The following is a 288,358-nucleotide window of genomic DNA, read 5'->3' as shown; positions in this document are numbered from 1 at the left end:
TCCTGATGACCACCTGCAGACACTCAAAATTGTCTATTACCTAGCTGTTTTAGTCATCTGATACTGTATATAACAAACCACCCCAGAATTTGGTGGCTTAAAACACGATAGTCCCTTGTTTGCTCACTATTTGGCAGTTTGGGCAGCTCATGGTGGAAATGGCTCATCTCTGATCTATAGGCATCTCCTGGCGAGCTCACCTGGGGCTGGAGGCATCAACCTCCTGGGAGGATTCACTCACAGGCATAGCCAGTTGATGCTGGTTATCCAACTGAGATCATCAGCTGGTGACTTCGATTCTCTGATTCTCTGTTGCGTGGGCTTCCCCCAGAAGCTTCTTGGTATCCTCATAGCAGGGTGCATTCTAAGAAGAAGGTGATAGAAGCTGCCAGTCCTCTTCAAGGATAAATCTAAAATTGGCACAGGGTCACTTCCATCCTATTCTGTTGGTCAAATCATCACAGATCCAGCCAAAATTCTAGGGGGCGGAGAAGTATACTCTACCACTTAGCGAGGGGCAGTGACAAAGAATTTGGAGCCATCTTTAATTCATCGCACCAGCCCTCTGAACTGTGGAACGGACCTGTAGCTGGTTTGACTCTTCAGAAACTGTGGTGTGCTGGCAGATGTTTAACAATTGACTGGACTGCCCTGGGAACATGGGGGCTGGGTGTCACAATCTCACTGGCTCCCCGACACATGTACAGGTAGTACACCCCCACGGATATAGACGTCAGACAGAGGAGGGAGGCAGGGAGAGGTGGGGCCTCTGCCATGGGAGCAGTGAATATAGACTCCCACACTTTCCTGTCTTAGCCCCCTCCTCCAGCAGAAAAAGAGCAGAGATAATGTATCTCTGACTTTTCTACTTACCCATCTGTAAAGCAATCTCAAAACTCATTGCCTTTATAACTGAAAAGCTTTGTAAAATACTATATGCCAAAATACAGGTTTTGTGATCTCCATTTTTTTTAAAAAAAAATCCTAAAAGATCTCCTCTCCCTCTAAACACACATTGTCATTGTTCTCAATTAAATGGGTAAGAGCTGGAGCAAGAAAAGGAGCCGTGCTCCCTGGCAGAGCCCTGGGGCTGATGAAAGCGTTGACTCAGTGGGTCAGAGGAACATGTCCCTGGAGACAGGCTCTAAGCTTACACTGAGAAATCGGAGTTGAATCAGGTGTCAGAAGACCCATTGAGCCTTGTAAATGGTTAAGGGAAGGCTGTGATCAGCAGCGAGGAGGGCTGCTGAAAGATCAAAGGCACCATAGAGCAAGAGACAACCCAAGTCAGCCGTGAATAATAACTTGTTTTCTTCCTTGAGGAGCAAAGCATGCTAGGGCTAAAGCCAGAATGAACACATTCAGGCTCCATCAAATACTGCAGGAAACGCTTATGTGGATGTGGGGGTGGGACAGGGGTGCGGTAAAAAATTAGTCTATATGGTCCATAAACACTCATTAAGTCTCTGGAGCTATGAGGAATGTGCTTGGAATTAGGCTCTCCATTTTACGGCTGAAAGAACGCATGTTAGATGAAGCAAGTTGTTGAAACACTATTAAGTAGACGGAAAGAAGCAAAAACAAACAAACAAAGAAACAATCAAAAACCCAAATATTTGTTCCCCCCTGCTCTGTCCATCAGAGAACGTAGCCTTTATCTTACATGATGGTTATCTAGTTACTTTCAGCCTGGGGAAAGATCTGAAAAATGGCAAAACGCCTAATCTATAGGCTCTCTTGGGAAAAGAGCAGGTGACCATAAGAGGTTTTCCTATCAATGGAATACCAAGACTGACTTCCAGCTAGGAACCCAGCCAATTTCTTCTTTCCCATTGTGAAGAAATACTATAAATGGACACACTAAGCCCTAAGGAAACTGGTTAGAGGAGAAAGAAAAATCAAAACCCAAGTGTAGAAAGATAGGCTAGTAGGATCAGTTTGCTGGGTTTCCATCCAAATCCACCTAATTATGCATGAGGCTTGGCTGGCAGCTTGACATCAGCTAGGCTGTCCCCAGGCTCTTCAGGCTGAGCCTGCTCTGAGTAGCAGGGCAGCAGATCAACCTTCTAGAAACAACTGGGTTTTCTGTCCTTGTGCCCAAAGGAGACCCTTCCAGAAATCTAAATGTATTCTTCTCTTTAGAATTACTCCTTCAGAAGAATGTCCAAGATGTAGTTACTCTGCTCCTGCTTACGCACAGCTTAATGCTGTCCCTCCTCCCTGCCCTTGGCCTTGTCCCTTTCCTTTTCCCACTGACCCCACCCAGAAAGGGCTGTATTTCATTGTCTGTAGCTAACTCAGTCATGCTCTCTGCACCAAGGATAGTTTGGGGGGGGGGGGGGACTTTAATATTCGGTGGCATCTACAAAAACATCTGAAAGAAATCTAGCAGGCCTCACTTTTGGTGTCCTCTCCAAACAAGCACACGCCAAGAGAGGCTTTCTCAACTATGGTAAATTTTAAAGGCATACAGCTACCCTCGGCTTGTTCTATTTCTTTCGTTTTACCCCCAGCCCCACCCTTGGGCAGCAGAGTGGAAAGGGACCTCGCTGTCCATACCCTCCTCCCCTCTGACCCTCAAGGAGGGAGGGTGGTGTTCCACTGCAGACTGGGAGTCCATGCACAGGCAGATTCCCAGGCTCTGGACAGTGCCCATGGTCTGCCCCTCCTCTTCCTCTGTGTCAGTCAGCCCCTTCTGCTCTGCCAAACCAGCTGTCTGCACCTGGACGTCTCTGTCATTCTGCTCCCTTACTCTGCCTGGCCAGAAGCCAGCTTGGCATGATCCTAGCTGGGGTCTGTGCTCCACTCCGGGCAGCCAGCTGGACCTGGGTGGGGGTGGGGAGGGCTCTCCTGGGGCCACCAGCCCCACCACTGACAGAAGCAGCAGACTATGTTCTGGCTTCACCTAACTTTTGAACCAGCGTAAACTAATCTTCAGGCTTTCCAGCAGATTCAGAGTGTGTGCCCTAACCGAATGAACGGGCCTATTGCAAGGTATTTCTGTTAATGAACAACATAGTTGGGTTTATATGGGTGGGCATATCTATAGATCAAAGCAGATATTGTCATCTAAGTAATGTCCTTACAATGTGATTATAAATGGTAGGGTTTTGTTTTTTTTTTCAATTGCCTTCAATCCATTTAAGGTTCTGAGACTTCCCAAAGTTCATGTAATCTCTCATAAGTCTCCAAAGAGCCACATTTTCAGGGACCAGATTTACAATGTGATACACATTGTAGCAGGACACGCAAGCCCTCCCCTCCTTATGTCGAGCCTTACTTGGTTATAAGCAACAGAAAACCAAATCTACCGACTTAAGCGACAAGAGGGAATTTTATTGGAAGATACTTGTGTAGCTCGTAGTGAAGAATGTGAAGGAAGGAAACAACAAGGGTGTGCTGAGGCCCTGGGTCGCAGGGGGCCACTACCCTCTCCAGATGCATTGTCCTTGTCCCGTGCATTAGTTTTCTGTTGCTACCCTAACAAATTACCACGAGTGTAGTGGCTAATTTCTTAGTTCACAGTTCTATAGGTCAGATGTCTGCCTTGGCTCAACTGGGTTCCCTGCTCAGGGTCTCCCAAGACCAAAATCAAGGTGTTGGCCATGCTGGGCTCTTATCTGGAAGCTCTGGGGAGCTTTTTAGGCTCATTTAGGTGGTTGCTGAATCCATTTCATTGCGATTGTAGGTCTGAGTTCCTCACTTCTTCACCTGCCGTCAGCTGGGGGCCTCCATCGGCTCCTGGAAGCCACTGCAATTTGTCTGCATATGGACCCTTCCAGCTTCAAGTCAACAATGGGGTGTCAAATTCCCCTCCTGCTCAAATTTCTCCAGCTTCTGCTGCTTTTTAAGAGAACAACTGGTTAGATCAGGCTCACCCAGATCATCTCCCTATCTTAAGGTCAATTCTGCCACATAAAATAACAATCATGGGAGCTATATCTTATCATCTCATCATATTACAGTTGGGGGGGAGGGGATTAGAAATTTTGCCAACCACACCGTGACTCAGTTCCGGTAACTTTTAGTCCTTGTCTATCTGTGTCATGTGTCAAGCTCTCAAGAGAGCAGCTCAGATTGGCCAGTTTAGGTTAGGTGTCTGTCTCCATCACCAATCAGCTATGATTGGGGATAGGTTCATACAGAAGAGAGGTCAGCACCTAGATATCAGCGGCTGTTCCGGGACAGGGGAAGATGGTGGGGAGAAGGGCTAAGATCCTGAGAAGAATCCTTCTTGAAGAGGGAAATAAGGCAAGTGACAATAAGAGAAGAGAGCCCTAGGCAGCACAGCTGGAAGAGAAGCCACCCAAATTAGGTAGAGAACCTAAGAGGAACATGAGCAAGATTTCCGTGCTCACGTTTTGTCCTTGTATTTTCCTCCTGGGTTAAAAATCTGTGGTGTTGACCCTGCTGCAAAACAGAACAGTGACTCATTTTATTTAACAAGTACATTTCGGAGAGCTGCTTTTTCCTCTGAGGAGTTGGCGTGTGTATGCCCCCCTATGCTTCCCACTGAGGGAGAGGGTTTAAAACAGTACAGCCACAAAGGAAGTTGGTAGAAAGCAATCCAGAACCAAGCAGACAACCCTTGGATTTTGTAGGGTATTGTCATATCCTTTTTGTTGCTCCCAAGAAAACTAGGATTTGGGGGCACCCTCCTGATTTTAAAGACTTGAAAACTAAAACCCCTAGCCAAAAGTAATGGCTCTCTTTAAGGTGAGTCAACAAGGCACCGATGTATATAGTAGCACTTGAGACTTTTCAAAGAAAGAAGACCTCATTGAACCGTATGCCTTGTTAGACTCATTTGGGGAAAAGACAAATGTGCAGTTGGCTGTATCTGTCAAGTGCCCACTTTGGGCAGAGCTCCCTGGGAGAATCAGAGAGACAGGAAAGAATCGAAGAGACTTTGTGATACAGTGGAGGAAGCAGGACCAAAACTAATTGTGCCTGGAACTGTGTTTTACTTAAAATGAAACAGAGCCTCTCCAGAAGAAGTGGTGCAAACCCTCTCATATTACGAAGTCACAATGAAATTGATTTTTATTCTCTTCAGAAGTTTATATGGTATACTGCACTGTACCATACAGGTCTGGATGGGTTCATATGGTAGCTCCAAGACTTGTGGGAATGATTTTCTGTGCTTCACTTACTTCTCACCACACTGACTTCCTTCCACAAGCCATTCCTCCTACCTAGAAAGTATTCCCTCATTCCTTTCGAGTGTTTTCCTTCCTGTCTTCAAAATGTTTCTGAAATGAAGCATTTTATCCCCATCATCTGCCTTCCTATTTGTTATTATCCTCACTTACCCAGTTACTATCTTAGTACCCATCATAGTTCATGACCATGCGAGTGGGAGAGGGGTGGAGACAGAATCCCAAACAGTGTCCGTTGCCAGGGCAGAGCCTGATGGGGGCTGGAAGTCACGAACTGCAAGATCAAGACCTGAGCTGAGACCCAGTCATTTAGGCATCCTGGCGTTGCTTTTATAATAAGGATTTGGGAGGGGGGGCACCTGGGTGACCCCATTGGTTAAGTTTCTGACTCTTGATCTTGGCTCCAGTCATGATCTCACAGTTCATGAGATTGAGCCCCACTTGGGCTATGTGCTAACAGTGTGAAGCCTGCTTAGGATTCTCCCTCTCCCTCTCTCTCTGTTCCCCCCCACACACACACACTCACACACCCTCTCTCTCTCTCTCTCTCAAAATAAATAAATAAAATTGGCAAAAATAATAATAATGACTTTTTTGTGGTAATTTCCAAAACCTCAGATTGCAAATAATTTGCCAAGTTCTCTGAATGAGCTACTTTTCAACTTGTTTTCTTCTTTTATATCCCACTCCATCATCTACAACAAATCTCATTCCCATAACCCCACACCCACCCACATACCTACTTACCCACATGAATTATTTTTATGTGATTATTATTAATATGACAATAATATGACAAGCATGCAACACTACAAACAGGCACATTTCAATAACATAATGACAAAGAGATTGTTGAACACATTCCCCAATGTTAGGGTAGAATTTTGCAAAATAATTACTAAAAATTCTAAGAGGCATTTACCAACTTTCTCTGTGCCACTGGACTGAGTCCTTCACTTGCATTATGGCACTTTAATGTCAAATACACGATTGAACAAAACAACATTTCCTTCCCCAACACAGCACTCTCAGTAGATTCTATCTTTTCTGAAAAATAGATTCTTTCTCTTCCAAGAACCTCAAGGCATTCCACTGGCATCAAGTAATTCATTTAAATTCTCTCACCATCCCTAAGAGGAAAACACAGGATTGGATATTACTTATCTTTCTGTAGAGTTGAGGAAGCCACAGAGATGTAATTTCCTCAAAGTCACTCAACTACCAGTGACATCTGTCCATGTCTCCATTTATTAAAGCTGAAGGCATTGTGAGAACAATTATTTTATTTAACAGACATATCTTGCGGTTCTACTTTGTATCAGGCTTTTGTGCAGGGAATTAAAGTCTGATTCACGCATGGACATCCATGCTGGGTGCCTAGGCTGTGCCAGGTACCAGGAACAAGACAGATGCAGCCCCAGGCCCCACAACGGAGAGGCCCTAGCTGTTCTCAAGTTTACAGTCAGAGGGTAACCAGGGGAGCACCTGCAAGTGAGGCGTGTGGCCTAAGAAATAGAGGTGAAAGTTGTGTCTGAGGAATTGGAAATACGCGTGAAAACACTGAAGTGACAAACAAAAAGTTGGTAGATACGTATAAGGCAAAGAAACTTAGAGACGGGTGAAAGCTACATGTGGAGGAAAAGCAAGTGAGGAAGCAGCATTCACAGGTAGAGACAAAAACCTGGGAACACTGAGGGCCACCTTGAGAGGAGCTGCTCCTTCAGTGGAAGGACACACAGGTCAAGGCAAACTTGTAGAGGGGGCAAGGAGATAAAAACCTAACTCCGTCCTGCAGATGTGCCTAATCTCCTGCCAGGTCTCCCAGTGGCCAGTCCAGGGATCTGGGGTGTCTGCTGATACAGTCTAATAGGTTTTCCCAGGCTGGGTGGAGGTGGAGGCGAATGGACAGTGAATCTGGAGGGGTGAACAGAAGATACCCAACACTTCCAGTTATGCTGCTAATTTGTGTTCCTTGACCAAGTCCTTTGGCCTCTTTGGACATCAGCTTCCTTACTGTTCACAGGAAGGCCTCATTCTGGTCATCTCTAAGGAATCTCCCAGGGTTGGCACTGTATGGAGAAAATGACTCCTTGGTCTGAATAGGCTTGCATTAAGAATTAGGGAGGGGCACCTGGCTGGCTCAGTCGGTTGGGCGTCCGACTTCGGCTCAGGTCATGATCTCACGGTTCGTGGGTTCAAGCCCCGTGTCGGGCTCTGTGCTGACAGCTCAGAGCCTAGAGCCTGCCTCAGATTCGGTGTCTCCCTCTCTCTGTCCCTTTCCCTCTCACACTCTGTCTCTCTCTGTCTCTGGAGAAATGAATAAACATTAAAAAAAATTTTTTTCTTTAAACAATTAGGGGAGATTGGGACACTTGAGTGGCTCAATTGGTTAAGCATCCAACTCTTGGTTTTGGCTCAGGTCATGATCTCATGGTTGGTGAGATCCAGCCCCTCATCCAGCTCTGCACCGGCAGTGAGGAACCTGCTTGGGATTCTCTCTCCTCTCTCTCCGCCTCTCCTCTCTCTCTCAAAATAAATAAATAAAAATTTTAAAAAAGGATTAGGGAAGATTTCCCTCTACTATCAACCAAGAGTCATTCTTTCCCACCACCTGAGCATATATGGTATTAAACTGACTTAATAGGAACCCTCTTGACTGACAAATGGAAGAATCTACACTAAAATCACAAAAGGTCTGTAAACTACAGCTCTGGGACTGTTCGTCTTGGTGTGTACCTTGGGGGAGTCAGTCTTCCCCTTGTTGCAACAGCCAGGAAGCAGACATAGACACAGAAGGTCATACCTCCCCTGTAAATATAATTGCTATTTTTAACACCAAATAATTGAGGAGCAAGGAGACAGAAGGAGAAGGGAAGATTATCACTATCCGTATTGGAAGTGACTTCTACCAGTTCCTCTAAGGACACTACACAGTAATTACCACTGAGAGGAAGTGTAAGACGCTGGCTGGTTGGCCAGCAGACAGGGGTTGAGTAAAGGGATTAATGTTCAACTCAGGGAAGCTGCTTCCCTATGCAGTCAAGTGGCTCTGATGGGTCTTCTGCTGGCTGGTACAGAGCATGGTTCATTCATTAATTCTGAGTGTGTACTGAGAAATGGCACACACATTAACTGAAGAGGAGAAGAACTTGCCACTATAAGAAGAGAGAAGGATTTCTTCCCCCATCAAAACCAGTAAGATGTCATGGCTCATTTTATCCATGAATTCCAATGTACTTGCCGAGTCGCACACTCTGACTTCTTGATCCGAACAGATGGGAGAGGTGACATGATGAGGAGATTAAGCAGTGGCCATTAGAGCCAGGATGCTGGGGTTCTGTCTCTCACATCAAGTGACCTTAGCAAGTTACTTAACTTTTCTGAAGCTTGGTTCCTCATCAATAAAATGAAGAATTGTGCCTTCTCATGGACTGCTATGAGGATTAAAGTATTTACTAAAGAGCTAATAAAGTTAAGAAAGGTAAGGGGAGGGTCGCCTGGGTGGCGCAGTCGGTTAAGCATCCGACTTCAGCCAGGTCACGATCTCGCAATCCGTGAGTTCGAGCCCCGCGTCAGGCTCTGGGCTGATGGCTCGGAGCCTGGAGCCTGTTTCTGATTCTGTGTCTCCCTCTCTCTCTGCCCCTCCCCCGTTCATGCTCTGTCTCTCTCTGTCCCAAAAATAAAAAAAAATAAAAACCGTTGAAAAAAAAATTTAAAAAAAAAAAAAAAGAAAGGTAAGGGGAGCCTGAGTGGCTCAGTTGGTTAAATGTCTGACTCTTGATTTCAGCTCAGGTCATGATCTCACAGTTCATGGGTTTGAGCCCCATGTCGGGCTTTGCATTGACGGTGTGGAGCCTGCTCGGGATTCTCTCTCTTCCTCTCTGTCTCTCCCCAATTCTCTCTCTCTCTCTAAAAAAGAAATAAATAAACTTAAAAATTTTTTTAAAAGAAAGGTAGAAGAATGACCTAATATGCAGAAAGTACAATATGTGCTTAATAAAACAAATATTTCAATGGGAAGGCAAAGAATAGAATCCAGAGACCATCAAACTTAAATCTTTGGTAGATGACAGAGTTGTCTTAAAAAAAAAAAATGGAAAAGACAAAGGTAATTCCTATTGGGTTTAAGCCAGTTGCCAAGTAAACTTGAGAAGTATTTGCTATCATGTTTTTTTTTTTACAGATGTTAGTAAGTGTTTGGCCTATGGTTTTTATCTATTACAGTTGTCATGCATTAATATTTATATTAATATAAATAGATACACACATATATGGGCCAAAGTTCTCCAAGTACATAAGCTACTCTCTGAAGAGTAGCTTCACTTACTTGTAGTGGAAAGAATAATACATCTGAAAACATGTTAAGATTTTGATCTCAGCCTTTTTTGGGAGACCTTGGATAAACCTAGCTTTAGGGTATATTTCACCATCTAGATAGGAGGTAATATCTCAGAGCATTATGAGGATCAAACGAGTTAATACAAGCAAAGTACTTAGAATAGTCCTTGGGACATGGTGAACCCTCAAAAAAATGTATTTCCAATATCCTTTCCAGTGTTAAGTGATGTCAGGGCACTTGTTTGGTCACAGAGGAAAGGATTAGCTGAGTAATCAGCCCAATGAACATTTCTTCCAAGGCTGAGAAAACAAAGCTGCTATAACTATGAGGCATATACATGCAAGAATTGTTAATGAAGAGCTTGCTAACATATCCCTGGATCTCACCACCATACCTGGGCCCTCACCTAGGTGCTGCTGCTCAGGGCTATGTTGGGCACCCATGTCTCCACTAAATGAAAGCTTCCTGAAGGTCTCCAGAGGGGTCAACCTGATGGCCCCTATGCTCTGTGAGAGTTTGGCTCCACTCAAATCACATGTGGTACTCAGGTTTGCAAATCCAAAAAGAATGAATCAAAACAGAATTAGTCTCTACTGTAGAGGCAGCCACATTATAAAAAGCCTGAAGTGCCAGAATCATTTACTTTATGCTTGCCCATTTGTTGAGCACTTTATCGAAAACAAGTCTTATGTTATTCTTTTTCTCATAAGAGAAACTTGGTCGCTACAATGACTGTTGTCAGTTTTCCTTTAAACAACATTTTGGTTAATCTTGACAATTATCACTCTTGGCCATATACAACTGCTGCATTGCATTTGTGTGTGTGTGCGCGTGTGTGTGTGCGTGCGTGTGCGTGCATATGCATATGTGGGTGCAACACTTTATTTCATTTAAATAAATGCCTTGTTATCAGCTTAGGCAAATAGTTGGTGTATGGTTCTTGTTTTTTAAGTGTGTTTAAAGTTAATCTTTTTTCACTTTTTTTTTTCTGTTACACCAGTCAACCTGATCTTTAATTTTCATGGCTTGGAAGGCTTTGGAGAATAGATAATATCTTTGGTGTCAGTCAAGCTAAGCCAGAAATATACTCATCCCTGATACAGGACACTGAGAGGAAAATCACCTGTCTGAAACTCAGCACTGAGTAAAATGGGGGAAATGGCCCCTAAGAATTCACCCTTCACAATGATTTTAACCTAGAATTTTTAACCCCAATTCATACTACCAAGGTAGTCCAAAAATCCTTAGGCTGAAACTGAAGCAAGAGGCTTTTAAAATAACTGAGGAGGTTTTCGGAAGAGTAAATAGAATTTCTAGAAGTGAAAAACATAATAACCAAAAGTATTAATGATTAGGTCCGATAGCAAATATGACACAGTGAAAGAGAAAATTAGAGAACTGGAAGCTGAAAAAATTCGCTATAATAAAACACACAGAGGAGTTCCTGGGTGGCTCAGTCAGTTAAGCATCCGACGCGTGAGTTTGAGCCCTGCGTCAGGCGAGGCTGCCAATGCAGAGCCTGCTTGGGATCCTCTCCCTCTCTCTACCACTCCCCTGCTCTCTGTCTCTCAAAATAAATAAATAAACTGTTAAAAAAAAAAAAAAAGAAAGAACAAACACACAGATAAAGAAAATAAAGAGAAGAGGTTGAGTATGAGTATGGAAAATACAGGCAAATGCCTAACATACATCTAATAAAAATGAGAATATGAGATAGTAAAAGAAAATACTGGGATGGACAAAGGCAATATTTGAGGAGGTGATGGCTGAAGAGTTTCAGAACTAATAAGAGACAATAAAAGTGGAATGACAGGGGCACCTGAGCGGCTCACTTGGTTGAGCATCTGACTCTTGATTTTGGCTCAGGTCATGATCCCACAGTTTGAGTTCCAGCCCCACATCAGGCTTCTCCCACTGACAGCAAGGAGCCTGCTTGGGATTCTCTCTCCCTCTCTCTCTGCCCCTCCCCCACTCCAGCTTTTTCTCTCTCTCTCTCTCTCAAAAATAAATAAATAAACTTAAAAAAAAAGTGGAATGACAAAAAATAATCCAAAAGAAGACAAAGTGGGGGCGAGAGGGGCGGTGGACCATGGAAAAAGTGAGACACCATAAAGTATAAAATAAGATTAATAATAACTTCAAATAGATCAATAATTACAATACTGGACTAAATATTCCAATAAAAAGGCAAAGGTGTTGAGAACATTTTTTTTTAATTATTTTTTAATGTTTATTTATTTTTGAAAGAGAGAGACAGAGTGTGAGTGGGTGAGGGGCAGAGACAGAGGGAGACACAGAATCTAAAGCAGGCTCCGGGCTCCGAGCTGTCAGCACAGAGCCTGACGCAGGGCTTGAGCTCACGATCTGTGAGATCATGACCAGAGTGAAGTTGGATGCTTACCCAACTAAGCCACCCAGGCGCCCCAAGACCATATTGTTTTTATGCTTTTATAATTCTTTTTTTTAAATATGAAATTTATTGGCAAATTGGTTTCCATACAACACCCAGTGCTCATCCCAACAGGTGCCCTCCTCAATGCCCATCTCCCACTTTCCCCTTCTTCCCACCCCTCATCAACCCTCAGTTTATTCTCAGTTTTTAAGAGTCTCTTATGGTTTGGCTCCCTCCCTCTCTAACTTTTTTTCCCCCTTCCCCTCCACCATGGTCTTCTGTTAAGTTTCTCAGGATCCACATAACAATGAAAACATATGGTATCTGTCTTTCTCTGTGTGACTTATTTCACTTAGCATAATACTCTCCAGTTCCACCCACTTTGCTACAAAAGGCCATATTTCATTCTTTCTCATTGCCACGTAGTATTCCATTGTGTATATAAACCACAATTTCTTTATCCATTCATCCTCAATGGGGGGAAACTGAGAGCTTTCCCCCTGAGATCAGGAACACGACAAGGATGTCCACTCTCACCACTGTTGTTTAACATAGTGTTGGAAGTTCTAGCATCAGCAATCAGACAACAAAAGGAAATCAAAGGCATCAAAATTGGCAAACATGGAGTCAAGCTTTCACTTTTTGCAGATGACATGATATGATACATGGAAAACCCAATAGATTCCACCAAAAGTCTGCTAGATACATGAATTCAGCAAAGTCACAGGATACAAAATTAATGTACAGAAATCAGTTGCATTCTTATACACTAATAATGAAACAACAGAAGGACAAATAAAGAAACTGATCCCATTCATAATTGCACCAAGAATCATAAAATACCTAGGAATAAACCTAACCAAAGATGTAAAATATCTGTATGCTGAAAACTATAGAAAGCTTATGAAGGAAATTGAAGAAGATACAAAGAAATGGAAAGACCATATATTTTTAATTCTACTTACATACTTCTAATCTGAGCTACTTGTAAAATATAAAAATACAAAAAAGTTGAAAGTAAAGAAATGAAAAATATATGTCAGGCAACTATTTGCTATGCTAGTAATCTCACCAAAATACACTTTAAGGCAAAAGCATATTTTCTTACATATGGGAAAAAAGGTTAAATTCACTTGAAAAATATAATTCTAAATATCTGTGCACCTAATATTGTCTCAAAGTATAGAAGTAAAAAGTGATAAAATTACATAGAAAAACAGACACTTTTTTTTTTAATTTTTTTTTAACGTTTATTTATTTTTGAGACAGAGAGAGACAGAGCATGAACAGGGGAGGGGCAGAGAGAGAGGGAGACACAGAATCTGAAACAGGCTGCAGGCTCTGAGCTGTCAGCACAGAGCCCGACGTGGGACTCGAACTCACGGACCGTGAGATCATGACCTGAGCTGAAGTCAGACGCTTAACCGACCAAGCCACCCAGGCGCCCCAAAAACAGACACATTTTACAGTCAAAGTAAGAAAGTCGGTAATCAATAGATCAAGCAAACTAACCAAAATTAGTAAGCATATAGAAGATTTGAACAAACAATTGGGAAGCTCATGTATAGAACATTGAACCCAATAGTTGTCATTCAAGTGCACAGGAGGAGTTACAAAATCGATCACATAATGGGCCATTAAAGAAGTCTCAAGAACTTTCCAAGAACTGAAACCACACAGACCGTATCCTCAGATCATAATTCCCTTCCTCTTGAGTATGGACTAGACCCAGTGACTCATTTCTTACAAACAGGAGAAACAAAAGCAAAAGTGATGGTGTGAGATTTCGCAGACTAGATCACACAAGGCGCAATAGCTTCCCGTGTTCTCTCCCTCCGGTTCACTTTCTCTGGGGGAAGCCAGCTGCCATGTTGTGAGGACACGTGAGGAGCCCCGAGGAGAGGTACACGTGGTAAGGAACTGAGGCCTCCGGCCCACAGCCATGTGAGTGGCCATCTTGGGAACAGAACCTGCAGACCCAGTCAAGCTTTCAGAGACTACAATCCCAAGCAACGCCTTGACTGTATCCTAATGAGATATCCTGAACCAGCACCACTTAGCTAAGCAACTCCTGGATCCCTACCCCATGGAAATTGTATGAGGTAATGTTTGTTGTTTTAAGCTGCTACATTTTGGGGGTAATTTGTTATATAGCAATAGATAACTAATACAATAGCGGTGGAGTGCCTGTTCTACCTACTGGGGGACTCAGAATAATAGCCAGATACACACACAAGTTAGAGAACAAGTCGACACGCAGTAAGGTGCTACAGCATATCCTGCAGCAAACAGGACTGTGCACAGTGAGATGATAATTCTAAAGTACGAAAACTAAGTTGGAGGAGGAAGACATCAACTTTCCAAAAAGAAAGTAGAGGTGAAATTTAGTCTTTTATTCATCCATGCAACAAATAAATTGAACCCCATTTATGTGTGATACGCTGGGCTAGGAACTTGAGCTACAAAAACAAATGTGTTAGTAATGATTCCCGCCCAGAAAAATTCACAATTTAATGGGAGAGAGAGAGTCAAGTAAACAAAAAATTACATCATCCGTGATAAGTGTTCTGATAGTACCCTACAATTTTTGGAGAGTACGGAAAGCCTCCTAGATGAAGCAATATCTAAACAGAAACACGAACATCGGGGTTGCGTTAGCCAACCAGGAGGAGGAGGTGAGGAACAACGCTCTAAGCCACGGAAACAGCACATACAAAGGCAGGAAGGCAGAAAACACAGCGCATGAAGTGTCCAAAATAAAGTTCAGGATGTCGGGAGACTTGGACTGAAATGGTCCAGGGTGGGGAGATAGAAGACTGGAGAAGACAGAGAGGCCCGATCCTGCAGAGCCTAGAAGCACCTTAAAAGACTCTGTGCTACACCAGCAGCAAGGAGGAACCACCAAAAAGTTTTAAACTCCAAAGTTTGGGCTGAGTAAGAGATGACAGCAGCACCCTTGCAATGTCTCTCCGGTTTACCAGGCCTTCAAAGATACCCCATCTCCTAATCCTCACAATCCATCCCCAGGTAGGTATTGTTAACACCTTTGTAGGGAAGGCAAGAAGGCAAGGAAGGCGACCGAAGCTCCAAGAGTTTTTGTGCCTCATGCAAAATCACTGGTTACAGGGGGCAGAGCTGCAGCTTAAAAGCAAAGAAGAAAAAAGGAAGAAAGAAGGGAGTAAAGAAAGGACCGATAGGTAGGGAACCCGTTTGGCAGGACAGCACAAAGGACGGTATTATATTTTAAAAGCCTACTTCAACTATCTATTATTGTAATAGACTTTCTTTCAAAAGCGTGTTGCCTTTCTATAGGGGTGTGAACGTGTGGGAATGCATGCAAGACCCGCTGTAATTACAGAGAGCTAGAAATAACTCTGACAGGCTCCTACTGATTTCTTTATAATAGCATGTGCCCTGCGACGTTTATCAGTGTCCCTGATCTAAATTAATACGATGACAATGCACACACAAGTGATAGGTACAACTCAGACGCCATTTTGTGCCAGTCGTTAAATGTGCCATTCCCCTGGGGGGGGAGACCAGCAATGCTCCCTGGTGGCAAAGACCCCCTACCCTCTGCCCTGCCTGCCTCCAGGCTGCCCCTGAGGGGTGCTCCTGTCTGGTGTGGAAAAGAAACAAAAGCAGAAGCATGCCTGCTGAGCAAAAAGACGTTTTAAAAATCCTAACTGAACAACAACTACAAAAAAAATCCTTAGGTGCATTCCTGAGAGTGGTATTTATCATTTTCTCCGGGCCTTTCGTTTACATAATTTACCTAAGTATAAATTCTCAATTACTTTCCAGAATTCCCACCGAGGGGCTTACAAAACAGCAACGAGAAGTTCATTTGTAACAAAAAACTGTTGTAATGAGTAGCGGACTGTCCTTACGCCAAATCAAATGTCTGGGCGCACCTTTGAGGTTTTCCTTTTTTTTCGGTATACTGCTTTTCATTTGTCTTTAATATTTCAGTGGTAGGAGAGGAAGAAAATTAATGTCTACCATGGGAAATAGCAAAAGGCTGAAAAAGATGAAAGAGAATAGGATAAAGGCAGATACATTTTTCTAAATTTGATGGATCTATTAATATGGAGGCTAAAGGCAAATGCAAATAAAAAATGAGTTCGTTTGTAACGGAGAGCGCTCTTTGATAATATCTGAACCCGTAATCAATCTCAGTCTCAGAATCACAAAAAAAAAATGGCCAGTCCGATTTTATGGGCCTCAAAAGGTCATGCAACAGAAAGTACGTGTGCCCCTTGGAAGGGAAAAAAAAATTGAATGTGGATCTCATGAAGCCTCTAGTTTTTGCCTACCCGTTTACAGGAAATACAGAGGACAGAGGCAGGAGCTGAATGACACCAGAGAGAAGCAATTAGCTAAATCCAAAGCATGGAACATTCTTCAGGACAAATGACTTGTTTGCTGTCACCAGGCCATAGCATGAGAAGAAAAAAAGAGGGTGGAGGTAGATGATAGAGACTTAGAAGAAATGGAAACACCAAATACAATGGGTAGACCTTGTTTTCAACTTGATTCAGATGAATTAACTATAAAAAAGACACCTGTGCGGAAATCGGTAAATTGAATATGGCAGGGGTAATGCAATTAATTCTGTTAGGTGTGGTAACGGCATGGTGCTTATGTCTTTCTTTCTTTTTAATCTCTATTAGTTAGAGACTCTAAAATTCGTACTGGTGAAATAATATGATATGCAGGCTTTAGTTTTAAAATACTGCAGGGGAGCCTGGGTGGAGCAGTTAACCGTGCAACTCTTGATTTGGGCTCAGGTCATGATCTCACGGTTTGTGGGACCAAGCCTGGTGTTAGGCTCTGCACTGACAGAACAGACCCTGCTTGGGACTCTCTCTCTTCCCAACTCTCTGCCCCCCACCTCTCTCAAAATAAACAAATTTAAAAAGATAATAAAATAAAAAGAAATAAAATACTGCAGATCATTTTTTTAAATTTTTTTTTCAACGTTTTTTATTTATTTTTGGGACAGAGAGAGACAGAGCATGAACAGGGGAGGGGCAGAGAGAGAGGGAGACACAGAATCGGAAACAGGCTCCAGGCTCTGAGCCATCAGCCCAGAGCCTGACGCGGGGCTCGAACTCGCGGACTGCGAGATCGTGACCTGGCTGAAGTCGGACGCTTAACCGACTGCGCCACCCAGGCGCCCCCTGCAGATCATTTTTAAAATGAGGCTAGAGGAAACAAGATGGACAAATGTTGGTCTGGTTCAAGCTGGTTTATGGCACGTGAGGCTTCGTTCTATTATTGTCTCTATTTTTGTGTGTGTTTGAAATTTTCCATCGTTAAAATAAGGGGAGGGGCGCCTGGGTGGCTCAGTCGGTTGAATGTCCGACTTCGGCTCAGGTAATGATCTCACGGTCTGTGAGTTCGAGCCCCGCGTCAGGCTCTGTGCTGACAGCTCGGAGCCTGGAGCCTGCTTCGGATTCTGTGTCTCGCTCTCTCTGCCCCTCCCCCGCTCATGCTCTGTCTCTCTCTCTCTGTCAAAAATAAATAACCATTAAAAAAATAAAACAAAATAAGGCGGGGGGGGAAGCAACTCACTTAAAGATCAATTTCTGTGACAGGGCATGGCCGTATGGTGGTTTCATCTCGTTTAGATCACTTATAAACAAAGTGACCTTGGAAATAAAGCCTCTTGGAACCCAACAGGACCTCAGGGATTATTTTTCCCTTGAGTTGCAGATGAGAAAGTTGATGCCAAAGTTAAGTGAATGATGGAGGACATGCGGCCGGTCGTAACCAGGCTGTGGACTACCAGGAGCAAAATCCAGATTCTCAGTCCAGCTTTCTTTCTTCTCTGACATGTGGCAGACCAATTACTTAATCCTCCCGGAGCTCAGTGTCTTCATCCCCAAAATGAAAGGCCACTACTTACTCTAACTAATTCATTCAGAACCACCCTGGGGAGGTGAGAGGGCTTCGCAAAACTCTTCACAACTGCAAGAGGTCGTGACCGTCTTTTCAAATGTACCCAGTATAAAATGGCAAAACTCCAAGCTCACTGAAGAAGGGGCTGCAGGGGGTGGCGGGGTGGCGGAGAGTAATAAAGAACAACAGGACAACAGATAGGTTTCAATCAGGCCAAGAGAAGTCCGGTGTAACCTCCCCACGAATGAAGCAAGATGATTGCCAAGAGAGGCAACAATGGCTCCCAACTAAATCTGCAAAAGAAGACAGATCATCTTGCATGTTTACCTGAGAGCAGCGTTCAGAGGGGGCCTGCCACACGACAAGAGTTGCCCTTGGGGCTACTCCCTTGTTCCTCTCTGGCAAATCCTTTGCCCCGAAAGCCATATGGCTCCCTGCTGGGGGCCCAGGCACAATAGTGTGCCTGCCAACCCGGAGGTGTGACTTCCCTAATTGGCACAGTCTGTTCAAGTGTCTGGCCACCAGCTGACAGACGCCAATGTTGACAGTGGGGAGGGGGAATCTGAGGGTGGGCAAGGGGGAGGGGGAGCATATAATGTCTGAGGCAGAATTCTCCCATTACATTGACTCATCTTTTTCGCTTCCCCCATCTTTAGAGTTGAGGGACATGAGCAACCTAATTGGTTGTTCGGGTGAAAGACACTACAGCAAGAGAAGTCAGATGCCCTCTCAGGAACATCTGCTCTGCAGAGTGTCTACAAAAATAATGGCACCCATGAGAGACAGGCTGAGGCTGGTGAGTCCCAGAGGAAGGGAGGAGGAGGAAACACAAGCAGGGGATTTGCTGCTTGACCAGAGCTACGATTCCATTCCATGCTGGCAAGCGATGGATGATGGCGATGAGCAGACGGAACCATATTTCCGAGGGCAGCAGAGGAAGCCTTTCTTTGTGCCATGATTCCAAACACTTGGAAAAGAGAAGCCTTGCATGGAGTGCAAAGAGCTCTGGTGTGGGAGTCGAACAGCTTGGCTTCTTTCACTCGTTTTGTCATTCCACAAACATTTGTTGGGCACCTGCTCCGTGCCAGGTGCAGATTAGCCTCTGGGATCCAAAGATAATGTGGGAGCTAGGAAATAAAAAGAGTTTATAGGCTATCGGGAGACGCAGAAAAGGACAGATTTTTTTCCAATAGACCTAAACCCTGGTTTCTGTGGCGGCAGCCAAGTCAGACACAGTTGTTTGAATCTAGACTCCTCGCTGGTTTGCCGGGTGACCTTGCTTCAGCCACCTAATCTTCCTGAGCTTTTGTTTTCTTACCTGTAAAACAGGACTAAAGAGGCTTTTACCTTTTATAGGAGGCTCAAGGGAGACCACATCCATGAGAGATTTGTAGATGTGGAAGGTTGCTTTACTAATGGTGTTGTGTCCTTTTCTATGTAAGGAAGGCTTTTGATTTCCAGAAAGGTATGTATCAGTTTGGTCTTATTTTCTGAAGTGTATCAGACGTCACAAAAGAGAAAAGAATCACTTGGCAAAGATTCCCCACATAAAGAGGGAGATCTGGGAAGAAACGATTGTTCGCTTGATGTGTGTCCCGAACCACAGTAATGGCTGCCACATATTTAGCGTTTACTTTATGCCAGGCACTATGTTTGTATGTTTTACACACATACACACATTTCATTTAATCCCTAACGCCGTCCAGTGAGTTAACTTTATTATCATCACTTTATAGGTGATGCAATTAAGATCCAGAGAAGTGAAGCAACTTGCCCGAGATCACACAGCTAATAAGCAGAGGTGCCTTGGGTTCAGACCCAAACCTGCCTGACTCTGGGATCCTTGTGTTTAAAGCCCCAGACGGCACCATCTCCACTGTTGGTGGAAAAGGACAAAGCTAGGACTCCAGCAAGCCGTCAGAACAACGCACAGATCTGAGATAGGGCTAGAGACAATTGTCAAGATCATTTGCTCTTCCCCTGCACCCCAACCCATTCTATATAGGAAAAAAATAGGTCACGACAAGGTGAAGTATCCTCCTGGGAAAGGTCATCCATAATCCCATGATCTTCCCACCGTATGGCATGGCCCTAGAGGTTGGTCACTGATCAGGAAGAGGGATTTATAAGGGGTGGCTTCATAAAGACAAGAGCAGTCAAGGATCAGAAACTGACCACTTTCAGGCCTCTCCTTCCTGATTCATCTCCTCTAATGCCCAACTTCCCATCTGGCTTTTTGGAAAAGCATAGTGCGGACCAGTGGTTCCCAAATCTTAGCTGGCATCAGAACCACGTGGAGGGCCTGTTGAAACCAAGATCGCTGGGTTCCACCCCAAGTTTATGATTCGGGAGCTGACTTGGGAAGGGAGACAGAGGGTGAGAATTTGAATTTTTATAAAGTTTCCAGGTGATGCTGGTCTGGAGACCACGCTTTAAGAACCACTGGTGTGTAGGGCCGCCTGGGTGGCTCAGTCGGTTAAGCGTCTGACTTCGACTCAGGTCATGATCTCACAGTTCATGAGTTTGAGCCCCGCGTCAGGCTCTGTGCTCACAGTTCAGAGCCTGGAGCCTGCTTTGGACTCTGTGTCTCCCTCTCTCTGCAACCCCACCACCCCCACTCACGCTCTGTCTCTCAAAAATAAACATTAAAAAAATTTTTTTAATTTAAAAGAAGAACCACTGGTGTGTGGCACTGGGCTTGAGGATGCATAGGCATTTGATACAGTATGTAGTCAAAATCCATTCGTTGCTCCCTACTATCTGTTCTCCCGTTCCTCTCCAGTGATAGGACCTGGTTATTTAGCTGAGCGCATAGCTGACCAAAATAGATGCAACATTTCCTAAGTCCCTCATAGCTGAGTGGTCACTTGTAGACCTATGTGATCTAGTTACAGGTACTGACTGGTCTATGAGGACCAGTGACGCGTGCAGCTTCCAGATCGTGCACCCTCCTCCCCCATGCTGGCTGGAATTCAGAAATGGAGAGAAGTCACCTTAGATTATACAGAAGGAGTAGGGTCCACTAATGACTTAGTGAAAGAGAGTCATTAGCCATCTTGGACTTCTATATAAAGAAAAATAAACTCTCTTTATTTATACCACTGTTATTTTAGATCTCTGTCACTTGCAGCCAAACTATATTCTAATGGATACAAACATACCAACAAATGTCTTAGAATGCCAGAAAATAAGGTAGATAGGTAGATCACTAGAGTAGCTAAACAGATCATTGGCGATTACCAGATGTCAACAGTCAGAGCCCAACATGTAACAAGACACTTGATCTGGAGAGCTGGTTACACAGATAGATCCCCAATCAACTTCAGTTGGCTTAGCCAAGGTTTAACTTTGCCAGAAGTCATTTAGTTGTTTTTAAAGATTTCATTTCAATTTATAATTATGGAAAGTGTTCCCCATTCATTTTATTGCCCTGCCCTACATTATACCTATAATCTTCCTAACTTGGATTGTTATCTGATACACAATTATGTTTCTAAAAGACTAGAATTTCAGCAGATGATTTAAAATAAAAGTTAAATGGATATAATTTGTGTTTATTTTTGCCTTATTGAAACCAAATACTATAGAAGTGTCTATTTCACAGGGATGATTTGAGCCAAGTAGATGTAGTTTCTCTTTAAATAGCATCTTTGAGGAAAGCATATGCGGATGAGACTATAATTGTCCAAAGAAGGAAGGCAAGGGGAAAGGTCAGGCGTCACCATGCCCAGGTTCTGTTCGTGCAGATTCACTTTCATCCATATGTTCCATTCCCAAACGGTGGCTCCTACATTCGTCTTTGAAAAAAAAAATCAAAAGTCAGAAGGAATAGCAAAAATCAAAGCATTTCAATGCTGGTAAATAACAACAAAAATTTTATCGCTTCTGGAGCACCTCAGAGTTTGCACAACATTTCACAACATATTATCATACCCCCAGGTGACAGAAGTCAGAAATTGTTTTGCTTTTTAAATAAATTGCCAATAGTGATCACCCACAATTACATGAAGTTGCTCATTGATAGTGATACAATAGAAGTTTTAGAACAATAAACTGTTTGAAAGATTGGATGCTAGCTCCCCATCAATAACATATAGCTCACCTTGAATTGTTCCAAATTGGATTGGTTGGTTTGGATTTGGACTGAAAACGTTGGATAAGCTATTTTCTGACCCTTCTGCCTGTTCTTAGAATCTGTAATAGTGTCCAACATATAGACAGATAGATGATTGATAGATAGATAGATAGATAGATAGAGATAGATGAAAGGAAAAGAAAGGAAGGAAGGAAGAAAATTGATATACATAGAAGCAAGTGGGAATTGAAATGAACCGCTTGGAATTCTAGCATCCCACAATGCAATGTACTTTATGAGGGTTACAGAGCTGGTTGACAAGAATCCCACCTTTTCCTTTGTAATTAAGTCTTCAGCAGAGCTAAAAGGTGATTATAAAGATATAAGCTATATATATCTATAAGGTTCTTAGAATCTATAATAGTGTCCAACATATAGATAGATAGATGATAGATAGATAGATAGATAGATAGACAGATAGATAGATATAGATAGATGAAAGGAAAAGAAAGGAAGGAAGGAAGAAAATTGATATACATAGAAGCAAGCGGGAATTGAAATGAACCTCTTGGAATGCTAGCATCCCACAATGCAATGTACTTTATTAGGGTTACAGAGCTGGTTGACAAGAATCCCACCTTTTCCTTTGTAATTAAGTCTTCAGCAGAGCTATAAGGTGATTAAAAGTGACCTTGTACGTGGCTGGCATTCAGTTACATGGAGTAATTACGAAGCAAATGTGTATTTACAAGAGTCATTGACAATACTTACGGTATGACAGAGTATCCATGCTAATTATAATTCATGAGAAGTACATAGGAATATATATTTAAAAGAAGATACTAACTAAGCAGTTTCAAAATAATCTTCAAATTTCAGCAAGGGTGTTCCTTGCAACACCCACTGTGATTTCATCAGATTCTAACTGTAACTTTCAAATTAGACTGTGACCATAGACCTCCCAAAAGTCTGATGTCATTGATGGCAGATAGTTTCACTGATCTGTGAATGTTTACCTAACAAAGTAAAAATAAAGTGTTTTTTACAACCTTGGAAATTACAGTGACTAGACACTCTCCCAGAATGTTTATCATTCTTGTTGAATATCTAAATATGTTTTTATTAAGGTTTAGAGAAAATTAATGAAAGGAAGAGATGTGATGGGGAGTTAAGGGAAAGGAGGGTGGGTTGGGGTCAGCCCCGCTGGGAAGATGACCAAGCCGTCCCATGATACATCTCGTTGTGACCATCAGAGATGAACAGGGGAGGGCTGTAGAGACACCTTTAGGTGTCTTTGTGATTATGTGATTATATTATGATTAAGAAAGTATGTTTCATAAGAAAACACGGCAGAAAGTTATTTCCAGAAGATACCAGTCCATCAGGAGGATTTTTTAAAGTTTATTTATTTTGAGAGAGAGGGAGAGAGAGAGAGACCGTGAGCAGGGAAGGGACAGAGAGCAAGAGGGAAAGAGAGAACATCCCAAGCAGGCTGCGCACTGTCGGCATAGAGCTGGATGGGGAGCTCAAACTCACAAATCATGAGATCATGACCTGAGCTGAAACCAAGAGCCGGAGGCTTAATCGACTGAGCCACCCAGGAGCCCCACAAGGATTTTTTTAAATAAAGACATTAAAGATTGTTTGGCTAGAAGAGACCACTCTTCTCCCATGTTCCTTGGTAGTGAAGCAACATGTACAGCAAAGCTCATCCTGTTCCAAGAAGATGGAAAACAAGAGGGCTAATTACAGGATGTTTGAAAAAATAATACTCAAGCAATTTTTGTATTTGTCAACTTGATTGCAAGCCATAAAAAGTGATTAAAATACTTATTGTGCTGTAATTTCTTTATAATTTGGTATTTTTAGAGTCATGTTTCCCAATGATAGCATCTAAGGGACTCTTAGAATTTAAATGCAAAATTAAAAAGCACTTGTACAACAAAACAAGCACTTACCAGTAGCTAGTTCTTGTCAACACAAGATGAAGCAGGTTTTGCATCTCATCAGGTGATAGGCAGTTAATTACCTCAGAGCAGGGAAGTTTTGGAAATGTGATGCTTTTCTCCAGGCCTAAATTGGTGACCAGTGGCCACAGGAACCCAACATCTGGCGGAGGTCACAAATAATTTAGGAGTGGATCCAAAAAATGCAATCCTGTTGCTCTCAGGCACTTGTAAATGCAGAATGAATGAATGAATGAAGGAATGATCGATCAATCAGGTATGGCTCGGAGATCATTGACCCAGGGAGTGAAAGGATTTTTAAAGTCTTCCTATGTGGTTGGTGGTGCATCTTTCTAAACTCATGTGCAAGTCTGACTTTAACGACTAAATTTCGAAGTGACCCTTTCCAAAGCTGATCCTCAAACACCCCCAACCCAGCTTCCCTTCCTCCAAGTACATCAAGCCCTCTCACTGCCAGCAGCCATGAACTGAATGTTTATGCCACCAGATGGGCTTTTATCCTTCCTTCCACCTGGGTCAGGCAGTTGTTTTGACATAAAAGCCTGAGGGAGAAATTTACAGGCTTGTTCATCTGAGCTGGTGAAAGACTGGTTATTTTGCTGGTTCACCTCCCTGAGAAGACATTATAGTTCAGGACTCCTCTGCCTTCTCCTGGCATCTGGCACCCCTGGGGCCATCAAGGAGAGGACAGATGGAGCCACAGGACTCCGGGGCAGGAGTAACTGTGGCTAGGTGGACAGATGGATGGGGGTAGGGGAAAAGAGCCAGAACTTGAAAAGGGGGAGAGAGGGCTACCCCTGCAGTCTTTGAGACCACCAAGCATGTTCATTATAAGTTAGAATGTATGGCTTAACCATGGGGAGGTCACCATTTGATACACCTTCAGATTCCCTGGGGGTCACCTGTTCCCTCTCTTCCATGATATGGGTTGAATTCTGGGGCTACACTCAGTTGTCAAAAAATGCACACACATTCACCCATCTTTCGGTCAATTTTGTTTTGTAAATCACAATTCAGTGTTAAATGTTGAAGACGCTGTAGTGGGGAGGCCCAAATGTAACGCCAGTAAATGCTTTCCACCTGGGGAGAGCTATACCCTTCACAAAGGAATCCTGTGATTTCGTCATTGCCATTTAATTCTACTGTGAGACTGAGAGGTAGGTATTAGCTGTCCTCCCACTTGCCCTCCTCACCCCCCACACACGCCAGTTAATGGATGAGCAGACTGAGGCCCAGAGAGGTTAAACGACCTTTCTAACCAAGATCACTGAGCGAGCAGACAGCGGCATCCCTGACTGACAAGCCAGGCCTCCCCTTCTTTATCATGCTTAATCATTCCGGGCTGTGCATAAAACACTGATCTGTTTGCTTGTGTGGCTGATTTTTTAAACATTTAATAGGGTGCCCACAGAGATCAAATCTGTGTGGTTTTCCCACTTTTTCAGGGAGAAAAGTGCCAGAAAATCATCTCGGGCCCACTAAGAGCAGCTTCGCCTCTGGGGAGTCAGAGGTAAAGGAGATTCCCTGTAATGACTGAAGGTAGCTTTACTCTGAAAGTCAGGGGCAGAGTGAGTGGCTCAGCTGTCCAGAGAAAGGACATGTAGGACAGCCACCTGCCTGCTGTGGGGGCACTAGAGAGAAGAGAGGCTCTGAACCCTGGCTGCTCGGTCAGTGGACAGAATCTGACGGAGTGGCCTGGGCATGGGAAGGGGCTGGAATAAAGGATACAGCCTCCTCTACGTTCCAGGCCAGATTCTGCTCAGCACTTGCACTCTCCTGATGGCAGAAAACAGGCCCTGCATCCTTGGTTCCCACCCGAGGAAGGGCTGGGCCAGCCTCTGTGCACTCAGACCATCTTCCACAAAGCCAGCCCTCAGTGGGCAGAGAGCTCAGCCAGGCCAGGGCACCGGTCAGCCCTCACCAGCCCTCAGAGAAGAGGCCCAAGTGTCCGTTCCAGCTTCACACTGAGTGGGAAGGTGGTAGGGCTCCCAGTTTAAAACAATATTGCCAGATACTAGATTTTGGTCATGGCTAAGCAAGCTCGGTGCATAAAACACGGACAGTATACCTGCAGAGTTTACCCCTTCAAAAATACAGTGCTTATTCACAGAGGGTTGTGTGACCAGCTGATTTGGGGAAGAGAGGTGTCAAAGGCAAGGTTGTCCTTTGTGAGAACAACTAATAGAATGTGCTCACTGATGACACATCACTGACGACCAACTGAAGCGCCTAGAGTTTTTAAAGATCATGGTGTTCTTTCATTACAGTTAAAACTATGTCTGGAGTGCCTGGGTGGTTCATGCAGTGAAGCGTTGGACTCTTGATTTCAGCTCAGGTCATAATCTCACGGTTCGTGAGATCAAACTCCACGTTGGGTTCCGTGCTGACAGCACAGAGCCTACTTAGGATTTTCTCTCCACCCCTCCTTCCTCTCCCACCCCAAATAAGTAAATAAACTTAAAAAAAATTGTTCCTTTTGTGCCAGGGAAACCTACTAAACTCTCTCTTCCTTCTATTCTCCCTTTCCCCCCATTTTAAGCAGGAAGCTGGGTTTTGTGACTTCTTGCTTTGAGCACCATAGCTTCACGAAAAGCAGAAGCAGCCTGTTGTCCAAGACTGTGCCTTTCTCAAAGCCCAAGTCTACAAAGCACAGAGAACAAGACACATGCAGCCTATACCAAAGAGGGGCAACTCTCTAAGGAATGACTCCCATGAGGCAGAGAGTTAGTCATAGCTCAGGCAGTGGCCTCCCCAGTCCACCAGAGTCCCAGGTCCCTGGCCAGCCCAGAAGCAGCAGAGCCCCCGAGAGAGAAGGATCCTAAGGTCAGCAGGGCCATAACCATGTGGACTGTGCTGAGGCTCGGGGTTTTTTTCTGCTTCTGACCCCTGAACTTTGCACATCCGGGGTCGAGGAGGAGAAGGTCTAAGAATGATGGCAGTTAGATTTCCTGCCGGCCTGGTGGGAGGGAAACTCAGAGTGGGAACTTCACCTGCTTAACAAAACTACACGTCTTCCTCACCTAAATTTGAAGATTGTAACTCATCTCTACCATAGAAGCTACCGATGAAGATAGCAGTCACTCCACCCGCAAGTCACACTGGGATCCATTATGAGGACGAGCCAGCTGTGCTGGTTGTAAAAGATGCAAGAATTTATTTGTGGCCATGAGACGAGGGCACGATTGCTCAGAGGCACAGTTAAAGCAGGTGCTGCGCATCAACGAGTTGCATTCTTAGCTCCTAAATTCCTAGCCACATCCTTGCACTTTGTCAGCAATATGTCAAGCTAACACCTTCAAAAATTGACAACTGATTGGTGTAAAAAGTCTGGATCAATGGACATAAAAATAATTCGAGAAGGCATATCATATATCTTTGCTCTTTCCAACTAAATACACACCCGACTTGGGTTTCTTCATGCTGGTTAAGCAGCGGCAGGTGCTAGACCCTTGAGACAGACATGCCTGGATTGGAAGCCTCACTCTGCCACTGACTAGCTCTGTGGCCTCTCACAAATTGCTTGATCTCTTATAGCCTCAATTTCCTCACCTGTAAAACATGAAGGATGCTACTAAATGCCTTGGGAGGGCCTTGTGAAGAATAGATATGTGTTCAAGATCTATGCCTGGTACATGGTAAGCCCTACGTGCTTGTTAGCTTGTAAATAACTTCTTAAATGTTTTCATTGATGTAGAACCTCAGGTAGTCTTGCATTCAGCAGCATCAAGTTACCAGCAAATCATGAATGGCCTCATTGCTTTTTTATATATTTAAACAGTTTATTAAAAAAATATATTTTTTAATAATAAAATATATTTTATATATATATATATATATTTTTTTTTTAAGTAGGCTCCATGCCTAGTGTGGGGCCTGAACTCATGACTCAGAGATCAAGATGCCCTACCAACTGAGCCAGCCAGGAGCCCCCTAAATATACATATATATATATATATATATACATATATATGTATTTTTTTAGATGCTTTCTATTTTAGGGAGAGAGCATACATGAATGGGGGAGGGGGCAGAGAGAGAGAGAGAGAGAGAGAGAGAGAGAATCTTAAGCAGGCTCCACGCTCAGGTGGGCCCAACACAAGGCTCAATCCCACAACCCTGGGATCATGACCTGAGCCAAAATCAAGAGTCAGACACTCAACCAACTGAGCCACCCAGCCACCCCAATATATATTTTTATGAATAGATTCACTATTACTTGTAATTCACTGTTACTTTTATTTTGAATAAAATTCTTTTGTTTTTATTAACTCATTTGTACAGTAATGCTCTATTTTGGCAAGTATATAGGTTTGCATTATGTTAGTCGAAGATAAGTTCATATAAAGAATACTAGTAAATGATTGTATAAAGTTACATCACTAAGTCCAAAATCATGGAACTGCTGAGATGGACTTTTGGAAACTCAAACAGAATGCTTCCTAAGCCTGCTTTCCTTTCTAACATCCTATTTTTAGTCTACTTTTGCTCTTTTTCCCCCCAGCTTTACTGACGCTTAATTGATAAATAAAAATTGTACATATTTAGGTTGTACGGCATAATTATTGGGGTATAATGTGATGCTCTAATATGCATTTTGAAGTGATTACCACAATCAAGTTAATTAACTTAACCATCATGTCACATGGTTGCCATTTTTTTTCGTGTGTATAGTTAGAACAATGATAATCGACTCTCTTAGCAAATTTCAAGTGTACAATACACCATTATTAACTACAATCACCATGCTGCACATTAGACCCCCAGAACTTATTCATCATACATAACCAAAAGCTTATACCCTTTGATCAACATTTCCCCCGTCCCCAAACCCCTGGCAATTACCATTCTACACTCTGGTTCTGTGAGATCAACTTTTTTAGATTCTACATAGAGTGAGATCATGAGGTATTTGTCTTTCACTGTCTGGCTTGTTTCTCTTAACATAATATCCTAGGTTTCATCCATGTTGTCACAAATGGCAGGATTTCTTTCTTTTTTATAGCTGAATAATATTCCTAGATAGATAGATAGATAGATGATAGATAGACACATACATACATACATACATATATACATATATATTACATTTTCTTTATCCATTCATCCATTGATGGCACTTAGGTTGTTTCCATGTCTTGGCTGTTGTAAATAATGCTGCAATGAATATGGGAGTAGAGATGTCTCTTCAAGATCCTTATTTAATTTCCTTTGGATATATACCCAGAAGTAGAATTGCTGGATCATATGGTAGTTCTATTTTTAATTATTTGAAGAAACTCCATGCTGTTTCCATAATGGCTGCATCAATTTACCTTCCCACCAACAGTGTACCAGGGTTCCCTGTTCTTCACCTCCTCACCAACACATGTTATCTCTTGTCTTTTTTTTAAATGTTTATTTATTTTGAGAGAGAGAGAAAGCTGTGGAGGGCCAGAGAGAGAGAGGCAGAGAGAGAATCCCAAGCAGGTTCCACAGTCAGTGCAGAGCCTGATTCAGGGCTCAACCTCACCATGAGATTATGACCTGAGCCGAAATCAACAGTCTGACACTTAACTGACTGAGCCACCCAGGCGCCCAGTATCTCTTGTCTTTTTCGATACTAGCCATCGTACCAGGTGTGAGGCAATATCTCATCATGGTTTTGAGTTGCATTTCCCTGATAATTAGTGTTTCTGAGTACATTTTCATATACCTGTTGGCCATTTGTGTGCCTTCTTTGGAAAAATGCCTATTCAGGTCTTTTGCCATTTTTCAGTCAGGTTATTCTTGCTATTGGGTTGTAGGAGTTCCTTATATATTTTGGATATTAGCCCCTTATCAGATAGATGGTTTGCAAATATTTTTCCCCGTTGGCAAAAATCATTGCCAAGACCAATGTTAAAGAAATTCTCCTGTATGCTTTCTTCCAGGTGTTTCATGGTTTTAGAATTTACATTTAAGTCTTTAATCCATTTCAAGTTAATTTTTGTATATGATATAAGATAGGGGTCCAGTTTCGTTCTTTTGCATGTGGGTATCCAGTTTGCTCAGCACCATTATTCTTGCCCAAGATTCGATGACATATTGCCCTTTTGAAAGATTTTTGCTAGCATTTAATAGTATCTAATGAGTTGTGGTTGGAAATGGAGGAAAGCTTAAAAGGAAAGAAAGAGATGCTATTTCATGAACCTCTAGAGCTGTACTTCTCAAGCTTTAGCATGTATACAAATTACCTGGGGATCTTAAGGTGCATATTCTGATTCAGTAGGTCTGGGGTGGAGCCCATGGATTTTAATATCCTTCTTTATTTTATTAAGCTTTTCATTTTAAATACAGTATAGTTAAGGATTTCACTTCCTACCAAGCTCCCAGGTGATGCTGATGCTGTTGGTCTGAGGACCACACTCTGAGTAGAACAGGTGCTAGAGGTATATACAGACAGAGGAGCTGTGTGATGTGCCAAGATAACCGTTATACAACTTAAAGAGATATGTCGTGGACTTTAAGATTGGCCATGGTTCTTTTATATTGAAAGTTGAAAGGTTCATTTTGTCAGTAAGACATGGACAAAGAGACATCTTTTCCAAATTTCATGAGGTATTTGCAAAGAATATTTCTGCCTGCCTAGAAGTTCTAGGACACGCAACTGAAAAATTCAGAATTAGCAAGAGAATTCAATCATACAACTGTTGATAGGGAAAAAAAATAGATTTCCTATAAGCCAGTAAGAAGCAGTTAGAAAATTTAACTGTATGTGGGCGTAGGGCAAAGAAGAGAAGTTTCATTCACAATAGCAACCAAAATACAAAGTACCTGGTGCCTGGATAGCTTGGTCACTACAGCATGTGACTCTTGATCTTGGGGTTGTAAGTTCTGGCCCCATTTTGTGTGTAGAGACTACTTAAAAACAAAATCTTAAAAAAAAAAATTGCAAAGTGCCTAAGGCTTTGCTTAGTCCAAAATATGCAAGAACTATAAGAATAAAATAACAAGATTAGAATTTAACCAAGGTGTATGTATCCACATGCAAAAAAGTAAAGTTGGACCATTGCCTTATGCCATATACAAAAATTAACTCAACATAGATCAACAGTGGGGCCCGGCTGGCTCAGTCAGAAGAACATGTGACTCTTGACCTCTGGCTTATGAGTTCGAGCCCCATGTTGGGTGTAGAGATTACTTAAAAATAAAAGCTTAAAAAAAAAATAGATCAACTAAACTTAAGAGCTAAAACTTTAAAACTCTTAAAATAAAGCACGGAGGGAAAGTTTTATGACTTTGAAGTTGGCAATTTCTTGGATATGATGCCAAAAGCAACAGAAAAAAGATAAATCTGACTTCATCAAAATTTTAAAACTTTTGTTTTTCAAAGAACACTATGAAGAGTGAATAGGCCACCCATGGAATGAGGAAATCGTTACAAATCATAGGTTTGTAAGATGTCAATATCTCAATGTATAAAGAACTCTTATAACTCCACAACAAAAAAATAAAACAACCTGATTTTAAAATGGGCAAAGGACTCAAACAGATATTTCTCTAAAGAAGATACACAAGTTGTCAGCAAGTACATGAAAAAAAAAAATACCATCACTAATCATTAGGGAAATACAAATCAAAATTACAATGAAATACCACCTCCCGCTTATTAGGATTGGTGCTATGAAAGCAAAACCAAGCAAACCCCCAAATAACAAGAATTTGCACAGATGTAGAAAACTTGGAGCCCTGGCGCGCTGTTGGTGGGGATGTAAAATGGTGCAATTGCTAATGGAACTCGGTAGGACAATTCCTCAAAAAAATAATAAAATAAAATAAAAAAATAGACTTGCCATATGATCCAACAATCCCACTTCTGGGTATTTGCCCAGCAGACTTGAAAGCAGAGACTCCAAAAGCAAGACTCACTAGAAAGGAGGCTGGAAACACCCCTGTGTTCACGGCATTATTTGAAACAGGCAAAATGTGGAATCAAGACAAGTGTCCATTGGGGGATGGATAGATAAACAAAATGGAGTATTACTCAGCCTGGAAAAGGAAGGGAATTCTGACACAGGCTACAACATGGATTAGCCTTAAGGATGGTAGGCAAAGTAGAACAAGCCAGTCACAGAAAGACAAACCCTGTACATTATGCTTCCACTTATATGAGGTACCCGGAGGCAGAAAATGGAGTGGTGGTTGCCAGGGCCTGGGGGGAAGGGAGGATGGAAGGGAATGAGGGGGTCATTGTTTAATGGGTACAGACTTTCAGTAACGTTTATTTATTATTGAGAGAGAGACAGAATATGAGCAAGGGAGGGGCAGAGAGAGGGTGAGACACAGAATCTGAAGCAGGCTCCAGGCTCTGAGCTGTCAGCACAGAGCCCGATGAGATCATGACCTGAGCCAAAGTCGGACACTTAACCGACTGAGCCACCCATGCGCCCTGCTAATAATATTTTTAAAAGGGATGGGGCGCCTGGGTGGCTCAGTCGGTTAAGCATCTGACTCTTGATTTCGGCTCAGGTCATGATCTCCCCAGTTTGTGATTTGGGACCCCACGTCAGGCTCTGCGCTGTCAGTGTGGAGCCTGCTTGGGATTCTCTCTTTTCCTCTCCCTCTGCCCATCCCCTACTTGTGCTGTCTCTCTCTCTCTCAAAATAAATAAACTTCAAAAAGAAAGGGAGACTAATGAAGGGTGTGTTTAACTAGAAATACAAATATACTACGAAATAAAAGACTGATAAACTGGACTACAAAAAGTTTATAACTTCTGTTGTTAAAAAAATAAACACACATAAAGCAAACTATAAACTGGGGAAAATGTTTGCTCTAAGTATGGCAAAGGGCAAATAAGCTTAACATACTAAAACTTTTATAAATCAACATGAAAGACACAATCGAACTCACAGAAAATGAACAAAGGGGGAAAAGGTAATTCATAAAAGGAAAATGCAATGGCCAATAGAGTCATGAAAAAGCTTCGACTTCACTAATCAAAGTAATGCAAGTTAACACATCTATCAAATTGCACTAATTTTTAAAAATTATAGGGGCGCCTGGGTGGCGCAGTCGGTTAAGCGTCCGACTTCAGCCAGGTCACGATCTCGCAGTCCGTGAGTTTGAGCCCCGCGTCAGGCTCTGGGCTGATGGCTCGGAGCCTGGAGCCTGTTTCTGACTCTGTGTCTCCCTCGCTCTCTGCCCCTCCCCCGTTCATGCTCTGTCTCTCTCTGTCCCAAAAATAAATAAACGTTGAAAAAAAAAATTAAAAAAAAAAATTATAATATCCAGGGGTGCCTGGGTGGCTCAGTTGGTTAAGCATCTGACTTCAGCTCAGGTCATGATCTCATGGTTCATGGGTTTGAGCCCCGTGTCAGGCTCTGTGCTGACACCTCAGAACCTGGAGCCTGCTTTGGATTCTGTGTCTCCATGTCTCTCTGCCCCTCCCCTGCTTGCACTGTGTCTCTCTCTCTCTCTCTCAAAAATAAATAAACATTGAAAAAAATTTTTTTGATAAAAATAAAAACTATAATATCCAGTGTTGGTAAAGTTACAGAGAATGTAGCACTTTTGTACACTGGTGAGTGAGAATTAGAGGAGAGAGAAAATTATTACAAATTTCTTGGGACAATATAGCAATAGAATTTTTCCTACCCTTTAATTAGAAAGTTTATTATTAGATATATATAATGTGCAAAGATTGAGCTAATAATTATCCCTAACAGTGCTACTTAGAATAACAAAAACAGGGGCGCCTGGGTGGCTCAGTCGGTTGAGCGTCTGACTTCGGCTCAGGTCATGACCTCACAGTTTGTGAGTTCGAGCCCCGCATCAGGCTCTGTGCTAACTGCTTGCTCAGAGCCTGGAGCCTGCTTCAGATTCTCTGTCTCCTTCTCTCTCTGCCCCTCCCCTGCTCACGCTTTGTCTCACTCTGTTTCTCAAAAATAAATCAATGTAAAAAAAAATTAAAAAAAAAAAAAAAAGAATAACAAAAACATGAAAACTTCTTAAGCGTCCAAAACCACGGGATTGGTTAAAATGGTACATCATCCATGAAATGGAATAAAACTCATTTTAGAAATGACATTTAGAAGAACATTAAATGAACAGGAAATGTGTACCAATGCAGCAAATGGGACAAGCAGGTTATAAACAGTAGAAGCAACATACATACATTGAAAAATTACTGGCAGTATATACAAAATATTAGCAGCCGTTATGGAAGAAAGTGAACTATAAATTATTTTTCTCCCTTTCATCTATCTGTATTTTCTATCTTTATTGTTTTGTAAGATACTTGGTTTACTTTTGTATCAAAAAATAATCAGCTTAAAAAATAATTTTAAAAACCTCTAGATGAATTTTGAGGAAAAGACTGTAATCATTCCTTGGCCCGTAACAGGAGATGTCCACTTTAGATTTTTTTTTTTTTTTTAATGTCAAAGCACTAAGGAAAGACTGAGTCCAACTCACTTTTTTGAAAATAAAAAAGCGAGTGTAAAGACATTAAATAAACTGACAGAATTTGTTTTGTTACTTTGTTACTTCAGATTCAGTTTGGCTGGGAATAAAAGAGACCCAAATAACAACGGGTCAAATAACAGCCCACAAGATTTTATTCACTCAAGTAACATGTCTAGGGTTCAGCAGCAGCTGGGGCTGAAGTCTGTTCTCAGTATTTCGGGGAGTAGGTTTTTATCTTGTTGCTCCACTAACCTCTGTGGCGAGCAGCCACCTAACAACAACCTAGCTGTTTCAGCTCCAGCCATCACATCTGCCTTCCAGAGAGCTGGAAGTAGAAAGAAAAGAAAACTTACCCTATGTCTTTAAGGACACTTGCAATTGCCCATAAAAGCAAAGGGAGGGGAGCCTGGGTGGCTCAGTTGGTTAAGCATCCTAATTTGGCTCAGGTCATGATCTCACAGGTCATGAGTTCGAGCCCCCTGTCAGGCTCTGTGCTGACAGCTCAGAGCCTGGAGCCTGCTTCAGATTCTGTGTCTCCCTCTCTCGCTCTGTCTCTCTCCCTCTCAAAAAATAAATAAATGTTAAAAAAAATTTTTTTTTTTTTTTAAAGAGCAAAGGGAGCTAGGAAACACACTCTTTACTGCGTGTGACGCTGCTCAGCTAAGAATTTGGAGTTCTGTTAGTAAGGAAGAAGAAGAGGAAAAAAAAAATACGAGGGTTTAGCTCTGTGTCTCTGCCAGTGCCTCACTGCCGGCAGGAATGGGGCAACAGATGGACTGGAGTTTCTCTCTCATGCCCGTTTCCCTGCGGAGGGGAGCGCACCAGAACTCTCACTCTGAGCATGCAGAGTGGGAAAATCACCGCACTTCTGGATATGGAATTTATTTTCAAGTTCGAGTTGCTAGAATTTTAAATTAGAATATATTTAGCCAATATTACAGTAAAACATAAGCAAACATCAAGACAATATTGTGTATATATATATCTGTATGTTGTATACAGATATATATATACTAAAGCATCCCTTTTCCATAAATATCTAGTTTTTACACGCTTCTGTGACCTCTTCTGATACTTTTTTATGTGATTTTTTATGTTTTTATGTGATTATATTCTTTAAGATATATGTGCAGAATTATAATCACTGTGTATTGAATGTGACATGATATTTTTCACTTAATGTTATTTAAAATAACTTCCTCACATGTCCATATTGTCCACATGTCCACCATTTTGATGCCAAGATCTAGAACCAATATGCCAATTACACCTATAATACCAGTTATAGGACATTTCCATTATTTCCAGCTTGCATTGTGTTATTTTGTCGTCGCTACGAAGAGACTAGCTATAAACATCTTAGTGCAGGTAAACACTTCTTTCTTCCGAGTATTTCTTTAGAATATATGTCCACACTCAGGATTATCAGGGCAAGGCCTATGACCAATTTGATGGCTCCTACATGAACCATAGTCTCTCCAGAAAGTTCTCTAATTTTCAAGATGTCTACGCTATTCAGTGAAGCTGTTTGGCTGCAACCCTGGGAGATCGGAAACTTGTACCACATTTGATAGTTTCCAGTTTACTGGAGATGCAACAATATCAATAGATCACTTGAACTTAAGTATCCGTAAATATTTTTTAGCTGAACATTGTCCGTGTTTATTTGCTTATGTTTTTAATCCCCTTGAATCACATGCCCATTCATACTTTTTGCAATCAAACTAGAACAAGAAACTGGTGTTGTAAGTTTGCACCCGTTCTTCTGAATCCTAAATTTGTTTCTATCATTTTTTTTACGATACATGGTTTTTTCCCTTCTGGTGTTTTCCCCTCCCCTTAGGGCAGCTCCAGTGACGGTGAAAGGGTTAAAAAGAATATTTATTAGAAGGCATAATGATGCACATGTTTCTGCTCAACTGGGAATCCATTGTCTGCTGGGGCCCAAGTCGGAGGGATGTTTCCTATTAGGAGTAGCAGGCTCGGAAGTTGCCTCCGCTGCCCACAGAGATGGCAGGACTCGGGATGCAGAGGGGGAACCCAAAACGAAACATGAATAAAGGAAGCAAGCATTTCCAGACATGCTAAGCGCATAGTGGCAGGTATATTACAGCCCTCCCAGGTGGTCTCCTCGCTTTGCACATGATGTGAAGTATTCCTGAAAAGCCATTTGAATTTGAATGTCTGGAAGTCACATGTTAGGGCGTGTGTTATGGATGGGGGAAAGAGAAAAGAAAAATAGTGAATCCCAAACTGTTGATCCCTGAGGCACCGCCTCTCTCAGGGCCGGACTACCCAGTGGATTGAAGAGAGACTATTGAGTCAAGTATCTCCCCTTTGTCTGCACCCCTTTCCAGGCCCTAGCAAAGGGTCATGATGCCCTTCGCCTTTACACTTGAACTCTGGGACACACTGGTTATCTAGGGCAGAGGTGGTATCTCTTTTCTAGCAGGGAGATGGGCAAAACACAAACAAACAAATAAAAGCTAAAATGTTAAAAACAAGCAAATAAATAAGCATGACAATTACCAACTGTGACACATGCAATAAAGGAGTAGGATGATGCAAGCAAGGGTAACTTGGGGTGGTGCTACTTGAGATAAGATAGTCAGAGAGGGTGTCCCTGGGGAGCAGACATTTGAGCTAAGACGTAAGGATGATAGGCGACACAAACAGCAGGGAAGAGCATGTCAGTGAGAGAGAGCAAGCCCTGGGCTACCGAGACAGGAAAGGGCGGGAGGTGGTCAAGGAAGAGAAGAGCAGGTTAGGGAGGAGAACGTAAGGTCAGAGGGAGCCAAGCGGGGGCCATATCTTGGATACTTTTAGAGACCGCAGTGAAGACGGAAATTTTTATTCCATAAGAAGTGAGAAGTCAGACATTATAGAATAAATATATGATTGGGGTGGGGGGCGCCTGGGTGACTCAGTTGGTTAAGTGTCTGTTTCTTAATATCAGCTCAGGTCATGATTTCGTGGTTGTGGGATCGAGCCCTGTGTCCGGCTTCACGCTAAGCGTGGAGCCTGCTTGGGATTCCTCTCTCTCTCTCTCTCTCTCTGCCCTCCCTCTTCATGTGTGCTCTCTCTCTATCAAAAATAAATAAATAACCATTTAAAAAAAGAAATATATGATTGGGCAAAGCAAGATTTCAAATGCTGTGCAAAAACCCTATTTCCTGTTTAGATCTGCCATATACTATATTAGATTCATTGCATTTCATTATATAATTCAAACATGTTTACATAATTTTTAAAAATATATTTTTTTAAATACTTTTTTTAAAAAAGTTTCAGGTTCATCACAAAATTGACAAGAAGGCATAGAGATTTCCAATATACCCCTGTGCCAAAATATGTACAGCCTTCCCCACTATCAACATCCCCACCAGCGGGGTGCATTTGTTACAACTGATGAGCTTGCATTGACTCAATAATCTCCCAGAGTCCATAGTTTACATTAGGGATAATTCTTGCTGATGTACATTCTACGGGTTTGGATGAATGTGCGGTGACATGTATTCATCATTATAGTACCATACAGAGTATTTTTACTGCCCTAAACGTCCTCTGTATTCTGCCTATTCATCCCTCCCCACCCTCCAACACCTGACAACCACTGAACTTTTTACTGTCTCCATAGTTTGGCCATTTCCAGAATGTCATAGAGTTGGAATCATACAGTATGTCAGATTGTCTTCTTTCACTTAGTTATATGCATTTAAGTTTCCTTCATACCTTTTCATGGCTCAATAGCTCATTTCTTTTTAGCTCTGACTAATGTTCCATTGTCTGGATGGGCCACATCTTATTTATAATCTAGTTACCTACGAAAGGACATCTTGGTTGCTTGCTTCCACGTTTTGGCAAATTATGAATAAAACTGCTATAAATATCCATGTTAAGCATATTTTTATGTCATAAGTCCCCTTTGTCACAGGTAATTTATTCGTTCTGTTAACGGACAAAAGACTAAATTTTCTTCACAGTTATAGTGAGTACATTATCTTCTTTTCTTATGGGTGTTTTATGGATATTTTATATTTGGCCCACATTAAACTCACACACACCTTTCTTTGCAGACAAATTCACTGTTGAGGCACCAGCTTATGTTCCCTCTGTGTGTGCCCAGACAGCAATTGTCTTGATCTGATCTCATATTCAGACTAAGGCTTGATAACGTTTGTAGTTATCAGGAATATTACATACTATTCTCTCTTCTGTTTTAGACATTGGGCAGACAGTAAACCAATGGCTCTCCAGAGGATTGCACCTCCCATTACTTTATTTGTTGATTCATTTCTTCCCAGCCATTAACTCAATAGGTATTTCCTTAGTATCCATTATGAGCTAGGTACCATATTATCACTGAGGACATAAAGATGAGTAAGACAATTTCCGCCCTGAAGGGGCTCACATCCTGGTAGGAAAGATAGATTCTAAACAAATAATAATGATGTGCAATATGTCTACCATCACAGTAGCGGCATGTACAAAATGCAAGGGTAACCCAAAGTGGGAGAGTGATTAATTTTGCTTGGGGGTGCTGGCACAAACTTTGGCATGTGACCTGGGTCTTAAAGACTTAAAGATTTCAGGGGCGCCTGGGTGGCGCAGTCGGTTAAGCGTCCGACTTCAGCCAGGTCACGATCTCACGGTCCGTGAGTTCGAGCCCCGCATCGGGCTCTGGGCTGATGGCTCAGAGCCTGGAGCCTGTTTCCGATTCTGTGTCTCCCTCTGTCTCTGCCCCTTCCCCGTTCATGCTCTGTCTCTCTCTGTCCCAAAAATAAATAAACGTTGAAAAAAAAAATTAAAAAAAAAAAAGACTTAAAGATTTCACAGGCAGAGATGAGAAGAAGGCCTTCCGTGGAGGAAATATCACAAAGAGGAGAAGCAGTATGTATTTTTAGACATTTTAATGTTTTTATCAGATGAACACATATGCAGGGTTTAAAACCCTGCATATGTAATTTTCAAGATGGGATTATAATGAGAAGCCCCTCACGCATACCTTCATTCCTACTCGGCCCCCAGGGGTAACCTTCATTTTATCTTTTTTTCTAATAACCTTCTTATTTTAGGATAGTTCTAAATTTGTGGTCATTTGACACAACAGCCATAGAAATCTAATGCAGGGCTTCCCTCACGGGCCATTCCAAATGGACTTCACGTTGGTAGGAAATTATCCTTTCATTGGAGAACCCCGAAACGCTAGTATGTGGCCATCTTTTCTCAGGAACTGCTCAGTTTTTCCAACAAAGAATCTTCAGTCTTGTCTGAAAAACTACCTGCATTTTGAGGAGCAGTCTACGAGGGAAAGGCTTTGAGGAGTCTGACCATTCCGTATGAAGATTTTCAGTTAATTCCTCCATTTATACTCCTATGCCTAACTCCTGCCCATGCTGTACAAATTGTCGCCAAATCCTAAGAGTTTTTTCTCATTCCCTTTCTTCAGAGAATAAACCCACCTCCTGCCTCAGTAGCGAGTATACAGACACTAGCTAGTGTTCTATGCTTGGGCTGTAAACAAGGCCATAGACTTCTTCGTGGAGCTTCAACTTCCCGCACACTCTCGGCTGTACTGGATTCCTCAAAGCCTGAGCTACTACTCCAGGGTTCTACCGAACTAATCTGCTCCCTCCTTGTTGTTGCCCTTGTTCTTGTCCCTTAAAACATGGAATCCTCGGTCCAGCTGTATCAGACGCCTCTCCTCTATCCATTTTTCTGCCTATTAAAGTATGATTGAAATATCTTGTCAACTAATGTCCTTTCTCCTACTTTTGTTGTGCCTGCGAGTTTAAGCCTCTTTTATTCTTTCAAAGATTTTAGCAGGGTTTCTGGAAGGAGACTATAAACTTGCATGTTTATCTTTAACCTGAACAAGGGGAAAACATCTTAATGGTTAAGAGCATAGGTAGACCTGCGTTTAAATTCTGCCTTCATCACATAGTGTCTCTAATTTACTTAACTTTTTGAAACCTCAGTCTCCTCTGTGGAAAATGAGGATAATTCTACTACTGACCTCATTGGGTTGCTATAAGGATCAAATGAAATATTTATGTTTGGCACAGTGCCTGAAGTCAGTGACTCTTTAAATGTTAGTGACTGCCATTACGCAGGTAAGAAAGGATTTTCAAATGATGGAAAGAATAACTTTGGGACATGAGGCTAAAAAAAAAGGTCAAATTGGTATTATGTCAGCTATGGATGACCCAGAGAAGACAGGAGTCAAGGAAGTCAGTTATAAGTCTTTTTGCAATAGTCTAGGAGAGACGTGGTAAGGCCATGAATCAAAAAAGTGACAGTGTTTGTAAACAGGATGAGATTGATTATAGCTAGGTTTAGACAAGTAGTTCTCAATCCTGGATGCACATTATAATCTCATGGGGAATTGTTGGGTTTTTGTTTTTGTTTTTGCTTTTTTTTTTTTTTTTTTTTTTTAATATTGACACCCAGATCCTGCACCCAGGCCACTGAATCAGAGTGTCTGGAGATAGGGTCCATGCATCCATGTTCGTAAAGCCTGCCATGTAATTCCATTGTGCATCCAGGCTTGAAAACCACTAGTTTAGATGATAGAAGTCACAGGACTGGCCCAGTGATTGTCAGAGGGCACAAAAAACATTGAGAACTACCACCAAATTTCTAGTTTGGCTAATGTGTTGGATGGAGCTTCAGTCTTTGGAATATGTTTAGGGGACAATTCATACTGCTGCAAGTAACTTTTTAGCCAACCTCCATTGTATAGAGGACAGAAGTTGGGATGTCTGATTAAGCTAATAATGCAACATATTTCTAATTATTACACTGCCTGTCCCCCACCTGTTCCATCTTTAGGGAGAGCAAAATGTTGGAACACCGCTTCTCCCCATTGCATTCACAGCTGTCAATGGGATAAAGCCAGAGCTTCAGGGGGTCCCAGGGAGGTAGTTACTGTGAGCCCACAGGATGGGTATTAGAGAATGGTTTGCAGATCACTGTCCTTGACAGGAGCCCGAAACCAAGCTTGGCAGTGATAGTCTTATTTATTTAGAACTTACAACCTGTTTACTTTCAAAAGGATTTGAGCTAGCTTATCAGACTAAGCTAAAGCACATGATTAGGAAATCAAAACAGAGACCACCAAAGGTCCTGGAAGAAATAGATGCTTCCATTCATTGAGGTCAGCTGGTCTCTATAGGCCCTGATGTAGGCTATGGGTTCTCCAGCGGGCACTGAGTTTTTCTTAAGTTTAGACTCTCAAAAATGCACACCCTTTTCCAGAAGATGCCTGCTTTTTTCATGAAACAAAAACTTGAAAAGGGTTCACTGCAAGTATCTATCCTTCCCTGAATAGCAAATTTCTGAAAGGCAGAAGGGAAAGAGAGTGGCTAAGTAGATGACCCAGGTACTTAGAGACTCAACAGGTATAAAACTGACCAGGAGTTGGGTCGGGGCTCTCTATCAGCTTTTTTATCTGCAAAAAAAAGACAACACTGAATATTGGAAAGATACATTTTCACTTGAATTCATTCACTTATGATTAAATTACGAGGGAAGGATAGAACTATATATTCATTAGATTTTATAGTGAATCCATCCTTAAAGTGCTCCTTTTGAAATACTAAGTTAACCAGTTGAGCCTCTTTTTTTTTTTTTTTGAAAGAGAGAGAGCACAAGTAAGGGAGGAGCACAGAGAAAGGGAGAGGGAGAGCCCAAACAGGGTCCACACTGTCAGTGCAGAACCCAGTGTGGGGCTTGTAAGGTCATGATCTGAGCCAAAACCAAGAGTCAAACACTTACCCAACTGAGCCACCCTTTATACGTTGAGCCCTTAATACGTGCTGGAAGCCCTTAATACGTGCTGGAAGAGTTAATTCATGGTCAAATCTCCAACAAGGGTCTGTAGTGTTAAATTTCTCTTGTTGGCAAAGTCAGAACCAAACAATTTAGATGTTGGGTATGAAAAGGACAAACTGTATTATACTCTCCGTCAAAACGCAAGGTCAGCCCACATGAACTTGAGAGTGGGTAGTAAGGATTCCTGCAGGCAGAGCCAGTGCTTTAGTCAGGAGTATTGACTCTTCATAACAATCTGCAAAATGGGAAAGAAATTAACATTTACTGGATTCTGGTCCTACTCCACGAGGTGGTATATACACCTCTATCTCCAGGGCCAAAGGGCGCCTGAGGACCCAGCTTACTAGGCTGGTGCCATATATACCTTATTTCACTTAACCCTCACAAGAGGGATGCCAAGCTGACATAGGTTTCCCCATTTTACACTTGAGGAAACATTTTAAGGAATCTGCCCAATTTTTCTTTAAGTTTTTAATTCCAGCTAGTTAACATGCAGTGTTATATTTCAGTTACACAATAGAGTCAACAATTCTCTACCTTACTCAGTGCTCATCACAACAAGTGCACTGCTTCATCTCTGTCACCTATTTAACCTCTCCCCTCCCTCCCCTCTGGTAACTACCAGTTTGTTCTCTATAATTAAGAGTCTCTTGTTTTGTCTCTCTCTCTCTCTCTCCTCGCCCCCCACTTTGTTTTGATTATTCAATTCCACATACGAGTGAAATCGCATGACATCTGTCTTTCTCTGACTTATTTCACTTAGCATTATACTCTCTAGCTCCATTCATATCATTTCAAATGGCAAGATTTCATTCTTTTTGATGGCTGAATAATATTCCAACGTGTGTGTGTGTGTGTGTGTGTGTGTGTGTGTGTGTATCACATCTTCTTTATCCATTCATTAGTCTATGCACACTAGGCTGCTTCTATAATTTGGCTGTTGTAAATAATACTGCAATAAACACAGAGGTACATGTATCCTTTTGAATTAGTGTTGGGTAAATACCCAGTAATGCGATTGGTGGATGGTAGGGTACTTCTATTTTTAACTTTTTAACTTCTATTTTTAACTTCTTTTTTAACTGATTTCCTAATCTGCCCAGTGTAACTCAGATTGGACTCAAACTCAGGTCTGTGTTTTTTCCAAGTCCCTAATTTTCCCATACCCTCTTGAATGTCAGTGTACTTGGTTGAGTGTCTAAAGTTCCAGCTCATACAGAAGAGGAACTGCTATTTTCTGAAGATCTCCTTCTTAACATTGTAAGGGCATGATCAAAAAACTTTGACATGGTAACCAATAACATCTGCTACATGAGGTAACTCTTGTCCATGTTCTTAAAGGTCTTCAAGTCTATAAGTTTCTTCTTATTTTCCCAACAATCCCATGAGTTGGCTCATGGTGGAATTAAACCTGTTTGACCTTACGGAAAAATGGAGACCCCCAGAAGCGAAGTGACTTGCACAAGGGAGTTGATGAACAGGCTGTCACTGTTTTGTTTGGATGAACAAAACTGCCGCACTCCAGAACCTGCTGTGCCTCCACCTCTGCAAAGCTCCTCATTCCTCAGTCCAGCATTAAGGATGTTGCTGTCGCCAATATATTGTGTGTCAGAAGTGTTTTTACCTGTATCTATTTATCAGGTATCAGAATAATAAAGACCGTTACCTAGCAACGGAAAGCAAAAAAAAAAAAAAAAAAAGGATGGGAACTGGTCTCACACTGCTGAGAAAATGTGCAGGGACAGCGGTACAGGAGGCCAGATACAGGATTTAAGCAGCCCTGTTGCCAGAGCCAGACAGCCAGGGTCATGTCCAGCTAATTCTGCTGGTGAGGACCAAATCCCTTTTCCCTGTGGGTGGGTGGGCTAGAGTAAGAGATGGGAGAGTAATGGTCCTGTACTCCAGGAAAGCACTTGACCTCTGGTTTGTGATCTACACAGCCTCTAGGCTGGCAGTTTCCTGCAAACAACTGGTAGAAAGGTCCCTTTTCACACTTGATTCCTATTCCTAGAAAAGGAACTTCTATTTTGGGGATTCCTTTGTATTCAACAAGTATTTGTATTGAACACTGGGGTTAGCATCATCCTAATGTTAGGGGGAATTGCTATTGTAGTTATTATGTAAATGAAATAATGAATGTACAGTGTCTTAATATTGAATTAAATATTAGGGAAACACACTGTGAAAGAGAAAACAAGCCAGGGGCTTACATTGTAATTCAAGAAAATAAGTCAAGAGGGCAAATTTGGGAGCCCAGGAAAGGACCCAGAAGAGCTGTTTGGCACCTTCGTAACTTCTAGTGAAAATGAGCAAAATGAGTTAAAGAATCCTTAACAAGGTCAACTGACATGAAATTCTCCATATGTAAAGATATAAAAAGTATATCTAAAATGGCAAAGGTGGGGCACCTGGGTAGCTCAGTCGGTTAAGCGTTCAACTTCAGCTCAGGTCATGATTTTGCAGTTTGTGAATTTCAGCCCGCCGTGGGGCTCTGTACTGACAGCTCAGAGCCTGGAGCCTCCTTCAGATTCTTTGTCTCCCCATCTCTCTGCCCTTCCCCTGCTCGCACTCTGTCTCTCTCTCTCTCTCTCTCTCTCTCAAAAATAAATAAACATTAAAAAATTTTTTTTAATAAATAAATAAAATGGCAAAGGGGATCAAGATAAATCTGAGAGAAAAGGTATTGTTGAGTTTACATTTACTTTCCAATGCGATGGCATCTTTCTAAAAAATGTGAAACTAAGTAATTTTTTTGAATAGTCTTAATGAATATCAGCAAATCACTGAAGCAGAACTCTTACTTTTTGGGTTGCTCTAAGACATAAATGACACTTTTCTCCATTGCTGCACACCAGATTCATGTGCGATGGCGAAGGCGGAATGACCCAGTAAAACCACAAAGGGGAAGTAGGCGGCTCATCTTTGCAAGGCTTGTTTAGTACAGATTGTATTTAGACACATATTCTTACAATAGTTTTGCCACTCTGAGAACTGGGTGTGTAGATTAGTGCTGAAAATGCATGGCAGCACACCCAGACTCCACATGATGTTTGCAGTGTGGCTCTCATTTCGTGGTCTTAGTATTTCCCTTAACTGTTCATTGCTCACGCCGAGGCAGTTTCTGCCTCCAACTGGGACCAGTGCTTACGGTGCTTTCTTTCCCAGATTCCACCCTTCCAAGGAAGGAAGGAACGCTTCAGACTTTCAGTTGTTGGCCCGATTCCCTTTAGCCTAGTTCAAGCCCCATTCACTAAAACATTGTTTCACTTGAAATTTGGATCTTAAAAATAAGTTTCTCACCCTCCGTGGTACATGTCAGAAAAAAATACAGAATTATAAGCCAAGGGATAGGAGTCCTGTCCTGGTGCTGCAGCTGGTGGCTGTGTCCCCTTTGGCAAGCCTCTATGTCCTTTGTTTTCACCTGTAAAATGGTGGGTCCCAATACATTCTGTAATCAACACCCAGTCCTTCGCTAATAGTTTGGGTGCCTACTGAGTGCTGAACCCTCTGCTGGGTACCAGGGAAATCACACAGATGATGAAGGCATAGCCATGTGGTCACAAAATCTGTACTCCTGACACAGCTGATCACTGGCTGGCATTGAGCTTTCCTGAGACAGTGCTGTTAGAGCGACCTACTATTTTTACCGGAAAAGCCATATTTTAAGAGGAAATTTTAACCTGTTTTCCCCAACCCGAAATAGAAATGGGGCCATAACGTTGGGTCTATTATTATACTCTGCATGTCATATGCAAAGATGCTGGATTGGATTAAGGAAAGGGAGAATCCCAGAATGAATTCCAAGCGTTCTGCTCCCTGAAACGCTCTCTTTGCTAAACATTTGGGGCAGCATTTTTCATAATGTGTTCCATAGCACACTCGTTTTTCAGAATGTTAATGTGTTCTGTGAAAGAAGTTTCCAGCACTACAGACGTTGGAAGAGTACTAGGCAAAAGAGTTAAACAGTTTTTCTGAGAGCCGGTTTCCTTGGTGCCTTTACTGAGTAACGTGACTTTAAAAGAGCAGAGAGAAGAAGCACTAACCGCACCTATCTGACCATAGAATCTGTTTTATCTGTTTTGCAGAGCCTTTCATGGGGCCAGTCCTCTATGGAGCTTAGGGCCTTTTTGAAAGCAGCTGTTTAAAAACACGTGTCTTTCACACAAAAACTCATACATGAACATTCGTAGTGTCTTATTTGTAAGAGTCCAAAAGTGGATACAACCCAACTGTCTGGCAACTGATTAATGGATAAATAAAATGTGGTGTAGCCATACAACAGAATATTGTTTAGTCATAAAAAGGAATGAAATACTGCAATGACATGAATGAACCCTGAAAACATGATAAGTGGAAAGATGGCAGACATGCGAGGCCACGTATTCTCTATATATATGATCCATAGAGACAGAAAGTAGATTAGTGTTTGCTAAGGATTGGAGGTGGGGGGGTGGGGTCTATGAAATGGCAGCTAATGGGTTTGGGGTTTCTTTTTTGTTAAAATTGTCCCCAACTTGGGGCGCCTGGGTGGCGCAGTCGGTTAAGCGTCCGACTTCAGCCAGGTCACGATCTCGCGGTCCGGGAGTTCGAGCCCCGCGTCGGGCTCTGGGCTGATGGCTCAGAGCCTGGAGCCTGTTTCCGATTCTGTGTCTCCCTCTCTCTCTGCCCCTCGCCCGTTCATGCTCTGTCTCTCTCTGTCCCAAAAATAAATAAACGTTGAAAAAAAAAATTTTTTTTAATTGTCCCCAACTGTATTGCAGTGATGGAAATGCAACTCTGAATATACTAAAAACCATTGAAGTAAAACTTCAGATAGGAAAATGTTATAGCATGTGAGTTATATCTCAAGAAAGCCATTCACAAGTACATGTCTGTGCAAAAAAAAAAAAAAAAAAAAAAGAGGAGAAGAAGAAGAAAGACATTAAATGGAAGGGGGTCAGGCCTGTCTTTTTGAATGCCATCGATTCATAGTTATGATTCATTGTCTGAGAAGTTTGCCTGCTGGAGCAAAATAAGCCAACCTGGCCTACAAACCACTTGTACCATTTACTGATGAAGCAACCACGGAAATGTCCTAACCTCTCTAAGTCGTCCCTTATCTCTAAGTAGGACTAATAACAGGACTGTTGTGAAGATGGATAAAATCATGGTTGGACATTCTTTCGAAGAGTATAAACATTTTACTCGTGCTATTATTTTACTGTAAATAGTAAAAGGACCGTTGGGTGCAAAGTCTGTGTGTGATGTTTGTAGGACTCAGTTTCCTCCTCTGAGATCATAAAATACCTCCCTCACTGGGTTGTTACAAGAATGTAATGGGTTAATGTGTGTAACACTTTGAAAATTGAGCCTGAAATTTAGTAAGATTTCCATATTTATAGCTTAGTTTCTTATTTTTCTGGCCAAGCTTACTTCCCAACATAGTTTTCACACGTTGTATTTTTTTATTTCATTCTTCTCTTGCCTTGATGGCTTTGACCACTTCTAATGTATCATTCCTCCCTTTCTTTTTAGTGGCTCTTAGTTATTTATAAATCACCATATCCTTCTTTTCCTGCCATTCTTCTAGGGTGTGCATGCCAACTTATTTTCGTTGCTTCTTAAACATATGCCCTTTAACCCACATTGTTGTTTTCTTGGCCACTTTCCAATGTGTCAGCAACCTCTTTGCTCATGTTGCTGTGTGCAAAGCAGAAATGTCGATGAGTCTAGGACTCGAAAGATCTGCCCTGGACTTCTGGTGGCGTGGTCATTAGCACCTATGCAAAAGTCACTGTCACTAGACCGCAAGCTCAGGGAGCAGGAACTCTGCCTTCTTTACAGTAGGAGCTCAAGAAATATTTGAATGAATCAATGTAATTCCAAAGGGAGCGGGAACACTGAAGTGCAAGCATGAGATTGTTACCATTTGAAGCTGAGGGTCAGTAGAAGAGCCTACAAAAGAAGATGAGAAGAAGCAAGAGGAAAAATAAGAGGACACATGGGAGAGAATGAAGTCATGGATATCCGGGGAGGAAAATGTTTTAAGGAGACCATTCCAACGGGGGCAAAGCATACTGGAGGGTCTGATAAAATGGATCCAAAGCATGTGTATTAGATTTCACATCAAGGAATTGGTGACTTAAGGGAAGCAGGGCTGTTTCAGCGAAGGAGGGATCATCCTTCTGAAGAATCTTAGCTGTGCAGGGGAGGAGAAAGAGTAGTCACTGGGGGTCGGTGGGGGGGGGGCATTTTAGTGAGGAAGTTTCCTTCTTGTTTTAAGATGAAAGTGCCATAATTAAGTCTATTTGATGAGACGGAAAAAGTAGTATAATAAAAAAGGCTGGGGTGCCTGGGTGGCTCAGTTGGTTAAGCGTCCAACTCTTGGTTTTGGCTCAGGTCACGATCTCACAAGTGGTCGTGAGTTCGAGCCCTACGTCGGGCTCCGCACTGATGGTGTGGAGCCTGCATGGGAATTCTCTCTCTCCCTCTTTCTCTGCCCCTCCCCTGCTCCCACTCTCTCTCAAAATAAATAAAAACTTAAAATAAAAAAAGGCTGAGGGCTTTATAAAAGAGAAAAGAGAATGAATAAAATGAGTTTTATGAAAGTATTCCTAATTGGAGTCCTCTAAATGGGAAGTTCCTCATGGGCCCATAAATTGTTGGGTGATTTGCAAAAGGAATAGGTTCACATCTCTTGTAAGAAGTACTTTGGTTGTAGTAATCAATAAATACTTGTGGTATCGCTGTATTGTCTATGATAAATACCCGTGTTTCTAAGTTTCCTATTTTTAATTATAAAGTGAGATCAGGCCCGTTAATTCCATCTATTCTCCCTCCCGCCCTGGTTGCCTCTCTTTCCCCATGCCGAAGCAGTGATTTGTATTCAAGAGCTCCAAATGGAAGAAGATGCATCTATTCCCGGACTTCATTCGTTCCAACCCATGGGCTTTTAAGTTTTCAATTTACATGCTGAAACTGAAACGGAAAAAAAGAAATCCCATCGAAACCACGCCTGCAGTCCTGTGGGAAGAATGCTTCAGGAACCTGGCGGGACAATGGGATTGTGGAGAGCAGGGCCCAAAGTTCCTCCTCTTGGCTGTAGGAAGACTGAACCACCAATCAAAAGCAAATGAAGAAATCTCTGAACACAAAAACAAAGAAGAAATCCAGCCCAATGTAGCTATGTTTGCCACGCTACGTTAAAGTTCAACTTCCCTGGCACTGGGTGGCCACCACCATATGTCTTAAACTTAAAATAAAGTTTTTATTTTCCATCTCTCCATCTGAATGGACAGGCCTGGTATTTTAGTCTTGGGGTTGGGAGAGGGGTACTCTAGAAAACAAAGGATGTCTTTAATTCCTTCTTTCTACCTCTCTTTATCTTCATGGTATATAGTAAAGCAGCTCATTTCAAACGTATCTGCTCAATAGCTGACAAGTTGAATTACTAGTTTTTTTAAATAGAAAGACTCTAAGAAGCTCCAACAGAACAGATGATATTAAGCACACAATGAAAGCCCCTCCAGCCTGTTATTGTCCCATGGCCACCATCATTAGCCGTAGTTATTGGGTATTGTGCCAGGAATTCCCTAACGATGGGTGAGCAAAAATATGATTACATTTCATTTGAAAAGGAGATGATAGTGGTAGTAATCAGCTGGGCCCTACCCTGTCACTTTTCTGGGCTTTTGTTTCCAAATCTGCAAGTAGGCAGGCCTGTTTGTTCTTTCCGACGGCATTAACCGAAGCTGGCACACCAATTGTACATGGCAGTCTTGGTTGGGTAGTGATGAGTCCTCAGTAGGTTTTAGAAGTGCCGTGAGGGAGCCTCAACCCTCTGATCCTCCTCTTTCTCCTCCAAAAGGGAAGAGCAGCTTTGAAAAGTTAAGCTCCTGCTGAGGTCCATCTCTGCCTCCCTCCGGGGGGCTTCTCTCTGGAAGCTCAGTCTTTTTCCCAGCTGGAGCCCCTCCTCCTCGGATGGGGGAAGCATCCTGCGGCTGCCTTGGCTTTAATAAGTATCCAATTAAAGAGAAAGCCAAAATGCTCTTCTCTGAAGATGAGAGACCTGAGAATGAAAACACCATGAACTAGGAAGTAAATGAGGAAGACTCCGAATTTTGGTAATAATAATAATAATAATAATAATATTTTTAATTCTCAGAATGAATTGCTATTTCCACACATATCATTTTTCATGGATCTGCCTGAGAGCTCCCTTCCTTCATACTGAATGGTTATAATACTGCTTAGAAGGTGCAAACCTGTGTGGTTGGCTTGCTTCTAATGACACAAGATAAGATCCCTATCTTTTTTGGCCTCGGACTTTCCAGTCTTCAGTGAACTGAGCAAGTAGATGAGCAAAGGGGGAAAACAGCCTGGCTCATACTTTTTGGCATCGACCCAATTTTCCAATCTTCAAAATTCTCAGCCCGTTTCCCTCTCTTCATCATTGCATTGTGCTATTTGAAAGACACAGTGGAAATAGCTATGGGAACACAAAGAAAGAAAGAACACACACCATGGAGTTAGCGGAGAGGAAACCCTCTTAATAGATTTCAAAAGAATAAATCCTGGAGCAATCCTGAGTCTTCAAAGATTTACCAGAAGTGTAGGCAGAACTCCAAGACCATGTTGCTGGAAAAAATTACAATATTGGGTATTGTAAGATAGAAGATAAGGAGAAGAGAAATTCCAAATAATTTAATAAGTAAATTCATGTATGGCTTCTTGTTAACAAGGTCCAATCAAGAACTGTAAGATCCAACCTCATTACCCTCTTAGCTGGACTGAATATGATGTAGTATTTGCTAAAGCAATCTGTATCATCTTATTTTCAAAATAACCTTGTGTCCTCTGGGCCTTTCAGGTAGCCAAATTCTGTGCAGAGTAAAAGTGATTTGTTTTAAATCAATGATTTCCTATCGATATATCACCTGGTCTGTCAAGTTCTTTTTTTTTTTTAATTTTAATTTTTTAAAGTAAATTCTACCCCCCAACATGGGGCTTGAACTCACAACCACGAGATCAAGAGTCATATGCTCTACCAATTGAGTCAGCCAGGTGCCCCTATCAAGTTCTGACTATGTTTTCCCAGGAATACTGAAATCTACAACTTGACTGGACCACAGCGGTGTCCTTAGTAATTATCCTCTGTCTTATGAACTCACAAGAAATACATTCTTAGCAAAGTAAGCTCTAGAAATTGAACTATAATAAGAATCTACCTAAAGATGCCTCAAGAGAAATAAGTTGCATTCAGAAGTATACATTTTCTTCATTCCAGTGTGGACTCTGACAACATATAAGGGCTTTTAATACGTAATCTGGATTTATTGGCTTTTTCTTTAAAGGTTGCAAAGATAAGAGCATTTTACGAATGTATGTAACCAATATACAAGTTTCAATAAACTTCAAGTTATATTAAAAGTTTAAGAGCTTGGCTGCAAACCAACAGCACTCATCAAGTATTCAGGTTTTACTGGCTTTTTGATGTTTGGAACTTTGGGAGCAATACAGCAGACAAAACAATAATTTTTTTTTTAACTAATTAGTGAATAGATTTGTCTAAAATGGAGACTCCACCATCCTATCTGTAGGGTCCTTGTCAGAAATGCTATGGAAAATAAGCAGGATGACAGAGCATAGACAGCTGCACTGGGGAACACCCTGGGATCGGAGCAGAGAGGCATCGGGGACAGGGGGAAGGTACAATGGTTCACGTGTCATGAGATGGGGGCTCTGGCAGACTATAGTTGTTTACCCAACAGGTCCCCCACTTTGTTCAGATATAAGGAAGAGAGGCTTTGATATCAAGAAACATAGTTTTGGGGGCTCCTGGGTGGTTCAGTCGGTTGGGCGGCCTACTTCGGTTCAGGTCAAGATCTTGCAGTCTGTGAGTTCGAGTCCTGAGTCAAGCTCTGTGCTGACAGTTCAGAGCCTGGAGCCTGCTTCAGATTCAGTGTCCCCTCTCTCTCTCTGCCCCTCCCCTACTCATGCTCTGTCTCTCTCTGTCTCTCAAAAATAAATGTTAAAAAATAAATAAATAAAAATAAAGAACATAGTTCTGGCCTCTGTTCTGGGGAGAAATGAACATGTGATCCCATTCTTTCCAGTGATGTATACGGGGAAGTCTGCTGGGGGTTCTGCTCTGGGTACAAAGCAACAGGTATAAAAGAAGGTTTTTCTGCCTGGCTGTTCCCAGGCCAACCCCATGCACCCACCCTCTGCCATTTCTGGTCTTTGTTGTAAAGCTTTGGCTGTGGCAGCCATATTGCAACCAAGAGAGGACGAGGAGTCCTCAGATGAAAAGCCAACATGCTATGGATGGTAAAACAGAAGAATAGAAAGAGCCTGGGGTTTTTTTTTAAACTTTTTTTTTTTAACATTTATTTATTTTTGAGACAGAGAGAGACAGAGCATGAGCAGGGCATGAGAGAGAGTGGGAGACACAGAATCCGAAACAGGCTCCAGGCTCTGAGCTGTCAGCCTAGAGCCCGACGCGGGGCTCGAACTCACGGACCGCAAGATCATGACCTGAGCCTAAGTCGGACACCCAACCGACTGAGCCACCCAGGTGCCCCGAACCTGGGGTTTTAATGACCCCACTGAGATGATGAACCAATGCCACCAGCTGGCGATCTCTAGACTTCTTGATATGTGAACAATAAATCCATTTGTTTTAGCCACTGTTCCTCAATTTTTATGTTATTTGCCGCTGAAAGCATTCCTAGTTACTAAGGAAATTATAGCCTCGGTTCTAAAACCAAACCATAGCATGACATTGAACAACAAAAAAGACCTTGTTAAAAAAATAAAATACAGTGAAGGACCGCTCAAATCCTGTTTCCTTATTTATAAAATGTGGAATAAGAACCAAAATAATACTGTGATCTTTTCAAGATAAATAAGACAGTCTACATTTTTGAAATAATTAAAAACACATATTTTGAGCTCTTGCCTAATATATTTTGAAGGCTTTCCTGGCCCCATGCTAAGGGTTTAGTCTGCATTATCTCATTTAGCCTTCCAACAATCCTTTACAATGAGTGCTCTTAACCCTTCTTCAAATATGAGAAAACTGCAGCTGGGAGAAGCTAAGTGACATGTCCAGGGTCACACAAGCTACTAAGTGGCACAACCAAGATGCACATGAGGTCTCTTTTCTGCATCTGAATGTACTCACCACCTAGAGCAAATACACCAATGCTATGAGTGAGGCCTAAAGCTTTATGGGCACTTAGGTGATGTTTGTTGTTTTACATTTCAAGAGATAAGACTTGACCTACGGTATAAACAAAGCCATGTCATAGTTACCCCAACCCACTATCTTCATATGGAGATGGGCTGAGACTATCCACGGGAGGATCAAGATTCTCCCAAGGAAATGATTTTGAATTTATTCTGATACATACACAATTAATTGAGGCACTGAGCTGTGTGCCATAAAGGGTGTAAGTAACAATTTGGGTTTGGAAGAACTTTGAATGCAGGAATAATCAAAGCCTACGTGCATCACGCAGAGACCTCTCAGGAAAGCACCCAAACATTGAATGTCTGTCATTATTGGTCTTTCCTGGTACACAGCCGAAATAAACTGCATAATCCATTCTACATAACGGAATGAATGGACTATTGACTACACGGGTAGTAACTGTATCAGTGACAAGCGAGGAGACCCTGACCAAAAAGACGACTTTGGTTTTGAAATTATGATCAATTATGCCCACTTTTTTCTTTTTCTGGCAGAAATTAGTCCACAGGTCCCATTGTCTATTAAGGTATGTCATAATTCATGATATTAACGCCTCATCCTCTACACATGGAAAAACCCTCACGTATTCTCCGAAGTTACTTTATTACTAAAGGAATACATATTTTTTGTTGCAAATCTGAAAAATTACACATAAGAAAACAAAATGAATGCAATGACAACAACAACAAAAAACCCATAAGTTCCACTGCAAGATGTCACATTTTCCCCAGAGTGCTGCTTCCAACACGTGCCAGCTGCACAGCCTGGGGCAGGTTTCTTTAACCATCTTGGCTTTGGTTTCTTTTCCTATAAAGTGGGATAATAGGGCCACCTGGGTGGCTCAGTTAAGCGACTAACTCCTGATTTTGGCTCAAGTCATGCTCTCGCAGTCTGTGGGTTCGAGCCCCACATCGGGCTCTGCTCTGACAGGAGCCTGCTTGGAATTCTGTCTCTCTCTCTCTTTCTGCCCACACCCCCACCACCACCCCCCCCCCCCCGCTCATGCTCTCTCTCTCTCTCAAAATAAATAAAACTTTAAAAAAATGTTTTTAAGTGGGATAATAATAATACCTATTCCTTAGGTTTTTTATTGACCATTAAATGAATTACCTTATGTAAAGCATTAATAATAGGTAACACTGGTACATACTAAGCACTAAAGGAGAGCCATCGTAAGTTTTATAACATATTCTATCATCTCTTTCATGTTATGTCATAGTCTTCTACAAAATAATTTTTAGTGACTGCAAGGAATTGAATTGTAACTATATATTATAACTTAACCACTCTCTTATTGGTGAACATTTCAGTTGTTTCCAATATGCCACTATTTTACGCGACTCATGCGGTGACAAAAATGTCTACAGCCAAATTTGTGCACACATCCCTGATGATTTCCTTCAGATGTATTCTTAGGAATGAAATTGCTGAGTCAAAATGCTAACGCAAAGCTAAGTGTCCAGAGATGTTACATGGATTTATAATTCCTCGAGTAGTACGTGCCCCCCACCCCCACCCCAACTTAGAGAACATCCAGTATTTTGCCAATTTGGCATTTTAACAATTATATGATTTTTCTGCTTAATTTCTTTTCGTGGGTTACTACTGAAGTGAACTGCTTTTTCATTGTTCGTGGACACTTGTGTTTTGTCCTTAGGACTTGCCTGTCCTAAGTGCCTTAGGACTTGTTCAGCCCTTCTGCGGGGCCAAATTTCTTACAGAGGTCTGTATACACCAGGTCTCCACCTCCCCTCTGTTCACTGACCTCTCAGCCCACTCCCCACCCATCGCTAATGACCTCCATTTCACCTAATTTGGGGATCATTTTTTCTGATCTCATTTCTTTAAACCTTTTGGTAGTATTTGACCCCATGAACCATGTTCTCAAAAGACTCTCCTCTCTTGACTTCTGAGATACCACATCGGTCTGTCTCTCTAGCTGTTCTTCCTCATTCTCCTCTGTCTGACCCCTCATGGCCTAGTCCTGGGCTCTGTCTATGTGATCTCATCACTTTCCATTTAATTACCACGTATACTCATCACATCTCCAACCCAAACTTCCCTCCTGAGTTTCAGACTCAGACATTCAACTGATGGTGTCCCAGGAATCTCAAAGTTAACATGTTCAAAAGAAACGTTGATACCCTCTTCTCTTCCCTCAGTCTTCCCTGACTTAAAAATGTCACTACCGTTTTCAGAGCTACTCAGGTTAGAAACCACGGTCATTCTTGGTTGCCTTCTCATGCTCCACTGGGCCTTCCCTCCCCTATTTTAAGCAAGTCCTATTGTTTCTCGTTCCAAAATAGATCCTGACCCTTCTTCTCCTCTCCCTCCTCCATAAACCCCAATCCCAGCCAACATCATCTAGCCTCATCTCCACCATTACAATGACTTCCCAACTTGTCACGCTGTATATTCTCTTGCATCCCCCTGATCTGTTGTTCATAAATGGACATTTTTTTTTAAGTGGAAAATTTGATCATGTTATTCCTGCTTGAAGCCCTTCATTGGGGTCCCATAAATTTTCGAATACATTCCAAACTAGTTATCACACTCCAAAAGACTCTGCATGATGTTTGTCTCCCTCTTCCATTTCATTCCTCACCATTCTCCCTGCCCTTTCCCTTACCACATTGGCCTCCTCTCCATTCCCCCAGGGCCTTTGGCACATGCTGTTCCCGCATACTGAAATGCTCTTTCCACTTCCTCTCCTCTTCACCCAGAAGTCTCCTGCTCATCCTAAAGGTCTTGGTTTGTAGGTGACTCCTTGTAGAGGCCTCACCTGGGCACTTTCTAAGTACGTCCACTCTGCCTTCCCTGTTCTCTTCATAGCACAGTGTCTCCCATAGAACAGGCTCTCAAGAAACACTTGTTGAACAATGGACGAGTGGGTACTTTGCCCAGTTGAATTTTTATTAGTGTTTTAATATTTTCGTGTTAAGTCTCAAGAACTGCAAGTACTTTTTATGTATTAAGTACAGTAATGCTTTCTCTTTTATCTTTTGCTCTGATGTTGGTGATGTTTTAGGTCAATAGATGCTTTTTCCGTTTATGTACGCAATTCCATCACTTCTGTCCTCTGAAATGCTATCTCAGGTGTCAAGCATAGGCTGGACTTGCTCATTCTATTTACCCTCATTTGTTCTATCCGGTACTTTATTGTTTTGACTTCTTTACATTTTAACCTTAAATCCACGTGGAGTTCATTCTGCTGTATAATGTGATGTAGGGTTTAACTTATACCAATAATATTCATTCACTATTTCTTTCATTTATGAATGATTTGAAATCCCACATGCTAATGCTAATTACATGCTAATAAACATTTGAGTGTGTTCCTACAGTCTTTAGAATATTCCCTTTGTCTGTCTATCTATCCCTGCACCCGTACCACTCTTTCATTATCTGGTAAGGTCAATACGCTCCCATTACTTAAAAGATTTTCAAGGGTGATATTGACTACATGAAAGTTTTCAAACATTTTAAACCATTCGTACTCAGTTTTTCTTTCCAGAGAAATTAAAAAAAAAAAAAAAGACCCACTAGAATTTTCGTTGGAATTATACTCAACTTATAGTTTAATTTGGAGGACACTGAAATCCTAACATTGTTAAGTCTTTCCTCCCAAGAATATGGTCCATCTCTCCATTTAAATTTTACAATTTATGATTCTTAGGAAAAGTGTGTGGTTTTATATATAGGTCCTATTCCTTTTCAGGTTACATGTGGTAGACACTGCCAATGCCCTGCCTACCAAATAACTTCGGCATTCCTGTCTATGTGCCAAGCAAGGGCTGCTTCCTGGGCATCCCTGGAATGAGGGATCTTTTCTATAAGGGGTCTTTTCTGGGACTAAGAGTACACTAGGCCCATTGGCAGGGCCAGCTGGAAATCTGGAGTTTATGTCCCTAGACATATGCTCACATTGTCTTCCACAGGGACCCAGTGTAGTAATGCTCTATTTACCCCCAGAAAATGGCTTGATGATGCATCTTCTATTGACTTTCTTCCCTCCTCCCTCTCTTTCTCATTCCCAGACTGGGTTCCCAGGATGACTCTTCAATAAACAACTCTAACTCTCATCCTTGTCTCGGGGTCAGCTTCTAGGGAAACCCAAACCAAGACGTAACCCCTAATTATTGTTGGTTGCTACTGTAAATGGGACTTTCAAAAAGTATACTTTTTAACTAACAATATAAGAAAGGTATTGATTGTTTTGTCTATGGCAGAAATATATGTACGTATACTTATATATTCAAACATTAATTTTACCATGAAAAAATGAGTACTGTTAAATTTCTTTACATATATACTCAAATGTGCTGCAAATTACTGTAGATATTATATATCTATACAGATATAGTATGTAGAGTTGCATATACAACCTCCATGTATATAGTATTTCAGGGGCAATTTGGAGAATTTAAAGGGTGATTTCGGCTATGCCTAATTTTTACCTCACTGTTTTTAGAGCCTCATGATCTTTGTGAACTGGCTTCCTTACTGAATTCATTTCTTAGTTTTAATAGCATTTCAATTGATTCTCTTAGCCTTTCCAGGTAGACAATCACATCAACAGGAAATAATAAGAATTTTGTCTCCTTTTCATTATTTATACCTTTGGTTTCTTCATCTTGTTTTATTGCATTTACTGGAATTTTCAGAACAATGTTAAGTATTAGTGGTGAAAGGAATGTCCTTGTCTAATTTCAGATTTGAATAGAAATAGAATGTTTCTCTTCATATTGAGACAGTATGTGCGAGAAAGTGGTGAATGCATACAGCTCATCCAAAGGCAATTAAATAAGTGACAAATAAAACTGAATTAAAATAAATGATATGTTGAATCCAGGGTGGAATGAATACCTTTCAGTTTATACCAGCATGAATATTTTCTAATTTTTCAATAGACCATTTCTAATAAACTTGATTCTCTTAATTAAAAAAGAGTATAATTTCTATAAGCTCGTCTATCAGTTAAGTCTGTTTGAGATCTTCTCTGGCTGCTTTATGTTTCAGTGACTTTTGATTCCATGGATCATATGAAGAGGGCTTGATTCCTCAGATTGGTCTGGGGCCTCCAAAGTTCAAGACAGTTGACCTCAATTTATAGTAAGCTAGAACAATTAAGCCTCTAAAATGAAACAGGGATCCTGGGATTCCATACCCACACTTGCCAAATACACACTCCATGGAACTATTTCTGCCCTTATTATTGGTTCTGACAGACTCAGGTGTTTTCACATAAACACAAATTACAAAAATTTAAGATAATTTTAAAATTTGGAAGTCGTACCAGCTATGGTCTTCTAAGTTTCCTTTTGGGGTTGCTTCACTAACTTGGTCAGCATTTTGTTTTGTTTGTTTTGAGCCTGGCCCTCTTTATCAAGCTGGACAGCAGGAGGGCAAGAGATGGTTTTGCCAGGGCAGATGTGAGATGGCACCAATTTTAAGTTAGCATCCATATCTGTTGATGGTGTATGAAGGGCCAAACTTCTTCCTTGAGGAATCCTAGATGCAATTTTTTATTCCTCAAAACTTTTCAAGTTCTATTCTTCATGGATATATTTTGATAACTCCACAGTTCACTTTATTCTTTTCCCAACTCCTATTTTCCCCAGGTCAGCGATGGCAGGTTCTGGGTCAGCTATGCTAAAGTGGAAGGTGAAAGGGAAATAAACACTTTCTACAAGTTCTTAAAAAAATTTAGTCTGTTTTAAGGCACAAAGAGTTGCAAGTACCATAATTGATGTGACTAGTCACCTATTGACACTTAAGACATGTTTCCAATCTATTGTGATACAAAAATGCAGAACTTATTGTCCTTATACATACACTATTGTGTACATATGTAAATACGTCTGGCTACATTGAACATAAGGAGATATGGATTGGACGGACACTGATCTAAGAAGCCTCTTCTTAGTGGATCTAAGTAGTTGACCAATCAAGTTAAAGGAAGAGAAACCAAAATGCTGAAGGGAGATCAGCAGCAGGACTTCGTAGATCATCCCCCCGGAGCACTGCTCAGTATTACCATCTCCCAGTGTGGCAAGATACTCACCAAAGCCATTTCCTCTTTTTCCTGCTGCCATCACTAGATTACATTTCCCGTCTCCTTTGTCTATCGGTGTAGCCTTGTGACTATTTCTAGCCAATAGAATGTGAGCAGAAATGCTATAAACCACTTTTATGTTGACTTCTAAAATTGGCCATGCAATTCTCTTTTCCCTTGTTCCCCAGTGACATCCTGGTTGAAGGGTGCCTCTGTCCCTGAATCACTTTGTGAAAAGTTGCTCAACAGAAACCCAATTAGACCATGACCTTAGAGAGAAGCAAATCTTTGTTATGTAAAGCCACGGAGATTTGGGGATGTTTGTTAAGGGCAGTTGGCTTTTCCTACTAATACACTCACATCTGTATATCTCTGATCCAATTTTCAAATACGCAGTAAATAATAGTTGGCTCTTTATGGGACAATGGGAAAAGTGCCTACTCCTGATGGCAATGGCTAGCCTGTGCTATTGAGGGTCAGTTCATAGAGACATGGTCTCTAGAAGCCCACCTCTGGGTTTTGGTAGCTATTCCCCAAAAGTGGAATTCACTGTGAGCTGGGAAGCCACTCACTACAAGAATGTCTTTTACATGAAGGATGATAATAAATGGGAAGAGACTAGAGCCGACTGAGCCTCTTATGCTGCCAGGGTAAAAATTCTACCAATGTCCCCATTCCTCAGAAGTTCCACATCCCTATAAGACCTGTCATAAATCCTTCATTCCCAGAGACAATGAACTCTCCCATTTGAATGTAGAATAAATGAAAGTTAAAGATCATTCATGTGAGACATTATGTTCAAGAAGATATTGTGTACCTTGCCAAAGAAATTTAAGTGTGGGACCTAGCCTGTCACCCTCTCACCAGAAAACAGAATCATGACTGAAGAGGAAGAAATTTTTGTTAAATGAGCAATGACACTCAATCATGGCAATCCGAGGTTCACAGAGATATGGGTGAACAGTTGCAGGGTGGCATTTGTCATTTTTTAAATTCTGGCCCAATGTCTCGCTTCCCTTCCTATTTTGGGGAGAGCCCTATTATCTGAGTTGGTTGGGGGCAAGGTCTTACCATTTTCCACAGAAGCTAGAGAAAGCCAGATACCCCTTCCCCTCTGCCTCCCGCTCTCCAACCACCCTGAAAGCTACAGTATGGCCCGCCTGTAAGATGCTACCACCCAAGAATTTGAGGCTTGAGTAAGTGAAATGAGAATGAAGAGAGAGTGTAGAATCTACTTCCAATAGTGGTAGAAGGTCCTTGGTGGTGTGATGGCCCCAACAGAACATCCTAACCAGGCCTCAGATGTGCCCCTGGGTGGTGGTTCCTGATTCCTGCCTATTTGCTGAGTCTACTTTTCGAGTTCTCTCACTGATTCTCTGAGCTATACAACATCCTTCTAATAAACTACTTTTCTGCTGAAACTAGACATAGTTCATACTGCTCGCAACCAAGAACCTTGACTGATAACAATGATTTTCTTCTTTCTGTTCATTTTTTTTCCTTTGACAGCCTGACACATAGAATATTTGAATACTTGAAAGTGGCAAGATGAATGTTATAAAATCTACATCTCATACAGATGTAGATCACTAAAGTAATTAGAAAGCCAAGACATTATCTTTTCTTTAGGACTACATCAGGCTATGACCAGAAAAAAATATCTGAATCATCAAGGATACTTGGAGCTCTACCAGATCAAACTCTCTCTCTCTCTCTCTCTCTCTCACACACACACACACACACACAGCACACAGCACATGTTGGGCCTCACTGCATAGGTCTTGAATGGGGAGCATAGCTCCCCCAAGGTCAGGCCTAATCATCCTATGCCTGCAAACTGGGAAATATGAAAGCTTCTGATCCAGTTATCTGTACCAGTGGCTTAGCCACACAGGATGAGCCTCAAGCACCATCACTGCATAGAGTGGCACCAGGAAATAGAAAAAATTGATTAGTCAAGACTGGTCAGAGTGGGAGGGACAGCTAATCAGGCTGTAAGAGAAAGGGACAGGCCATCTTACAATAAGAGAGCCTCCCTTGTTAGACTCCTGCAAGGTCTCCGGTAGGAGATCTGTTGGAAAATAGATACTATATATGAAATCAGAAGTGTTCTCATTGAGACCTTCAAGATTGACTTAGTCCCATCCTCACACACTAGAACCACATCAGACAATGATCCAGGCTTCCTTTGGGGAGTCAAGCAATGAATCAAAAAACACCATTTTCGATTATCACCATCTTTCCCACCCTCCCTGTGGTTTGGCTGGGATATAGGCTCTCCTCCTTTATCGACCCAATTTTTTCTTTCTAACAGGCCTGGGTTGTCCAGTAATGACCCTGACACAATGAGAGCATGTTGCAGAGGTCAGTGGACTTGGGCCCTAAAACCACATTCGTAATAATTCCTATCTTTTTAAGAGGAAAGGGAGCTAAAGCCACATGCCAAGAAGGCTCTGCTGTGACCCACCAAGGGGAGCAACTATCCAGTTTGGATAACATTTAACATGAGAGAGCTGGAATGAAGTGCTAGCAGAATCCCAGCTACAGCAACTTTGCTGGACCTCTTCCAAAAAGAGGTCTAACACCATCTACTCTTACCCTTTCCTGAGCTCAGGCTGGGGTGTAGCATGGAGGGTCCTTCCCTTTCCATATGAGATTTTCCCGGGACCATCTCCTGCTTTTGGCTATATTCTGAACATCATGGATTTTCAAGTATGTAGCTCTTTCTTCAAGAACTTGATGATATGAGATATCAGAAGCAAGAATTTGACAGTAAACCAGGTGTGCCAGGTACAGAGAGGTTAGCCTTGGGACCAGTTCCTGGTAGTGTCCTGCTCTTAGACACATAAGTAAAGCTTTTTGAGAATCATTCTTACAAGTCCCAAGGAGATCCACCAGAAACCAGTGGCAAGGCTCCTTCAAAAGGGAAGAAAATCAGCAGGGAAAATAAGAGGAAGATAAAAGGGAAAACTAAAGTAGCAAAGACAGGAAAAGGTTTAAGTTTTATTGTTTCTTCTGTTAAATAGTGAATAGATGCCCAATACAAAAAACTTCAGAAAAATTTTTAAAAAAGATAAAAAACAAAGATGATCTATAATTTGATAACTTGGAGAAAATCACTGTTAAAATTTCTGTGTATGAACTTGCATACTTCTCTATGAAAATTTATATGTAGATAAATTTTAAAACAATGGGATATGTATGCATAAAAATATAGAGACATTAATTTATTGTGAAAATCCTTTCACATAAATAAATAAATGGCTTTATCATCATTTTCATGGCTGTGTAGTGTTCTATTATAGACATAGCTTGGTTAACACACCCAATCTCTTACCAGTGGATTTTTCTCAATTGTTCACTATTATAATGTTGTAATTACTCACATCATAGGTATATCCTTGTAAACTTCTTCCATTGTTTCCCAGGAGTAGTCTTGCTGACTGAAAGGTACATACTTTTCAAAATACTTTTCATAAATTGATTAAATTAATTAATTTATTTATTTATTAAACTTTTCTTAAATTGTCATCCAGAGTGCTATGCCAGTCAACATTAGGATGTGGGTATCTACAGGTGTGCCATTTCGAAGGGGCACATGCACCCCAAAGTTTATAGCAGCGCTATCAACAATAGCTAAAGTATGGAAAGAGCCCAAATGTCCGTCGACAGATGAATGGATAAAGAAGATGTGGTATATATATACAATGGATTATTACCTGGGAATCCAAAAGAATGAAATCTTGCCATTTGCAACAATGTGGATGGAACTGGAGGGTATTACACTAAGAGAAATTAATTAGAGAAAGACAAATACCATATATGACTTTACTCTTTTGTGGAATTTAAGATACAAAACAGATGAACATAAGGGAAGCGAAGCAAAAATAAAAACAGGAGAGGAACAAAACATAAGAGACTCTTAAATACAGAGAACAAACTGAGGGTTGCTGGAGGGGAGGTGGGTGGGGGGATGGGCTAAATGGGCAAGGGACATTGAGGAAGACACTTGCTGGGATAAACACTGAGTGTTATATGTAGGGGATGAATCACTGGAATCTACTCCTGAAATCATTATTGCACTATAGGCTAACTAACGGGGAAGTAAATTAAAACATTAAAAATTTTTTTAAAAAGGATGTGGGTGGGGGGTGGGGGAGAGGGGAAGTGGGTGATGGGCATTGAGGAGGGCACTTGTTGGGATGAGCACTGGATGTTATATGGAAACCAATTTGACAATAAATTATATTTAAAAAATAAAATACAATAAAAAATAAATAATAAAATAAAATAAAGGATGTGGGTATCCATTTCCTTAAATCCTTTTATGTCTTTGGCCAACTGGGTAGTTGAAAAAACCATCTTTGGGGCGCCTGGGTGGCGCAGTCGGTTAAGCGTCCGACTTTAGCCAGGTCACGATCTTGCGGTCCGTGAGTTCGAGCCCCGAGTCAGGCTCTGGGCTGATGGCTCAGAGCCTGGAGCCTGTTTCCGATTCTGTGTCTCCCTCTCTCTCTGCCCCTCCCCCGTTCATGCTCTGTCTCTCTCTGTCCCAAAAATAAATAAACGTTGGGAAAAAAAAGAAAAAAGAAAAAACCATCTTTGCACTGCTTTGGTTTCAAGTGAAGTTGAATTTCTTTGCATGTTTACTGGCCATTTTGAGATGCATTTCCTTTGCCCATGTTTTTCAACTGGAGTGTTCATTTTATTTTCTTGTTGATTTGTGAGAATTCTATATTAAGCATTCTTACCCTTGTCATACATGTTGCTACTGAGTTAACATTTAAAAGAAGATGAAAACTAAAATGTAATGAGGCAAGAAAATATGTTGACCAATAAAATAAAAAATAAGGAAATGTTACTTTAAAAACGAGATAATAAGAAATTCTGTTGAGACAAAATAAACCCCAGATAGAAACAGGAAACTGTAAGTAAAGAAATAGAAAAATAAAAATGGAAAAATAAAACATTATATATATATATAGCATAAATTACCATAATTTACATACATAATTTATATAACATAATATACTTAACATATAATATATTTTATATTATATATAATTATAATATATAATATTATATAATAATATAATAATACATCATAATATATTATATATGTAACAATATATAATATATATCATTTTTATATAATATAATAACATAAATTGTCCAGAAGAAAATAAAAATAAATCAGGGGTGCAGAGAACAATAATGACTTATCCCAAGTAGGCCAAGGACAGTGTCATGGACCTTTCTTTAATCAGGGTGTTTGCAGAGACCTGCACAGATCAAAATGGGGAATGGTATCCAAATCCTTCACAGTACTCTTACACTTGTTCAGGCCATTAGCAAATCCTCCAGAGGAAGCCAAATCCATTTAAAGCGACTTTTAAGAAGGGCAACAGATAAAAAGGTAGGCAAGGAAAGAATTATAAAAACAGGATGGAGTCGTGATGGAAGCAGGTTAATCTGTCATTTTAATTGCATTGTCCCTTCTTTTTGTTCACTAATTAGATCAAGAAGCTATTAGAGTTACAGATGCTAAAAAGTGACTCTTTTTGAAGAAAGCTTAAACAAGAAGATGTCTTACCCCACCAACTCCAGGTTTCACGTAAGATAAATTGGATCCAACATGGGATACCAAAGGAGGTCCATGTCTTACGAGTATTTTTTTCTGAGAGTACAGGACAGTTTATCTTTTTTTTTTTTTTTTTTTTTAATTTTTTTTTTTAACGTTTATTTATTTTTGAGATAGAGAGAGACAGAGCATGAACGGGGGAGGGGCAGAGAGAGAGGGAGACACAGAATCGGAAACAGGCTCCAGGCTCCGAGCCATCAGCCCAGAGCCCGACGCGGGGCTCAAACTCACGGACCGCGAGATCGTGACCTGGCTGAAGTCGATTGCTTAACCGACTGCGCCACCCAGGCGCCCCTTTTATTTTTTTTATTTTATTTTTTTTTGACAGTTTATCTTTAAATAGGAGGAAGGTATGCATAAACTTTTTGCATGTCCGTTTAGTCTTCACAAAGCAGTATGAGATCAGTTTATGTATGAGAACGCAAAGTTCCACAAAGGCTAAGTGATTTGCCTCATTAAGTTGCTAACTGTGTAGGGGCACCTGGGTGGCTCAGTTGGTTAAGTGACTGACTTTGGCTCAGATCATGATCTCATAGTTTGTGGGTTGAAGCCCCACGTTGGGTTCTGTGCTGACAGCTTGGAGCCTGGAGCCTGCTTCGGATTCTGTGTCTCCCTCTCTCTCTGCTCCTCCCCTGCTCGTGCTCTGTCTCTGTCTCTCTCTCTCAAAAATAAAAATAAAAATAAAACATAAAAGATTATAAAAAAAGGTGCTAACAGTGTGTGCTATGGAGCTGGAATCAAAAACAACTCTAGGCCACTGCTATCCAATAGAAATATAATATGAGCCATATATGCTATTTAAAATTCTCTAGTAGCTACATGTAAAAATGAAAATAAATAGGGGCACCTGGGTGACTTAGTCAGCTGAGCATCTGACTCCTGATTTTGGCTCAGGACACAATCTCATGGTTAGAGCCCACACTGGGCTCTGCACTAGCACTGTGAGCCTGCCTGGGATCAGCTCTCTCTCCCTCTCTCTGCCCCTCCCCCTCTCGCACTCTCTTAAAATAAATGGCAAACTTTAACAAAAATTACTAAATAAATAAATAGGTGAAATAAAATTTAATAACATTTTCTTTTTTACATTTCTTTTTTTCATGCTAAATATTTGAAATCCAATATGTCTTTTACATTTACAGCATGCATACCTTAATTTGCACTAGCCACATTTCAAGTACTCAAGTACATTTCAAGTACTTAACAGCCATGTGTGGCTAGCAGCTGCCATGTTGGACAGCCTGGTTCTAGACCAGTGGTTCTCAAGATGTGATACCCAGATCAGCAGCAGCAGCACCACCAGGAAACTGTTAGAAGTACAGATTCTCGACCCCTGTTCCAAACCTACTGAATCAGCCCTCTGGCAGTGGGGAACACCAATTCGCATTTTAACAAGTCCCTTCCAATAATTCTGATACATGCTATGGTTTGAGAACCATTGCTCTAGACGATTGCCTCTCCAACCCACTTCAAATCTAGGACAGCCATGGCAGGCTAGTACTAAGGAAGAGAAGCCCCTTCTCTTAAGATCAACAATTCTTGGCTAGATGAAGTTGGTATTCTTGTGTGTGGAAGTCCTCTGGTCCTTGTTGTAGTTCCATTTCTTGGGACTTTGGAATGAATTGCCAGACATATAATTTAAAACATGGTTTAATTTATCATTTTGTTTAAAGGAGGAAAAAACACCCGACACTAACCACCCTATACTATTATCTTGAGTTCAGTTATTAAGTTCTCTTGTCCTCGGTTTCCTCATCCATAAAATGAGAATCCTTTAATAAATGTTGGCAATTTTTTTTAAACACATTTATTTTAGTAATCTCGACACCCAACGTTGGGCTCGAACTTACAACACTGGGATCAAGAGTTGCATGCTCTTCCCACTGAGTCACCCAGGCGCCCCAGGAAACTTTTTTCAAAGTACTGTGTACAAAAAAAAAAGTCAGCAAAAGTGGCTGATATTTTTAAACTATGGTTAAAAAAAAAACTAGTGGGCAGGAAGGTAATATAGATTTTGAGCATAGAAGCAGAAGCTAATTCACTTCTATATCTCAGAACATTAGATTTGCTGAGGGGGGAGGGGAGGGTTCTTGCCAAAATTACCGAGAATGAATCTGAGCATGCCTTAAAGGAGAACTTTCAGTAAACAGGAATTACCTATAAAGAAAATCAGGAAGCCAAAGTGTTTCTTTTTATGAAGTTACATCCTGCCATAGAAAAGCTGGGTAGGAAATAAAGACTGATGCGCTCCCAACTGTATACTAAACCGGTTATTATTTCATTAAGGAAAATCTGAGCAAAAGCTCAGATTCAGTGAAGGAAAAAAAACCATGAGAAGCTTACATGTCATGAGAAACCAAAGACAACCAATGGCTACAATTAAACATGAGTTGGGGAAAAACTATACAAACAAATCTCTACTCTGATTTCAGATTCCTTAGTCCACACTTGCCCTCTCCACCCCTCCCCCTATTTTAGTAATACTTCCTCCAGACTTTTGCTTGAAAATGTGTGTCCACGAAAATAGGAGACTAATAATCTCAATTTCCTCCTTCTCTTTCTCTTTATTGTTAATAATACTTTCAAATTGTGCGTTTCCAGGGTTCTCTTGGTTTTTCCAGGTTTCTGTGATGGTTTTTCCGGGCTGCTCGGCACTCTTAAGTTCGATTAGAGAAAACGTTTTCACCACCTAACACTTTCCCAATTTATCCTCCCACCTTCAAATGAGAAGACACAAGAAAAGGCAAGATAGCCCTTTTTGGAGGCAGGTTCCCATGGTTTGGGGGGAATGGCAGATGCCTTTCTGCAGTGGCAGCCGCAACCTTCCGCAAAGCAGAAACTGCAGCTCACACTCTCCCCTACTTCCCCCGCCCAAACCCACTACCTCGCAAGTCCACACAATCCTTAAAAGCACACACACAAACTCCTCCAACCTCGCATCCCCTCTTACACCCCACACCGCACGCACGCCAGGATGCCTGCTGCCACAGTAACGCTCAACCCACCCGGTGGCCCCACCCCTTTCGGTCCCGCCCCGCCCCAGACACCAATGGTCGCCGCCCGCAGCTCCCGAAGGGTGCGTTGATAGGGCAGCGGGGCCTGCCACTCTCAGCGTGCGTCCCGCCCCCTCTTCACCCGGGGCTGGGGCTGGAGGGGCCGGAGCATCAGCGTGAGTAGCTGCGAGCAGCCGCGGTGGCGGCGGCGCGTTGTTGCAGTTGCGCCATCTGTCAGGAGCGGAGCCGGCGGGGAGGGGGCTGCCGCGGGAGAGGAGGAGGGGTCGTCGTGACCCAAGGCCGCCGAGACCCGCCCGCCGGCCGGCCGCGAAAGCACAAGCGGGCTGCCCTCGGAGCCGCGCGTCCTCCAACGTCCGGGCGCGCGGCGCTTCAGCCAGCGCACCGAGAGCTCTCTGGGCACACACAAAGCCGCCGCCCGCGCCGCACCGCCCGGCGGCCGCCGTCCGCGCCAGGGAGGGATCCGGCCGCCGGGCCGGGGACACCCGGCGCCGCCCCCTCGGCGCTCTCGGAAGGCCCACCGGCTGCCGGGCCCGCCGAGGAACCCCCGGAACCGCCTCGGCCGCGCGGGAGGAGGGCGGGGAGAAGACCATATGAATGGGCTCCGGAGCCTGAGCGCCGCGCAGGTAAGCGGCCGGGGATGCGCCCTGGGAGGCGGTGGGGATGCTGCGGAGACGCGGGCCACCGACGCCCCCGCGCTGCGCCGCCCCCGCCGCGGGGCCCCGCGCTGCAGTCTCCCGGCGGTCGCCGCTGCTGCCTCCGGGGCGCCCCGCGGGGCTGCCGGGGAGTTGGCCCCGCTCGGAGTCTTCCCGCGGCCGCGCGGGAGGACACCTCTGCGGGGTGCGGCCCTGAGGTAGCGCAGGGATGGGGGGCCCGTTTCCTCGCCTGCGAGCGGGCGCAGGGTGAGAATAGGAATTGTCAGGGGGGCGAGGCTGGCCCAGACTCCACCCTCGCCCTCCTTTCGGGGGCCCCCCGCGGGGACTCGGTCTGTGTGTGTTGTTTTAATGTCAGGGATGATGTAATCACTTAATAATTGATGCCCCGTGCTGCTTCCCTCCCCACCCCACCCCACCCCTGCCCCACTCCTCCACCTCTCGGCCTCCTTCTGCGGTCGTCGCTTTCCTCAGCTCATCCTCCTGCCTATTTCTGGCACCTCCCTAGCACTTCCCCCATCCTCCCCTTCACTCTTCCTGTGCCACCACCCGCCCAACCTTCCCCTGTCCCCCTTGCTGGAGCCTTCGCTCTTCTTCCTCTGCCTCCCCACCCCTTCTGCTCCCTCAACCTCCTTTCTCTTCCCTGCCCGCTGAATTTCCTCTCTACTTCCCAGATCGATGACTGTTTTTTGTTTGGTCGCCTCCCCTCTCTTATCTCTGCGGCCACAGGCGGAGGGGACTGGGCCAGAAAGAGGCCACCGAGGTTGGGCCCAGGCGGAGATTTGCTGGGACTCAGTGAGAAGCGGGATAATAAAATCACCCTTCTTGCCCCTCCTCCCCTTAATAAATCACACAGACTCGCCGTGTGTGTGTGTGTGTGTGTGTGTGTGTGTGACACAAAGAGCCCTTTCAGTGTACAGAGAGGAGACGCACAAAGTACCCAAGGATGGGCACGATGATTCTTCTTTCTCTTCACTGGGGCTTCCCTTTCTCTCAGATAAAGCAGTTGATTTTCTCTCTGAGAGTCTTTCCTGCCACATTTACCAAAACATAAAAGGCCCCAGATGCTGCAGGGTGGCAGGTGCTGTCATTTTGCTGTATTCATGGACCCAGTAGCGTTGACTGGCAGCTGCAGTACTTCTTAGATTTAAGGGGGAAATGATTCCAGCAGTCCCAAGAGTTGCTTTCTTATCAAGATAGCCTTCCTCCACCTTGTTTGAACCTCCTCTCCTCTGAGGATAGGTACTAAAAAGCTGGGGTAGGATAAATCGGTGTGGGAGCAGAAGAATTTGGCTTCTGAGTCAGATAATTAAATTAGTATTTGATACGAGTGAGGCAGCTAGATCTGCTTCTTCCCTCAAGTCTAAGAAGTGCTGAAGTCTTGAAATTTTGTCTGCCCATTGGTGTTGTTTTACCCTTATATTTAAACAAGTTTCCGGGGGCATCAAAAACACAGCATTCAAATTGGTATTTGGAAGGCCGTGGGAGACTGTGTCTCTTCCTTGCTTCAGGGGAGTCTTCAGACACCCACATCCTTCCTCTCACCACCCCAATCGACTGCAATACTTTCCACCCTTTGTGCTCTTTCTCCTGAGTCCTGGCCCCTTGGGTACTGTGCTTTCAGATGAAGGGACTCACAGACTTTTGGAGGAAGTGGTTTGTTAACTATCTAACGTTTGGGGGTAGGGGGGCACTTAACTATGAGCCGAGGATGTAGAGAATCTTTTGATTGAACTTTGAACCATCTGTTTGGTGTTCCTCTCAAGGAGGAAATGTTAATGTAAATCTGGAGGCTTAATGTTCCATTTTGTAAGCCAGTGGCTATTACATGCTTAATTGATAATATGAAAACGTAGGTTGAACCCATTGATTCCTAAGAGCATGGCTCCTTGACTCTTGTCTTAAGTTTGTTTTTCAAGAATTTTATTAGGAAAGAGTCATTTTTCAAGAATTTTATTAGCAAAGAGTCATGATTCATTAAACATTTACTTCTGTACTTTCTAAGGACATTCATCATGGAACTTTTTATATTTAAAAAAAGCAATAGGGTTAATGGGTATGCTGTAAAAACAAAGGGTTGTTTGTTTGATGCCAGACCCAGGAAGGAAAGTCCGTGCACAATAAGCTCACACTGTGTTGACCGAGCTAAAGAGACTTAATGATAAGGTTGAATGTGAACAAATGCACACTCTGCTTTCTGTACTTTATGCTTTGTCCTGGGTCTGGACTCTCCAATCCCATCAGATCTGCTTGCATTCTGTTTAACCTTTAGGCTCAGCTCAAAAGTCTTTGATGTTTTCTTTATCCTCCCCACCAAACAAATCACCACGCCTCCAATTTTGTTTTCAGACCTCAGCAGCAGGCATAACGTTTGGCCTGTCTCTGTTTCCATCATTAATTGGTCAGCACATTGAGAGAAGGAACCTGGTCTTATCCTGTTTCAGTAAATGTGAGTTAGGTCTTTGGTATGTGCCAGGCACTTGGATTTATTAAACTAACGTTAGCAGCTGTAACAAATAGGCCTGCAGAAACGTAATGGCTCAAAGGCAATAGACATTTATTATTCCTCATGCAGTAGTCCACTTTTTAAATGCCTTGGCCTGGAAATGACACCTATCACTTCCACTGACATTCTGTACGCAAGGGCTGGTTAGGTGGCCGCATTTAACTGCAGGGGAGCCTGGGAAATGTAGGTTAGCCATGTGACTAAGAAAAAAGAGGAAATGTATTTTGGGCCAGCAGCCTTGCCATATGTTGCCATTCAACAAGGCACAGTCATTGCCCTCAAGGAGTTTGTAGGCTGATGAAAACTAAATTGTATGGAAACCTGGAGCATAAACCCATCATTTCTTTTATTCTTTTGATTTCATAAGTTCAGATCTTTTTATTTTAAACATGTTTCATAAAACTTTGCTTTTTGTTGGTTCAAGTAGTTCCCACTCAGTGATTACTTGTAATACAGTGATCTCATGCCTCCTATGTTGACTTTGGTATGGTTCTTTTACTCTAGTAGAACCTTTCTTGGCCTAGATTTTTTTTATTTGTTGATTTTATAGACTCCCAAAGTGGCTGGGAGGGTCCTTAGAAATCACAGTCCTACCTTCTTAACTGAAAGAGGAAATTAAGCAGAGTGCCGAGGAGAAACTTCTTGCCTGGGGCCATGCTAATGAGAAGGGAGCCCTAGCCAGCCCAGGCTCAGTCTTGCCTGGGTCCCCTTCACCACACAGCTGTCCTGACTTGGTGATTGTGATATCTGCATATTCCACGGAGACTAAGTGAGTTTCCAGACCTCCAGGAGCAGGGCAAACTGCTCGTGTTCTGGATAGTCTCTGTTCTCCACAGGCCTCCAAACCATTGGAGCAATGCTGTCCATACTATTCATCATAGTTAATAATGCATATATTTTTGCTACAAACGGTTCATTATATTCATCTGTTCTGGAAACATTAGCCAAGTGTGTTCCTGTGTGCAAGGCACTGGGAGATAGGGTCATGAAAATGAATGCTTCTGCTGTCCTTTTCTTCAGGGGCTCACAGTCTGCCAGGGGAGATAAAAGTAAATAAATAATAGCTAATTTTTATCGAGCATTATTATCTGTCAAGCGCTGTTGAAGTTCTGGTCTTAGCAATAATGATCTGAAGTGGTTTCACTTCTCTCCCTTTTACAGGTGGGAAATTGAAGCAGGGGAGGTTAAGTAACTAACTGAAGATCATATAGTTATTAGGTGGTACAGTCACAGTTCAGGCCCAATTAGTTTGGTTTCAAATCCCTTGCTCTCAGCCACTAGGCAATATGCAAAATACTATATATGGATATAATAATATTAATTAAAATACGTTACATGCCATAAGAGGAAGATAGCTAAATACTTTGGAAACTGATACTTCTAGTTGTTGTGAAACAACCTTATATTTAAATTTAAAAAGTTAAAGATGGGAAAGCAAAGCATGTTGATACTGGAAATACTTTTACTCTGTGTGATTTCTATTTTAAGCTGTGTCCTTCTGTGGGCCACAGATAGGTGGGTAAATGTGAATGGTCATACATATTTCCTCATTCAGCAACATTCATTCATTGTATCTACCATTTGCCAGACACTGAGCTACATGCTTCAGGGGCAGAGGTGTGATCCTGCTCTAAGGAACTTACCTGGACAAAGGAAGTCTCTGCCTGCTGTGATTCTAGGGGCCCTCACAAGAGGAAGAGAGCACATAGAACGGAGCATGAACTACACAAAGAGGTGGAAAAGTGGGGCAGCCAGGCAGCAAAGGTTGGAGGAGGTGTCTTTGAGGTGAAGAGTAGGAGTCAGCTAGTAGAGTGTTATAGAAAGGCCATTGCCCTGGAAGGCAAATGCACTTTTAGGAAATTGGAAGTAGTTTTTGGAGGGGGTCGGGGGGGTATTGTAGAGAGACAGACAGAGGAAGAAGATAGGATAGAGAAAAATCTGAGTGTTCTTGTAAGTACAGTTGACCCTTGAACAACTTAGGTTTGCACACGGTCCACTTATATGCAGATTTTTTTTTGATAAATATGGTATAGTACTGGAAATGTATTTTCCTGGTGATTTTCTTAACATTTTTTTCTCCAGCTTACTTTATTGTCAGGAATATAGTATATAATACATATAGCATATAAAATATGTGTTAATCAACTGTTTATGTTAGCAGCAGTCTCAACAGTAGGCTTTTTTTTTTTTTTTTTTAATTTTTTTTTAATGTTTTTTATTTCTTTTTGAGACAGAGAGAGACAGAGCATGAGCAGGGGAGGGGCAGAGAGAGAGGGAGACACAGAATCTGAAACAGACTCCAGGCTCTGAGCTGTCAGCACAGAGCCTGATGCGGGGCTCGAACTCACGACTCGCGAGATCATGACCTGAGCCAAAGTCAGATGCTTAACCGACTGAGCCACCCAGGCGCCCCAACAGTAGGCTTTTAATAGTTAAGTTTTGGGGGAGTAAAAAATTATACACAAATTTTCAACTGCATGGGGATTGACACCCCTAACTCCTGCATTGTTCAAGGGCCAGAATGTCAGAATGCCATTTAACAGTTGTAAGTGGAGATGATGCTTTGATCTAATTTGTATTTTATAAAAGATTATCTGGCCACAGTGTAGGCTGTTGCAGAGGCAGTCAAGACCAATGCGGGGAAGGTAGTTATGGAAACTCAGATGAGCAATATATAAAAGTCTGAATGGAAGAAATGGAAGTGGAGATGGAACAACAATAACAAAAAAAAACAGAGTAAGAGAGGGTAAGACAGTATATTGAGGGGCAGGGAAGAAGAGGGGTCCTGGGAAATTAGGTGGAGAGAAACATGCAGATAGGTAATACAGTAAGAGAGGACAGGTATGTCAAATGATGACTTTATCATGGACACTTAGGGCTTTCAGGTTGAGGTATGTCATAGGAGTGAAGAGTAAGACTTAATTATACGTCTATTAGCAGCAAATTAGAAACTACTTGAAATAATGGACATGGGCAGTATACTCAGGGACTTTGTAGACAGGGCTGGGGGAGAGCCCAGGAATGGGGGAGGTTAGAGGAGCCCTGAATGGAAGAGCCAGAGTGTTGAGCAGGCCCAGGGGAGAGAGGTTTCCTTGATCACCAGGAGGCGAGGGTTATGCCCCGGACATTAAGCAAAATTAAGAATGAAAAGTGCAGTTTGATTTAGCACCAAAGATCTCCGAATCCAGCCAGAGCAGCATCAGGAAGATAAGGGGTGGAGGTCTAAGACTCTGCTGCTCCCTAGACCAAGATAGAAACATGTATCAAAACTGCAGAACATAGGACCTTAAGGGACTAGAGACCACAAAGTCCAACACGTCTGTTTTACTTAGGAGGAAAAATGAGACCCAGAGAGGCTAGGTGACTTGTCCAAGGTGGCAGAGTCACCACTTAAGGTCCACTGTCAAGCCATTCAGTCCAGGCGAAGGATGTGGTCAAGAGCATGGACTCAGGTGTGGGCTGGGTTCAGCCCCTTCCAGCTGTGTGAACGGGGCCAAGCTACCTAAACTCCGTGCCTCCCTTTTTTCACCTTTAACCTGGAGATAATAGTTCTTACCTCAAAGCTTTGCTGTGAGGAGTCAGTGAGTTAATAAACGTAAAACCCCACATATGGGAAAAGTGATGAGTTTGCTGCTGTTGTTAAAATGTGTGTGTGTGTGTGTGTGTACACACATACATGTAACAGATATACATACAATACATATATCCCTTAGGGAAGGAAAGGTGAAGATGTACTGTCTGCATAGAAGGAAATTTTGAATATTTTAGGCAGAGATTTGGGTGATGGATTGTCAGGTCTGGATCAAGAATTACTGGAAAGCTTGGAAAGTTTATATAGTATGATTGAAAACAGCATACTTAGCAAGTCTTTGTTAGAAATGCAGAGCCTTTTTTATTCTTGAGAGTAAAAAAAAAAACAAAAGCACTTTGAAGTTAGCCCTATCAAAGACTTTCTTGGTTTTAGTCAGATAACCAGAATTTTAACCTATTAACAATGTAAATCCCTTGAGTTTGACTTCAGAATGTCACCATACCTCCTGAAGACAGAACAAACTAGAGAGTAGGGGGAGAAGACCTGAGTTATGACTTTCATGCACTTGGTTCCTATGAATAAATGGTGATTTGGGTTAGAGAGAGAGTGCTCAGTGTTTCTAGTTGAGCAAATCTAATTTTTAGCCACTAAAACACATGAGTAGCCTAAACCGTATTACCTGGAGGGACTTGGGTGACATGCAGTACAGACAGCCTAGGAATAAGTGGCACTCTGGACTTGATTAGGACACAGTAATCCTAGAAGGATATAAATTGAACTGGATTTATCGTCTAATAAAAACGTGGGAAGGAAAGATAATGCTTACTGACTCATGAAACTTTAACAACGTTTGTAAGGCTCTGAGTTGTCGTAATGTTTGGATGAGAGCATTTCCCCATTCATCTCCGTGCTTCCAGGGTGACCCACGTGAGGCCTCACTGTGGATCAGAAGCCGACTTGGGTCCTTCCTGGGTATTTTTAGGAAGCAGAGGTCATCATATATTCAGCCCTTGTAGACCCCATGACCTCAACAGCACCTTGTTGGTTTGGGCAAATGTGTATTGAACGTCTATTAACTATAAATTTGGGGGAGAAAAAAAATACAGCACGAGAAAGTTTTAGCCCATTGTTCATTTCAATTCATAAGGCTTTTTCTGAGGACTGCTTACTTCTGGCCTTGTGATAATGTAAAAAACCATGTAGCACACCATAGCTACTCACCCCTCCTTAAATACACCATAAAAATAATAATACCTACCGCTTTTATTGCACCCCAGAGGCCTTGTTAAGTGCTTTACATACAGTAATTTACTTAATTATAACAACTCCATGAGGCAGGTGTTATTATCCCCATTGATCAAATGGGAAGACTGAGGCTCAGAAAGGTAAAGTAACTTGCCCATTGTCACACAGCTAATTACTAAAGAAGCCAAGTCTGTCTGGCTCCTAGGCTCATGCCTGCTTTTGCTCCAAAGCTGTGGTTCCTCTTTCCCTGCCTACTTTCAAATGACCTTGCCTTTGCTTTGCGGTTGTTTCTGTGTTAAGTGTTAGAGGATATAAAGACACCTTTTCCCCCCAGTGGAAACCTCACTACTTCATTACTCCTCTCAAGACTCACCTTCTGGGAAGCCCCCTCTTTGGTCCTTTCTGTGGGCCCCCATGGCACTTGATTTCTACCTCATCATCACCATCATCATAGTTGGACTTGTAAAGCAAGATGGAATCAGCTGGGTGGAAGAATGGGTGAATACTGGTCTTTTTCATTGACTTATGAGCTCTTTGGAAGTCAGGGACAATATCATATTCATGGTCAATTGGCCAACACAACACCCAGCACTATTCCATGGTATACTATCATTATTCCTACTTAACAGATGGGAAAACTGAGGTTTAGAGGTTAAGCGATTTAGTCAGGCTCACACAGCTAGTAAGCATTAGAGCTGGAATCTGAACCTGGACAGTCTGGTTCCAGAAATCTATGCTCCTAACACTAATTTTGTTCCATCTTTCAAATGAGATTGTAAGCCATGAGTATGGAGACAGTGGATATCATCTCCTAGCCCAGTACCTCACAGTCCATGCTCTGTAAACAGCAGCTCTCTTATTCTTCCATCCACCCTGGCAGAACAACAAACAATATATTGAACTAGGTCTTAGCTCATAATAATAAGGAGAGAGTTTTAGGGTCATGGTTACATGAATATTCTCTGAGGATCTTACAGAGTGCATATCTCCGGGCCATCTTCTGAGTCAGTAGGTCTGGGGCTGTCAGGATTGAGCACCGAACTCCCTTCTGGATATGAGAATGGCAGTAGGGATGGAACCATCAGGGAGGCAGCTTCTGAAAGACAAGGAATGAAGCAAGCATAGTGAGTCTCATCCACATTGATGGGAGCAGGCCGTGAAGTGGTAGAAAATCATCAGTCAGCCCGAGTCAGCAGCCGCCCAGGGGAGGCTGGGGATCAGAAATCAATCACAGAAAGACCACTTACTTTGTATTTTTAAGATTTCTAAGTACCTGCTTCTTTTGAATGTGCTGGTGGGATTTTATCTGATGAATTTAAACACTTTCATTTTTCTCAGATCTTCCGTCTTTGAGGTTCCCAAAAATAGTAGGCTTTTCATGGAGTTGTATAAGGATTCCATCTGCTTTATACTGAAAAGTAGGGCTTTAATGGAAAATTAAAAATGAGCCAGATCGCCTTTCCCACAACAAAGCCCAGGGCACTTTTCCCAATCCTTTCTTCTTTTAATCCCCAGCAAAAGTTACTGAGTCTGTATTTCTGTGGGATCACCCCCACCCTCCAAATTAAATTCTACCCAAAAGCCAAATAAACACCAACAAGTTTCTTCATTTCCATACGTTGTCATATCTATTTAAAAGCAATAACAGTTTCAAATATTGTCACTTATAAAATTTGACTTTCATTTCAGTTTTCATTTTATTCCAGAATTGTGTGATCTGTGGCCTATAACTAGGCACATGCACACAAGGATACCTGAAAAGTGCTGATTTCTGTTCATGGTTTCTCTTATTTGCTCTCAAAGTTTGGAGGCTTTCACCTTTCATTGTAGAGTTTACTGTCTAACCTACAAATATAGAGCACCTCATTGTTTTCAGTTGTAGGAGCTGAGTTGTCAACGAATGCTAACATTCTGTCATTCTCTATCTTTTATCATCTCCTTTTACTTGAAAATGCCAATTCTGTGGCTGTCCTTTATATATACTGTTGCCCAGTCTATATTCTCTTGATATGTTACGTCCTTCAGGCTCTCCTGTGGTTTGCAAATAATGATTGCAGTTGCTTCACTCCTATACCTTCTAAATTGAGTGAGGGGATGTTGATCCATGTGAAATGGATGTGCCAGCTGATGTAGATACTGGTTCTCTTCCCTTGTCCCTTTACTTACAACCCAGTGAATAGGAGCAAAGACCAAATTCCTTAGGCTGGCATTCAACACCTTCCATGTCCACATTCTTAGTCATACTTGGCTCACCTCATTTACCACTATACTAACACTTGATTAGCCAGATGTCAGTCTAGTATCTCATTAATATGAAAAATGTGTTCTGGCCTTTGTTTTCCCTTCTTGAAATCCCCTAGCCCTTCTTTTCCCTCAGAATTCTACCCATTTTTCAATCCCAGCTTTAGGAAGTTTCCCCTAATCTCCTCATCCTCTTACATTGAATACTTATGACCAGTTGTCTCCTAATAAATGATGCCTTATGTTGTTAGTTAAATTCTCATAGGAGAGATCTAAGGTTCAGAGAGATTTTGTGACTTGCCCAAGGTCATATATCCAGTTACTAATTTAGTTTAGACTATAATCTAGGTCTCCAAGGAATCTGTGTGGGTCCTGTATTCTCAAGAAACTGTTGGCCCTTTGTGTGCAAAAATGTTGTTTGCTGGCCCCCCTATAGCAGGTAGCACGATGTCATTCGTAGTGTAGATATTCAGTGGATGTTTATTTGGAGAGGCCCTGGAGCAGGGCCCCGGAGTATGTAGCTGCTCTCCTGGCCATCTGTGGGGCTTGGATGTTGAGCCTGTGTAGTTTTTGTAGTTTCTGATGGCACCAGGTTGACTCTCTACCAGCCCGCATGGTTTAGGGTCAATGATTGTCCCAGACTGGTTCAGGAACCACTGTTGTATTTTGAGGATGGTGTGTGTTTAAAGATCTTGCCCTCGTAATCTTGAGCTTTTGGTTAAACATTTAGAGTGGTCAGGGAAATAGTTACTTCTTTGTCCTCTGCCATCAGGTTTTCACCAATAAGATTTTCACTAAAAACCATAGGAAGTTACCAGTGGTGCAGTGACATCCAAGACCAGGAGAAATGCAGAATGTTTCAACACTGGGAGGAAGTTGGAAGAAAACAGTAGTGGATGGTGGAAGAGTGCAGAGTGGCCACCAAGGTTGTGCCTGGAAGTCTGAGAGGACTGGGGAAGCCGGTGCCCATCCATATCTGCACCTCTCCAAGTAGCATTTACCTGAGTCCCTCAGCCATGTGACACCCAACCGTGACTGTGGAAGTGCCATCCTCTCCCTGTGTTAATTTGGTTCACTTGGTAGTATCAGCATCTGAAGAATCTCCCTGGCAGGGGAGGAAGGTTCTTTTCTAGACTTAAGGTCCTACGAAGTCATGACTAACACTGTACCCCAACCAGAGCCTCTGTATCTCCATCAAAAGAATGACTGAAAATAAACCTTATGAAATGTTTTCCATGGTTAGGGGTCATTACTCGAGTCATTTCTGTAACAAGATGACAACAGCATAATAGTCAGTGTTTGTCAGCCACTCTGCTGCAGCCAGAAAGAGGGGAGGTACCTGGTGCTTCACTGTTGTTTGAAATGCCATTATGGTCTTTGGAAAGCGGTAGTGAACTTTTTTCCCTTCCTTAACCATACATGGTCCATGATTTGAGCACCTCCTCACCCCCAACCCCCCTCCCATTTCCACAGCCACCTCCTTAAATGCAGGAGATCACATGCCAGTGTCCTAATACACTCTCTCCTTGGCTGGCATGTAATGTCACCACCTCATGCATTTATCCAGTTTGTTCATGTTCAGTCATTTTGGTATATCTCCCTGTCAGAATTGTCCATTTTCAGTAGCATGCTTCTAGAAGGCTGAAAGCACACCTCATTTCATTTGCGTTGTGCTATGTAACACTACACTGAGCTGTGCATTTATTAAATGCTTGTTGATTATGATTCTGAGCTTCCAAGCTGGGAGGTCTTACAAGTGTTTTCAGTACTTCTGGAATGAGATGCATCTTGAATATATTTTCTTCTTGTAGGTAGTACATCAGGTCCTTTGCATTGGTAGGTCCTCAAAATCATGGCTCAGAACCCAGATTTTGGTTGCACAGTGTCTTAGGTTCCCCCTTATGTTCAACTTCTTGGGTGAAAATGCCAGTGATGCCAACTTCTAATCCTGTTTTCAAATTAGGGGCAAGGCATAGGTAGATAATGTGCCATATCACATCCTTCTTTTCATATAGGTGTGGTTGTCCATATAATTCCCACCGTCTTGTAGTCATTATTCAACACATTGTTGATTTCAGACTGTTAAGAGTTACAGGTGGTTCTCCAAGAGACTGAGATTTCCTCAGTGAAGGCCTGTGAGGTGTGGCTGGCAAGGACCTATGAGGACTTCAGAACAATGAGCTGAGCCAGATGCCTCTGTGAGTGCCAGTAGCTCCAGGGAAGTTCTGGTTAGTTTATGCCTGAATGTGATATAAGGAGGACTGGCACTGGAAAACTGCAGCTGTTCTTTGTACCTTGGCCCAAATATGCCAAACGAGGAAGGGTGCAGTGTGTGAAGGTTTAAGAGTCCCCGATCTAGAGTTCCCAAGGCAAACTCCGCTTCCCAGATCTCCTGTCCCAAGCTGTGACAGAGGTTCTGTGTGTAGGGGTTGAAGTACCCTGGCCTCCATCCCCACAACAATGCTCCCATGCACTTGAGATCCAGAACTGCCAGTGTGGGAAGAGCCCTGCTCTATGCTGCCCACCAGGACACTCAGCTGGGCTTTAAGAACCTTCTAGATGAGCTAGAACATGCAGAAATGATCCACTAGTGAGGGTGATGTTGGTGAGATTGGAGGGAGGGGGGGATAACGGATGGAAGAGGATCAACAAAGAGTTGGCAGGGGCAAGATCATGATGGGTATAGGAGGAGCCCTTGTATTAGTCTTTTGTGGCTGCAACAAATTACCCCAAACTAGGTGGCCTAAAACAACAGAAAAATTTCTCTCACCATTCTGGAGTCCAAAGTCTTGAAATTAAGGTGTCACATCCCAGTGACACTTTGTTCTGGAGACTTCCATGCTTCTTTCCTAACTTTTGGTGGCTGCTGGCAGGCCTGGGCATTCCTTGGCTTTTAGACCCATCACTATAGTTTCTGCCACCAATTCACATGAGATTTTCCTTTGAGCATCTTTACATGGCTTTCTCCTCTTTCATAAGGACGCTTGTCACTGGATTTAGGGCCTACCCTAATTCAAGATGGTCTCATCTCAAGATCCTTAACTTCCTCTTTTTTATTATTATTTTTTTAATGTTTGCTTGTTTAGAGAGAAAACGTGAGCAGGGGAAGGGCAGAGAGGGAAGCAGAATCCCAAGCAGGATACACGCTGTCAGCACAAAGCCCAACATGGGGTTCAGTCTCACCAACCATGATATCATGACCTGTGCCAAAATCAAGAGTCGGTCGCTTAACCAACTGAGCCACCCAGGCACCCCATCATGATCCTTAATTTATTAATTATATCTGCAGAGACCCTTTTCCCCATGAGGGGATTTCGGATGGGCATATTTTATAATGGGAAAGGGGCTGCCGTTCAACTCACTATAGCTCTCAACAGGATAAAAATTAGCAGTAACTTGAAGTGAGAAAGAACACATGAGAAGGGTATTTGCAAGTCTGAATTCCCACGAAGGGGCAGGCACAGTATTTTACACGTGTGATTTCTAACTATCACTGAGGCAGATGAAGATACTGACATTTAAAACATTTTTTTTTTAATGTTTATTTATTTTTAAGAGAAAGCATGTGTGCAAGCGTGGGAGGGGCAGGAGAGAGAGAGACAGAGAGAGAGAGGGAGGGAGACACAGAATCCGAAACAGGCTCCAGGCTCTAGGCTCTGAGCTGTCAGCACAGAGCCCAATGCAGGGCTCAAACTCACAAACTGTGAGATCATGACCTGAGCCCAAGTTGGACGCTAAAGCAACTGAGTCACCCAGGCGCCCCTGACATTTTTATGTGAAAAGAAAGAAGTTCAAAGGTGTGGATGTCCTGAAGCTTTTCAGTAAAATTGGAGGCTGAGCCATTATCCAAGGTTGGAAGGTTCAAAGATAGGAGGACAGCTTGGCGAATCTAGAAGAAGTCCAAACAGCCACAAAAATATAGAGTAATATTTTAATAGATGGATAGAAATTATTACAGAGAGGGGTGACTGGCTGGCTCAGTCAGTGGAGCATGTGACTCCTGTTCTCAGGGTTGTGGGTTTGAGCCCCACATTGGGTGTAGAGATTACTTAAAAATAAAATCTTTAAAAAAAACCAAAAATGTATTACAGAGAAATAGCGAGGCCCCATTGGAATTTGTAGGTATTTTTTAATGGCTCGCTTTAGCCCAGTTTTGTGATTTGGCCTTGTAGTACTTGTTACTTTGGAATGGAAAGGAAAATCTGACCGTTTGGTGACCTAGAGTTGAGAATTGATTTGAACCATCAAGTGAGGAGGATATTCTTAGAGACTAAGGAAAATATCGGTTGAATCAGCTGCAAGTAGGATTTAGGCTGGCGAGGGGAGCAAGCTGGAATTGGGATGGTAGATGCAGTAAGGAAGGATCTGTAGTCTTACGGATATGATGCGTGAACACAGCAGGTATGGAAGAGGGGAAACAAAGGCAGGAAGCCCTCGGAAGAGGAAGCCTAGGGGAGTGTAGAGTTCTAAAATGATGCCGAATAAGGGTGGCTCCTTGTTGAATGGATAGCTGCTCAACTGTAGATTAATGATTAAGGACATTAGGTATAAATACTTCAAGAAACTGAAATCCATAGGCCTCTTTTGCTCTTGGTTCAAATATGTGTACAGTTGACCCTTGAACAACACAGAAGTTAGGGATGCTGACTCCTTGGGCTGTCGAAAATCCATGTATAACTTTTGAATTACCAAAAACTTGAATGTTAATTGGCATCTGTTGACTGGAAGCCTTATTGATCATCAAAAGCTGATTAACGTATTTTGTATGTTATATGTATTATATACCATACTCTTACAGTAAAGTGAGAAAATATTAAAACCAACCACAAGAAAAAATACATTTACAGTACTGTACAGTATTTATCCAGAAAAATCCAGGTGTAAGTAGACCTGTGCAGTTCAAACCTATGTTGTTCAAGGGTTGGCTGTAAATGATGTCTTCTAGAAGAATGACATGTCAGTATGTTGCACTTTTAAAAAAAATCCTGGATAATGGAGTGCCTGGTTGGCTCAGTCAGCAGAGCATGCTACTCTTGACCTCAGGGTCATCAGTTTAAGCCGCATGTTGGGTGTAGACTTTACTTCAAAAAAATTTTTTTTTAATTAAAATTTAAAAATCCTGGGTGAATGTTCTGGGCTCCCTGAAACCTTACATTATGACCTTGTTTAGTGGGGGATAATCTTAAACTAGTATTCAATTTACTTTACTTTCCTTCTAATTCTTGTTTCCCTGGGAATCTCCCCCATTGAGGCGAAGGATTCCATTACTTCAGGGGGAGGACAGAATATGGTCTAGGACAAAGAAGACGTTGTTCAGCTTTTGACTTTCAAAACAAGCCCTTGAAGCATGTTTCAGAGACCAGAATTAGCCCAGGCCTTCACTCAAAAGAGGCAGGCTTTGTTAGAAGAAAAATGATTGTGGATTCCAAGGAGGCAGATCTCAGAAGGCCTGGTATATATTGTGTAGTAAGCCATGCAGGAAGGAGGAAATACCTTCCTGGGATGGAGCATGGAGCTTGTAGAGATTAGGAGGAGACTAGAGCTAAATGAATGGGTGGCTGAGATCCCCCACTTCAGGAGAGTGGAGGAGAATCTGCTTGCAGAGAGCACCCATACCTTGCATTTGGTCTGGAACCCTGGAAGGAAACTACCTGTAGTGTACTCTACAGGGGGGCGTGTTTAGGCAGAAGCAAGCCCTCTCAATTCCCCAAAGCCTGCATGTGGCATAGGAGCGATCCCACGGGCCTGTAGGCCCCCTCAGGCACATGTGGAGGTGCAGAGGGAGCTGGGAGGTAGAATGAAGGCAGCACAGAGTGAACTGTGCAGTCTCACTCCTGGAGACTGGTTGGGTTCAATTTACCAGTTACATCAGCAGAATCAGGCCAACACCCAAAGACAAAGGGATGAAACATCCTAGGGACCCCAGTGAGGGCATGGAGGGCAGTGCCTAGACTAGGTCCTCTCCCCATCCTGCTAACCTGGGGTGGGGGCAGAAGGGCAAGGGAAAAGAACACAGCCCTGAGAGGCAGTTTAGAGAAGTTTAATTTGACTAATTGCCCTGAAGCAACTAAGAATTTTAAATCTGAAGAGATTAAGTTATCTTGAAGTGGCAAGATTGTTTTTGTTACTATCATCAGAAATGCAGTGGTCATGATCAATTTGAATTAAACACTGGAGAAATGAAGTAACATTTTTAAAAAGTATTTATTCATTGGGGTGCCTGGGTGGCTCAGTTGAGCGTCTGACTTCGACTCAGGTCATGATCTCCCGGTTGGTGGGTTCAAGCCCCGTGTCAGGCTCTGTGCTGACAGCTCAGAGCCTGGAGCCTGTTTCGGATTCTGTGTCTGCCCCTCCCATGCTCATGCTCTGTCTCTCGATAATAAATAAACGTTAAAAAATTTTTAAATAAAAAAAAAAAAAGTATTTAGGAAGCTCTAGGCCCAACATGGGGTGGGAACTCATGACCCTGAGATCAAGAGTTGCATGCTCCAGTGACTGAGCCAGCCAGGTGTCCTTAAGTAACATTTTTTGTGTGTGTACAGCTGAGTAATAAGTGTAAATTTCACTCCTGCCACATTGCATCTGAGCTGTATTTTATCTTGATGATGATGATGATGGTAACAATGATGGCAGCATATTCACTGGCTTGTATTCTTAGAGTATGCTTTTTCTTTTGAGTAAATCATGTCTTCGCATACGTGTATTAGGTTCACTTTGGGCAAGAAGTGGGAAGATCTGCCCTCTCAAGGAGCAGGCTTGTCTACCAGATATTCCCAAATGTAGTGGGGATTTGGGCTTCCTGTTTTTAGCTTGTGGCAGTTCTTCTGAGTGCCCTGGAAGGGAGGACTTCAGTTGCCAGGGAGACTCATTTCAGTGGAAATTATTAGAATTTCAGGACTTTCTTTAATCAATTTACTGTGATACTGGAGACTAGAAGAGAAGATTTACTGGGTGTGATCCTTCAGTTCCATATTTTAAAGGAATCAGGGTGAATACTAGAGATTGTATTCAATCTCTGATTATCATGGGAGAAACTCTTCACTTTTATTCAGTCCTCATGTACTAAATAAAGCATGAGTATATGGAGGGATTCATTTTCGAGTATAACTCATAAGTAGTTACCAGAACACTAAATGGGGAGGGGGGGGCGGGCGCAGAAACCAGTTAGCTCTTTTTAATTATGTCTCATCCCAACTTGACATTCGTACAAGGATGATGCTACATTTAAGAAGATGTTTTAAAACCTGCTGTTTCTTGAAATGCCTAGTAATTTGAGAAGGGAAATCTTTAGTCTTGCTTTAAAAAGTGTGTATTTGGTGGTGTGTTGAGGATGCTGCTTATATACTTTTCTACTAGAAAATTATGGTGGCACTTTGAGCACATCTTCTCAAAATATACACGCATCTCCTATTTTTCCTCATCTGTCAGTGGGAGCCAAGAGAACTCGAGATGTGGGATCATAACACTGTGGAAAGGAGTCACTAAAATAATCAATACTATAGAATTTTTAAAGGTTGATTTATTAACTGATACCATGTTTGGACCTTTGAAATGGTTCTATTCAAAATCGGAAAAATAAAATTTCTAAAACTTAAAAACATGTCCATGTACATTAGAAGAAAAAAACCTTTTTATACTGAGTAAGCATTAAAAAGAACATATGACCATAATTATTTGGGGTATACATTCACTCTAGTCAGTTTCTAGCTATATGTCTCTAATACCCATGTCACATATTTTTTATGAAGAATGAACTGTTTTAAATGTTCTCATAGGCTTGCCTCTAGTCTTCAAAGTTGTGTCTTATAGTCACTATGTGAAATTGTTACTGTCATCAGTTGGCATTCATGGTATATATACATCAAAATATTTTTTTCGCAGAGAAAATAGTTCTTTCTACCGATGCACATGAGCTCAGAGCAAATTCTGCTAAATGGAGGCTTTCCTCGGGCTAACTTTTTACATGTTGAAATGTGTTAATATGTTAGCCCAAATATTTTCACAGGTCTTTTACCCTCAGGATTTATATCGTTAATAAATATTTTTACAAAACTCATGAAAATAAATTCCTCTGTGGTCCTTTTGAATGTCTTGTCACAATTAGGTGACACAAATTGTAGATCTTCATAATTTCGCTCCATTCTGGTTCCTAACATAAATGTATCCAATTAAAACTAGGAGCACCATCAAAACATCACCTCAAGTTGAGATCCTTCCTTCAACACATCATAATACAATTTCAGAATTAAATCTTGGACACTGTGTTTAGTCCCTCCTTTGCTTTGTCGGGATAAATTTCAACATCTTCCTTTTTGCAAGCCTTGTTTTCAATAACTGCAATTGGCTAAAAGCTTTAAAGAACTGAAGTGTTTTGGCGCTTCATTCACTGCTTTAATGAAAGATTCCCAACTGTTTTGGAACAGAACACACCCAAACTTTACAGGATTCATCTATCATACCATTATGCAACAACTAGGTTGATTTAGAGAATCGTTTCTCAAACATTTTTTTCTTTTTTTTGGTTAAAGTTTATTTATTTTGAGAGAGAGAGAGCGAGTGAGCATGAGCAGGGGAGGAGCAGAGAGAAGAGAGAGAGAATCCCAAGCTCCAACTCACAAGGCTCAGGGAGCTCGAACTTACGAAATGTGAGATCATGACCTGAGCTAAAATCAAGAGTCAGACGCTTAACTGACTTAGCTACCCAGGAGCCCCTCAAACATTTTTTCTAAAACTTGGTTGCTGATGACAGGTGGCAAAGTAAAAGGCACATATTATTGTGCTGAAATGTTAATAATATTCACAAAACACTTTGTCACAAAAATTTGGTAGTTATGTTTTCCTATTATTTGTCAATTTCTACATCTGTAGTTTTTTTTTTTTTTTGCATTTGGTAGGATATAGCCACTTATTTGAATGCAGTTATGAGTTATGCATATGCATACACAATTCCAAGTGACTTTCTGTTCCATAGGTTTCTTGATTTAGTAAGGGCAGTTGTTTTTTAGCATTATAAAATTTATGTGTGTATTTCACTGCAAAAACAAATAATTTCCTCTCTCATGTTAAGCTTTTTTTTTTTAAGTTTTATTTATTCATTTTTGAGAGAAAGAGCATGGGAGGGGCAGAGAGAGAGAATCCCAAGCAGTCTCTGCTGCCAACAGAAAGCCCAATGCAGGGCTTGAATCCATGAACCGTGAGACCATGACCTGAGCTGAAATCAAGAGTCAGATGCTTAACCGACTGAGCCACCCAGGCGCCCCCTCATGTTAAACTTTTTACAGTTTACAGTGGCATTCACAGTAACAGGACACGTTTCACCTGTGACAGAATGAACTTCCACAAGCTTTATTTGATCCCAGGAAATAGATGGAAAAAAAAAAAATCAAACCACTGTTGGCATTGATTTTTTTCTACTTAAACCACTGGTTAATACTACCTAGAACTGGAATCATTTAACTGTTAAATTTCTTTTGCTAATGAAGCCAACACATTAAAAGCTATCACTTTGCTTTTCATATATGTACTTATTTACTCAGAAATAAGCAGAATCAACTTAGAATAGCAAGCATTTGATCTAAAAGAAAAGTCATACTTCCTAGAGTGCTATGTTAGTGAACCTTCTATAGCGGCATGTGTTAGATTGTCATCCTCGGACACAACCTTATTACAAAAGTGATTAACATTTGAAGTAGTTGCTGATCTGTGCTTCTGTAGATTTGTGGCTGTGGTTTATGGAGTGAATGATATCACTATGGCTCCCATGGTGGATAATGAATATTAACCAGCAGTTTGTATGCGTTAACATTCCATCATCAGCTTTCTCGAAAAATAGAAATACAGTACTTAATTTTTCACTAAATTTGCCATTTTTTCCTTTTTGTTTCATTATCGCCAAAAGGCACGTTACGAAGTGAATTAGAATAGCCATCGATAAATGACAAGAACACTGTAATGAAAGCATTTACACCATTCTTGAGAAGGGCCATGTCCTGAATATATTTCATGTACACCTAACCTGTAATCTTCTGTTTCTCACTGACCCTTGTGATGGGTGTCTTGTGCAACTCTAGCTGCAGCATGGCTCACAGCACAACTGATCACTGCATCCAGCGTCTGCCAGGGGCACTGCCCTCTGAGACTGGGAGGAGTTAGCTGCCCTGAGCTGCTCATGTCCAAGTGTTCTTTATTTTATTGGTGAGCATCCTGTCTATTTTCCTTGAGAGGGAGGTGTTTACTTAGGCCAAGATTGGAAAAGGACAGGAAAAGAGATGGATTGTCATTGGTCACCTTTCAGAAAATTCTCTTCACCTTGAGATTATCTCACCCACTGGCAGGCAAGTCTGTCTGTGGCAGAAGCTGGAAATGCAAATCCAATCTTGGTACATTTTGATGCAACTAATAATAATAATAATACTTGGCTTAAAAATGAATCATTTACACAAATGTTTAATCTGACGAGTGCCCAGGACAGTAGATATCATCTAGCATTTTCACAGAGGAGCCAAGGTGCAAAGTCACCCTAATTAGAGATCACATTTCTTCATCTGCTTTGTATTGCCCTCTTTCGTTGGGACGATTCTGATAACGTTACTGCTCTGCGCTCCTCTACTGTTGACTTCCAATCCCACTTCCCACATAGCTGAGTGAGCTTTTAAAAATCTATGTGAGATCATGTTGCTGGGGAACACCACTCAATTATCTTCCTATTTGCAGTTAGAATAAAATCCGGCTCTTCACCAAGGCCCAGGAGGCCTTTTATGCTCCCACCCTTGCCCAGTTGGCTCCACCAGATTTTCAGCTTCCAGGGGACCCATATCTTGCCTGTTTCCTTTGCCAACATGGCACATGAAAGCTGCTCAATGTATTATCTCAGAGAAATAAATATGGTCTACTTTGTGTTGATGAAAAGAAAAAAGAAAGAGTGTCTTGCTAATCTGTGACAATAGGGAAAAGCAAGTGTAAATCTCTATGTCCTAAGTATTATTTCCCTCTCTTAAAACAAAATTGGACAGCAGCAGGTATCACAGGACTAAATCCTTGTCGTTAGCAGAGGTATTATCATGCCTACAAACCTTCTGATTCTACAGTTTCCCAGCCCCACCCCATCGAGAGAAGTGAGCGTGCCTCACAGGGAATCTATTGTTTTCACCAACATTAGATGGGAGATTTTGTTGTAATTACTCTTGGTGTACAAGAGGAGGAAAGGTGCTTCACTGGTTGACTTGGGGGAAACCGGACCATATGATGGTGGTGGAGGAATACCTCGAAGTCACAATTTTGAGATCTTGTGGTGTTCTTACACAACTGCTGTCTATGGGATCGCTTTTTAAAACATGCTACTGTTCAGTTTTTATCATGAATGCCTTTCCAAGGACAGTGAGTGGTTTTACACACTATGACATTGTTTCCATGGCAACTAATGTATTTTAGCAAAGAGAGACTGCTAGAAGTAGGCTAAAAAGGACAAATACAGAAATGGCACAGTGTAAAATGTGGGGCAATGTGTGTTGTAGTAAAGATCTTCCCCCCCTCCCCGACTTCTTGTTTAAGAAAACCAGCGTAACTAGATCTTAACTTCTTCACTCTTAATAATAAAATTTTTACTGCACCCAATACTGTCTAGTATTTTGCTGACATAATTGCTTTAGTTGGTACTTGGGTTTTTTTTTTTTTTGCTGTTTATTCTAACATGATGCTCATTCTGTCACCACATTTGTGATTTCATCCATTTTTAAGATTAAGTTATTTTCACCTTGCATTCTCACGTAGAGACCACCTCGTTGCTGTGCTGCCCTTTAATGCAGTGTTTCTTGAGAGGGTTGTCTACACCACCTGTCTCTACACAGTGTTTGTTTAAAAAAAATCAAAGCCATTCCCCTCAGACTTCCACCCCACTGCTTGATCGAGTTGGTCACACCCTCGTCCTCCAAGGCTATTACAATTACCTCTTTTGTTTGTTTGGAAGCTAACATGTATAATTATACATTTCAAATAATTCTACAAAAAATGAAGCCACATCTATTAACATTACATAAAACCAAGGGATCATGTTACTCTGCTTTGTGCATCTGAATGGGCTTGGATTATTTTGTTACGTGATAATAACCCCCCTCCCCCATGCTCTTAAATAACCCCAAGGGGCGGATAGCGACCAATTTCCTATTTAATATTAAGAGAAACCAAGGGCTGGATCTTATGACTTAAACAGATAGCAAACCAGTCTATGGGCCGGATTATACCCTTGTTTATTATGTTTCATTAGGCCACATGAGGCATTTTAAAAATTAAATGAACATTTTAAAATGGGGCATTTTTGTATAAAAACTGAGATTCCCTGTTTCTTTTGAAAAAAATTGGAAGGTCTGACAAAACCAAGCCTGTGTTCTCTCATGACAGCGGCCTCAGGGCTCTTCAGGTCACCCAAGCCCCACCTCACCTGCTTCATTCATTTGTTTTACCTGCCTGGCCCCATCGGTTATTTAATGTCACCCTTCCTGCACCCCTGCCCCCACCCAGTCACAGAACAAATAAATAACAGAGCTAGAGATAGAACTGGATCCAACCCAGACGCCTGAGTAGCTCAGTTGGTTGAGTGTCCAACTTTGGCTCAGGTCATGATCTTGCAGCTTGTGGGTTCACGCCCCACATCGGGCTCTGTGCTGACAGCTCAGAGCTGGAGCCTGCTTTGGATTCTGTGTCTCCATTTCTCTCTGCTCCTTCCCTGCTCATGTTCCGTCTCTTTCTCTCTCTCTCTCTCTCTCTCTCTCTCTCTCTCTCAAAAATAAACATTAAAAGACTAAAAAAAAAGACAAAACAAAACTGAATCCAACCACTTCCTCCCTGGCTATGGACCAAAATTCTGTGTTTTAGAGAGTAATTCATAGGTCCGTGGTGAGAAGCATCCTTAGGTGATGTAGCCTCCCTTTTGTGCCTTACTACTTGAAATAGATCCTGCAATTAATTTTACTAGGTACATTGTTCATATTGAGGGTACCCTGCCCCCCACTGTTTGCCTGTATGCAAAATAAGTTGTATGTGCTGTCAGTTGTGACATGCAAGTTGGAGGTGCTGTAGTAGCGGTTAACATTTACATAAGCATAGAAATACTGGCCAGAAGGGGAAAGTTCCAACATCATAACAGGGGTTCCAGATTTTCCAGATTTTTCATTGAGCGTATATTACCTTTTCAGTGAAGTAAATCAATGTTTGTATAAAAGAAATAAGAATGAGATTATACGACAAAGTACATCTTCCTAGCATAGGATACCCAAAGGCGATCCCCAGCCACCTTTACTGTCCTCTCCCAGGCTAGACCCTTTCCTTTAAACTCTTCAGGAGTCTTGACCTGTCACCAACATTGTCAAGGCCCTCTGCTCTTAACCATTGTGCACATGGACACCATTGTGTCACTGTGCCTTTACTAGGGTGGGAGGGAGGTAAGATGGGAGGTTAGCTTTTAACTTTGTTAAAAGGTTCTTGTGTGGAGAAGGACGCAGGAGAATGAGGTAGGGCCAGAGTGAATGGCTAAAGGAAAATACATTTTTCCTGGGGAAACCAGGCAATGAGGAATACCCCACAACAAAGGGCCTTGTCTGAGCTGTCTCCTGTCTCCGGGGCCTGCCCCAGCTGTTGGGCACACAGAAGATTGTGGTGACCTTGAGCGTAGATGGTCCCAAACACTGCACTGCGTGTCTGTGTGCAGCTGTGAAGGCCTCAGGAAGCCCACTGAGAGAGTGGGCCTGTTCCCAGGCTGCAGGCAGGGAGCCAGGGGCCGCCCCTTCACCGGGGAACATTGAGGAGCTTCTGTGTACGCTCTGTGTGTGTCTTAGCTTTCTTTGGAACTGTGGCAGAGTCTGGCCCTGCCTGGTCTTTTTTGTGCCTTGGATCCTAAGTTAATAACCAAAGGAGCAGTGCCCCTGTCGACACACTTGATATGGAAGTTGCTGTCAAATGGCCATTTTATCCTCGGTGCCACTGACATCACACCACGTACAGTTCTGAGGTTCTCACTTTAGTTTGACTGAATACAGCAATGATCGTTGGAGCAGAAAGAAGGCATTCAGATGTGAATAGATGTGTCGAGTAGCATGCAGATGTTTTTTGGCAGGTCGATGAATATTTTAAATCTTTTGCAAGTAGTAAGAAGGTTTGAATTGGAAATAGAGAAGATTCTGTGGCAAGAGAAAAGTAGATTTCATTTCTCTCTCAATCTTCCTTTTCTTGAAATAATCAAACAAAACCCAGAACCATGATTTAAGTCTTGGATTTGTCATATCCCTCAAGTCTCCTTCACACAGGAGTTGTGGTTATGACTCTAACATATTGAGCGTCAGTTTCTCAGTCACATTCTTTAAGTGGAAAGGAAACACTGGCTAATATTAAAAATAATAACAGAATCTCCAGATTGGATCTTTGTCACTTATTTATAGCTAAAGACACAGGATGAAATTGAAAGAAAGGTCAGCTTCTGGTTATCTATGTGGCATGTGCGGTATGTGGGCACACCCTGCATTTCTGTCCTCCAGCCCTCCCCCCAACACACACCCCTACCCTACGTGCAGCTTGAGTCAGCTCTATTGGTCAGTTCTTCATCAGTCACTCTGTCACCGGCTCTCTTCACCCTTCACCTCCATCAGCAGAGCTGAAGCCCCTGTTGGGCTGAGCGCTGCTCTGGAGCAGGGAAGACCAGGATGCAGGAACTGTGTAAGGTGCTGTAAGAACACAGAGGAAAGGAAATCTAGTTGTGCACGGAAGTGGGACCAGAGGAAAACAGGAGTGAAAAGGTGATTTTGTCCTGGGCCCTGACAGCTAATTAGGAGAAAACTATACTTACCCAGCAGAGTTGGTGAGATCAGAATGACGGTGCTTAGTCCTGTGCCAGGAAGATGCTGGGGGCTGTATCTATTTTCCTCCCCCTTCCTGGGATAGAGGCGTGTAGAAAATACACTGGTAAGTGCAGGAGTATGCCTCTCACAGGCTGACTTCTTAGCTGGCCTCTGCCTCAGTTTCCCACCTTTCTCCCACCAGCCTACCTCCACACTCGTAAGTCCCTCTCTGCCCTGTAGGACTACTAAGCCTCTTGCCATTCTCTGAACATGTGGCTGACACCCCCTTTGGTTCTGTTTATTCTTGTGCCTGCACTGTCCGGTTGTAAGGTCCCTGTGGTGAGTACCAGGGGGGACGTCCCCTGGGCATTTGGAAATGGGAGAGCAGGGAGTTGGGGGGCTACAGGAATGGCTGCATCAAGAGAACTCAAAGTCAAAGCCTTCTCAGTTTTAGTTTTAGACTTTCCTCTAAAAATGAAGGTCTCTGTGTATTCTCCCAAAGATAGAGGATTTGATCTGATCTAAATAGTTGGGAGTAGTTCATTTTTGGCCAAGGTCTCATGCTTTGGCTTTCATTCCTGCAGGCGGTCACACATTTGCAACATTCATGGATCAGCCTTTTCCGCTTGGGAATCTGGGTCACTTCAGTCATGTTTCTCAAACAAAACATTAGCACTGCTTCAGCAGGAAGAATAAAAGCATGGAAAATGCCCTAATGGCCACAAACCCACGATTGAATACAAAGTCAACTATTGAAAATGTCTGTATAACTATATATGTATATCGGTCTATACGCAGACACACACACACACACACACACAGAGGAGGAGGGCGGTCTCTTTTGCCTTAAGCTTTGAAAATTTAAAACTTGAATATTCCAAAAATTTATATTTAGAATAAAGATAAAATAGAATAATCGGTCAATTTTTAAAGAAAGATTTTTTTGGGGCGCCTGGGTGGCGCAGTCGGTTAAGCGTCCGACTTCAGCCAGGTCACGATCTCGCGGTCCGGGAGTTCGAGCCCCACATCAGGCTCTGGGCTGATGGCTCGGAGCCTGGAGCCTGTTTCCGATTCTGTGTCTCCCTCTCTCCCTGCCCCTCCCCCGTTCATGCTCTGTCTCTCTCTGTCCCAAAAATAAATAAAAACGTTGAAAAAAAAAATTAAAAAAAAAAAAGAATGATTTTTTTATGTAAGACATTTAAATAAAAGGTACTTCTGTTTCACTTAAACATTTGATGACAAAATTTATTCTCAGCTTTGCAGAAGCACACCCTTTAAGACAGACATAACTGGTTTTAAAATCAAATGCCACTCTTCATCCTAGCAAGGTTGTCCTGTGAATTTTACTTTTTGGCAATTTTATTTCACCAAACCATATCCTCTTTGAAACAATGGAGCTGATGCCTAAAAATATCTCAGGCTGTGCTTGCTGGGAGGCTTTGAAGTTAAAGCTGTGACATCCTTCTGGTTTATGGCTGCGGGATGATGCATATATGTATTGTCTTTGTTAATTAACTCCATCTGTTTTGTAAGCCTGAAAAAGAAATTGGATGAAGCTGCATATATGTATGGATGGATAACATTCCTTTTGCAGTAGTTAGCTAGCAGCTCCAAACAGGTTTTCAGTTTTCCTTTTGCTACCTACCAGTTGCTAAAGTGTCATGGAGCTCAGGCTCATTTTTTTTTTTTTAATTTTTTTACGTTTATTTGTTTATTTAGAGACAGAAAGCATGAGAGAGGGAGAGAGCAGGAGAGAGGGAGAGAGAATTCCAAACAGGCTCTGTGCTGTCTGTGCGGAGCCCAACGTGGGGCTTGAACGCGAATCATGAGATCATGACCTGAGCCGAGAGTCGGACGTTTAACTGAGCTGCCCAGGCGCCCCACTAAGGCTCATTCTGGAAGAGCTTGCTGTTGAACGGGGTATCTCATGTGGTTGCACTCGTGCTGTGTGCATGAGAGAGGTTAAGTTTCGTTACTACTTTGGGAAAGGGTAGTGATTCTGCAGGTGTTTCTTTTTCTGTGGTGGATGAAGGAATCTTCCACCTTGCAAACAGAAAAATTCCGTTCTGTAAATCAGAATGACAGCCTTCCTAAACTTCTTTAGGGAAGTGTTCAAGAATGGAAGTCAGACTTCCACTGTATATCTGTTCCCTTTGGTGAAAAGTTCTCCCGATTCTGAATTACTCTTTGCTGGTGATAGGGAGGCTAGTTAACATTTTTAGACAATGGGGATTCCCATTTTTTACAGCTCAGCAGTGTCTGCATCCCTAGTGGGTTAGCCAGGAGAAAGGCACATATTGACTCGTGGCATCTCCTTGCTTAGGACAGGACAGCATGTCAGAAGCAAGGAAGAGATGGGGTGATGTGGGTTGCTAAGGTACGGGCTGTAGTGGCATGCTCATTAGCACATTCTCTCCCCGCAACCTCGTGCTGGTTCTCCTGCATGTCTGCAGTCAGTTCATGATTTGAATACCCATCTGCAGAAGACAATATATGAGTTTCTCATGCTCTTCCCCGTGGTCATTTTTTCTTTCCTTCATTCTGAGTCATCTTTGATTAAACAAAACAAAGATGTTACTGTTAATTATGCATTCTTTGCAAAAATTCTTTTGTGTGTGTCGGGGGGAGGCGTGGTTTTGATGGGGATAGTAATTTATGATGGCAGTCTTTTAAACCATGGACCAGGATGCTAAGAATCATAATGACAAAAAGTGTGAGTCTCTACTAAGAGAGGAAAAATTGTTGCTGCCTTTTTATTCACATTCCTCAAACCTTTTACTTTCTGCCCTAACATATTGTTGTCAACGTAATTCCATTCAACCATTTTGATTCTTTATCATCATACTAAAACTGAAGCTTTGTTCCAACAGCTAAAATTGCAAATAATAAGCAAGGAACCGTAATATTGGCAGGTTACAGGCAGAGTGCATGAGCAAACTGGAAAGGTGCCATCCCGCTCCTGGCACTTTCAAGATTAATGTGAAGTGGGCAGGGGTGCCACAGAATCAGCACTCTACTTTGCCAGGGGTTGGCACAAGGTTCTAAGGTATTCCTGGGGCCTAAGTTCCGTGGACAAGTCGGTGCAGGCTGCTGGGTTGGCACATCTCCCAGAGAGGGGAACTCCAGCTGATGGGAAAGAGGGGCCATCCTAAGAAGGCTGTTTTGACAGTGAGGCCCACCCACAGTCAGACAGGAAGTGGGGCACATGTGGGTTGGGGGCTAAGGGAAGATTTAAGCCAAGAGGTGAGCTGAACAAGATCTTGGAAGACTCTTTTTTTTAATGTTTCCCAACTATGGATGACCTATAGGCACTGGAAAGAAGGTGTGTGTGTGTGTGCGTGCATGCGTGCGTGTGTGTGTGTGTGTGTGTGTGTGTGTGTGTGTGTGTGTGTGTAAGACCTCCATCTGTATCTTTCCTGGCTTCAGAAAGTTAAAATCTCATGTTGGCTTCCTTTGATGGTACAGGGCCAGGTCTTTGCAGTTGCAGGCAGGTGTTTGTGGCAACTGTGACATAGCAACAATTGTGTGAAGGAGAGAAAAGTTGTGGGCAAATTGATTGTCTGCAGCAAATGAAAATTCTATGGTGGTACTTTGTGGGAGGTTTATAGGAAAAGAGCGCTCCGTTCTCTTTTGATGTCTATTTTTTTTTTCTTCTACAGTTTTTTGAAGAAGCAGGATGCTGATCTAGACGTGGAAAAAGTAAGTTGACAAGTTTTGCACTGAGAGCACATGCCTTGTGCATTAGAAAGCGTGTCCCATTGGGACCCTAGACTCAGTGACTCTGAACTGGCGATTGTGACTCTTGAGTCTGTAGGTTTCTAAGAGAGGTTGAGTTGGAGATGGAGCGAGCTGGTATGTGAAATAGAAAGTCTTGCCTCACTTAGGTGAATCTACTATTTTCTCCCTTCTCTTGGTTGTAACACTCAATTTTGATAATTACGGGAACATGTGTTTTAGCTAGAAGATGTACCTCCTTACCCTAGAAATAGGATGGAACAGGTGTCCTGTGGCTGAGAGCCTTCAGGGGCTGCTGAGGGGTGGGTGGCACTCTGTCTTCAGCCTGGTTTGGAAAGGTCCCCTTCAGTCCATCCGGTTTTGGTTTTTCTCCCCTCTAAGATGACTGCTACTTTCCTCTGCCCTAGTTGTACCTTCAAATTACAGTCACTGTGTCACAGGTCATTCTTTCATTCACTTACCATTTTTTTGATGCCCGCTGGGTGTTAGACACCATGCTGGAATCTGTTGAGACAAAAATGAATTCGACAGACAAGTACACAGGCAATTATTGTACAGTGTGATACAACTGTGTGGAAGGGGCTCTGGCTCTGGGAGTGCAGAGTGAGGCCAGGCCATCCAGAAAAGCTCCCTGATGAAGGGCATGTGTGAAGGAGCCACGCACTCTGTTTCTGTAAACACTGGTTGAGTCTTCTCTGCTTGTACTTCTCTCGTCTCCCAGAGGCCTTGGGTTTCCAAGAAAGGCTGGACCTAAACAGGCCTCGCTAGCTACCTGTGGGATCCTTTGCTGCCCTAATCTCCCCTACCCAATCACATTGCCTTGGGTGTAATTTTTCAGCAGGTTTGCGTTACGTTCTTCCATCCCCTGGCCATTCAGGGGCTCTACTTCATCATCTAAGAATGACTTGGGGTTCTTGTTTTAAATTTGTGTGTAAGACAGGTTCTTCTCCCTGAACTAGAGCCATTCTGTATTCAGTCAGTGTACCTTTAAGTTGAGGAAGTATACTGACTGAAACCTTATTCTAGAACAATTATGAGCAACCCCTGACCTCTGACCCGTGTAGCCCCCTACTTTCTACAGAATGGCCTGTGATCAGTGGTGGCCTTTTCAGCTCATACAAACCAACGTGACTCAGGGAAATTGAAAGGCTCTACTCAGGGCTAGATTGGAGGGGAGCCTTCTTGAAATCCTGGTGTGCTTGCATTTTGGCTGTGGGAGCCAGGGGCTGGCAAAGGCACTCCGTAAGTGGGGTGGGGGGTCAGCACTGCGGCCCTCCTGGGCCACAGAGCCTTTGGGTACCAGGAGCCACCTCAGGGTGGTATAGTGCAGACCAGCTATAATAGCCAGAAACCTGGGGGACAGTTTAAGAGATGCCTGGAGCTGTTCCAGGTTTTAGGGCTTGCCCTGCCTTGTGCCACTCAAGCGGAGGTGAATCCCGGAGGGCCAGCGAATGGAGGAGGTGGGTCTGTTAATTCTGTTCTCAGTACATCCCAATGCCAGGCAGACAAGAGGGCTCAGTAAATGGGGTGGGAAGTCCTAAGTGGTATGAATTAGGTTCTCACTTTGGCTCTGCTGTTCACTTGGTCTAAGACCTTAGGCAAATCTTCTCTCCTATGTGAGCCTCATTTTTCTCATTAGTAACATGGTCCCTTTTCCAGGATCAAGTAAAATTCTTCATTTCTTAACTTAAAAACACAAACCACACATACTTGTTTTCTGACTTGGGCTTTGTACCAAAAAGGATAAAGGGCTGTTAGCCACGAGTCTAAAGGATGCTTAATAAGGCCCACCGGGGGTTGGGAGCTCCTTGAAGGCACAGCCTTGTCTGTTGAATGTACCCTCAAGCACAACACTGGCAGCAGTGAGCATCTGATGAAGGAGTGAACAGTGTGATGGACCCTGCCGTGTGAGTTGGGTGTTTGTAAGTACTGCTGGAATTCAGGTTGAGAGAAGCTAAAAGTGAGGTGGGAAATGCTTCTTGGACTGAGTGAATTTGAGCTGCATGCAGAGGACTCTGCCTGTTGTACCCTCTCGGTCATGTAGCTAATGACCTGGAAAACACTTAACCACCCTAGGGGAGTTCACTATTTTAAAAGTTCTAATTCAAAAGTTCCAATTCCAGAATTTTTTCTAATGCTGATAGAAGGCTGCTGAGCACAGATGTATAAACTGTTCTTTTTGCTTGTGTTTATGTATCTGCCAAGAAGAATCTAGAATAGAGTGTACCTCCATTGTATAATTAAGTGATATCTGCTGGCCAACCCAAGAAAGAAAAATTACAGAAGTCATGGTGTGTTTTTTTTTCTAAATGTATTTTTGAGTTTTCTCTTTCAGTTGAACATTTTTGTGAAGATAGAACTATGAATGGAAAATATGCTTTATCTTGATGTGTCAAAGCTCAAAGCTAAATCAACATGAAGTCTGTAATTATTATCATCTATGGTTTATTGAGCATTTACTACATACTGAGTGCTTTCTATGCATCACACTTGACCATTACAGCACTCTTGTGAGGCAGCCATATCGCTTACCATGAGTTGCTTGAGGCACCATGGTAATAGTAAGGGTCCTAATCATATCTGTTTCCAGAGCTTCTTTTTCTCATACCCTACCTTACCTTGGAAGTGATACTATTTGAGACAATATATTTGTGTGACCTCTTTTTAAGAAGTTTTGTGAGTAACGAAAAAGCAGTGTTACCTTCTAGAGGAGTCTTCCATGACACTCTCTCCCATTCTAGATGGGGTTGCCCTGCTACCATGCACTTCTTCATAGCTATTCTTGTATAGTTATTTGTGCAGTAACTGTCTGGTATCTGTGTTCCTATTGAACTGTAAGTTCTGTCAGGTCTGAATCCTTCCATGTGCCAAACCTAATGCCTGGTTTCTAGAATGCCCTCTTAAAAGGTTGACTACAGGCATGAATGAATGACACATAACCAAATTAGGGGGTAATAAGAGTACTTGAAAGCCACTTTGGTAAGTGGCAGAGTAAAAAAATCTGTGTATTCCAGAAATCGCGTTTCTCTTCTCCATCTCTAGGTTTTATCTTGGAAACCATGCTTGTTAATAGCATTATATGGAGATAAGACTTCCTTGGCTTTCTCTTCAAAAGTACAAAGTCTCAAGCAGACAAGTGAATAGATAGTTCTTAAGAATGAAGTCTCCGTGCAAGCAAAGACAGTCAAAAGAGGGAGGAGCATTAAGAGCACAAGGGAAACAGTAATACTGTTTTTGTTTTTGTTTTTGCAGAGAATCTTCTTGAATTATTAAGGGATATACTTCCAAGTTTGATTTACATAAATCACTGATTTAAATATATACAGTTTATCTTCTAAAAGTAAAACCCATACTCAACTGAATTTTAAAGAATGTGTAATCCGGTTATGTCAGAAGGACAAAAATGTACTTTTTAAAAAGAAAAACTGATTAAATTGGCTTATCTTTTTTGGTAATTTAAATCATGATTTAAATGGCTTTGATTAAAATAACATCCACTTTGCTCCTAATGACTTTCAAAGGGCTAAGGAGAGAGGTTTGATTTCCACATTTCCTGCATGGCCTTTGTTCTGCACAATTGAAGGTATTTGGCACTTGCCTTGAGAGAGACCTGTCCTTTCTGTAGTTTCAGTGAGACCAAGAATTCCTGTATTGCTATTTCGCTGTTTGCAGGGTTTAGATAACTGCCTTCAGGCCACAAATATGGCGACAAATACTGCTGTCTGTTTGATAGAGTGGCCTCCCCAAGTAAAAATTGTCATGCAAAAGAAAAGAAAGTAGAATGCTTTAGAACATTTCCTTCTCCCCAGTGAATTCCTTGAAATGTGTTTATCTGTAAATGTAGAATGTACATAGAAGTTGCTCCATTTTTCAATATTTCTTTTGTTTTAATAAGTCCGAAGAGAAGTCATAACAATATCCTAGGTTCTTATTGTGGAGCTAATAGTTTTTGTAAAAAAAAACAAAAACAAAACCCCAAAGTGATTCTAAACAACTGAGGGTTCAAAATTTGAGACTGCATCTGGAACCAAGGTTTAAAGCCATGTGTATGCAATTCCTACATAGCTGGTTGAGAAAAGTGAAAAGATTAATTAATACAAGATTTTTCTTTAGTAAGAGGAATAGGACTTCCAGGAGCCAACAGGTCAGCTGTGCTTGCATGGGCTTGAGAATGCTGGTCGCTGGGAAGGCATGAGGATTTGTCTTCAGGGAGAACGTATGCGTATGGGGGAGGTGTCAGGGTGTAGCGTCTCACTGTGCACGTTTTCGAAAAGGAGGCAGAAAGAGTAAAGAGGAAGAGGGAAGAACAGCCATCAAGAGAACTTCCTGCCCTCTGTAGAAGCCATTGCTTCCTGAATGGAGTGGGAGGGCTCCTTAAGTGGGTGTGGGGACTGGAGAGGGCAACCCAGGTGTACAGATGGGACCCTCCCCCTCTTTGGCCTTCTCTGATCCACACTCTTAGGGTTGCCAGCCCCAGGGCCTATGGGATGCCCAGTTGGCTCCCATAGCCACGCCTTGCCCCAGCCTCCATAAGATTGACCCATTCTCTTGGAGGAGATTGGGCATGGGGAAAGACCAGCCTCTCTATGCCCAAGGAAAGGCTGGGGGTGACCAGGGATCAGGAAAAGGGAATGGCTTGGGTGCGAGGGAGGGGGTTGTTTGGGAGGGAGGAACTTGCACAGAGTTCTCTTTTAGGTTGAAGAGCAAACAGTTTTAGTCGTGCACCAAAAGCAGTTGTTATGCATCACCCATGATAACTGACCAACTTTCTTTTATATAAATCTCTGGCTTGTAAAACTGCCGCTGTAGAAGAAACAACATGCCCTCTGCCAATTTGAATTTCCAAGATCACAAAAGATCCTTCTTGCTAGACATTATGAACTCAGGCAGGCAGTGATGACCATTGGGAGAGCTACAGATAAAAAAATTTATGTTGTGATTCAAGGAAAGAGTTCAAACATTAGGGTTGAATTGTCTAGCCTTGGATGCAGAACACATAATTCATTTGTCCCTTGAACATGAATAAACAGCCGGGGGCTCACCAGTGTCCTAGGCCACGTGTTCTCTTCCTCAGTTGCCCTGTTTTACATGTGAGGGAAATGCAGCTCAACAGAAGTGACGTGATTTGCCCAGACTCACATCGAGAAGTGACAGGATCCACAAGTGGCACTCAGACCTGGAGCACCCTTCTGTTTCCACTCCACAGTGGATGTTCTCTTGTACTGAAGCCCAAAAGAGCAGAAGACAAATGAATCATCACCAGCCTCGTGTAATTTAACTGGTAATTTCATACGCATCTTTCATTTTCTCTTCTCTAAATTTAAAGGACTTTCACCCTTATGTGTGGTTTTAAAAATAGGAACGATGTTTTGATCAAAAAGAAATTAGAAACTTAAAGGGGAACCACCTCTTTAAACCTGACCTGGTCCCACCAGGTGGTGCCTGGGGGGTGACAGCCTGAGAGTGACTTACGGGATGGCAGTCCGAGGGAGGCCTGCAAGACACTCACTCTGTGGCCTGTCCCTAGGCTGGGGTTCATTTTCTTGTCCTCATCTTAGTAGCGTTCATCATCTGCAAGGGGGGAGCCGGACACTGCTGGGAGAAAAGCAGCCCGCATTACAATGGAGAAGCAAGACCGGGCCCCCCCCCAACTCTGTAGGCTTTCTCCTGTAGCCACGAGGGGCTGCATAATCTCTTGCCCTGCAGCCAGGCCTGCTGGGTAGAGGCTGGAATCATTTGGTTGTCTGCCTTTTGCATAGACATACTGTCTGCTGCAGTCTCCTGTGAAGGAGACATTATTAGTAAAATATGTGTAAAGAATGGCTTAGAAGATACCTTTGTCATTGCCCCTAAACACTTTTTTTTTTTTTTTTAATTTTTTTTTCAACGTTTATTTATTTTTGGGACAGAGAGAGACAGAGCATGAACGGGGGAGGGGCAGAGAGAGAGGGAGACACAGAATCGGAAACAGGCTCCAAGCTCTGAGCCATCAGCCCAGAGCCTGATGCGGGGCTCGAACTCCCGGACCGCGAGATCGTGACCTGGCTGAAGTCGGACGCTTAACCGACTGCGCCACCCAGGCGCCCCGCCCCTAAACACTTTTAAAAGCAGAGCTGCACCTGTTTTGAGATAGTATGGAATAGGCCATCAAAAATACATAAAAATTCAAGCTTTGCCCCTAAAGAAGGTTATTACTGCCCACACTGGGCTACAACAAAAGTTCAAGCAGAAAACCTTAGTATTAGTTTGCTGTGGCTGCCGTAGCAGGTGACCCCAAACTTGATGGCTTAAAACCACAGACTTATTCTGTCATGATTTTAGGAGTCAGAGTCCACTATTGGGGTATCAGGGGTGCATCCTCTCCAGACGCTTTGGAGGAACCCCACTGCTTGCCTCTTCCTGCTCCTGGTGTCTACAGGCATTCCCTTGACTTGGGGCCACATCACTCCAGTCTCTGCCTCTGCCTTCAAATTGTTTTCTTCTGTGTGTGTCTGTGTCACATCTCCCATGCATCCCACTTGTAAGGATGCCTGTGATGGCTTTTAGAATTCACTGGATAATCCAGGATAAACTGCTCCTCCCAGGATCCTTAACTTTATCATACTCTATCATGCTGTGTGAGGGGACAGTCACAGATTGCAGGGATTGGGAAGTGAATGTCTTGGGGAGGAGAAGTGGACATTTTTCTGCCTCTGTCTTCTCTTTGACAATTTCTACATTTTTCATTTCCTGAAACATAAAGCTTATTACCACTGGTTTCACACATTATTTCAGTGGGGTTGATTTTCCTAGAAGGGGCCCCTCAGGAGACCTAAGAGCCCATCTGGTCTCCCAGGCCTCAGAACAGGCAAAGCCATGCCTATCTTCTTTCTCAGATTGGGGTTGATGTAAGGATGAAGAATCATGGGCTCTGAGAGCAGGGAGGAGCCTTCAAAATCATAGCCTTCCAGTCTTAGGGGGAGACTGAGGCCCAAGATACAGGGTCACTCAAGTCAGGAGCGGAGATGGGACCAGCACTTACTGCTTCAGTCCACCTCTTCCGCTGCTGACCCCAAGCTGTCTCGCCACATAAGCCCCTCAGCCATCCTTCATGTGGCAGCTCAAAGCACCTGAGAACTCCATCCCTGCAAATCCCCCTTTTCTCGGCCAGCAGCCCTGGTTCTTACAAGTACTCACATTACTTAATATCAGAAATCCCGTTGTTCTCGTTACACCCCCCTGGAGGTATCCCCTTTGTATCATTGTCTCTCTAAGAACATAGCTCTCAGACACGAACAGTACTTCTGAGGTAACTTGCCCAGCATAGGGTAAGGGCTGTACCCCTGACTGTTGGATCTTGTGAGATGCATGTGTTTTCTGCATCATTAGGTGTTACTCTTAGGCGAATCAAGGTCACATCTCCACTCTGTTGCACTTCCGGCTTGCACTGAACGTGGGTTCAACAAAAATCCTTAAGACTTTAAAATACGAATTGCTTCCAACCTCTACCTTTTGCCCCTACCAGATAGAAGAGCCGAGTTTCTATCAGTAGCGGTATGGGATCAGCTTGGGACCCCGAGTAGATTCCAGATAGGGATTCACAGAACAGATACATCCACAGGCTGGGGCATGCTCATGGAGATGTGACCAGCAGCAAACAGGGGGCACTTAGGACGTAGACAGTTAGGTGAGGCATAAAACTGGAGAAGGTCTTCCATCAGTGGCAGTCTAGGTGGACAGATGTCTGGCAGAGGAACTGGCCAGCTGAGCAGGCCAAGGGGTAGATAGGAGCACTGGTGTACAGGGATGAGACTCCAGCCAGGAAGCTGATGAAAAGAGTTGAGTCCAGAAAGACGAGTTAGAGTCCACTGCCAAAACAGGGGAGGGCCCAAGACAGGAGCTTGAGACCAGAGAGTAAAAGGAAGCCCCCGGTCTGAAGTCAAGAGTCACAGGACTGATGTGTATCTGAGGCCTGGAGCTTCACCCACTCAGAGCCTGGGGTCAGGGGCCTATGGCAGAACTTGTGAATAGGGCTGAGTCATCCCAGCTAAGCAGATTAGGGGGTGTAGGGCAGGCGATGACACCTTCCTATATATGCACAAATGATTTTTTACCATTAAAAGTAGGGCTTTATCTCTGTTAATTCTTTGCGTTCTTTTTTGGTTGTTGTTTTGGTCAGTTTTGGCAGTATTCCAGCCTGTTGAAATGTTTTCAAATCTCTGTTCATTCCTCTCATTAATTGTCCCCTCAGCCGTGACTTATTTGTGATCCCCTTAAGCACATCTCGATGAAAACGTTACCAGGGATAAACCTACAAAGCCCCACTGTGCAAGGACCTCCCTCCAAGCCAGTGTTGCTCTTCTGTGATGTTAGCACCCCTGGGTGTGGTTGCTCAGTTACCTCTGAGGCCCTCAAACTGAACTGTCACTTGGCCCAGAGTTTCCCTTCTCACTCAGCTATGCTTTGAATGGCTGACTGTCAGATGCTTTGCTGACATCCAGGTACTCTGTGTCTATAATCTACTCTGACAGTCCTGTGAAAATGCCCTGAGATAGGGCAGTGCCTCAGGAAGGGAGAGTTGGTAGGGTGCTTGGTTATTCACAGCTTTGAGGGCGGAGGTCCCCGCTTGTTCTCACTGATGTCAGTGGGTGTCAGTCCTGAGCCCCGCTTTCCGTAACACGCTTGTGGGTGTTAGCCCGTGGGTGATTCTTGAGGTGAGACCAGAAGCCCGAATTCAGATGTGGAGCCCTAATGTTTGTTTCTAGGGTTAGCCTCTACTAAAGAGGCCTCCTTTGCCGATTATGTGGTCTGCGAAGAGCAGGCCCCGCTGTCGGGTGCATAAGGCTGCTTCTTGGAAGATGTAGGGGTGTTCATTAAGTTGTGAAACATACCACGACTGAGTGTAGTCCGCGTGTAAAGTGAGGGAAGGGAAGTGGGATGCTCTGTGGATCGTTTGTGTTAACAGAAGAAGGGGATGAGACAACAATTCATCTATTTGCATAGTCCTTCCACATTAGACTGCCAAGACCAAGTGAGGTGGTTTCAGGGTCAGTCACGAGGCAGCATGATGTAGTGGAAAGAGTGTGTGGGCCTCAGGGGCCTGAGTAAGTCCTGCTGTGCCACCGAAGAACCGTGTGATGCTGGCTGCACGGGAGGCAGATGGTCGAGGGAAGAGGTGCAACAGTGGTGAGTGTCTGAGGGGGGCCGCGGGGCGCAGGGAGGGTGACACAGGAGGGTCCCAGATGGGAGTGAGCAATGTCTTTTTGTTGTCCCCTCTTTCTTTCGGACAGTACCGGCCAAGGATCGGGTCACTTCCAGGTGTGACATGGGGCAGAGACTTGGGCTAGAAGAATGGGCCAGGGAAGCCCCATTTCTTTCCACGACATTATTTTTTTCTACTGCTCTTCATCAAGACTTAGTGCCACAGTAATTTGAAACAGATGGGACCTGTGTGTGTGTGTGTGTGTGTGTGTGTGTGTGTGTGTGTATGCGTGCGTGCGTGCGTGCGTGTTGGGGAGATGATTTTGTTGATCTTTGGAGGAATGTTCTGAAAAGTAGTCCTACACGGGTGGTATGGGAAGCAGTAGTTTAAAAAACTTTGCCTATTATACAGTTATTAAATAAGGGAGAAAAACATTGTTTCCTTTACCAGAGAGGTGCATCAGGGTGATGCTTATTGCAAAAAAGTAAATTTGATCATTGGGAAAAGTTTGAACAGCCCTCAGGTATTGAACACGAAATAACTTGTGAAACCTACTCACAAAGTTTGGAAGTCCTCACGGTGATCCACAGTGAAGTTTTAGGGATGGGAGAGGCCTCACTGACAAAATGTCAGGAGTGCTGTTTTTCATGTATGACCCATGAATTGGAAGAACAAAAAGACTTTCGACAGTTACCATAATAATTTTCTCATATTTGGTATTAATAAATATTGGCTACTAGCCAATCATGTAACTTTAAAAAAATTTTTTTGAATATTTATTTTTGAGAGAGAGACAGAGCACAAGCAGGGGAGGAGCAGAGAGAGAGAGAAGGAGACACAGAATCCGAAGCAGGTTGCAGGCTCCCAACTGTCAGCACAGAGCCTGATGTGAGGCTCGAACTCATGAACCGTGAGATCAGGACCTGCGCCAAAGTTGGACGCTTAACTGACTGAGCCACCCAGGTGCCCCGTAACTTCTTTCTTCTATTTTTACAGTGGCTTAGAGGAAAATATAGCTAGGCTTCCATGTTTTCTAGGTGGTAAATGAAACAACAAGATGTTATGTAATGTTTTTCGAACGAAAAAGCTTCAGAAACAATTTCAGAGCCAACAGGGTAAGAGGTATCAAGACAGGAAAAAGCACTTGGTTTTTTTTTGTTGTTGTTGTTTTGTTTTTTGGTTTTTGTTTTTTCGGGTTTTTTTTTTTTTAAATAGGCTTTACTTTTTTGAGCAGTTCACAGTAAAATTGAAGGGAAAGCCCAGAGATTTCCCATATACGCCTGCCCCCACACATGCACAGTGTCCCCTACTGTCAACATCCCCACCAGAGTGGTACAGTTGTTATAGTTGATAAACCTACATAGACACATCATTATCACCCCAAGTCCATAGTTTACATTAGGGTTCAATCTTGGTGTTATATGCTCTATGGGCTTGGATAAATGTACAATCATGTGTAGTCACCATTAGACTGAGTATTTTCACTTCCTTAACAATCCTCTGTGCTCTGCCTGTCCATCCTTCCCTTGCCCCTAACTTCTGGCAACCAGTGATCTTTATTTACTGTGTCTGTGGTTGGGCTTTTACAGAATGTCATGTATTTGGAATCCTACACCATGTAGCCTTTTCAGATTGACTTCTTTCACTTAGTTATATGCATTTAAATTCTCTCCAAGTCTTTTCATGGCTTGGTAGCCCATGTCTTTTTAACACTGAATAATATTCTATTGTCTGGATATACCACAGTTTATTTATCCATTCACCTCCTGTAGAACATTTTGGCTGCTTCTAAATTTTGGCAATTATGAATAAAGACACTCTATAAACATCTGTGTAGAGGTTTTTGCATAGACGTAAGTTTTCAGCTCCTTTGGGTAAATACCATAGAGCATGATTAAAATCACTTGCTCTTTTGGGAGCGAGGGGAGGGTAGGTGATGGGTATTGAAGAGGGCATCTTTTGGGATGAGCACTGGGTGTTGTATGGAAACCAATTTGACAATAAATTTCATATATTTAAAAATATATAAAAATTAAAAAATTAAAAAAAATAAAATAAAATCACTTGCTCTTTGAACATTAAAAAAATTTTTTAAAAAACCCTCTCTCTCTGCCCCTCCCCTGCTCATGCTCTGTCTGTCTCTCTCAAAAATATATAAACATTAAAAATTTTTTTAAATCACTTGCTCTTTGTTGGAATATAGAAATTGTTTTATATTTTCTTTTGGGGGCAAAAGCCCAAATCACTGCATGCCATCGGCTTGTTTGTATGTAAATTTAGGCAGCCGGTATTTTACCTGATGCTTTAACCCATAAGTATCCATTGCTGTATCTCTATTCAAATTCGAGTGGCGAATGACAGAGTTTTGTGTTTTCTCTTATATCACTGTATCTCCTGGCTCCATGATTATTGAAAGCTCTCTTTGCCCAAATTGATGGACTTGGGCCAACTCTGATGCTTTTCTCCAAAGGGCCTCTTTTTTGTTTGTTTGTTTCTCTTTTCCCACAATCAGATCTGAGTCAGGTTGTTACCTTTCACTTTGGAATCCCCTTCGCTGGCTTGGAAGTTCAGACCTGTGTTTCAGTTCCAGTGTTTATTGCTGAATTCAGCATCCGCTGTTGAGACATCCACGGAACTCGGCCTCCTGACTGTATCATAGTGTCGTGCCCTTCATGGGCTGAGGGTAGGGTTTGCTTCACGGTATCCAAGCACCTCTTTGCATAAACCAACCTTTCCTGACTTTTCTTGTGATTTTTTTTCATATTCATTCCGCACCTAGCATGTTTTCTGTGATCAAATGAAAATTGTCCCATTAAGGTGAAAATGGAGACTTTTTTTTTATGTTACAGTACAGATGGTATGAAACATTTCTGAAGAAAATCAAGTCTCCTAAACTCAGATCTCTAGGACAGTGGTTAAAATTTAGATATTTTTTCCACAAGTAGTCTACTTAAATAAGGGAGAAAAACCAGTGTTAAAAACAAAAACAACTGTTTGCCAAATTCAATTGCTTTTGAAATAATTTATCAGTTTTGATTTTTGAGTAGGAAATAGGTAAAACTTTTAGCTTAAACATTACTTAAGTAGAATAAATTCAATAAGAATTCTTATTTTGTCTAAATTAAGGCCATGGTACCAAGATCAGGGGCTCCTGAGGAGGTCTTCTAACTGCAGTTAGAGCAGAAAAGTAATCTCAGAGCCCACCCTTAAAAGAGGTAAGAAGATGCAGAACTATTGTTAAGGTTGGGAGCCTGGGTGTCTGAGAGATGGGTGGAATTGAAATTATTTTGGAGGAAGGAAGAAAGGGTGGCTTGGGGAAGTCGGGCCGGTTAGCAGTAATGCAGTGGGGGAAATAAGCTTCCCAGGAACACAGACACCCTGTGGTTGGGTCAGGTGTAGGAGATCGAGGCGAGCACTGCTAGAACTGCCTTGAACTCCTTGCTGTAACAGAACAAAGAGCCATTGCACTCTGAGTGGTGTTTCAGGTCCCCCTGCAGTGCAATTGACACCACCTTCTGAGCGAGGCATTACCTCAGAGCTTACCTGACCATCAGTGGTGGGCCTGGATGAATGCTCATGTGAGTCTGTATAGAGAATAAAGGACACCATGTTGGGTCTTCAGTGGTCATCATGTTTGATTGGAGTTGGACAGAGAAAGCACTCAAGTCTAAGACAAAGGTCTGAGCTGAGGGCTCCACACAGGGTCAGAATGCCAGGAAGGAGGCGCTAAGGAAGGTGGGTCCAGTGCTCAGAGTAACATGGATGATGATGATGATGATGTCTACAAAGGAATATATATATATATATGCATACAAAGATGTGTGTGTGTGTGCGTGTGTCCATCCATTATATGCATACACAGAGAGTGGAGTGGAGGGAAAGAGAGAGTAAGAGAAATACAACACCTGGTACCCATCCTGCAGCATAAGAACTGGAATATCACCAGTATTTTGCAAATCCCTATGTGTTCCTCCCTGGCCATACTCCTCTCTGTGGTACCACTGTTCTGAATTTTGTGTTTGTCATTTCCCGCCTTTTCTGTGTGTGTTTCCCTATGTAATCTATTATTAAGTTTTATTTGTCTTGGGCTGTGTGTGTATGTATGTGTGTGTGTGTGTGGAATTCTTATACCAATTGCTTTTTTTTTTAAATTGTTTTTGGGGTTTTTTTAAATTGTTTTTGGGTTTTTTTTAATATTTATTTTGAGAGAGAGAGAGAAAGAGAGCGTAAGCACGAGAGGAAGAGGGGGAAAGAGAGAGAAAAATCCCAAGCAGGCCCCACGCTCAGCATAGAGCCCACCAGGGGACTTAATCCCACAGCTGTGAGATCACAACCTGAGCTGACATCAAGAGTTGGATGCTTAACTGCTAAGCCACCCAGGCACCCGAGTCGATTATCTTTTTAAAGATTCATCTCTGTTGGTGCATGAAGTGACATACATGAAATTCACTTATCTCCACTTCTATCTGGTCTTGCATTGTATGAACATGCCACATTTTATGACAGTATTCAGTCACTGCTCAATGGACATTTGGTTCATTTCCAATTTTACACTATTTTAAACAGTGCTACTTTGAACATTCTTGTATGTGCATCCTGCTGCAAACAGTTTTTCTAGGATAAGTGCATAAGGGAAGAATTTTGGAGTCTTAGAGTATGCGCACCTTCAACTTTACTGAAAAATACCAAATTGTTTTCCAAAGTGGTGATATTTGTACATTCCATTTGACATTCCCATGAGTTAACAGATTAACTTCTAAGAGAAGGGGAAGTCTAAAGGAAAGATGAAATGCAGGATTAGCTAAACATTGCAGAGGAAAGGGATATCATTAGGGGCTGATGAAGTACAACTTCCCATCTAAGTGTGGGGTAGAGAGAGCTAGGGATATGAAGAAGAAGAAGGTTTAGGTTTTAAATAACCACTGTGGGTACAGTGAAAGGCTGGAAGATTATCTTGCATGGACTGTAGTCAAGTTGTCATTAAGTGGTATATCCCATCTCAGTAGGAATGAATTACCCAGTTCTCTCCATTTGCACTCAGTTTTCCCTGATCAGCAGTAATCTTTAGTGCTATATCTGGGGAGCAGATAGATGCTTCCGGGCATTTAAGTGTGCTGTTTTTAATGTCAAACTGGGTGGCACGGATCCTAATAAAGTTTTCAAAGCAGACGTCCACACAGAGGCACACAAATGTTTTGGATATTACTCTCCCCCAAACATAGGCGATTTTTATGACAGCCATACTTTATACTTTATAAATTCAGTAAATTTACACAGGGTTTGACATTGCTGTTTCTTTTACTTCAGAGGGTTATTTGATGAAAACTCAGAGCTGCTCTGCTGTTACTCACTTAACCTGAGAAAAATGGGTGTATGGCATTTTGAGTAGCAAATTAACTATGAAATATGACACAGCCCTGGGTGAGCATGTTGGTCTCATTTGTAAGTTCTGACCACTCTGACACATACAGGTGATCGGATTTGTTTTCAAAGAATTCATTCTTCCAAATCTAGATTTTAGTGAGGATAACTTCTTTTGTTGGCATTCCTAGGAAACTGAAAGTGGAGCAGAAACCATTCACAGCACATGTTCTCTGGAGCTTCAGAAGTGTGGCTCTTTTTAACTTGTTATTTTTGGGTCACCCTTCATTAATAGCATTCATCAGATTTATTTGACTCTAGGGCTAAGAGCTCAGTGATGGTGGCATTTTCAAAATATTTTAATCACAGGTTTAAAAAAATTTTTTTTTTTAACGTTTATTCATTTTTGAGAGACAAGAGAGAAACAGAGCATGAGTCGGGGAGGGGCAGAAAGAGAGGGAGGCACAGAATCCAAAGCAGGCTCCAGGCTCTGAGCTGTCGGCACAAGATCCCAACACGGGACTTGAGCTCATGAACCACAAGAGCATGACCTGAGCCGAAGTCGGACGCTTAACCAACTGAGCCACCCAGACGCCCCTTTAATCACAGTTTTTATCATCTGTTGATTGGCATTGTCTATCCGAAACGTTCAGTGGTGACCATACATATTTAGGAAGGCAGCATGGTATACTCAAAATAACACCATGCTTTGCCCCCCAAACTGGAAAGAACCTCCATGTTCCACAGTTTGAGGTTTCATTATGTAAACTATGACATGTCTACCCATGGAATATAATATATTAATGAAAATGATTAGAAAATTTGTCAAATAAGTTAGATGGCTACCTTGTTAAGTAGAAAAATGCAGGATACCAAATTGTGGAATATGATGATCATAGTTCTGCAAAGCACAATGCATGTGTGGGAAGTGCCTTCAAAAATTATACCAGAATGCTAACATTGTATTTGGGTTATGGGATCATGGGGATTTTTGTCTCAGTGTTTGTTAATATGTTTATGTTACTTTTATAATAAAATTAATTAAAAGGATGGACTTAAGAGAGATCAATCGGAGGGCACCTGGGTGGCTCAGTCAGTTAAGTATCCGACTCTTGGTTTCAGCTCAGGTCATGATCTCACAGTTCGTGAAGCTCCACATCAGGCTCTGTGCTGATAGCATGGAGCCTGCTTGGGAATCTCTTTCTCTCTGCCCCTCCCCTGCTTGCTTTCACTCTCTCTTCTCTCAAAATAAATAAATGTACTTAAAATAATTTAAAAAGAGAGAGAGATCAATCTGGATTCAAATTGCCACTCTGCCATTAACTGGTTGTTTGACCTTGGGCAATCTACTTAACTAGCTTCCTCAGGAGCTAAAGAGGTTATATCTACCCCCACCCCCTACAGTTTTTGCTAGTCAAATGAGGTAATATTCCCAAGCAGGCCCCAGCCCTGTCCCCAGTGCAAGTAGCTAGTGTGGTGGTTCCTACCCTCTCAGCTTCCCCTTCTCTGGTGAAATAAGCTTTGCCCAGTACACACCCAAGAGCCATGAGTGATGCTCTTTTATTATCTCATTTCTATTTTGTCCAGTTGGGGCCTCATTCTGATGTCAGTAAACACTTTTGACCTCTTGGAACTTCTGTTTTAGCAGTGACAACTGATGGTTATTTTAGAGAAGTGATTGGTGAGTAAGAATGCTTGGCCTTACGTGACAGGAGGGGAAATTTGAAGAACTGGACTTCCTAAAAGTTCTAGAATTTCAGCTGTTCAAAGATATATATTTGATTGACAGAAATAATGCTTGCTAATTTGAGGACATCCTTATTTTTTTCTTTTAATGTTTATTTGTTTTTGAGACAGAGACAGATTATGAGCAGGGCAGGGGCAGAGAGAGAGGGAGACACAGAATCTGAAGGAGGCTCTAGGCTCTGAGCTGTCAGCACAGAGCCCGATGTGGGGCTCAAACTTGTCCCCTACGGGCTCATGACCTGAGCCGAAGTCAGACGCTCAGCTGACTGAGCCACCCAGGCGCTCCGAGGACATCCTTCATAACATCCCTTGGTTAGCAAAGAGGGCTTGCTCACAGGCTGGTGATTTTCCTGACTCTGCCGAGTTCTTCTAAGAGAAAAATACAAAAAATATATAAGAGAAGATTTAGCAGGATCCCCAGGGGCTATCTGTGAGCCCTAAGATGTTATGATGATATGAGATGATCATGTTCAGCAGTTGGTTTAAACAGGGTCAGAGATGCTGTATAAGATCCTAGTTTTTAACTTATTTCAGGGTAAGTTTATTCAGATAGGAAGAGGAAAGCTCAGTTCTTTCTTTCTTTTCTTTTATTTTATTTTATTTTATTTTTAAGTAATCCTTACACCCAAAGTGAGGCGCGAACTTACAACCCCAAGATCAAGAGTCACATGCTCTACCAACTGAGGCAGACAGTTGCCCTGAAAACTCATTTCTTTTTCTTTTCTTTTTTTTTTTTTTTAACTCATTTCTTAATAGTAATAACTAGCTACAGATTAGCCAGGTACTGGAAAATGTCATCTTGCCCTGGTTTAGGGTACACTCTTAGCAAAGGTCCAAAAAAGATGCTCGTATTCACGTGGGCCCAAGTCATGCCATCTACTTGGACCAGTACTCAGATTATCTGAGATCTCCTCTAGACTCTTCGACTTACAGTCTATAGACAGGAATACATTCCTGACCTACTCAAGGCTAGAATCCAGGACTGTGCCCTCCCAATTCATGTCCTGTTTGGAATAGCAGACTCTATGTCTGCCTCCAGCTGGCTTTGTACTAGTCGCTGGACATGCTGAGCCTGACTTTTGTTATAAGAGGAGAGGTTTAATCTGTAAGGACCCTTCTGGCTCAAAAGTCCAAAAATTCATTAATTCCTTTTGGTGTTTCTTTTCTTTCTTCTTCGTCTTTTTTTTTTTTTTTTTAATGTGTCAGCATCTTGAGAGGTACAAGTAATTGAACTATAGGAAATCAACTATAAATTCTTGTTCCTTCAAGTTTGAGGCTCTGAATCTAAGCCCCTGTTTTCTATGGATGGCTTGGTGGGATCAAGATCTTTCTGGTAAGGCCACAGCTTCCCATGGTTCAGTCTTCATGGCTCTACAAAGGTCAAAAATGGCATGAAGCAAACTGGAATACAGTGGCAGGAGTTTCCTTGCCTGTGAAACAAGCCATTGTAGTCCTTTAAGAAGGAGAATAGAGATAGAACAAGAAATGAAAGGCACACAGACTGGATGGGAAGAAGTAAAGTTCTCTTTACTTATAGTGACATGACTGTTTACATAGACAAATCCTAAGGAATGTATAAAACCACTTCTAGAAAGAACAAATAAGTGAACTTAGTAAAGTTATAGGATACAAGGTCAATACACACAAATCAATTATTATTACTATTATTAATATTATTTTCAGAGAAAGCACGAGAGGGGCAGAGAGAGAGAGAAAGAATATCTTAAGCAGGCTCCATGCATAGTGTGGAGGCCAATGCAGGGCTCGATCCCACAGCCCTGAGATCATGACCTGAGCTGAAATCAAGAGTCTGACGTTCATCAACCAACCAAGCCACCCAGGCGCCCCAATCAATTGTATTTCTATATATTAGCAGCTAATAGGTGGAAAATGAAGCCAAAGAAACAATTCTATGTATAATAGTAACAGGAAAACTTAAAACAACTTAGAGATAAATTTAACAAAACTGTCAGTTGGTGCTATCTCTGAGGGTACTTAAGGGTAATGGGTGCTAACAGTCCCTGAAGGTTCCCCAGGGAGTGGATTTTGTTTTTGTAGCTCTTATCATTTCTCAAGGGAAAAAGCTGTATCAACTTGGATAATTGTTGTCTGGCATCATCAAGATGTGGATTGTAATGTCAGTTTGTATTCAGTAAGCCGTACAGCACTCTTAGGGCCATTTCATAATTTATCTGATAGCAAGCATATCTCCTTTGCACTTTGGGTGTAGAGTGGTCCTGAGTGATTAACGGGGCCGGATTAAATCTCAGGCATAAGATGTTCACTCAGAAAGTTGTGATTTTTCTTTTTTCTTTGTTCTTCTCTCTAGGGTGTGATGAGGCATTTAATCCATCAGACAGCAGGAGGATCTATGTAATGAATTTCTACATGCCCCGGTCATTTTAATGTAATCGTCCTTGTTTTAAAAGGCTTCATTAAGTCTATTGTTAGGATTGTAAAACTACCTAAGAGAGACAAGAGGGCTTTTCCCATTTTCAGAATTCAACAGTTTTTAATTGCACTGCTTTAGGTGAATGGTAATTAAATGGGTTGGGAGAATGTGCAATATTTATTTATAGTAACAGGCATGTCATGTATTTATAGTCGTTATTGCACAGTGTACTTGATAACATCCTTTTGGGGGGAAAAGGGGTCATGACTGTTAAAAGTAGTTCTAATAACTGTTTTTTGGCAGGTCTTTGAATCTAGCTGTGAATATTAAAGATCCAGGTACTTTCATATTAAAATACTATAGACACAGTAAGCCTTTTGCAAGGAATGCACTTGCAAAATTCTAAATGTACTTTTAACATTGCCAATTTAAAATATTTAAGTTAAATATATTTGCCAGTGTTAATGGTCTTTAGAGTGTTATAATGTACCTTAATTTTGATAAGATGATAGGAGAGCGACTATTCCTTGGTTCTTTTTTTATTATTATTATTTTGTTTATTTTTTAGTTTTTTGAGAGAGAGAGACAGAGCGTGAGCAGAGGAGGGGCAGAGAGAGAGGGAGACAACAGAATCCAAAGCAGGCTCCAGGCTCCGAGCCGTCAGCACAGAACCTGACGCGGGGATCAAACCCATGAACCCTGAGATCATGACCTGAGCCAAAGTCGGACGCTTAACCAAATGAGCCACTCAGGTGCCCCGTATTCCTTGGTTCTTAAGTTTTGTAATACATACAGTTTTAACACCTTATTCTTAATGTGCTCTGACATGGCAGATTTGTCAAGCAGGTAGGAGAGAAATTTTCCGTATGATATTGAGGATCTTAAGACCATTTAAACCTACTGATTGGGGGTCTTTTAGAGCAGATTAAAGCTAGGGAAATCCTCCATCAAGAAAACTGTGTGCACACATACACACAAACAGAGATACAGTGTGATACTTCGGGAGGTCTGTGGACTTCCTGGGCACCTCTTCATGGACCCAAAGAGATGAGTCCTTGATCTAAAGCAGATTGAATAAATAACCCCTTCTGTTTTGCACATCCCCCATGTCTAGTCTCTCCCCTGCCCATGTCTACAAATTCATTTTCATTGTTACCTTTTCTTCAAAGGACATTTTTATTCAACGTCTTCATTACCAGTTCAGTCTAAATGTGACAGAAGCAGAGAACTCTTTTCCAGCTCACCTGGTAATTTCTTCAGTTATTACAGCTGGTCATCGGCTTCTCCCTCTGCCCTGTCTCCCCAAGAGCTGGAAGAAGCATGCTGTCTTACTCCGCACGGCTAATATATTGATAAACTTTGGTCACACATGTTCTTCCCGCCGAGCCACCACTTTCATTCCTTCTGGCATGTATCAACACTGCCCTTGGGCAAGCCTGTCCTTTAAACTGCCCCGGCCTCCTCTCCCCTGCACTCCCTCCATCCTGCCACTCATTTGGGACTCCATCTTCCCTCACACAGGCACACTTTTACTTGCCCCCTTGGATACCTTTGGGGGTTCTCTGTCATGACACACAGGAAATCAAAACCCACCAGCTCCTTCACTATGGGGGCCTGCTCTCCTACTCCCACATCCCCCCCCTCCCCCTCCCAAAGACTGATGCTTCCCCTGGGCCCCTTGCCTGTCCGTATCCAGCCACTTTTCTCCCACCTTCCCGCACCGCCAACGTTCTGCCCTTCCAAGAGGGTGCCGGGGACAGGTTATCATCTGCTGACCTGCAGTGGTTGGGCATCTCACATTTTCTGGGAATAGTCACTGAACCCGGCAGGAAGGTGGGTCCCCCGGTCTGCCCAGCCTTACTTCTGTGAAAGTCTTTACTTCTGTTCAGTTAGCAACTTTTCCCCACCATCTGCTTAGCTCAGTTGAGTCAGTCCTGCACTAAAGATACTTTGGAAACACCTTTTTAAAAAAAAACACTGGAGCAAGGCACTAGGAGAATAATATGAAAGAAATAAATCCATGGCATCCCCCACATGTGCCGTCTCATCTTCTCGTACTGGTCTGCAGGCCAGCAGCCCCATCTGGCTCACCAGGGAGCACAGACAGTGGCCTGCTCATCTTTGTATCCTAGCATGGAGCGAGGCGAGGGCAGGCTTAAGTGTCTGGTGGAGGAGGCGTGCAGGTGCCGTGGTGACGTCTCTGTCAGCATTTCATAGAATCATAGCTGGAAGTGCCCTCTGAGATGATCTCCCACCACCTCATTTGACAGCTGGGCAAGCTGAGAGTCAGGGAGGTTAAGTGACCTGTCCAAGGTCAGACAGCAATAAAATCAGCTTTTGAACCTATGTTTTCTGACTCCCAGACTCTTTATTTGCTATACTACAAGTGCTCAATCCACCATTCTTCCTTTTTCCCTTCTCTTCCATCTCTATGCTCATAGTGCCTGTTTGGTGCCTGTAGATATTATTCTTAGCTCTTCACGTTGCCATAAGTTGTCTGTTACACTTCAGTAAGCATAAATACTTAGTAGTTATCTCAGGGGGCACCTGGGTGGCTCAGTTGGTTAAGCATCTGACTACAGCTCAGGTCATGATCTCACAGTTGGTGGGTTCAAGCCCTGCGTCGGGCTCTGTGCTGACAGCTCAGAGCCTGGAGCCTGCTTCAGATTTTGTGTCCCCTGCTCTTGTGCGCGCTCTCTCTCTCTCTCAAAGATAAATAATAAACATCAAAATACATTTTTTTAAATAATAAATAATTGTCTTACATTTTGAATAGCACTTTGGTACTTTTCAAGTTCTTTCCCTAGATTTCACCACAAAGCAGTAAGATAGGTTGAGCCAGTATTATTCTCATACATCCGAGGAGATAAAATTAGTGACTTGTTTGAGACCAAGGCCATGTGGCTAATAAGTGACAGGGTTGAACATAGAGTCTGGTGCTCCTCAATCAGAGGATGATAGCAACTTAAAGCTGTGTTGAAAATCTGGCTTCAGGCTCTGGAATCCTGCCTTCCTTGATGTAAATATTAAAAAAAAAAAAAGTAGGATTTCCTATTTTTTAACAGTTTCCAGTTTAGTAGCTCATTTCCTAAAGTCTGTTCTGAAGCACACTGGTCCCATGAGATGCTCAGCAAAAACTGGGTTGCGAGGCCAGATAAGCTGGGCAAAGCTGTCTGCTATATGCCCTTCTTGGGGATTCCCCATGCATAATAGCATTTAAGGTTCTGATCAGTCCTACTGCAAAGATGGCTGTTGAATGTATTTTTTTTTAATTCAGTAAAATACACATGACATGAAATTTACCATCTTGACCATTTTCATCGTACAGTTTAGTAATTTAAGTATATTTACTTTGTTGCTCAACTAGTCTCCAGAACTCTTTTCATCTTAGCAAAGGTGAAACCCTACACCCCTTAAATAACACTCCGTTCTCCCCTCCCCGAATCCCTGGCAAACACTATTCCACTTTCTATCTCTATGAATTTGACTACTCTGGATATCTCCTATAAATGGAATCGTATAGTATTGTCTTCTTATGACTGGCTTATTTCACTTAGCATCATGTTGTCAAGACTCATCCATGATGTAGCATGTGTGAGAATTTCCTTCTTTTTTAAGGCTGAGTAACATTCCATTGTATGTACATCCCGCATTTGTTTCTCCATCCAGCCCAAGTTGGCACTTGAGTTGCTTCCATCCTCTGGCTGCTGGGAATAACGCTGCTATAAACACGGGTGTGCAAATATGTCTTCAGGAATTTACTTTTAGTTCTTTAGGATATATACCCAGAATTGGAACTGCTGGATCGTGTGGTAATTCTGTTTTTAGTTTCTTTGTGCAACCACCATTGTTTAACATATTTTTCTGCCCAGGTTTCACAGATTCATTTGATCGCAGAATTCTTTTTCCGCTTTTACCTTTAGATCATCCCACAGAACACAGGCCTCTCGGAAGACCCTGAGAAGTGCTGAGTCTAGGCCTGTTTCCACAAGCCCAAGGTGCCAGCAAGCATCAGGATGCTGGCCGGGCATTTCAGCCTCAAAGTTCCCAGCCCACGGGCAAGGTCAGCCGTGTGGTCCCAGGGGCTGCCGAAGCAGAGGAAGCTCATAGGACAGACCACAGACTGTAGCAGGTGTTCCTCTGCCTGGACCTGGTGCTGTAAGCTTGGCGCAGGTGAAGAGGCTGCTGTAGCGCTGGTGTCATTTAGGCAGCACTGGCTAGGCAGGTACCTTTGCTCAACAAGGGAGTAAAGAAGAGCCAGCCCCCTGCTTACATGCAGGAAGGGACCTGGGGAGAGCTTTACGGCGAGCAGTGTGGGAATGCAGAATCCCGTGTTGCCCTCATTCCTCAAAGGAATGCCACCTGGTCAAAGCCATTTATAAATGGACTCCCCCACAGGACTTGTTGTGTTGACTCAATCTAATTGGTCCTTAATGTGATTCCTAAATAATTGCGGGGTAGCTATAAGTTCTATAATTGTGTGGGTAGGTAAAAATTCCAACAGAGTTCACCTGCTTTCCACAGATGGAAAGGGGTATGTGGGGCAAAGGCAGTAAAGTGAAGAAAGAAGAAAATTCCCAACCCCCAAAGCTGCTGTGTACCTCAGATGTCCTTGTGGTTGGCCTTTCTCCAGCACAAGCTCAGGAAGCCCTAGCCCTGGGTGACCTGAAGGAGATACTACAGGATCAAACACCCGAAATGCCCAGTGTTGTTTCTCTATACGCTGGTTTAAAATTTGGCATGTACCTAAATGGTTTTAGGGGCACCAGAAAGAGAACAAGCTGGGAGATTACTGTAGCTGTTGTAGCTTTGTCAAGCTGTTTGTGATATTGATAAGGATGGGGACATGGAGAGAATAATATAAAACCACACCGTGGATATGTAGTTCCAAAGACCTTGAACCATCCTGCAGTAAGGCCATAGGGTAGCCAACCTCTTAGCACCATTGTCCAAGAGCAGATAATGATACCTGACCCTGTGGGTTGAGAATTTCATAAGCTGAGATCCTTAGATGAAAGCAGCTACTGATGCACAAATTATTATCATTATATGAGACTTTATGTTCCGTAAATAAATACCGTAGCTTATTCTCTCTGACTCTTTTGCTTTAAACAAGTTCAGATTTGGCCTTGCTCATTGGCCAGCTTCCAGCCAAGCTGCTTCCCCAGGATCACAGTTCCATGTGGAGGTGCTGAGGCCGAGTTGAAGGAGCACTGATGAAAATGTATGACCTGGGGCAATCCACTTCCCCTCACGGGGCCTTAGTTTTCTCATCCTTCGTTTCTCATTGCTGCCGGCCCTCTTCTAAGGCGCCTTCCAGCTCTGTAGATTTGTGATTTCATCAAAGATTAAACAAAAGAATTCAGCTTCAAATTATAAATGTTTATCAAGTGCCTTTTATGAGCTAGGCACTGTTGTAGGTACTTGAGATAAATCGCTGAACAGGGCAGCTTATTCCAGTTGGGGGCAAGGAAATGAGACAATAAGCAGTAAACGTTAATGCGTAGTAAATTATATAGTTGTTGGAAGGTGCTATGCTCTGTCCAAGAACAAAATAGTCTGGTTAAGAGGGATGGAGAATGCAGGCAGGAGTGCAATTTTAAAAATGTAGCAAAGAGGAACTTTTCCATTATGAGAGTTGTTAGAAAGTCAAGTACATCATTAATCGGAAGCTATAAACCTCTCCCTTGGAGATTTTAGGAAAAGAAAACTCTCATTTTTTTAGATTCAGTGATATTCTTGTTTGGATGTAGCAGGATTAACCAGATGATCCTTTTGAAGGCTTTCTTTTTCAGTGATTAGTTGTTTGTGCAGGGACAGCTGCAGAATTTGTGTGTGTGTGTGTGTGTGTGTGTGTGCATATGCACACACATATAGATAATGTGTTTACACACACACACACACACACACACACACACACGTACTTTTGTTCAAGGAGTACAACAAGTCCGAGTTGGGAGGACCCAGCTGTTGGCATATCTCCCAGCAAACTTTTAAAGGTCAACTGCTGGGCCATAATAATATGGCCCTCCCACCCTGCCATTTTACAAGGGAAGAACTGAAACACAGAAATGCTAATGACTCACCAGAATCAGAATGAATCGGGGATGGGTAATAGGACCTGGCTCCAGCCCTCTAACCATCAGTCACCAGCCTCCCAGCGCCTCCCTACATTCCTTTTACAATGAGGCAGGCGGTGGTTGTTTTTACTTCCCCTTCCCTGTTGCTTATGAACCACTTCCACTTCCAAGTCTGGATAATTAAATAATAATAAAACTAATATAGTACTTACTCTAACCCTTATGCATCCAGAGCTACATGATCCCTCCTCAGGATGATGTTAGAGTGCAACAAATACAGTTCAGCGGTGACAATTTCAAACAGCAAATTCTTTACTTGTGTTTGTCAGTGCAATGGTGGGGATATAGCGTCTACAGCAATGCTTCAAATCCCTTGTTCTCCCACCAGATTTCCTCACGCCCTATGGCGCTGACCAACTTACTGACTTTTCCTAACCAGGACCCACTTCCTTTTCCCCCTTCCTTCCTCATTCTGCATCATAAAATACCCCAAAAGAGGCCAGGATCAAGACTTTCCCAGAAGGGTAGTCAAGGGGAGGAACCAGGAAGGCAAAGCCAGGATTCACATTAGCGGCTGGCAGAAGAGAGCCTGAAAGCATGCAGGCTTTCTGTTCTCCTCACACCACTGTTTACTGCTGTGCTAGTCATTCTCCTATATTGCCTCATACAATTTTTTTTTTAAGTTTATTTATTTAGAGAGAGAGTGCAAGCGTGCGGGGGTGGGGCGGGGAGCAGAGAGAGGGGGAGAGAGAGAATCCCAAGCAGGCTCCAAGCTGTCAGGGTGGAGCCTGATGCGGGGCTCAAACTCACGTACCTTGAGATCATGACCTGAGCCGAAACCAAGAGCCAGACACTTAACCTTAACCGACTGAGCCACCCAGGCACCCCTACCTCATACAATTTAATCCTCACAGAAATCCTACGTGGCAGGTATTGATATCTTCATTTTGCTGATGAAAAGCTGAAACCTGAGAAGTCGAATAACTTGCCCGGTATGCTATGTAGAGAATGCTAGGATTTGAGCCCAGTTCTGTCTGATTATAAAAACTGTGCTCTTTGTCTATATGGTGCTGCCTCTAATCTAAATCCCAGAGGCTTCATGCTATTTCAGTTGCAGATTTGTTTGGGTGCGAAGCACAATTATAAAACTAAGTCTTTGGTGTTTGTTTGAGGCAGTTAAATCTGTTTTCAGCAAAGATCTTGAAAGCGTAGTAGCTAAATGGAGAAGTGGATGTTCCCCCAAAGCCTTGTGGAGTGGAATCTTTGTGTTGCTTGAACATAGAATGGTCTGGGCCTCTTTGCTCACAGCCCAGAGCGATCCCAGTAAGTTGCCTGGACCCCTGGTCCTACGCATCAAAGGCCATAGTTTCCTGACTCAGCCTTTTAGCAGGTCTTACAACCTACAGAGTGCTAATGTTGGGCCTGGCAGTCTAAGGAAATGCCTGCAGTGCACAGAGATGGGGAGCTGGAAGGAGCTTTCAAAAATCCAGGAAATTGTAAGCAGTTCCTTTGTCACAAGTATAAAATAAAGATATTTTCCGACAAACACGCTGGTTTAGCCTGTGAATTTGTGAACTTGATACAAATAAGAACCTTAGGGGTCAGGGTACACAAGAATGCATTTTGTGGCCGCCTTATTTGGGCAGGCAGGGGAAAGGGCCCTAAATGGAAGAAGAGACAGGAGACCAGAGAAACAAAATAGCTAAACGTAAACAAATACAAATACAAAATAATGAGAGCAGGTAAGGCAAAATAGAGGAGACGGAGTGAACTAGGAAAGGCACGCTAGAGCAAAACTGTGTATAAGCTGAAGACAAAGGACACTAGACAGAGAAATGTACTGTCAATGGAAAGACAAAGACATGGAGACACGGGCAAGAATGTCACCCAGTGTTAATAGGATGCCAAATGGAGGGGTGGTGGTGGTGGTGAGGCTTTCCCCTAAGTTTCAGTCAAAAGTTAAGCCTAGTATACAGAGGGCTTTCACATGAGTTCTCTTTGCACATGCCTGCGGCTGTATTTGTCGGGTCAGGAGAAAATCATTTGAAAGTAGAGCGCTAATATTTATCATCTTCCAAATTGCCTCTTAATAAACTATGAGAACCAGAGCAAAGTGAGATGAGCTTAAAATAGATTCTATGGCAATGACCCAGCCAATGATGTTATCACAGATGAGTCATTACCAAATAGATTCTTCACATCTTGCAATAGATGCTTTTCAGTTTGCAAAAGTTTGCAATGAAGATTTTTTTCAAAGACCGTCTACTCATGTAAGAGTATCAACTGTTGATACCTTTCTTTTGTGGAGATGCTGTGCCTTTCTAACTATTTTCCCAGTGAAAAATGCTTTTTGACTTCAGAATGTTCTGTATCCATAGTTGGTGACTTTATGTACTCCTTGCTTCCACTTCCTGAGGCGAAGCGATATGATGAACTGATTAAAAATAACATTCTAATGAAATTATTGGGTGTGTTGTTGTAATATAAGTCAGCTGCAAATGGGAAGTTCTTTCCTGAGGAAATTTGATAAACTGAAAGTCAACTTGAGTGTTTATATATTTTCTGGGAGAATTTTGGGTCCTTCCTAATGTTTTCCTTCCAGAAATTACCAGTTAATTTGTGCTTCCCACCCAAACACATATTTTACCACTGGTAATATTTAGCTGAGGGCTGTTATGTTAGCATGATACAAGAGTCTGGATTAAACGTTTACCACTAGAGTATGTGAGTGTATAGACTCTTAAAGGAAAGCAAGGTGAACACTTTTTTGTTCAAATATTGAATGTTTAAAAAATGAGAGGATGGTTTTTATGTATCAGGTCTTTGCTCTGAGCCTGGCAACATGTGAAATGCTCTCTTTAAAAAAAAAAAAAAAAGAGACTAAGAACAGAATTTTTACTTGACGTTTTCTCTTCAATGCCAATCTTGAAAGGGTCAAATGCTGGAGGTGGCCCACAAGTATTTTTTGGTACCGGTTTGGCAACACGGAAGAGATGGGGCAGCTTGCTCCCAGTTCGCATTATTCCTGCGTGTTTCCTGTCCTGTGGCATTTGATTTACAGCTGCTGTTCACCCCCCATCTTCACACCCCATCTTTACCCCGCTGCAGTCTTATTTCCACTACTGTGCCATCAAAACAGCCATATTCCAAGTTAGAGACTCCTCCTCCTTTGTAGCTTGTCCTTTCTGGCGTCCTTGTCCTCCTTCACTTCCGTTACGCAGTCTCATGATTTGGTCGACCAGCCCTCTCTCTCAACACTGTCCTCCAGTGGCTTCTATGACTCTGCCCTTTTCTGGATTTCCTTCTATGGGTAGCTCATCTCAGCTTGCTTTGCTGGCTGCTCCTGTGCTACCTGCTTTAATCATTTATTTCCTTAGCTGTCAAGTATTACAGGAATGTATAGATTGCTTTGAAAATTCATGTGTAAAGTAAAAAGTATGTAAATAGTCTTTTTTTTTTTTTTTTTTCTTTTTTACCATGTTCCTTTCTACTCATCCCAGAGATAACCATGATTAACCTCTGGATGGGTCTTTTTTCCTTACCCTTTCCTTGTAATCTGGTTTGTTTGTTGTCGTTCAACATAAATAGGATCATCTTATACATACTGCTTTTTGATTTGGAGATGACCCCAGTCAGTATAAATAGATCTCTATCATACCCTTTTTATGATTTGCCAAATTTTAATTATGGGTGTTTCCAAGCAAAGCCTACTGAATAATTATAGTAGTTAACATGTGGTTGTCTTTATGATTGTGTATCTGTTTTCCCTAAGACTTTGAGATTGGAGAGACAGTGTCTTTTCATATTCCCTTGTCTATCAAAGCACCTGCCAATAAATATTCAGTGAGTGAATGAACATTGGTATTTTTTGCCCATTCAGTTAGATCATTCTAATTTATATTATATACACTAGTATAGTTTAAGTTCAAATTAAAATATCTTAAGCTCTGTGATAAAAATATTAGTGTATTATAAGGTACAGTTAACCTATTTCTCAGGTCATTTCCCAACAGTAGTATTATTAATTTTGCTTTCCTCACTAAAATCACCCTACTATGCAAAAGAGAATTCTGTACACCACTTGTTATATTTGGAAGAAGTATTGATAACTGGTTGTGTTTGGCTTGTGTATTTTAAGTGTGTATGTTGGCGTCTTTACAAGGCAGATAGTATTTTGTGTGCAATTCATTCTTCATAAAAGAATCATTTATCTTTAAAGAGAACATAAATACATAATGGTTGTATAAACAGAATTGACTTAATACAACATCTCTTCAGTAGGAAAATAGTTGAGGTTTATGAAGTGAGCCTTGTCAGATACAATTTGAGCTCTTTTGCTGATGGTGTTCATTCAGTATCATGCTGCTGTTAATAGCCCTGATTTAAGGAGAAACCAATGAAAACATCTATCATCTGATCACCATGGGATGTCATCCAAGCTTGTGTCATGGTCACATAATGTTCGTGGGTTTGTGGGGTGAAGAAAATAACACTTGGGTGTTTGGAATTTATTCTGAAGCTGTTTTTGTCAGTGGTAGATGAATTTCTTGCTCCTGAGTCGAAATGAGGCTCTTAAATACTCTTAGTAACTCTCTCATCACTGGACCCTCTGGAGGAGACACCAAGGGTGAGTGTATAGGAATACTACTCTGATATTTGTATATTTTAAAAAGTGAGGGAGGTGGGACTAATCTGTCATCAGTAGTGAGCTGTTGGTCACTGACATCCATATTAAGACATGAACCCTACTTGTGCTAATTTGGGAAGTAAGCAAACACAAATTAGAAAATAAAGAAGCAGGAAAATGGAAACGACATAAAGATCTCTGCAATGCACGTGTCTGTTAAACTAATTAAAATTCTGCCCAAGGGGTTACTGGAATGGCTAAAACTCCGTTTAATCTGGGTCAAGGTCTTGGGGAAGGTGGTTCAAGTGCTGCATTTTTAAAGAAAGATTTTTAGGTGAAAGGATATATTCGATTTCCAGGGACTGTCATAAAACCGCAATCACGATCCAGTTGGAGATTTAAAGTGAGTCCAGATTATAGAAGGATTTAAATACGGGAATAAGAGTTTGAACAAGAGTTTCTGTTCAACAGGGAACAGAAATGAAATAAAATGATTATGCCCATACTGATATCTTGTACTTGTAAATCATACTATGGCTTGTAGACTCCTTTTAGGAATGTTATTTTATTAAATCTGTATTAAATCTTGATGAATTGCAAGCCTTTTAGAAGGTTGAATCTCTAGGGTTGGTGGTGGCAGGCTGCCTGAATGTAGGGGATGAGATCAGGGAAACGAGACAACACTGAGAGGATGTCTGCCTCTGACCAAAGCGAGCAAATAGAGCTTGTTTGGGAGAGAAGATGATCAAGCATAGCCAACACTGGCGGGGAGAGCCACTGACAGTGTTAAACTCTTGAGAACAGGGAAGGTTAACTTGCTGCTGAACTTTACAAGAAAGATTTTTATAGCCTGGTGACCTTGAGAGCCAGAATCCTGGGAGTGGGGCTGGGGAAGAATATAGGCACAGAGGGAGCTGATGGACTAAGGGTAAAAGCAGGAGAAAGAAGTAACTGGAAGGGAAAAGTGAGTGTCAAATGATACTTGTAAATCAGGGAGCTGCCACAATGCTACAATCTAGAGAAACAGCAGCATGACAGCATGAAATCATGTTTTGTATTGTTTATTTGCAGTTTGTTGAGTTTTATATCCCTCAGGAAATAGCTGTGGTTCAGATGCTGACAGCTCTGGGTAGACGAGGCCCATGACAGCAGCATCAGAGAAAACTAGTCAGCGGCAACAGCCAGGTGAAAGATCAAGTACCTGTCACCATGATGGAGCCTGGTTCCCAAGGTAGGCCATGGTCTGGGCTCCTTTCTCAGGAGGCTCCAGGCATTGAACAGCACAGGCTCCCCAGGCTGTCCATGCACCTTACAAATGAGTGGTTCTGGCATCCAACAGGCATGATTACAAACTATCACTGCCACTGAACGTGTACTCAGAGCTCATGCCATTAGGCTTTGTCTTCATATACAGTGGTGCCTTTTTAAAAAAGCGGATTTGCAATAATTAAATCCATGGTCCACTTGATCAGATCATGCCAGTCACCCTCATGCGTGAGGTTTCGAATGCTTTTCATGTTGAGTTTCTGCTGTTGCTGTCCCCAGCAGCCACCTGGATTGAGAGTGTACCCGGGAACTGCAAGGAGGAAGCAGTAGATGTATGTCACCTTCCAGCGTTCTGTCTCTGTTCTCTGCACCCTCCATCTTGCTCTTACTCTGGTCATGATTATTTGGGAGGAGATACTACAAGACCAAAATATGTAGCTTATTCTAGACTTGATGAACCCGTGCATTGGCATGGCATGTTTCATCAGCAGATTTCTGTACTTTCAGATAAATGGCATCCAGAGGAGGCAGCTTATCAGTCATCAGCTCATGTGCTCTGTCTGCCATTCTCACAGTTGGCTGGTTCTTCAGGGCACATGTGCGTAGATGCAGTGTTTGTTGGCCCTGACTCCTGCTTTCAGAGGCTGGCCAGAATTGCAGCCGGGCACTGTTGTAACCAGACAGTGCCCCAGTGGAGGAATCACGTTGCTCTTGTTTGAATCCAAAGAGAGACACTTTGTCATTTGTTTATCAGGAATGCTTGTATTTTCTCTTGGACTGAAAAAAAAAAAATTACCAGAAGCCGTTAGTTATTAATACAAACTGCCCACTTTTAAACTCAATCCAGCATTCAAGAAAAGCAGTGTTTCTTTGCCAAATAACTTGGAGGTCTTTGTATGTAGAGCTGACAGATGGAGTCCATTGATGGTGAATACATTTGGATGCACACAGAGCCGCAGAGAGCACCCTTGGGCTATGAGGACAGCCAGAAAGTTAACAAGGGTAGGTTCAGAAGGGTTGTGGACAGAGTAAGTCAAAATAGTGAAATACCGTGCATTGAGATTTTCTCTTCAGTGTAATGGTTACCAGGACATCCACTGCAACTGTTTTAAAACAGATGCGCCTTGTGTTCATTCTGCTTCAGGCATGTTTCAGCAGTAAGTTGCAGAAAAGAGAACTTGTAGCACAGCAATATTCGAGAAATCAAGGGAAAAGTAATTGTCTTAAATTATATCCTCTAAACGTTATCTGTTAGTAGCGTTATCCTCCTCCATAGCTTGAGTGGTTGGGATAAAAATTCAAAGAATAGAGCTGTCCTCAACCACATAGGAAATATGTACATATTTATTAATGTTATTAAAAGATTTATTTAAAAGAAATCCAAATGATACGGAAAGGTATAAAGAAAAAAATGAAACATTCACAAATCCTACCAATAGTGTCATTACAGACATACATACACAGGCGGGCATACATATGCTTTTATCTAAATGGGATATTACTGTATAGGCTAGTCTGTAATCTGTTTTGGTCACTTAACAAAATGCTGTGGACTCCTTTCTATGTTGAATGTAGCTTGACATCAAGGATGTTAATGACAGAATAAAATTCGCTTGTATAGTTGTATCCTACTAATTTATTCATTCACAGATAATTTATTTTTACGCCTCCATGCAGCAGACACTGCTAAATTCTGGGGATAAGCAGCAAACTCCCCTGTCAAAGAGTATTTAGATTATTACTGGTTTTTCTGTTATAAGCAGTACTGCATTGAACAGCCATTACTGCAACATACACCTTTGCTTACTTAACTTTTCTCCTTAGAGTAAGTCCCTACAAGGAGCATTGGCTGGCAGTGGGTTCCCACATTTTGAAGTTTGATCCGTATTTATTGCCTAAACATTCTCTACTAAAGGTTTACAATGGTGTGAATTTTTCAGTACTCTTAATGATAATACTTCTCATTGGTTATTATCTTTGTCAATATCAGAGGTGAAAAATGATGCTGCACTGTTTTACCTTCTATTTCTTTGATTTCTAGTATGCTTGGGATTGGAGTTTTAGCCACCAAGAAATCATGGGCTCCATAAGATGGTCTATGGAGTTCTATGTTCTGAGTCCTAACTTTATGACTCCTAAAAAGGGAAGTCCCTTCTTTTTTTACTTTCTTTCTTCAGGGTCAGGTTAGAATCAGTGAAGAGGTTGTCTATTTTAGATAATAGAATCCTCACTGAAAGGATATTGGATAATATAACTGATCAAAACCCAGTTCATTGGTTTTAGATCATATAAGATTTCATTAATTTCCTTGTATTTTCAAATAGATGCCATACTTTTAAATAGCAACAACAACAAAAAAAATCACAGAGGCTAAATTTAAGGAGTACCTAATAAAAATCTTAAACGTAAATGCCTGGAAGTGTATTGTCTCCGTTTCACCCTTCACTTGGCTATGTAACACTTAAATTTACTTTTAAGTTTGTTTGTTTGTTTGTTTGTTTGTTTGTTTGTTTCCTGGCCACAAATGAAATTCAGTTGTAACAGAATGATGAGACAGGCATGTCTGAATTCCAGTCCACACCCCTCCAGTGTTGGTTTCCTGGGTTTCCACTTTCACATCTGCAGAGATAATAGTAATACCTCGTGAAGATGTGAGGACTCTGTGAGATAACAGAAAGCATCTTGGATACTGCCTGGCCTCTAAAAGTGCTCAATGAATATTACATTTATTATTGTAGGAAATGTTTGCAAAAGTTAGAAACACTCAGAAAAGGATCTAATTCCTATACTGAAATTCCACCAGTCAGAGATGACCAGTGTTTCTGGTTTGGGGGTGTATTTAATTCCAGTATTTTTTTTCTCTAGATACCTGTTTTACAAAAGTGGGACCGTATTAAAATTGTACAGGATTTTGAATTTCAGCAAATGTGTGTACTTAATTTTTTCAACAATGGGAGGGGGTGGTTAGCAAGATTGATTTTTTTTTCTTTCTTGTGCTTTAATTGGGAATTTTTGTGTGTTGCTATTTATTTGTAATAGATTTTTTTTTTATTAGAGTGAAGATTAAGTGTAATTGAAAGACATTTTGGACAATTAAAACTATAAACATTGCAATTCCTCCTAATTCATCATTCAGATTTGTTTCTTGTTTTACAATCAAAAATAATGTGGCAGTTTTCTCTGTTATTTCTGAAGATGTTTAAACAGTTTACAGACTGTAGGAGGCCAAAGCTGTAGCCTGTCTACACTGCTTCCGCTCCCATGAGAACAGTGAAGCAATCTTGCACTGACCTAATGTGGACTGAATCTTTCTCAGCTCTCTGTGTCTCATCCCATGTGACTGAGCTGGATTTCACGAGATAGTTGTTTTACTACAGTGTCAAAATTAAATTTTTGTTACCACATATTTTTAAGGTCTTCACATTCCTTTGAAGCCAGTTCTTCAAAGAAGCCTCGTTGTGAATCTTTTTTAAAACACACACACACACACACACACACACATACATACACAGATGCAAAACTGTGAACTCACCAGTTTATCTGCCTTGCATGTTGAGATTATCCAGGAATTACATTTCATAAATTTTCTGTATGTAGGGAACTCACATACTCTGTACTCATGCTTCTGTGGTCTGCAGTCAAGTCCTGGCTTCAATTTCTGCCCCGTAGGATTTCCATGTGAATTCATTTTAGGTGAAAAATCATCTTAATTTTACTGCTAGTAAATTAAGTAAAAATGCTAGTACAAGTATGGGATTGTTTCAAAGGCTTAAACCAAATAGATGTTTTAAAAATATTTTATTTAGGATTACTCCTTGAAATATTCTTGCCTGTGTGAAATTCATAACTTAGGTATATGTTTTCTTAATTCTACACATAGTATACATTTTGTGTACTGTGTGTATACAAATTTTGCATAAACCTTTTTCTATCTCCAGTTCCTAATTATTTCCAACCTTTCGGCAGAAGAGAAGATAAAATTTACCTGTGTTAAATTCACAGCTCTAGTAATATCTTTATCCTTCCAGGAAATTCCAAAAGCTTGCAGAAAAGATCTTTTCATGCTTCAGGCTTTACTTTGTTCTGGTTTTGGTGAGAATCTGGGACCTTGTCAGTGTAATGCAGCTTTTTCATTCTCCTCCGCATTTTCGTCTTGAGAATCAAAACTTAGCTTATAGGGGCGCCTGGGTGGCTCAGTCGGTTGAGCGTCTGACTTCGGCTCAGGTCATGATCTCACAGTTTGTGAGTTTGAGCCCTGCATCGAGCTTTGTGCTGACAGCTCAGAGCCTGGAGCCTGCTTTGGATTCTGTGTGTGTCTCTTTCTCTGCTCCTCCCCTGCTCATGCTCTGTCTCTCTCTGTCTCGAAAATAAATAAAACATTAAAAAAATTAAAAAAACAACAACTTAGTTTATAAATCCAAAGCCACTTCTAAAACTAACCCAGTGGAACTGAGGGTTGATGGGTGGGAGGGAAGGGAGGGGAGGGTGGGTGATGAGTATTGAGGAGGGCACCTTTTGGGATGAGCACTGGGTGTTGTATGGAAACCAATTTGACAATAAACTTCATATATTGAAAAAATAAAAAAAGTAAAAAATAAAACTAACCCAGTGGTTAGGATTTGTTTTCTCCCCGCCATTTTGACCTGTTTGTAAAGTTGTTTTTTTTTTTTTAATTTTTTTTTTTTTTAACATTTATTTATTTTTGAGACAGAGAGAGACAGAGCATGAACAGGGGAGGGTCAGAGAGACGGAGACACAGAATCTGAAACAGGCTCCAGGCTCTGAGCTGTCAGCACAGAGCCCGACGTGGGGCTCGAACTCACAGCCCTCATGGACCGCGAGATCATGACCTGAGCCGAAGTCGGCCGCTTAACCGACTGAGCCACCCAGGCGCCCCTGTAAAGTTTTTTAATAAGACCAGTGTTGAAATACATCGTTAGCATGGGATTTCCCCCTTTAGTTTTAAAACTCATCCAGAGCAAACATTGTGCTTTCTCTTTACAGAATTACTTTACATCAGAATGTCCCAACTCCCATGTTGGGACATGATGAGAAATTAAGGTTCACTTGTGCTGCTCCCAGAACATCCTGTACTCTCTCCTCCAGCTCAAGTCTTGCTGGGACAGAACTAGAAGGAAGATCCATCTCCCTTGATTTCCTTGGCCCCTCTGTGCTGTCTGCCCAGCAAGGGCGACACAGCTGCTGTTGGGAACATAGAAGTTAGCAGGGTCTCCCCATCCTCAGCCCGCTTTCCAGTTTCAGTAACACCTCTTTGATGACCCTCTGGTTTCCATGCCAATTCTGTTTCCACACAACGAAGATCTGTGTATTAGCTAATATTCATGGAGTCCTTACAGTATGCTAACCTGTTTGACTTGACAATTCTTAGAAATCCTCTCAGATAGGTGCTATTATTATGTCCATTTTACAGATGACAAAACCAAGGCCTAGAGAGGTAAAGTAGCTGGTCTAAGACCACGGCTGCTACACTGTGGTCTGGGACTTTGCCTGAGTGCAGAGCGCTAGCTCTAACCTCTATACTCATTACCTCTTCCTTCCTCCAAGCAAATTCTGATAGAGTCAAAGTTCAGCTCCATAAAAAGTTTTGAGCAATCCTGGGAATTTGTTTTATCAGGATTTGACCTACATTATCTCTGGGGGTTCTGTCAAGAGGAGATATAGTTTGTAAATGAGGCTAACACAGTATGATTATTCTCACAGGGTTGCATTTCATGAACCAGGGTGTTTGTTCATGCTGTATTAGAGAATTTTCCATAAAGTTGTTGTGTTCTCTGGGAACGTATGTAGTATCTGCCTAAAATTGCTGCTGTATTAGGCCTGGGGAATAGGCCATCCAGGTTAAGTGAGGGTGTTCTTTGAACTCTTTGAAATCACTAAACTCTAGATCATCACAAATACAGAGGTGGGAAAATACACCACTGTTAAATTCTGTAAACTGTTTAGTTTTGAAAACACAAATCCAACCGTTTTGAAAATTATTTGCAACACACTAAGTCTATGATTTTAGAACATGATTGTAGATGTCTTACATCTGATTAAAATTATTCCACGGTTTAGAATATAGTGAATGGTCAGTAAATAATTGTTTCCTGAGTGAATTAGTTGCATTATTTATATAATTTTGAAGAAGTAAAAATAATGAGCGATAAGCAATCTCCGTGTGTATCTGAGGAGTGATCATGTATGATGTATATACTTGGTATTTTATAGAGGGCATGACCCGTCTCCATAAAAACATGTTGTATGTGCATAGTATCTTTTATCTAAAGATCCAGTTAATTCTCAGAATACACTCTGAGGAAGATGGTTGACACACTCTTTTATAGATGAAGAATTTGCTGTTAAGACTGGTTAAGTGTGACTAACGACTGATGAACTCCAGTTGTAGGATCCTTGTCTCCAGCCTCATTCTGCGCCCACGACCTACTATTTGACCTTTCAGGGCTGTGTGGCCCCCTACTGTCCAGCACTGCCCCCCACCCATTAAAAAGGGGGAGCATTTTTAATTTAATTACCCACTTTAAAGGAAATGTAATAATTTAGCTGTGTAAGCGCATTTGGTTTCTAAGTATACAACTAAAGAATTTCTAGACATTTGGCCCCAAACACTTTTTTCTCTTCACACAGTTCCACAAAGTGCACACTAAGCAGATGGTGCAGACAAGCACATGGTTTATTTACAGCCAGTACAGTAGACGGAGGCATATGTGCTAAGGCCTCTTACACCCGCTCCATGGGAGCCATTAACACATCCGTTTAGATGGAGGAGTCTCGGGGTTTTGCTCTGGGCACTTCTGTTCGCTCGCTCCCCCCAAGCATCACCATCTGCCCTGCCCCCTCTCGGAGGCCCTGGCACCTGCCCCTCCTGCCCAGCCAGTCACAGGCTGGTTCTTCACGACGCGCTTTGTCAGGTCAGACGTGGCACTTGATAGCAGCCGTGCTGCTCTTCGCTCAAACCTGTGTGTCACTCCAGGCCTGTCCGACTTCCACTCAAGACTGCTCTTGAGCCAAGTTCAGTGCCACGCAGTTCCACGGACATCCTTGAGCACTTTGCGCTCGCCAGGCAGGGGCTTGGGGTGCAGAGGGTCCTCAGACATATTCCCTGAGAGCTGGCACATATGTTTCTTCTTTGTATTCTAATTTCAAAGCTGCCGCTTTCCTCATCACCTGTGATGCCCGGAGAGCCAGCAGCTGTTGGCCTGCAAGACTTCACGCATCAGATGAACCAAACAGTAGCCCCTGCTTTCTGCACCTCTCACCGAGGAATTATGTGCATGCTTTTCTTCCTTCTCAAATGTTCTCCCTAGGTGAATAATTATGAATTGTTTTTAAAGAGCTGTGATGAAGAAAGAAAGAAAAAGAAAGAAAGAAGAAGAAAAAGAAAGGGAAAAAAAAAGCCTTTTGACCAGAATGATCTGTTAGCTTAGCAACCCACAGCGAACTAGTAACAGTTTCTCCATTTTCTAGTTCCTCCTGGCAGAGCAATCGGATTGGCTTGACTTATCTTTTTAAGCCAAGCCATACACCCTGTAGGTTCCTAGCTGGTACATGTGGGTGGGCTTCCTTCAGTTGAATGGCAAGATGTGGATTTTGCCAGTTCCTTTTCACTGTTGCAAAATTATGTCATCACTGAGTGGAGTATTTATAAGCTGGCCTTGAGTGTGCATAAAGCATCAGTATCAGACTTTTTTTTTTTTTTAACTTGGTAGAAATTTGTGGAAAGAAGTGTGTTTGTGTTGTCTGATTGAGACGATCATTGGTGTCTTGCCACAATGTTTGACAATTACTATATGGGGGAGTTATAGCAAAGCAGCAGTTGTGACTGACTTTAAGTAGAACTCACATGCTGTACCACATTTATGTCTGGCATTTGGTTTATGGACTTTATCTTCTTGTCTGAAAACTTCATGTGTAGCCACTGGTGTGTACTATTAGGGAACACCAGTCCAGTAATCACTTGGGATTTACTGAGGCATTTATGAGTCTTCCTTAAGACCAGCTTATGTAAATGTCATCAGAAAGGTTTCTTCCTTTGAGGGCATCAGATTCTCAGTTGATGAGTCTTATTCACATCCCTTTAGTATTTGCGATGGGAGATCCTTTTATTCTTTTCTTTAAAAAAAATTTTTTTTAATGTCTATTTATTTTTGACAGAAAGAGAGCACGAGTGGGGGAGGGGCAGAGAGAGAGGGAGACACAGAATCCGAAGCAGGCTCGAGACTCCGAGCTGTCAGCACAGAGCCCGATGCGGAGCTCGAACCCACGGACCACCAGATCATGACCTGAGCCGAAGTCGGACGCTCAACCGACTGAGCCACCCAGGTGCCCCAAGGAGCTCCTTTTGTTCTATGATATTCAGGAATTTCACTTGTACACTTCTGTCCAATCATGTTGCTGGCTTAGCTATAGTCACATGGTTCACTGCCGAGCTATTGGCAGGACGGATTCCCAGAAAACAGGACAAGAATGGGGCAGACACCCAAAAACATGTATGGTACAGATACGATTTGAGAGCCCTCATTTGTATTGTATTTGCCCTTTGTCCTCAAGTCTCTTTGTGAAACTGGATTCTTTTAGAATAAGGAGCACGGTAGCATCTTTACCCGTACTGTCCAGTATGGGTAGTAATAAGTAGTAATAAGGTACTAAGTATTATGGCATGTTTTAAACCATTTTGTCTGAATCTAAATTTTAGGATTTAAGTAAAATTGAAGTCTATTTATTTCCTATAATTCTAGCAACAGAGTAGTTAGAAACATTTTACAAATGAAATCATACAGCATGAAACAGCATCCCTTTGTCTTACGTGGCTAAAACTAAGATCCCAGAATTAACAAGTCCCGACTACTTACTTGCACATCCAGCGAGGGCAGAAGGACGAGGACTCCATGTCTGCAACACACATCAGCTGGTGCTGGGCAAGGTCTGCTCGCTGTGCCAAATAATGCCAATTATTCTTTGGTAAACACACTTTTATTCACTGAGGAACAGTTGTTTGCCAACGTATCATACAATTATATAGTGAATGGAGAACAATAGATGCTTTGTAGAAATATTTTTAAAACAAGTAAACAGCAGACAGTGCCTAGGGAAAGGGCCCCAGCTCCAGAGTGTCTGCTGATATGTGGTATTTAGCAAAGTGCAAGTGCAAATAGGGGCTTGGTGGGCACACGCAGTCCACACAAGTAGGGGTGCTTGCACCTTACCCCCCGGCTTCCTCATGCTCATGCCAGTGAGAAGAAAAAAGTCACCATACAGTGGTTGATTTAATGTTTCCCGAGATCTTGACTTGAAAGGAATATGAACATAAATGTAAATTTTTCAAGAGGTCAGCATCTGGGCTTCGGGCTGACTTGAAACAAAACAGGGCAGAGGTAAAATGCCTTAAGAGCTTCACAGTTCACGTAGGAAGGGACGATGGCCATGTCTTCCCTGAGCAGCACCACACAGAGTGTGCCGTATTTTCACCAAACATCAAAAAGACTCACGTACCATGACAAATTGCTTTTGTAATTTACTCTGCCTGGACGGCCCTGGAGTCCTGTCAGGGAGTCTTAGGTGAATGAGAAGGTTTTTCTCCTCGCATTGCAAGGGGCGTGCCCCAGGCCCTCCTGTCAGACCTGATGAGAGCAGCGTTCAGCTCTCGTCCTCTCCCTTGGTAATTTATTATGCCGTATTTTCATCCTCCAGTAGTATACTGTGTAAACGTTTAACGTTTAGCACAGGCATCTCTGTTAAGAACAAGATAGGATTCAGATTACAAAGCAATTTTACGAAATTTTTATGGCTCTCTTTGAGCTGCAGCCCTCTGACCAGAACTACTGCTTTCAGTGAAAGAGTTGTTTGTTTACAAGGCAATAAAATTAATCGTTATTGCTATTTGATGGCTGTTAGAACTAAAACCTAGGTCTCTCTGAGTCATGAGGCATACCTAGCACTAGATCAGTGTTTCCCAGGGTCTAGTCATTTGTATACCACCTGTATTACCTCCTCTATATCGGTGTAGCACCTGCATTATTTATATCACATCCCTTAAGTTAATTTTTTATACTAAACCAGCCTTATTTTAAAAGGAAATTTTGTGGGGCGCCTGGGTGGCTCGGTCGGTTAAGCGGCCGACTTCGGCTCAGGTTATGATCTCACAGTCCGTGAGTTCGAGCCCCGCGTCGGGCTCTGTGCTGACAGCTCAGAGCCTGGAGCCTGTTTCAGATTCTGTGTCTCCCCCTTTCTCTGCCCCTCCCCTGTTCATGCTCTGTCTCTCTCTGTCTCAAAAATAAATAAACGTTAAAAAAAAAAAAGGAAACTTTGTGACCTCCAGTAGAAAAGCACTATCATTTCATATGAATAAATGGTCACCATTAAGATAAATAAATGAAAATAAGAGTGCTGCCACAATCTCATACATGCCCTTTCCCATAGAAGACTAGGGCCTAAGGCCATACCTTAGTGGGAAAGAGGGGCCTTGGCAGGTGTGACAGAGCCGTGTAGACGTGTAGCATCCAGCTGAGACTTGGTTGTTGGAGAAGACTTGTAAAGCATTGAAAAAGGAATAAGGTTGTCAGTTTGTAAGTCTGTGATGTGCCTCTGAAGTTACCTGGGGCGTCCCGTGGTGGCCGACGCCTCTGCACCGGGCCGCTAACCCAGAGAACCCCCGAGACTGTTCCTTCACTGCTGCCAGTGAGCCGGGCAAATGCGGGCACAGTGAGACTTACAAGTTGTTTATTGCGTACCCAGTGAAGGTGAGCGTAGAGAATGGTGATCAGACATGATGCCTCCTGAGAGCTTGTTAAGTTCAGTGGAACCAACATGAGTTGGGGAGAAGTTGAAGGATGGGATAAATCGTTTCTCAGCCTATTTGTTTCAGGCCCCCCAACCTCACATTCTGTGTTCAGTTGCCTGCTTACTTGCAGGTAAAACCTAGTTGGAAAATCATATATATTAAAAGGGGGAAAAAAGAGTCACTTTTGTTATAGGCTATGAGTACATGCAAAAGTTCAATGTTTCCACTTCAAAAACTCTGAGATATTTTCCTTTTCTATAATATATTTATTTTCAATGCCTTTTTTTTTTTTTTTTTAGAAAAAGTAGCAATAGGCGCTTCACTAAACCCTATGAACACATCTCCCAGCAGTAGCCCTATTGAGTTCAACATGAAAGACACCAAGGCCTTTACTACAAGACTAAAATGTGAAACATCATGTCTTTTCTGGAGTCGGTGCTCAGTAGATATTTGAGAAGTACATTTGTGAATTGATTTTTGAAATCCTTTCCTGGACAGAGTTGTTCCCGTGTCCTCCAGCTACCTATACCATCAGGTGCTATCATGAGTGGGCCTGGTGGAGGCATCAGAGGCTCAGTGTTTGCTCACGGGACGCTGTCATCTGTGATGGTGGTGAAGGTTTGACACTCCCTGGCACTGTGTCTGTAGGGAGGACCAGGCACTGTCCTCCCTCTGTGCCCCCCAAAAACTGACCTGTGCGGTGCTTCGGTGGGCTCCATTGCCTCTGGTTCCCAGTTGGGTCCAGCAGGGGGAGCACCTGAGCCCAGAGGGCAGGAGTGAGGTCGGGATCCTCATTTTCTGTGGGATTTCTCAGCTAGGCAGTGGCTCTTAAAGGATGGACGCAGCTCCTGTCATGCAGTGCTATCCACCCACATTTCTGTTCCAGGTTTAGGCACTCACCCTCTCCTCTGGCCCCTTCAGGCCTTGGGGTGTGACAGAGCCTGCCCTACCCAATTCCCCTGTGTTATTAGCACAGGGGACTGTACTGTACCTTGTGGCTTTCCTGCACCCCACCCACTTCTGTGTAAATCACCCCTTTATTAAATTTCCTTCAAATTACCATAATTCAAGAGTGTTGCCTGCTTCCTGCTGGAACCTTGGCTGATAAAGTGGGCATATGCAGGTTTCTTTGCAATACAGCCCCAAGCTGACTGGTTCCAAAGGGACTGACCTCTGACCTCAGCTTTAATAGCAATGTGTTGTGTACCAGAATGTTCCCCAAACTTGAAGGCACTTCAAGATCAACTGGGGAGGTTGTGAAAATGCAGGTTCCTGGGCCCCAGCCCTCTACCTCCTGGCTTAGGAATGCTGAAGATGGCTCCAAGGCCCTCATCACTTTTGACGTTTTGCACACTAGACACAGAATATGATAAATATATTACCCCAAACCCAAGTGGCCTTCTGAACAGATAACTGGTTCAAGGGCAATGGACCCCTGCCTTTTGTGTCATGTTTTACTGTTACCTGAAGGTGAGAGAGAGAAACACTTAATGGTTGTAAATATAAATTCTCCTGAAAAATGCAGTTTAATGAGAGGAAAAAAAAAAACAAACTAAATCTGAGAGAGGGGAATAACTGTTCTGTCAACTCCTTGTTAACCACAGTGAACTGATGCATTAGCTGGAATGGCCAGATTCCTCCTGGCTCCGGTGCAGGACTTTGAAAAGACCATTGCCTTTTATCCAGGAGGAAAGCCTAGTATCTGTTTTGCTATGGACCATGGAGTTCCTCACCATCATCTGTTAAGAAAAGAAGCTTATTGACTACCAAAGTGTGACTCAAGATAATGAAATATAATTCCCTAAATACTGGACACTTCTTACAAAAAAAAAAAAAAATTAAAAGTCCTGTATTAAAGTAAATCCTTTCAGTAGAACACTTGTTATTTATAAGCCCATGAAATGCTTAGTCAGTCCTTGTCAGTGACCATATTCTGAAAAAAGTATCAGCATTCACAGTCCCAAAAGAAAAGTGAGATCAGGGCTCAAGACCCTGAATAAAATGGTATCGTGGACAATGGGGAGTGTCCAGAAGACACAGGTTCAAATCCTGCTTGGACCAAGGGGTCCATTCTCCTAGTTAGGCCTAGTTAGGTCATTCTTAATGCCCCCCAGAGTTACTTTGGCCAGCATTCAGGAGCCAGGAGTTACAAGTGCATGCAGTTGGGTTTCATCTCTGAACACAAGGTGCTCAAAAAGGAAATAGACTGGGCAGGCTTTGTGTTTTCTAGTCTTAATCAATGCTGGCACTAGCGAGCCCCCGGACCTGCCCTGGTGACTGAGAGGGTGGCTGCAGGCAGGGGCAGAGTGTGGGGACCATTTCCTAGTAGACAGAACACCCCCATTTCCTATTCCACCCCATTCCACTCTGTCCTTCCATTTGCCCCTCATCCACAGGGTCTTCAGCTGCCATGAGAGCTGCTGTGGGTTCAGAAAAAGGCAAACGGAAAAGGCTAGAAAAAGCAGAAACACTTTAGAGGAACTGCTGTGAGAACCAGCAAGAGGTGGGAACAGCCCCATCATGCTTTTTTTTTTTTTTTCACACAGGCTACTTTTTTTTCACTTCAATCTTTGGATGGCCTACAATTCGATCATTTTAATTTGAGGTTATAAGTGACCTTTAAGAAGGAAAAATTGCTTCAGGGGAGGTTGATGACTCATGAAATGATCAGTGGCATATGTGCACGAATTAATTTGATCCCATTTCCGAGCCTGGGGCATGGCGAGTGTGATTGGAAAGTGGTCAGTAGACAGTTTGGGTACCTCTGGGAGACCCAGGTAGGATATGTGGTGGTGTAAAGCTGATGGCAGGACTAGAAGGCAGTAGTTTAGGAGCGGTGAGAGAGTTAGGGAGAAAAAAACCCTCACCCACATGGAGTCTTTTTCCTAAGACCCAGAAGTCGGGCCAGCAGTGGTTTTGTGTAAGGCTGATTTGGTGGGGCAGCCCGGACCCAATACCACCAACAGCAGCATCTGTCATGTGTGGGGTTGCCAAATTTGGCAAAAAAAAAAAAAAAAAAAAAAAAAAAAAATACAGGATACCTAAGTAAATTTGAATTTCGTATAAGCAATAAATAATGTTTTAAGTATAAGTCTGCCCCAAATTATGCAAAATTCAGATCTAGCTGGATGTCCTGAATTTTATCTGGTGGTACTCAAAGGCCGAGCACCTGACATTCAGCAGTTCCGTGAGAAAGATGCTGTTGGCTTCACCTTACTGATGGGAAAGCCGGGGCTAGGAGGGATGGTGTTTTACAGCCTCTTAGCTGATGGACGGACAAGCCTCCAGAAGCTGGTGTTCGTAACCCCAGGACCATCCATGGAGAACGAATGCACTGTAGCCCCAGACAGTGGGCTCACAAACACACTCTGGGCCCTCTGGTGTTTATCTTGGGGTGGCAGAAAGGGCCCTGGAGGGCGGTGAGGCTGGCAGAGGGCTCTGCTGTCTGAGACGCTCTTCCAAAAGGTGTGGAGAGCTGGGAGGACCGAGACCCCAGGAGATGAACCCCCGGTAGGGTTGGGTCGAGGCCTGGAAGGAACATCAGAGTCTGTCTATCCTTTTTATTTTATAAGGAAGCTGAGAACGAACAAGGTGAAGTGACCACTCAGGTCACAGAAAAGAAAAAAAAAAAATCAGTGAAGCTGGTAGCAGAATCAGGTTTCCTGAGTCCTGAGATCTTTCCACTACATGATGCTGACACGGCAGATTCTTCTCCAGCCCTCCAAGTTTCCACACAAGCGCGACTTTATATGCTGTACCCACTTGGGCCAACCTGGTGGGAAGGACTGCGTTCTGCTTATGAGTCACTGCCCTCATTTTCTTTTCTGCTGGTATGAGAACTGCCTCGGTAGCCCCTTATTACCAAGAGGCTGGGTTATGTTTTATATCCTAGTTAACAGGGACCAAAACATCCAGGTTGTGCCATTCCCTGCATTAGATGCTATTTGGGGCAGGTATGTATGTTTCCAAAATCTGGCTACTCAGTAGAATGAAAGAAAAACCTGAAGTTGTGCTTCCTTCAGGCTTAAAAATACCTATTGGTGGTTTTGCGATGAATCACATTTATTCCTATTTGGACTGAAATGTGATAGGGGAATCGTCAGCAGAGGTCTGCTTATGAGCTCCCCGAGCCCTCCACAGTGCCCAGTTGGGGAGAAAGATACGCTCAGGGTAGAGTGGAGTGGGGAGGGTCTCTTCTGACTTGGGGAAAAGCATCACCCCCACATCCTCCAGGGACTGAGAGTTTTATGGTAACAGGAGACGTAGATGTTCCCCAAAGCCTGACTTTACCCTGTTTTTGTTTTTGTTTTTGCTTTTGTTTCTGAATCCTTAAGCTTGGCCTTCCTGTATTTTCAGGACCACAGTGCCTTTTCCTGGCTTTTGAACACATGGAATGATGGGCCCCTGGGTGGCTCAGTTGGTTAAGTGGCTGACTCATGATTTTGGCTCAGGTCATGATCTCATGGTCCATGAGTTCGAGCCTTGCAGCAGGCTCTGTGCTGATGGTGCAGAGCCTGCTTGGGATTCTCTCTCCCTCTCTCTCTGTCTCTCTCTCTCTCTCTCTCTCTCTCTGCCCTTCCCCTGTTTGTGCTTGCTCTCTGGTGCACGCACGCTCTCTCTCTCTCTGTCTCTCTCTCTCTCTCTCTCTCTCTCTCTCTGTCTCAAAAATAAATCTAAACACGTGGGAATGAAATGTACTTTTTAAGTTTATTTGGTTTACTTTAGCAGCTTTTGATGTAAACTGAGGATATGAGGATAAGAATACTTCAGTGAACCAGTAGCTGTGTCCACACTGTCTTATCCTCTCAGCAAATTAGCACATGGGAAACTATTTAGAGGGGAGAAGGTCATTTTATGGGAAAGAAGATGCTTTCCCTCTTCTCTATTCATGTGGTTTGCTCCATTCCTGACATGGCGGATATTTGCAACGTTTTCTTGGAAAGCAAAATGTCCCACATTAATGTTGCATGGCTTCTTTGGGAAGCTGAAATTCCACATGCTCCTTCACAGATTATTTTTTCAGATAATTCCACAGATTGCACTGTTTGCTGCAGAAGTGAAATTATCCACAGCACATTGTTGTTTTGTTATCTCAGGAGTGATAATGTTCAAGGTGAACCAGCTAGAGCCTTAGGCAGACACACCTGTTATTCAGGTTCTTCCATAGCCATTTACCTCTGTGGCCTCCACCTCCCATACCCACGCCGGCCGAAAACATTGTGAAGTGGGTTACTTTCCTCCCTGATGTCAACAAGAATCGTGCTTGACCATTTGTCGATGGGAGAATGGGAAACTAAAAAGCTGAAGACTGATGAGACTGGCCAGGAGCTGGTCAGCTTTGTAAACTGTGGTCCTCAGTTCAGGGTGGCTTGAGGATAAGAAAGGCTCTTGGACATTTATTAATGTTACTTGTTGACTTCAAAAAATGATCCACAAGGTGAAAGAAACCTCATGTCCAGAGTCAAGGCACAAAAGCAGCATCGTTTGGAAAAGGAATTTTTTTAATGAAGCCCAAATATTTAAAGTGATTGAATGAATACTTTTGAAACAGCCAAATTAATGTGTACCCCTGAAAGTTATCTGATTTAGAAAATCTGAAAAACTGTGAATTAACCCAGAACAGTGCTCAGAGGATGAAACAGGAGTGTGTCCTTGGAACTCCCAGTGGCCTCCGAAGGTCAGTGGGAACTTGCCTTTTTGAGGCAGATGGTGGATCCGGAAAACAGTTCTCAAAGCGGATGGGGCTTTTTTCTGGAGAAAAGTGGGTAAACAGCTAGGCTCCTTAGTTGTCATTTTCCTTACTTAGAGGAACTTCAGCTGGATTCTGGTCATCTTCTCCAAAATTTTACAGTTTCTTAGCCAAGAAAAACATGTGTGGTTGAGAAATCTAGGAGTTTTACCCAGTTTCTTCAAAACCCACTCTGCATTGATTTTGGCAGATAGTCACTGGTTAAGCATTGCATTGGTAAGTTAACCTGGCACGCGGGTAATGTCTGGAAGGCTAACTTGGTATCTGATACTTTGTTCTCTTCACTTGCAATTTTTGTAATGGGTTCATGTTCTTCTAGTATGATCTGGACCACTGGCAGAGACCCCCTCAGTGTTCTGATAACTTGTAGCGTGAATGAGGCCATTCCCAGATACGTCTAAGTGGCTGGTATAAAAGTGCTGTTGGATTTTGGTATTCATTTCCCTAGCCATCAAATTTCTCTCCTTATAAATATTCAGTTAAACGACACATGATAAGCATTTCTGAATTGTTTTCCTGTATTCCATACAGGCAGCTGTTAACAGGAAAAATGGGGAGCTCCCTTGAAAGGCTGTGTAACCCTGCATATAATGCACACAATGTGTGGACCCCTGCCTCGGTTATGGCGGAAGTGGTTTACAATGGAATGCTTAGATGCAAAACCCTTTAAATCCAAAGTGGTCCCAAAACTACCAAGGTGACCGCTGAGCTAAACAAGCAAGGTGCTGCCCTGTTGCTGCCAGAGCCTGGATGTTAACACCAGACTTGCTGGGGCTAAGAGCAGATGCCCCTTGCATCTGTCACTGGTCTTTGATGCTGTGGTGTCTTTATTTGTTGGCAGCGGTGTTCTCAGTATCAGTGAAGCATTAGGATAAAATGTAAGGAGGTGTAAGGTGATTTAAGTATGGAACAGCAAACACTGAAAACACTGAAGACATTCTTGGATTAAAATTTTAATCTGTTCTCTTCCTAAAAGATGGAATTTAGGCATTTGCAATTTATACTTGACTCTGCCTTAGCCCTCATGGCATCCCACCCCATCCTCACAGGGTACCAGTCATCGGCATTTGGTTTCCCATGAGAAGGTGTGAGAAGAGGCCTGCAGGCCTGGGCAAGAGAGGGTTAAATCCGAAGCTAGGTTTCCAGGAATTCAAGGCAGAGAGCTCTGTGTCCCTGCAAACCAACCTATTCATTAGGAATCCTGCTGCATCATCCCTGGAACTTAAATTCCCATTTCCATCTTGGTGGGTATTTTTGGAAGTCAATGAATAGTATTAACTTATGCTCTGGGGGAAAAAAAAAAAAAAAAGAATGATCCCGTGACAGATTTAAGAAGCACGGTTGCAGTCGTTCCCATTTTAGATGACAGTAAATTCCTTCTGTGTCAGGCTCGCTTCTTGTGAGTTTTCTCTTCCTCCATCATGCCCATCATCCCTTGGGTGGGTCGTGTCTGTCCCTACTGCTCCGCTCCCACGCGCTGCGCCCTGGACTTCTGCAGAGCCTCCAGCATGCCTCCAACCAGCCGGAGAGCCTTCTCTCTGCCACCTGCCACCCACTGCCGGTCTTCTCCACCCTGTGGTGAAACCTGGGCCTTATTTTCAGCTCTTCTGGGGTAGTGTGTCATTACTTGGAAGAAAATTAGAAAGCATTTTACATTGCTTATTATAAATCGTTAATTGAAGCCCCACCAAACCCAAGGAATTTATTCTCTCATTGATGTGTGCGTTACTCCCATTAACATTTATAAAACTGTTTAGAATCAAAGAACCAGCAGGAGCCCGTAACAGAGGATCCATTTTGATCCTGCTTTACAAAGTGACTCATACCCACAGGGCATCAACAAGCATTTTAAATATGATCGTTACAACTTCTTTTTAAGAAATAGAGCAATTACTGAACATGTCATCATAGCACGCTCAAGTCCTTTGGAATAAATGACAGTTGCCAGTTGTACAGCCTTGCCCCACCCAGGCTAGACGTTGCAAGCTTTGTCTGACGTAGGCAGTATCTGCGTTGAAGATATAACCTCTGGCTGCCGCTCCTGCGTGCTCCCCTCCGTCGGGGGAACCGCTCGAGCCTTTGGGACTCAGCATAACAACGCTGGACAAGGCGCCAGAGCAGCGGGAAGGGGAGAGAGAAGTAATAGAGGTTTCTTGCTTCATCTGAGCCCTTTGTGCCCTGCCCTACCTGTGTGGTTATCGACAGCTAACATCACTGAAATAAACAGTTGAGAAGTGATAGGATTTGGTCCAGATATTTCTAAAGCTGTTGAAACCCTTCGTTTACCAGTCCTTACTATGGTAGAAGAAACACAAAGAATCGGAAGACGTTGTAGAAACAACTGAAAATAGCCTTAACCTTTCACGTGAAATTCACACACTAGGTGTTAGAACTGTGCTTTCTCTCTCGCTGAATGTATTTGTACAGTGCTTATTTGTTCATCTTAAAAGCCAAAAAGGAGAGCCTTCCAGCGTGCCCCATTTTTAGGTCTGTGTGTTTCACCCTCTGTCTTCTCTGCTCCTTCCCTACCTCTTCTTCTGCCTGTAATAGGGCATTAATTAGATGGACATTCTCAATGTTTGGAAAATGAGTTCAGTTTGGATGGGAGAGGAGAAGTGTATTCATATTTATGTCTGATTCGGGCACCCATTCAGTACCCTTTAGTCTTTCTTAGAAATTTCTGTTAAATTTTATAACACGTAGATGAACACTTGGTTAGCCTAAATGTTGCTCTTTTAAAAGTTAATTTTATTAGGTTTTGAAGTGCTGGCAATAATTGTATTATTTCCCTAAAGACCAGCAGTATCTCACCTAGTTCTGTCCTTGGAATGTCATCAAACCTTCTAAGAACTTTTTGAGTTTCCTCTGCTTTGGTCTGAGGTGGAGAAACAAGTTTTCATTTCTGTAATTGTTAATCTAAGATATTCGGAGGAAGAAAAATACAGAATATCCCTTTAATCACAGAACCTCATTTCTAACCCCCCTTAAAAAAAAAAAAAAAAGAATAAATACACAGTTTCCAAAGGAAGGAAGCAATGCTGGCTATTAACAGGTAGAACCCATCTGGCACTGAATAGAGAGAAACAAGCCCAGAATGCTTTTTATTTATTCTTCACCACAGCACTGGGAACTGGGTCAGGATTATCCTTGTTTTACAAATGAGGCGGCTGGCGCTGGGGAGGCCAGGCCAGCCTTTCTCAAGGCCACAGATCCCGGCCCAGAAGAGGTGGGAGGATTGAGGGCAGGCCTGCACAATTACTGCCCAGCCCTGCCTGCTGCTGGATCTTGCTAGAGTCGGGGTGTGTAGGCTCACTGTCAGCCCGATGGGTCACTTGTTCCCAGAGACTCAACTTGACCTTCCAGTACCTAACAGGGTGCTTAGAGCATGACAGGCACTCAATAAATGCTTGTTGAATGAAAGTATTGTCAAAGCCAAGTAATTCATTGCAATTCATCATCACATCCTTGTGACTACCCTGGCCACTGCCAAATCTGTTTTGAAACCTCTTTGCAGGTGAGTAAAAAATATTTTTTCTTTCTTTCTTTCTTTCTTTTTTTCTTTTTTTTTTTTTTTTCTTTTTTAATAACATTACCAGAATTTGCCATCTGTGCCACCGTGGCCAAAGGCCTCCGGTGGCCAAGACCATCAGCAAGTCAGAGATGTGCAAATGAAGATACTATATGCAAACTTTCTCTTTGACTTAAGCTTATTTCTAATGGTTCTTTTTTCCTGACTTTAAAATTGAACTCACTGTAGAAAATTGGGTGAGCTGTAAAGAAGAAAGTTAAAACATCTCTTAATCACACTGTATTGAGAAAACAATGTTAAGCCGGTATTTTTTTTCCCTCTTTGGTTTCGAGGATGTGCATCATACATACATTTACATGGTTTTGATCCTGATTTTACTTAATATTAAATTGTGATCATTTTCTCATTAAATAACAACTATAGAGTTTTACATTGTACATATAGACATAATTTACTTAAACATTCACCATCCTATGTGAGGAATTAAATTTACTCACATTTGATATTACAAATAACATGTATTGAATGTCCCAGCATCTGAATATTTGCTTACCTCCTTGATTATTTCATAATTTAAAAAACTCAACAAACTTAAAAACATAAAGTTGTTGTGCATGTAAAATCCTAAATAAAATTAAAGACAAACCATAAGAAAAATATTTGCCGCTAATATATCTACATTCTTCACACTCCGTGCTCTGGTTTCCTTTCACTCAGCGTAATTTTCTCTCACATTCTCGTGACCAGGCCTTCAGTCTAATTTCTTAACCATTGTACTGGTATCTCATTTGGTTTAGCTTACGTTCTTCCAGTTCGATATTTAATTCTTTGCTCACATGCTTAATACCACGTGACCGTATCTATCCTGCACTGGGACTACCCACGGACTGTCTGAACGTTGTCATTACATCCGCCTTGAAAGTCCCTGAGTAACCTGTGTACATCTCTCTTGAAAACAACTTAAAGAGGTGCCTGGTTGGCTCAGTTGGTCGAGCATCTGAATTTGGCTCAGGTCATGATCTCACGGCTCGTGAGTTCGAGCCCTGCTCGTGAGTTCGAGCCCCGCATCAGGCTCTGTGCTGACAGCTCGGAGCCTGGAACCTGCTTCCGATTCTGTGTCTCCCTCTCTCTCTCTGCCCCTAACCCCCTCGCATTCTGTCTCTGTCTCTCTCAAGAATAAATAAACATTAAAAAAAAAATAAAAAAAAAGAAAACAACTTAAAAACAAGTAAATAAATTCAAACTGCTGTGCACTATGTCAAGCACTAAAGGGGACATTTTAAAATATGACATAGCCCCTGCCATTGAAACATTTCCAGTCGGCTTGGAGACTCAGCATGCCCACATGATAAGTTAACCTGGTGGACACAAGAGATATTGAATACAATTACCAGAAATTTCTATGTAGTAAACCATACCCACCTTCCTTTGTTTTCTACCATTTCTTCAGTTTCATTGGCCTACACCTTTAACACACCTGAATCTCAACTCCTTGTGACCCTGCACATGGGGTGATTTCAGTCACTGTGCTGTGGTTATATTTTTAAGGTTTTATCCAAATGTTCACCATGATGGCAAGAATTCTGTTTTGTTCATTATTGTATCCCTACCCCTCAGAACAGGGCCTGGCAGGTGATATGTGTTCAGTTGGCATTTATTGGACATATGAACAGAAAGTATGCATCTATTTTCTTCAAGCAGAGATTATCGGCAAACATACATTAGGTTGACAATAAGTATGGTCGGGCCAAAGGAGAGGTTGGGGTGGGCAAGAGTTCTAGCTTAAATGTCAGATCAATGGGAGTTCAAATCCTGGGTCTGCAATTTACCAGCTTTGTAACCTTGGGCAAGTTAATTAATTTTTTCCACACTTCCTTAGCTGAAAAGCGCGGATTAACAGAACCTACTCTGTGGGTGGTTAATAAGGATGAAGTGGGGTCATTTATGTAAAGCATGGCACAGTACCTGGCACATAGGAAGTGTTTGGTAAGTGCCAGCTATGATAATTTACAAATGTTTTCCCCTTCCTTTTGATCCCTTAATGTCATCACACTGCAACCTGTTCTCAGGGACATGGAAGTACAAACTGATTCATGATGAGGAGTAATACATCATAAACTTTGGAGTCAGGCCTGGCTGTGTAAGTCACTTAACTTCCCTGCACTTAAGTTGGTCAGCTGGAGACATACAGCTTAAGCCATGCAGAGGGCCACTGTGAGAATGAAATGAAATAATGTACACAGAGTGCCTGTCATGTGCCCAGTAAGGGCTCTTCCCCCTTTTTTGTCTTGGCTCAGTTAGAGCATCCCTCTGTGATTTTGTACCAAGCGTGTATATGTCTCTCCAGTGTAGTGCTTGTCAATTTATTTTTGACCTAACACTCAGAATATACTACATTTTTACATCACAGCCATATCACATGCATATGTGATTGAAAAAAACTTTTTCTCACCAAATAATACTATGTATGACCCCTATATTGGGTGGCCTAGGCTGCCACACAGACTGAGTGGCTCAAACAACAAAAATGTAGTTTCTCACAGCCTGGAAGTCCAAGATCAAGGTGTTGGCAAGCTTGATTCCCTGTCTCCTTGGCTTGCAGGTGGCCATCTTTGCCCTTTGTCCCTCACATGGGACATCCGCTCTTCTGTGCATGTCTTAATCTCCTCTTATAAGGACACTGGTCATATTGGGTTAGAGCCCACCCTGAGACCTCATTTTACCTTAATTGCCTCTTTAAAGGCCCTGTCTCTAAACACAGTTACATTCTGAGGTGTTGCGGGTTCGAACTTCAACACATGAAATGGCAAGGGGGAAATAATTCAGTCCCTAACAGTGCCCTCGGTATTTTTCTTTTATTTTATCAAAGAAATGCTAGGCACAACCAAACTGAGTAGGTTTTTGCAGCCCATTATACTGATTACCAGACCGCAGGTTGAAAAAGGCCCTGCTCTAGTGGGTTGTGCGGGTTTAGTAGGTTAGTGTGAAATTGGCACCAGCATTAGGACTTGCATTTGACTGATTGCAGAGACAGCTTCAGAAGCTCAGAACAGAGAGTGAGATCAGAGGGCACAGCCTTCCACAAATACATAACAGTTACCTGAGCTTAGGGCTTGGCAAATCTCTGTAAATAGCCAAATGGTAAGTAGTTTGGGCCTTGTGGGCCATATAGTCTTTGTCAGACAACTCTGTTGTATCATGACAGCAGCCAGACACAATAGGTACACTAGTGGGTATGCCTGTGTTCCAACACAACTCCATTTATAAGCACTGAAATTTGAATTTCTTGTAATTTTCACATGTCATGAAATATTCTTTTCATTTTTTCCCTAAGAACTTAAAAATGTAAAAACCATCTTAGTTCATGGGTTGTGTAAAAGTGGGCAGCGGGCCAGATGTGGCCCACAGGATATAGTTTGCCTATCCCTTCCCTGGCTGATAAAGCCAAGTCATTTAGCTAAGAGGCTCTCAAGGAATTTGGCCTGGATGGTTTTCTTCAGTCCATGTAAGTGCTGAAAAATCTCTGTGGTTACTCATGATAAAAGATATATATCTAAAAAGCAAGGGTTTTGTTTGTTTGTTTGTTTGTCTGTTTTTTTTTAACCAGAGGGATCTCTATCTGGGGAGGTGGAAACATTCTTAAAGTGCCCACAAAATCATTGTCAGGCAGCAAAATTAGGAATAGAATAAGCACAGAAAGGCTGCACAAAAACAACAGAGCTTGAATCTAAAAAGGAGTCTCCTTTGTGAAGTTGCTATTGAGGGAAATGTAGTGGCCAGAGAAAGGCCCAGGTTTCTTCAAGATGGTTGGAGGATAACCGCTCCAGGGCCCTGGTCCCCATGCTTTCCTCTCAAGGTGAGAGTGAGTGAGGTTTCCTTCCTTCATAGGAGCCCCACATCCTCCAGAGTCTTCTCGTGAGGTTTCTTTCCCCACTCAACATGTAGGCCATGGTGGGTGTGGCCATCTTTCACTTCCTGTGGGGACTGCCTACAGCCTCAGGATGCCATGTAAGTGCCCAAATAAATCTCCCTACTGGAGGATCCGAGAGAACAAAGCTGTCTGAGAAAGCCAAAAGTCTGACCATATGGTTTTTTTGCTCCAAGGGATTTCTTTCAATGGTAGCTAGAGCAGTTGTACAGAGCGTGTGTCGAATGACGGTGAGCTCTCCTCTCACCAGGCACTGACCAGAAGGGGGAGAGGGCCTAGCAGAAGATGGGGGGTGAGCTGCCCCCAGGACTAGGTGACAGAATTCTCTCTCCAACCGTATAATGCTGCTCTGAGGTAGGTCAAGACTCTACCTGATGACCATGGACATTGCACAATGGGAATCTGAAGAGCCATAGAAATTGGCAAAGGCTGGAGTGGTGTCCGGGGAGTTATTTTCAGTATTTTAGATGGTCAGGGGGAAATTATCCACAACCAGGTTGTGAAGGCAGACACAACTGCTGTGGCTTCCATTGGCAGGAATGAGCTAATCTCACGTGGTGACTCTGGAAGGGAAATAGTGCCACAGAAAGAAAACACCTTTATCCCCAAGACTTTCTCGGTTAGGGATTCTTCAGATGGTAAACCAGAACCAGGACCCAGAAAATTGTTTTTTTAATTGACCTGAAAATATTGGTCTTAATATCTAAATTTTTGCTGTAAGAAATCAGATAAAATTAAAATGATTTGTATTATTTTATTTTGGAAACTGTTTGCTTCATTCAATCCCGACATAGGACAATACAAGAGCTTTGGCATGAGAGTCATCTTAAGCGAATAAAAAACACAATTTAATGAAATGGCATTTTTGAAGCTTTTAGCAGAGCAAATTTTTAAATTATCTCGCTTAAATTAGATTGCTGTGCTGTCTTCTTTCAGTACTTATAAGAGCCCTGTTTTGTTTCTGGTTTCACTGCATTAACCACCAAGATTTTTTTTTAATTGATGTATAACATTCACACAGAAAAGTACAGAAATTAAGTGCACCGATAACTGACTTTTCATGAAGTGAACATTCCTGTGAAAACAGCAGCCAGATGGAGAAAGAGTGTCCCCCAAATACCTAAAGCCCCTTGCACCCCTTCCCAGTCCTTAACCACGCCCACTCCAAACGTAACTGATAGCGTTATTTCTAACAACACTGATTTTGTTTATTTTGAACTTTGTGTAAATAAAATTGTGCTATGTAATCTTGTGTCCCCCTTAACATTGTATTTGGAAGATTTCTCCATGTTGTTACGAGTCTGTTCATTCTCATTGCTGTATAGTATTGTATAACTATACCAAAATTTATTTAACCCTTCTTCTATTATACATGGGCTTTTATGTTGTTTCCAGTGCAGGGCTATTACAAAGAATACTGCTAAGAACACTCTTCTACATGTCAATGGGTGAGCATGTGTAACATTTGTGTAGGATAGATTCCTTGACGGAGAGACCTTGAGTTATAGGATATGAGTGTGTTCAGCTTTCAGATACTGCGAGTTTGCCAGTGTCTTTATCAATATACACTCTCATCAGTATGTATGACAGTTCCATTTATTCCATATCCTCACAAATGTTTTTGTTGTTTTAGACAATGCATTGTGATTTTACTCTTCTTTGATGACCAGAGCAGCTTTTAATCTGTTTAATGGCCATTGGGATGTCCTTTTTTGTGAAATTTCTTCTCAAGTATTTGCCTGTTTCTTTATTAGGTTGTCTGCCTTTTCCTTATGGATTGACAGGAGTTCTTTGCTGGATTTAACATCGCAGTTAACTTCCACTGTGTGCATGCCTTTTGACTCTGATGTCATTTGACAAAGTCATACTTAATTTTAATATAGTCCAAATTATCATATTTTTCCTTTACGGTTAGCATTTTCTTGTGTTCTGTTCTTTAAAAATCTTTACCTCTCGCAAAGTGTGAAGCTATTCTGTTTTCTTCTTAAAGTATTATTTTACCTTTCACATTTGGTTCTACCATCCGTGTGGAGTTCATTTTTGCATGGTATAAAGTAGAGGTTAAGAATAATTCTTTTCAGGGGCACCTGGGCGGCTCAGTCAGTTAAGTGCTTGACTCTTAATTTCGGCACAGGTCTTGATCTCACAGTTTCATGAGTTTGAGCCCCACAGCAGGCACTGCACTGTCAGCAGCTTGAGATTCTACCCCTCTCTCTGCCTTCCGCCACCCTCTCTATCTCAAAGTAAATAAAACTTTTTAAAAAACAGAACTTTTTTCAGAACATCTAGACGGCACAGTCAGTTGAGCATCCAACTCGTGATTTCAGCGCAGGTCATGATCCCGGAGTCACAGGATCGCACCCCACATCAGGCTCCACACTCGGCGCTGGAGCAAACAACAAAAATGATTGTTTCAGAAGTTCCGGAGGCTAGAAGTTAAAAATCAAGGGGTGGCTAGGGCCGTGCTCCCTCTGAAGGCTCTAGCGAAGAATCCATCGTAGCTCCTTGGCACTCCTTGGCTTGCAGCTGCATTGATTTGATCTCTGCCTCCGTTCCCACATGGCCCCGTTCCCCTCATGTCACCCTGTGTCTAAATTTCCTTCTTATAAGGACACCGGTCATATTGGATTTAGGACCCACCCTAATCCACTCTGACCTCATTTCAATGAATTATATCTACAGAGATCCTATTTCCAAGGAAGGTCACCTTCTGAAGCGCTGAGGGGGTTAGGACTTCATTGTATCTTTCTGAGGCACAACCCACAATACCCAGTGAACCCAACACCACTTACTGAACTTCAGCATCATCTTTGTCATAATTTAGATGACTCTTTGTATAGGTCTGTTTTGGGACCTTCTTTTTTCTTCTATTGGCCTATTTATCCTAAACAAATGCCACACTGTCTTAATTACTATTATTTTATAGTGAATTTTGAAACTGATAGAGTAACTTTTCCAGCCTTGTTGTTCTTCTTCAACATTATCTTGGCTTGTGGCTCTTTGCACTTCCATATATGTTTTTGAATCAACTTGTCAATTTCCACCTGGAAAAAAAAAACCTATCTTTTTTTTTTTTTTAATTGAAATGCATTGAAGATTCAGTGGGGGGGGTGGGGTACTGACATCTTAAAAAGAGTGAGACTTCCAGTTCATTTACATGCATAACCCTCTATTATTTAGGTCTTTAAGTTCTCTCAGTGTTTTGTGTTGGATTTATTCCTAGTTATTTGATTTTTTTTTTTTTGGATGGAGATTTGTTTTGAATAAATAAGAAGCAGAGGAAGAGAAGACAAGCCTCTGCTGGGTTTCTACTTTCACTTCACACTATCCAGGAATTTTCCCGAATTTACCAAGCATAGCAGGGCTAAGGTTTAGGTTGAGGTGTCACTGACTCCAAATATGACCTAGGCAAATAAATTAGCTACTGCTTCAAAAATGCAGTTTTTTATGAGAGGTGAAATCCTCATAATGTTGGGTCCTGGGTGTGGGTAAAATAGATCCTTGTAGAGAAAAGGTAGAGGTGTTTCCTTACCCATGTTGCCGCATGGCAAACCTGTGCTCGGGCTAGAAGAGACAGAGACAAGAGGCTGGATGGGAGTTGGGGACTAGATTTGTGATTTTCGGTGTTCTTAGAACATTAGGGTTCCAAGGAAGTGCCAAGTGGGCCAGAAGGATGGCCCAGGTGGTAGCATTTTGAGTCCTTTTACCCTTGAACCAAGACTGTTCTGTTCTACTTTCATCTAATATATTGGCATTTGGTATCAACCTTGAAAATGTGTGCACGTGTATGAATTCAGAAGGTTCTTGTACTAAAAACATAGCACTAAAACTACTGGACTAGATATTCTTCAACATTTCATTCATCCTTAAGATTCTGGGATTATAATATTGTAGCCAGCCTACACTCCAAGGGCTCTACACACATCATTATTAATCTTGATCTTGGCAGTATTGTGATACTGTGTGCATTTCACGGACCTTCCCAGGAGCCACTGCACAGTATCTGTTTGGAAGGTCTCAGGAGTAGTAATCAGGCAGAGCTCAGGGACCTGTCCAGCAGCTGTACCTGCATCATAAGTTGTTCAGACTCTGGACAGCAGATCCCTAGAAACAGCTTCATTTATAAGGGCAAGGCAGAAATAATTCAAGTATACTACAAAACAGTTTCTCTTTTTACCTGACATCTAAGTAATGTGATCACCTGAAAGAAACTCATTGCTCATTCTTTAACTCGTTAAAGAAAAGACATGATTATTATAAATATAAACTTCATTCCATGAGTCTTATAGAATAACAGAATCTTTTTCCTTCTGAAAGTCAACTAATTCGTTATTCCAGTGGCATTTATTTCTTCCCCATCTTCAGCCTAAAAGTTTAAACTTAATAATTCATTATTATTATTATGAATCATATTATTACTATGCTTGCTTGGGGCTGATGGAGATTACAGGGGGCAAAGGGGAGCCCTAAAAGCCCCACCCGAGCCCTCCAGCCACCCCTTTGCTTGACTCAGTCCAACCATTTGTGCTGTTAAGCCCAGAATATATACCTTTCTAGTCTGACTTCAGAGCTGGCCTCTTGGGCAGCTGAGGGTAAACTCATTTGCTGGTTTGGTGGTGCCCTGCTCACAGGGAGCCTCTGATTCCCTGAGCCAGCCTTTTGTAGTTCTGCCTTCCTGCCCTCTTATTCTGTGGTCAGTAATTTCTTTCTGCTGGCCAAGTGCCTTCTGTGCTCATCTCTTTTTCTGTCTGTCCTCCTCCTCTTTTCTTCTGCTCTTTACTCCCCCTCCAGCAAATAATCAAACAAGCAACAACCGAGCCTCAGTTGAGTCTCCCCAACTCATTGGAGTAAAGCCAGAAGAAATAGAGCCCTGCAGGCAAGGGAAGCAGATGGGTCAGTGGTGCCTTCTCAGAGCACCCCTCCTCCTCCCCCAAGGGGAGCGAAGGCCACAGTAGTCATAAAGTGGGTTTGGTTTCCTAGGGAACCCTGTGTTTTCTGGTTCCCGTCCTCCTCCCTTGTGATTGGGCTTTGTGCATTGGCTTGTTTAATGCATTATCCCGCCATTTGGAACGCTTTAATTTTTCAGACAATTGACTTTAGACTCGCAGAGAATATTGTAGCATGGAAGGAGTCAGGACTGTATTTGAAATCTATTGTTATCTTTGTGCACAGGCTGCCCAGCTTGTACCTCATGCTGTGCAGGGCAGCCACAGCCACAGGAGAGCTATGGAGGGGAGGGGAAGTCACTCTCCCTGCCCCCACATTCTTTGCTTTTGACAATAAGACTCAGCAAAGACTCATACAGTTGTTTCTTAGTAAGGGGGCTCCACAAGTGTGTGCTGGCTTATCATCAGCCTCTATTGTCTAGAGGAAGACTTGGAATCCCCATTGGAGAATTTATATAATTGGTCACAGAAGTGAACTAAAAAGGATAAAGCCCTTTGAATGCAACAAAATGACTAGAAGTGCCTCTTCTGTGCAAGGCATTGGGCCAAGCAAGGTGCCAGTGGTTCGAAGATAAATTTAGAGTAGGTTCCTGCCCTCAAGGAGCTGTCTCTTTCCCTTGCAGTAGATGATATGGTAAGTTCTATAGGAGAGGTACAAATAGAGTGAGATTGATTCTAGTGGAGGAAATTGGGCAGGAACTTCAGGGAGGGATTTATATTAGAGTTGGGCCTGAGGGCAGGTTGGTTCTCCATTCTTGCAAGTGGAAGTAAGAACACATAAGAGGGAAGAAACGGCACAGGAAGGCCTGGGGAAGGGGCAGATGCTGGGAACAGCAAGTGCTTTGGTAAGACTGGGGGTGAAGGAGGAAGAAGAAATGGAAGATAAGGTTGAGGTGGGTTTGGAGTAATGGTGGCTTTAAGTACAAAGTTGAAGAGTTTGTGTAAGTCATCCGTGTTTTGTTTTGTTTTGTTTTGTTTTGTTTTGTTTTGTTTTGTTTTGTTTTTGCAGTGCCACCAAGCCCTGAGGTTCTTAGGAGGTGGCTCAGAGGCACTGCAGGGGCAAAGGTCCAGAGCACCTCCCCTCTTCTCCATGTTGTATACTGGAGAATCGTCTTTCTTTTCTTTTTTTTTTTTTTAAATGTTTATTTATTTTTGAGAGGGAGAGAGAGACAGAGTGTGAGCAGGGGAGGGGAAGAGAGAGAGGGAGACACAGAATCTGAAGCAGGCTCTAGGCTCTGAGCTGTCAGCACAGAGCCCGATGCGGGGCTCAAACCCACGAGCTGTGAGATCATGACCTGTGCCAAAGTCGGAGCCTTAACCGACTGAGCCACCCCGGCGCCCTGAGAATCGTCTTTCTTTAAAGAGTATTCCACTTTAAGAAAAACTGAAACCCATTGGTATACGCAAAAGGGAGACACTCATTTATCCAGTCAGTTAACAAATGTTTATTATGTGACTTCTACATACCTAGCCCTGTACTAGGTTCTACTGAAAGATCGCTGAAGATTTCAAACCAGTCAGTAGCATGGTGGCAAGAACCACTGGTTAGCATCCTGAGTTATAATCCTGCCTCTGCCACCTACTATTCATAAGACCTAAGGCAAGTCTCCTGGTTTCACTGGGACCGGTTTCTCACCTGGAAAATACAGCTAATAAGTCATTCCCAGCTGGGGCATTCTGAAACTGACATGATCAGAGCTGTAATTGAGAGCTTTCATGTGTGTCCATAGAGTGGGAAAAGGAGACACCAAAGTCAGGCCAGTTAGGAGGTCATAGCAAGAGCTTCTGTGAATCATCCTAAGACTCTGAGTGAAGACTTTCACTCACTCATTCAACAAACATACAACACTCAACACCAGCCACTATGCTAAACATTGATACACTAGCAGTGACCAAAACGAGGTCCCCACCTTTAAGGTACATTATATTTAGGAGGTAGCATGGGTGATAGATCTAGGGATATAGTTTAAAACACGTGACAAGGGGTAATGGTTGGAACTATGGAAGTATATGAAATACCAGGGAAGAGAAGGCACAAAGCTTTGGGGGAGAAAAAGAGATCTGAGGTGATAGAACATATAGAAAATTCTGTGGAAAACCAACTAATATTCACTCCATGATAGAAAGCACGTTCTTGGGGTTGCCTGGGTGGCTCAGTCAGTTAAGCATCCAACTCTTGATTTCGGCTCAGGTCATGATCTCACAGTCGTGAGTTTGAGCCCGCGTCCGGTTCCGCGCTGACAGTTCTGGAGCCTACTTGGGATTCTCTCTGTCTGCCCCTCCTCTGCTCATGCTCTCTCTTTCTTTCTCGCACAATAAATAAACTTAAAAAAAAAAAAAAAGGAAAGAAAGCACATCTTTCATCAAGCCAACATGACAAACCCATCCCTCAAAATATCCTGTTGGGGCTAAGAAGCTATAACACAGAAGAGATCATGTCCATTTAGACACCCACTTCTCCTTGACCACATCACTCCTGTACATGAAGCAAAGTTACACCAAAGCCGTATATGGTTTTATATAAGAGCAGATCTACTTGGTTTCCTCAGAAAGGTCTTAAATAAGTACCAGTGGTATGTAAAAATGCTAAGAGCAACTGCCTAAGCTCCTGGCCCCTCAAATCTTTTTCTAGACCAGCTGGCTCTTTTTTACTTTCCCCCAAGTTATTGGAGTGGATCCAAAAGCAGATTCTGAGATCCTCCAGCTTTTCCTTATTTACCCTGCCAGTAATTACATGTCACAGGTTGTCTTCCCTACTGGAGTCTGAGGCTGAGCAATTAGTCTCCCATTGTCTTTACAGGAAATGACATCCATGTGGCTTCTGGGGAAAGCAACTGTTGACCACTCTGGCTAAAATAATTTGGAAAGTGTTCAGCACTTCCTCTGGTTGATCATTTAAACTGGCTGATTTAGAAAGCTCTTGGAAATGTGCAAAGTGAACAAAGGTTGTCAGAACCAGAAATACTCCTGGGTCACTTCCCCAAACAAAACAAGTCTCTAAACTGTTGCTGTGGCCTCTCGATGCACCAACTTGTCTGGACTCTTCAGCATGTGGCTGAGCCCAGTGCCTCTGTGTTCTGTTCCTTGTATAATGCTTTATTGGGCACTGAGTGGTCAAGATGCTTTCCAGCTACTGGTCATTGAAAACCCAACTCAAGGAGGCCTGAACAATATGAAATTTACTGGAGTTCCATTGGTTCCACAGACTTCAGGGTTGACCTAATGTAGTCACCCCAACTCTGCTTCTCTGGGGTTTTTTGTCTTTACCTTCCTCTCTGGGCCAACTTTATCATTAGACTGAGCAAGGTAGCTACAGAAGCCCTAGGCATCACATCCCATGGAACATTCAGAAAGGAGGAATTTATCTCAGAATGAGAAGAAGCTCCCAGGAAACCGTTCTTCACATCTTGTTGGCCTGCATTGGGTCGCATGCCTAGTCTTGAACCAGTCATTGGCAAGAGGAATGCGTTCCCCTTAGATCAGTGCATCTGAAACCTTGTGGACACCTGGGGATCTTGTAACATAGATTCTGACTCAGTAGGTTTGGGATGGGACCTCAGAGTTGACATTTCTCAGAAGTTCCCAGGTGATGCCGATGTTGCTGGTTGGCACACTGCAAAGCCTTAGACCCAAAGTCCCCACCCTCCAGCTGGGAGTGTTGTCGCCTGCCCCTGAGGCACCGTGGCTGAAGGAATATGGGGGATTTGTTAGGAAGAAGGGAGAAGGGATGACCCATGCAGATGAGAACCATGTTAGAGATACTTGTTCCCAGTGGTAATGAGATCTTACCTTTAATCAGGAGCCGCACATGGTCTATGATATGTATTAGAAACAAAAAGTACATGCAGTGCAGTGTGTTGTGTGGGAATGCCTGTAAATATCTTACTATTTATTTACGAGGATGTATATGTCATAATTCTTGAAACAAAAGATTAAACAGTCATGCTCCTGTTCGTTATCATTAAGCTGTTTTTATTTAATACCGTATACCTAGTGTGTCTCAAGAAGAACAAATTCAAGTGAGATGGATATAAGCGTCCTTAAGTTTAAAAAGAGTATGCCAAGGCCAGCCTTTGTTTTGAATAGGTATCTCATCTTTTGTAGTTCTCTGGGGGGAGAGAGTATACCCTCACTGTCCTAAGTGTCACTTGATATAATGGCGAGCATGGAAGATGCTGCCAGTGGTGAATTTATTCCAAAGCAAATGGTCACAGTGCCCTTATGAGTGGAGGAAATCATTATACTTTTGTCATTTGAAAAGGAAGAGCTATTCTCTTGTTGTTAAGTTTATTTAAGTTTATTAAGTTCAAGACTACACCCAATGTGGGGCTCAAACACACAACCCCAAGGTCAAGAGTCACATGCTTTTCTGACTGTAGTGAGCTGCAGCTGTTTAGGGACAAAGCTGGTAAGACCAAAGGACTGGTCTCTCCTGAGGCAGATTCATCACAGACCCAGGGGGCTCAGAGTGAAGTACGCAGCCAGGTATGGAGTAGACCTTCCTGAAGCGGTCTCTTTGTTGAGTTGCTATCTTCGGCCTCATATACAAGGACAACGTCACTTAGGGAAGGTGACATTTCACCCCTCCATCTACTGGGACCACGGGCTCATATCCGTGAGACCAGTGAGAAGCCAGAGCAACCTTAACTGGCCTTGTCTTTATAGGTCACCAAGGTATCCATACTTAGGAAATCACTGGATATTTCTTGTCTTTGCAAAATCCCTGAAAGATTGAGAGAATCCCATCTACTCTACACTAGCTGGGGAAAGCTCTAGACTTGGTGCTCCATGAAGGAAGGGATTGTGCTTGTGTCACACAGGAGCCCCCTGTGTGACAGAATGGTGTGATGTCCAGCCTGTTCTTGGAAGATCTGAGCATCCTCTCTAAAGGGAAGTAAAAGAAGAGAACATTTTATTGCCTCATTTCAGTAGTTTATACTTTGAATATGGAGTGTTTAGGTGTCCTGTCTACATATTTAGGAGCTCACAAGCTACCAGAGAGAGGTGACATAATAGTCCTATCAGCTGAGTCCGTGTGGGGCAGGAAGCAAGCCCTTGAGCTCACTCATTCAAACAGTGCTGGCTGTGTGCCTTCCCTCGTGTGTGTGCTATGAGGCAGGGCATTATTTGCCATGCGAGGAATAAAAAAAGAGGGCCTTCCTTTACAGCTTAAAAAGTAGGATACAGAAGTGTATTTCAAGTATCTATATCAAATAAAACATAATTTTTGAAAACAGAAAAGCAGGGTAAGATAACAGCACATTGGGAAAATCAAGTTAGAGCTCACGAAGAGGAGAAGTAGGTAGGCCAGGCCTAAGAGCAGGGGCTCATGACCTGGGGGTCCGTGGATGGAGTTCAGGGGTCTGTGAAATTGGATGGTGGAAAAAAATTTATTTTTACTAACCATTAATCAAAATCTAACATTTCCAGGGCACCTGGGTGGCTAGTTAAGCGTCCAACTTTGGCTCAGGTCGTGGTCTCATAGTTCGTGGATTCGAGCCCCGCGTTGGGCTCTGTGCTGACGGCTCAGAACCTGGAGCCTGCTTCGGATTCTGTGTCTCCCTCTCTCTCTTCCCCTCCCCTGCTCACACTCTGTCTCTCTCTCCCTCTTAAAAATAAATAAACACTAAAAAAAAAGAAATCTAACATTTCCTTCTATTATGAAAGTAGCACTAGCTATTTGTCACCAATAGAAATTATTGGTGTTTTCATATTACTTTATAGTTACAGATATTCTAAAATACCATTTATGCCCAATAGTACTTCAGATTACAGTAATTATTAGACTTTTGCTGGACCTTATTTAAATATAAAAAAATCTGTTTTATATATTTTGATAACTGCATATCAGTATACCTCTTTTGAATCCTGTTCATTGCATGTATTAATTTCAAGCATTTAAAAACATTATTCTGAGGAGCACTGGGTGGCTCAGTCAGTTAAGCATCAGACTCTTGCTTTTAGCTCAGCTCATGATCTGATGGTTTGTGGGTTCAAGCCCCATGTCTGGCTCCACACTAACAGCATGGAGCCTGCTTGGGATTCTCTCTCCCTCTCTCCTCTCCTCTCTCTCTCTCTCCCTCCCTCCCTCCCTCCCTTTCTCTCCCCCTCTCTCTCCCCCTCTCTCCCCTTCTCCCACTCACATGCGCACTCTCTCTCAAAAATAAACTTTAAAAATAAAAATAAATAAAAACGTTATTCTGAGAAACATGTCTCTAGGCTGCAGTGGCACAAAAAGAATAAAGATCCCCTGCCTCAGAAAATGGCTAGGCCCCTTACCAGCATTTGTGGGGCAGAGACACTCACGGAAGAAACCAGCAGACCCACAGGCTCAGGCAGGACTGGCGACTGCATTTTCCGATGGAAGATGTGGAGACAAAGCGGAGGGAAGTTGGAGTCCCAGGCTAATGTAATTTCACAGAGAAATTTGAAGGTCATGGGAAGCGGTGGAAGGTGTTTCCACAAGGCTTTAAGTTCGGTTTAGGAAGGATGCTTTGCAGAGCCGTGAGAGTGGGATTTGAAGGGAAGAAACTGGGGGCCAGGAATTGAGTTTCTGCAAGGTGTGATGCCAACCAGTGTGATGATAAGAGAGAGGGAAGGCGGTGAGTCCTGCACGCCCGAAGGATGAGAAGGGCAGGCCAGGACCACGGTGTCCAGTGGAGGTGAGGAAGGCCGTGTTTGCTTTCAGGCCTGGGTGATTAGGAGAAAGATCATAGCTCCTCGAATGCTCTGAGTGTTTACTGCATGCCAGCTGCTGTTTTAAGCCTTTCTGTGACATTTATGTCACTAAATTTATATCATTTAATCTCCATAACCACCCTGGGAGGTCAATACAATAATCCCTATTTTACGGATAAGAAAATGAAGTCTAGAAAAGAAAGGTGAGGGTCTCTCAGCCAGCAGGGGAGAAGAGAGTATATTATTAAAAGAAACAGGGAAGAGGAATTGGTTTGAGGGAGAAACTTTTTATGACTTCAATTTTAGGTCTTTTTGCATAGTTCTTTAGTCTTCAATTATTTTATTTTATTTTTTACATTTTTTAATTTTTATTTATTTATTTGTTTATTTTGAGAGACACAGCAAGAGTGGGGGAGGGGCAGGGAAGGAAGGAGACGCAGAATCCAAAGCAGGCTCCAGGCTCTGAGCTGTCAGCACAGAGCCTGACGCAGGGCTTGAACTCACAGACGGCAAGACCATGACCTGAGCCGAAGTCGAATGTTTAACTGACTGAGCCATCCAGGCGCCCCTGTCTTCAATTATTTTAAGTAAGGGCTAAAAATTCAAACAAAGTATGAGCACAGTTTCTGGTTTATTTCACTGTCCCGATTTTAATTTATTTGTTATTAGTGGGTGCTGAGTTAATTTGTAAATTGGTTTCATCTTCCTGTGAAAAACAAAAAGGAATCTGGCAGTAAGAGTTTGGTACATTGATGAGTGCCCCAAACAAGGAAAATGTTGTGGTTTCCAGAAGGGTAAATTACTTCTGTTTAGCGATGCATTTTTCCTTTTGTTGTGGTTTGTCTTTCAGGACTGGTCCAGCAGCTGTATTAGAAGACATGTGGTGTGTATGAAGTTTGTGATAGTCGGGGGAAATTTTGGTAAGTGTTGCTGCATTTACTTCTAATATCTTTTGTTGTAAAATGGTGCCCAAAAGGGAAGCCAATGCCTTGTTTTGTGCATCTTTTACATCTGCACTAAATTTAGACAAAATGGGATTTTATCATTAGATGTAACATTCAGTTGGTACTTTCTAACAGTATGACTTTTTTCTTGTTGTTACTGATATGTAATTAAGTAATATTAGAAATATGGAGTTTTCTAAGATTTAATAAGAAGTCTAGATTTAGGAAAGTTTCTGAATACGGGATAAAGAATACCCTTGACAGTTGAGCTTGTAGTCTAGGTAACCTAGACTATATGAGTATAGTCTAACATGGACTATAAGAGTAATAAACTGCAGACTAATAGAATAACAACAGCAACAAAGATTCTCCGCTGCGGAGAGATCCTTATGGCCTATCTGTTGAAACAAGAAATAGTCAGTTAGCTGCTTGGGAAATGGAAAGTCGAAGGGAAGCAAGAACTCAGCACGTCTGGGAGCCAGTCCCAGCATTTCAGTGGCCGGAGAGGCCAAGAACATTAAATTCAGCAACCACCCAGAAGACCTTGCTAGCAGTAGTAAAAAGAACAGTCTTCGAGATCAGGAGACCCGGGTTGAAGTTTAAGTTCTACACTAACTGGCTGTTACATACCCTCCCTGAGCCTCAGTTTCCTCATCTGTAAAATGAGGCTTGTAATGTTACCTCCGTCATAAGGTTGTCATGAGAATAAAATGAGCTAGGTAGTGCTGGGGCATAGTAGGTGTTAAATAAAGCAGTTATTCTTGATAACAGGACAGCGTCGTTTGGAAACTAGACATTTGCCACTGAAGTCAGACCACCAAAAGGTGTACATATCTCCCAGCAGGAGGGCCACTGGGGATGGGTTGGTCACACCACATTTGCTGTCACAAGAGATGTCACAGCTGGTCACCACGGTCCGTCCTCCAGAGTCCACTCTGTAACACCTTGTGGGAACCCCAAGACATTTGCTGTCTTCTCCACCTCTGCCTACCCATTCTTAGATGTGCTTGACTAATTTAACTTACCTTCCTGTTACCTTTGGAGCCAAGTGCAGTTAGAGTTTGGAGTTCGTTTGAGTTCCATTCAGTTTTGGAGTCATTGTTACTACGAACCAAAATAATGAGAAGGAAAAGACGGGTCGGGAATAGATGGTCCCCGTGGTTTGGGTCTTGGGTACCATATTTAGGCATTCATTTCCAAAGCTTTATTTTTATTTATTTACTTTCTTGTCTGTGCTTATTATGTACTCCTCCTGGAGATCCAGTTATCAGACTAAATTTTTGAGCTTTAACTACAAGAATTTGGCATTGGGATGGGACTTTTCCTGTGGTGGGAGAGAATCAACTGTGTCACTGCAGATGGGCTGGTGTTTAAGATTAGGTGTCCCTAAGTGGACCCCTTTGTTTCATAGAATTGGAGAGATGGACACAGCTTCAGGGGTTGTCCAGCCCATTCTCCCTCGAGCCAAAATCAAATCTCTTCTACAGAACCCGTGACAAAGGGCAGTCCAAATTCTCTCAGGGGTAGGGAGCTTGCTACGTGAAGAGTAGCTTGCGCCAATTAAGAAAAAAAGTTAAGGGAAACAGGAAAATTTTAGAGGGTAATGAAATTGTTCTGGATCTTTATCTGTGGCAATATTTTTTGTTTGTTTGTTTGTTTAATTTTTTGAGAGAGAGGGCAAGCAGGGGAGGGGCAGAGAGAGAAGGACAGAGGATCTGAAGCAGGCTCTGTGCTGACAGCAGCGATCCCAATATGGGGCTTAAACTCGCAAACCGCGAGATCGTGACCTGAGCGGACATCAGATGCTCAGCCGACTGAGCCACCCAGGTGCCCCCATCTGTGGTGATATTGATACAACTGTATATTTCCTGCAAATTCATAGAACTCTACAATAAAAGGGTGAATTTTGCTCTATGTTAATTAAACCGTAGTTTTACAATGGGGGAAAAAAAATGAGCAAATACCTGGGTGTTTAGCTCAAATTGTTAAAAAGAAAGAAGGGAAGCAGGGAGGGAAGGAAAGCATTCTAGTCTTTACAGTGAATTATGACATATGCTCCATGAAGCAGGACCTTGGTCTTTTTCCTTCCTCTGGTCTCAGTGCCCAGACAGTGCCTGGCACAATGGCAGGCCTGTGATAAATATTATTGAGCCGCCTCTTAGTGCTCTTAGTCACTTTCTAAGTAGAGACCTGTCTTTCCACTCTGTCACACACCAGCCCTTCTGGTATTTGGAGACACTCTCCATCATTCATCTTCCCCTCTCTGGGCTGAACTTACCGTGTTCCATTCTTGTACTGTTTGTCTCCTGATATTATTTCCCTCTCCCTCCCACCCTGCCTCTCCTTGAGGAAGCATCTGCTTTACCATACCCCTCCTGGATACGTGGCCCAGCGCTGGGAACCCTGCCCCTGAGGTGGTTGGTCCACCAGCGGTACCGTGGGCCATTGCATCTATAGACGATGTGAGGAGACACCAACCCCAGTGTTCTTCTTTTGCAGTCAGTACTGAGTGCCTGGTAATGGAACATGAAGGATTTGTTAACAGTAGTCTTCGAAGAATGGAACTGTTAAAAGTAGGGAGAAGAGCCATCCAAGAGATAGGGTGACGGCAAATCCGTCTTCTTACACGTCTTGACCGAAATGAGGGCAAGCCTCACCACCCTTTGTTTAAGACAGCAGTAGTGTTCTTTATAAATCTTTCAAGGTAGCACTGTATCACATGTCCTGACTCTTCATTATGAGTCATAGGAAGTTTGAAATTCTTAAAATTAAAACTTGTGAGTGCCTTGAAAAATCTAGACTCCCCACCACCCTCCCCTGCCCACCCAGCCATACCTGGGGGAGATATGTAAATATATAAACAGAGAGCAGTGGTTCTCAACCCAGATTAATTTTGTTCTCCCAAAGGACACTAGTCAATGTCTGAAGACATTTTTGGTTGTCGCAGCAGGGGGTGGGGAGTTGTGTGCTATGGGCATCGCGTGGGTGGAGGCCATGGATTCTGCTCCCTACTAACTATCCTGTAGTGCACAGGACAGCAACCCCCTCATGCAGAATGATCGGGCCCAAGGTGTCAAAACTGCTGAGACTGAGAAACCTGATATAGAAGGAATTTTTAAAATTTAATACCCAAAGTACTTATTATTTTGAAGGTATAAAATCTTTGATATTTTGGCATTTAGTTAGAGGTCAATATAGAACCAGAAAACGTAGAGAGGTTTGGTCAGAGAATCATAGGGCTGAAAGGTCTCGTAAGAGACTCTCTCTTACATTGCCCCTGACTCCAAGCAAGATGTGACTTCAGCAAGACAGATGGGCATCTGAAGGCTTATACTGATGACTGTAAACTGAAAATGAGACTCACACAACATGATCCTCACATTCACACAAAAGAGGTTGTCTCATATTTTAATTTCGGCCCCAGCTTCTTCACAAGTGCCTGTCTCTAGATAGCCTTTGAGATGTAATGGTATTTCAATCTGGGCTAGTCCTTCCTTTTAAATCAAGGGCAGCGATTCTGGTGTGATGAAAATGTGCTTAGGGAGGAGAGAGATCTCATTACAGATGATTGAGATTGGGTATTTTGGTACACAGGGCTGTTTATTTGCATCAATTTCCTAGTGACACCACAGTCTGGTTTAAGTGTAAGTTATTGAGAGCTTTTGTAGCCCAAGATGGCTACACTTGCTAAAGCAGGGAGATTAAAGCAACGTATGTCAAGTTGTGATATAGGACGATCCACTTGAAAGGACTTTAATTATAGGGCTTATTTTGGGAGGGTAACTGTGCTTTTTGTGAGGTATATTTTGGGATCTACGAACCCAGCTTCAAGGCTAGTAATATCTTCCCAGAAAGGGTGTGACGTGTGCTGGTGGACATAAATATTTTCTCACCAAAACCTTCAGTATAATATTCTTTCGACTTTACTACTCTGCATTTTTCCTTTTCTGATAATCTTTCCCTTTGCAAAAAAATGCATTCTGGAACGTTGGAGAAGACAAGGGTAAAAGATCTCATTTCAGATGGCCAAGCCCAGAGATTTTGCATTTTCATCAGTCTGCTGTTTTTTTTAAGATGAATAGAATTTGGAGGAATGTACCAAAGCTAAATAGTAAGCAGTGTCAGGTGAGACTAAAACCATGTCAGTGCTAAATATTTTAATGTAAGAAACTATGGAAAAGCTACACATGTGTAGCTTCTTATTTGCCAACACTGCCTCTCCAACTCCCGGGTAATTTTTGGAGGCCACTTCAGTGCCCTTTACCACAGCTAATGAGCTGGAGTCGGTACCCACTTGTACTTTGCTCTTCAAGACTTGTGCCTTGGGGCACCTGGGTGGCTCAGTCAGTTGAGCGCCCAACTCTTGATTCGGGCTTAGGTCAGGATCCCAGGGCCGCCCCATGTCAGGCTCTGTGCTGACCGTGGAGCTTGCTTGAGTTCTCTCTCTTTCTCCCTCTGCCCCTCTCCCCCACTCTTCTCTCACTCTCTTTCTAAAAAAAAAAAAAAAAAAAGTATATTAAAAAAAAGGACTTGTGCCTTTTCCCAACTCTGCCTTTGGTGACCTCCTTCACTTCCCCATTAATACCTGAGGCCTTTGGCCTTCCTTAAAGGAAGGGTCGGAACTTTCTGCCCAGTCAGTGTTTCCTAGTCCTCATTTGAAAGTGAATGATAAAGGAGAGATTAGATCAACAAAATAAAATCAGCTTTTCCTTTACACAATGTGTATGGTAGGTGGGTGGGGAGGAGGAACAGAGGTAGAGGAAGAACAGTTTTTTAGCCCCCCAAAATAACCACATCTGAGGGCAGAGAATCACTTTTACCTAAATTCTAAGTCATGAAGGCAATAAAATGAGAGCCAGAATGCTCCATGGGGGAGAGTTGAAGGCAAAGCCTCCTAACTGTAGAAATCTCTGGAGAGGTGTCCCTGTTTTCCCAGAGGCAGTCTGTGGCCTGCATCTGAATCACCCAGAGAGACTATTTACGAGTACAGGTGCCTGGGCCCACTCTAGATGGACAGAATCTGAACCCCTGTGGCAGGTGCTTTCTTCATATCACTCTCCAAGTGACTGTTGTGCACACTGATAGAAAGCCCTGCCCAGCCTCTAAGATTCCCTCCCATAGGGGCGCCTGGGTGGCGCAGTCGGTTAAGCGTCCGACTTCAGCCAGGTCACGATCTCGCGGCCTGTGAGTTCGAGCCCCGCGTCAGGCTCTGGGCTGATGGCTCAGAGCCTGGAGCCTGTTTCCGATTCTGTGTCTCCCTCTCTCTCTGTCCCTCCCCCATTCATGCTCTGTCTCTCTCTGTCCCAAAAATAAATAAATGTTGAAAAAAAAAAATGAAAAAAAAAAAAAAAAAAGATTCCCTCCCATAAGCATGGCTGAAAGATGCAAAGAACAGATCAGGCATTTTGAAGGTCAGACCAGCGCATGCTGCTCCTTGCTCTGCTGTGCATGGGAGGGTAGAGCACCATATCCTGCTACCTTGTTCTCTTGACCCTGGAAGCTATTTCTTGCTCACTAAGAGAAGTGTCCTCGTTCCAGTTTAGTTTGGGTGCCATCCTAAGGCAGATTCTTTGAAGCTACTATGAGACCGCCATCCTTCTTGTCTGCTCCAGCGGCGCATAAATCCGCCAACAGCCCTCCCTCTAAAACTTACACTGCAGTGTGGGGTTGGTCTGCGGCAATGCTTAAAACCAGAATCTCCCACTCAAGGAGGGGAGACATTCTCAGAATGAGTAGCTGTTGCATATTCTAGTACGTGACTGGACAGCTCACCCTGTGCAATAGATCCCATGTGGGATACAGGTATTAGGACCCACTCTGTAGACCTGCCTCTGACTGGCAAGGCTGTCCGTGGTATCGTTTGTAGAGATAATTTAGGTTTATAAGGAGCTGTGGCATATTTGGTCCTCCCAAATCCCTCCTTAGGTGGTAGAACAGGTATTATCCCCAGATAAAATCTGCGACTCAGAAAATTTAGCCCATGACTGAGGCAGGAGGCATTTGGGAGTCTTTGTTGTCCCCCTCTCAAAGACTGGAGGCACTGTTGGCATGTGGTGATGTGGGGGTCGGGTGGTTGGCAAATGTCCTACGGTGCCTAAGACAGTTCTGCCCAGTGAAGAGCTGTCCCCGGCACAGTGTTTGTTGCACCCCCACAAAGAACTGCTCTGAAGTTGTGCGGCTAACTTGTGCAGTAGAACTGAGCTTGTATCTACGCTGTTTGAATCCAGACCCTTTATGGCCCTCTCCATCTTAAAGGCATCACAGAATTAATTCCCACATCACTGGGAGCTCTCACTGCATTAAAGTTTGAATTCTGAGAGACGGTTCTTTGGGTTGTGCCCTTGCTGCTCTATGCGCCTGAACATAGGCACAGCGTGCCATATGTGGTGTCTGAGACCTCTGTGGCTGGGTTGACCACTTACCTTGTACCTGTCATTCCTCTGTCAATGCCCAATGCAGGTGGAGAGAGTGCCATATTATTTTTTTTAAGAAGTTTGTTTATTTTGAGAGAGAGAGAGAGCACAAGCGGGGGAGAGGTAGAAAGAGAGGGAGAGACAGAATCCCAAGCAGGCTCACACTGTCAGCACAGAGCCTGATGTGGGGCTCGAACTCACAAACCATGAGTTCATGACCTGAGCCGAAATCAAGACTCGGACGCTTAACCAACTGAGCCGCCCAGGCGCCTCGAGAGAGTGCCATCTTTGAAGAAAGATCAAAGCCTAAGAGGATGTTCCACCTTTGATCCAGTCTTCCTGGCCTAAAAGCCGTCTGGATAGGGAATTAGGTGTCAATTTCAGGAGTTTTTGATATGATATCTTAGGCTTCATACCTACTTGCTGCACTTCCAGAGCCTGGTATTGGAGCCTTGTTTAAAGTTTGGTTTTGATGTCAGCCAAAAAAACAGCCAAGACAGTAGCTCCATCAGTCTGAATGAGCACACGTGAAATTTATTAAAGTGGTAAAACTATAACCGTATTGAATGAAGAGACACAGTGAAGCTGACCTGAATATAAATGTCGAGGGGATTAAGAAAAGAGGAGGTAGTGACATGTGATTTTTTTTCTTCTCTATTATATTTTGCTTCTCTCTCTCTTCCAGTTTCTTTCCCAATTTTTTATTCTGAAAAACTTCAGAGCCGCCTCTTTGGGAGAATGGTAAAACCGACACCTATGTGTCCTTTACCTGGATTCACCAATTGTTCTGAATTCACCACATTTGCTTTCTTTGTTCCTTCTTCCAATTTAAACATATTTACATTTATATGTATTATATATAACATATATAGCATATATTACATAAATTTTTTCTGCACCATTTGAAAATTGCAAACATCGGGGCGCCTGGGTGGCTCAGTCGGTTAAGCGGCCGACTTCGGCTCAGGTCATGATCTCGCGGTCCGTGAGTTCGAGCCCCGCGTTGGGCTCCGTGCTGACAGCTCAGAGCCTGAAGCCTGTTTCGGATTCTGTGTCTCCCTCTCTCTGACCCTCCCCCGTTCATGCTCTGTCTCTCTCTGTCTCAAAAATAAATAAACATTAAAAAAAATTATGAAAAAAAAAGAAAATTGCAAACATCTTAACACTTTACCTCTAAATATTTCATTACGTATCTCCTAAGAATACAAATTCTTCCACATAATCACAATACTGTTATAGCTAAGATATTCACAATAAGTCCATGATATTAGCTAATATCCACTTCATATTAAGACCTCCCCAGTTGTCCAGGCTACATGTAGTGTAGAATGTCCTGTATTTTGGCCTTGCTTGTTTCTTCATGGTGTTGTTCAACTTGCCCTTTCTCTCTTCCTGAAAATAGTTAGATCTAGAGGCTTGGGATTAGATGCAGGTGAAACATTTTTTGGCAAAAATACCTCACACATAGTGATAGATGCTTGATATTCTATCACAGCAGGAGGTCCATGGTATCAGCGTGTCCCACCATCCAGAGTGATCTGCTTGATCTCTTGAATACGGTGGTAACCAGACCTCCCCTATGTTCACATACACCTTGGGTCAGTAAGGCATCTGTGGGCTGGTGCATGGATCCTTTGTGAACATCCTGTCACCCACCTACCTTTTGCCCAGTGCCTTGAGTATCAATGGATAATCCTCACCTGTACCCGTTATTACATTGGGACGGTGATATTTTTTACCCTTTGCTTTCTCTTCCTCAGTTCTTTATAGTGAATGACCTTCATATTTTTACAATGATGATTTTTTTTTAGCCAGTGCCCTGGCAGTCAGCCAGATTTTGCTGTGATAATAGATTATGCTGAACACATTTCTTTGCCTTTAGGATAAGAAGGAGTAACTTTACAGAGCCGTTTACTACTGCCTGCCAGGGTACCGCATAGGCTCCTTAACTGTAGAATTTATTTCACTTTCCCCCACACGCAACAGTTCAGACTGGCAAGCAAAGGGACTTGCTGAGGGTCACCCAGCTCCTATGGTGGAGCTGATACCTAGCCAGATCTGTCAGGCTTCGAGCCAAGGTTTTCCACTCTGCCATGTTCCCTCTGATCCCTGACCTCTGGCACTGTCTCCCACCTACAGTGCTTGCCTTAGACTAGTGCCTACCTGACTGGGTAAGTCTGTGAACAAGGAAAAGTCAGCCAGGACAGGGCTGTGCAGCTGGAGAAACACAAGCCACATATACCTAAAAGCTGCAGGTGCTACTGGGGCTCAGACAGATGTGGGCCCGTACTATCAGAAATCTCAGTCTGTATTTTAACCATCCCAACTTTTCCGTGTGGGTAACTGATTTATATACTCTGACGCTCGTCCGCAGAATCACCAGCTTCCAGCACCTGGGCCGCAGCCAGCCGAGGCCCCCGCACATCAGCCAAGGCTTGGTTTAGAAATGGAATGCTTTGCTTGCTTGTTTTTAACATCTCTTTTAAACAGAAATTAATGTTCTTGAAATCTGATTTGAGGGGTGATTGATTTTTGAAGAGGGGGGAAGGTTGGGTTTTATGGAGGAAAGTCGTTAACTGATATATTATAAAACCTTGTATTTCTTAATTAGTAGGTTAAGAGCACAATAGTAGATATTTCATCTGTAGCTTGGGAAGAAAGCAAATATGGGACGCCTGGGTGGCTCAGTCAGTTAAGTGTCTGACTCTTGATTTCAGCTCAGGTCACGATTTCATGGTTCATGAGTTTAAGTCCCACATCCACATCAGGCTCCGTGCTGACAGCATGGAGCCTGCTTGGGAGGCTCTCTTTACCTCTCTGTCTCTCTCTATCTGTCAATAAATGGACAAATAAACTTAAAAAAAAAAAAAAAAAGAAAGAAAACAAATACATTTCCCTCTGAATATCATCTCTAGGACTTCTCTTTTTCAAGTTGTTGTCTGAGCCCTTATCAGGGAGATGAAGTCTGTTTTCCCCACCTTGCACTCCTTGTTCTTTGTGTATATTTAACTGTTTTAATGAGTCACAGAAGAAACTGTGAGTTTGTTCCCAGGAGAAGAACGGTCGCAGATAAATAGCAGTGCTTCTCAGAATGGGCCACAGTGTTGGCGTCACAGTGTTGGCCAAGGATACAGACCAATTAGGTTACTTCTAATTCTTTTTAGCAGAAATTATCCTTGAACTTGAAGCAACGGGAAACAATTGCAGGTAGAGGCCCTCTCTGGTCTTACTTCAGCCAGTAGGAATTTAGTCCTGCCCTCCCATTTTACAGGTTAGCAACCTGAGGCACAGGCAGGTTGAACGGGACCCAGGTCAGACCTAATTAGCTTGGGTCTCTTGTGATTCCTCCTCACGCTTCCTGAAGTTAACGTTTTCAGTCAGCAAGTAATAACCATACTGTTCCGCCCTGACACTGTCACTCATTGTCCACAATGTTTTTCTTCCCATGCTAACCTCCACGATCCAGGTTTCCACTCCCAGTAACATTTAACAAGTGAAGAAATGAGGGTCCAAATCAGTGCCGTCCAATAGAAATAGAAGGCAAGGAGCATGCATAATGTAAAATTTCCTAGTAGCCATGTTAAATGAAAGTACAAAGAAATAGGTGAAATTAGTTTTAACAATATACTGTAACCTACTATGTATCTAAACTGTTATATCCTCATGCAATCAATATTAAAAATTGTTGGAACATTTCGGTACTCAATCTTTGAAATCTCAGCGTGTATTTTATACTCAACAGCTCATCTCAAGTTAGAGAAGCCATATTTCAAGTGTTCCATGTGGCTCACAGCTACAAGTACGGGCAGCAGAGCGGTCCAGGGCCACACCCAACTAGATTCTTTAATTGAAATCTCTTGAGAGAGAAACTTAATCAGCTTTCTTGTCCTCCCCCACCTCCGCCCCAGTCTGAGGCCACATGTTTCTGTCTTCTGTGTGCCACATTTTCCCCAACTAACTCTAATTACAGGGAGACGCTTGGTTTGGTCCTAACCCCTAGCTCAGCACTTTTCCACCAGTCCTGGCAGCTGGTGAGACCGACATACCCTGCCTTGTAAATGATAGTGTGAAGCATACTTCCAAATGTCTCCACCGCAGTTTCCATGATTTCCTTTCTCTTAGGGGTAACTCAGTGGCATTTTGCAGAACCAGGGTGATTTTTTTTTTTTTTAATTCACCCTTTCAGAAAAATCTATTCTAATCAATGAATTCTTAAAACACATGCAGGCCAGTAGTGTCCCAGGACCTCAGCAGAACAAGTATGCATAGTATACAATTTTTAGCTGTGTTTATACCAAGTATGTCTCTGTTTTGATTCATGATGGTTTCTTTTTTTTTTTTAACTAGTCAAATACTAGTCAATACATCACTCCCATCTTAAGCATTATTCACAATGAAACCAAGAACACTGTTCACAATGAAACATTAGTAAAGGTCAGATTCCATTTCCACTAAATGTCAAGTCTCTGGCCATTGACCCTATTACTTGAAGTATTCAATTATAATATAATCATGAGTGGGGGGTGGGGGGGAATGACAGAAGAATGGTGGCGGGCTCCTGGTGTTTGTTATGATGGACTTCACCCAAATAGAAACCCTAATTTATAAAAATGGAAATTTGAATCAGGAAAAGTTTCTCCCATACTCTTTTTTTTTTTAATTTATTTTTGGCAGAGTGCAAGTGGGGGAGGGGCAGAGAGAGGGGGACAGAGGATCCGAAGCAGGCTCTGCACTTAGAGGCTGACAGCCCAGAACTTGATGCAGGGCTCGAACCCACAAATCTCGAGATCACGACCTGAGCTGAAGTCAGATGCTTAACCGACTGAGCCACCCAGGTATCTCCCATATTCTTAATTAGAGGCCAGGTTCCATATCTTCCAACATTCTCAGTTATATAAAGGCTAGAGAAAATAATACCTTTTTTTTTCCCCCTCTTGTCCTGTGGCCTCCTCCAGTATTGGAAGGATGAAATGAATTTCCTCTATTTTCCTTCAGCACTGCCTTCCTTAAGTTTTGACCTTGTGTCAGTCTCTCTCATTCACAAAGCCCCTTGAACTTAGGTGGAAGGTTGCATTTGGAATCAAAACAATGTGTTGTCAGGGCAGACTTCTTCTCTCACCCCAATCCCTTCCCTACAGTAATTCTGGATTAGTCTCTCATTTATTAAATTAGAGTCCTTTTATTCACTCTGATTCAAAGGCATTTTTTTTAGGTGGATATCTCATGTTCATTTAAAAATATCATTTAGTAGCTGTATTTCTGCTAAGCAACCAGAAATTATAGTTGACTCCAGCCAAGTGGCTGAGTTACCTAGGTTTTGCTTCCAGTGTTATGCTGAGTAGAAACGTCTTGGTTTCATCTTCAATATTAATAGTTGACTGAGAGTGATGGATGGGGCTGAGGAAGGGCAAGGAAATCTAGAATTTAGTGGCACAGCATCATCGACTCCAGGATTCTTCTCTGAATCACCAGAGGAGTTTGTTAAAAACCCTGGCACCCAAGCCTCACAGTCCTGAGGACAGGATCCAAGCAAGTACATAAGAACCACCTACTCTTGCTCAATTGTGTCCATTTGTCAAAACTCAAGGTCAGCTTTACTAGATGTAAGTTATACTTTAACAAACTTATTATCCTGAAGTGTATTTATATGCATGCATTGAAATTTTTGACACCCACCATGGAGAATATTTTGACTATCAAACACTCTGGAGTCTGCGATAAAGCTCATAGTCAAAACATTCGTTCATTCATTCAGAAAACATTTAAGGAGCAGTGCTAGGCATTGTTCCTATCTTGGGAAAACAGAGGTACATTGAGACACAGTACATGACCCTGAGGGTTTTGTTTTATGGGTGAGACCAGGATCCAACAACTGGGATGCAATGTGGAAAGTGTAATATGAGTATTGTATATCTGTGGAGCAAAAAAGGAAAGGAAGACCCTCCAACAAACACACACATGTGCTCACGCACACATACATGCGGATACACACACACATTCCCAGTTCTACCCCACTGTCTTCTTGAAGATGGAATGGGGTAGGCAGTGTTAGGAAAATTTCACAGAGAAGCCACTGAACATGAGTCCTGGGGCATGATTAGGCAAGGAAGTGGAAAATATTATGCCTGTTTTTCAAAGGAATGGCTCTCAAAATTTGGTTCTAAAGTTAAAAAAAAAAAAAAGGTCATTATGACATCAGTTGTTTTTAGAGTGATTTGACCAACCTCTGATACTATTCAGTTCATTTATCCTGATCTATCTAGTTACACTGCCTGACACAGTAAGACATCCAGCACGGTAGGTGTGCTGAATTGAATTGATGCTCTCAGTAGTTTGCCTTTCCCCTGACAAACTGTTATACATGCACAACTATATCTTAGGATAATAATAGTAGTGTGTAATTTTCAAAATAGCACCCAAGTTACCTCTGTAAGTACTGCTTCCTAAATACTAAAAATGTTTGCCCTTGGAGGAGAGTGCATTTAAGAATATTTAAGTGCTTCCTGCTGGTACATGTCACGGTATGATTTGATTTTTGTATTTCGGGAACATTAACTCTTGTTTCTAACCCAGTTTTTTACTCTTTTTTTCATTCTTAAATATATCTGAGGTTGTGGATAAGCAACGGAGCCAAGAGAAATGATCATGGCATCCCTCACTAAGTCTGTCCTTCCAGTGGACCCAGAACACAGCACTGTGTTCCCCTGGATATTGGATGCTCTTTCAGGAGTGGGGGGGGGCAAAGAATATTTGAGAGTAGCTGTCGACACTGCCCCGAAAAATATATAGTCAGCGCTGGGTGTCAGCGCGCCCAGGGCAACTGCTCTCCCTACGCATTTTTGCAGCTTACATGCAAATTACCATTATTGGTTACTTTGATACAGTCCTGAACTGTAACAGGAAAACTTGTAACTTTGTGTTGTGACAGGAAGGACGAGAACCGGCCCACATATTGCTTCTTTTGGAAGGCTGAATAATATTTCTAGACATGCCCTGTGCATTGGAAGTTTTTGCTGCTGTTCTGCCCGCTTCCTAAGCCTAAACAAAATGTGCATTCCAGTCTCTGTTCCATTAAATAGCCATTCTGGTTGCAAGGAAAGTAGGCGAAGTTGTGAGAACCGGATTTAAGCTTTTAAGTGGCAGGATGGGCAGGGCATTCGCTTTGGTGCTGGGCCTATGACTGAAATCGGAGCTCCCTGCTGGAAACCAGCTGTGGGGTCTTGGACAAGTGACTCCACCTCTTGAACTCACCATCCTAGTTTCCCAAGTGGTAGTTGAGAATTACGGGAGATAAGATGTGGTGCTAACATGATGCCTGGCACTACCAAATGCTTATTCCATGTGAGGTCTCCTGACTTTGCCCTTGTTAGCATATGTATCAGTCTTGTCATCCTCTGTTTACAACTTTGCAGGCTCCCATTAGCCTCTGAGAAAGGCCTAAACGTGGTGAACGTACTCAAGGCCTTTCACGATCCGTCTGTCCGACCTACACTTCATATTCATCCCACAGCAAAACCAGATCACCTCTGTGCCCTCAACTGGGCCTCAGGGACTCACTCTCCTGCGCTAGAATGCCTTCCTCCCATCTCTTAGGGTCTGCGGCAAGGCCTGTCTTAAATACCACTTCTTCCCAGTCTCTCAGGCTGGAAAATTCACCTCTTTGTCCAACACTGGGTCTCTCTCCGCACAGGTGCCCAAAGAGGCCTCTTCTCCTGGTTAAGCCTCTCCTTTCTGCAAAGAGGTTTGCAAATAGCCGCCTTCTCACCGTGTTCTCCTGTGGCCTCTCTGCACAGACACATCCCTAGTATCACTTCCTCTTACAAGAACAGCAGACCTGTGGGACTAGCGCCCTATCCTGTGGCCTCATTGAACCTTAATGACCTTAAAAGACCTATCAACAAATATAGTCACACTGGGGTTTAGGGCTTCAGCATGTGAATTTGGGGGAGACACGAGGCAGTAACACACGGGTATACACATACTGCCAGATCCTCTGAAGGAGTGTGTGTGCGTGTCTGTGCTCACACGTGTGCACACACCCCTGTGTGCATGTCCCCCCTGTCACTAGCTTTCTTCTTTGCGGCCCTCATGCAGAAAGCATGGCTTTGTCACTTCCCTGTGGAAGTACAGCTGCCCCACCCCTCAAACACCTTGCTTCTACTGCCCCTGTGAGGGCCTCAAGAGACACACACCATCTCGCTGAGCGGAGCCGCTCCATCGCGGCCCCTCCTTGCCCCTGACTGCCAGCAGAGGTGAACGAGAGAGAATGAACCGCAGCAGGGAAGGGAAGGAATCAGGTGACTGGAACAGGAAGGTGACATTTTTGTTTTAAAGGAAAGAAATGAAGCCTCTCTTTTCGCTTCTCAGTTAAACGTTGTCCACAGTTTTTGTTTTTTTACTCCAGGTTTCTCCAGTTCTGAAAGTGGCTAAGGAACCCTTTATCTCTACTAGTCCAGACCACTGATAAGTGATGTGGGAGAATCCAGTCTAATGGAGTCCTTTGCTGACCCAGCCCTGACTTACAGAGGGAGGCTGTTCCATTACAAATAGTTTTTATTCTGCTAAATCAGAGGCTCCGCACGCTGTCCTCTGCCTGCAAATTAGCTGGAGGCACAAGCTTTGCATTATGCAAAGTATTTATTCTCACAGTTAATATGCTGGAAAGTGTGGTTTCACACTTTTCTGCCAAGTACAAAGGTTCTCACCCAGTAGTGAACCAAGTCACTGGGGAGCATGTACAAAGTACCTAAACCCCGTGCTTCCTCCCCATCTGTGAGAGTGAGATGGCCCAGGCCCTCCCGTGTCATCATTTCTTATCTTGTTACTTCCTCCGAGGTTTCTTACGAAATTTTTCAAATACAGGATTCCTTTTATTTTTCTTGACAAAATCCAGTGGTGAATTCATTTTTTTAATATTCTTTTATGGAAATTTTCAAATCTGTAGAAAGTAAACAGTAGAGCATAATGGACCCCGGGTTATCCTTCACCCAGCTTGCAACAGTTATCCACATTCTGCCATTCTTGTTTCATCGGTACCTGGATTGGATTATTGTTACTATTTTTTGACTACTGCAATTTTGTTTCATAGAGAAGAGAGTGAGAGAGCCAGCCAGTGCCTGCACTGCCCGTGAATTAAAAATTGGTTACATGTCCTCACAGGTGCTTCCCTGACCATATTGCATTTAATCCTCACGGCCCCTGGGCATTGTTCCTCACATTTTATAACTATGGAAGCTGAAGCACTAGGAAATCCAACACCTGTGCAAAGTCTCCCGACTAGTAAGTGCTCAAGCAGGGATTCTCACTCTCAAGAGGTGTCTGAAAATCATGCTTTCCCCCAAGCAGCAGCTTAGAAGAATCAAGACCACAAAAAAATGCCTAGACAAGTTTTACAGTTTGGGTAGATGGATCACTATATTATAAAACAAATATAATTTTTAAAAAAATTTTTTTAATGTTTATTTACTTTTGAGAGCGAGAGAGAGTGGGGGAGGGGCAGAGAGAAAGAGGGAGACACAGAATCTGAAGCAGGCTCCAAGCTCTGAGCTGTCAGCACAGAGCCAGCCCGACATGGGGCTTGAACTCACAAACTGCAACATCATGACCTGAGCCAAAGACAGACGCTTGACCGACCAAGCCACTCAGTGCCCCTATAGTATAATGTTAATGTTAGAAGCTAGGTAGATGTTCGATGTAAAATTATTAAATGTGTAGGTAAAAGGTTTTACAGTACGGTAGGTGGATAGCTATATGATAAAGCAAATACGATATAATGTTATTGTTAGAACTAGATAGATATTCAACATAAAACTATTAGAGCTATGTATTTGAAGTTTTTCACAATAAAATGTTGGCAGAGTGGAATTCCAACAGAAGCAAACTTTGTCTAACTCATCAAGCAGTGGACAGAACACAAGTTATTTTCACGTACCTATCCTACTGATGTCTGCTCCAAAGAGACAGATTTGAGAGTTGGTGGAATTGTAATCTTAGGCATACCCAGCCAGGGATAGAAATTACTTGGAGGTGTACCTAATCAACATCAACTGCTGAGGTCTGAGAGACCTCAGAAAACCGATGCAGAAACAGCGGTGGTGCCTTGAGCCAACAGCTCGGGACGCCTCCTCGCTGTTGCTGCTCGTGGAAGGCGAGAGCTGGCCGTGATGATGGACAGTTCTCTTTTCCAGTTCTGGCCATGTAGGTGGGATTCCATCATTTACCCACAGGAACATATTGCATGCATACAACCTGCATGTTGAAGCTGTTCCTCCTCGTGGAAGGCCATGATCGAATTTTTTTTTGCAGACATCAAAAACCGAGCCACCCACACCGCTCCACTGTGTAACACAGGCCCTGCTCTGATGGCGACCTGGCCTGGTCTGCTCTGCTATATTCTGTTGGGAATGATGGTTGGAGGCAAAGACACTCTGTCCAAGGGATCCCGGAGGGCATTTTGTTGCTGACACTACAGCCCAACAGGCCCTCTCCCACTTCCACGGAGGGCTCCGTGTATCCCGGCGGCCCAAACTTAGCTGCCATTGGCATTATTACCCAGCCTGCCCTTAGTTCTTGAGGCCGTGCTCCTGGTCCAGGGAAAGCTCTGCCCTCCTAGCTCTACCCTGCTCTAGACGACGAAGCTGTTTCGAGAAAGGAAAGCCACCTCTCTAGAATCCTCTAGTCGCCACAGACTGCAACACTATGGTCACGCCAGGAAACCAAAACGTTTCTGGCAACAACTTTTCCCACCGATTTCCAAAATTCTGATGGAGCCTTGGTCCAAGCCATGTGACTCACTGATGCTTACACCATTATACTGTTCTCCTTCCACTATACCCTGGGCAGAATTGAAAGCCTTCAAGAGGTACCCGTCTCTTGAGTTAACTACGCCATCAGCTTCCTTCACCCTGAACGGTTTCAGGCAATCCAGGCTAGAAGGAAGAGACGGCTTTGTAATCAGACTGGATGTGGACCCCAGCGTCTGCCATTACTGGCTGTGAGACTTGAGGAAAAGTGTTTAACTTCTTTGAGCCCAACCCATGTAAGGCTTGAACTCGGATCACGTATGTGAAGCCACCTCACATGGTGTCAGGCCCCCGGGTCACTAAGCACTGGTTTCCTTTTTCTCTCGTGTGTGGTATGTTGTAAGGTATGACGTGAGGACTCATATCCCTGCCACCAGCTGGTGGGACGACCACATCTTGTCTCTGGCTCTGTAAACCTCAGTCTCAGCATCTAAAAATGGACCACCTGTTCTCCAAGTTGCTGTGACTTAAAAACAAAAACAAAACAACTATACTATCTAACTGCTCCTTGGGGGGCTCCCTCAGATTGTGGGGGCAGAGGGGAAAGTCCTGAGCAGGGGATAGCCCAGAAAGAGTGAGGACTGGGATGGGTGAGATTGAGGTAGGGACAGCAGGGGAGGAATGATCAAAATGACACCAAAGTCAGAAGGTTGGCATTGCTAAAAACTAAGATTGCCACCTGGGAGTTTTGTCAAAGTTGAGTTACAGCACACTAAGCAGGGATTACTTCCCCACCGGAAACCTCTTGCAGCTTAGGCCCCTTGCGACTCCCTGGTCCAGATGAATCCTGTCCTCCACTGCAGCATTCCTGCCCACGCGTGTTACTGCTGCCTTCCTCCCAGGAATGAGTGCCATTATTATTTCACGCGGTCTCACTACCAGAAGACGTTGTTTGCTCACTTTTGCGTGACAAACATCGAGTCTGTTGTCCGCTTCGCTGTTTAGTCTTGCTTGGGGACCTTCCGTCCTTACTGTTGGCTCCTGCCTGCTGCAGCCATCCACACGCTCCGAATGCCTTTCCCTTCTTCTCTGCAGCTGCAGGGAGCCTTGTGGTTGGGCTTCCTTAAATGCAAGCAGATGGAAGTGAGCAGGGGTGTGGAGGCAATTAGAGGATTTCTTGCTCCAAGCGGTGTGGGTTTGCTCTCTCTGGGTATGTGGCTGTTCTTGCTCATTTTATCTTTCGTTTGGGTTTTGTGAGGCTATCAGCTTTCTTTTCAGGCTATATTTTGCTGCCCATTGCAGGAACTTGCAAAATGGGATGACTTGGTTGCTTATTGTTTGGAATCAAACTTTCCACATAAGGCATAGATAATGCGTATCACGCTGATGATGGTGCTTCATATTTGTGACATATTGTCCCATCTAAAGAGTGCTTTCACGTACATCACTGTCCCACTTTTTGTCTGGTCTGAACTCGGAAAAAACACGAAGGCTCTACTCTCTCTGCTCGAGTGGGAGTTTCTCCTTGTCTTTACACCATCTCTGTAGTCAAACCACAAAGGGGAGAGTTACAGAATGAAACTGTAGCCTCTGCTTCATTCCTTTCCTCTCTCTAGCTTCAGTTTAATATGTTCCAAACTTTATCAGCATACTGCCAGATTGTCTGGACCTTTAAACAATTGTAACAGGTAACATCTGCCATCAGGGAGCTTCCAATCTAGTTGGGGAAACAGACCTTTAAATGTGAGTTTAAGCAACAGTACCCAGCGCACAGAAGGCACTCCATGACTAGGTGGTGAAGAAATGAATGGATAATGTAACCTACCAAAGCCCTGAAAAGCAAGGAGGAGAGCTAGGAAGGAACTGAAGGAGGCATAGTCCTCAGTGGGAGCAGGCACACAAGGTGCAGCACCTGTGGGTGCCTGGGAGTGAGAAGACAAGAGGACCGACTAGGCACCCTCGTGGATTGTGATTTGTCATCCATTAGTGCAGCTAAATGAGAGCTGAAGACATCAGAGGAGGCCATATAGATAGAAACTAAGAAGAATGAGCAGGGAAAGTGCCATTCTCTGCTCTCCAGGACGGGACAAGCAGAAAGAGGGAAGGAAGCAGGCTAACAGGCAGACTGGAAGGAAGAGACTGCCATGCCACAGGCCTGTGCTAGGAGCTGGGAGAAGGCAGTGGGGTGGGGGTGGGGGTTCAAAGCAATACAAGACTTGGCCCCAACCCTGTAGAGACCCTGCCATGCACAGCAAACAGTGACTCAGTGTGATTGTGGGGGATAAGCCAAGGAACTAAGAGACCGGGAGACCAATGTGAGCCTGAGGAGCTAAAATGAAGGCTTCTGGAGGGTGAGACCAGCATGGGGCCAGGCACATGGATGAGATGTGGGAACTGCACGGACGGTCGTGTGGAGATATGTCCCATCCTGGGTGGAGATCATGCCGCGGCAGTGGGAGATTGGTGGGACAGGTGTGGGGGCCCTAACGTGGAAGGCTTGGAAGCCAAGCTGGAGACCTGAGGAAAGGTGCTGAGCAGGAAGGCAACATTAGGAAGTGTGGTATGTGGAATTTTGTCCCAGACGCTGGGCTAGGGGCTCCGCACTCTCCCTTGCGGACGGTGCGAGAGTAAGCTCAGGGAAGCAGGCTCCTCCTTGGGGTGGACGCTGAGCCTTTTCAGTGTCTCCTGAGGGCACTGGTCTACTCCAGCCCAAACACTGCCACTCGGGTAGAACAGGAGTAAGAAAAGATCCTCTAGTGCAACTGTCAGTAGGACACTGTTACCGTTGGTTGTTTTGGCTGCCACAAAGCTGTACTAGGTTTGGGACAAAATGGGGGCGCCTGGGTGGCTCAGGCAGTTGAGCGTCTGACTTCAGCTCAGGTCACGATCTCACGGCTCATGAGTTTGAGCCCCGCATTGGGCTCTGTGCTGTGGCAGCTCAGAGCCTGGAACCTGCTTCGGACTCTGTATCTCTCTCTCTCTCTCTCTCTCTCTCTCTCTCTCTGCCCCTACCCGGCTTGTGCTCTGTCTCTTTCACTCTTTCAAAAATAGATTGAAAAACATTCTTAAAAATTTAAGGATAAAAAAAATGTTTGTGACAAAATGTTCTTGAAGAGCTCCAGAAGTTTGTGCTATAGGAGCTCTAGGTATTTTCGTTATGGTGGATTTTGTTTGTTCATTGATTAATTATCACAGTGTAGTTGACAAACAGTGTTACATAGTTTCAGGCGTACAACGTAGTGATTCAACTTCTTTATCCACCACAAGTATCTGTCACCATACAACGCTATCACAGTACCACTGACTATATTCCCCATGCTGTACTTTTTATTCCTGTGACTTATTCATTCCGTAACTGGAAGCCTGTATCTCCCACTCCCCTTCACCTGCTTTGTCCACCCCCCTACCCCTTCCTTCTGGCAACCGTCAGTTTGTTCTTTGTGTTTATGGGTCCATTTCCTTTTCTTTGTTCATTTTTTTGTTTTGTTTTTAGATTCCAAATACAGGTGAAATCATATTCTGTGTCTGGCATGTTTCACTTAGCATAATGTCCGTCCGTGTTGTAACAAATGTCATTATGGTGAGTTTTTAAAAATAATATCCACGTTAATGCATGTCCTCAGCGTAGAGTACTTAGAAAATACAGAAAAGCACAAGGACAAAAGTCACTATTACTGTTACTCCATCACTCAGAAAGAATCACACATATTGTTAGTATTTTTGTTCAGTGTCCAAATTTGGAAGTTTTAAAGTGATTTCAAATTGCACTTAATATTTTGTATCTTATTTTTATAACTCGGCAATATAGCATGAATACTTTTATGGCAGTAAATTTATTTTACAATATGATTTTAGTGCTATCTCCTATCCCACTATGGAAATGTACCATACATTGGTTATTTAATCAAACAGGAAACCCAGCCTCTATTTCTGCTTATTTTGGTTGTTTTCAGCAAATTAGGTTTTAAACATTGTTTAAAACAACATCATAATGTAGTATTTTCAGATAACCTTGTTTTCATTGAGCAAATTGCCCAGTCAGATCCAAAGGAATATAAAAAGTTCTTCATGATATTTTATCTCATTTTTGTTGTCACTTCATCGAAATGATAATCAGCTGCCAAGTGGAAAAGAATTATATGTGCCATAGTATGCTCCTCTAAGAGTGTTGAAAACATAAGCGCACCAAGCCCATGCTGATGGATAGACCCAAATACAGAATACATTTAGGGGTCTCCATTGAACCAGGTAGTTCTCAGAATGTCAGTATCATCCTGTGCTTGATATAGTGAAATTTTAATGTTTATTTATTTTTGAGAGAGAGAGACAGAGCTCAAGCAGGGGAGAGTCAGAGAGAGAGGGAGGCACAGAATCTGAAGCAGGCTCCAGACTCTGAGCTGTCAGCCCGAGCACCATACAGGGCTCGCACAAACCACGAGATCATGACCTCAGCCGAAGTCGGATGCTCAACCAACTGAACCACCCAGACGCCCCATGTATAGTGAAATTTCAACAACAAAAAAAATTGTAAGCAACCCTCAATATTATCTTCACATACATGAAGAACTTCCTTAACCCTCTGTCCCTACCTACCTCTTGTCTAGCGCCTCTCCCTTCACGACACCTGACTCCTTCCCGATGTGGGATGCCATTTGAAGGGCTGGTTCCTGCTGACTTTATTATGAGCTGTGTGGAAGAGAAGGTGGCAACCTTATTTTTCCTTTGAGACAGAGTTTGATTTGCAAAGGCCTGGAACTTCCTGTTTGTGTTTCTTTTCCAGTAAGACATGTGATTCACCACAGTTCAAGGTAACCCCGTCGACAGAGCCTCATTTTTTTCAAGTGGCATTTTTCTGTGGGACCCATAGAATAGAAAGGAATCCTGTAAGTCTTCCCTGAAATTGTTTCCTCTCACAGTTTTACAGTATAATTAGGTTACTTGTTTGTCTTAATTATTTTTTTATCATCCTATGCTTACCTGAATGAGGTGTGTGTCAAAGAGCAGGAAATGAAGGTCGAGAAAAATAAGTGTTCTATTTTTTGAAAAAAACAGACTTTGTCTAACTGTTGCTGGTACCTAGGAACAGGATGATTCATATTGAACTAATAGCAGTTTGCTAAGGCCTTGTGTCAATTCTGATCATTTATCTGTAATTTCTCTCCGGTCTGTGTAACCAATGATATCCATGAATAATTACAAGTTTTAGTTCTTCCTTTCCAACACTGATTGATTGATTGATCTGTCTTATCTTACCCCTCTGCCTGGGACCCACAGTACAGTGTTGAGTGAAGTAGGAGCAGCACACCTCCCTGGCTTTGTCTTCCTTTTAAGGGGAAGGCTGCTAACATTTCACCATTGAATGCGACGCCTACCGTTGGGATTTGGTTAATACTAATACTCTTCAGGTTAAGAAATTTCCCTTCTGATCCTAGTTTGCTAAGAGTTCCTATTTTCTAAAATCACAACCAAGTGTCGAATTGTACTCAGTGTCCTTTTTCTGTGTCCATTGACAAGATCGAGGGTGTTTCTCTTTTAATCTGATAATGGGGAAATTGCTGTCAGCAACTTTCTTGAGTTAAATCATCCTTGTATCATTGCTAAAAATCCCCCAGTGGGTTCATTTGCTAATATATTTTTAGGACTTTTGTTTGTATTTATATCTGAAATTGGCCTGTCATTTTCCCATTTCCCTACTGTCCTTGTCTGGTTTTGATACTGAGATTATACTGGTGCTTTCCCATTTTCTCTCTCTGAAACTTGCATCTTTTTTTTCTCTAAAACCATCGGAACCTCGTGTTTATTGGTTTTGTTCTCTTTGATGGAAGGATGAGTAGATTTTTAACTGATGCACCACATTCTTTAATGGTTATAGGACTTTGTTTTTCTGAAATTCCTCGTTTCATTGAAATTTTCAAACCTAATGACATAGAGTTGCTCATAGGACACTCTTATTTTTTCATCTCTGCTGAATCTGTAGTTACATTCTTTTATTCCTAATATTATTTTGAGTGTTCCCTATGTTTTCCTTGATCAGTTTTGGTGACTTGCCTATCAACCTTTTCAAATAAACAGCCTTTACTTTGTTAATCTTCTCTAATGTATCTTTGTTTACTGATTTTATTAGTTTCTACCCTTTATTATTCCCTTCTTCCACTTTCTTTAGACACTTTCTTCTTAAGTTGGCTACTCATTAATTTTCCATACTTTTTCCTTTCTAGGATAAGATTTAAGTATTTTCTTCTAAGCACAGCTTTAGTGGAATCTTACCAGTTTCATTACAGAATATTTCATCATCACTCAGTTTTAAGAATATTGTCATTACCATAATTGTTTCTTCGTTGCTTCATGAGTTACTAGCAGTGTCATTTTAAATTCCCAAACAAGTGAGAGTTGTTTTGTTTTTGTTTATCTATTTTGAGAGGAAGGGGCAGAGAGAGAGAATCCCAAGCAGCCTCCACACTGTCAATGCAGAATCCAATGCAGGGCCCGAACTCACAAACCCGAGATCATAACCTGAGCTGAAACCAAGAGTCGGACGCTTAACTGAGTCACCCAGGCGCCCAAGTGAGAGTTTTTTAGTAATCATTTTGTTTAGTAGTCTAATTTAAAAAAAAATCTATTGTAATTAGAGAATGTTGTTTGTATGATTGATACCAGTTCCACAAAATTTATTGTGACTTGGTTCTTGGCATAGTGTGTGATCAATTTTTTAAAACATTCCATGAATGTTCTTTTTTAAATGTATATTCTCTGATGGGTGCAAGGGAGATAGAGCTTTAGAAAGAGATTAGGTTTGGGGCGCCTGGGTGGCTCAGTCGTTTGGGCATCCGACTTCGGCTCAGGTCATGATCTCACAGGTATGGGTTCAAGCCCCGAGTCAGGCTCTGTGCTGACAGCTCGGAGCCTGGATGGAGCCTGTTTTGGATTCTGTGTCTGCCCCTCCCCTGCTGTCTTTGTCTGCCTGTCTGTCTCTCTCTCTCTCTCTCTCTCTCTCTCTCTCTCTCTCTCTTTCTCTCTCTCAAAAATAAAAACATTTAAAAAATAGATTAGGTTAACCCATTAGATTAAACCTCTTAATTATGTTATTCACATCTTTTATATACTTATTAATTCATCAGTTATTAGAGACGTGTCATTAAAATCTCTTACTATGTTTGTTATTCTGTCCTTACAGTTCTGACAGTTTGCTTTAGTCATGGTAGAGTGTCAATGTGCCTTTCTCTGGCATTGTCCTCTTTCTCTCAGAACATGGATTCCCTTCTTCAGCTTCTAAGTAACTATGAATCTAGTTTCTCAGAAGCCCTGGCCTCAAAGCATTCATCTTCAGATTACGTTGTTAGCTTTAACAGTGTGGGCTATTTGGGGGAGGGGGAGAGCTGGTGCTTGAAGGAGACTTAAAGTTAATCTAGTCCAACCAGTGTCTGTTTATCTACATTCTACAAGAACATCTGTATTGTCAGATGGTTTCTACCATCTTTGGGAAGTTCTCATTGTTAAAACGAGTCATAAGAAAATCTTCTTCCATGTAAGAACCATGTAAGTTTTTTTGAAGACTGCTTAAATGTCTTCCCTAAGCAAAACAGTTTTCACTTTTTGTATTAGCTTTTCCCAACATAATTCCAGGTCTTTTCAGTATCTGTTATTTTCTGAACAAGTTCTAGATTCTATATAGTCATGGATTGAGAGACTTAAATTGTAAACACACACACATATCCACATGAGATATGTATTTATCTATGTATATGTTTTAAGAGTATTTTATTAGATAATTACTAAGGAAAACCCCTCAGAAAAATGGCAAAAACCCACTGACCCCATCATCTAAGAATTTCTTTCTCTCAAGAGAAACAGTTGAGATGAGAAACAATGGCTGTCATCTGTTATTCTTAAGGTATACACCAAGATCCATGCAATCCTTGTCCTGAAGATCAACACCAACTACAGGAGGAAGGAAAACAACATATAGCAACAAATATCCTATTTTTTAAAAAATCCAACTTTGTTTAGAAATCATACTAGCTTTGGGGCTTCTGGGTGGCTCAGTCAGTTAAGCGTCCAACTTTGGCTTAGGTCATGATCTTGCAGTTTGTGGGTTCGAGCCCTGCATCGGGCTCTGTGCTGACAGCTGAGAGCCTGGAGGCTGTTTTGGATTCTGTGTCTCCCTCTCTCTCTGCCCCTACCCCGCTGTGCTCTGTCTCTTTCACTCTTTCAAAAATAAATAAATACTAAAAAAAGAAAAAAGAAGAAATTATGTCAGCTTGGGGTGCCTGGCTGGCTCAGTCAGTTAAGCGTCTGACTTTAGCTCAGGTCATGATCTTGCGGTTTGTGGATTCAAGCCCCGCTTTGGGCTCTGTGCTGACAGCTCAGAGCCTGGAGCCTGCTTTGGATTCTGTGTCTCCCTCTCTCTCTGCCCCTTCCCCACTTGCCCTCTCTCTTTCTTTCTCAAAATTAGATAAATACTTTAAAAAAGAAGAGGAAGAAGAAATTATGTTAGTTTAAGGCACCTGGGTGGCTCAGTCAGTTAAGCGTCCAACTTCAGCTCAGGTCGTGATCTCACAGTTCGTGAGTTTGAGTCCTGCATCAGGCTCTGTGCTGACAGCTCAGAGCCTGGAGCCTGTTTCTGATTCTGTGTCTGGCTCTCTCTCTTTCTTTCCCAAAACTAAATAAACATTAAAAAAAAATAAAAATTATGCCAGCTTGCTTTCTATGTATCTAATAGCCAGTAGGGAGAAACTTGCCTTTTATTTGCTGACATAAAAGTAAGTGTTATGTTTGGAAGCTCAGAGTTCACAATTTATACACTGAGGGAATAGTAAGAGTTATTACAAGATCTCTTCCCTCATGGGAATAGTACCCTATTGTGCTTGCAGGGAGTTGACTGTAAGTTGTGGGTACTCCTCTCCCTTTCACTCATGATCCTCTCCACCCATCAAGAAAGCAAACTCCAACTTGGGCCCAGAACTATTCAGTTAAAGAGTTCCACCTTCAAACAGACAACGCAAGTAGTATCTTAGTATTTCTCAGCATTGTGGTTAATGAGGAATAAGGGGACGACACTGCCCTTTTAAATGGTCTCTGTCTCTCGGTGCCTAAAATTTCATGATTGCAATTTAAAGACCCAAAGTTCAGATTTGCTAAGAATGGCTAAATGCAACCTCCAGTGTGATAGCTCCATCACTGCTATCTGTTAACCTCCTTAGCTCAGCCTAACTAAGAGGAACACCTTCATGGTAACCAGCATGGTTGGTTAAGCCAAGCTAGGTTTGTTAGGAAGTTTACCCAACACGTTTATATCAAAAGCTCCCGTGTTTCTAAGTGTTTCTAAAACCTTGTCTTAAATGAGGTCACTTAATGCTATGTTTCAATAACCACTGCATTAGATCACACTGGCTTTCCAGCAGCCATGTCAAATAATTGACTCAAACTGAAATTACTCAACTAACACCCTCCAAATCTTTTTCACATGTGCTGCTGCTCAAACCATACGCCCACCTTCCTGTACTTATGCAACATTTTTTTGTTCAGGCCCTCACATTTTCCTTCACTAACCTTATCTCAGTTCTGCCTATTACTCTAGCCTATCAAGATATTTTTGTGTCTTGACATTGTCACCTGCAACATTTCCTATCCCTCCAAAAGTTTGTCTCATTTGAATATTTTATCAAACAGATTTTCCACATCTTCATCAACGATATTGGCAAAGTTGTTGAAGAACTCAGAGCCCTGTTTTATGCCCCTTAGAGTCCACCTTCTAATTTTTTTTTTAATGTTTTTATTTATTTTTGAGACAGAGACAGGGCACGAGTAGGGGAGGGGCAGAGAGAGGGGGGGACACAGAATCTGAAGCAGGCTCCAAGCTCTGAGCTGTCAGCACAGAGCCCGACGCGGGGCTCGAACCCATGAACCGTGAGATGGTGACCTGAGCCGAAGTCGGACACTTAACCGACTGAGCCAGCCAGGCGCCCCAGAGTCCACCTTCTAAATGGACATGAACTCACTGATCAGGCCCATCTAAATATTATCATTCATTTCATTGCCCTGATATCCAAGCCACATTTTCCTGTCTCACTCCCATAGAGATATGAGAGGCTTTTTTGGATGATGCATTGCTGAAGTCCATAAAGAACCACATTCCTCTGATCCCTTTCAAAACAGAAGTGAGCTAATCATCCCTATCCTATATGAGGGATCAGACCAAATGCTGAAACACTTTAATAGGATTACCCAAATTGGGCTTTTTTCATCCATCACTTCTTGATACTTTTTCCATAAGACCAATCTATTTTAATAAGACCAATTAATGTTGAGATTTCAAATATGGAAATGGGACTGAATTTTATCCCAAGCTATTTTTACCCCTATTTGTGGGCATCCAGTTTAACAATTTTCCTCACTTGTGCTGGATTATTAAGTACTAGAGTATGTCAGCTAGCACGTTAGAGATAAACTAAGCCCCCAATGAAATCTCACCAGTCAACAACCCTGTCTGTCCCTCTACCCACCCTCCCCACCTCCTCCCTAAATCAAGATTAATACTGGCTTGGTCCACCAAAACTGCCTCCTAGCTGTGCACCCTCTTCTGGGTGCTCTCTTTGCTGTCCAGGCTAGGTCTAGTCCTCCTCCCTTGTCTGGCAGTCTGCTCTCCCTGGTGCCGTCTTTGCTACCAATGTTCCTGAGGCCAAGAATGTTCCAATCCATTTCTAAATTTAGAAATCTTGCTCCTCTCTCAAGCAATAAACTAAATGCTTCTTCTTAATAGAGTCTTGACTGATCCTTCCATTGAACGTGATTTCTTCCTCTACTGAGCTCCTGTTAGTACTCTGTAACTTCTATGTGACAGCTGTGTCGAATTGTTTGTATACTTGCTTTATCAAAAGCCACCCCAGTTGCTGGGATAATAGCTTATTCACCTTTTTAGCTCACCAAGGGCCAGGCACCTAGTAGATGGGACATATTTGTTGGATGGATGGATGGATGGATGGATGGATGGATGGATGGATGGATGGATGGTGTTGAGATTCAAAAGAGATAACTTGTCAAGATCACCAAGTTTTGAGTAACAGAATTGACAATAGAGTCAGTCCCCAAATTCAGTGGTAAGGTGTTTGTCCAACACTGTTCCACATCCCAGTCCATGGTTTTGCTTTGATCTTTTTGTGGAAGTATTAGTAATAAAACATAGAATTTTAAGAATTAGACCAAAAGTTCCACATCTGATTATAATACCTCTTGTTTTTGCACGTTTAGAAATACATGTTTGGGAAAGAGGCATGGTGGGCTTTTCCTACTGCATTCTTCAAATTTCATAAATAATTTGAAAGGAGACATTGCCACTTTGGGACATTTGTGCCACACAACTTAAAACATCTGCAAATACATTGGAAATATTGATCGTTCCAACTCTAAAAATCAGAATTCTCTTAACGGAAGCATGCACTTAAGTCTCGCTGTGTCAGCAGTTTTGTGTTTGCGTTTTGCCTTTATTTTGAGTGAAGAGTGGTCTAGGAATGTGATGTTAAAAGTAAGAGATTAAGCCCAGGGATGAAATGGTTACCCCACTAGAGCCGTGGTTCTGGCTTTCTCAGGCTACAGTGTAACAAAAGCACGATGTTGTCAACCTGAGCTAAGGCTGATTAGCTTCATTTGAATCTGAAAGGGAGCCCACATCCTTCCTGTTGCCACGCTAAGATGCTGAAAAGAACTCACAGAGAAAACAGATGGACTAATGTGTTGTTTCCCAGACGTCCTGTCCCCAGTGCCCCCAAAACAGTGCAATAATTGGGAATGAGGTTGAACGAGAAAAGAACAAAGGAATGAAAGTATAAAATGCTGAGGAAAAGCCAGCCAGAAGCTATTCCTTTTAATCTGCTTCTCTTGCTCTTTTTCAAATGTGGTTCTGTAGATAGTGGCAAAGGGAAAGAAACGCAGGGTCATTTTTTCCGTTTCCAAGTCAAATTGTTATCTTGCACAATAGGCCCACGGAGACTTGCTCTCTTTCATGGGTTGGCCAACTTCCACCCCACCAATTTCAAAAGTGAAGGTGGCCAATCTATCCTTTTGTTGTTCTGTGATTTTGGAGCCTTTTTCTTGCTTTTTAAAATAAATTCCTCCAAAATCTGGAATGGCTGAAGCACATGTCATTTATTTTCAGCAATTCAGTCAAAATTTCCAATTTGCCTTCAATGTTAGTTAAAAAAAAAAAAAAGATACAAATTCCAGTGGCATGATATGGATAGACGAAAAAAAGAAAGGAAGGAAGGAAATAAAGGAAGAAAGAAGAGAGGAGGAGGGGGAAGAGCCTGCATGTCTAACATTCCTTTTGTCACCAAGTATTTCTTGGGTTACCTGTAGAACAGACAAGATTCATCAGTGTTAGTGCTGTCAGGGTCATGTTGCGGAAAAGTCACGATTGAAGGAATCTGGAGCCATGTAAATACAGGCCGGGTCTGCTTCCAAATGGGCAAGTATCTTAGTGGCAACTGAACACCCTGTCACTGTATGTTCAGAAGTTAAAGGCATCAGGTTTAAGTTAGTTATACCAGGGCAATCATACAAAATGGAGATGTAAATTCTAGAGTTCTTTCTAGGGGAGATCATGCGTTACTTCTGGAGGTCTTCACGATAAGTAAGATTTCCATCCCTACAGTGTGGGCATTTATTCCTACAATTTCTTAATTCCAAATTTGTTTCCACACATATATTTTGAGCATATGTTTGCTTAAAATATTCACAGGGTCATGAATGCTATTTATCTTTCATTGTGCTGAGACTTTACCCTATTAGTTATAATTGAGTTATCTAAATTGAAACTTTTTGCCTTTTAAGGAAAAACTGGAATCATCTAAAAAAGTGTATAATTTGCCTGAGAAATGCAGAATGGCTTCCAGCAGATTCTTAGATGCTTTGAAAAGAAAAAGAAATAGGGCAGAACCTGAACTAAAAGAATAACTAGTTCTCTTTGCCCTCTCCTGGGATATGTTATAAGATGTTGGGTTCGCCTTTTAGTGTTTGTTGGGTTATTAAGGAGCTCTTAAGTTTTTCCATGTTAGGACTCTAGCCTTGTCATATAAAACCCACTTATTGGGATGCACAGGCAAATGGCATCATCCCTCCTGTAGGGTGGCCCAGTCTGTCTACTGTAAACTTGATTATTATTGCCATTAAATTTTAGCTGTGGCTCCAGAAAGACAGTCAAAGTTGTGTCTCTTGTGAAAGAGCAGCAGATGACATTGGCGCTGCAAATATTTGGGGTTTATTATCACTATTATTCACCTTCACCCATGAGTTACCAAACCCTTAGGAATTTGCCACACACTCCAACTGTGAGCACTAAAAGAAATGCTCAGGATGATCCGAATGAACCATTGCAGAGGCTAGCACCAGCAAGAGTGAACGGCTTACATGAATGAGGTCACCAGTGGGTGGAGCAGAACAACAGGGCACATGTTTGCCTTTTCAATTATTCTGTTCACCTGTTGGGAAATATATTCGTTGCAGATGGCTTACAACTTTTGATCAGATCCACCACATTTTCCACTTGGGTTAATCTTTTCAATTACCAAGTATGTTACCAGCGCTGTCGATAGATGCAAATGACAAAAGCAGGCAACACAGGTAATTTTAAATTTTCTAGTAGCCATGATGAAAAAGCAGAAGGAAACACATGAAAGTAATTGTCCCGCTATCTTTTACTTAAGATGAGGTATCCGAAACCATTGTCATTTCAACATGCAGTCAATATTTCAAAATTTATTAATGACATATTTTACATCCTTTTATTCACATTGAGTCTTTGAGATCTGGCTATGTACTTTACGCTTACGTTCACATCTCAGTTTGGACCGACCACATGTGGTTAGAGATCACATACCACATTGGAAAGCACAGGGGTATATAGCTGTGTACAGGTGTATACACAAGTGTATACCTGTTGAGAGGCCCAAGCTTTGCACCAAGCCGCAGGCCCCTAGCGTAAATTGTAAGTTGTTGTAAGTATCTCTGAGCCGAGTTCACATTCCCTTGGAGTTTTTGCTCTTGATATGCCATGCGTGTCTCCTGAAAACCCAGAGAGGTAAGCAAGCACAAACTGCTGTAAAATGAGTGTGTCTATTGAAAACATGGTCCAGCTCTTGCTAAGATAGTGTTACTGTGTGATATACGATTCCTGCCTTCCTCTGATTCCGTGAAGTTCTGCATTTCCTTAATGTCAGAAGTTCCCTTACCAGCTGCAGCTGTTTCCTGTGGATAATGTTCTAAATGGCTTTTATTTATGAGATGTCTTGTGCTGTAACTGCTATCAGAATGAATATGTATTCCAAAGCCTGTACCCCAAGTCAGTCTAATTAACGATCTTCTAAGAAATGATTGTTTAACTTGAGCTGTAGCTCTCCACAGTGATATCTCTCACTTTGACCTAATTATGAAACTTAATGTTAAAATATGTAAGGAGGAAGATCAAAGAAGAGGATCATTTTGCTTTCTGTTTGTTCAGCATCATCTTTCACATCTTCCAACCCCCACCGCCAACCAGACAGGCAAAGGCAACACACGGAATAGTAATGAATGACTGTAGAAGCTGAGGCTATGTCTTATTTTCCTCCCCATTGAAGTAGGAATAATAATAGCTCCTACCTCAAAGGCTTGCGAGAATGAAGCGTGAAGCCCCGTATCTGACACGTAGTTAGTGTTCAACAAAAATGATAGCTGGGATTATTTACTTCGCAATTGCTTCGGAAAAATGGTTGGGCAAAATAGAAAGCAAGAAGGTGTGTCTAGTCTGAAAAATGGAAAGGGAGCCTGCCAGCTTTTTGTAGGACATTATCCACATGATTCTTGGAATCAAACCAGGCTCCACCCAGAGCTGAGAGCTTTCTGCTTCCAGTGTGTTTTCAGCACGACTGCAAACCAGCATCGCTTCCAGTGTTGGTGGGAATGTTGGAGCCAAAACGACGAGTCCATTTCAAAGGACAGGCATTGTATAGCGACGGGAGGGAGGAGCTGACCCAAATGGTGCGTTTCAAGTCATCAGAACGGTATTCATATCTGACTTTCACAGTGAGTTGCGACAGATGTACAGGAGAAGGCAGAATAAGCGTTTGGGATGCCATTAGGAGTCTTTTGTGATGCTCCTTCACCCAGTTCCCCAGAGTAAGGACTTTTGCCTGTGCTGCCCAATAACCTTGTTAGTTGCAGCTCCTCAGCTCTCCTCGAGGCCTCCAGGTATCGTCTCCTGGTTGAACACATCCACAGTCTCGCCACATAGATGCTCGGCGCTCATGGGAGCAATTCTGTCATTGGAAATGGGGAATCCTGGCGGTGTTTCTGAATCACTCCCTTTCTCTGCTGAACTCCCTCAGTCCACTTACTGAAGTACCACCTGTGGTAGGAACAACATAGAATCCTAGGCTCTGTGCAGGACTCCATGGACATACTTTGAGTTTTTAGAGAATGCTTTGGTTGCCAAAATTATTTGGCTAACCATCCTGACTACCCAAATTAGCAGTGAGTTGACATCTCCCTTTTGGGGGCCACTTTTCAATCTGCTTCTGTGATCCAAACATATAGCACTAAGAAAATGCAAAGGGTGGTCTCTCTCTTAGTTTTCTTGATTTACCTGAAGTCTTAGCCCCTGTTGCCATTAGAGGTCCTCAAGACGAAGCTGACTCAGGAGGTCAGTCCCTAACCACACAGAAAACAGTTGGCCACTTCACCTGACCTTGCACACCATGCCTTTCTTTTTTGCTTTGCCTCGGCTAGGCACTTGCACATTCCAGCAAAAGAGAGAGCTGTTAAAAACATACCTCATAGTGGTATATTCAGGCCATGCAGCACTGCTCAGCAGTAAAAGTAGTGTAATGGATAAAACAATAAAAATGACTGTACTATTCAGCAATAATAACCTAACGCAATGCACTTTATTGTGGATAAATGTCGAAAATAAGTAAACAGAAAAAAGTATTTACTCTAAGACTATATGTATATGAAGTCCCGAACGAGATAAAACTAATCTCTGGTGGTAGAAATCACAACTGTGATTGTCTTGCATGGGACTGATGGCAAGGAACACTGATGGACCTTTCTAGGGTGATGAAAATATTCTCTATCCTGAGAGGGGGTGAGGCTACACAGATACATACACTTGTCAAAACTCACTGAACTGCGCACTTAGGATCTATACCTTCTACTGTATGTGAATTATCCCTAAACTTGAAAAGGAAAGAAACTACAAAGAAAGAGGGAGGGAACTGAAAAGTCCATAATACTTGCTGAACCTCCCCACGTTATTAGAAATTCTCTTTTCGGGGCGCCTGGGTGGCGCCGTCGGTTAAGCGTCCGACTTCAGCCAGGTCACCATCTCGCGGTCCGTGAGTTCGAGCCCCGCGTCGGGCTCTGGGCTGATGGCTCGGAGCCTGGAGCCTGCTTCCGATTCTGTGTCTCCCTCTCTCTCTGCCCCTCCCCCGTTCATGCTGTCTCTCTCTGTCCCAAAAATAAATAAACATTGAAAAAAAAATTTAAAAAAAAAAAAGAAAAAAGAAATTCTCTTTTCATTTCTGAGATACTTTTTCCAAAGCTCGCTCCCGGGTAGCTGTTCATCGTTTCCTGCTTCTTTTGGACTCTTCCTGGTACCACAGTACACAAATGGTCCGCCACATTTCAGAAGCAGGGATCGACTCCCTTTTCACAAAGACTGCTCCAGATAAAATGGGAAATCTGTGTTTCCCAAATTGTGCAAGGGAACTTTCTTACTTGAAGAGTAGTTCCTGCAAGGCATTGACTGTTCACCTCCCTAACTGGTGATTGGCTATTATTAATTTAGAATTCGGAGGAATGCTCTTCCACCAGTACTTGCTGTAAAGAGTTCAGTGTTGTGAAATGCAGATGTTTACATTAGATTATTTTAAATCTGTTTCCTACCCCCTTACCCTCTCTTTCAGTCTCTCCTCCCTGCTGCTAAGTAATCTTTCTGAAATACCAATCTATTGTGTAATTCTTGCTCAAAAGCTTTGATGGCCTGCTCTTGCTTTTTTTTTTTTTTTTTTTTTTAGGCCCCTGCCCAACTTTGTAGATGCCCATCTCTACTCTTGGCTTTCATCACACCAAACAAGACTGCTCTCTGGAATGTTCCCTCTAGAATCTGTACCTTTGTAAGAGCGAGGGAGCACTTGGCCTACCCTGCTCCTCACTAGTCCTTCCTGCAGGCCCAGCTCAGATGCCCATACTCTGAGAACCTGTCCGAGCCTCCTCGGGGTAGGAATGACCTATATGCTTGAGCTCCCAGAGCACATGTGTGTTTCTCTCGAGGGTACACTTGACCACGTTGGACCAGGACAGATCCTTCCCGTGTTCACACTCTCGTTGGCTGATCTCTCTTCAGCAATGGGGATAGTATTTTGCATGTTTGTATTCTGTGCACACTGCTAGATACATAGTGTTGGTCTGTAAAAGGTATGTGGGTGGGTGGATGGATTCATTAGTTCATTCCTTCAACACTGCAGCGGTAGCCTTCTTAGTATGGACTTCTGAAGAGGGCGCAAATAAGGACCAGAATGGTGTGTGCCCCTAGCAAAAGCAGACTTTCTAGGATAGTGTTACAGTGTTCTGGTCCTGCACTTTTTCTTGCTTTTTCCGAGTGATAACAAGAAGCAATGATGTTCTCTCCCTGAGGTGCACTTATTACCTCTCCTCGGCCTGAGGGAATTCCTACCTCGTTCTGAGAAAGAAAACCAGAACATACCCATATAATATAAGCCAAGCCAGGGGGGGAAAAAAATGAAAAACCTAATACAAATACCACCTAACAATGCATTCGCTTTTTGTATCTTCCCGATACCTTCACATACACCACTTCATTTCATCCTCACAAAAAATCTCACGAATTAAGCAGAGTAAGAATAATTATTCCAGCAGGCAAGTAAGAAAACTGAGGTGAAGTAAAGGCCAGATGATTTGCCCAAAGTCACACGTCTGGTTGGTGATAATGCTGAGACCAGAATAGAAGTCCATGTGCTCCACCAGGCTGGGAGATTTTCAAAAGTACAAGTTCCCAGGAAAGATCAAATAATTGCTGGAAAAGCACTTCCGATCTCCAACGAAAACAGCTCTTTCCAGCTGAGTGCCCTCCCTAAGGCCTGAAGAGTATTATCTGCCAAGTAGCTATTCTTTTGTCTTCTGCATGAACTACCCCAGGCTGAAGGCCACTGAGGAATCTAGGAGAATCAACAGCAGCCACACACTGCCAAAATATATCTGCAGCTTATGGAATAAATGTCCATTTGGATAGAAATTGGGGAATGTAGATATGGAGCTTGGTTCCATGTAGTGTGTGACTGTGTGTGTGTGTGTGTGTGTGTGTGTGTGTGTGTGTGTGTGTGTATGAGAGAGAGAGGCAGGCGGGGGAGGGTGGCGGAGGGGAAAGGGAGACAGGAGACAGTTCTTCCTGCAGGGCCAGTATAATATGTAAAGCAAACATATAACCGTAGGCTGACACTGCATGTGCAGCCGCAGCAGCAGCATGCCCTCTGGGAAAGCCAAGATGGCCATTTTCCAGACTGTTCATAAAGGGAGAGAGTCGGGAATGAAAAAACAGCTTGTGCACACTTCATGCTGCACAGTCCAATCTCATGTCTTGCATTAGAGGCCTAGCTCAGAAGCTGACTGCAGACACAGCTCATTGGCTTTGAGACGCAGAGTTCGTTCTACGAGATCTTTCAGACCTTTGTTTTTCTACAATAAATAAAACTCCATGCATTTTATTAGGAGTGAAAGAGCCAGACCTTTACAGATATTAACAAATGAGGGGCCATGAATTTGGCCCGCCTTACTGATTTGTGGACAGAGAAGACCACAGTCACTCCAGACATATGCATAATTGTGTTTAGAGCAAAGTTGCCTTTGATATCAAATTTTAGCCACCCTTGAGTACCCATCTCTGGGATCCTCTTGTCCTTTTTTTTTTATTATTATTATTTTTAATGTTTATTCATTTTTTGAGAAAGAGACACACACAGAGCATCAACATGAATGGGAGGGATAGAGAGAGAGGGAGACACAGAATCTGAAGCAGGCTCCAGGCTCTGAGTTGTCAGCATAGAGCCCCACACCGAACTCAAACTCACAAACCATGAGATCATGACCTGAGGCAAAGTCAGCGCTTAAGCCAATGAGCCACCCAGTCCCACCCTCTTGTCCTTTTTTCATGTACACTCTGCCCTGTTTCCTCTTTCCCTCTTATCTTTCTTTCAAGGTCTCTACTGGCCAGCTTTGCTAGCCAAAATGTACAGACATTTCGTTGACCATTTCATTAGAAAATGAGCTTCTAAAAGAAGAGGCTCCAAGGACACTTGGGGAGGGCACAGGAAGGAACTCATCATGTGAGCTGTCTTGGTCGAAGCCCTCATTCCTCTGATTCTATAGCCAGAATTACACAGCAAGTATTTCCTTTTATTTGCATGTAAAACCTATTTATACAGCTGCTTCAGGGATCTGGAATAAAACATATGGGGGGAAAACTCGTGACGTGAAATAAGAAATACAAAGAGACCAAGAAAGAAAACCACTTTTTTTTTTTTTTTGCTGTTGCTCCTGAAATAACCCACTAATATTTAACCTTGCACTTAACCTGGGATTCCGGTGAAAACTATAATGATAAGAATGTCATCAAGGCCCTTTGCCGTTACAGTATTTACAGAGGTTTCTCCAACTTGGATTGAGTGTGGCCACAGTAGTAGGACAAATTGTGACTCGTTGATTGTGTGGGCATCTATAGGTATGGGTGACCTTGTCACCGAGATTTTCCTGTCTCTCATCAATTTCCCCATCAATAAATTAAAAAAGGAGTGTTAACTAATGTCTAGGTTACCTTTTACCTAAAGTGATAAATGATACAGTCTCATATTTGGCTTTTGGCCTTTGAATTCAAATTTAGTTCTTCAAATAGTGGGACAGTTCTGTTCAGCTGCAAAGTTTGGTTCTATTCCCACAAAGCATGTGTGAATTCTTCTTCCTTTTGTCAGAAAATGAGATTGATGAATTCTCCCTTCCCAGTTATTTCACAGATGTGACTTGCAGTGAGCTAGGCATTGATTCAAATCATCTCTACTCTGACGGTCTGGGATTAGAAGTTGCTGAATATCATGTAAATGAATAAACCTTGGCTTCAAGCCCAGAGAAAACGTTGGATGTTAATACTGGTATACACACCTTCAGTGTCTTTGGGAGCATGACATCATATTAATATTTCTTAGGGGTGTGTGTTTCACATTGGGAGACATTGGTTTGCCACTCCAAATGCCACAGTGACAGTTTTTTGTTCTTTTCTGAAGATTGGAGAAGGAGCGTGGACTTTATATACTCAAACATGGATTTGAAATATGTCTCCATCACTCCCTAGCCGTTTGCTCTTAGACGAGTTTCTTTATCTCTCTGAGTAGTTTAGGTTTCCAGCAGTAAAATAGAGTAAACAAACACAATGTAGATGCATCTAGAACAATGCCTGGGATAGAGTAGGCTCTCAAAATTGTTTCTCTCTTTCTCCTTTCCTTCTTTTTGCTAGGAACTTTGGAGAGTGAGCCTAAAAGATTGGGTTTTCTATGAATTCTTTGGTTGAAGGTATTGTTTTAATCACTACCATTCCTGCAAAAAGAGTAAGACATTTCTGAGGGAGTCATGAGAGGCAACGTGGTATAGCCTAACCCCTAGTGGTTCTCACAGTGTGGACCCAGACCAGCAGCTTTGGAATCATCCAGGAACTTGTCAGAAATGCAGGTTCTCAGGCCCTTCCCCAGACCCACTCTTGGAAACCGCAGGTGAGGCCCAGCAGTCTGTGTTCACAAGCCTTTCCAGATGATTCTCATGTGTGTTAAGTTTGAGAACCACTGGCATGGTGAGAAGAACCCCAGAGTAGTTGTTAAATGTTCTGCTCTATGAGCCAGTAGTCATTTCCTGCTCAGCCTCGACCTCCTCATCTCTGATGTGAAAGGTGGGATTGCACCAAATGTTCCCTATGCTCTTTTCCAGCTCTGGCATCTTGTGTTTCTAGTCTCAGTCTAGCTGTACCCAGGCAACCTTTTCCTAGTGACTATACTATAAAACAGAGGGAAAACTTTGTCTTCATTATTCCAAAAGTAGTACATTCTTGTTTTAAAAGATGAAAATAAGCAAAATGAAGAAACTTAGAATCATCTAGAAACTCAGTATCCCCATCCAGGGATAATCTTGTCCTGTGCTCTCCCAGTCCTTTTTTTTTTTTTCTTTTTTTTCAAATGTGAATGCAAATGTGTACCTTAACCTATGTGTATGTATGTAAACAGCTCCCCATAGTCCTTCAGCATTCATGGGTGTATAGTGAATGGTCAAAAAAAGCCTTTGCCCCTATGGAATTAGGTGCATGAAGGAAATAAAACAGAGTGACATGATAGAGTGACAGGGCAGTGACGATTTGAGATTTGGTGCCAGGAACAATGTTTTTGAAAAGGTGACATCTGAGGTGGAACCCGAATCCTAGGAAGAAGCCAGCTATATGGGGTTTGCGGGGGAGAGCAAAGGGAAAGGGAAAAGCTTGTGTCGAGGCCCTAAAGGCAGCCTGTCTGGGTAGAGAAGAGGCATGGAAGGGAGAGCCATGGAAGAGGAGGTCAGAGAGATAGGCAGGGGCCAGAGCAGGGATGGCTGTGTGGTTTAAATTTATTCTAAATAGTGATAGGAAACCATAATAAGACTAGCAGTAACTTTAAAAAAAAAAATCACTCTGATTGCTATGTAGAAGATGGATCATAAAGGGCAAGAATGGAAACAGAGGAAGTAGACTCATATTTCCACCTAGTGTTTTGTAACCTGCATGTTTCCCTTGACTTTAACATGAACATCTTTCAAGATTATTAAAGTAGGCAGAGTCTAGAAAACCCGAGTAACCAAATAAGTTTTCAGTTGGTTTCCTTCTCTGCATCGCCCCAGCACGTGGTCCCCACATAGAAGTTGAGGACTTTTAGACTCCTTTCGGCAAATAATTGAAGACAGAGAAGGAATCTTTGTATCTATAGAAGCAGCTGCCCTCCCACTCCTCAACCACCTGACTTAAGTGTTCATGGCACTGTTTCCTTTGGATGCTCAGACTTCTGTCCCATGGCTGGTGTCAGCCACACACAATTCCAGATGGCCCATCACACCACAAAGCCAGGGCCACTGTTGGCACCCTGGAGATTCTCCAGGCATTACCAACCAAACTATCTTTCTCCTCTGTCATTTATTCCTTTTCTTTACTGAATCCGGTGAGCCTGTTTTTAGCAAACAAATAAGTGTTGGGCATGTAAGTCAGTGGGTAGATGGCTAGCAAGAATGATTATCATCACAAAAAGCCACAAGTCCAAAAACTCTTAACCCAAAATGTTACAAAGCCACATCCCTCTAGACCATCCAGTTCTGATCAAAGGCTCCATGTCTAATCTGGCTGGCAGAGTCCCCGGCTCTCCCGCCAGCACAGGTAAAGGAGAAGGCCCAGGTGACCTTGCTCAGGTGACTTTGACACAGTGGCCATTCCCAGCATCTGGCGCCTGATTGGACCCAGCAGCCCCACTGGTTCGTGGAAGTCCCAGAGCGTGAAGGAGAGGTCCTGCATTCAGGTGACTCAGGCCCTGTGGGCATAGACAGTGTAATAGGAGAGGTTGATGACACTTCGTGGGGCCACAGAAGTGATCTGTGAGGAATCAGAATGTGGCTGCCCCAAACCCATCTGTTCCTTACTCCCTTTGGGCTTTCTGATCATACCAGGCCAAGAGGACTGTGCCAAAAAGCCAGGGCTTTTCAACTGTCTCTTCATGGCCGTGAGGAAGTCATGGAGCTAAATATAACCCCTTCTGCCTGAGACCCACGTGCTTCCCTCCAGGTTATCAGACATCAGAGTAAAGCTTCTGAGTAGTCTATGCTTCAAACGTTACTGTTTAGGTGAAAATTAAGCTTAGTAGGTGCAGAAATGCTGTCTGACAAGAGTGAAATAGTTTTAGTGACCCCTGAAATTGGCTCTTCAATGGTGTGATTCATACGGAGATTTTTAACCCAAGAGTTACACTAAAAGCTCCTTTTTTCTCTCTAAAAGTAAACAACCCTCCAACCCCATCTTCCAGCTAATACATTAAAAACATGATTCTCATACAAATGTTGTGGTTCCTCTTGAAAACTCTAAGCAGTGGATTCTTTCTTGAGTTGAAACCAAATAAAGATTAGACAGAAATGCAGCTTTCCCCCTTCTTTATTTTCTTTTTTATTTCCTCTTAATTGTTATCAAAATAACTCATTTTGTCTCTTCAGTTAAACTCATTAAACGTTATCAGGAATCCATAATGATAAGTTTGGTAGTATAGCTGGACACTATGGACACTTAATGGCAGATCGGCTATCTCCTGGGCAGACGGGACATCACTGGATGTCATTTGTGCCTGACATAGAAAGCCAGCTCCCCAGGAGAACCCCCAGGCTCCAACATGCCTCCTCTCTTCACATACACATGCCCATTAAACCTGTGGTTTATTGAGCACCTACTATGTGGCCAGTCAGTGGTCTAGATGTTATCTACTAATTTGTTTGAGCCATATGAAGTTGATGTTTCCTTTTTTCATATCGAAGATGGTCAGGTATCAGTAACATCCTAGTAGTACATAACGGTAGAATGTCTATTCTTTTAAGCATTGGCATAATCCACATTTTACAGGGAAGAAACCAGAGTACTTTTAGCCACCTACTCAAAATATAAATTCTTCCCCCCAGTCATGGCTTTCTACCCTTCTGACACCCAAAGGCAATGAGAAAGGAAGCAAAGAGGAGAGAGTGAGAAGGCAACCCATTTTAGAACTGAAGGAGTGGAATTGAAACCATTAAAAGGAAAATCACTCCTGTCTCTCTCCTACATGCCCAGGCAATGAACTGCCTGGCTGGGGCCTCTCCTGAGACAGTTGGTCGGGTGGGTAGCAGGCTGCTCCAGTGGGGACCACCACGGCCTTAAGTGAGAGACAGAACCTTGGCAGGACTGTGGGAATAAGGCCAAGTCATACAGAGATGGGCTCTGTGTGGCCTCCCTGAAATCCAGCCCAAAGTCCATTTATATTTACGTTATATCATCATCTTCATTTCCTCCCAACATATCATCATCTCCCACACATATGCATCTTGCCAGAACTGCGTATTAGTATGAGTTAATATTTAAACTAGACAAATTGCCTCCACCCTCAGTATATTACTGGCGCTGAGTAACAGGGCAGGTTTCAGATGCCCAGTGGAATCTGTAGAGCTTTTGACACCTTGAAGATATTTTTAAACCTAAAAGAACAGTGGCCACATGGTAATTGGTACTTTGCCCCAGGGATGTTTCAGTTTCAAAATAGGAGGATTATGGGAATGGACCAACGGAGGGAGGTCATCTGACCAATTCATGCTCTTTCCCTATTTGTTCACCTAGAGATGGGGGGGGAGGGTGGTGGAAGCCATTCTTGGCATCAGGAGGAGAAATGAACATAAGTGAGGGTGACAGGGAGCCACCATTATACAGCCTCCCTGAATGAGGGCAGACAGCAGTAGGAAGGTGGAGGGCACCTTTAAGGAAGGCACAAAGCTGCTTTCACTTCTTTAGACAAGGTTTCTTATCTCACTTTCTGCTCATTGCCATTTGAAGGTATTTATTAAAAGCCAAGTTGCATCCGACATTGTACTTATGTTGGACTCAGGATACCACGAATCACAAAACGTGCGTGTCCACATAAAGGCTCACACAGAGAAGAGACACCACCTGTGTGTTAAAGAATAACTGTGGTTAGGGGCGCCTGGGTGGCTCAGTGGGCTAAGCATTGGACTCTTGATTTTAGCTCAGATCATGATTTCCTGGTGAGTGAGATGGAACCCCACGTCGGGCTCTGTGCTAAGAGCACGGAGCCTGCTTAGGATTCTGTCTCCCTCTGTCTCTGCCCCTCCCCCTCTCTCATACGTGTCCTCTCTCTTTCTCTCTCTCTCTTTCTCTCAAAATAAGTAAACATTAAAACATTAAAGAAAATATGTTTCTTATTAAAAGAGAAGAAGAACCATGGTTCTTTACTAGGGCTCAGCCTTCTCTCCTGAAGCTTCACCTAGATGTGTCCTCATTCCTGGCAGGGGAACACCGCATTCAGAACGATGACTTGTCTGGGTGGGCACTTTCAGGGCTTTGAGTTAAAGACAAGGATGGTGATCATGCCGACCCCAAGCACCTCTTGAGATGAGGTTGAGTTTGCATGAGGAACGCACAAGCCGAACCTTGCCTGGGCAGCCAGGGGTGACAGAGAAGGAAGAAGAGGAAATGACCATGAATTTTCCCAGGTCCTCACACTGGTTCTCTTTGACCAGAGATCAGCACCCAGAGCATAGTTACTCAGCTAGCAGGCTTGTGCCTTTTCTAATCACTCCTCTTCAGTGAACTTTCCTGTGGCTGTGACCGCAGGCCTTGGAGGGGACCCAGCTCCAAACACAGATCTGAGTTGATACTGTAAGCCTTTAATCCCAGACCCTTGCTGTGGAGTCAGGCCCCCACATCGCCTGTGGAACTATAAGAAATACAGATTCCAGGGCCTCCCCCAGACCTGCAGGTACACATATCCTCTGGCTCACCTACGTGAGTCTATGCATGTTTCCTTAGGATATGTGCCTAGGAGTGGAAGTGGAGCTCCTAGGATAGATGCATCTTCATTTTCACACTAAATAATACAAAATTGTTTTTCTTTCTTTTTTTTTTTTTTTAATATAATTTATTGTCAAGTTGGCTAACATACAGTGTATACAGTCTGCTCTTGGTTTTGGGGGTAGATTCCCATGATCCATTGCTTCCATACAATACCCAGTGCTCATCCCAGCAAGTGCCCTCCTCAATGCCCATCTCCCATTTTTCCCTCCTGCCCACCCCCCCCCCCATCAACCCTCAGTTTGTTCTCTGCATTTAAGAGTCTCTTATGGGTTTGTCTCCCCCTCTGTTTGAAACAATTTTTTCCCCTTCCCTCCCACCATAGTCTTCTGTTAAGTTTCTCAAGTTCACATGTAAGTGAAAACATATGATCTCTGTCTTTCTCTGACTTATTTCACTTAGCATAATACCCTCCAGTTCCATCCACGTTGTTGCAGATGGCAGGATTTCATTCTTTCTCATTGCCAAGTAGTATTCCATTGTAGATACAAACCACACCTTCTTTATCCATTCATCAGTTGATGGACATTTGGGCTCTTTCCATAATTTGGCTCTTGTTGAAAGTGCTACTGTAAACATTGGGGTACATATGCATTTGACAAAATACAGCATCCTTTCTTAATAAAAACCCTCAGAAAGTCGGGATAGAAGGAACATACCTTAACATCGTAAAAGCCATATATGAAAAGCCCACAGCTAATATCATCCTCAATGGGGAAAAACTGAGCGCTCTCCCCTGAGGTCAGGAACACATCATCAGGGATGTCCACTCTCACCATGGTTGTTAACATAGTGTTGGAAGTCCTAGCCTCAGCAGTCAGGCAACAAAATGAAATAAAAGGCATCCAAATTGGCAAAGAAGTCAAACCTTACACTTTTTGCAGATGACATACTGACTCTACATGGAAAACCCGAAAGACTCCACCAAAAGTCTGCTAGAACCGATACATGAATTCAGCAAAGTCGCAGGGTACAAAATCCATGTACAGAAATTGGTGCATTTCTATATACCAATAATGAAGCAACAGAAAGAGAAATCAAGAAATCAATCCCATTTACAATTACACCAAGACCCATAAAATACCTAGGAATAAACCTAACCAAAGTTGTAAAAGATCTGTATGCTGAAAACTATAGAAAGCTTTCGAAGGAAATTGAAGAAGACACAAGGAAATGGAAAAACATTCCGTGCTCATGGGTTGGAAGAACAAATATTGTTAAAATGTCAATACTACCCAAAGCAATCTGCGCATTCAATGCAATCCCAATCAAAATTGCACCAGCATTCTTCTCGAAGCTAGAACAAACAACCCTAAAACTGTTTTTCTAAAGTAACTGTAACAATTTACATCCTACCAGCAGTATTTGGGAATTCTGTTGTTCCACGTTTTTACCAGTCCTTGGTACTGGCAGACTGAAAATTCTGCCAATAAATAGCATCACTTCTTTATGCTGGAATTACAACAGAGAAATGAAGGGGGAGAGTTTGGGGTAGATTTGTTTCGATTTGGTTTGAAAATAAATGATATTTTGTTACTTGGCCTAACTGAGAAAGCAAAAGTGCTCTGGTACCCAAAAAAAGTGATACATTTTGTTTGTTTGTTTTGCCACGGGCAAACAGAGCCAAAAAAGTGATACATTTTGTTTGTTTGTTTTGCCACGGGCAAACAGAGCCAAAAGTGAAAAAGAGAAATTTATGGGGCGCCTGGGTGGCGCAGTCGGTTAAGCGTCCAACTTCAACCAGGTCATGATCTTGCGGTCCGTGAGTTCGAGCCCCGCGTCAGGCTCTGGGCTGATGGCTCGGAGCCTGGAGCCTGTTTCCGATTCTGTGTCTCCCTCTCTCTCTGCCCCTCCCCTGTTCATGCTCTGTCTCTCTCTGTCCCAAAAATAAATAAACGTTGAAAAAAAAAAATTAAAAGAGAAATTTAGTCGAGCCATTATTGTAAGCTAAAGAAGAGACAAATGTTTTAGGCACAAAAGAAATAAATGAAAGGGAAGACTAAGCAGCCAGCATGTGAAGACAGACACAGATTTGAAATAACTGAGATATGGTTAAGAAAAACAAACTTAGTAAACAGCTTAGTGGGTTTGGAAAGGCAGGAAATATATATATTATTTATAAATAACTAATTTTCTATAAGAGATACAGAGATCCACTAATTTTTAGCAACATTTTAATTTTAGGAATGGAACCTGTGTAGAAAATGGAAATCCTAAGAGAAAAGCAAGATGCATGGGAAACGAAGAGGGAGGCTTAGTGGAGAGTGCATTTGGGAAACGTGTGTCCAGATTAAAGATGAGACCTGGCAGAAACCAAGGGCGTGTAGGCTGGTTAATCACAGGACATTTTTTTTTTTTCCTGCCTGGGCTGATGATCAACATGTCAGGTCAGCCTTTGTCAAAAAGAATTATGACAGAGCTGTTGCCCAGGCTCATTCCAAGTATGTATCATTGTTACTCACCCAGTGAGTTGGGGTTGTATTGAACCAGAACTGGGGCAGAGTATGAAGCCGCGCTTGGGTCATTGTCACCCGGAGTCTGTAAGGCAGCTGCACAGGAGCTCTGCATGAGCCCTTGGGACAGGCCAGTTCTGCCTAGTGCTGACACAAATAAATGGCTGCTGCTCAGGGCTGCTGACTGACGACGTGCTGGTAGATGGGCAGAGCTTCCACCCTCTGACTATGATAAGCCTGTAGTGTGAGCAGAGCTGTCAGGGCTAAAATATAAGCCGTCTTCTGGCACTAGCGTAAAGAATTGGTTAGTATTACGTATTCCGTGCAAAGCCACAGTGTAAGTGCTGCTTCTGCCAAAAGTCATTCCTGTTTGGCTTGATGGAGTAAACTGCCATTAGTAGGCCCCTGCTCGTCTTCTACCCACCTGCACCTCCACCCCAGTCCCTTCTTCAGGCTCCTCTTGTAGACATCAGCGGTCATCAGTCCATTGTTGCGTATTAGCTATTACGCGCCCTGTTCAGTGGACAGTTGTCTTTTTTCGGGTGTGGTGCGTTGCAGATGTCTGTCTCTGTTGTTGTCTGTCTTTATCGTGTTTAGACAGCCATCTACCCAGCTACACATCCCCCATTCCTACTAGCCTCAAAAGATCTTGGGCTTCTTTTCATGACAGGGCTCTCTGAAAATGTAACTTACGTAGTCCCACAGTAAATCACCTCTGCAGCAATTCGGTTCTAGATCTTTATCCTTACGTGCAACAAAAGCTACAGTGTTGTCACAGTTGGGGATGATTTATGAGGTATGAATTAGGCATAGACAGGTAGCTAGAATGGATGGAGTTGTTTGTCCAGCTGAAGAAGTCACATCTTACTCAGATGCCTCCATCCACCTCTGTGCAGTCTCTTCCCACTCTTGGTTTCACTGTCTGGCACCCCACACTTCTCTTCTCCCTTCCCCATTTCATTATGTGTCTATCAAGACCTAGTTCCACTCCTACTTAATACCGAGTATCAGCTAGATAACGTGCAAGTACTTTATTTAGCCTATTAGCACATAGTTAAGATTATGTCTTCAACTCAGCCAGGCATGGGTTAAAATCCAGCTCAACCTAGCTGTGGGGCTTTAGTCAAGTAACTCGACCTCCCTATACTCATTTCCCCCATCTGTAAAATATAATAATACCCAGTTCACAAGGCTGTTGTTGATGGATCAAAGATCATTTGCTTATTGTGCATAGCACAGTTCAGGCACTATGGTGAGTGCTCAGGAGAGTGGACCCACAGTTATTTATGATCTGGCTTCCTTTCCAGCCACCTTCCTGGTGCTTATATCCATTCCATTGAACTGCAAGCTCCTTTTGAGCAGGAACCTGGCCCCTTCACTCTTAGAGCTTTGCGACATGCACATGTTTCAGTGCTCTCTAAGCATGGGAACAAATCCAATAAACCACACGGAACCATGCTGTATCACACCTCTATGCTCTCATGTTCTGTCCCATCCCATCCTCACCTGGACCAGTTATCTCACGGTTGCTGTCCTGGATGAATTCAGGGTCCTCTGTGCTCCCTCCCCACCCCAAATGCAGATTTGACTGTCTCCCTCCTAAGTATATAGAAGCTCCTCATGAGCAGGGCTTGTTTACTTGACTCCATATTCACAACCCTTTGCACAGTGCCTGTCACACAGAGAGGAAATAAGCAAAATATGTTTACTGAATAAAGGCTGGAGGTAAGGCTGACTGTAAATAAAAAGAAAGACAAGAATGCGAGGAAAATGAAATCATTGAAAACTGGGGATTTGTTACTATGGTGATTTCTGATTAATTTTTACTTGAGAGGGGTGGGAGACTCTTCTTTGTTCTTATTATTGGTTTGTTGTTGTTGTTTTGTAACTTCCTCATCTCTGGCAACTCAGGAGAACAGCTATACCTAGCAATCCAAGGGAAGACTCAGAATTGGAGCCTCCCTGTGAGGAGGGGGAAGTGGGTCAAAAGCAGGTCTCAAATACCCGAGCTGCTTGTGCCATACCATAAGTTGTTCTTCACCGTAGCAGCAAAGGGAAGTGGAGGGCCGAGTTGGGTCTTCTGAGAACCATAGTATGAAAGAACACTTCAAGCCATAGTGCAAACAATGAAATCAAAGCTGTAGGGTGTAGTAATGCCTAGGTCCTATCCCATCGTTAAAGCTTTCATAATATGCATGGTGCAGGCTCTGGTAGTAGCAGGGGGGATATCTGAGCGTTCATAGCCAAACCTGACCACTTGGTCAGATCACTCAGTGAGTCCTCATGATTGATAACATTCATCGAGGGCTGTGGAGAGTGGAGAGCCGGGCTGTGCGTGTGTATTGACTCAGTTCTGCTCGAATGTGTACAGGAGGGCCCTGGGCTCCTTTAGGAGTGTTAGGCTTGGTATGACTCCTGAGAGCTCCTTGTTGAGGCCTTCTTTCGTTCAAGTGAGAAGGAAGCTGAGCTCCACGGTGTCAGGTGATAGGTTGTGCACCACGTGGCTACTCACAGCCTTCTCCCAGGCCGTGCCACTCCCCCCAGACCTTCTCTAACCCAGGAGCCCTGCTACTCCAGGACGGAAATGGCCTGAAGACTTAGGAGCCAGTCCTAAGCTGGATCACTGTAAAGAAAAGGACACTTAGGGGCGCCTGGGTCCCTCAGTCGGTTAGCCATCTGACTCTTGGTATTGGCTCAGGCCACGATCTTATGGTTTGTGGGTTCGGACCCCACATGGGGCTCCGTGCTCACACCACAGAGCCTGCTTGGGATCCTCTCTCTCCATCTCTCTCTGTCCCTCCCCCGCTTGCTCTCTTTCTCTTTCACAGAAGATAAACTTAAAAAAAAAAAAAACACATAAAGAGCACTTGGCAGCCCTAGTGTGAACAATAATATAACGGTAGGACACAGCAATGCCCAGCTCCTATCACACTGTTAAATCTCTCAATCTTTGTTCTTTTCAAACAGAGTAAAGAAAATGGCTAGGAGCAGGCATGCTTCTCAAGAGGAAGCATGGGGTAGTAGGAAGAGGATGTGATTGCCTTAGAAACGGATCCAGGTCCCACTGACTGGGTAACCCCGGGCAAGTTAACTTAAATTCTGCGCACCTAAGATTCCTTAACTGTGAAATACCCTTTCAAGGTTGTTCTGAGGATTAAACGAAGTACCATCTTTGAAGTGCCAAGCACAAAATAAGTTCTCAATAAATGGTAGCTGTTGTTGCAATTTGTTACTGTCGTTATACTACTAAGCTATCTTAATACAAGTTTAACTGTCAGTATCCAAGGAGGTCAGAAGCTCTTATTGGTTCTAGAGGCCATGGGGGAAAAACCAAACAAGTGACCATCAGAGCCGTCCTTCACCTCTGTGTTAAATTTACTTTCTCCTTGTGTTAGAGAACAGGCTACCTGTTGTAACAAAAAGACCCCACTCACTCCTCCCTCCAAAAAACCAGTGGCTCACACAAGGTACACATTCATGCCTCTCCCGTGTTGGGTCAGAGATCAACACTCTAGGAAGAGTGAGCAGCTGTGCCCCACAAGACCATCTAGGGCCCAGGGTCCTCTGTCCTACAGTTCTGCCACTCCTGTTGGGTTACCATCCTCCGTGTGGTTGAAGCCCATTCAGCAGCACGCCGTCCACTTTCCAACCCACAGGAAGTAGGAAGGAGAATGGAGAGCAGCCCACTCTCTTTTAAAGGCACGGGGGTTGAATATATCACATCCATTCTCAACCAGTTGGCCAGAATGAAAAATGGCCAAACCTAGCTGCAAGGGAGTCTGAAAGTGGCATCTTCAGGTGCATAGCCATAGGCCCTGCCCGGGAGGAAGGGGGTGGATCCGGTGGCACAGTTATCATTCCGCCACACCCTTCACATGCCTCATCCTCCCACTACTCACTCTCAGTGATGTGGGTTTGGGCCTCGAGGTTGCAAGGCTGCGTCCCTTGCCCTTCAGGCCAAGGACAGCCCTATCTGATACCAGAATCTGCCAGGGGACAGTCAGCTGCTGTGCTGTCTTCTCTAAGGAGAAAACCTCAAGTCCAATTACTGTGCAAGACAACACGTTAAAAAATCATCCTCTGCCTCATTCACATGTCAAGTGAAAACTCACTAGTGTTTACAAAATGTGTACTGGTATATAAACCACATCTTTGCGTTTCAGATTTGTTGACAGGATTTCTGTCTGGTGCCAAGTAGGTCGTCAACACGTGGTCTAGTAACACGTGTTCCTCCCACACAGAGTGGCCACAGTTTGTCATTCCAGATGCCATTTTTACATGCTGCTGGGGAAGGCATCACTGACGGCCTTCAGTGAGTTCCACGCTCTCTTCCTCTTGCTTACGATATCTCCCTCCTTAATGTCCTTGCGTCTCTGCTGGCCCTCAGCTTGCATTCACGAGTGCAGAGCTCTTGTGCGGGCCTCTCTGACGCAGCCACCGCCTAGGCAGCCGACCTGGGCTCACCAGGGCTGAGGAAAGTGAGCTGAAGGGAAGGCGGAGACACTCATCACTCCCTTTCGGGGAGGAAGTGGTAGGGGGAGGCTGGCTAGAGGCAGCCAGCCTCTGTGTTCCCTTTGTTCCCATTATCACTGTCACTGTTGTTCCTTGTCCCAGTAAAGGCCACGGAGTTAGGGGCATGTTTTCTGAAGGCCTACTCTTATCAGCATTCACACCAAAACAGCTGCTGAGAAGCTTTGAAATTCTAAACCACTGCAAGGGATGCAAAAGTTATGGCTGCCAGTGTTACCGATTCCTCCTCGCAACTTGAGAAAGTGCCAACATAAAGATCCAGGGGAGGGGCGGACGGGGTTTCATGTCAGTCTTCAAAGAAAAGACATCTGCCTCAGTGCCAAAAACACAATGCACATGGCTTTACAACCAAATTCTCAGGGCAGTAGATTTTGATGGGCTCTGACTTCATAACCAGAGAAGTTCTCAGTGGAAAGGAGGTCTCGTGGGGACAGGAACACAAACAGGAGCTTGAGGGCAAAAAGAAGAAAGGCAAAATTTCCTTATTCAAAGTCTATTCTGTTTCTTTAAAGGAATGGATAGATCTTCTCGACTGGAACTGGTGAATTCAAGGGAAAGAGAATTCACTGTTTTCTGAAGGGATGAGGCCACATTTGCAGAATCATCTGGCAAGGAACCTCCACAGAGACTAGAAAGATTGGCAGAGAGGGTTTTTGTTTGGACTTGGAGAGCGAACCTCCTCAGCTTTCATTCTCCACATCGGTGGGCAGGGGGCATGGATGACGCCTGTTCACACAGCTGCTTTGTGCTAATGTGCTTTCTTGTGGCTCTGCCAGGTGACACCCTGACCCTCGGGCCCTGGGCCAGTTCAGCCCAGAAAGCCACTCTCTGCCACTGTGGCCCAGATGTGACACTGACTCTCCCGTTTCCTTTTACCAGTTCACGAGAGGAAGCCCACATTTTTATTTTTGTCTTCCTCTAGTTGTTTTAATGTAACAGGGCCAAGGAGAGTGGAAAGATGCTTGACCAAATACCGACATCAGAAAGAAGCATCTTTGTTGTGTCTTCTATGTTCCTGAAAAATTTTAGGTCGCATAAACCAGTGTTGGTTACTATTCTATGCCCTGCTTGGATTGTGCCAAATTCTAGGGACGGGGAATTCTAGTCAGAGTCAGAAGTCAGATCATCAAAATGGCCAGGCTGAATGTTCCAACAGAAAAGGGTAAGGGCAATGAGAAGAAAAGCGAGAGGGAAGTACAGAATTTTTCTGCCTGGTAACCTTGAGTAAGTCCCCTTGTCTCCACCAACAGCAAGCATCCAGAGAACAAAAATGCTTTGCCTCATTCTCCTCACCCCCTTAGCACCGTGCCAGTGTGTGGTCTTCAGGCCCTTGCCCACAGAGAGGTCTTGCAGGGGCCTTAATAACCAGAGCTGGTGGGTTGTGTTCCAAGGTTGACTTGTTCAGAGCACTGTCATTCCGACTTTACTGGATTTCCCCAGGTACCTACCAGCTTGGAGCCTGAAGGTTCTCAAGAAGCCACTGATCCAGCCACCCCACTTCTGGTTCTTTTATCCCAGATTCTGCCACTTGCCACCTACGTGGTCCTCTGAGTTGATTGTAGGTTATGGCTTTGCTTAATCTGTGCCCTTAATGAGATTTCTGTGGCTGCCCATCAGCGTGCCTTCACTGCCCCGACGTTATGAAAACCCACTCAGAAATCTCTGTCTTTTGGGTGACTTCCATCTTTTAAACCTCCCAGGAGGAGAGGTTACTTCTTAACAGATTTTAGAATCAGCCACTCTCTCTCCCTCTCTTAATTCTTCAGTTCACAAAGCGTACCTCCTCAATGTGTGGTTGTGGTCAACTTACATACAAATTGAATCAGTGATTGATAAGGTTAAAGGGATCTTTCCTATTTGAAAAAAGTGATGTATTCTTGTAGAATGGTGCTTTCTCAGTACAGAAAAATCTGAGAACAAAAAAAAGAAAAGAAAAACAGAAGAGAGAAGAGTCCCCTGCACACCACAAGCAAGCATCTTTGTCTTTCCTTCCAATTTCTTAGGCATTTGTCATATAGTCACAATCATGTGATCTTTCTTAATATAATACAAGCATTTTTCCATATTACTAATAATTTTCTGTAAACGTAAGTTCTCATTTCTGTTTTACTTTACATCATGGCATGCCGTACAATTTACTTAGCCATTACCTTCTTGTTCAAGTTTTCTAACTTTTCAAATTATAAATACGTCATAGGACCTCTTCTCGTGTCATTTGTCAAAAAGCATCTCTTTAGCCCAGACTCACAAAGAACAGGCCCATTTTTAAGGTTTCTGTAACAGTATTGTTGGATTGGTTTATGAAAAGGTTAAACACTAGCTTCTGGTCTTCAATCCGCAGTATATGAGAACAGGCATTCCAGGGGACCTTCATCACTACTGGGCAGACTTCCTTTTGAAATTTTTGTTAATTGAGAGGTGAAAGTATCTCGTTAATCTACTCTGTGCTGCTTTGATTACTCCTGAAGGGAACATTTTCTGTAAGTTTCACAAGCTCTTCTTCCTTTCTTTGAATTGCCAATTAACATGCTTTCCCATTTACCTAATCTTAGGGTCTTTCTTATCTATATAAATTCCTTACATATTAAAATATTAACCCAAGAGAATTGAAAGCATGTGTCCACACAGAAGCTTGTGCATGAATGTTCGTAACAGCATTATTCATATAGCCAAGAAGTGGAAACAGTCCAAATGTCCATCAGCCCACGATTGGTAAACAACCAGTGGAATATCAGCACAGCAGAATAGTTTCAAGCCATAAAAAGGAGTGAAGTAACCGATTCATGCTACAAAGTGAATGGACCCTGAAAACGTTACGCCAGGCGAAAGAAGCCAGTCACAAAAGGCCACATATTATATGATTGCATTCCTATGGCAGATCCAAATAGGCAAATCCATAGAAAACTAAACTCATTGGTTGCCAAGGGTAAGGCTGAGAAGGAAATGAGGAATAACTGTTTAAGGGGTACAGGTTTTTTTGGAGGGGTAATGAGAATATTCTAGAAGTAGACAGTGGCAATGGTTTCCTTTGTAAATATATTTAAAAAAATTTTTTTATTAATTACGTTTTTTTTTTTTGAGAGGCAGAGAGAGACAGAGCATGAGTGGGGGTGGGGCAGAGAGAGAGAGGGAGACAGAATCCGAAGCAGGCTCCGGGCTCTGAGCCGTCAGCCCAGAGCCTGACGCAGGGCTCGAACCCACAAACTGTGAGATCATGACCTGAGCCGAAGTCGGACGCTCAACCGACTGAGCCACCCGGGCGCCCCGATAAATATATTAAAAACCACTGAGCTGTAGGCTTTAAGAGGGTGAATTTTATGGTATGTGAATGATGTATCAATAAAAATAAGATAAAATGTTAATAGTAACCACAAAGGAACTTTTTTTTCCCCTCCCAAAAAGGGTGGGAGAAGGTCTGAAAAACTTGACAATCTGTGTTCTAATTCTTTCTGAACCCTCTGGCGTAGACAGTTACAACATATCCTTATTTTTTTTTATCACCATTGCACCCTTGTCTTAGCCCTGAGATCCAAAGTGAAGTGACTGTAAGAAGAAAATGTTCTTTCCTCCTTCTGGAGCCTTTCCACAGTTTGGTGTTAAAACCTCATTTGGCCATTTGGGTTTGGGAACGGCTCCAGCTTTTCGTTGACTGCAGTGTTAAATCTCACCATTGGGGTCTAATGCTTCCATCTCTTTTTTATTTAAGTGTTTTTGAATCTCTGGGCGCGGGGGGATGGAAGGTTTTACAGAAAAGAAAAGAGAACATGCCGAAGGGGTGTGAGCCGCTGCTTCTCGTCTCGGGGGTCATTCGGACCAGACAGGCCGTAGGGGCGGTGGGGGAGGGGGCAGCCAGAAAATATTCTAGGTGCCAGGAAGGCGGTGTTTTTCCTAAAGTAATGTGATACTTGTGAGAATGCACAAATGATCATCCAACACCACCTCTTCTCATTTCCAAAGCAAAGCTTCGATCTGATTTTTAGATGGGCTCCTTCCTTCCTCCCACCGTTGCATGTTGCCCCATCCACCCTGTGTATGTTCCTGAGTTCACCTCAGTTTTCTCACCTCAAAGATGTGACATATTATTGCTCGTGTTTGGTGGGGGAGGCTCTCCCTCACGGTGCCACAAAGAGCAGAAATCTGTTATGTTGTGCTTGGAGGAGGCGTTGCATGTGCTCTGGTTATGCAGTAAATATGCTCCAGAAAGTTCTGCCTGTAAAGCAAATCATGTTTTGAATGCGATAGGAAAGCTCACTTATAGCAAGGAAATCGGTGTTCGCTCACTCCTCCATGGTGTATATAAACACTCGCCACATGTACGAAGTAATCAGGAAACTAAGGGGAGCTTCAGTGCATTGGCTCAAACGTTCATTAAGAACCACCCCCCCCAACACACACACACACACACACACACACACACACACACACACCACCTGAAGGAAGCTGGTGACTCACCAGGCCTGGCATGGGCCCGGCACCCTCACAGAGTCCACAGTTTTGAGGCAGCGTGTGAATGTGGGGAATGTGGCCCAGTCTCTGATGTCAAGGCCCCCGTTAGTCACACACATGAAGCTAGGTTCTGTAGAACCAGGGGGCCATCCCCACAGGCCTCTCCCTCTTCCCCTCCTTTTACCTCACACCCAAACCCTGGCATGGAGCGGCCAGGAGTCCATGGGGCAGAAAGCAACTCTGGTCTACAGGCTCCATGTGCCAGCCATGGGATCAGTCTGTCTAGCTTCAGATCCCGTCTCCACCCCTAACCGAGCTGCGGGCAAAGTCTCACAACCCTCCGTTCCTCCGTTGTAAAGTGAGGGGAAATAATACCTCCGTCTTAGGATTGTCATGAGAATTTAGTGAGATGGCATGTTCTAGTACATAGCATAGTACCTGGCTGGCAGGGAGCCCTCCTTTGATATTGGTCATCACTACCAAGATTGGAGCCTTCATCTCAGTGGTGCCCATGCCACCAAAATATATACTAGCTTTCTCTTACTGTGTAACTATTACCACAAACGTCGCAGCTTAAACAGCCGCCATTTATTAACTCACAGTTCTGAGAGTGTGGGTATGGTGTGGCTGACCTCTCTCTGCTCCCAAAGCTGTGTTGGCCAACAGCATTCTGGAGTCTTGACTAGGGAAGAATCTATCTTCAGGTCCTTGTAGTTTTAAGACTGAGGTTCCCATTTCTTTGCTTTCTGCCAACTGGGGACTGTTCTCAGCTCCTAAAGGCCACTCATGTTTCTGGCCACATAGCCCCCTCTATCTGCAAAGCCAGCATGGGAGAACATCCCTTCCTTGGAATGCCTCTTACACTTTGTATCTACTTCTCCAGAGAGAGCCCAGTCCTTTTCAAGGGCTCACTTGATGAGGTCAAATCCACGTGGGATACTCTTTGTTAAAGTCAACCATGCCAAATAAAATAGACCAATCTTTAGACTTTCAAGGGATTTGTTTTCTCTATGGAGAATGTAACAAGATACCTCAGGTTGATTCTTGTGGGTGTTTCCAATTTGAAAAGGATCAAGAACCCCCTGTCATGAATCTTCTATCCAGAAGTCATTTCCAGTGCTTTCTGCCACATCTTCTCCTTTTGCCTCATGTTATTATTGTTGACCAGAAAAGGATGGTTGCTCATTAAACTATAGTTGTTGCTGTGTTCCCAGAGAAGTGTATGAGACTGTGCAGTTGATCTACAATGCAGCTTTGAGTTCTTTTTCAGCTGTCCCCATCTCCATTGCTTGTTTGGTTTCTAGGTGCCCTTCCTTGTTCCTTCGCTTGTGTTATGATTTTCACCCAGGCAAAGTGGAGACCAGCTCTAGGGATGGTGAGGGATACCACCAGGAGACATGCCACCTGAAAGTACAGGCCAGTGTGGCTCCACCTGTCACTCTTCAAAGTCGGGGCTATCAACAGCAAGGATGGACTTCTGCCTCAGGCCTCTCACTTCTCCACATCCACCTGGGTTGGTTTCTGGGGCAAAAGTGCTCACATTGCTGAAATTAAAATGATTGGTTGTTATTTTCGCCTCTCTTCCTCCTGCCATCTCTCCTCTGCCTTCGAGTTTATGTGTCTCAAGAGAAGGTAATTTGTGGGGCGCCTGGGTGGCTCAGTTGGTTAAGCATCTGACTTCAGCTCAGGTCATGATCTCGTGGTCCATGAGTTCAAGCCCTGCATCAGGCTGTGTGCTGACAGCTGAGAACCTGGCACCTGCTTTGGATTCTCTGTCTCTCTGCCTGCCTCTCTCTGCCTGTCTGTCTGTCTGTCTGTCTCTCTCTCTCTCTCAAAAATAAATAAACATTTAAAAATTTTTTTTAAAAAGAGAAGGTAATTTGCTTTTGCAGACAACTGCCAAACAGTAGCCTATTCCCCTTTTTGGTACGTAGCTCTCGTACACACCAGAAATCTTCTCAGAAGTCCTGAGTATACAGGTGTTGCTTTATTGGTTGGCATACAAGGAAGTGTGAGCTTATCTGTGTTTAACGTGCATTTAGCAAACCAGACTATGGTCTGTGGCATCAGTGAAGGGAATAGATGTTCAACCGGACTCATTCTGGATCAAAGCAGCCTATGCCCAGAGTAGCGGATAGATTCCATCTTTTATGGCAGCTTCAGTCAATCACCCAAGGGCTATATGGAGAAGGATTCTGAGGCCACACGTGGCATAGCACCAGAAAGTGCTGTGATCAGTTGACAATGTCTGCCAGACTCACACGAACAGGGTGTGACGATCCTTGGATTCTCTCTTCGACAACTCTTTCCTGAGTTGCGTAATGCCGTTGGCGCATACAAGATCCACAGCACTCAGGAAATTTTATGTAAATCGGGTTTTACTTGCATAATAGAAACAGAGCCCTTTAGTTTTGCCAAAGGATTGAAGAATGGCAGGAGTTAGGGGGGCGCAGGGGGTGGGCAGCTTCACGGCTACAATCCAGACACCTCGACCACAGTCATAGGATCTTATTGGTCAGAGTTCTTGTCAGTCAGTTTCTCTAGGTATAGCAACACGCAGAGAATGATGGCCATGAGTTCATAGTATATGATTTACTCATCAGAGTAACTCCAGGGCCCCACTTTTGGGATGGCAGTATTCAGCGTTTCCCAGTGTCCCACAGACCTAGGGCAAGTCTGTTAGTACGCTATATGTTCATAATGGACCTACAGCCTTGGCCGTTGGCCATAAATGCCACACCACAGAACTGTATATGTGGAGAGGATGTTTTTATTTTAACTCGAATGCTCAGAGGTTTGCCTTGTGGCAAGGAGCCTGAAGTCATATTGAGTACGGCTCATGGAGCACCTTCTGACTCTTCCATCAGGAGATGGTTGGTCTGACTGCCCCAAGTGGGAGGAAGAAAACCACAAGTTCTTACAAAAATATTTTCATTGCCATTAACTTTTAATGTCTTGAGCCTGCATTTACTGATTTACTTTGGTTTCTTCATGTCTGTCAGTGAAAGGAAGAGAGTAAGCAAGATCCGTGCAGAAACATTTCCTACTCAAAACTGCACATACATGAAGTGGTAACAGAGCTGCCCCTTCTACAAAAAAGAATCATTTTCTTCCAAATGATTTTTGACTGAGTGTTGCTTTTTAGCATTCTAACCATTTAACAAATATTTATTGAGCTCCTACAGCGTGCCAGGCACTGTTCTGGACCCTGGGGATGCAATAACAAAACCAAACCGAAGAGTATCCCTGCCTGCAAGGAGCTTACTGTTTGTTTCCTTTCGTTATTTCATAGAGTTATATGGACAGTATTAGTTGTTTATTACAGTGGTAATACCTTTTCTTAGCGGATTTTGAAAGATTGGTTTTTTCCTTAGTCCTGTTTTCAGTGGGGTTCTGATGTAGCATTTTGTTTTGTTGGAGTTGGAAGAGTAGTTTGTAATGGGAGTTCTCATTGGTTCTAGCTTCTTTTCTCTATCCCAAGGAGTAAGCTTCTAGAGAAGAATCAGCATTTTGTGTCAGTTTTTTAAATGGCTTCCTTCTACTTAGAGTGCCTATCATTCTGGATTGCATGCCGATCGCACACATGTAAGGGAAACAGCTGTTATGCTGTTTCAAAGATATAGATATAAGTTCTTTCTCCTTCATAAGGCAGGATTTCTTGACCTTGATGCTGTTAACATCTGGGGCCAGTTAATTCTTTGTTATTGGAGGCTATCCTGTTCATTGTAGAATGTTTGTCAGCAGCATTCTTGGCCTCTACCGACTGGGTACCAGTAGTACTTCTTATCCCTGAGTTGTAACAACCGAAAATGTCTGTGGACATTGCCTAATATGTCCCTTGGAGAGTAAAGGGGGTGGGGTGAGGGGAGTGAAGTCACCCCCGGCTGAGAACCACTGGTGTAAATGATGTGCTTCTGTGATTCAGGTCTTACATCTTCTAATTATAGTAGATCATTGAAATCCCTGAAAAAGGCGCCTGGAACAAGAACTGTCTTCTGTCTCACCTTTGAACTTTCTGCCATGAAAGAGTTAATATAAAGCGAGCAAGATATTTATCAATCTTATGAAGCAATAGCAACAACAAACGATGAAATTCCTCCCATAAATCATGCCTCGGACAGCGTTTGCATTTCCTATTGGAAATTTGTTAAAATTGCATCCATCTACCATAAGTTAGCGTGTTGGACACAGTACACTGTAAGTTCATCTCGAATGATTTACGTGTAAATGTGTTCCAGATTTGGTGATCTCAGCTCAAGCAGTAGGCGGCTCATTTCCAGACGTTTCCATTCTCAGGAACTGACATTGAATTCAACTGAATTCATTGAATTCAATAGGTATTTATTGAAATGTGTAATGTGAGAGGACATTAGAGCAGTCTGATGCTGCTTTCATGACCCTGTTCCCCAGAAAAGCAGTGTTCAGAACAGTGCCCCCCTCCACCCCCCACGCCCCTCCCAAGAGTCTATATCTGATGTGGCACTTCCCACTTTGGATTGCAAGATACTAAGAAAAACTGGCTCTTTCATTCTCCTCCACTACTTCAAGTCCCTTCCATTCCTGTACCAGCTTTGCCCTCCCCAGTGAACACGTGTAATTACACATGATGCCAATGTGTTTCTTATTTGAGCCTTTGGTTTCATATGGGCCACTTTTCAGAGTTGTGGCAGGGCCATCCATTGCATGTTGTACTTACCCCCATCAACTTGACAGGGTATTATAGTCCAAAGTAGGACCATTCAACCAACTTAACCTTGTATTTCTGAATCCTCCTTACTTGTCACACATGCCAATAGGTTCAGAACTGCAAGGTCAAGTGCTAGTGTAGGCCACTGAGAGAAGGGTTGGTCTTGATGCAGAGAGAAAGGGTGAAAGAGAAACATACTGGACTGGAGAAAGACCTACTACGTGTCAGGCACTGCATTATAGCTATGACAAAAATGGACAGGGCCCTGCTTTGGTGGAACCCACAGTCCACTGGGCAATGAGACAGGTGGACAGACCATGTTCCAATATGGCGCAAGAGGTGCCATGATGGGGGAAATCAGGATGCCGTGGAAGCACTTAGGAAGAGCATCACCCCAGATGTGGAGGGTGGGTACGGGGGTCAGAGAAGGCTTTGCAGAGGAAGCCGTCTCACCTGGAACATGAAGGCTCTGTTGCACATCAGGAAAGAATGTTCAAGGCCATGTTCCAAGGCCTGAAGGAGAGCAGAAGAAATGGAACCTTTAAGGAACTGAGAAGTTTGGCATGTTTAGATAGTAGGGCATGAGACAGGGAGAGTAAGAAGTAAAAAGGAAGCAAATCAAGTCGCTTCTCAGGATTCTGACTTGAGCAAGTCAGTCACTGGTGGTGTGTGTCTGAGATGAGCACAGGAGAAGTCGATTTGGAGGAGTGTGGGATAACGGCAACTTGAGTTTTTAATCTACCACTAACTCTCAAACATGGGATTGATTTTTTTTTAATATTTGAAAGATGTCAAAAGCTAATGGAAATTGGAAAAGTTAATTAGCAGCTGTAAATGATTTTGTTACTGTAGGCTATGATGACATCCTGCAAATATACTCGGACCTCTTAGTTACTGCCAATTTTCTTTTTCATTCGGCAACTATTTCCTAATTTTGATACATATCACTCTTCCTGCTTAAAATTTACCAAGTGTGTGTCTCAAGAATGGGTACCCGTGAGGGAAGAGGTATGATGAGCTGTTGTAGGAGCTGTGTTCTGGCTTTCCCAGCACTCCTCCTTGCTCTTCCTTAGATTTTTTTTTTGGGGGGGGGGGGGGCATGATATAGGTTTTCATTCTAATACTGCAAAAGCTCACTTTATAGAGTGTACACTATTCTTTTAGGTGACTAAAGAAAAGCATAAGAAGTAATATTAGATTATCTTTAGGCAGGTATGTAGTGTTACAGAATTTTAAGGGGTGTAGACCTCATTTGAGGGAGTTGCTGCCTCGTGACCATACTCTGGGTGGATCCCATCACCCAGAGCACATGGGGAACAAATGTGGTTGTCAGGGGCACCGAGATTGCTTCTAACCATGAAGTCTAGCCGCTGCTTTTCTTCTTGTCCCTTACAGGTCTGAGGCATCCAGGGATGAGCCTTATAAATGATTCCTCTTTAATCCAACCACCCAGCAACTAAGGAGCATCCAAGTTCACATGCCTCCTTTTTGTTTCCGGCAGGAATTTAGATAATGGGCTGTGTGCAATGTAAGGATAAAGAAGCAACAAAACTGACGGAGGAGAGGGATGGCAGCCTGAACCAGAGCTCCGGGTACCGCTATGGCACAGACCCCACTCCTCAGCACTACCCCAGCTTCGGCGTGACCTCCATCCCGAACTACAACAACTTCCATGCAGCCGGGGGCCAAGGACTCACTGTCTTTGGGGGTGTGAACTCTTCATCTCACACTGGGACCTTGCGTACCAGGGGAGGAACGGGTAAGAATCGAGCTGTTCTTAATTCTTTTGACAATTGAACATCTGTGTTCCCGTCAGCTCCCTTTGACTAAGGACTTAGCGTTAAGTTTTTCATCAGTGTCCACCCACCTGCTGCCAGATGAGGGGCTGGAAAACAGAAAAAAAAAAACAAAAACAAAAAACACACAAAGAACATAAGGCTTGATGGGCAAATGAAAATGCTGGCCACAGTGGTATGAGGTGACCCCCAAGTGCTGCTCTGTGCGGATCCTGCGTGGGTTAGGAGGTACAGCTTCCACTGAGGTACTCTCTGCCAACCAGTGGTCTCAGGCTTGGCTGGCTGACTCGGAATGATGAGCAGCTTTTCAAAATACTGAGTCCCTTGGGGCGCCTGGGTGGCGCAGTCGGTTAAGCGTCCGACTTCAGCCAGGTCACGATCTCGCGGTCCGTGAGTTCGAGCCCCGCGCCAGGCTCTGGGCTGATGGCTCAGAGCCTGGAGCCTGTTTCCGATTCTGTGTCTCCCTCTCTCTCTGCCCCTCCCCTGTTCATGCTCTGTCTCTCTCTGTCCCAAAAATAAATAAACGTTGGAAAAAAAAAAAATTTAAAAAAAAAAAAAATACTGAGTCCCAGCCAAGATCTTTTGAATCAGAAGCTCCAGGACTAGATCTGAGTGTGTATTTTGAGTTCTCCAGATATCAATGCACTCCTTCCTCCCAAAGCCCAGTTAGGAGCCACTTTGCATGGGTAGAACCTTCTCCCTCATCTTCCTGATCGTCAGCCTGCCTGTCACCTCCCAGCTAGTGGGAACATTTGGCAGCATTAGTTTATGGCCATTGATCTTCGTTAATTCTTTCTGACCTTCCCACCACCTTCCATATGACTGAGTTTACCAACCCTCAATTGTATCATGTATCTTGGGGCGCCAAATCTTGGGGCTCCTGGGTGGCTCAGTCAGTTGAGCGTCCAACTCTTGATTTTGACTCAGGTCATGATCCCAGGGTCGTGGGATCGAGCCCTGCATCAGGCTCTGTGCTTGAAATTCTCTGTCTCTCTGTCTCTCTGTCTCTGCCCCCTCCCCTGCTTGCGTGCTCTCTCTCTCTCTCTCAAACTAAAAAAACAACAATTTTTTTAATAAAATCTTATGTATCCTTAAGGGATCCTTTTCATTTTTTTTTTTTTAAGTTTCCTTCTCTTTCCCACCACAAGACTCTGTTTTACTGCCATGTACATTTGCTGACTTAGCTAATACTTTGTAAAATGTCTGGCATACGTTCTCAGACATATGTTTTGCAAAATATTTGTAAGTTATCTCATGCATCCTTAGCCTTCCAAATCTTCTCCCAGCATGTGAATCATGGTAACTAGATATTAGACATTATTCTAAGATTGTTCTGTTTATTGCAAAAGTTTAAGGAGATATACATCAACCATTATGCTTTTGGCTTATTTGGGAAGCGATGTCTTACATAAGGAACCACTGTGCCTTTTTACCTGGGGAGTTGGCACTACTGAGGCATTAGCAGGGATTTTTTTTTTTCCTCTGCATGCAACAAGGCAGTGTAGTTATATCCAGGGGACCTGACCCAGAGCCTTGGGCATTATAGCATTGTGTTGTAAGGGATCCAGCTTTCTTTTAAGGTAGGCTTTGCATGAGTGAATCAATGTTAGCACACTCACCCATCCTTCCTACCTTCCCGGAAGGTACCTGGAAAGAAGGGAGGAAGGAAAGAGGCATTCTATGGAAGTCTGTCTCTGAGGATGCAGGAGCAAAAAAAAAAAGGGGGGGGGGGAGGGCCAAAAATGCACCGACACACACTTCCTGTGCCTGCTGAGTTCTTTGCCAACCAGACTGAATTCTACTGACGTAGACATTGACCTTGTTCATTCATGAATGCTGGGTACGAATCCGTGTGCCTGCAGGTATCATTCATAAAGTCACTGGAGGGGATACTTGGCATTAAACATAGGAGTCTATACTATCGTCAGGGACAATATATATAAGAGACCACCTTATAAAATTTCAAAGTTCAAACATGGCACTCCCAAATGTTGGTAGATTTTTCTGCCTTGTATTATTATTTTTTTTAAGTTTATTTATTTATTTTGAGAGAGGGGAGGAGCAGAAGGAGGGAGGGACAGAATCCCAAGCAGGCTCTGCACTATCAGCCAGGAGCCCAACGTGGGGCTCTCGGGCTCGAACTCATGAACCGTGAGATCATGACCTGAGCCAAAATCAAGAGTCGGACACTCAACCTAACTGAGCCACCCAGCTTCCCACCACCCCACCCCACCACCTTGTATTATTTGGCTTTCTTACATGTGCAGGTCTGTCTCTCTACCACTGCTTTTAGTGCTTTAATGTCTGTGTGCCCTGGTGACCTCCTTTGACTCTCCCCTCCACCCTTAGAAGATAAAAGTCCCAGTGAAAATTTGCAGGCTGATGCAGGGAGAGAGAGGGAGAATGGAAGTATCCATCCTCCTGTGCCTTGTCTTCCGCACAATGGAGCTTGGGTTTGTTTTCAAATTATGTAACAAAAGGAATCTGTTAACGGAGTGTTCAGTGAGAACAGGCATGACCTACAGGCTTCCACTTCTTTGTTTTAAGCCAGTCTTCTCTTCCAACCTTTCAAAGAAATCTAAAGTTGCCAAACGAGCCCTGCTGCTGTGCATGGTCAGATCTTCTGAATACCAGTTCTCCTGCTGGGAAACCCCACTTGGGATGAGGTGGAAAGACAAGCCCCCACCTCCTTCTCTGGTTTTTGAGTGGTCCCACAGCCACATCTGTTCCCTTGGAACTACGGACACAGCAAAATGGCAGCTTGGTGAAGAATGGAATCCATGTTGTGCATTCTTTAGACCATATCAGGTACTTTGAAGTGTGTGGACAGCAAAGTAAGAGACCAAAGAGCAGAGAAATGGGATGTATTAGTTAACGATTGCCGCATATTACCACGAACTTAGCAGCTTTAAACCAATACATACTTACGGTCTCACAATTCCTGTGGGTCAGAAATCCAGGAATGACTTAACTGGGTCCTCTATTTCAGAATCTCTCACCAGCTGCGATCAAGGTGTGTTGGCTGGGCTTTAGTCATCTCACAGTCCAACTAAGAAGGATCTGCTGCCAAGCTCATGTGGTGTTGGCAGGACTCAGTTCCTCGTTGGCTGTTGGCCAGAGGCCACCCTCAGTTCTTTGTCGTGTGTGCCTCTCCGACATGGCAGCTTGCTTCATCAGAGTGTTCAAGCCAAAATGGCAGTTCAGAGAGTGGCTAGAAGACAGAAGTCACAATCTTTGGAAGCCTAATCACCTGTGGGACGTCCCATCACCTTTGCCATGTTCTCTCGGTTAGAAGCAAGTCACTAGGTTCTTCCGCACTCAAGGCAGGGGGATGACACAGGCCATGAATACCAGGAGGCGGGAATCACTGAGGATGCTATCTTAGAATTCTGCTTACTATGTGAAGGAGGTCCTAGGCCAAATGGGATGCTGGCCATTTCTTACTATTGATAGCAGACTTCTGCAAAGCAGAAAAGGCCTCTGTGGGGAGTCCACCAGATGAGAAAACCTAGGGCGGGCATGAGGAAGGGTAAGTACTATAGGTCAATGCAAAGATAGGCAAATTTGTGATAGGAGAGAGGGAGTGCCCAGAGCAATAGCAGATACCAAGAGCAAGAAGACATCCTCTGACTGGGGTGAACATTTCTGGACAGGGTCTTCTCAATCCCAGGCTGAGGAAGGAGTTTCCTATCTCATTCTCACCATGGGAAAAGAGTGATCTGTTCCTGGGCTCCTGAGAGGAGGAGAATGTGTGTCAGATAAAAGGTGTCTGTAACTGCTGCAGACCTCTGCAAATGTGAACCATACCACCACTGCTGCCCCTTCACTGTGCACGTGACATTAATATGTGTCTTTTCCCGAGGACTCATTCAGAGGCGCGTAGAGAAAGGTGCACCTTCAACTCTAGGTTTTAGTCGGATCGCGTAATGCTTCCCCTACAAAGACCAAGGCATACATTCAGCCCCGCAACTCTGGTTTCACACGTGAATTACATCACCGCATCCTGTTATCCGTACCGATTAGATGTAGGTTTTGAGAATGAGACTTCAGTGAAGATTTAATTTCTTGGAATTACTTTCCCCTTGTGTAATAATCTCTCCCCTTTTGATTTCGTGTTGTCAGGAGTGACCCTGTTTGTAGCCCTTTATGACTATGAAGCACGGACGGAAGACGACCTGAGTTTTCACAAAGGAGAAAAATTCCAAATATTGAACAGCTCGTAAGTTTGGAGAGGGAAGGGGAAATATGCGTGTCTTTCAGATTGGGAAGGAATACTTGTGTTACCAGTCTGTGCCTTTTCAGTACCCGAAATGCTAAAAGAGCACTTGCTAAATTCATTGATTTGTGGCAATGTAACTTAAGAAATGAAGGGTAGACGAACCAGGACAGTATTTTATGGCTCTGGGGTCCAAGGAGCTTTTTGGAGGATACCGTAGTAGCAGGGTTGGTGTTTGGGGTTTCAAGGTTGGCCAAGATCCAGTATCGCCCTCTACAGAGCTGCATCCTCACACGATTGGCACAAAGCGTGGCTGGCCGTTCGCATTACCCTCTCTCTGCTTGAGGGTTTTTTGGTTTTTGGGTTTTGGGTTTTTTTTGTTTTTTTTTTTTTTTTTGCATCTTACAAGTTGCGCTAGCCGAGCCCTCACTCACGGCTGGCAACAAGTCCCTTCTGTTTTCAAAACTGCTAAATGCTCCGATTGGAGAAGCCTGTGGAGGCGTCTCCCCATAGTGAAAATTTGCGAGTGACTGAAATCTTTGTGAGATGGGAAGGAGAAGCTATTTCGCCCACTTGTGAATGGCTGCAATGTGTGCATTTTAAATGTGACCAGTAAGAGCACTAGTTAAACAGACAGTGGGGAAATGTCAAGGGTAAGAGTCACTCACTTTTCAAATTCTACGTTTAATACTTCCACTAAGAAGAGTAACTATAGGTCTATGTGGCATCATATATAGGGAAACATACTTCCCTGTACTTTTTATGTTTAATGTTTATTTTGAGTGGGGGGAGGGACAGAGAGAGAGGGAGACAGAATCTGGAGCAGGCTCCAGGCTCTGAGCTTTCAGCACAGAGCCTGACACGGGGCTCGAACTCACGGACTGTGAGATCATGACCTGAGCCGAAGTCAGACGCTTAACCGACTGAGCCACCCAGGCTCCCTTTCTATGTAGTTTTTCAATATTGCCTCTATTAGGTTAAGGCAGTGTGCCTGCCAGAAAACTTCAGGCTTCGAAGAAAATGGTGGTGTGGTGGTGGGGGTGCCTGGCTGGCACAGTCAGTAGAGCGTGCGACTCGATCTTGGGGTGGTGAGTTCGAGCCCCACGTTGGGCATAGAGTTTACTTTAAAATAAATAAATAGATAGATAGATAGGAGAAGGAGAAAAAGGTAGCGTGCCGTCAGCAAGTCACTGTACCTCAAGTTTTCCTTGTGAGTGCTCCCAAGTGACTGGAGGAGATCGCCACTCCAGGGATGAGGGCCCACCAGCACGTTCTCCTGTGTCTCCAGGGCCACGTGCTCTGGACTCTGTCCCCTGAGCAAACTGTGACGGCAGAAGGATCGGCATGCCTGGCTCTTTGTCTTTCCTGAGAGTTCGAGCGAAAGGAGTGGGAGGTGGGCCAGTGCATCCATGTCCCAGAAAAGAGAAGCGGTCCTTGTAACAGGAAATTCCCTCAGGCATCAAAACCGCCCCGAACTCTCAGAATTCGCCACCCTTCAAGAAGGGCAGGAGCTGGATCCTTCCCACTGGGGGCCGGTAGCTCTTCCGGACATGAGAAGACAGGCTGTATATAGTAGCCACGGGTTGTTGGGGTTTCTTTTAATTATCATGTGTATTGTCATCATTAATGGGTGTGGGTAGGTTTTTGTTTTTTTTAAACTATTCCAATACATGCAGAAAATTCCACATGGTGGAAGTGTGTGTGGTAGTGGTCACGCAACAATGTGAATGTCCTTGGTGCTGCTCAACTTCACACTTAAAAATGGCGGAAATGGTAAATTTTGCTATGCTTGTTTTACCACAGTGTTTTAAAAGCGTATTGTTTGCTGTATTTTCGCAAACTGTATGTGCCTGTGCAGCCACCGCCCAATTCAAGAAGAACATTACCTGCCCCCTGTAAGCCCCGCCCCCCTCATAGCCACAGGAATTTTTTTTAAATAGCACACAGTTGCCATCTGTTGAAGGCCCCTGTGTGCCAGCCATGAGCAGTTGTCTGAGCTGTCTCACGGTCCTCGTTTGACACACGAGGAGCCGGGGGGCTCAAGTCCGGGAGTTGCCCAGGTGCACAGCGGAGCGAGCAGGCGGCTGAGCCAGGGGTGACATGTGGCGATGGCATCCTGAGTACAGTGTCAGGTTTGGTCGTGGAAAGGCCCAGAGACGCCGCTCAGAGGGGACCGAACGTTTCAAGATACGTGAAGGTTGGGAACACTGGCTGCGAGGTGGGGAGAAGGGAATTTGGCTTTGATCTCTTCCGATTTATAGGAGGATTCCTCATTGCTAGTTGGATTCTCACATGAAGCCTTCTTGTCAGAGTCTACTTAATGTGAATTCTGAAATACCCACCACTTCCCGTCCCCATTCTGTGTAATGTTCCCTCAGTCCCGAAGTTGGCCAGAACTGTTAACCAACCTGTAAAAGGTGAGAACTAAGGAGTGGGCAGGACCACACACAGCTCTTCCTCTGCAGGTTTTCTCCACACTGCAAGGGGATCTGTGCATCAGATACATAGGCCACTTGCACAGCCGGTCCTTGCCAAAGTCACATTCATGGTTTCTTCCTTTGTTAACCTGGATAGGATCTACAGTGGCATTCAGTTAAAATTTTGGAGAAACATTCCAAGAAAATCCAATCTATCTCAATCAGTATTTTACGATTTGCATGCATGGCCTTTAGTGTTTACGGGTTCGAGTCTCTGGCCCTGTTCTCTTAGAAGAAAGTATTACAAAGATTTTTTTTTCCCCTTTAATGTTCTTCCTTCTTGCCGGTGGAATTCCTCAACCTACATGTCATTTAAGTGCCCTTTTTCAAGGTTATGGGGGAAAAGATAAGGTTCTTATAACAAATGCAATATCTTGAAGTCAAGGGTAATAACCGGGAAGGGGAAATCATGAAGGACAAACAAAGCAGTAATACAGAACCAGATGGCTTGCGTCTCCTTCCCCCTCTGCCAGCCTCTCCCAGCCTTTGGCTGTCGTCCGCTGAGAGAGGAGGGGGATGGCACCCCGTTCTCCCTGGGGCAGCTGCCACACCTAGCGTGTGTGCCCTCCCACTCCTTCCCCTGTCAGGGGGCAGAAATAGGAGACGGCAGGAGTGGTCTTTGGGTTTTCAAGTGCATGAACGGGCGTGTGCATGTGCACAGAGCCTGCGGCGCTGCTGCCCGGCGTGGAGGCCTCGAGTGCATGAACGCGCGTGTGCACAGAGCCAGCGGCGCTGCTGCCCAGCATGGGGGCCTCGAGTGCATGAACGTGCGTGTGCATATAGCCGGCGGAGCTGCTGCCCAGTGTCGGGGCCTCGAGTGCATGAACGCACGTGTGCGTGTGCACAGAGCCCGCGGCGCTGCTGCCCGGCGTCGGGGCCTCGAGTTCATGAACGCGCGTGTGCGTGTGTGTGTGCGCACAGAGCCGGCGGCGCTGCTGCCCAGCATCGGGGCCTCGAGTGCATGAACGCGCATGTGCGTGTGTTTGTGCACAGAGCCGGCAGCGCTGCTGCCCAGCATCGGGGCCTCGAGTGCATGAACGCGCGCGTGTGTGTGTGTGTGTGTGCACAGAGCCGGGGGCGCTGCTGCCTGGCGTGGGGGCCTCGAGTGCATGAACGCGCGTGTGCACAGAGCCGGCGGCGCTGCTGCCTGGCGTGGGGGCCTCAAGTGCATGAACGCGCGCGTGCACAGAGCCGGCGGCGCTGCTGCCTGGCGTGGGGGCCTCGAGTGCATGAACGCGCGTGTGCACAGAGCCGGCGGCGCTGCTGCCCGGCATGGGAGCAAGGGTTCTTCACTGACCTGTTATAGGTGCTCAGTGTAGTGTATTTGGACATGGTTAAACTTGAACCCATTTTCCAAAATGTTTAAATTCTTCTATTTTATACCCCATTTTCACATTTCACGACTAGTGATTTACCAGCTAGAAACAGTGACTCTTTAAAATATAATAAACATGATACACGGACTGGAATAGTGCCTAGGGTAGTGACTACTTTCTTTTCACCTTGGTAAGGACAAATCCTGGTTTAGAGCCCTAGAAAAGCATGTGATAAAATTGTTATGGATATGCTCTCTGACAATAAGATGGCAGTAACCAAATTTAGAAAGAATACAGCATTTATAATAGAAATGTTACTGGGGTGCCTGGGTGGCTCAGTCAGTTAAGCGTCCGACTTCAGCTCAGTTGGTCTTGCGGTCCGTGAGTTGGAGCCCCGCATTGGGCTCTGGGCTGATGGCTCAGAGCCTGGAGCCTGCTTCCGGTTCTGTGTCTCCCTCTCTCTCTGCCCCTCCCCCGTTCATGCTCTGTCTCTCTCTGTCTCAAAAATAAATAAACGTTAAAATAAAAAAAAAAAAAATGCTCCAGAGCTCAACAGATCTAGCCTTACTTCTGTTTGCCAATGCCACTTCCTGGCTGCATCAGGGCTCTAGGCTCTTGGGACCAACAAACCTTATAAGCAATTTTGGGGATTGACAACAGGCTCTATTAATAAGTCTTTAAACGGGAGGAATAGGGGCAGCTGTTATAAAAACTCACAAGTTATTCTAGACCAGAGCCTGATAACATTAAAGAAAATCTCACCAACTCTAAAGTAATGAAATATCTGAACTGTAAGAACTGTTTTTTTTTAAGTGCAGCTTTAATAATGTTAATTACCCACAATAATTCAAGAAATAAAAAGTAGCATAGTAAAAATTCTGTTTTCCTAAATCAAGGTGAATGATTCGTAAAGAGTATTATTTATCGGGACTCCTGGTTGTTCAGTCAGTTAAGCGTCCAACTCTTATCTCGGCTCTGGTCACGATCTCACGGTTCATGAGTTCAAGCCCCGAGTCAGGCTTTGCACTGACAGTGAGGAGCCTGCTTGGGATTCTGTCTCTCCCTCTCTCTCTGCCCTTCCCCACTTATGCTCACGCTCGCTCTCTTTCTCTCTCGAAGTAAACTTTAAAAAAAATTAAAAGAAGAGTATTATTTATCTATGGGTGAATTGAGCTTCTAATGTATTAAAAAGGGGCACCTCGGTGGCTCAGTCAGTTGAGCGTCTGACTTCGACTCAGGTCATTATCTCACGGTTCGTGAGTTTAAGCCCCTATCGGGCTCTGTGCTGACAGCTCAGAGCCTAGAGACTGCTTCAGATTCTGTCTCCCTCCCTCTGCCCCTCCCCAACTCACATTCTGTCTCTCCTAATAAATAAACAAACATTAACCAAAAAAAAAAAAAAAGAGAGAGAGAGAGAGATGATTACTCATTTGCTCAAAAGATTTTTTTGATAGATGCTTTGAGTGTGTACCAGCCTCTCTGGGCAAACCTGTGAGGCTTACTACACAATACATTGTTTCCTTGTCACCTCATATCTCCTCTGATGGAAAAAGTGACCCTAGATGGCCTAGAAAAAGAGAAAAGGATTTTATCTTTCTCATGAATAACTGAAAATCCCTGTGAGATTAATGGAGTCACTTCAGAGAAAATCATGAATTCCTGATACATGACTTTAGAATGAGCCCATAGCTGGATTCTAATCTGTTCTAAACTATTTAGGTGCCAGCACCAAAATGAGATACTTAATGCTGGCTTTGAAATGGAAATTGTAGTTGACCCTTGAACAAGGAGAGGATTAGGAGCGCCAGCTCCCCCGACTTCATGGGGTCAAAAATCTGCATAGAGGGGCACCTGGGTGGCTTAGTTGGTTAAGCATACCACTCTTGATTTTGGCTCAGGTTATGATGTCACAGTTCACGAGGTCAAGCCCCACATTTCTCTCTGTGCTGACAGTGCAGAGCCTGCTTGGGATTCTCTCTCTCTGCCTCTCTGCCCCTCCTCTGCTCACGCGGTCACTTTCTCTCTCTCTCTCTCTCTCTCTCTCTCTCTCTCTCACTCACTCTGTCTCTCTCTCAAAATAAATAATTTTTTTTTAAATTGCGTATAACCTTGACTCCCCAAAAACTTAATTTCTAATAGCCTACTGTTGACTGGAAGCCTTACTGATACATACATTTTATGTTTTATGTATTATATACTGTGTTCTTAGAATATAGTGAGCTAGAGAAAAGAAAATATTAAGAAAATCATAAGGAGGACAGTACATTTACTGTACTGTTTTTATTGAAAAAAAAAATCTGCACATAAGTGGACCTGTGCAGTTCAAACCCATGTTGTTCAAGGGTCAACCAGACTTGATTCATCCCAGATCGTCTGGATAGGACTGGGCTTGTCCCAGCCTGCAGCAAAATGTATTGACTTCCTGCCCAGGTGACATTTCCCTGTACCCCACCATTGATACTAGACTTTCTTCATCTTAATTTAAATCATTTGGGGGTGTCTGGGTGGCTGAGTCAGTTGAGCATCTGTTTGGCTCAGGTCATGATCCCAGGGTCATGGGATTGAGCCCCAAGTCAGGCTCTGCACTGACTGTGGAACCTGCTTAAGATTCTCTTTCTCTCTCCCTCTGCTCCTCTTCCCTGCTCAAAAGCACACATGCTTTCTCTCTCTGTCTCTCTCTCTCTCCCTCCCTCCCTGTCTCCCTCTCAAATAACTAAAATGAAAAAAAAAATATTTTTAATTCTATTAGAACTAACTTGATGAAGGTTATCTTGCAGTAAAAGATAAGCTTCTGCTGAAAACTCTTAATTTTTTACCATTTTGGAGCATTTCCCAGGTGTCGGGTATGGGGGTAGAGACAGAGAAAGAAAGAAAGAAGGCGGGGAGATAGTGGGTATTGTTTTTTTATGATGAAATGTCTCCATCTAGTGGAGTTTCAGAACAGTGAACATTGTCACCATCTTAGTCTCCAAAGCCATTTCTTTTGCATGTGTTCAGAGGAAAAAAAAAATTCTACATATGTTCCTAGATGATATACTTAACAAGTGCATGTATTTCTTTTAGAGGACACAGAAATGAAGCCAATGCAAACTGTTCAAACATTAACATTTTAATTTCATGATTTGAGTCCAAAAGGCAGAGGAATGAAAATAGGGGAGCAGCACAAGAGTAAATTCCACACAATCCGTAAAGATCCAGCTCTTAAGTCGGGTGGTTGATGCACAGGTGTTCATATACACATATATTCTTTGGTATGTGTCAGTTATTTCCTAAGAAAAATCTGGACACAAACTAAATTTAAGATTTATTAATAAAGGACTTCCTAAGGACACCTGGGTGGCTTAGTCAGTTGAGCATTTGACTCTTGTTTTCAGGTCAGGTCATGATCTCCCAGTTCGTGAGTTCGAGCCCCACATCGGGCTCTGCACTGATAATGCAGAGTCTGCTTGAGATTCTCTCTCTCTCCTCTCTCTGCCCCTCCTCTGCACGTTCTCTCTTTCTCTCTCTCTCTCTCAAAAATAAATAAACATTAGATAGATAGATAGATAGATAGATAGATAGATAGATAGGACTTCCTACGTATGAGAACAGTTATCTCCTCTTTTGGTTGATTTATCTGTTCACATTTGTTTAATAGTGTGAAAAGCCTCTGACAGCACCCCATTTTCTCATGGGCTATTTTGTGTCACTTGTGCCACCGAACACTCCCCCACAGTCCCACCCAGAGCATATGTGGGCTTGTCACCATTGGCTGCTTCATTACTTGCTGTCTGGGGTGGGTTCTTTCTTCCCTGACTGTGGGCTTTGACAGAGTCCAGCCACAGTGATTTTTAAAAAAGAAAAAAAAAAGTCCTGGGGTTCCTCTTGCTGCCTCCAAGGACCAAAACAGGAAGGAGAAAAGGTACTGGACCCCTGCCGAAGAGCAGTGTGAGAGGTCTCCGTATGCTCAAGGACAGTAGCATCCTCCCCAGCCCTCGCGTTCCTGGCCACGGGCTGGTGCAGGGTTCTATGGGCACCGTGCGTGTTGGGGCCCCAGCCCCACATGTATGTGTGCAGAGAAGCACACGCTCCACCCCTGCTCTCTGTCACAGATGCAGTGCCATGGGTTCAAGCACATGAACTCTAACCATGTGATAGACCCATGTGTTTTCAGCTGAGAGTGGTGCTTATATAAGCCCCCCACCATGTCCTCCTGCCCACAGTTCTGGGAGTCCCCACCCCCACCCCCGACTGAGACAGGCGATCGCATGGAACACCAGGCTATATACCATGTGGTGAGACTCAGAATCCCATTCCCTGGCCACTTTTTGTTCTCTCCCCACACTGTTACACACACAGCTACCCCCAGCCCTCCTCTCCTGCCCACCAGACTCGGGTCAAGTTGATGAAGGAACCTGAGGTTGAAAATTTCTGAACAAGATTTAACCTGTTGTCTTTATTCTTCTACCCACTTGCTTGAGAACAAGCAAGACAGGTATTCAGAGGAGGCTTTCATCCCTTACTGGGCCTCCTGACAGGTTTCCGTTCTCAGATGCTCTGCAGCTCTAATGTTTTTCTTTTCTTTTTTGGTGCATCTTGTAACGGCTAACAGAATGACACTAAAGCCAACAAACGGTCTGCTTCTCTCCAGCAGTACCAAAGGATGTTGTTACCTCAGGATGTGAGACGACATAGACGGTTAAATTAGCAGTATTAGCACATGCTTCATTTTCCTTCTAGCTTTGCTGAGATGTAACCGACACGTAACACTGCAAGTTTAAGGTCGACAGTGTGATGGGTGGACGCACGAATATGTTGTGAATGTTTACCACGATAATGCATTCTTCTCTTCACATAATTACCATTTTCTTTTTGTTGTCACAGGGTTTTTCTAAAGTAGCCTGAGGCTGGGTTCCCTTCCCCTCTGTCCAAACTGGGGACACTTACCAAGCAAAATGCCCCCTCGCCCCAAGAGAGTTCTCTCGTGGCCAGGGTCCTACATTGTTAATTGGCAAGTAAGATAAGAAATGAGAGACCGCACTGGATTCAACTCACACTTGACTCAGAGAGTAACCATGTGACCCTTACAAAGAGCTGGGTTGGAGTTTGAAGAAATCAGGCAGTGGAATGAGTCGGAGATATTGAGTCTGTAACTGCAGAACATTGAAATGGTCAACACATTCACTTCCTTTTCTCTTTGTTCTCTGCAGGGAAGGAGATTGGTGGGAAGCCCGCTCCTTGACCACCGGAGAGACTGGTTACATTCCCAGCAATTATGTGGCTCCAGTTGACTCTATCCAGGCAGAAGAGTAGGTTTTGTTGTTTTCGCTCAACTACTTGCTTTTAAAAGTTAGTTGTCACAGTAACATGCTACTAACCTTGTGCAGGAGGGACAAGAAACTCACTAGAGCGATTCAGGGTTGAGAGAAGATAAGTGATGCCGCATGCCCCAGGCACTGTGCTCTGCGTTTTGCCATACCTGTGTAATACTTGTGCTGTTATTAACTTAATATTTTTCTTTATGACTGTATCTTAAAAACATACTGATTTTGAAAGGGAACTTTGTATCAGAACCCTAAATGAAAGCCCAATATTAGTTGCCGTAGACCGAAAGTAACCAGAAAAACGTGATGAAGTTCTGGCTAGGGCACATCTTAGTAATGTGAACCCAAGGTTTTAAGCCTATAGTCTGCTGGGAAATAAAAAAGAGCGAGGGAGAGAGAAAGAATGGGAGTGGGGAGGGAAAGAAAAAGGGGGGCGAGGAGTAAGGGGCAAGGGGGCCAAATAACTATTAAAGATGAGATGGAGATTTTCTTTCTCAGTGTAATCAGAAATATTAAAGGAGCACCGAAAAGACTTACCTTCCATGTGCCAGGTAGAAGTGTCTCACATACAGCATGTTCCACAACTCAGGAAGCTCTCGTGATGCATTTCAAATGCTGCTTTCCTTTGAGTTGGGGTCTTGGTTGGTTTCCTTGATAGGAAATCATGACTCGCAGTTAGTTGGACCAAGGATTTCACTGGCTCCAGTTTTGGAAGTTGCTCCGTAGGCCGAGGGGATTCTAGAAGGGACAACCATTGTTCTTCCTCCTGACCTGTGGGGATTCATGGGCACTTTCAAAAGGGGGAACTATTAGAGTGGCTTGTGTGTGGTTACCCCCATTTCTGAACTAAGGGGAAGAAAACTGGCCCGTGAGTCCAGAACTTGGGGACCTGCCCTCCTCCCTGACACCCTGAGGACCTGCCTCTCCTAGTGGTCTTGCCTTACCAATAAGGGAGTCGAGAAGAGTCAGCCATGAAGCCCAGCCTTTGGCTCTGATATTGCATTTTGCCCTGGATTTGTTTAATCACTGCAAGGAAGATTAGATGCCACACCCCAGCCAAATCCCCAATTGGATCACTGTCTTGCCTTTAATTCCTTTGTATTTTCTCTAAGAAGATCTGTTTTGTTCCCCACTCTCAAATACTCAGTGGTTCTGCACTCCGTTTTTTCTCCTAGTGAGTGTGTTTTATCATCAAAGAGTAAAGAAATCTGTATTGAATTTTTATTTTAGGGCAGATTTGCAAACATCTTTGTGTTCTTTCAGAATAAAAGGTACCACTAAAAGGTAGCATTACTTTGGTTTAACTGGGAACATACCCACTATATATTGAAGTTCTATTTATAATGATCAATTTTTAAACTACTTTGTTTTTAAAGAATAAACTAGCGTTTTAAAAAGATAACGCATATGGTTTTACACAGACAGTTAATTGCCATTATCTTAAAATGCCATTGTTTTGGTTCAATCCATTGTTCTAACTGTTCTCTCTTCACCACTGCTCGTGTTTATACTGCATTTTAATTGGGTGATTGATGCCAACCCAGAAAGTCATTTCTCATAAATAATTGCTCTAATTCTCTTCATACCATCTAGTGCTAGGTTAGGACTGTCGCACAGTCTGGTGCCTTTAAAAGTCACTGAGGAGCTAACTTGCAGTGTGTCTTTTCTTACGATCGGTGAAGCTCTTTCATTCACAAAAGAATTTGACAGCGCACGCATAATAGCTATGTTCAAGTATAAGGAATTAAAATTTCATTTTAGAAACTGGATTATTTCACAGTTGAATATTCTAAAATTGTTTCTACGCACAGATTCCAAATGAATGCTTGCGAATTCTTGCAGCACCTCGTGCTAACCCATTTAACTCCCTGCCAAGCCACGGTTAGGGCTGGAGAGTGCAGGGGAAGGTAAAAGGTGAATGGCAGAGGTTGTGATATGACTTCACGATGCCTTCCTCATGGCACTGGAGTGTCACTACGGGGAGAGTGGGACACGGTACACCCAGTCATTTCTCAGGACGTGCTCGTTGACTGTGCACAGCGACCTGTTCCTGCAGCGGCACCAAAACACACGTGTGCAGATCCCCACCCACCCGCGAGGCAGATCCTTTCGCTCACCTAAGTCATCACCCTGCTGGACAGGAAGAGACTGAAACCTGACATCCACAGTCCACAGCCATCTCAAATCGGGGGTGGTTTTGACAATTGTTTTCAAAGTTGCTGTAGGTACAAAGTGACTGAAAATACCATGTCTTTGTTCTGTATCCATTGTGACTGGCTTTTTTTTTTTTTTTAATGCTTGATTAATGATCTGTGTATAGACTAAGGCTGTGCTTTGTTATTTCCCAGGGGGTGTAATTATGCTCAGAAATCCGGGGTCTCATAGATGTGTGTGGGAAGGGTCTCCTGCAGTTGCCATTTCAAAACGAGGTCTTAGATTTCTCTTCTCATAAATGCAGGTGGCGGTTTTAACACAGACCAGTTCTTGTCACCTCTGAAGGGAAGGAAAGTCACCCACTGTTCAAATCTGACTTTTTTTCTTTGAAGAATGGTAGAGGTGGATTAGGGATAGAATCAGGAACAGACTGAAAGGGAGCTAGATGAAGCTAGGAAAAAATATTATAGGGGAAGGCTAAGGATGAAATCAGAGGGAAGGGGGGTTGCTGTTCCATTTTTGTAAATGATCATTACAAAATGTTCCCCTCCCTTGATTTCATTTAAAGGTGGTACTTTGGAAAACTTGGCCGAAAAGATGCTGAGCGACAGCTTTTGTCCTTTGGAAACCCGAGAGGTACCTTTCTTATCCGTGAGAGTGAAACCACCAAAGGTAAGATAAGGAGTTGAAGATGTTGGTTGTCATTCAAATCCGTGGATTAGTCAGAGGGGATGAAAGGCTTATCTCTAATGTGCAAGGATTTTTAAATGGCACATACCCTCCCTGCCTCGTGAGCGAGTCCGAGTTTCAGTTTTTCCCTCCAGGCTCTAGAACTGCACACGGTTCCGGAAGGACTACAGAGGCTCAAAAGCAAAGCCCTTCTTCCTGAAACAGGGAGCTGGGCAGCTTCGCTCCTGCAGGCGCACAAGATCATAGAATTTTCAGCTGTTCTTTAGAATTACGATTTTCTGAATCTCTCTTAGTTCCCCAGGCGCCGGTCCTACAGGTTGTTTTTGCATTCCTTTTATTTTTTCAAAACTGAGCACTGCTCTTCCTCCAACTGCTGGCCCTTTCATCATTGAAACACTCATTAGAGCCCACAAGAGGAGCCGGGCCAAGGGAAGGGACTTTCTACCTTGATCTACCAGACATGGTTATCTGCTCCCGAGAAAGTGTGGCAAATCAGAAACAGGAGGCTCCCTTGTAGGGAAGCACTCCTTCGACTTCTGTAGCACACGCTGCCCTGCCTCTGCGACACTCCATGGGTGAGGAAGACAAGGAGAGCGCCCCCAGCCTGCGGGAGAGTTGGGTCTACCCCGTGTTAGGCAACGTGCGGGTGACGGTACTGAAGAGAATAGGAAAAAATCCAGAAAGCTTTCCTTCTCACGAGTAAAATCACTTTATTGCTAACATCTTCTGACATTTGTGGGAAAGAGGTGTTTTCTTCTTCTGTTCCTGAGTGGAAGAGAGCGTGTTTGTGTGCATGCACGCACATACATGTGTGTGTGTGTCCTCTTGATGATTATTAATCAGAATACTCAAGTGAATGAGACCGAAGAAACGAATGAGCTCTCAGAATGATTGGAGCTGCTAATGCCTTGCATATTTACCAGGTGCCTATTCACTGTCGATCCGAGATTGGGATGATATGAAAGGAGACCATGTCAAACATTATAAAATTCGCAAACTTGACAATGGTGGATACTATATTACCACCCGGGCCCAGTTTGAAACACTTCAGCAGCTTGTACAACATTACTCAGGTAACCCTAATGCCAACTTGCTACTAACCACTGGGACACTGGAGGGAGTGGGTAGGCACTGAGTAGGGGGTGGGGGGAGAGATACAAGCACACACAAAGGCAGCAGTGAGTTTTCTTTGCTCGCCACTCAACGTGGGACTTTGCTGCATAGGATCTGTTGATGTTTTTCTATCATAGTTATTATTAGTTCCATACGTTTGTCAAAAAATTCTGTAACATTCTTGTTCCCCAGATACAAAGCAGTAGGTTAAATTGTAAAAGTTGTCATCTTTTCCTGTTCCCCTGGAGTCTGTCATCAGAAACCATGACAGGAGAGAGAACAGTGTCTGGGCGGGAACACACGGAGTGTTGGGGGATCGTGTAGGGGACCCCCCAGTTCTCACTCAGTACTCACAGGAATAGCCACACATGCTTTTCATTCTCATGACCAGAAGAATTTTGCAACCCATCTATCATGTTCTACTGATCCACCAATACTGCTGTTTCCTAACTAGATGTAGACTCTGTGACCCACAGCTCCTCCTAGATCTGTTAGGGCCATTGTGTTAAACTTGTGAACAGTAAGTGGAACAGCCTCTGTCCTAACACCCATTTGTCACTGTCAGTGTGTTCCTAGAAATATGCACTTATGAGGTGTTTAGGTGTACAGTTGGTACATTCTAGTAAAGATTGTGGTCTTATACACAAGTGTTAAAATGATTTCTTTCTTTCCAAGATTAGCAAGAATACCCTGCTATATGACATACACACACAGGTGGATTTTTATATAGATACACATATACAGGTATATATCTGTATCCCATTAAACCCAGTAGTTTTTTCTGTGACCTATATATGTGTGTTCTTCAGGACAATGACAAAACCCCAAAATAGTGCATGACTTGCTCTATGCACATTCATTTTAAAAAAAATGTGTGTATAATTTTTTAGCCCCCCCCCAAAAAAGCAGTCTTTTGAAAATGGAAATAAGAAATGCCTATTGATTTATCCCAGGCACTAATGAAAAAGTGAGAAAATTAACAACACTTGGAGTACTCGTTGATTAGGGCATTGGATAGCTCTAGTTTACGTGATTCTAATGAAATATTTGGGAGAAATGGAGCAGAATCTCTCCCTGAGCTTAAGTGATACACTCAAAATGCCTGCATGTGTCAGAATTTTTCAAATGCCAAAATATATTTCATTACAGGCAAACATCAGCAGGATCCCCAGGGTTTGGATCATTTGAAAATATTGTGTTGGAAAGGGCACCTTAATAACATCGTAAAGCTGGAAGGAGAGAAGGGATATGAAGAGCAATAGACGTTTTTTAATCTCAAAAAAAATCCATCTCGAGTTAGATTTGTTTTTATATTGGCTTTTCCTCTTCCCCCCTTCCTCTCTCTCACACAATAAAATGCCTTTGCAATATTGACACATAAATAATTTCCTGCCTAAACATCTCAGAACCTGAGTCTACCAAAAAGAAAGGAATAAAAAGAAACTAAGAGCTGGTTCCTAGAGAAAAGAGAGCACTACATGTGATTTTCCTGGATCCGAGGGGCCTTCAGGGGGTGTGGTGGGGCAGAGGCTCTGCCTCACAAGCCAGGCTTTCTACAGCTTTTGTCACTGCCCTGATTCCTTGTTCTTTGTTACCTTTTCTTACCTGACAGAGATTTCACTTGGCATTTAGGCAATTTCCCCCTTACCATTGCTAAAAAGTGTAAAAGGTATATTCTTTTAAATGAAGGAAGGAAGGAAGGAAGGAAGGAAGGAAGGAAGGAAGGAAGGAAGGAAGGAAGGAAGGAAAAGAAAGAGAACAAAAGAAAAAAATCCAAATAACCTATAAGTGATAACTTTTTTCCTTTGTCTTTTTCATAAGAAACAGTTCTTTCACATCCTTGAATTTGTACAGATTTCGGTTTCCTGTCTTTCTGCTTTGAAACCAGATTTCTAAATTATACATTGGAGACTGTTAAAAAGATTTATTTTTAATGGGAAATATCAAAGAAGTGAGAGCATCTGACTGGTAGAATAGAGTCAGTTAAAATGCCAAAGAAATCACTAGAGAAATGTGACCTCTTTTTTTCCCCTGCCAGGTAGAATCTTCAGCCCTACTAGTTTATAACAGTCTAAGATTGAAGAGAAAAATCCTGTACTGAAGCTACAATTTTCAATATATTCAGACCAAAGAAAGCCCCTAAACCCTTGACATTAGAGAGGGTTAAGGACAGTCGTGCTGACATTCAGTAGTCCAGATGTACCTTTTGAAATCAGCGGAGGTATTTCAGGGTTCCAGAGACATGTTATTAGCACAAGTTGCTGAAAATGTTTTTCTTCCTTAGCGAGTATTAGAAACCAAAGCAGTCATACCTGTACCTGTATATATGTGTAAACTATACTATACCTGGAGGCATGGAGCAGTCCGCATTGAAAATGTCCTCTGTTCTACCTCCAATGACCATGTTTCAATGTGTGGTGTCTAATCTTCCAAGATGTGCGCAGCTCTCCGCCGACGTAGCACTGTTTTCAGCAACACTGTGCACTCGCTGGGTTTGTGCAACTGTAAGTGTTGTTTCACGTGTTGTGCTTTTCTCTCCCTCTCCTGCCGCTGTCCTCGCTCCATCAGAGAGAGCCGCAGGCCTCTGCTGCCGTCTCGTAGTTCCCTGTCATAAAGGGATGCCAAGGCTTACCGATCTGTCTGTCAAAACCAAAGATGTCTGGGAAATCCCTCGAGAATCCCTGCAGTTGATCAAGAGACTGGGAAATGGGCAGTTTGGGGAAGTATGGATGGGTATGCTGAGACTCAATTATTCTATTACTAGCTTTCTCGTTTGGGAAGTCCCAAACAGCGAAGATGGAAGGTGAAAATAAAGACTTTATGACCAGGGAGAAGGCTTAAGTTACTCATAGTAGAGAATTATACATTTGATTTTGATTTCAAAATTCCAGAATTTCTAGAAGAGAGATAGTGGTCAAGATTGGCAGATGGCTCAAATTATGCCGTTATATGAATCTCAATTCATAAGCCAGAAAACAGTGCAAGGAATGTTCCAGCTTGCACAAATGCCTTGCCCTTCCTTTACAACTGCAAACGTTTGCCCAGTGAACTCAGTGTTGCCCTAAAGGGTAAGTCACCTTCCATCTTCCCTAGTGCATGCATGATAACGGATTATAAGGATTGTGTTTTCTTTATTAATTCCCTTTCCTGTAGAGAAAGCTGATGGTTTGTGTTTTAACTTAACTGTGATTGCATCAAGTTGTACCCCACAAACTTCTGGATTGGCTAAAGATGCTTGGGAAGTTGCACGTGGTTCATTGTCTCTGGAGAAGAAGCTGGGTCAGGGGTGTTTCGCTGAAGTGTGGCTTGGTAAGGCAGAGGGCACATTTCATTTTGGCTACTTCTCAAGGCCAATTAAAAGGACAGTCTGAACAAACACACACACACAGTCACTGGGACCAAGACACTTAACCTGAAGCTAGACAGACGCAGGCCATCTAGATTTTGAGAATACGGCGATACCTTGCTGTGCTCTTCTATACTTCTTCATATGGTTGGTGAAGCAGACGCACATAGAAGAAACACCAATACAATAAGTGTCTGTTGTTTCCTCTTCCTGAGACATAGGAAGGTAAGATACTATAGATGGGTTACTATAGGGAAAGACCATGGGCTTTTATGCTCAGTGGGCCAGGGTTTGAATCATTACTAGCTGATTAACCATATCCAAGGGGCTCATTTAACCTCCTTGAGCCTCAGTTTCCTCGTCTGTAGAATTGGAATGATACCTACTTCATAGGATTGAGGATCACATAGGACAATATATTTAGAGTCCTTGCACGCAGTTCGTGCTCAGTAGGCACACATACTTCTCTTAATTCGGTTGTCATGTCATTCATTGATGAGGCTGACTGCACTGGGCCCGTCCCACCGCTTTTATAACACCCTTTGGGTCATTTACAGCTTTGCTTGGAGAAAATCCATGGGTTTGGTGCCACCCAAAGACATCTGTCAGTGAGACAGTGTTGGTGCTTATGGAATCTACCTTCTTTCTTAGGTTCAATTAAAAACAATATGGATAGGTACCTGTTTTTACATTGTAGCTGTAGGTGTGCAGGGGTGGTCAGCATTAAAAGATTTAGTACAGTGAAAGCACTTGGAACAGAGCCTGGCAAAGAATAAATATTACATAGATATGGGTGTAGCGATAAGGTTAGAGATAGACATTCAAACATACACCTATATGTGCTGTGTATGTATAAGCTACTATATAATAAATGCTCTCATTTTTCGAGTCCACATTATTGTGTCTCTCTCCGTACTTTAACTCAAGTATCATAAAATATCTTCATGTAGCCTTCCTCTCCCTCATCTGCCCAATTTATAATTGAAGTTGTGGGTGCCAAGGATTTCAATTCAGTCATTTATACCATCAGGAAGAATTGGACATTCTACAAAATTTTGTTTTCAAATTTTATGATTATCAACTTTAAATCATTATACCACATTATTAAGAATTTGTTGCCCACTGAGCATAAAACATTATGTCGTGGTAGTTCGGGATCAGGATGGAATGCCAGTGAGAGTAACTGGGTTGTTATTAGACAGGAAAATCTCTATTTAAAATTTGGGGATGCTGGGGTGCCTGGGTGGCACAGTCGGTTAAGCGTCCGACTTCAGCCAGGTCACGGTCTTGCGGTCCGCGAGTTCGAGCCCCGCGTCGGGCTCTGGGCTGACGGCTCGGAGCCTGGAGCCTGTTTCCGATTCTGTGTCTCCTTCTCTCTCTGCCCCTTCCCCGTTCATGCTCTCTCTCTGTCCCAAAAATAAATAAACGTTGAAAAAAAAAATTAAAATTTTGGGATGCTAATAGCACTCAAATAGCAAAGACCACTTCCAGATTATCAGATTTTCCATTTATATTTAGTGGTCAGATATTTTATAAGGTTTGAATGAACTCTTTTTTAAGCCACTGTTCTTTCATGACTTAGATGTTTGTAAGCTTCATGTTGTAATCGTATGAACCATGTTTTGAACAGGGTAACAAAAGTTTACAGAAATATTTAATTCTGAAGTCAATTACATTAAATATGAAAATGAATCTTCATTTAAACCAGCTCTCTTTTCCAAACAGAAAAAGCACGCTCTAACTTAGCAGATTTTTCTGTTTCCCTTAGAGTTTTAATCCGAAGTTGTAGGACTAATAACAGAATACACATAGAACCTGGATTTTTGTTTTTTTAATTTCGCAGCTGAAAGAGATTCAAAAGATAATCCAGTTCTACTCCTATATTCTACAGATGAGGCAACAAATGATCATAAACCAGGCCTGTCTCTGTATCTACTTGACTTTCTCCACCTGTGAAGCCTAAATATTTCTGTTCCCTCTTAGCTGCTGTTTGATTTTTTCAGTCCGATAGAGGCTGTTGCTCTTGTGGCTGACCTGAGGAGTTGTCCTTACCTGGTTGAAGTTTGGGGCAAGTAGACCGTGAGCTTCTTGCCAGTGCCCATTGGCATACTTGTAATCTCACTTATATATCAGCTGTTCAAGGTCTCTGTCAAGTAGCTCACCCACCGCACACGGTGGAAAGTCGAAAGGTAACTTCCAGACTTCCTCCGTGTGTTGCCGTCTTTTTTTAAATGGCACCCTTCATACAACAGAACTATCCTAGTTTCTTCCATGCTTGCTCTACTGTCTAAGGGATAGTGGTGGGATAGCCAGGCCTGTTCTAACCTTTGAACCTTCAGCCTTGTTAAAGAAGCATCCAAAACTTTGGGTACCAATTTGTAATCACATGCCCGAGCTAGAAAAGGAAAGTGGCATGTATCAAAATCAGAAAAAAGTTAAAAGAATTACAAACCGTAACACAGCTATAAGTAAACTCATGTTTCCCGTTGAAGATATTGGACAGAGTCCTTATTACATTCGCTTGTCTTCGTTCAACAAAAAAGGATATTAAGTTTTTCTAAGTTAAAATCTAACCTTATGCAAGTAGCTGTTGATTTAAAAGCTTTTTTATTTTCCCATCAAAAGAGGATCCTCGGTTTGACTTAATGTTGTGGGATGTGTGCAGGTACCTGGAATGGAAACACAAAAGTAGCCATAAAGACTCTTAAACCAGGCACAATGTCCCCCGAGTCATTCCTTGAGGAGGCACAGATCATGAAGAAGTTGAAACATGACAAGTTGGTCCAGCTCTACGCAGTGGTGTCCGAGGAGCCCATCTACATTGTCACCGAGTACATGAATAAAGGTCAGGCCCCACCTCACGGTTGACCCACAGGGGTTATTTCGGGGAGGGAGATGGAGGTGCCTGCCTGCTTTTGTTCTGCTTTCTGCATGAGTCCGGCATTCCTGTCAGGAAGCACAAATCATGTGCTCGTTAATGAAAGCATTGTTAGAACAGACCATGACCTTGAGTGTGCCCCCCAGATCCTTATGAAATGCAACACCTTTTGCACGCTGCACATGTCAGGAGTCCCAGCTCCTCTCCATAATTAAAGCATTCATATTTAATACCCGGGGTGATCTGGAGGGCTATGATCATTTGCTGCTACTTTGAATGCCATGGCTTGTGCTAAATTTCCTTTTTCAGGGCTGAACAGTTAGTATCGGACACCGGTCTCTGGGCTCAGCTTAGTCTCCATCTTCTCAGCACCTTTTCTTTCCCAGTTCTCTTCTTAAACATCAGACGAAGAAAGACGTGCTTTTAAAGAGCCCGTTTTATTTTCATTCTTTCTCTGCCTCTTTCTAATCAAAGCACTATTGCCAAGGATAAGGCCCAGAATCACTTTGTTTTGGAAAAATAGACAAACCAAACAAGAAACGGCCTTAAAAGGTAATATGTTGTACATGAGGGGGCACCAGCATAATTTTTCCTGTCCGTATACTTTCTTTTTAAATACACTTGGAAATTTTTTTCCCTGGCAGATTGTTTGTCCCTTGTATCCAGGGTTATTTGGTAAATAACTTTGTGATTAAAGCATGGAAACAGTCACCGATGACCATCATGAGCCTCCATCCAGCCTCGGCACATGATTGTTTCCACCCTGGTGTTGGTCCTGAGCTCCCTAGGCTGTTACCACAGTGGCTCTGAAGCTTCAGCTGTTTTGTTTCCGATATCTTCAAGGCCTGGCTGGCCATGATTTAAAAAGGGGAGCTAACTGCCCCACCCTGTATTCCTCAGATATTCTTTTCTTGATTTAAAATCTGTAAATAAGCGAGGCCAATGATTCTCAAACCTTACTGTGTATCAGAATCATTTAGGGGTATTCTTTTTTTTTTTTTTCTTTTTATAGGCTTTAGTCTTTGTTTTTTAATTTCAACTTGTTTTATTTTTTATTTTTTTTAATTTACATCCAAAGTAGCATACAGTGAAACAATGATTTCAGGAGTAGATTCCTTAGTGCCCCTTACCCATTTAGCCCATCCCCCCTCCCACAACCCCTCCAGTAACCCTCTTATGAGTCTCTTCTGTTTTGTCCCCTCCCTGTTTTTATATTATTTTTGTTTCCCTTCCCTTATGTTCATCTGTTTTGTCTCTTAAAGTCCTCATGTGAGTGAAATCATATGATTTTTGTCTTTCTCTGACTAATTTCACTTAGCATAATACCCTCCAGTTCCAGCCCCGTAGTTGCAAATGGCAGGATTTCATTCTTTCTTATTGCCAAGTAGTATTCCATTGTTTATGTAAACCACATCTTCTTTACCATTCATCGGTTGATGGACATTTGGGCTCTTTGCATACTTTGGCTATTGTTGATAGCGCTGCTGTAAACATGGGGGTGCTTGTGTCCCCTCGAAACAGCACACCTGCATCTCTTGGATAGATGCCTAGTAGTGCAATTGTTGGGTCGTAGGGTAGTTTTATTTTTAGTTTTTTGAGGAACCTCCATACTGTTTTCCAGAGTGGCTGCACCAGCTTGCATTCCCAAGGGGTATTCTTAAAATACAGCTTTCTGGGCCCGCCTCCAGAGTCTCTGATTCTGGTTCTAGGGTGGGGCCTGAGAGCTTGCATTTCTAACAAATTCCCTAAGGGAAGCTCTTCCTGCTGGTCCCAGGACCACACTTTGGGAGCCACTTGGCCTGGGTGGCATTTTCCCTATGTCACTCCTTCATTCAGGGCTGATGGGAGATGAGGCTAAAGTGGTTAGCTCCTCATATGTCCTTCTTTATGACATAAAGAGAATTGCATCCCATTTCTTATAGGTTTGTCAGATTTTTGTTGTCCTTAGAAATGGAGTCACTATTGTTTGTTTCTGAAAGATAAAACTGCTACCTTTCAAAGAACAGAATTTTTTCTAGCCTCTTTTTTTTTTTTTAATAAATCTTTTCTTCATTGATGGCATTCATTCACTCACCTCATTATTTCTAATAAGAAAACCAAACCCAACCCTTTGTCAGGCATTTTTATCTTTCAAAGTAAATTGAAATGATTTTCTCTTTTGTTCATAGGAAGTTTACTTGATTTCTTAAAAGATGGGGAAGGAAGAGCTCTGAAATTACCAAATCTTGTGGATATGGCCGCACAGGTAGGCCGCATGGTCCCTTGGTTCCTGCCTCAGGTTTACTGCCACGTCAGTACGAGTCGTGGGGTAACGTGTCCTGTTCATCGGTTTCCACAGGTTGCTGCAGGAATGGCTTACATCGAGCGCATGAATTATATCCACAGGGATCTGCGGTCAGCAAACATCCTAGTGGGGAACGGACTCATATGCAAGATTGCTGACTTTGGACTAGCCAGATTGATTGAAGACAATGAGTACACAGCACGACAAGGTGGGCACTTAAATAGGAGGGCTTGTGACCTCAGCCTCGAGAATAGGAGCTTCTTCAGGACCTTTCCTCTCCCCTTCCCTTCCTTTCCTCCAGAAAATACTTGAAATGGCCTTCTTTGGCCAAGTGCTTTCTTCTTAACCTGGCGGGAATCTGACAGCTTTGCAGATGGGAGACTGTGGTGGGTCCAGTAGATGGACAAATGTTGCTTTTTGGTGAATGAATGTCCTCTAATGTGGTCTTTCTGACTCATGCTACCCTCATCACAGTGTCCAGGCCTGGGACGCTTTGCCTTTGGAGAAAGAGGGCTGTGGAAGGCCAAAAGAGAAGTCAAATAATAGCGCATCATTCCATCAGAGTTTCAGCAGAATGAAGAAAGCACGCTCATTGGAGACTTGAATAAAGGAGTTCTTTATAAAGGCATGGGCAGAGTTAGGAAAGCCAACAAGGCAGGAGGTGATATCCCAGAGGTAGCAACAGCCACGGACCTGACCCGAGCCCAGAAGGGCAGTGGGGAAGGGAATAGGCAGGCACCAGAGCTAAGAACCAGAGGCCACCTTTGGCAGACAGAGGCCAGGCACGGATCAGGGGCTTCATACCTTAGCTCCTCCTCCAGAGATCCTGCCAAACCCAGCAAGAAGCCAGAGGTCAGGGGAGCCCACTGATGGGTCCAGCTGGGTCCAGAGCAGGGAGAAGAGCAGAAGGGGGATCATGTAGCAAGAGGACAGAAAATAGCGGCGTCTCCTAAGCAGCCCCACCTCCTCTAAATCATCTCCCTCCATTCTCCCTCCTCCACAGATTTGTAGAAATTAGACTCTAGATTAAATACATCCCAAACGAGCAACCACACCAGTGGGGAGCTTTTTGGATGCTTTTTAGAGCACCAGATGCCAGGGAGGGAATTCCCAGGGTTATTTTTGATCTTCCTGGATCTGCACACAGCAGTCAACAGGTAAATGTATGAAACTGAGTGTGCCGTTTGCAGTCGAATGTAGGCTCCTCATGTAGAATATAATGTTCACGTCTGAAGGAAATGGGTAGCCTTCATGACTGTTGTTTTTAACCAAGCCTAGGCATTCTGAGCAGGGCTGAGCGGTGACTGGAATATATTACAGGGCAGTGCTTTCTACTGGGTTTTGTAATAGCCACCTTGGAATTCCTGTCCTTTCTTTCTAAATTCTGTCATTTCATGCCAGTTCTTCCCTCCTTTTATCATTCTCAAGTGACGAGGAAAACAGTTAAACTGAGACCCTGGCTGGTGCAGATACTGTCCAAGTGCTCAATTCCATGTTGGTCAGACAGCTCGGCTATTTGAATTTCCCCAACACATGGCAGTTCCTGTCCTGGAGCCAAACGCCCACACAGGGAGCATGTCCACACATTACGCACACGCACAAGCACGCACACACTCCTGTGGGTCCAGACGGCAGGCCACGTCCCTAATCAGAGGCACACGGGCAGCTATGATTGGCACTGGCAGTCCAGAGAGAAATGTGGACATGATTTTGAGTCCGCGTGAGCTGAGAGGGTCTGCAGTGCCACTGGGGTCTGAGACCTGGCCCTAAATGAGAGATTTCACCCTGAGGCAAACCCTTCAGATCCCAATTCACAGACCAGAAGGAGGGGGAGCAGGTGAAGGTTTGGGGACATGAATATTTGATTTAGGAAGGGGTGAGATTGGAGCTGGTCTTGGCAATCCATCATGTAAGCGTCCTTGCCTGTGTGAGTAGAGTCCTGGTGCCGACTGGGGTAGTCCAGGATTTGATTCTCCCCTTCTCCCGCACTCTGGACTCCACGGAATTTGTGGTTACAAATCCGCGCCTTGAACCATCCACAAACGAGAAGGCTGCAGGGCAGAAACTGAAGATGTTCATGGAGGTGCTGTTGACAAGGCTGAATGTTTAGTTCATGGATTGGGGTCCGGTCCTCTGGCTGTGGCCCAGGTGACTGGCGCCATAGGGGAAGGCGTGTGAGAGCCCCTCACTGGTTTCCCTGACCGCATGCTTCCACCATGGAGCAGGGCCACGGGTGGCCACCCTCAGTCCTGGGCATCAAGTCCCACCCTCCTCCCCACTCAGCTGTCTGTCCACTTCTGGTGGCTTCCTCACCCCCCACCATCAGTTTCCCAGCTGCTGTCCTGACGCCTTTCAGATCAGCTTCATACCCTTTGTACCGTGTTTCCTCTGCTTAACTTCCAAATGGTCCCACCCTTCCCTCTTAAAATTCTTTTTGTTTCTCTCTTCCCTTTCACAAATATTTACCTATCCATGACAAACACTGGAAAGAGATGAGTAAGGAGAAGTAAATGAAGTGGAGAACTGAACTTGGAGAAAGACACAAAGGTTGGGAGCTCCAGCATTTACAAGGAGGATACAAGAATGCTGTCCTGCAGCAGAAGGAAAGGAAGGAGCTGGGGCGCTTACCTACCGAGAGCCAGGCCTGAGAGGGTAAACGTGAGGAGCGGGGAAGGAAATGATAGACTCCGAGGGGCTAAGTAACTTGTACAAAGTCACACAGCTAATACAAGGGCAGAGGCAGGATTTGAATCCAGGTGTGGCCGGCACCATTGCATCCCTCTTAAGCTACACCAGTGGCCTCTTACCAAGACAGTGATTTAAAAACAAAAAATAAAAATTGAGGTTAGTCATACGCCCCTTTTTCTCTTTATGGGAAAGTTTTTAAGGGGCACTTTCTAATGTGCATGTGTGAGGGAGTTTGAAAGAGCTTCATTTTCCAGTTCTGGGACAGCCCAGCTGTTTATAAAATTCCTCCCGCGGGTCTGCCCTGCCCCGGCCTCTTAACGAGACAGAAAGGCCTGGTATGTATCTGCTAGTGTGCTCTACAGATGGCATGCGTGCTGCGTGCTGAAGTTTCTGCTGGGGATTAATCAGCTCCTCCAGACAGCTGGGCCATGTGCCTGATAATATTTACAAGTCGGGTTTTATGATACCCAGAGGCCACGGTCAGGCTAAAGCTTGATTATGGAAGTGTGGGCCGCGTTCAGAAGCAAGTGCCCAACACAGGTATTTTGGGACTGTGAATGACAGTTGTTTTTCAACACCATTGTGGGTTTCCCATCTACGGGCACACAAATGTCTGATACCATCCCCCCCCGCCCTGGGTAGATGCGGTGACATTTCCCAGGGCACAAGTAGAGTTGAAATTTGGACATGTGTTAAACAGCCCTCCCTGTGTTCCTTTCCTCCTACCACCCCCTACCCCACTGGACTGTAAGCAGAAGCCCCTGTCGGGGAGAAGGTCAAGACCAGGGTCAGAGCCTGTGAGGGTGGTCCCCTGTCAACAGCATTCTAGAGGCAGCTAGAAATTATTTGTTATCGCTCATTCTCTTGCCTGTACGCCTCCCTCAATCCCAGCACATCTTCTTTAGTCATAAACTCATTGCTAAATTGTATCCAATCAGGGTCTCCAAGTAATGCCAGCATTAATTATTTGAATGCCTTGTCTGGGAAAGGGACTTTGCTAGGAGCTCCTGACCTAAGGAAGCCTGAGACTGCACCGGGGCGGTCTGCAAGCGTGCAAAGGGACACACACGAGTGGCGCTGAAGCCACATAGAACCATGGCCTGCCAGCCTCGGGGCCTTGGCCAAGTTATTTAACTTTCCCACACCTCAGTTTGCTTAAAGTGGAAATACATTTTACATGCTTTGCGCTTTAATTTTTGCCAAGATACCTAACAACAAGACATGTGACGTGGTTAGCACGGTGCCCAGCACATGGCAAGTGATATATAAATACTGCTGTTATTGTGTCCTGTACAAGACTAAGTCCTTGGGGAATAAAAATACACGCAAGAATGGACTGCAGACATAATGGAAAGGCTCAGACGCTGTTCTGATAAGGGAGAGGGGAGGCAAAGAGAATTCCCATGTAGTCAGATGCAAGTATCGCGAGAACGGAATTGCCAGCAACAGAAATGAGCGAGTCAGAAGAAGAACTCATTTCCAGAGGAAAGAGGGTGAGTTTGGTTTCAGATTTGTTGAGCTTGAGGAAGTTGTGGTTGGCGCATCCAAGCTCGGTGTGCAAGCCCTCACCCAGTACCACTGCCGTGGGTCCTCGCCTCCAGGCACGTGCCCCCGTTCCCTCCTGTCAGCTTACCCCCACCTGCACCCTCACCTGAGGTCCTATGTCAGCCACCTCCCTACCCCAGCACTGCTGCAGAGCCAGTCCAGCCCTGCCTGTGCCACGGACACCGCACCCTAAGGGTCCACTGTCTGGATGTTGTCCTCACACATCCACACCTCGCCTCCAAGAACCACCAGCATGGACGGCTGTCACCAAGCCTTGCTTTCCAAAACCCACAGCCCCTGCAACCATCAGTTCCTTCAAAGCTCACACAAACAGGAAGCAGTGGGAGAATTCTTGATAGACTGCCTTCTTGATAAGCTTTCAGGAAGCTCAGTGCTGACTAGTGTTGACTTAAACCTAGCAAGTTCAGATAGACTTGGCTTGTGTGTAAGCATGACTTGTTTGGGGGGACACTTATTTGTTACTGAGCCGTAATATACATAACACTAAAATGAAGAGATCTGAAGGGCACAACTTAGTAAATTTTTACATATGTATATGCCCCTGAAACCACCCACAGATGAAGGTACAGAATGCTGCCAGCACCTAAAGACCACCTCATCCCCCATCCAGCCAGTAGTCACCTGCAGAGGTAGCCATTGTTTGTACTTCTGTCACCAGCCATTCATTCTGCTTATAATTGAACTTCATATAAGCGAATCATACAGTATTACCCTTTTGTGTCTGGCTTCTTTCCCATCATTCTGTTAAACAAATATATCAGTTTATCTGTTCTACTGGTATTTCTCATTTGGTACCATTATGAATTCTGCTGTGGTTAGTGGGCATATGTCCTCCTGTCTCTTGGATATATCCCAGGACTAGAACTGTTACCCTTAAGGCAAGCCTGTGGTTAGCATTTATAAATACCACCCAGCGTATTTTGTGGGCGTATCTTTAAAGGTACCATGCATGGTTACTGTGTTATTTGCTGGTGGGTATACTTCCCTCTGGGCTACTGAGGGAGCCTGGTAAGACTGAGGAACCTGGGTTAGAAGTTAGGAGGCCTCGGGGTGCCTGGGTGGCTCAGTCGGTTAAACGTCCGACTTCGGCTCAGGTCATGATCTCACCATTCAAGAGTTCGAGCCCTGTGTTGGGCTCTGTGCTGCCAGCTCAGAGCCTGGAGCCTGCCTCGGATTCTATCTGTCTGTCTGTCTCTCTCTCTCTCTCTAAAAAATAAACATTAAAAAAAAAGTTATGAGGAAGTTAGGCCTGGATCTGAATGAGCTCTGTCACTTACAAGTTTGGTGTTCCCAGACAAATCATTTAACCTTTCTGAGCCTCAGTTTTAGCATCTGTGAAATGGTGATAATGAAAATAATTACCTCACATAATTAGTGTGAGGATTAAATGGGGTGTCTATAAAAGCTCTTTGCGGGTTGTGGAATATAAAAGCCATTCTTATGACCCAAACTTTTCATGTTTGATGTATATTTTCCTTGAAAAGTATCTTTTTTTTCTTGCCTAAAAACTTTTTTTAGGAAAAAGACTGCTAGTAATCAATAAAGAAGAATCAATCTTCTAAGAGAAAAAAAAATTAGTTCCTTATTTTATAGCCAGCTCTATCTAGGCAGTGAGCACTTAGCATCACCTACATGGCCCAAGGGCCCCGACCGACTTTCCTTTTTCTCCTATTTGCCTTCTCTGCTGAGAACTGTCCCTGCCTCCATGCTGCCTCTGTTGTTTTTAATCTTGTCAAACCTGAGTATCTGATGGGCATTCTCCGCAGTGTCTCGGATGGTTGTGTTTGCATGTGCATGTGCACACACATACGTGGACAAGCACTGTTGTGGCAATTCTCCCAAGTACCTATGGACCCAGTGTTGCTGCTTCCTTGTAGAGGTGATTTGGCCCGAAGAACAGCGCAGAGCAGTAGTAGGTATTTAATAGATACTCGTGTACAAGAGTGAAAATAGCCCAAATCACTGTCACCACTCCACACTCCTCACATGCTCTCCTGCTCTCTGAGAACCGGGCACGGCTCTCTGGAAATCAGATCCTGTGGTGACAGCAGGACGCTCCGGAGAGGATGGTTTGCTACACTAGCACTCCCTGCACAGATTGTCTTTGAGGTAATAGGAACCACCAGAATTTTGAGCTAGATGGTCTGTGTTCAGATCCGGGCTCTGCCATTTCCTGCTCGTGGATTTTCACATAAGCTCTAGCCTCAGTGAGCCTCAGCTTTCACATCCTGAAGTCGGGTTGGTATTGGTCACCTTTCAGGAGGTCATGAGAATTAGAGAAGAATAGAGAAGAAGCTGTTATTATTCACTCCTTCCTGCTGCTCCTGGAAGCACTTAGCTTTATGTCTTTCTGGATAGCCAGACCGATTTCCTTCTACACACACACACACACACACACACACACACACACACACGCCCTCCCAAAGATAGGAGGAACTGGATTGTTAAGAGCACAACGAATGTTGGGGCACCTGGGTGGCTCAGTCGGTTGAACATCCAACTCTCGATTTGGGCTCAGGTCATGATCCCAGGGTCCTGGGATGGAGCCCCGTGTGGGGTTCTACGCTGAGTGTGGAGCCTGCTTAAGATTCTCTCTCTCTCTCTCTCTCTCTCTCTCTCTCTCTTTCTCTCTCTCTCTCTCTCATTCTCTCCCTCACTCCCTCCCAACCTCCCTCTCTGTCTGCTCCTCCCCAGCTTGCACTGTCTAAAATTAAAAAACAAAACAAAACAAAACACATAGCCCATGAAATCAAATTGATGTTGGTGTGAATCCTAGCATTGCTGCTAATTAACTGTAAACCTTGACAAGTTACCTAACCTCTCTAAGCCTTCATTCCCTCCTCTGAAAACAGGGATAATAATAGTTATCTACATCACAGAATTGTATGGCTTAATACATAAAAAGCACTTAGCACAAAGCAAAATGCTAAGCTGATAGTTGTATAGTTGTAGTTATTAGTAGTGATAGTAATATCACTACTATTGATCCAGTGGGTTGATAGTAGCTGTTTGTGTGTGTGTGTGTGTGTGTGTGTGTGTGTGTGTGTGTGTGTGTGTGTCTGCCCCTCCCTCCCTCCGTCCTCCTCATACCCACCCCTCACTCAGGCACACATATCACATGCAGCACACACACCCACTTGATGTTTCCCTAACCGCTCCCAGCCAGGTCGCCTGCCTATTTAGCCCTCTCCTCTCCTGATTTGAATCATCACAAAGACAAGAATACGGAATTGCTCCGTGTCTTGGTTTTTTGTGTTGTTTTTTTTTAAGGTGTAAGTTAATGACAGGATCATTGTTGAGGAAGCTAATGTCAAGGCAATTTAATCTTTGGAGCTTTGGGATGTATGTAGAAACCGGGGCTTTCGTGACTTTGTGTAAGACATGCTGTGAGTTTAGGTTTGTGTATTAAATAGAAGAAGAAAAATGCGTCTGTTCAAATGCTCCCAGTATTGCGGGTTTAAGTTGAATAGATTATTATCTGGAGGAAAATTCACATATAAATTAGACTGCGAAGAATTCATAATTGTTGCAGTTTTCATGTTAATTATTTCATGTTAAAAAATTGTTACTGCATAAATTAACACATTCTTTCATGGTGAACATATTTTAGAAAGATTTGTTACTTTAATAACTCTTTGTGTATTAGAAATCCCAGATGCCTGTACTAATTAAATATAATCAGATTTTGGATTCAAAAAGCACAGTAGCCATTTAACACAAACAAGGAGGCAGCTAGGTTGACAAACACAGTCAGGAAGAAGCAGATCCCGGTTTCTTTCAAATTTTGAATTTCACAATTCAGAACTGTGAATTCAATTTCTGTCCTTCCTTTGTATCACAATGACTGGGGATTATCAGACTCAGAACACCAGCTTTCCAGCTCAAGGGCTCCTGCAGAATTATTAATCAGCTTCATCTGAGGCCTCTGTAATCCAGTGGCACATGAAGGCTGATCTCGCCATGAGATGCCCTCCCTCTGCCCCCGTCGGCACATGCGTTTCTTGTTCTCCGTCAACAACAGCACTGCAATTCCCACACAGTGTGCCGTGACCTGAACGGCAAATGTCAGGGAAGGGGAGGTGGGCGGGGAACCCTTTTAATCACTGAATTTAATCTAATTCTTCCCAGACGAGAGGAGCAAACCATCCTTTGACGAAAAGCAAACCCTTTCCAAAGCAGCCATTGTTTTAAGGCCTGAGCAGGAAACTTGTTTGTTTGGACTGACCCTCCCGCCCCCGCCCCCCCCCCGCCCCCCCCCCCCCCCCCGGAGTTTACGGGCTGTCCCGAGGGGCTGTCTGGGGAGAGCCTGGGGCACCTCCGGGCTGAACGTCCGGCCCTCAGCCGGTCAGAGCCAGCCCTCCCCGCCGAGCCCCCCCACCCCCCACCCCTGCTGCCTGCACCGAGCCGGTTCTGCCTAGTTTGGTACATTTCTGTCACTAGGCAGAAAAGCGCCTTCATTTGTATTCTGCCGCTTACAGCCCAGGGCTTCCGAGGCATTTCCGAGAGGGGTGCTTTGTTTATCTGCGGAGCCACCGTGGGTCATTCTGCCCGGGAAAGGGAGACGGATCTGACCGTCCATTTTCCTCGTAGAAAGGACTTGCGGAAAGCCAAAGATTACAGTGAAAAGAAAGGCACTTTAACGCACCCTTGGCTACCCCGGACTCTCCTTCAAGATTAAAACTGCAGGAAGGGGGTGCTCTCACTCCTTCTACTCCCTGACAGTCCCGGGGGGGGGGGGGGGGGTTCAGATGGGACCGCGATAGGCCCTGATCACTGAGCCCGCTCCCCTCAATATCTGTCCTCGTTCTCCACACTGGGCAGTCACGTGTTGTATTCCGTGTGGGTGTCTTCCCCTTTGTGCTGTCTTGGGCAGAGCAATTTGGCGGTTGTTTCTGAATGGTCAAGAGCATGTCCTTAGTCTCTGCATCCCACGTTTCTTAGTAATCAGCAAGAAGGAAGCAGATGGTCACCCTCTGTGATTTTAAAGTGTGTAAATAGGAACTGCAGACTGCCATCAAACATCAAAAATGTCACTTGGCTTCCTCATCTTGTTTTGCTGGCAGAAGGAACTCCTTCATTTGCATCATCTGGATAATCAGGGACGGGCAGTGCAGATGAAAACTGCCCCACATTGTGAAGCCTCCGTTTCTTCCCGCTGAAGGAAGGCACACAGCCTTTGCAGCAATGATGTCAGACTGAACCAGGCCCACTGCCCCTTCTGGAGGTAGCTGGATTCCTGGAATGATTTCTGGGTTGAGCTGCATCCCAGACACGTGTTTCTTACTTAGGTCTGAGTTCTCACCACCCTGAACAGCAGCATACAGGTGGTTCCAAAGCCCTACACACAGCTTTCTTGTCTTTCACTCCGAGTAAAAGTCCACAAAGGTAGTGTCCGTCCTATCGGAATTGTGAGTCAGAATTTTTATTCTGATGCTTCTCATTTGGCTCTCAGAAAGCTGGAAGGATCATTGGAATTACTCAGAGCTTTGGTGTTCTAGAATAGCTAGCAAGGTTTCTTCTTTCCTCAGTTCCACCCAAGATAACCACTTCCACAAGCTGGCCCAGCCCGGTCTGTACTTTAAGCAGAGTCTTCTGGATGGGTCTTAGATTTCCTTCCTGAGAGTAAGAGGACCAAATGCCCGTGATTTCAGGAGAGGCCAGTGAATTTCATTCTCTTGTGCCCCCAGTGAGCATTATCCTGGGTTGCCACTGGTCCCCACCCTGCTGGCTGCCCCCCCCCCCCCCACAGATGGTAAAAGAACTGTCACAGCCTGCGTTCTGTTCTCCTCCGCACGAGGCTCTGCCGTCCTTCCCAGTCCATCTAGCCGCCTGCCCTTCCTTCCTCAACTCCGAGATGCCAGGACTCCTGCCCTGGCAGCAACCTCAAACCCGATGTCTCTGGAGGCTGGATTTGCTCCCCCCTGTCTAGTTGTTCTGATCGTACCCCTTCTCTGTCTGGTCCTCCATTTGGGGCTTCCCTTGGGACTCTCCTCACCCCTCTCAGCCTGAATATCCCTTCCGTGGAGGCAGCCACACCAGACTTTGGATCTGTGCCCAGCCAGCCAAGCCTTGTCTCTGGGGTATGTTCAGGCGCTGCCGCTGGCCCTTGATGCATGTCTTCCTGGGCCGAACTCCTCCTTCCTCCACCCACACCCCTGATGGGACAGCACTCCCCTCCCTCCTCCTTACCTCCTTCCTTCTGAAATTCCCTGCTCACTGTATGCATTGCGGAGGTTACATCATATGAATTCATTGTACCCTTTACTTCTCCTTTACTTTTACTTTTAAAACATGGTGATAAGACCTTATGAATCTATAGTAGAAATTTCAACAGCATGTGTCAGCAGGAATAGCTGGAAAACACACAGTTGTATTACTCCAGACACGTTTGGGAAATTTGAAAGTCATTCCTTTGGCCTAGTATGAAAAATCTTGCGTTTTGGCTTTGCCCAGTTTTATTGGGTTTGAAATCCTTGTTTTGTTTGAATAACCACTGAGTTCCAGGTCGGGTCAGCTTTGATTTCACCTCTCCTACAGGATATCCTGTCCTAGTCCTGCCTTGTAACCCTTCCCCACCAATGTAATCAGCTTCCTGTTACTGGCCTGATTTGTGATTTCTTTTCCGTTATCCCTCAGGGTAACTTTAAAGTTGAAGTACCGAATATTATTTAACGTTGAATGCCATAATTTGCAGAACTTGTGACTTCATAATTAAAGAAGACGCTGGATGGATCTTTGGTTCAGAAAAACCATGTCTGTGGTTGAAGCTAATGCCTTTTCCCCTTGAAAACACTATCAGGGCACCAATGTATTCTCTGCAGGAAGGATTTGGCTGTTTTTATTCCACACTGGCTTTGCCTTTTCTACCTTGGCCCAGTTTTTTAGCCAGAGGGGAAATTTTCTGAAACCGGGCTATGGAATCAGCTGGGGGAGGGGGCGGGGGGGGGGGGGGGTGGGGCATGGCTTAACAGTCCAACTCTCCACCAAGAGCCAATAATGTGAGCTGGGCCCCACCCAGGCCTGTCCTGGCCCCTGAGCTGAGCCTCTCCCAGGGAGCAACATGGGGCACACTGCAGCATTTCAACGTGGCCACCTCTACCCAGAGACCCCATTCTCTGTGCATTCTTTCCCTCTCTCCTGAGCCCTCTTTCTCCCAAAGCCAGCACCACAGTCTATTTAGTCTCTGTTGGATTTGCCTGTGAGTTCTGTCTCCCTGGCTGCCTAGAAAGGCCTACGGCAGGACCCATGCTTGGTTGTCTCAGGAGCCCCTCCCACTGCACTAGGGACTAACTGGAGGCTCAGTAAGTTCTCAGTATTTGATTGATGAGCACACTGGGTTTTCTTCATCCTCTTTTCCTCTCTTAAAGTTTGGAGAGCTTTGGCTAACCTGATGCAACTCAGTGCCTTTGCATTACTGTCCAAATAAAATAATAGTTGGCATTTATTCAGGCACCAGATGCTGTGCTGGACCCCTTACATTGTTTATAATTCTCACCACAACCTCATGAGGTTATCATTGTCCCGATTTACAGCCATGGAGACTGAGACTGGCGGAGGTTTTAAGTGGTCACCCAGTAAATTGAATGTGCAAGCCCAGATACGCTGACTCAGAAACTACTTTCGTAAATGGCCACCCTGGGCCTTCCACAAATGACCCCTCAATCCCAGCGCAGCCCACAGGTGGGCCCCTTTGCATTGTCACTGAAGAGCATTTTCTCCCTGATCCCTGGCCAGCTTACATACACTTAGTGCAGGAGGTAGACTTGGGAGCAGAAGTCTCTGCCATCTTCATTTGAACATTTCTAATGCCACTGCCGTCATCTTAATGCATGAAGATGCATACAGTATAGTAAGTAACCAAATCAAGTAAGAACTATTTCTGTTTGAGACAAAGAAAATAGACTGCCTGACCACTAGGGATATAGGACCGTCATTAACTGGAATGGAGCCCGGGGTTAGGATGCGCCATCCTGACATAATGAGTTTAGCTGGCCTTCCTGTTTTCACTTACACACCAAGAGCATCCGGTCAGACTGTCCTAGAGTATGGTAAGGATGATTTTATTCCTATAACACTAAGGGTGGAAACAACTATTAGTTTGTTACACTGCCGTGTATTTACTCTTCTCTTGTTTGGGTTTGATTTGAATCTGTGTAAAGGAAGAGAATTTCTTTGGCCGTCACAGTGTTAGATATATTGCTAGGTTGACCCTTTAGCCAGATAAAGATTTGTTGAGCAGTTGCTCTTTAACTAGCCTTAGGCAAGGTCCTGTCGAGGAATCTAAGTATAAAACATGGTCTCTGACCTCCCAGGGTTTACATTCTATTTAAGGAGATAAAAAAATAACCCATGCAGAACTAGCAGAAAGACATGCTGGAGATGTGGACACAGCCGCACGGTGTATAGTGTTTAAGCACTCGGGCTCTGGAGCCAGGCTCCCTGGCTCAAATCGCAGTTCACCATTTCCACCTGTCCTTTGGCATCTCATTTTACCTTTCTGTTTAGTTTTCTCATCTGGAGAACAGGACTGTTACTGGTATGCACCTCCTGCACGTAAAGCACTTAGCGTGATGCCTGACACTTAGCAAGCCCTCAGTATGTTTAGCCATTATGGTGGATATTATTGTCAAGCATTAAACCGTTACTCATAGCATCGGCTCCAAGTGCATGGGAGAGATCACTGAAGGCTGGCGTAATCACAGATGACTTTATGAAGAAGGTGGGACTTGAGATGAGTAGGCTTCAGCTATGCAGGTGGAAGGAGAGGAGATGTTTAGAAAAAGCTAACAAGAAACAGGTATGGTTATGCCAAGTGCAGGGTATAGGTTCCGAGAAAGCAAACCAGACTAGAAGATGGGTTTGGGGTAGCAAGAGCCAAAGTGGAACAGATACATGGGTATGAAAAACAGGTGGAGGAGTTTGCCTTCGTGCAATTGGGGGTGGGGGGGAGGGGGGCACAATGAGGTTGGGGAGGAGAGGGTTATGAACTCATTGGTTTAAGTGACTCATTGAAAGGACAGTGATCCAGAGGCAGGGCACCGTGACAGGAGGACTGATCAGAGGGATGAGGACCCAAGACAGGTTTCAGCAAAGAGCTTAAATAAGAAAGAGAAAATTTGAGAGACATGTCAAAGAAGAAAACAGGAAGCCTTGGTGATATGGGGTGCCTGGCGGGCTCAGTTGGTAGAGCATGTGACTCATGAGCTAGAGCCCCATGTTATGCATAGAGATTACTAAGAAAGAAAGAAAGAAAGAAAGAAAGAAAGAAAGAAAGAAAGAAAGAAAGAAAGAAAGAAGGAAAGAAAGGAAGGAAGGAAGGAAGGAAGGAAGGAAGGAAGGAAGGAAAAAGAAAAGAAAAGAAAAGAAAAGAAAAGAAAAGAAAAGAAAAGAAAAGAAAAGAAAAGAAGGAAGAAAAGAAAGAAAGAAACAAACAAACAAACCTTGGTGATGGATTAGCTCAGAGGTTTAAGGAAAGGGAGAAGTCCCAGCTGGCTTTCAGGTTTTTTCTGCTTTGCAGCCTGGCAGAATGATGATGTGGCCCCCAGAAAAGGGATAGTAGGGGGGCGCCTGGGTGGCGCAGTCGGTTAAGCGTCCGACTTCAGCCAGGTCACGATCTCGCGGTCCGGGAGTTCGAGCCCCGCGTCGGGCTCTGGGCTGATGGCTCGGAGCCTGGAGCCTGTTTCCGATTCTGTGTCTCCCTCTCTCTCTGCCCCTCCCCCGTTCATGCTCTGTCTCTCTCTGTCCCAAAAATAAATAAACGTTGAGAAAAAAAAAATTAAAAAAAAAAAAGAAAGAAAAGGGATAGTAGGAGGGAAAAAAAAGATAACTCCATTTCCATCCTAAAATATTATAGTGAGAATAAACTTTTTAAGTCAGGTCAGTCTTTTAGTAAAACTTTTTACCTAATACAAGAATATCCTTTATAATAAAATATCTTATTCATAGTAAGATGAGTTGGTAAAATGATGAATTTAGATTCATAGTTAGTTGCCACATGTGAGATAAAGGTGAGACAGCCTAGAGGCTTTGTCCCTTAGACGTTTGCGAATCAAAAACTGGGACTTCCGAGGAGAAACGGTCTGTGTAGTATTTCCAGCCCTGTTCATACAGAGATGATGGGCAGCGGAAGTCGTGAGAACCTGTGTTTGTTCCCCAAGGGAGGAAGCAGGGAGGGAGGAGTCCACAACACCGAGGCCATTAGAAAACGAGGATGGGGGCGCCTGGGTGGCTCGGTCGGTTACGTGTCTGACTCTTGATCTCATGGTTCATGAGTCTGAACCCTGCATGGGGCTCCTCGCTGACAGTGCAGAGCCTGCTTCGAATTCTGTGTCTCCCTCTCTCTCTGCGCCTCCCCAACTTGCACTCTCTTTCAAAATAAATAAACTTAAAAAATAAAAAAAGAAAGTGAAGTATGAAGAAGAGCCTAAAGCAGAGACACAAGAAAGGCTTGGGAAGGAAGGAGGGACATCGGGGAAGAATAAACTCAGAGAAGATAAGTAATTCATTTCCCATAAAAATGTTTGAGCCTTGCAGTTTTGGAGTATGCTATTTTACTCCTTTGTTGCTGAGATTATTGGTATTATTCAAACCTGAAAAGTGTGCTACAATAGCACAAATGTGACCAGAGCCACTAGTTAAATATGATGTCAGAGGTGACAACAGAAATATAACTTATCTGATACTGATTGCTGATAGATGCCCATGGGCCTCGAAACGTCATGATGCTTCTCGAGAGTTTTGAAAAGTCAAAATGCTCTTCACATTCTTTCTCCTCGTAAATCGTTCTCGAGGTAATGCTCTATTGTCTGCTACATTTGAAAGACAAGGAGAAACAGTGAGGTGGGATGTCATCATGTTCTGCTCACAAGCCCCAGTGGCTTCTCATCACACTTCGGATGGGACCCAACGTCCTTAGTGAGCCTTGCAGAGCCCCATAAAATCTGTCCTTGTAGCCCATTCTGTCATTCTTTATAGCATTTGTCACCGTCTGACATATATCATGGCCACTCGTTTATTTTGTCTCCTTCCCGGACTAAGCCGCATGCTCCATGAGAGCCAGGGGTTGAGCTCACTGGTGGCTCCCTGGAACGAGGTGCGGTGCCGACCACAGGGGAAGAACTCAGAAGTGCTCATGGTAGGAAACAAGAGAAGACAAAACCAGCCAGCACTAGTGGGGTTTCGATGTTATTTTGTGGTCCAACTTTGATAACCGAATAAGTCCACAACCCTCTCCTTCCTCATACCTAAAGCCCAGAAGACTATTAACCTGATTTTACATAAGGAAGACCAGGGCCTGTGAGTGTGAGCGATTGGCGTCCGGTTACCCGCTTTCCTGTTCAGTCTTTTCGGAAAAAGATGTTCCGCTGCGTTTTGCTGTGAACGCTCCCAAGGCCTCTGGCCACCTTGTCTTTTTGCTGATATAACCCCCACCTGGAGTTGCAACTCCAGGGATCTAGACCCCCTGCTCCTCACAGAGCAAAGTCTGGGGTTCCCTCCGTCTGAGACAGATTCACTCCACCCTTCATTTGGCACTAAAAACACAGGTTTTTCCGGGTGTTTCTAAGTGTCATTAGTTTGTGACAGATGCTTTTCTACAGTAGCCGGCAGTTGTTAGACCCTTATAAGGAGGGCATCCAGATGGAGACAGACAGTGACACTGGTCACTGAGAACAAGGAGAGGACCCTCCAGAGAGCAGGGAGCTAATAATAAGTAAGGAGCTGTGTCAGTTCAGGCTGGAAAGGAAGGCTGGGAGGACTAAGCATCTGTCCAATTACTCAGTCATTCACCACCTCTTTAGTTTCTTCCGGGCACCGGGCACTGGGCTCAGTACTAGAGATAAGGTGGCCATCCAGAAAGACCTGCTCCATGCCCTCAAGGACAGTCTCTGAGTACTTCAAACGTATTCATTTGCCCTTGAAAAGTAGCAGCCACAAAGAACAAGACGCTCTGGCAGCACAGTACCAGGGAACCTACCCCAGTCTTAGTGTTCAGGTGGAGGTTCCCTGTGCAAATAACACTTAGGCTAAGAGCAAAGGAGCAAGAGTTCGCCATGGGGGAGGGACGTCAGCAAAGGGAACAGCCTGCCCCGTGGCCCTGCAGCAGGCAGGAGCCATCAGAGAGGGGCAATGGAGAGGTTGGAGATAGGGAGGAGCGGGAGGCCCAGGATAACAAGAAGAGGCTGGACACATAGGGAGGAGGGACCAGACTGTAAATGTGGGCCCAATGGGAAGGCCATTGCAGGAGTCCAGACAGGTGACCGTGAGCGAGCAGGCACAGACCAGAGTGGGGGTAGTGAAGACACACAGATGCACTCTCCGGAGTGAAATGGACTCAACATGGAAAGTGGTGAAGCAGCAGAGGTGGAAGGGGACTCAGGGAAGATGTATGGCGATGGGCAGATATACGCAGCATCTGAATGAGGGGGCCTTGCGGCATTCTGGTCTCATCAGCTAGGCAGTTGACAAGGCAAACCGTGGGGAAAGGTAAATTTGGGATGTTGCATTGAAAGGCCCTTTGAGGCCTCCCAGTGGAGAGGCTGGGGAGAGAATCCGATATACAGGTCAGGAATTCAAGAGGGAGGGCCCAGCAGGTGATACAAACGCAGGTGACATTGGGGTCACGAGAGAGGTGGAAGCCAAGAGAGGGAGTCCAATCCCCTGTTGTCACACCGAGCTCATGCCCAGTCGGTTCACATCTCAACAGAATTTAGAGAAACAGGATTGAGAGGTAGGTGCCTGATGGCTCAGCATGAGGCTCACCGGTCCTCACCACGATTGCAGGAAGGTAAATGGCACAAGTGCAGAGACACCCTACCCAGAAGGTGGTTCCAGGACATGGGCCCCAGTGGCACACCAGGTCAGACTTTCAGCAAGGGCTTTATCCTAAGAGGTACAAAATCTGCAGACACTACCTAGGAAACAGTGGAAAAGGCGTTTCAAGTCCATGCATTACACACATATATATTACATGCACCATTTTGTGTGTTGGCTTAAAAGAATCCTAAACTGTTAGAGTAAATTCAGTAAGAAGTAAAAACTAGAGCAATGATGAATGATAATTCCTATATTTTTTAGTGCATCTAAACATTGAACAAGTTCACAGAGTGTTACATGATACCAGTGACACAGATTATCCTACCTGCCATAGTTTGCTATTCGAATAAAACGCAAAGGAAAGGAAATTGCATTGGCGTCTGAATCCTGCTCCCAAACAGGAGAATTTCAAGAAGAGCGAATCAGCTGGTTACATAACAGAGCCAAGTTCATCATTGTATAGGCCTCTGGACACTGTCTCCTTTTTTCTACAAATCTGTACTGCTTAGAAGACATCTTTGATCCTGACTTTCTGCCTGTCAGAACTTTATTTTCAAGGGAAAGGCAGTGTTTATACCCAGGAGATCGGGAATTCCTTCCAGGTTTCTGAGCTTTCTTGACTTCACCTGAGGAGAGAGCCTACCGCAGCCCCCAGGAAGGCCGCCTGTGGGATTGTGTAGGTGGTATTCCAGACAGCCCCAGCAATGCTGTTCTCATAGGCCGGGGTCTGCAACATGCAGCCTGCCTGGATAGAGACACCCCCACGCCCCCACCCACCACAGACCCCGGGTTGAACTCTCTCCCATTTGGGGCTGCATCTCCTTAGAGATACCCTCCCCCACCCACCACCGCCACAAACCGGGGGTTGAACTCTCCCCAATTGGGGACTACATCTGTACCCTCAGGAGGTGGGAAACCAAGGTGAGCGGAAATAGAGGTAATGAGTTGAGTAAAAGAGCGAACATCAATCAGTTCTTTTGTTGAAACCATAGTTAATGACTAACAGATCATCGCTGCTTTAATTTATTAACCTTTTGTCTGCCTTGAAAAGGAAAATACGAGTTGTCTTTAGAGAAGCTCCTTTTGTCAACAGTGGCTGCTATTTTAAGATTGAAAAGAAGTAGGAGAAATTGGACAAAGATATTCTTTCTTTTTCTTCCAAAATGTATTAGGTGTAAGTAAACATATTGCTTATCTCAGAAAGAAAACTAATGCAAAATAAGTTTATTTACGTAAGCCCCTGCTACTAAGTCTCAGAGCACATATCCACAAATGGTTTCCTATCAGAGATCGATTACAGCCTTTGTCTGAACCTACTTGTTGAAGGTTTACATATTACAATTCTTGCTGTAGATGATGTAATGAGAAAACAACAAAGCCGACTAGCACAAATGGCTGATATATTGACATTTGGGTTTGGTTTTTTTTTTCAAGCTCACATTATGAAATCTTCTCTCGGAAAATCCAAAGTGACTTTATCCAAATTTTGAACGGTTTACTGTTAGCATCATACACACCTTCACGAATGTTGAATGGTTCCAAGAAGGGAAGAAAGGCTCCTTTTGTTTGTCATTTTATTTACGGGAGTCGTATCTGCACAAGGGAGAAAAAAAAAGTTCTTTTTGCTTTTAGAGATGGACATAGATTTCCAAGCCATTTGGCTCAAGAGATAGTTTAAATAGGAATGAATTTAATATACCTTTAATTCTCTGAAATAAGAGAACTCCAGCTGAGGTTTGGTCCAGGGCAAAGTCTGTTCTCGACACTGAAGAAAATCTATCACATTAATCCCAGCGGCTCAGAGTCCAAAGCTGCGTGAACAGAATGCTCGAGGGTAGGTTCTCACACAGAAGAACGCTTTGAAAGAAACTTTAAAAACAAAATGACTGTTCAGAGAATACCAGGCCTTGTGTGGAATCATGCAGCACTTAAGGAAAGATAGAAATAATTATGCTTGAGAAACACAGCTAATTAAAAATAACTCCGTGCATAAAAGGAAAAGAAAACCATAGAATAACTTCTCTGCTCCAGTGTAAATGTGAGATGCCACATAATGAAATAGTAGGATTTTTTTTTTTAATTTCATTTCACACTGGCATAAAAGAGATGGAGAGGAAAATTATATTGCCAGAAAATGCCAGGGCAGATTTGCTAAAGATGTTATCATGTACTGTGTTTAAAACAAAAATCTAATTGCTGTAATTTATCATACCTCTGGTTATTAAAACCATACTAATTTAAAGATTTTAATTATTTGCCACTTTTGCACATTGTGACTTTTCATAGAAGATACCACAAAAATTTCTGATTCTGTCAGCCTTTGTATGGTTTTTTTTTAGGAGCTCCTATGTAAAATTAACATGCTTTTAACATATAATTGTGTTTATATCAGTAACAAAAATTCCTTGTGTTTTTCTTTCAGTTTGTTTGATGAGATCTCTAGAACTGCTTTATAATTGCTGAGCCTAATATGTGAGCGCACAGGCTGCCGAATCAATTTTAATTCCCCATACACACAACTGGCCTTATAAAGAACAGCCTTCCTTTTAGATTGGAGAGAAGATTCTTTTAATGATCAGAGAAATTTCAAAGAAAAGATTCTCCTGACTGGCATGCATTTGCTGCTTGGTCTTGAGAAATCAGACTCCTAAGATAGTCACTGAGGCAAGACTGCTCTTTGAAAGCAAACACTATTAAATAGTACCCTCTCGGGCTGGTAGGAGAAAGGTCGGGCGGTAAACAAGAGATCATATAGTACAAAAGAAAAAACTATCCCAGAAGCAAAGATGGCCACTCTCAGGGAGAAAAGGTGGAGGGAGGTAGCCAAAGGCAAAATCATTTCTCTGCTGTGGATATAGGAGGCCTTGGGAAATACAGCCCATTTCAACAAAATACATGGGCTACAGTAAATTGTCTTCACCTTGAGACAATCACGGTGGTTTGATTTGGTTTTTATGTACCTCGGAAGAACACACTCTGGCCTTTCTATATCAAAGAATTCATGAGAGTAGCATTATGATTTAATACCATATATATTTATTAAAATATGACATAATTTCAAAGCAAAAGAAAAGACATATGAAATGAGTTCCCTAAATCGCAGGTCAGCCCCTTATCCAGACCAAACCTGTGACATTCAGTGTGATCATAGATTCCAGTTTCTAGAAACCAGAGCTTTAAGGAGCTTTGAACTCCCAACCCTTTGGTGGGCAAATTAACATTAAACTAGCTTGCTTAAGGTCACAGAGCCAGCACTAGACCCCACAGCTGCTCAATTGTAGTCAGTTGTACTCCATTTCCTTATTGACCACTTTCTCCTCCTCCTCTGTGAACTTGCCTCTGTGAAAGTGGTTCCTAGCGCTCTTCCTCCCCAGCCCCATACCCGGTGCCATATGCTCTCTGCCTGCCAAGTAATCAATCACATGTTCTTTCTGCAGGTGCAAAGTTCCCCATTAAGTGGACGGCCCCCGAAGCAGCCCTGTACGGGAGGTTCACGATCAAGTCTGATGTATGGTCTTTCGGAATCTTACTCACAGAGCTGGTCACCAAAGGAAGAGTGCCATACCCAGGTAAGGGCGGGACCTGGCAGCAATGGGCCTCCGATTGGATGCTGTCTTAGCACCATCTGGGGACACTTCTCAGTTTGCCTTCTAAGCCCCATCCTCAGCTTTCTGCTGTGCACGAGTTTAAAGAACACGAACAGGTATTTAGCCATAGGAAAGCAGAACTGGGAGCCACCATGGACATCATGCAGGCAAGCAGCTACCATGCATTGTATGCCAGGAGTCATGTGAACAGCAGCTACTATGAGGTTTCAGTCCACCCCAGTACATGGAATCTCTCCTCTCTCAGTAGGAGTGTGCATCCGTGGCTCCAGGAGCAGAAATGTGGCTGGCAGAAACTCAACCCAAATCGAGTTTGCAGACACTTCCAGGAAAGAGATGTGCTTTTTGATTACATTGTAGCATTGACCCATGGAGTGAACCTGGCGGGAAAATGCCTGGACCTGTTCTCTCTGCAGGCCCCAGCTCCAGATGGCCATAGAGAGCAGAGGCACATGCGAAACACAGTTTAGAGGCCACTCACTGCCCTGTGCTGAACAGTCAAAATATGCCCTAGAAGAACAAGTACAACATAAAGAAATTAGAGATTCTTAGGCCCTGGAATTTTTCAGGATTGTCAGATTCATGCTTTTCAAAGAAACCACAGGTTTAGGTTTTCCACACTTAAATTCATTAATTTCGACAGATGGTGACATAAAGGACACTCGTGCCATTTCACCTCCACGCTTTAGTGGTTATATTACAGCACATGGACAATCTGCTTTCTGAAATGTTAAGGACATATTTTTCAGTTACTGTTGAGTGAAGAAAGAACATAGCTCCCCCTCATTCCCTGCCTAAGAAAGGAGCTTAAAAAAAAAAAAATAGCCAAGATAGAAACGATAGTGGAGATTAATGAGGAATTGAGGTCTTTTGCAAATCCTGGGTTTGTAATTCTATCTTTGCAGTCAGAGGAGACAGCGAGGGCAGATTAATTTGTAATCCCTTTGTTCGTTTTTATGATTATTTCTGGTCATTTTCAGAGAATGCAGAGAAGCAAAGAGGATCTCTTTTCAGGTTGGCGTGGCCTTGAGACTCCTAGGAGAGCCAGGCTGGCACAGAGACAAAATGGACAAATTTCCGTGTCTCTGAAGCGCCAGCCCTGGGCCTTTCAAGATGCAGGTGGAAGTCCGTTCTCCTGCTGCGGGGGCGGCTCCTCCCAGCATGCACCAGTGGGCAGGCTCTCCAAGAGAGCCAAGCAGTATGCAAGAAAGGGCTGCCTGAGAGGGGCCTGGAGCACAGCAGGGGCATTTTTGAGTTGCTTCTCAAGGGGGAAAATGTGCAGGTCTTGGGATTTTGAAGATAAAAGGCATCTTTTTTTTTTTTTTTTTTTTGGCCTGAATTTTGAACCAATTTCTCCCTGAATCCCCCAGGTTTACGGTTGGCCAGTGTGTTGAATGCAGTGAAGGGGAAAAGGTTAATGTTGTTTTGCATTTCGTAAAGGCTTTCCTTTCAGTGATACAAAGCCGCTTTTTGTTTCTCAGGGTTGCACACAGAAACCCAGACAAAGGCGCAGGGGCTGGGGCCTCAGGGAAGGCAGGCAGGTGTGTGCTTCTAGGGAGAGTCTTTTACCAAGTTTGGTTCTAGCATAAAGAAAAAGGCCTTATTTTAGAACTCAGACTAGGGTTCATTCATTCAGCAGAGCGTCGGTGAGTGTGAACTGCACCGGGCATCTTACTCTACCTAGGAAATGAGTACAAATAAGACATTTCACACTCTCAGGAAACTGATTAAAGCCTTCCTGGAGTGAGGCACTGTTCTGGTTGCCTAGGATAGAACAATGAGCAGATAAACAAATGTAGTCCCAGCACTCATGGAATTTACAGTCAGATAGATAAAAGATGCATCAAATCCAGGAAGACATCAGTCTTTCCTGCTACTTATCTATTATTAGAGGAAATGATCCTCAAGGAGTGGATTACTTGGATTTACTCCCTGTGGGCCTCGAATCTTAATTCTGATAGTGGGGTCAGGGGCACCTGATCCAGGTATCTACAGAGGGACCTTTCCCTCAGAATCCTGTGAGGGTGGCAAAGGAGTTTGAAACGAGAACTGTGTACTTTATTATGCATAGTTCTGTACTGTGAGCAGCTGCTGACGTGCGGAAGGCTTGGAGAGCTGCCCCGAGTCTGTGAGGATAAGAGGACAGGTTCTGTCTGGGAAGCTTCATGGAGAAGGAAGCAAGTAGGGCCTCCTCCTCAAGTCAAGGAAGAGGGAAGAAGGTTCCAGACAAGGACCAGCATGCGGGAAGGCAGCAAAGCCTGGGACAACGGTGCTTGTTCAAGGAGCTGCAGGAATAAGGGATTTGAGGGCCATGACGTGAAGCCTGGAAGTGTGGCTGGAAAGTCCCGTGGCGAGGGCCTCACGTGCTACCACGGGGAGGCTCTGGGGCCTGGCTGGTCGGCAGCAGTGGCCAGGGGAGCTTTGTCAGCAGGCGAGTGGCCTGAGCTGCCCCTCGCCCACAAACAGCCACAGAAGATTGTTCCCAGGCCCATTCCTAGCCATGGGTGCTTCTTGGGTGTTTTTCTTGTTGTTGTTTTTCAACGTAGTTATAATCCTATTTAATTGGACTTCTGTATCTTACAGTAAACTCTTCTTGAGGGAGAGGCTTTTACAGAGGAATTCCAATTACAGGATTATTACCTTAATGAAGGATAACAGTTCCTAAGGCACAGCATCATTAAGCTTCATCCAGATGTCACTGTGCAAGGAAGGACCTTCCTGTCCACATCCTCGGTGTTGGCGTGGCCGAGTCAATGTGTGCCAAGGCATGGCTTCTCTGCCGCACCGAAACCTCGTGTCTGTCGGTGGTACCCGAGGACAGAGTCCCAGTGCCTGTCCCTCGTGCCGACATCGCGATGTAGAAATTTTGCAGTTGGCTACGGTATATTTTTAAGCAATTCCTTTTGCAAGAACGGTAGGTGGCGGTATTTTCCTGAATTCTTTCACACCTGAGAATGACCTTCTGTCACCTTCACACAGAGGAAAGGTACTTGGGCTGCACGACGAGGATGAGGTCAAGGGAGGGGAAATGACTTCTCCGTGGGCTCATAAAGCTTGCCAGGCATATTTGCGCAGCACGAGAGAAGTTCCAGAAGGGAGAATCAGAGAAGAAGCTTAGAATGGAGTGTGTGAGGTGTGACCCCATGAAGAGCAGAAGGGTTGAGGAGACAATGAAACATGGGCCGCCTGGTCGGTTAGCTGGTTCTGAAAAAGGAATGGATTAAAAGGACAATCTCAAACTGAATGACAGCCTTGGAGCCAAAGAAAAAAATACGGAAGTGTGACGCTGAGATTAACAGGGAGGTGGGGACAGGAGTCCCACACACCACCCTCCCAGACAAAGGTTGCTTCCGAGATTTGCCACAGAGATGCACATAGTTGCAAAGAACCACTCAGTTTTACAGGTTCCCTGGGAGCAGCCTGACCTGAAAGCATTCTAGGCCCAGCAGTATAACTTGCTTTTCTGTGAGCCAAGGTGCAGAACCATTCTTTGCGTCAAGATTAGAATGGATTTTGTACCGATGGGGTTGTTTATGTGAGAAATGAAAACACGCACGTAAAAGGAGTTTTCTGGGGTTGATGCATAAAATCAGAGTTCCGCATTTTAAGCCGTCATGTCACCTTCAAAACCTCCCTCACCACCTCCTTTTCCTCTTTGCCTCCACTGCCCTGTGTCAGGCTGTCATCCACTCTGCAGTGACCTCTTCATGGGACTTCCGCTTCAGTTTCTCTTCCCCTCCACCCATTCTGTCACTGTCACCACCAGGTTGTTATCCTAGAAAACAGAGACCCGGTTATCTTACTCTCCCAGTTAAAAATGTCTGTGGCTTCCCTTCACCTTCCAGAGAAACTCCAGAAGACTTAGCTTTGCATAGTCCTTACTAACCCTTTCCTTGAGGGGGAAAAAAAAATCTCCCGGAGTCATTCCACATGCTCCACATGCTTAATATTTATTGAGCACCTACTGTATGCCAGGAACTGCTCACACACCAGGAGTACAGCACTCAGCCTACAGACAGAAACTCGTGCCCTCACGAGTGTTTATTCTTCTTGGAAGAGACAGACAATGAACCAAGATAATAAGCTGACTATGTTTGGTATTGGCTGGGTGGTGATAAGTATGGAGAAAAATAAAGCGGGGAAGGGGGTGGAGGGTGGCATCTGAGGAAAGGCCTGGAAAGAAGCAAGGCTAGCCAGGTAGCTGTGTGGCAGGGAATCTTTCTTCAGAGGATCCCAGAGACAGCGAGGCCCTGAAAACAGGAGGCCAGTGCAGCTGGAGCTGAGGGAACAGGAGGTCTGAGAGGCCCCCAGGTAGATCAGATGGGGCCTTCCTAGGTGCTTAGTAGGACTTTAACTTTCACCGTTAGTGAGATGGGGAGTCACTGAAGGGCTTGAGCAGGAGTGACGTGATCTGACGTGAGTTCTCTCTCGCCACCCCCAGCCCTTCCCTCTGACCTGTGAGTCGCTCTCTCGGCTTCACTGCCTGCCTCAGAATCCTTCAAAGCCCAGCCCAGCCATCACCTCCTCCGTGTAGCTTTCTTCGTGTCCATACCAAGTGGCTCGCCCCTTGTGCTCACTTCCGTGATACCTGGTACATCTCTGTCAGAGCCCCTGACCGTGTGTCTGTATTTCACAGCAGCTCTGAGCGGCCAAGGGACAGGAGCTCCTTTATATGTTGCCAGTGCTCAGCAGTGTCTCCCCATAGTAGACTCTCAATAAGTGTAAGCATGTGGAGCGATGGATGAATGGATTGATTGATCGATGGGTAGATGGCTGGATGTATCAATGGATGGATTGATGGACGGATAGTTGGGATAGCAAAAAAAAAAAAAAAAACCCAAAAAACAGATTATGCCTATGAGGTTTTTGAAACAAGATTTTTTAGTTTGGCTGAGAACCTTTAAAGCCTCCAACTCTATTCCATCATCTCCACACGTAAATATAGCATGTATTGTCCCAGCCACGAGATAATCTCTGTCCTCAGAGTTGTTCTGGGAAATGGACACTGTGGTCAGTTGAAACACCATGTTCCACCCTGTTCTAGGCAGAATGTTCTGGCCATCCTGTGCCCTGGCTCTCAACTGAACACCTGCTTTGTGACTTTGGCAGGATCTGGCAAAGCAGGATCATTTTCTTAAGCACATCACATTTGTCCGTGCATTTGAAGCACTTTCAAATCTTTTAAATAAGTGACAGCTGCCTGGCTTTCATGACTATATCCAGTCACCTGACGATGGCTCGAAGAGGCAAAGGAAATTAGTGAAACTAGAAGCCACCTTCCTTAGAGAATTAGAAATCCTGCCCTTCTCCTCCCTCTGCCCCACTCAGATGCCCTGGATCGTAGACATACATTCCTCTGTGTTCAGCAGCCCATTTTCATCACCTGCACTCTTACTATTCCTGCTGTGCTCAGCATGCCGACAGAGCAGATTTTTCTTGGGGTAGGAAGTGATTAGACTCTCCAGCAGGAAAATGGGAAGCAGAATGAAAACTGTCAGCCAGGGGTGCTTTGCCCTCTGCCCTCTCCACGCCCATCCCCAGTCCCCAGGGCTTCTCCTTTCAGCTCATGACGTTCCCCCAGAGAGGCAATCCTGCCTGGATGCCCAGGAGTCATGTTGCCACCTATCCTTACAAGATCTCTCTCAGCCAGTGTGGCTGGCGAGGGAAGAAAGGAGGGGAGGAAAATGCAGGTGGAGAGGGCAGCCGGAGAGGAACTTTCCATTCCTGAGCGCTGCATTCTGCTGCCCTTCATTTCAGCTGTGTTTCCATGGCCTTCCCAATGGACGCCCTCACCCCCTTCCTCACTTCTTTTCTGGGACAAAAGAGTTCTTCTCAGCACTGCGTGATCAGCTTTAAAATTGTGTATCAAGGCACCTGAGTAGCTGTCACTTCTGTATTTACTAATATAGCAGACTTAATAAAAACAGCTGCCCTGGGCGCCTGGGGAACTTAGTCGGTTAAGCACCCGACTTCAGCTCAGGTCATGATCTCAGGTTCAGTGAATGTAAGTCCCACGTTGGGCTCTCTGCTGTCAGCGTGGAGCTCACTTCAGATCCTCTTTCCCCCTGTCTCTCTCTGCCTCTCCCCCGCTCGTGCTTGCTCTGTCTCTCTCTCTCTGTCTCAAAAATAAACATTTTTTAAAAATTAAATAATAAAAGCAGCTGCCCTGAGGGTATCTGGTAAAAATGGGGCAAGAGAAACAAAACCACTCATTATTGTGCCTTCTCAATGTCACTCCTTTATTTTCATTCTGCTCTTTGATCAGCATCTGCCTGCCCTAAATTTGTACTTTGATCCTTCACCAGACCTGACGTGACACATCCCGATTGTCGCCCAGTAAGACAACTAGAGCACGTGACGGTCTGGTAGCACAGGCTCGTGCTGAGCAAGCACCATTAGCATAGCTCTCCTTCCCCTGGCATTAGCACAGCACTGCTCAACAGACACAGACGAGTAAACAGAAGGAGATTTTTACAGGGTTTATGCAGAGAAGCAAGGGGGAGCCTCTGACGAAAGCCTTATGCACAATAGAGCATAATGTCCTTGGAATGAAAAGCTCAGTTTGCAAAAGTAATCTTGATGTCTGATAACCTAACATCATGCCCGTTGTTAAAGTGCTTAATTTTTCCATGGCACAAAAGTCCAGGTTCTTGCAACCCATGGTCAAATCCAGATGCAGCCTTGATCCGGTAACAGCGAAAATCCCTGATGGTGCAGAGACGGCCCCTCCGAGATCCATATTAGGAGGCTGCACAAACGGGAAGCCGTAAAGCAAAACCCTCTTCTGTCATAGAAGACCATTTTTTGTCTTTTTTTCAAACAGCTAAGAGCACAGTTGACAAATGTTGACAATTTTGTTGACAAATGAAGAAACTGAGGCCGGGGGAGGTCAGGTCATCTGCTGAGAGACCCCGTGAGAGGATACAGAGTCAGAAGTAGTGCAGCGGCTCTGCCAGCGAAAATGAGGGTTGGGTTTTTTTTTCCTTCTCTAAAGAACCTAAAAGAAAAGAAGGAAGGGAGGCTCTACTCAGTTAATATGTAGCTTAGAGGAGAAGAATAGGAAAGTTTAAAAGAAGAGGAGGGAGAAAGACAACAAAGAGCAAAGGGAAAGAAAACACACACACACACACACACACACACACACACACACACACACACACAGGAAAATCGATAGTGAGAGTTGGAAGCTTGACCCTAATTCGGAAATCAGGAGGAAGCCGGCAAAATGATTTAGAAAGGACAATCTAGTCCTAACAACAGGAAGTGAGTACAGTCCACTTGGCTGGAGAGTCTCAGCTGTAGTGCTTTGGGCAGACCGACTGGAAACAATGCTCTCTCCCTGACCATGTCTGGGCAAGCCCGAAATCCGTGGTGACAGGAGGCCCGGCGGAGGATCTGGGGAAGAGGAATCTGAAAGCAAACCCTGGGACAGCCAGCAGGCCCCACAGGTTTCCGTGGACTGAGGACCATTAAGCAGTACCCTGTGAGGGTGGCCGTGACAGTGGCCCATTTTCCCACGCCGTGAGAGGACAGGGGCCGCACGGCGGGGTCAGAAGAGGACGGGGTTGAGGCCCCAGCCCCTAGGTCCTCCTCCGATGTGGAGGTTGGGAAGCAGGGCACACACCCAGCTTTGCTTTGTGAATATGACACCTCCCACAGTCAGCCACGACTGGTGGTGGAGACCACCCTCCCACTGAAAAAGGGTCTGTATTGCAGCCCCTACCAGGAAACGCGGAGGCCCAAACTGTAGATGACCGCATTTCCCTAAAACATGCCCGTATGCCATGTTTTAAAGCTTCTGTCTTTTCTCTTTCTCTGCTAGCATTCTCCCCACTGAAAAGGGAGAAAAAAGAAAAACAAATTCTTGAAATGATTTTTCAAAATTATTCTTATTGCTGAGGAAACTATTCTTTTCAATATGAACCCCCTTAACCCAGCAGTTGTTTGTAGAGTAAAAACTAGCCTAAGCCTTGCTTGGCGGGCAAGCTCTCGATTGTGCAGGGTCGTGAAGGTGCCGTCCGCAGGTCAGCCGTGTGGGCTCTGGCTTACGGACGGTTGGAAAAGAGCCAATCCCGCTCACGCTGTCGTCACCAGCCGGTGTATTGTCTTGTTTCCCGCTTTTCTGGCAAAGCTGTCATTGGTATGTTTCGCTTTGGCCCAGTGTGTGGAATTGGTTACATATGGTCCCTGCGCTTTGAGAGGCCCAGGGAGAGGAGGCATGAGAAGAGAAGAAAGAGGAGGAGCGAGACAAGGAGCAGGCACATGACTGCCGGCATAGGCCTGCTGGTGGCCTACGTGGGTCCCCTGGCTACAGCCGCCCAGGAAGCAGGCTGTCTCAGGGGATGCTACAGGTATAGGGTCAAGTTACTCTTTTTTTTTTTTTTTAATGTTTATTTATTTTTGAGACAGAGAGAGAGACAGAGCATGAACAGGGGAGGGGCAGAGAGAGAGGGAGACACAGAATCTGAAACAGGCTCCAGGCTCTGAGCTGTCAGCACAGAGCCCGACGCGGGGCTCGAACTCACGGACCGCGAGATCGTGACCTGAGCTGAAGTCGGATGCTTAACCGACTGAGCCACCCAGGCGCCCCGGGTCAAGTTATTCTATCTGCTGTGTCTGGGACTTGGGCAGAGCGCTGGAAAAATAGGCCTGACCCAAGTGGCCAATTAAACTTTCCATTGGCAGAGATTGGATTAAGAGTTTAAAGAAATACATGAAATCTTTCCATTTGAGTAGTTTGTTTTTTAATGAAACGAAACATTTACTGACCTAAACCCAGAGCAATTGGAGAATGATTAATTAAACTCTGTGGTGCCATTTTGGACAGTCTCGATGCCAGAATAAAGCATTAGAAGGCGTTTGGGGGCGGGGGGGGGGGGGGGTAGTGGGGAAACCATGTCCGGAAGGGGCCTGTCAGGCCTTCTGACGTTCAGACCTTCTGCCTGTCTTTCCTCCCAGTTCCTACAGGTTCCTGGCAGGGGCAGAGACAAGGGGGCATTTCTGCAGGTTTGGGTCATATGGCTTCTGAGAGATTATGAAACCAAGGACCGTAGTAAAACACAGAGCAGAGGCTTTAGAGAATGCCAGTCCTCACAAGAGATTACCCTCTCTTCCTCGCCTTTCTGGCCTGGGATGTACTTGTTCTTGCTGCCACCGCTCGGGCCAGAGGCTCCCAGCCACAACTCTCGGGCCCATATGTGCTTCAGAATCAGACTTTTTTTTTTTTTTTTTTTTTTAAAGAACATGCATACAGTGCATGGACCATTCATTATATAACATCCCAGGAGAGTCTGAAGCAGAAGTCTGTACTCAAATACATTCTTATTTCTATAGCAGTGTGTATGAATCAACCAAAATAGTAAATAGCCTCAGGTTTTATGGCCAGAATGAGGTCAGTTCAGATCAGTTTTGCTGCCAAGTGAATTACCAGCACTTCTGGTTTGCAGATCCTGTGGGATTTAGGGACAGTGGATAAGGAAATGCTGTCCCCTTCCCCTCACTCCATTTGTCCAGAGGTCTGCAGGACGTTCTCCTGGCAGCATCATGTTTTTCCCCTCGCTTCCAGCTCCTCACCCCATCCCGAGTTTTCAAAATGAGTTTTCAGCAGTCGGAGGAGGATTTAAGCTAATTAGCCACAGAGCTGACCGAACACCCAACTGAAGAGGGCACCTGTGAAATCAGGCATGGCATGGAGGCAGGGGGCCCACATTGGTTCATTAAACCTCTCGCACTAAACGGGGCATCACTCCCAAAACATGAGCAAGGTTATGCGAGAATAATTAAATTGAAGGCCTATTTCAACACAGCAGGAATAATATATGGATTTTATCACAAGAAGTTACAGTGGCAGAGAATAAGAAAGCATCCTAAAAGGGCTTGTACAGGCATGCGACTGACGGGGCCATGGCTGGCGGCCACAGGATAAACCCAGGTCCAAAAGTAACAACAAAACAAGAAGAATGGCAACAGACCCCAGAAGTCAGGACAAAGGACAAGGTTACGCCCTGGGCCCAGCTCCTCCAGAATTAAACGAAACTGCTTCGTGTATATGCTATGGTCTTCTCATTGTATCCCTGAGATAGGGGGAAAAAAATCTTGGTTTCTGCATGGCTTGAAACCATATTTTGTTTAAAACAAACAAACAAACAAACCAGGTCAGAGGTTGGAAAGGATTCCAAATTAGACTTGGGGCCAAGGGAGCAGCCAAAACATACAAGTGCTTGGCAGGCGATGGCAGAAAGCGATATGGCAGGAAAAGGAAGGAAAACTAGAGGATAGTGTCTGGCAGTGATTGGAGTAGGGTCAGGGCGCTCCCCTCACCCCACGTATGGTATTTCCTGCTCTTGTCAGGAAGGCCAACGTGCAGGGAGGCTGCGTCCTCCAGAAGGGTTAGCAGTCTCCCCGACTGTCTCCTGTTTGTGCAGCCTGAGCTCGCAACATTAGGCAGTTCCCCCAGAGGGTCACAGAGGTCTCAAATGATAGATGGCCTGTCCAAGGTCATCAGTAAACACAGCCCCCGGAGGCGCCCTGTCTCCCTATGAAAGTCACCAAACCCCAGGGCACCTCGGGGTCGCTGGGCCAGATGGTACCCAGCCTTGCCGACATGATGGCAGATCTCAGCTGGGGGTGCAGGCTGGGGGGGCAGGGGGGGCACCAGAAGCTTGCCCGGGCACAAGCAAAACGAATTTATGAAGTTCGTAAGTGGAGCTTCTAGATGCTATCAACATGGACAGTGTATGTTTCATTCCATGGATTTCTGTTTCTTTGCCTGCTTCATTCATATTTTTTTATCAGTTTCACAGAATTGTAATTTACAAACAACAGAATTCAACCATTTTGGGAGCACAATGAGTTTTGACAAACATGAACTAGTCACACCGCTGCGTACGAGATCTAGAACAGGAGTTGGCAGGTTATGGTCTGTGGGCCAAATCCAACTCCCACCTGTTTTTTCTTTCGTGTGTCTTTAAAGGGCTATTAAGAAAAATAATCTGCGGCAGAGATCGTATGCAGCCCACTAAGCCTCAAACATTTGCTATCTGGCCTTTACAGCCGTTGATTGCTGAGCCCTGAAACCGAAGGTTCCCATCACCCCTCAGTGTGCCCTGCAGCCCCTGTGCAGACGTTCCCCTCCCCTTACCCCTGGCGACCACTGATCTGCTTTCTGTCACTGTAGCTTTGCTTTTACTAGAACTTCACAGAAACGGAATCATACAGTATGTTGCCTTTTGTGTCTGGCTCCTTTCACTCACAATGCTTTTGAGATTCATCGGTAGCAGTTGCACATTTCCTGTTTATTTCTGAATGGAGCAGTGCCCCTTGAACCACGTGCAGGCTCAAGGTAGAAGGAAGCGGAGCGGCAGGGCCCACACTCACTGCCTTGTCTTGCAGGCATGAACAACCGGGAGGTGCTGGAGCAGGTGGAGCGCGGCTACAGGATGCCCTGTCCGCAGGACTGCCCCATCTCTCTCCACGAGCTCATGATCCACTGCTGGAAAAAGGACCCGGAGGAGCGGCCCACTTTCGAGTACTTGCAGGGCTTCCTGGAAGACTACTTCACCGCCACAGAGCCCCAGTACCAGCCTGGTGAAAACCTGTGAGACCTGGGTCTGCAGAGCGAGGCCTTATCCAAGAGGCTTCCCCGCCCCCTCCCCATTAGCTTTCAGTTCCGTAGCCGGCTGCTGCCCGAGCAGCGAGAGCCGTCCTGGATCAGATTGCATGTGACTCTGAAGCTGACGAACTTCCATGGCCCTCATTAATGACACTTGTCCCCAAATCCGAACCTCCTCTGTGAAGCATACGAGACAGAACCTTGTTATTTCTCAGACTTTGGAAAATGCATTGTATTGATGTTATGTAAAAGGCCAAACCTCTGTTCAGTGTAAATAGTTACTCCAGTGCCAACAATCCTAGTGCTTTCCTTTTTTTAAAATGCAAATCCTATGTGATTTTAACTGTCTTCACCTGATTCAACTAAAAAAAAAAGTATTATTTTCCAAAAGTGGCCTCTTTGTCTAAAACAATAAAATTTTTTTTCATGTTTTAACAAAAACCAATCAGGACAGGTGTTTGGTTTTTTTTTCTTTTTTATAAATATGAATATATATATAATATATCTGTCCCTGTACATACACCACGTGGGTGCTAATGTGGAGACCATGGCCAACCCAGGCCATAAAGCCTCGGGACCCAGAGTGAGGATTTTACTGCCAAATCTGCATAAAAGCCCTGGTATTACTCTGCACACCAGTGGCATCCTTTTTGGCTTTTGCAAAGCATGATCTTTTTTTTTTTTTTTAATTTAGATTGCACTTTTTTGGTTCATGATTGTACCTGTAGATGGCTGTTACTTTGATTCTTTTCAAAAGCAGCTCCAGAGCTGGATTCACAAGTTCTGTTTCCAGTATTTGCTTTGACTTAACTGCAATTTGGTCTTGAAACCTAAAAGCGTGTTTAAGCAAGCCAACGGCCAATACCACCAGGGGAACTGGAAGGTGGATAACCACACATACTTCTTGTACAAAAATATGAATGCTGAAATGTTTCAAACTTTTTTTTTTATTTAATAAACCTTGTAACCACATTTAAATGGTCTAAAACCCATAGCGTTATAGTCTTGGCAACCTGCTAAACTTTCTCATGCAACTAAAAGTTGGTGGGGCGGGGGGGGTTGTACATTTCCCATTGTGAAATAAGTGGTTTAAACATCCTGTACTGCTAATGAAATGACTTTCTATATGTCCGAGAAGTCTCCAGTGGAATAACTATGCACTACTTTACATTTCATGGGGATGCACCAAAAAAAAAAAAAAAAAGAAAAAGGAAAAAAAGGAAAAAAAAAAAAAAGTACTACATTTTTAGTTGCTGTTTGTACCAACCTTGAATTACATGTTTAACAACAAATCAAAAAACCTATTTCTATTAAGTTTTTAATACTGGGTAGCAACTCTGAAATCTTAATTCCTTTTTTTGTTATGATTTATTTGTGAGTTTACATTTTTACATTGTTTAACTTTCTTAATTTAGTAATTAAAAAGAGAGCATTTTACATTTGAATTTTTTTTTTTTGTTCATTTGTTTAAATCATGGAAGGTACTAGAACAGTGACACTGCCCCCCTGCCAGGTGGCAAGGAGCTACCTGGTGAATTTAACCATTGTGCAGTGATTTCCAAATGACAGAAACATTCAGAAAGAACACCGAGAGTGGGGACTTCTCCCCCTGCCCTGCCCCGCCCCCCAGAAGGGTTAGGCTGTGGTCTAGCTAGTTCAGAGGATCATTAGAGCAAGATTAAGCATACTTTAATGTTTTCATCTACCGGACACTTTGGCTAACTGGAATTTTCTGTATCCCGCTTGTAGGAGAAAGACAATTTCAAGAAGAAGCACTGTTCCCCTAGAGTCAGTATATGTCTTTCCCAGTGGCCCTCTACATCCGCAAGCATGTCGCTAAGCAGGGAAGCAACCTGGTGTGGTAGGAGGGGCAGTGGGTAGACTGCACCTACTATCCAGGCCTGGCTCTGCGCTCATTCAACTGTGGGACCTCGAACAGCCATCTGGCACCTCTGTTTAGGGTCCTGAATGCAGAAATGAAGGGGTCGGATGAGATTTGCAGCTGGTTCCTACAGATCTAAGACCCTGTGATTCGAAGATCACTGCTATCGTGGGATTATACAAGGAGAGTTTTTTTGCTGAAATAATCTTTATATTTAGAAAGGGTTTCCAACGTTTAAAAAAAAAAAGGATAAAACAAAGGGATTTTCTGGCTAATCAAGCAAGTCTTTATGGTATTGTTTTTGGTATTGATGCAATTGCTAAATTGATAAAATTTCAAAGATCTCTACAATTGCCATCACATTACTGGGCAATTTATTAACACGTTCGAGATATTTTTAAAGACAACTTTGTTTTTAATCCTCACGTCCCACTAGGTTGGATAATTGGCAAATATTCTCTGGAGGATTGTTGTGTGTTTTTGATTCAGTCATTCAAAAAAAAAAAAAAAACGAAAAAGTTATATACCCTGCTTTGAAAAGAGATGCTTCTAGAAAACAAACTTAGTTTCTTCAAACCAAAGTATAGCCTTTAATTCATCAGTTGAGTTTGTCGTGGATTCTCGCCTGTGAAGCAAAGCCCGAGAATTGGGTCGACCCCAGGGCACTCTGACACAGCGTGGCACGCTGAAACATCTTGTGTAGGGTTGCAGTGGAGAAGTAAAAATGTAGCTATGAATACAGAGAAATCAGAGATGTTTTCAGGTTCCTTCTTCCTAACAGTAATGTGCTACCCGGAGACGTTCCTGAGGTAGACCAGTCCAGGCAAATGAAACTACCTCGATTCCCAACACATGCCAAGAAGCCTCTGTCCCTCACAAGTTGTAGACGTTTGGAGCGAGGAAACTAAATCCACTGACCAGAAAGCTCTCTTTTTCAGAACGAAAAATACAGACCTACCTCAGAGAGAGAGGGTACAGGTTCTGGCCCCAGACCCTCTCACTAAAGCAAGCCGAATGTTTTGGCTTCCCAGCGCATATAAAAGTTGTGTTTACACCACACAAGTCTATGAAATGGGCGATGGCATTGTAAAACAATTCATTTAAAAATACTTTATTACTAAAAAAATGCTAATCATCTGAGCTTTCAGTGAGCTGTGATAACTGATCACAGATCATCATAACGAATAGAATGATAATGAAAAAGTTTGAAATCCAGCGAGAATTACCAAAATGACAAGAGACACGTGAAGTGTGTCTGAAGCAAATGCTGTTGGAAGAATGGCACCAACAGACTGGGTCGATGCAGGGTGGCTGCAGACCTCCAGTCTGTAAAAAAACACGGTTTCAGCGAAGTGCAATGAAACGAGGTAGGCCTGGGTCCCAAAACGTACCTTAGCAGCAAGTGCCAGTGAAGTGTTTTGTCTTTAGTAACCTGGTAGTGAAGAAGTGCCCGCTCTGCTCCCTTGGGAGAGCTGGCTTCTGGCATTGCTGGACTGCAGAGGGGGACTTCCTAACGAACTATTTCTTTTTACTGTCTTAAAAATCAAATAATAGAGCCACCGGAGAAGGCAACTTGACAAAGCTCAGACACCGTAAATGTGACAAAATGAGTTCCGTTCAGCCACGCTCACCGCGGCTCATGCTCTCTGCGATGCTTTGTTCACGGTGCACTGATGGGCTGGGAGGGCCAGCGAGCCAGGAGTGGATGCGGGGCCTCCTGCGTGTTAGGGTGTCAGGGTGTAGACCCAAGCTAATGATGCATCTGGCTCTGACTTGGTCGTGGCAAAGAAAGGTGTATGGGGAGCCAGGCAGTTCCCCAAGAAAAGTGAAGGGTATTCATAAACCCTCAAATACAGCCACACTACTGAAGATTTTCTGACAAGTGCCCGAGGGTGTTTACCTGCCTTGAGAAAGACAGGAATCCTCCTGTGGCTAAATCTTGGCACCAGAGGATTTTTCTAGTAGCGTGGGAGCTGCAAAATTTTATCTGAAATTTCCTATGGGACCTTAAGAATGTATACTGCACTAATTGGAATGGTTCTTCCAGGAGTCTTGAAAGAAAGTAAGGTTTTCAGCAGGATACAGAGAAGAGCTACAGAGACCTCCTGCATTTAGGATGTCATCTGTTCTTGCATCAGCGCACAGGGCAAGAGAGCCTCACTTGACGGAATGGGCATTTCCTAACAAGTTCTATTTGGATAAAACGGTGTTTGGTCGATTTGTTCCCAAAGTGTATTTTAATAGGTTTAGATGGCTTTTGTTGCCTTTCTTACCGCTATCTCCTATACTGTCGGGATTCGGTTATGCTGTCCAGAATATATGCTGGAAGGAAGAAAGGGAGGGAGAGGGGGGAAGAAGGAAGCAGAGAAAAAAATAATCTGGGGGTAGGGGAAAGGAAGCTCAAAAATGTTTTATTCTAAAAATGATATTGTGGGGTACAGATTTAACAAGAAAGTGCCAATGATATATGTTTATTTAATTCTCAAAAATAGATTACAACTGCAAGAGAAGAAAATAGTGAAAAATGTGTATCTATCTTTAATATCTTTGAAATATCAAATAGACCTTCATAATTTATATATACCTACATTTTCAGAAATGTTTCATAATAAACTCCTAAATCATGCCTCATTCTTTTTGAACATGCAGAATATTCAGAATCCCATGGGGGGCAGGGGGAAGATATGCCTTTATTTTTAAGATTCTGAGGACTGAGAATAAAAAAGTGTTTTCCCAGCTTGGCTGGGACTATTCTAAGGGGAATGTGATCAGGGAGAAACAACTGCTCCCCCAGCAGACAGAACTCTGTGCTCCTTTCCAGAATCCTTACTACTCTTCTAATGATGTGCTTCATAATATGACTCTCCTTTTCATGCATCTTCCCTGCCAGACTGTGAACTCCTTGGGAACGGTAACGCCTAGCTGGTCCACCATCATTCTCCCTGCACAGAGAGCATTGAGGAGCTGATGGTAGATGTTGGATAGATGGATGGTGGCTAAGTGGGTGATGACGTCTAGTGGGGCAAATGGCTGACCTACAAATGACACACTGATCTAGGACCGTGCTGAGCACACCAGGATTTGCCGTGAGCCGCCGAAGGTGCTAGCCCTGCCCCCTTGCAAATGTGCGGTCACCAGTCTTCAATATAGGACTTAAAGATCCAGCGTATAGCCTAAGGTGAACCCCATTAGTGCTTCCCAAACTTCTCCCCAGAACTCACCCCAACACTAATGGGAATAAAGTTGTATGCCCTGGGACTGGGGCCTTCAGGGGCTCATTTTAACTTTGTACTTTCATGAAAATTTGACATTCTCCCTAAGATATCCATTTTTTACCTTCACATGAAATTATTTTCCCAGACCTTCAGGTTGTGCATTGTTAACCAGACTCGGGCTTATAGGATTCCTGGTATACCTGTGCATGACCCAGGGAGCACCTGGGCCCTGCTTGAGACCTGCAGCAGGAAGATATTGTCCATAAAATGTTACTATTAACATAAAAACAATGTATTTGGGAGAGGTAACATTAACCCCCACTAACATGTATTCTCTTATCTGATTCCCTTTTCTCTCCCAGTAAATAACAGCCCCCTAATTGAGAACGGGACAGAAGACAAGAGGGTTTGATAGTGGTAAGAGGAAAACCATCCAGAGCCACCGTGAAGT

General features: G+C 43.5%; 1 protein-coding gene and 1 long non-coding RNA gene across 10 annotated transcripts; one reads left to right on the top strand and one right to left on the bottom strand.

Moving 5' to 3' along the window:
* The first annotated feature begins 68,550 nt into the window (after positions 1 to 68,550).
* On the top strand, positions 68,551 to 283,782 carry FYN (FYN proto-oncogene, Src family tyrosine kinase). Of its 9 annotated transcripts, none has more exons than XM_043592139.1 (14): positions 68,571 to 68,654; positions 96,690 to 96,729; positions 163,900 to 163,969; positions 224,456 to 224,713; positions 228,873 to 228,969; positions 237,949 to 238,047; positions 240,785 to 240,888; positions 241,830 to 241,979; positions 245,173 to 245,328; positions 248,031 to 248,210; positions 250,412 to 250,488; positions 250,582 to 250,735; positions 271,032 to 271,163; positions 282,591 to 283,782. In XM_043592139.1, exons 4-14 carry the CDS (start codon positions 224,467 to 224,469, stop codon positions 282,797 to 282,799), a joined length of 1,605 nt encoding a protein of 534 aa, XP_043448074.1. In that variant the 5' UTR covers positions 68,571 to 68,654; positions 96,690 to 96,729; positions 163,900 to 163,969; positions 224,456 to 224,466; the 3' UTR covers positions 282,800 to 283,782. The 9 variants fall into 9 exon arrangements, with proteins under 9 accessions (XP_043448067.1, XP_043448074.1, XP_043448065.1 ...); XM_043592130.1 differs by lacking the exon at positions 245,173 to 245,328 and adding an exon at positions 244,588 to 244,752; XM_043592134.1 differs by lacking the exons at positions 68,571 to 68,654; positions 96,690 to 96,729; positions 245,173 to 245,328 and adding exons at positions 161,143 to 161,152; positions 163,820 to 163,825; positions 244,588 to 244,752.
* On the bottom strand, positions 94,258 to 97,174 carry LOC122489878. Its single transcript, XR_006299028.1, has 2 exons — positions 97,009 to 97,174; positions 94,258 to 94,564 (listed from the first exon to the last, which is right to left on the bottom strand). It is a non-coding gene; the product is annotated as an uncharacterized LOC122489878 (long non-coding RNA).
* Positions 283,783 to 288,358: the final 4,576 nt, after the last annotated feature.

This window comes from Prionailurus bengalensis, chromosome B2 (genome assembly GCF_016509475.1).
Source record: "Prionailurus bengalensis isolate Pbe53 chromosome B2, Fcat_Pben_1.1_paternal_pri, whole genome shotgun sequence".
In the NCBI taxonomy this organism is placed as follows: Eukaryota; Metazoa; Chordata; class Mammalia; order Carnivora; family Felidae; genus Prionailurus; species Prionailurus bengalensis.
This window is presented reverse-complemented; position numbering and strand designations above follow the sequence as displayed.

Excerpts from the sequence above, each read along its gene's own strand:
- FYN (XM_043592132.1), top strand. The coding sequence starts at position 224,467 with ATGGGCTGTGTGCAATGTAAGGATAAAGAAGCAACAAAACTGACGGAG. Across the intron at positions 244,753-248,030 it reads GTTTGGGGAAGTATGGATGG|GTACCTGGAATGGAAACACA; the intron begins GTATGCTGAGAC and ends GGATGTGTGCAG. Across the intron at positions 250,736-271,031 it reads TGAGTACACAGCACGACAAG|GTGCAAAGTTCCCCATTAAG; the intron begins GTGGGCACTTAA and ends TTCTTTCTGCAG.